Genomic DNA, 218,655 nt, shown 5'->3' with positions numbered 1-218,655 from the left:
TAGCCTTACAAGTGACCTCTTGGAGTTGTGTGAGTAATGAATGTTAATCTCTTGGAAGGAAAGTAGTGTGATGTTATAACCTTGTCTAGGTCTGGCATTCGAGTGTAGCTTCCGAGGATTTACGTTCATATTGCATGATTCTGCAGCTCATGATTTTGCTCCGGCGCCAACAGTGCCAGTAAGACAGTCTGTTTATGATGAAAGTAAGGGTAGGCAGGCATCCAGTCATGGTGCAGGTATTGTAGGAATGTAAAGTATTGTAATAGGACTTTATGGTCTTTGCACTATCATTCAAAAGCAACAATGCAATAGGATTGCTCTTCTTCCAACCATGGGTTATTTCAAGTATCTTATTTTGATAACTTTACAAAACCTAGAGAAAAAGAAGGGTCAGATAAAAGAAAATTGCAGTCCTCATTGACCACCACACCAACACTGTATTCTATATCCTTTGTGCCTTCTATATGCATTACATTTGCTGCTGTAACGCCCTACATTTCCAAAATACTGGATACATAAACGTTTTCTGATTTGGAAGGCTTTGACCAATTTCATCATCGCTATATCGGGCAAACATAACTATCATGTATTGTTCTGGCATAATCCTAGAGAGAAGACTTTGAGAACAGGACTTACAATTCTTAAATGTCCGCTGTGGCTCTGATGTCGCCCAGTGCTTGAATTGGGCCAGTATACTCACCGGTGTGTCAAATTATGCACCCCCGTCATGAAATGCCCCCCTTGTCACGGGAACGCGCATTTCTAAATGACACGTTTACACCTTAAAACGATGTTTAAAACGAAAAGTAAACGTTCAGGGTTTTTATTAATGGTAATTTTCAGACTGTGAGTTGTTTAGTGGTAGCTCATATAGTCTTGATTCTTGTGGTTAAACTTTTCGCTCCGTATTTGATGGTAGTGGTGTCGAAATTCATTCGTCACTTCCTTTTCAGTTTTTGTTTTTTTTAATCTTCGTGTTTATTATTGTTACGTCCTGTCTGTATACACAGGCTTTAAAATGTATTGTTTAATTTTACATATGTCATATAATAATCAAAATATATGTTTACAAATGTTACATAGTCTTTGTCAGCATATTTTTGCCACATTATGCACCCCTTGCTATCTTACAAAATAAAAGTGTCACATTCATGAAACTTGCTCCATTCATTGGTACTAGTCCTACAACTATACCCTGAAACATGCTTGAGGGTGGGATTAATAGAAACATCTTTTTGGGTGGGGTGCATTTTATGACAGGCCTGGTTATCACAATATGCCCCCCCTTGCTATCTTACAAAATAAAAGTGTCACATTCATGAAACTTGCTCCATTTATTGGTACTAGTCCTAGTACTCACTAAAAATGAAATACTATATGACAGTAAAACAAGAATAGAGTTTAAAAGGGGAGTGATTTGTAAAACATCCATAAAGAAATAGAAAATCTGTTTACAGTTCTGTTTCATATGGGTGTTGAGAGATGTATCCATAGATCTCTTACTGTTGCTCTCAAAGTGCACCAGATTGATGCATTTAACTTCAATATAAAAAATTGTTGTTAGATCCACTCCCCACTTATAAAAATAGCACTTTACCCCTGCACCCCCTCTAATCTCAGATGCACCCGGAGTCATTTGGTTTAAAGTGAGCATTTCTAAAATACACAGTAAAGAGACAAGCCCACCAGCATTATAGGATACACTATATGACAGCCAAATTCTTGTTTTTGGGCCGTATAAATAAATTCACTTGAAACAGTTGCTGATTTAAAGTACTGGCACCTTTTTTATTCCAATTCAAGCACTGATGTCGCCAGAGTTTTCTCCACTTGGTTATGGAGACTGCAAATGGTAAAATATATTCATGGATGCCTGCTTTACAAACTGGTAGTTTAAAAGTAGCTAAGGCAGGGAGACTCAAACTAAAATGTTTCATTGAGATGCATTACTGGAAAAGTGGAACGCTGGGATTCAATGCTCGCAGCCATTTTGGCAGCTGACTCGACAGAACATCTCAATTTGGTGGAGCCTAGCTGGGGTTGTGTTTGAATCAGCAGGCAGCAACAACCACACAAACATGTAATAGGATGAGACACCTAAACTAGCCTAAAAACATCTGTAAGCTGTATTATCTTCATAGTGTTACACCGATTTTAAAACTGCTTCTAGGTCCTACAGTAGAAGATCTTCAATTAGCAAGAAGTGAATTTATTATAGAAAAGCTTTTTGTGTCTTGAGGATTTGAGATTCAGTAAGTAAGTCAAGCAAACACTTAGCCGAGTGATAATGGTGGTTATGTGCCAGAGCTAGCTTAACTCTTAGTGTAACCCAGTAAGCTTTGAATTAAAATGACAGATTTAAAACAAACTGTCATGGCTTCTTTCCTTTGTTTCCCTTTGCTAAATCTTACATTCATTTGTTTTACTTACAGTTGGGATGACTTGTTTGGCTTCAATTCAGTAGTTACAGATCCTGTCTCCCTCACCTGCCGTGCATCAGCTAATCAATGTGCACACCTGGACCTCGTTAGCCTCATCAGCCCAGAGGCCCTGCTCTTTTTGAGTATACCTTAGAGTTCATCTGCCCTTTCATAGATTTTTTCTGAAGACTCGTGTTAGTTTGCACTTCGATCAGGGTTGGTTCCCCCACAGCTGTTACTGGAGCACTGATCTGATGAGGGGATGAAGGTCAGGTGTTCGCAGGGCTAACAGGGAAAACTTATAAAGCCAGCACAGACAAATATAATTATTTTTTAGCTTTTTGACATTTTCTCTCATGGTTTGCACATGTGGGGAGAGTGACGAACATTTAGTTTTGATAAGGGGATTGGTCATGGGCGTGGCCAATTGAGAATGCCACGCTGATAACCCATTTTGAAAGTCAAACCCCGTTCTTCGAAATTCACGTATTAAAATGTGGATGTAGCATTGTGAGTGCCTCATTTCTGAGTAGTTACAAAAGTCACAATAAGTTTAATATCACATGACTTGAAGTGTTTGAAATAGGATCTTTAAAAAAAGTGGATAAAGGACCTTGGACCCCAGGACACAAAAAGACAATGCAGGAAATCAGGACACAGGCTCGTTAACTGAGGGGCAGAGACGTGTTTCACAATACATTTATTTTTATATAAAATGCAATCAAAAGAAAACTCATGAAATGTTGCTGTAAGGTAAAATCATTGGTTAGAACCAACAATTTAAAATTAGCTTTATTATAGAATGTGTTACAAATATGTAACTAAATGTGACATTAAAAGTCTATAAGAACAGCAACACTAGGGTACAACCAAATAATCACCAGGTGCAGTCACAGCAAACAGGCCCCTCACTCTTGGCCCCCGGTGCTCTTCACCACAACAGTGAGGGTGAATATAAAAACAAACACTTCCACATAGTTAGCAAACCGAACAAAACAGCAGTAAGTGAACCCAAAAGCAATGGTTAAATGAAGGTTAAAAATGGCTCACCATGTGGCAGACAAACAAATCAGGTGCTGCTCTACTCACCACAGGAAGAGGTTTTGGATACTCAGCTTCAGGACAATCTGCAAGGAAGCAACAAGTTAGCATAAACTGATAGATAGCAGAAATGAGACAAATGTATCCTTAATAATAAGTGGTGCAGCCTACCTGCACCACCGACCATGACAGCAGAGCCAAAGGAAGTCACAGAGGGCCACCAGGTGTGCTTTATACTCTGCTCTAATGAGGGGAGTGGTTGGGGGAGGAGTCAGGCCTTGTGGTGCATTCAAGTGCACTACTCACTACAAGTTGATGAACATTTTTACACTCTTGTTCAGAAGTTAAATAATAAAACCAGAGTGTTTGTTTGGTGTTTGGAAAGCCCTTTCTGTGTATTACCCTTGTTTAAATTCCTATTTTTTTTTTCTTTTGTCCCCTCTGTTCTTTGGGATTCGCTGGAGGTATTTCCACTGCCTGTTTTGCATTGATATTTTTACCCTTCCCTCTCCTTGACCTGTCAGTGATCCTTGCCACTCAAACAGAGGAGAGCACCTCGCAGACGTCCCCTGTCACCCGTCAGTCTCATGAATGTGGATTGATGTTGCCCACAGTTACTCTTGACTTTAGACGGCAGAATTTCCCGGGCTATCCGTTGACCATCTGAGATTTGATCCTTATCCTAAACGACAGCTTCCATAGAGAGCTGGCGTACAGACTGATGGGGTGTCATGGATCACAATATGTTCAGGACATCCTAATGTCTAAGGTGAAGAGCATATTTCAGTCGTGCAGACAGATGGTGTTTGTTGGGCATTTAATCAATATATGTCATTAGTTAGGTAAAAGTAATGTATTTGAGTGAGACAGAATGGATTTAGCTTTTCTCATGTTTCAGTTATTGTCCTTTAGCAATCCCTTTTTCTTACTAGCTTTTCTGTCTTAACATATAAGCCTTGTTGTCAGTCATTTCTTTATTTGCCTTCTTTATTTGGCCATTGCATCAGATTCACCTGTCTCTCAGTATGTCAGAAAACACTCTGATTTGAGCAGCTGATGACGAGTTGAGCAGTCATGACGTGCATTATCAAAACATCTCAATCACAACGCTTTATTAATCCACCCAGTTTACTCGTGTAATAAAGTGCAACCCGTCTTTTGCATCATGGTCCACTGATGTGACTTTGAAAACTTCTAACCAAGTCTTAGATGAGCTTTGGAAATCAAATATTGTAGCATTTGGAAACCATTGTTACTGACTGACACATCTAAATGAATTGGTAAAGCCTTTTATCTTAGCAGTGCGTGTGTCAACCTGTTGGGAAAATAAAACGTGGGAAACGATCGCAATAAGAACATACGCAAGTCTCTGTTAGTTAAATGAATATCCAACCCTAACACTAGTTGGTCAAATATTAGCATTGTGAGTTCACCAAGGCCATTCACTCAGCCGACCAGATTTAGCCCATCTATTTACCCGAATATCTGGTTGCTGCGAATGTTCAAAACGTTTTTTCTCCTGCTGTCAGCTCAATGCAACCTTCCTCCACCCAAATCATCTCTGCACTCCATATATCCCATTGTGCATGTCAACAAATAAATTGCAATACACTTCAAGCATCCCTCTCTATTCACAGTGCTTTTATGCAATGCAAAGGACTGAGCCCGCTCTGCTTCTATAAGGCTTTTACTTTATACTATTGACTTTATTCATTTCTTTCACCAAGGACAACACATACAACATTAACATGATGTAGAGTACATGAGTCCGACAAAGCCAAAGGGGTATATCAGCCGCTGTCCCTTTGGAAATGGGATATAAATGAAATCTGGTCCGGCTGCTGTGACACTTTGACACCGACCCTGTTCATAACTCATGTTTTGTATACGTTACAGTAGGACTGGGCAGTCTGTAAAGCTCAGTGAGGATATGGATGGTTTCCTCTTTGTGTTCTGTATTGGCAAGGTAGTGCTATGAATTCCAGCAGCTCGGTTTTTTTCAAGTCAGTAATTGCTAAAGCTCCTTTTCCTCTATTTATTTTTGATTGCCTCCAGCCATGATGTTTCTCAACCTTGTTGCCTGACGCAGTTTTTGCAAATTTTGTGAATTGATGTTTATTCATTTGTGTCGGTACACAAACCTCTGATCCACACATTGAATTAGCCTATTATTTCATAATTGTGTTGTGCTTCTAGGATGTTATGTCAAATGATTTCTTGATGAACTTTACCTCATGCAATTAAAAAAAGGAACCATGTATTTTATAGCTCATATTTTCCAATTGAACCAAAAGAGGTATAAAAACAATTTGACTAACCTCCTACGTTATGCAAAACACAACTGAGAATGTTTTATTTGTATGAAAATGACCTGAGATATAATGAATCTACCCCCAAACAGGAAAAGAAACACCCCATGGCCTTCTGGCTACATTTAAAGATAGTGAATCTCTAATCACTGACCCGAAAGATCTCGTTATAAATTCAATGACATCTCTAGAGAAGAATGTACGAAATTCTAATCAGTTATTTTTGTATTGGGCTTTATCTTCCCTTCAGTTCTTCTGAAGTTTCCTATGAAAAGGCCGTCCTGGATGTTCTTGTTAATCTAAAAGCACATCTGTATTAATACAGGCTTTTCCTACAATCCTACACCGCATAACGCATGTATTTATTTTCATAATAACAGCAACATTATATATGAACGGTATGGATTTCACAAAACAACTCATCATATAATGCTATTTTTCAACGTATTGATTAGACAACAAAAGCCCTAGATGACCATGAATTATAAACTCTTGGTTGGATTTGTCAAAATCAATACAGTTATTCATGAATCTTTACTTGCCAAATTAAACGTACATTGCTCTCAGTATTTTGAATATACACGTGAGACATTGTGTTCACGTCTTCCCATTAAGCAAACATCCTATGTGGGGTCCCACAGGGATCAATGAGTGGCCCTCTTTTTCTCTCTCTTTTTTCACAGTAACAGTAAACAAAAACCTTCATATATATATTTCATATAACATGATACAAATACAAAATCCACTTAAAAACTACATGGTATCTCTGGGCAGTTTATCATCCAGCGAATTGGGGAGCAGCTTTCGGGGAAACACCCTCTCCACATGCCCGCCAGAGACAAATAAAAACCCAATGCCGGGTTGCCCAATGCCCAATGCCCCCCCCCCCCCCCCGACCTTGACCTGTGAGCAGCAGGCAGCCCCGCAGCACTGTGAACCCATTAGTCCTTGGCACAAGCTGCCAATGCCGCAGCTCTCACTGGCTGGTTTGAGACATTTTGTTTAATCACATGAAATCATAAGCAGTATGCATTAGTTTGTGTAATCACGCATGTCCCCGGCTGTGTGAGTCAGCACAGTGAGGAAACAAACGGTGTCAGATGTTTATTAGAGCTGCATTAGAGCTCTATCTGTTGGACGCTAAGTGGCAGGGTGGAAGGCCACAGTCACGCAGCTGCCATGTTGGATTAAGATGGATTATTTGTTTGGCGGGAAACTAATCCTGGGTGATTGCTGACTGGCTCCATTTGTTGTGATTGCTGCTTGTATTAAAACACCTGGCTGCTATCCCTCCTTTAATGTATAACGGTGACTCTATTTTTATTTTCATGGAACTTCATTAGTAGCACCATCCGAGACATTACTCATCCCTTAATTATATATTCATTCAGTCACCAGGGTTATGATTTCTTGGAGAAAATAGAGCAGAATTGTGCTTTGTGCACTACAGTTTCTCAATTGACCCATTCTTGTTACATCTCTGTATAATTAAGTAGACATTGCTTGGCACATAGAGCAAATTGTTTTAGATTTATTTGCAATCTTTTTCTGCATTTCCACCTAAAACATCTTATTTGAGTTAATAACAGTGAAGAGGATCCTCAGGGTGCTTTTAAGGGTTGGGAAGGCAAATTAAGTTATATCTAAGAGAGAGAAAGGCTGCTTCTGAGTGGAACACCGGTTCAGGAACAGTTCAACTTTTATGGAGGTTTGCGCTCTGAGTGCCTTCTCATTAGCATGAGTGATGGAAACTCCTTCTGATTTTAAACTTGGCATGGAATTAATTTCCACTGCTTCTCCATGCAAATACTGTTCTACACCCCCGCATCACTGTGTGGAGAGCTTTTCAGACACTTCTCAAAAAGCAGGAAGGTGGTCTGCTGGAGGGAGACCGTAACCTTAACCTTACACACAACGCAGAGTGTCCCTGCTCGCTATCTCTAGCGAGTTAATAGTAGTAGTTAATACTATTTTATTCTACTGCCTTAGTCTTAAAGATCCTTTATTTCATGCCAGTTGGTTGTGATTAGAGGGAAAATGCAGAGAGTGCACAGCCAATTATGTCTTTGCAATAAATGGCTTTAGTGCACCAGAAAGTGAGCACAGCAGGTGAGCTGAACATAGTTGATTGGAATTGAATTCAACTATTTGTATCTTTATTTCTTCAAGGAAATTGCCACTGTCCTTATAATTAGTATCGCATTTCATAGATCTTTCCAGAAACCCTTGTAGGAAACTGTTTGGAAATAATGGCCAATAAATAAAAAAAGACCTGCTCTGTACATCACACATCCTCGCTGTCACCTGACACTTTGATCTGCGCCTCAGTGGGTTTTTCCTGACTGTTAAATATACAGTGCGCGCTCATGGTTCAAAGCAGTCTGCACTGACCCCATCTCTTCTTATACAAAGAGTGGAGGTGGACTGCTCAGTATTCAGCGAGTTCCGCACAAAGGTTTCCCTCAGCCACAGATCTTTGAGCAGCATCGGTGTGACCTAAATACAAATATTGTTGTGGGAATGTTAACACATGATGCTCCTGGTCTGCTGCTGATGCCATTTAAGTTCAGCAAGCAGGTGTGTGAGTGATAAACTAATCACACACCTGGATAGGGCTGGCATACACAGGTGAAAAGAGTCAAGGGGGGGGCGGATAATTACACTGGCTGGACATTACAGACTTCAGATGTTTTAATTTCTCATGTTCTTTTTGTGATAACAGCTTAATTTATGTGGCTTTGTTAATGTATGCGTTACAAACAAAATGTGTGTTAACCCTGTTGGCAAAAACCTGATTCTGATTTAAACAGAAATCTCATCAATGTGACTAATACTTTGTATATAATTGTTCAAAAGAATGGTTTGCAGGTGAGACAGCGACAGATGTTTAGTTAGCTTATTGTTTATTAAAGATATGAATGAGAGGAGTGCTGGGTATAAGCAGCACTGTAACTAAAGCATGAGATATCCCTGCAGGGTATTTGAGAAAGCTTTACACACTACAGCAACTATCTCTATGGGGACAACACGTGTGTCTGTTTGCATAGGGAAGAAGTCTCTGAGTGTCAACTTGGGATTCTGAGCACATTCAGCGCAAAGTAAAGCATTGTGATGTTAATGCATACAAACTAAGGCACATTGCAGTCGGCTTGCCATTTCCACAGAGAAACTGATGCTTCTGCTCCTTCCTTCTGTTTGCTCTGAGCAGTCTGCGGCTAATTTGTCTGTCGAAGACGATTCCAGAGGGCGTCCGGGGACTGAGATGCATTAACGTCAATTGTTTCATTATCCCGGCCAATCAGACCGCCTCGGTGTCTTCATCTCATTCTCTGCAATATATGCTGAATACAACGGCAGTTTTTTTTATTGTTAACTTCTCATTTTAACTTCATAGTGAAGCAAAGTGTGTGTGCGATACAACAGAATGACAGGAAGAACTTTTACCATAACCACTTTATATTTGACATATAGGCACAACCATATTGGCACTATTTAATCTCGTATTGCACAAATCCCCAAACTTTATAATGTCAAATTATAATGTTTGCTCTTTTGGTTTTTCACTGTACAATCAGTCCAGACAGTGTATACATATTAAAGGGAGACATTTGCTACTATTTTTGGTTAGTTGACAGCAATAATATACATTTGAACCTATTTAAACTTAATATTATTTATTTTAATGTTATTATTACTTTCCCCCAAGATCTCTGGTCCACACTCCAGCATAGTAGGTGGTGGTAATGCACCTTAAACGTTAAGTGCCGCCCGCTATTAAACAAGAAGAAGAAAGCACTACCCAAGCAGTTGGAGATGACCCATGCAATCACTGCCGTACAGTCTGTTTGCTGGAGAGTGACCACATTAAGGCAGGGAGCGAGCACGCGGGGGTTAATGAACCTCTGTGGGGGGGATCGGGATAACCATCCAGCTGCCCTCACATCCCATGTGAGAGGCATGCAGCGGCACCTGGCCCACTTCTCCCCACCGAGAGACCATTTATGGGCCCTCGCAGCGGGGAGAGGACATGCATAAAACAAGGCTTGCGCCCCTGGGGTGAGTGTGTGGACGGGAAGCATGGTGGAGAAAATTCACTGACACAGAAAGCCTCTTATGGAAGCAGAGGGCGAGCAGAGAGGAGAGGCCTGCTGGACACATGGGGGGGGGGGGTGATGGAGGCTTCCCAGTGTGGCATGAAGAGGGGCGCTTAGCGTGATGACAAATGTATTTCTTTACTTCTTTTTAAGAGGAAGTCTACGATAATAACTGAACTTTTGTATTAAATGTAGGGTTCCCTAAGTGCTTACTTATCTCAAATAGTATTATAGTGGTATTAAATACACAATAAAACAATATAGTTTCAGTTACATTTCCTGCGATATTCCCCTGGATTAAAGTTGACTTTGTATTGACGCACAGTAAAGTAATCGTTAGGTAGAATTGAATTGACTTATTGTCATTTATTATCAAAAATATATATTTTAAATTGTGTTGTACATGCTGCAATGACAATAGAGGAATGGTATTATGTTCCATTCTATTCTATCCTATTCTATTTACTTGAGACTGATGGATATATAAAACCCTTTTCTTATACTTGAATCTTGTAATGATTTTTTCTCAATGTACCTTGAATGGAACTCACATTAAATGCATTTCTATGAACTTCAATTGTGTGCATACCAGCGTTGACAACTTCACACCAGGCTTCACACCCCTCCCACAGCTCTTCTTCTTCTTCTGACATTTATTGTTCCCTATAACAATCATTTTCTTATGCCATTCCCCTGTTTACAATCCGTGCTCAGTACACACAGTATATGAAGCCTTTCCCTTCTGCAGTAGTACAGCTTCAGTATAGGATCATGTAACAGCCAAGGGATCAGTCTTATCGGGGAACTGGTTGCAACGTGACTTGTTGACAAATGCCCCCGTCTGCCTCATGGCGATATGACATATAGTTTTATATTTGTCATTAGCCACCCAGGGGATGATGGGGGCTGAATGGACTTCCTGTCAGATCTATTGGACATTTCCTTGGGTTGGTTTGATGAGTTTTTGGATGCGATCAATAGGCTCACCGCCTGCCCTCCATCTGAAATACCTCGCTCTATTCCTACTCATCAAGGTCTGCGAATCCAGAGCAAAGCAATTCATTTGAATAGGTTTTCACTTCCTGTATGATAATGCTGCAGAGGAGGTGGGAATATACAGAGAGCTTTCTTCATTAGGCAGCCGGGGGAATCTTAATCAAAAAGCTATTTGCCCCCTGCTACTGATTTGCATCCCGGGGTTTGGATATTAGTGTGAAAATTCTGTCTGAACTTTGTGTTACAGGTGATGAGAGAAAGTTGAAATCTGTAAACATAGAAATATTCCGTCTCTGAGAGATCTGATATACATGACATTGCTCAAAAAGTATCATCAAATGAAGCAATACTGTGAAATAAGCCTCTCGGTAGTGTCTGCATACAATAACATGAATCAATAATACATTGTCAGATTTAATAAGATTTCATATTCACTCTGCTCTACTTTGACTTGTTCAGGGGACTCATTACACATTAAAACTCCAACTGCTTGTACTATATTCACTTAGGTTCTAAAGATAGTATCTTCCTATTCAAGCAATTCCTAAATGTCTGTGTCCCGATTTTTCTCTTTGAGTATTGGACGCCATCTTTGCCAAAAACAGCTAATTGCAAAAAAGATGCGCCCTGGTAAATGGGCGTCTCCTTCATAAAACAGCTAAATAAAGAGTTATAACCAATGACAATCAATGACTCAAGTTTGATACAATCCAAAATGAAATACTGGAGATACTGATAATGCCATACAGCTAGGGAAACCCAACTTTGCTCTTTCCTTGGACTCAAAGCTGATAGATAGTAGCGATCAGTTGGTGTGCTGCCAAGGAGATTTTCTTCTGTGCTACTTTACTTTACACAGTAATGGCTGCTGCTTTTGATGTTGAATCAAACATGACTGGATGTTTGAATGTTGTCCAAGTCAATCTAAAATAAGTGTCCACGGTTCCTTTTTGTCCAGTGCAGTAACCCTCATTGGACCTCGTTCTGCAAGAGGTAGCAAAGGGAAGTGAAACTTGTTGCAGACACTTTCAATTTTGTTCGAAGGGATTTTTTCACTGGAGAATCGTCCAAGTGCAAATCTTTGTTACAGTCTCTTTCTGACTCAGAAAATATTCTGTTCAACATGCTGTGGCCACAACTCATAGCACCATTTTGTCTACCTTTAAAACATCGGAACAGGAAAAGATGATTGGGCCGAGATATCTGGATTTAAAAGGCAATCCAAGCAGGGACATATTTTGATCTGGTGTGCATTGAGGCTATTTTCAAACCTTCTGAGTAAGCCTGCTAAAATCTCCTCTGCCCTGACGTACAATAAAGTCCTTGGTCAAGGGATGCAGGAAGTAAGGTGTGTTGACCTCACATCTCTGACGGTTCCATTTGACCCATTTACTCCCTTCCATTTCCAAAATACAAACCTCCCATCATGCTTTATCTGGACTCGTCTTCCTTACCTCAAGCTACTTCAGATTGCAACCTCAGCCCAGACCTGGCTTCCCTTTATCGACTTCCTGATTGATTTTCAATCCATTTTACTGATCACTTTAAAAACGTTTGGTTCTAGCCCCAAGCAGATCTTTGCCTCCCTATGAGATGCAGCCTGGGGTTCTCATGGGGGTCTTTCTGATGTCCAGGCTTAAATCTTTATATGACCTTGCTTTTGCCATCAGTGCCCCTCAGCTTGGGAACGACCTGCCTGAGGAGATAAGGCTTGCAGAACCAGTAACCTCTCTTAAATTCTTCCGATTTTATAGACTTGCTTTGTCATATTTGTATTGCTTTTATCATTTTCCTTATTTTATTGACATGTTTTTACTGTGGTTTTTATTTATGGTACTGTTTACCTTGAATCATCATTTGTCTTCTCTTTGCGCCATCTGTCTTGATGTGAAGTCGACCATCGTTTTCTTGCTGTTCAGCCCCATGGTTTGTCTCTCTGTTATATTGCCTCGTATCCTGCTTTTGCTTGGCTTTTTCTGACAAAGCAATTTTGTAAACTCAGTTTTCAAAAGGTGCTATATAAATAAATCGATTATCTTCAGCAGCAAGGACTGTGCTGTGCCAACACTGTTTTCACTGTTACAGTGTCTTTTATAGTGGGCTTTCCAACAGAGCTTCAAAATAACTCATCCTGCAATGACTTTGTGTATATGAAACAAGGTATACAATTGTTTGCATTTGTTAGTACTCCTATAGAAGGATTTGACCTCCGTTTTCTTTGTCTGAATTTTTTACTTGAAATATTTTCAGAACCATGTAGTGCCAAAGCTTCTTTGAGAAAAATAAAGCATGGAAACATGTCACAGTGGAGGCACAACATACAAATATGTATAATTTGTCCTCTTTAAACTTGCTAATAAAGTGTGTATTTGTTAGAACTGCATTAGTATTGCTTATCTTTATAATAAACAGTGGCTATGTGTCTTTACCAGTAGATTTAACTCAAATGTTTTGAGTTTTTCATAATAAAAGTTCAAATGTAGTTTCTAGTCCATTTAAAAAGTGGTCAGACGGGGTCTTAACAATCATTTCCTGACCCTTCTGTGCCAAAAATGTCATTATATATTGAATATATCATTACACTACTGAAATATATTTAATATCCCCCTGCCCGGAAATGATACTTTATTTGAGTACAGAGATGTTTCTGTATAAAGCAGTGTGCAGTGTGACTGTCTGCTTCTCTTGAAATGTAAATCAAGCCATTGACCATGTTTGATTGATCTATCATTCAAGACAGTGGAGAAGGAGGTTAAATTAGGTATTGAACCAGCCCCGGGCTAATATCATCCATCGTTTAACCGGCCTCTGACAGCCAGACAAGACGATAAATGACTATATCATCTGTTTGGAGATGGTCCCCCAACGGCAGAGGGCTATTGATGCAGAGCTAAGTTGCATTACACCAAAATCAGACGGACTTTAATCTATAAGCACTATATGCTTATGTTACAAGATGAAGTTGTGAAACAGATGTGAGGCAGATTGAATGCTACTGAGAGGAGTGGAAAGAGTTAAGGCTCCGTGCTTCACTTCACTTTGTTAGAGATCATTCAGCTGTGATTATTAAGATGACACACTCATGCATGTTCCAGAATTTCAGTACAAAATCATTCATAATCAGATATTATGTATGAGTACGGCTGAGCCTCCCCTCGAGGAGAAACATTTTTATTCACAGCAGTGAAACACAAAATCAATAAACGGTCAATATGTGGCCGTGACATATTCTCATTTAGATTAAAAACATTGAAATAATCAACTCACATTATGAACAGAATGTGACGAGGTTACTGGGTTGACTTCATGTCAAAGACGTCAATGTTTTGTGTTGCTGTCACCTGTCTTGTAACACCACATGAATATTATAATAAAGTTGTGTCAAATGTGACGGGATTTGCCCATTGACTAGCACACAGATAGTATGCAGAAATACCCCAAATGTAGCAAATGTAATACTTGGGATCAAGAAGTAGCTTCTCGTGACATGAACATCAGACAAATGTAATCTCCTCATTCATCTCAACATGATAGATTTGATAAAAAGGCCGATACAAGCCAATCAATCTTTCTGACTTGAACGTCGTACTGGTCCTGTCCAGGCAGTCCTCAGAACATCAGGGACACTGCTTCTTCATAAATCAAATAACCTTACAAAACGTATCTATTCATATACAGTGTAATTATGCATCATAGCTTCTGCCACAGGTGGTTAATTCTTCAATGTGAATGAAACAGGTTATTATTGTAAAGATATGTCAGCCAAAAGATGAGTAGCTCTCCTGAGACGTGGCAGCAGAAAAAGTGTATTAGCCACACAAACTAAACAGGTTTGAGTTTATTTGTGCAGCGATAAACACAGCATCTGAGTGACAATAAAGAAAATACAGTTGATCAAATGTGATGGTGGAAAAACAAGATAGAGAAAAGATGCAATCGATCATCCGAGCAAGTGGAATTAAAAAAGCAGGAGTTGGCCCACAGAAACATCTTTGGATGAGAATAAGAAAATCAGGATGACAGGCATCGGCTACAGAATCCAAATGACCACACACAATGTGGAGGGTAATAAGATTCTCATAAAATCAACAGCGGAGTAAAAAGATAGTGGATTACATCAGCTCAGTCAGGGTACTGACGGTTGTGTGTGTGTTTCTGTGTGTAAGTGTTTGAATTGTTACTTTTGACTATAACAGAGTCCAACAAAACCTAGCCTCCTAAACATACCTGTGAATAGATGTACTAGATTCTTACTTTTAACACTCATCTATGTGTTTCCAATTTGGCACCTGCCTATAGTATTCAGTATATGCTCAGCTGCACTTCTATATATATATATTACCAGTTGGTAGCATTCCATATATTTAGAGTTCAATTGAATATTATATTTATAGTGTTCACTTTTTAGTATTAATCAAATAAAATCCTAATTCCAAACACATTTTAAACACTTTGCAAGGTTGTAATGCATACATTTTTTAAGGCTGGCACGGTGTTTGGTAAAATGTCATGTCAGACTTTAGAATGCAATGGAGGCAGCTTATGTATGTGAGAGCGTGCTCACTGCTCTTAATGCTCTGATTTAGTGTCTTTACAACGACCTGCTTGTGTCATCTGTAAAGCACTTATGGTTGCCTATGGGTATGTAACGTGCTACATTAAATAACCTTGCCTTGCATTTCTCCTGTTGAAACTAAACGGTTTGGATCGCCGCTAGTGGCTATACTTAGAACTTTGAATCTTTATTTGTTAAAGTCCTTTCCTTTGACCTGTTTTACCTTTGTGTCTCCATTGGGTCGACCAATTTGCCAAAGGAGACCCTACCAGGAAACCAAGGTTCCCAGTTAATAAGGACACACAAAGGTCTCCAACACGATAAGGAGATGGTTCCTGGAGAGAAAGAGAATTCTAAGTGTGGGGGATAAAGATGGATGGAAGGAAGGACTGTGAAAATAGTTAGAAAGCATCTTGTTAGCTAACATATCATTGTATGGTGCAGTATAAGCATTTCTCTTCAATCCTTCTAAACCAGGGAACAGACCAACACTAAAGGATGTCAATGTTTTGGCCATATAGTGCAAACTCCTTTTATTGGTCATTGTTTTAGAAATGTTGCTACCTTCCTGTGCATCATATCACTATGTTCAGCTTTTCCCCCCTCAGGAGTTTGCACCTCAGGTATTGCACACTGACTGACAGCCGATCTCGAAGATATGCCGCCTTGGAGCACGGCATAATGGAAAAAAGAAAACGTTGATCTCAAGGACTCGCACTTTAATGTTGTACATGTGTGATGTGGGCTAAAGCGCTCCGATCATCACTGAAGCATCTCAAGGTAATAAAAAGCTCCTGCCTCATCAGTATTTCATCCATAACCAAGTCTGCGAGATGTCACGTCTTCCTCCTCACAGCACTGTTCTCACTACTGGAAACATGCGTGTGTGCAACATTAATAACCTTTTCTGACAGAGCGATAACAGGGAACATTCAAACGATGAAGATTTACATTAAAATATTGCCCTTATGAATGTATATCTGCATTTCACAGCCACACTGGAGACACAGTAGGCATGTTTTGCCGCGGGGCGTGCAGGAAGGTATTAAACGCTGCACGGAATTTTCAAACAAGACTATTTTTAAACTCTCCTGCCAATTCGCAGTCTCTCTGGGTGATTACCACCAGAATAACTATGCTAATTGTTTAATAAACGCACTTTGCTCTTCATCAAAGGAGGGATTTTTGCATATTATTTCCCCGCAAGTTCAAAGCTGTCGTTATGCTGAACAAATGGCCCTGACTGCATGTGGAGGCTGCTTTTAAATGCACCAAAGAGAGCCGGGTTAGAAGACCGCCATGTAATTGCGTAATTAAAGCAAGGTTATCAAAGAGTAAAGCATAGCACTTTTGTTATATATTTGCTATGAAAAAGCTATAGGCTCCTTGCCCCGAGCCTTACAGATCTTAATTGGGCACCAGTGTCAAGTACTTAGGCGCTATCTAATGTGATTTAATTTATTCACTTTCTTCTAGACAGAAAAACCCCTGGCTACACAATGAGAGAATCACTTCTTGTGTGTGTGTCTTTGAACAAGTCCTCCAATTGTCGCCGGCTGATTTCTTAATTCAGAGGGAAGATTCAAGCCAAGGTTGATTGAGTTGGGTCTCTAATCTCTTTCTGCTTTCAGTGTGGGGGGGGGGGGGGGGGGGGGGGGCGCGCGGTTGCTCCTTGAAGTTCAATGAATAGCAGTGTTTCCGTACTGCTGCCTACCTGCCATGTGGCGTCCTCCGGGGGGCCGCGAGGCAGGAGGATTTTTGGCGTGACAGACACGGAGTGGCCTCGGCTAAGGAAGCAGAAACCCTCGGAGGTCTGAGTTGACTGGCAGTTAGTCGACAAGGTCATGATAGCAAAACTGGCTGCATGGCTCAGAGCCACTGCATTAATCCTCTCACTCCGCCTGCCTGCACCCACTTTTGACATTTCCGCCACCCGATTACATCACATCTGGCCCTGAAATGTGAAAGGAAGCACGCATGTTGCTGCATTTGCCCAAAGTGGCAACATGAAGATATAAAATCCTGAAAATACCTAACCCTTAACAAAATGGATAACAAGTCAAAATCCCAACCCCTAGCCTTGACAACAACATTTGAAACACTTCACCCTCCTAAACCCTGACCCCAACATTTAAAATCCCTGACCATTAGCCAAACACTTCACCTTCTGAACCCTAACCTAATCCCAACCCTAGCCTTGACCCCAACATTTTGAATCCTTAACTCTAACACTTAACAAACTGAACCCTGACCACGGTTCAATCCGACATGTAACCCTAACCAGTCCTCCAGAGACCTCTCACTTTATTGATTGGTTATTAGTACCTTTTTGTATGAGTTTATAATCTAGCGCAACCACAAATACATACATTAAGATAGAACATATTATATACAATAAACTGAACCCCAACATTTCAAACCCCTGACACTTCACATACTGAACCCTATCCCTAAACACCTCTACCCTGACCCTAAAGATGTAATTGATTGGTTAATGGTATGTTTTTTTGGTATGGTATCCACAACCTAACCCTAACCACAGTCCAATGCAACATCTAACCCCAAACCCGTCGTCCAGAGACCTCTTACTCCTGTTCAGCTTTAATTGATTGGTTTTTGGTATGTTTACAACCTAGCAGAATAAAAAATACATCTGTTGGGACCTCAGATATTTGCGATACAACCAAGGCTATTGGTATGAGGTCTCAAGACGTAAAGATATTCGTCCTTTGCTGAAATGCATCGTCCCTCATGAGCAATGAATCATCCACCCACTGTGTTATGTCAGATTTTGCAAAGAAATAAAGTAGACATTTCATGAATAGAATCTCTCTCTCCCTCCATTCCTCTCATCCTCCCGCTCCTGTCTTCTCATTTTCCTCAGTGTTTAATGTTTAATTTAAAACTCCGGTGCAGAGCAGAATCAACAACACTGTGGCACACCTGCAGCATGCAAAGCTCCACAGCGCCCCCACATGGCAGTGAAGGGAGGCCCCCTCTCCCATGGCCAGACATGGAGAAAGAGCTCCCTGCTAAGGGGGCGTGAGGCACAGCAGGCGTACTCCAGCCAGAGCCAGAGGGGCTTTGCTATGTTTGGTCAAGAAGCCATTCTGTAAGTTGCCTTTACGTACTCTCCAAAACCCGCCATTCTCCTGTGATAGACAGCTGGCATGTGTACGGATGGAAGGGAATAAAAGGGAGGGGGAGGAAAGTGTCACGGGTATGAGTTTAGATATTTCTGTTGTGCACACAGTGAAGGCTGACGGGCTAGATGGAAGCAAGTATTACTCTTAAACACACATTTAAGAGACGGATCACGTTTTGTTCAGTCGGATAATCGATCATAAATCTATCGGTTAGATTTATGATTCGAAAATTATAAAAGTAGGGTAGACATGTGGAGATTATCCGACTGAACAAAACGTGAACCGTCTCTTAAATGTGTGTCAACCACAGACCTTTCATCGAGCTATTTTCCAAAATCCTATGGAGAAATTGCATTGCTTTTTTGTCGAGGGAACCGGAAGAAGCTTACTTCCGGGTTTTAGGACGCGTCACGGTGGCACTCTATGGGGGCACACTCAGTAATAAGCTTTCTATATATATATATAGATATAGGTGTCACGGCTGGAGGGCAGAGTACATACTGTAAGACCCAAATGCAGAAGACCGTTCTTTGAAATCTAAATCCTTCATCTCTTGAACAAGAACCGTCCAACAACATACAGACTCTGACAAAGACTGAAAGGAAAAACTGAACTTAAATACACACAAGATTAATCACAAGAACAAGACACAGGTGGGGAGGGAAGAGAAACACAGGGGCACCAGGTGAACACAATCAGGTAAGCAAAGACAGATCTTGACATGACAAAATAAAACAGGGAAAACTAATACGGATCATAACAATAGGTTGTTTTAGTCCCGGTGAAACTGCCTCTGTACTGAGCATTACGCAGCTAAAGAGACAGATATGTGCATTAGCCGACTCCAGGTGAATGCTAATGTTGCTCTGAATTCGGTGGATGGATTTGCCATATTTCATTTACAAGATGTAGGGTACGGGTCATTTGCTGCAAGTGTGTAAAAATTGTAGTCTTAAAGTCAGTGAGATACTTACAACATAATCTAATGTTTGATTAATGCATGACATCAAAACATCCTCAGTTGCTTGGATTATTTATTGCTGTACTACAACTCATGCTTGGTGGTTACAGAATAGTTTTAGAGTGGTGTTTTTAATGTGCTGGGCTCCAAAAGACACTGAGGATAGCTGCACTCTCACAATATCAGGAGTGTGGGGACACAAGCCTCAAGATATTGGTATAAACCAAATCTCTGTTCAAAAGGATCAGATTCAAGTGGAGCAAACAAGCTAGTAGAACAGGCATGTGCTCAGTCACATCATTATCCATTTTTAACTGGGTCGGAAATGAATTTCAATGTAGTAATTGTCCAAAGTGAAAACATAAATACTGCACCACGGTTGGAATAATGCAGACTGCATGTTTTCTGTGATGGATTACACAATGCGAGCAAGTTCCAAGCGGCTGCTAATTGATTTTCATTTATTTACAGTGTACTGCTGGCCTTTATCTCAGTGGGACTAACATGGTTAGAATAATAAATGTTCACTATAACAACACACAGTATTGACCCAGGTTCATGAGAAGTGTTTGCATTAGCTGAACGCATGATGGTCACAGTTTATTACCAGAGGCTGGAATTCATTTACACTGGGCAATAAAAGCCATAATATAGCTTAACATAGAGCAGGAGTCCTGGAATCCATTAGGTACAGTTAAACCGATGGGGTGAATAATGAACAAACTGGAGAATGAATGGGAGGTTAAGAAGCACATTTTGTATGGAGTTCAAACCCTATAATACTTCAAAAGAAAGCACAGGATTTTAACTTAAGACCCCTCCACGGGGCGCTTCTGCTTGTGCTTCTTTTTAGGTCTCTTGACTTATAGGCTCGTAGGCAGAAAGAAGAACATTGTTGCATCGTCAACAGGACTTGGTTGAGATCCGTCTAAAAACTCAAAGTAGAACACTTCTTGACTCTGTGGCCTTTTATAGCCTGAGGTAGATTCAACTTCACTTGACTTTGGTTCCTTTTGACTTCAGGAACTATTCTTGGTTTCCGATGTTTTAAAGACGTGCGTTACTGCATATTTGTACGTTTATAACTCAAGCCGACTCAACAGAATTGTGACCTGAGAAACTCCTCTCCGACACCTCTCCAGATGTCAGGCAAGAAGCAGAGGGCTGATTTTAGAAACCCCTTAAAGTCAAGAAAGACATTTTTGACACTTTGTGATCCCCCCACGGTGTAGCTGGGGGCATCAGACGGCAGATTCAGGTCAGGCAGCCTCACACAGAATCGGATACTACCGTAGCACCTCACACACACACACACACACACACACACACACACACACACACACACACACACACATTCACACACACACACACAGGTCTGTATATTTCCTGATACTCATAGTGATGCACTGTCAGGTTCTCATATAGTGCCATTTTAGCTTGAACAACTACTCCTTTCCTCATAGGTCGCTATTCCATAGAGCCATTCAATCAATTAAGTTATCATTGTTTTTAAGAGATAGTGCCCTTTATATGGTTTAAATACAACAAATCATCAGAAAATGACACAATAAAAAATATTAACTATTTGTTATATGACTTAAATTGTCACTATTGCATTTGTACCAAACTAGTGGGCTCAAGTTGAATTATGTAAACGCCTATCTGCTCTGTTACAGAATCGTATCCAGGTTGCTTTGAGAGGCAACGCAACAGGACATTTTCAAAGACTCAGAATTAAACATGATCTCATTCAGAGTGTTCGCGATGCCTTTGACCTTTGTCCTTCAGTCTCATTTTATCTTTGCAAACCGCGGGCCTTCACAATATGTCTTTCACGCCACCCTGAGCTCTCCAACCCTTATCAGTTAGAGCGCAGAATAATGGTGCAAAAAGGCTTTCTGTTTGAGATTGATAAAGGAAAGGAGACGGTTTTTCCCATCAAACACTCACGGCTTATCTAAGACGCTCGTCTCGAGAGGTGGTCGGATAGCGGGGACGGTCTGAAGAGCACGTCTGGCCCCGGAGCTGTTTGACTGTTAAAGGGAGATGCTTTCAGTTTGCCACGGACCCTGCTGGAGGACCGTGCTCTTTCATTAAACATCGGGGGTGAGGCCTCAGACGCTGGCTCTGTAGCAGCGACAGATGGCCAGACAATCACTGGATTTCTGAAACAAGGAGCACTCTGCCACGGAGCCACAGAGTGCCGCTCGTCAGGAGCTCAAATTGCCCTTAAAATGACATGGAAAGACCTTATTGTGTGGAACAAGGGAGCTGGGGCTAAAACACAGCGGGGTAGCTATACTGAGGACAAGTCTCTGAACAGAAATAGATGCTGAACACAGGTAACTGCCAGGTAATCACTACAAAACAACTTAAAGTCCTGCTCTGAAAATCTCACCTATTAGCATTTTCAAAAACACTTTAGAGATAAAACCGAGAAGCAGTAAGAACTGACAGGAAAAGCGTGTTAAAGAAATGGGTTTGAGTGCTTGTTTGAAGGATGATGGGGAGCTATATATAAAGTAGTTAAGCAGTAACATGCTGCTCTGGAGTTGATGCTTGACAAACGTATAACATCATATTTAATTGCAGAGTCTAGACATTTCCTTCAGACTGAGAACTTGATCAGGATCTGAATTATCCTCCTTCACACTCAGCTCAATGAGACTAGAATGTCCTCTATCAGACAATCCACCAATCAAACTGTCCTTATGTCATAAAATGTGTTTCCCTCAGATCCGAAAAACGTTCCCAGCATAGGATATGTGATACTAATATATATTACTGTTGAACAGTGAGACAAAACTTCCAGGACTGTACAAAGGTGCATAATATGAAACTTTAATGAAGCAGTTATTAATACAACGGTGCATAAATCCTCCTGAAGGATGTGTGGGTGGAAATGTTCTGGTACCTTTCCTTCTGGCTCAAGTTGAGTGGAAGAATAATTATCACCCGGTGCAACCTCAATAGAGCCACAGTGTATGCTGCTGCGTAAAAATACGTTTTGCATACTAATAATCTGCTCAAAGTGAGATGACTCACCATACCATGTACACAATTGTGTTCGCATCCTTTATTTGCTCATAAGCAGTAAACACAAGGTACACTGAGGGATAATGGGAATGCAGGATATTTGGCAGGTGTGTCAGAAGAGTTAGTCTAGGCATCCTAAATGTCTGAGAAATGTCATGGCAGACTGATATATTGCTGTTAATTGATATTGCCAGCTCCAATTCTATGGACCTAGGTATGATCACAGGGCTTTTCTGATAGCTAAAGGCGGCTAATGTTCCGTTAGCTACTTGTTAGCAGCCGCCAATATCAAGACAAATCAAGCGTCAGACTTTCACCAGTGGTGTTTTTACTGACGTATTTTGTGTTGTATGTCGTGGGAATCTCCTCAGCTTGTAGTTAACGGAACTTAAACACTTTCAAAAAGCCATTGACTCTCTAGACAAGGGAACAGGAAAGTGCAAATAAAAAGGGTTTAAAACTTATTCTTATACCAGGGAAGAGTATTAAGTAGTGCTTGGGCTGTTCAAAGTAGGCTGAATTGGGTGTGTTGAGATTTTCGAATTGTCAACAATGTAGTCTCCATATTGCTAACCGTTAGAAATGCAGAACATCTCATCTACCATGATAGCAAAAGTACTTCTGGAACCAATGAAACAATGTAACTTTCCAAGTTTTAGAACATTTAGTCATGTGCTTTCTTCTGTTCTGCTTGAAACAGGGTGAAAGTTGTAAGGAAATTGTTGTTTCTGGGCAAACTGAGGCCAATGGATGAGTATATTTGTTTGCAGGCCTCAGGCTCTGTCAGTCTGAATCCTTCAGCTGTCGGACTGCCGCCGCGATGTCTCCATCCTGCTGTGTTTGCTGCTGGAGATCAGGCAAGAAAAGATCAAAATGTTTACTTGGAGATCAAGCTCAGTGTCCAATTCGAGTAAACTCAGCTAGTGTCAGGCCTGTGTACCTTTGGTTGGCACTGAAGCACTGAAATCCTGTCTCGTCCTGCAGTTAAAATACTCCTGATGGAACGTTATGCTGCTTCAATTAGGTTCATTGTATGAATTAGCAGAGAGCAGTTCACCACCCACACAAACAAACAGCAGTTTTCCTGACACTTCCACTTGCTAAAGCTTCAGACTTTAGTACTGGAGCAATTGTATACAAGGCTATATAATCAACATCGTATCTCATTAAGTCTACCCTGTCCTTAAACTCACTAAAGACCTTTAGAGTCTATGTACAACTGCCTCATTGCTTTACATCCAGTCATTCTTTGCACAGTTATGGCAGTCTAATAGGAGCTCAAAGAAAAATCTGTATGTAATCTACATTTGAAGCTAAGGATGCCTTCTAACACTGACTTAGTGTCTCTTAAAGGACAAACTGTACCTTTTAGAAGTGCATGAGTGTTTAAGGTTGTCTAAAGTTGTGTTTCCACCTGCTCTTCTCGATTCAGCACCAGTAGCAGGTGCTTTTCTGTATTTTTCGTATGCCATTGCAGATATTAACCCCTCTGTATACACTCTCTGCAGACCACCGACCAATCGGGTACAACTTGTCCTTATCAAAAATGACAACTAGAGCCATACCATGCATGGAAAACACAGCATAGTAACCCCTTTTCTACATTCACCCACAATCCAATGGAAAAGTCCCATTGGTTTTAGTCCCGGTAGCCATTTCTTTGCTACTTTCCGGGTCGGCCTACAAAAATACCTCATCACTGAGCTGAACACACACCCACACACACATTCCCAGTCTAATTCTACCGTCGGCATCCTCATTCTAACGCTCCTCAGGCTTTCTGTTTATCCCGCAGCTCCGTGCAGTACAGCATGTGTTGCTGCTGGTACACATTTGAATGATACCCTGTCTTACACTCTGCATACACGAGTAGGTCTCAGTGCGGAATAATTAAACACTCCACTGCTTGATTATGAATTGCTAGTTGCGTGCCCCCCCCTCCCTCAGAAAAGCCATGCAAGGATGACAAATGAGTCAGTAATTATCTAATGAAAGCATTCAAGTATTCATAAAGTAACTCACCATTAGCTTTTAATGATGATCCAAATATTATTAAATGAAGATACAGTAATCACTAAAAGCTGTTATTAATGTAATTCACTTTAACTTCCCAGCGTCACACTGAGACACGGCAGAAAACTGCTACAGTTTAATACCTCCTGCTACACACACCACATCCTTTTCATCGCAATATATCATTTAAGATGTCCCCCATTAATGCATAAAGCACAAAAAGGGAATAACTGTTGGAGGAATATCACCTAATCTTATCTTTTTAATAAAGTTTATTGGATGTTCTTTATCATAAATCTACTGCTTTTGTGATTTAAATGTAGATATTCTTTAACTAATATGCCATGAGATAAACAGGGCAACTGTGACCGGTTGCTTGCCAAATAGTGAGCCTACATTTATCTGTACTGCTAAGCCTTATTAGAAATGGTAGTAACTCATTCATAAATGGGAATGTGTTTTAAGCCTCCCTTTTGGCAACTATAAATGTTAGTAACTCGTACATAAATGGTCATAAAGAGATGCCAAGAAACATTAAGATGGAAGGGGGGGGGGAATCAACTCAGTGAACAACAGATACCAAGGATGCTGGCTGATGAAGAAGATGAAGTAAGCTACGTATCCAATATAAGGCTTAGTCATCTTGCCAAATAGTGAGCCTGTGTTGATGTTGGTTTATAAATGGTTCTTAATGATTAATAAAATGTTTACAACCTAATTAATAACTTAATTATAAGCCCTTTATGAATCCTTTATAAGGGTAGTCTTATTGTAAAGTGGTACCGATATATTTCTGAGACTCAAAAGTAACACCGAAAATGAACTTGTATTCATTTAAATGTTAATCAGTGTTTTCTCCTCAAATGGCAATATTGTTAGATCTAATGCATTCTGTGTTGAATTGCTGGCTTTCCAACTTCTTTAAGTGTATGATATACAGACAATGCACATAACATGTAGCTTTATATGCAAATATCCACTTTAAGCAACGTTTTCGAATCGCCAGTTAATTCCCATAATCCCTCCATAACTTCAAGATGAAACATTGCCAGTGTTCCTTCAAAACAAAAAGCTCATTTTCAAGAGCTTGTGACATTTCTGTAATTCATGATAGGAAACAGCGCCGTGTCCATCATTTCAGATTTACACAGCTCTACGTTTCATTCTTACCCTAATCCCCCAATACAGTATATACTCCTACTCCAGTGAAAGCTTAAATGATGCAGGAGTAAAACTTTATTTTAAATTCCCTCTTATATCCCCTTCCTCCTCGAGTACAGAGAGAGGTCATCGAAGGACAGCGAGAATACATTTGAAAGAAGCAGACAGGAATCATTACCGCTGGGCAGATATGGAGGAGGCAGACCATTCTAATATCAAGCCGCTTAAGCCCCCCCAACACTGTCTTCATTCCTCAGTGCCCCCCATCAGCCTCCTGATAACACTGCAGCGGCCAGGAGGCAACATTAAGAGAAGGAGGATGTGTGTGCAGGGCGGGGTCAGGCGGGGTGTTGGGGGGGCACAGCTTGCAAAGGCAAATTACATAGCTGGATGACCATATCACAGAACTGGAGCAGATGGAAGCAGTTAAGGACAGATAATGGTGATGGCAGCTGACTTAAACACCCACAGAGAGGATTACATGACTAATGTTAGGGAAACACTTTGTGCTAAAGCACACATTGTGACTTCAATGGCTAAATGTTTCCATGTACTGTTGCTATCATGGAAGGAGTTCAGTCCCAGGACAGCTGTGGCAGAAGCTACAGACTGACATTAAATTAAAATTCATTTAACGCTGTTCATAATAGAGTTGTGTTTTTTGAGGAAGTTAGCATTGCAAAGAGCTCCCTTGACAAAAAACTAAGGGGATTCCTGCATTGGATTTTGGAATCTTTCAGAAAATACAATCTATGGCCAACAAATGTTTATGACACTAACACATTTTGTAAAGCTAATAAACAAACATGACGGTCACATGACTCCACTTATATATCTCAATCCCATTGTGTGTGTGAAGTGCTAAAGTGCCGGTGTTTACTCCATGTATGTATCTTTCATGTGGAAACTCTGCAGCCTTATGGATAATCTCATTTCTGTCTGCTTTGTCTTCAGTCAGTGTTTCAGGATTGAAATGCATAAGAGGAAAATATTTGTTGGAACTTGCACCAAGCAAAGGAGATCATTTCCCAGAGGATCTGATGAATAAAACATTTCTAACTTTGAGATGAACAAAGTGTCTGTCTTCCCTCTGATCACTGAAGTCATTTTTAATAAACGTGATAGCAGATCATTAGCTGATATCACTGCACATATTCTTTGTGAACATAATGACTTAAAGTCTCACTCATCAAGATAATTCTTCGGGTGAATGACTCCACCAAGCCTTATCTCCCCCCACTGGAATCCTCTTTAAAGCCCCTCTCATTTTCTCTGTGTTTGACGGACAGCTTCGGAGCAGCGCTGATATCATAGTGGAGAGCCAAATAGTTTCTCAGCTTGAGGACACAAGTGCAAATGTTGGCCACCTCTGTTTAAATCAAAAGCATATTTATTCCATTCATGCTGCAGACAGTCTGAAAAAAAAAACAGGCCGATGCATGAATACTAATAGCAGCCGCTCTGCTATGCATCGCTAATGTGGTCAGAAAACTTTCACACTATAAAATCACTGAATGTGCAAATCTGAGTTATGTTTGATTAAAATTAATGTGCTTTTTAAATAGCTCTGTTTTGCAGGCGTGCTGATTTATTTAGACTAGTGGGGGATGAATGGCATACTGAAGGAGAGTTATGTCAGTGTAAAATATTCATTTGTAGGACAGACAGGACATCAAGGCAAGCAGAGCTGCTACACCTCGAGACATATTTCAATAAATAAATCCTGGGCAGTCACAGCGTCCACCCAGGCCTGTGGAGTATTTTAAGTTCATGGCAGTGGCACACGTCTTGAGTTTCCTCTTCTAACCCCGTGACACCTTGAACCCTGTATCCAAGAATAGCCGGCCCTGCACCCATAGGATATTTAAAGGAGGCTTATAATCCTTTGGGTATTTGAAAACAGGATAAAAAAAGCTTTGTTTGAGGTGGCACTAATCAAAATCTCAATTTTATTATTGAGTATAAGCTTAGTAGGAAAGGTGTTCCTAAACTGTTGGAAGGATTCAATCATCTATAAAAAATAAGATGCCAACATTTTGACCCAAAGGTCAAAGGGTCACCTACAGTAGGTATGCATGTTAAACCACATGTCATGACAATTTCATGTTTGGCTGCTACTTGTTATGAAATGTTTTATCAAGCTGATATGCTGGATGGACACATGGACCACATTTGCATTTTTATTTATCAATTTAAACTGACAAGAATATGTGTGAATCCAATTGTTTAACTATTTACTTTGCTTTAATCTAATCATTTTCAAATAAAATGCTTTTTGTGAATTAGTCGATTTAAAAGACATTCATACCCATGTTATTAGCTGTAGTGTTCATTGATTTAGATTCATTTTGGACCTCGGGATGGTTAATCATAGCTTTTTTTTAATGACCACACCCTTCATCGCACATGATTGGTTAAAGTCCCTGTACAGCTTCGTTCTTATTGGTCGAATTTTGTCAACATGCAGCCACTCTGTTCCAGCTGTGTCAAGTTACATATAGTCAAGTTGACAATACAGGAAGTCAGACAGTTTAGCACAAAATACATGTGCAACTTTAAGAAATTACTAGTTCAGTTAATTTTTTAGGGAAACAGTTTTGTTTTATTTTTGTCTAGAACACATTTTTCTCTAAAAGGAAACAATAAATGTCTCTTTGGACCTTAGCCTGACTTAATAAACGTTACCATGCTGATAAATATCCATTATTTTGAAAGTCCGGACCGGAAGTTATGTAGCCACCGACACTGCATCTCTTCCTGGTTGATGTGGACACCGGAGAGCCGCTGGGTGAGGTCTGTTGTTGTGGCAGAGTAAATAATGGAGAAAAACAGGAAAGTTGAGGCGGAAAAGCCACGGGACTTATCGAGTTAGTTCGGTTTTCAAAACATGTGTTATCCCGGACTTTAAGACGTTTATCCCGTAGCTTCCCTCTCATTCCTCCAGTGAGTGTAGCGGTGTTTAGCCCTCTGTTGGCGGTTAGCTGCTGACGCTACATGCCAGTGCACTGCACCTGCCACTAGCTTCTTTGTCTCACTTATGTCGGTTTATTCAGTTTCTTTGTTACCTAAACTTCTAAACAAACAAGTTGGCTATTCATTCTGCTCACGTCTTCAATGTGGAAGTCGTCTCTATCCGACAACAAGCAAGCACCGCCACAGCTAACGATCAACAAAGAAGATGAGGAGACATGAACTCTGAGTGTGTCCCATTGCAAACTTCTCAACCCAAATAGTCAACTCGTCTTGAAAGAAAGAAGAAATGGCGTCCTCCAAAGCAAAGGTGGGAGTCAACAGTGAGACAACCCTACTGAAGGAAAGTAAGAGCAGCAGTTCGGCTGGAGAACCATCCCCAAATAACAGGACATACAGCCTGGATGACCTGGAGACCCTCGCCACAGTGGGTGAGTGACCGCAATGCACTTAGTAACAAATCAATGTATGAGATAATACAGTATTGTGGGTATTAAACCTCCATACTGTAGTAATTAGTATTACAATGGTCCAGTAGATCTGCCACTAATGATAGTGTTTGATGACTGAGTTTATTTGGTTTATGGAAGCATAATCCCAAAAATAGATAAGGATTCCTCTTTAGAATTTCCCTGAGCCTAAGGTGAGATATTTAAATTGTTAAATTTGTCAGAAAACCCTAAAAAGATTCAGAAGAAACAAAAAAATGTGCATGTTTTAATACAATTTATATGAGCAGTGTTAAACATTAAAAAGCAGATAATATGTACAATTGAGAGGCTTGATTAAAAAAAATTGTTTAGCTTGAAACTATATAATAAATCAACCAATGTTTTCGATTTAATTTCCTAGTAATTTGGCAATTATTTCTTATAAATAAACTATATCAAAAATATACTGTGCGATGCTTATAGAACAGTTCAAATGTGTCCTTTTCATCACGTTTCATGGTTAGTTTTCTGTGTTTCATTGAAGCACAGTTCTAGTAGGATTGTTCTGTTAACACGTGAAATGTTGTCTAAGATGCTCCATCAAATCATATATCAGTGATAACCATTTTTCTGTCATGTGATTGGAATCAGATGTGTCCGTGTATCAAGGTTTTCATTACATTGCATTTAGCTGACGCTTTTATCCAAAGCGACTTACAATAAGTGCATTCGACCAAGAAGATACAAACAGAATCATATCAGTACATCAGGTTTCATAGAGCCAAAACATTTCAAGTGCTACTCAACTGGCTTTAGATAAGCCAGTCCTTTGTTAGTATATAAGTACTTTGTTAGTAATTGTATTGCTCGAAGTGGAGTCGAAAGAGATGAGTTTTCAGTCTGCGCCGGAAGATGTGTAAGCTTTCTGCTGTCCTGATATCAATGGGGAGCTCATTCCACCATTTTGGAGCCAGGATAGCAAACCCACGTGTTTCTGCTGATGGGAACTTGGGTCCCCCTCGCAGTGCGGGTGCAGCGAGCCGTTTGGCTGATGCAGAGCGGAGTGCACGTGCTGGGGTGTATGGTTTAACCATGTCCTGGATGTAGGAAGGGCCAGATCCATTCACAGCATGGTACGCAAGTATACTTCAATAACTAGATACAGTGTTAATCCCAATAGCTACAATAACCAGTGACATTTAACAAGACATCCAACCAACCAATCAGCTGGAAGCTTAGTCCACAAGTCCAGCATCTCTAACTGGGTCATACTGATGGTTCATAATCATGTACTGATACAGGTCTTTTGTTGATATTGAGATAAATGTGGCAGCTCCCTTTTTGATATAGTGCTTTCATGATATCATCTGAACTGACATCAGTTGTTTATCAATGTCACCCAGTCACAGCTGACCTACTTTATCTTTTTTTGTACATTTATTTTGTATGAAGCTGCTGAGGTTGGTTTTCAACAAACTAGAGGAATAGATGTATTGTGCTTTCATCAAAATACTTTTCTAAATCAGAGTTTGACGTCGGGTTTCAGAACAGAATCAGCCCAAAGTCATGTTCCATGTGAGAGCGGTATGTTCTCTGGCCAGTTTGTGACGAGGCATTCAGGCAACGACCTGCCCTTCAGGAGTTAGTCAGTACCGCTTGTTAAAGTTAAAAGAATCACACCTACATCCTGGGATTACACAACAGCTTCCACCGGGTCCACCCTTTGCTGACTCAAGGAGTGACTAAAGGAAAAGGAATCAAGACAAAAAGCTTGCACCAATACAGATTTACCTTCAAAATAAATGTATCTATAAAATACCATGAACAATGACACATAAGTCACCAGATTTCACAGCCAGGTTAGCTAGCTCATTTTAAAGGGATCTTAACACAAAGGTACAACTCACAGATTTTACACATATTTATTTAGTACTCCTAAGCCAATCAAATCAGCTGCAGAAAATCTTCGTCTGTCAAATTTAAGAAAAAAGCTATGACGTCATGGTGTAACCCAGGCTCAGAAAGACCTTTAAAGTACAGTTTAAACTGATTTAGAGTTCTTAAAACTGTTGCTGTTCTGATGGAATTTTAATATCTGGACACGTCATCATTATTATTCCTGAAATATTTTCAAACACAGATTTGATTTGAGCTTGTGTGTACGCTCAGTGTGAATTATTTTGGATTCTTGTTTTAATGACTATGTTTTCTTCTCTCAAAAATGTCCGTATATAAAATAGTCAGAGCACTCTTACTTGCCATGTGCATCACTATTTTTGACTTGAATGACATTCCAGCTCAGGTGTCTTGGAAGTTGCTCTAACAGGATACAGCATGTGCCGTTGGATGTTTTCAATGCTTCAGTTGTTTTTGTCCGCTCTGTTATACAAATATTCACAATACAAATGAGCAAACTACACCCATTTCAATGCCAGCTCATACAAATCAAGTGGCCGTCGGCAAAGTAGTGTCCATGAACATTCAAATAGTTAGCTGAAACAATGTTTGAATTCTCGCTATGCAGCACAGCTTTATTTTAAATAGCTTCTTCTAAAATTGCTGTGCATTCATCCAAGCATTTTTATGCAAATCATCCAATTAAACAGGCTAGATGGAAATGACAATATTCAAACTTCCACAATGCAGCAAAGCTTGCAGAACTGAAGTCACTCTGGAGGGAACTTTGGGATTTTTTCATCTCAAAGCTAGTTCAGCAGGTAAAATGCCATGTTTGTCAAGATATTGAAACGAAATGCACATTTGACATGAAGCCTTTCCTGCCATTTTAAAAGGCCAGATGGTGATTGGATTGAGGGATGTCACTGCGTTCCTCTAACCTTTTTCATTACCAGTAGTAGCTTGATTCTGCAGGCAGATTTAACATCCATCGTCAGTTATGATCTCATGCTTGTGGAAGACATGTCGCTCAGTAATATGCATTAAGCCACTGAGCTTACTGCATGTCAGTGAGGTGTGCAGCAGCATCCATCCTGCGCTGTTGGGAGAGAGCTTATGAGCTGCATGCAACAACAAAAAAATCCAATTTGCCAAGCCATTTTGTGTGATGAGAGGGATTTGCTGCCTAAAACAAATCAGCTAAAGCTCTTTACTGGCCATGCTGTTATTTAATTGTCATTGAAATCATGCTGTGGTAGCACTCGGTCAGAGCCAATGAGTTCATCAGCATCTCCAACACGGCATTTAGGGATCCGGTAAAGTGGAATATGTTGCTCATTTAAAGTAGCGTGCGGTGCATTTGTTTCCCTTAGGCCCCGAAACAGAGCAGGTGGAAGAGGAGTGGGGATGACCCAGTTTCATCTGACGGTACATAACTCCCAGAAATCAGCTGGCCTTTTAGAGTCTGATTCCTCCGTCCCTGCTTGGATAGAAAACACCAAAGGAGCAGCCGTATGATTTACAATCGCTGACACGTCATGTTGTTTTTCTCTCTTCTTGAGTATTTGGTCAGACTGTCACACAATGCAGGCCTTGTTCAGCAGGTGAAAGGTTACACCAATGTTGTTGTTGAGACAGGCAGTGGGTGGGGGGGGGATACCTGACAGTCCTCTGGTTACATCATCCAAAGCACTCGCTTCTTCTCCCTATGTTTTACTGTTGTGGAATTTCTTTACGCAATATTGTATGTTTAGGTTGTTCTGAGGAAACAGTTCCGCCTGCTATCAGGGAATTCAAGGGTTCGATTGTCAGGTTGTCACGGGCTGACTACACCCCCCCATACATACACACACTTTTATTTAATTAAAACTGAGGTTACGCATCCAAAACCCACTCTTTTCATTCTTCACACTACCTTTTAGCTCCTAATTTTGGCTTGAAGTGAGAGAAGTTACATAAATCGCCCTAGCATAACAGACCCCAATCTCAGACTGTCAGTAGCCACATTGCATTGTGGGTACTGTAATCCCTAAGGAAGAGGAATGCAATGCATGAAAAAAAGAGTTAACATTTGAAAGATACCAACTTGTTGCAGAGAGATTGCAGATGTGGTGCGATACAGTCAGGTTGTTATGATCATTAATATGGGCATTTAGAAAAAGTAGAAATATTATTGAGACAAGAGAACTGGAAATGCTGCTAGGATGCTAACTAATGTCTGTGTTTTAAGACTTATTCCTGCAACACTCTGGGCTATCTGGCAAAATAAACCAAAAATGACCTCCCTTTTTTCCTGAAATGTAACTTGATATTTATTTGTTGCTTGAAAAGTTTGACATCACGGAGATATGAGGTAATCGCCTGACAGAACGGGGGCGCTGCTGTTTCTTTGTTGCCATGGCAACACCATACCCTGAAACAAAGGTTGATTGTTGAGAGGAGCGAGACAGCCGGCATTTCATTAGGAGGCTGCAGCAGCTTCACGTGTGACTCAGTGTTACATCACACACTGTCATCAGCCACCTATCAGCTTCCCCTCGTCTTCAGCAGGAAAACAAACACACCTTTTCTTACCCCGAGCTGTTTGTACACTCCTGCTGCCCCCTCCCACAGAGAAGGGGATGTTAGCAGCTCCACAGGCCACCTTTTAGTAGACACAAACACAAACACGACATGCCTTTTTAGAAGCATAAATATAAAGTGTTGTTTCTCACTGCACCAGGGTGTCATTTCAGGAGCTGTGATCGTCTTTCATATCAGAATACAGATCAGTCAGAGAGAATATTACTGACATGCCCACAAAGGCCTGTAACTGTCAACACAACTAGTGAAGACAGACAGAGAGAGAATACACTGAGAGTGAACTCTGATGCGGGGCCCTGGAGGCAGACACTGTGCCGTAAGTGTGTGTTTTTACATGCACGGGCAATAACCGCCTGTCATCATTTCATCAGATTGTTGAGCCCGATGTCAATATCGATGTAAGAGCATTCAAGAAGGGAAGCGGATAACATTAAATCAACTGTCAGCCCGTTTCTCGTGAACTGCAATAAGTCGGGAACACCCTGAAGGGAACTCCTTCAAATTTGGCACTGAGGTCTACGGAAGAGGATTAGGGACAAAAGTGATTACATTTTTAGAATCTGACCAAAAGTCTCAGAAAAAGTCAGAATTCTGTCCACAAGGTTTTAAAGACATTGAATTGACTAGATTCTAAGATCTTAAATTGAGTCGTTTGCACAAAAGTTCCCTGATAATGTTTATTTATTTGATTTATTTATAATGTGTACCATTTTAACTTCTGTTCTTGACAACGTTTTTCTCCTGCATTGCAAGGACGGAGCACCCAGACATAATAAATGCATGTAGACTAAATAAATAAGCCTTTATTTGTCATGGTCTAGTTCCCCTGTGTCTTGTGGATCCCTAATCCCCCCCCCTCCTTGTCTCCCCCTCCTCAGGCACCGGGACTTTTGGCCGAGTGTTCCTGGTGAAGGACAAGCAGAGCCGGGCTTTCTTCGCCCTGAAGCAGATGAAGATCCCCGACGTGATCCGGCTGAAGCAGGAGCAGCACGTCCACAACGAGAAGGAGGTGCTGACGGAGGTCAACCACCCCTTCCTCATCCGCCTGTGAGTCTTTTCTGTTAATCAGACTCCATGACGTCCACCATATCTTTGACATTCTGTACTACCAGGGGCGTCGCCTGGACCTGAAAACATTCGGGGCTTCGCCCACAGTGGCGGCGGCACTACAGTGGCATTTTTTACTGCAACACTCCCAACACGCGCACACACACAGTACACCCGCGACTGTTACAATGAAGGCTCGATAATCAGCTCGGCATATAGGCAGGGGTAAAGTGGTATTTTTTATGAGTGGGGGGCGGACCTCACCTCCTCTAGGGGGGTCCGGGGGGATGCTCCCCCGGGAAGACTTTTTTTTTTAAATATTGAAGTTAAATGCATCAATCTGGTGCACTTTGAGAGCAAAATGAAGAGATCTATGGATACCTCTCTCAACACCCATATGAAACAGAACTGTAAACAGATGTACTTTTTCTTTATGGATATTTTATTAATCACTCCCCTTTTAAACACTATTCTTGTTTTACTGCCATATAGTATTTCATAACTGTTTTTCCTTTATTCTCTTATTTTCTTTATAACTATAATGATCATATGAAGGTGTGCCGCGGAAATAATCTTTTGAATAATTTGTGACCAAACCGTTTGAGACCCACTGAGATAACTTAGACTAAAGTTAAGTATCTAAACACTCAGAGAGTCCTTTAGCTCACCTGAGTCTCTCAGTCTGAGAGGAGAGGACTCTCCTCCAGCTTCTTGTGGAACAAACAGCTCCTTATGTCCGTTAGTGCAGCTAGCTAACCAGATGCTAACAACACGTCCCTGCTGGCACCGGGCACCGGTTCCCTCCCTCCCCCCTCTCTCCCTCTCTCTCTCTCTCCCTCTCTCTCTATCACACAAAATGCGCTATTGCCACACACACACACACAGAGCCGAGCTTGAATGACACAAGCACACGTTTATTTCCATGCAACTCTCTGATTGGTCTGGTGTCATGCCTCTGTTGCATTCACTGAACACGGGAAATTACAGTGCTGCCGTCCTCTCTTGTGTCATGATGAGGTTCACGTAAAGCACGGTTAATGTATTATATTATTGAGGGAGAATTGTCCGGGGCTACAGAAAAAACATTCGGGGCTAAAGCCCCGGATGCCCAGGCCAGGCGACGCCACTGTGTACTACCATTATTTATTCATCAGCTAGGCACTTATCTGTTGTGTAAGGATCCCAGTAACATATACAGACAACAGTACAGGGATTTATCAGATAAGTGTTGGAACACAGCACATAGTCAAGGCTTCAGAAAGCAGCAGAAGCAAAAGAAGTGTGGAGATGAAATATCCGCGTAGCAAAGACTCTGTAATCGTCTCTGTGGCCAGCAGCCAGCACTTATGGAAAACACTGGAGCACTCTCCGTCTTCATCAGTGACACTGCTCTCTTGTTTTATTCCTCTCAAGTGCCCCTCCATCTGAGATAGTTGTAGCACACCGCTCCAGAGCCCACTGGGGGATAGCAGAGTGTGAGACGGATGCCGCCGCTTATTTTATCTGATTTCCTCCAATTTCCTCCGCTCGTGAGGGACTACTTTAACAGTTTTACCCTGCAGAAGTCACCACTAAAGAATAAGTGTTTATTAAAGAGACCTCATTGTTCCTCCTCAGCTTCTGGACCCACCACGACGAGCGCTTCCTGTACATGCTGATGGACTTCGTGCCTGGCGGCGAGCTGTTCAGCTTCCTGCGCAGCCGCGGACGCTTCAGCAACGCCACGGGCCTCTTCTACAGCGCCGAGATCGTGTGCGCCATCGAGTACCTCCACTCCAAAGAGATCGTGTACCGGGACCTGAAGCCCGAGAACATCCTGCTGGACAGCGAAGGACACATCCGCCTCACAGACTTCGGATTCGCTAAGAAGCTCTCTGACAGGTGAAAGAAACAACATTAGCATCCATTTAGACCAATACGTTAACATTGAGAGGATAAGGATATAAGCAAGCTAAGATATACATTAAGGAACATAAAAACAGTTAATAAATAGTCAAGATCTTCAAGTGATTCAAAAGATATTGTGTATAATCTGAATTTTTAGGAGCCAATAACTACAACAATGTGTTTATAGGATAGGTAGCAGCAACTAGGAACTATTTTTTTTAAGCATCTACTCATGAGTAATTGTTCGTGGGTTGTGATCTGACCTCAGCTCTTAGTATATTTGTTGAAGTTGATGTACAGAAAGTTAATTAGCAACCGTTTTGATTCAGTGTTTTAATGATTTTGAACAGAGGGGTTGAAAAATGAAGATAAAGGTATCAGCCACTGGTTCTCAAAAAAAAGCATGGAGAAGATTTCTTATAAGCTTACATAAAAAATGCGTCAATATCAAAAATACTTCATGATTCTGTTTACTTATCAATAGTATATTTCTGAATGGCCTTTTTTCATGCAGACGGTAAATGTCTAATCTGGCAAGGGTACAGAATGAGCTAATGGAGTAAAGTCATCCCAGTGCACAGGCATAGACACACACTCTTATGTGTGGATGTGCTGCTGGGTTACAGTGAATGTAATACTGGCATTACATTACATTGCATCTTTTCCTCATACAACCGTTCCGTCTTGCACCCTGCAGTGTGTGTAGCTCCTGCTCTCAGCTCACTGTGTTTGATGCTGCATTGACTGTCAGTAGGAAGTGAAATACAAAGCAGGGAGAGTCTAAGCTCTACTGTACAGTCCCTCTGTGCTGAGCTAGCTACTCCTCCATTCAGCTGTACAGTGAGGATTTGCTGGAAATCCCAGATTAAACTCCGAGTTGAACTTGGAAGAAACCCTTCTAAAGACTCGGTGTTGTCTGGAGGTCATGCATCGGTTGAGGAGTCCGAGACTACCTTAATTCTTTAAAGATTTGAACCTTTTTTTAATGCACAGGAATCTAGTTGATGAAGAGGTCTGAAAAAGAATAGAAACATCCATGACGTGAGATACCCTGAGAAAGGCCTAAAGTCTTTCTTGGATTGTTGCATAGTCTGAAAGCCTTCTGTTGGCAGCGTCTGTTTTCATGCTGATTTGTACAATTGATGGATTGGAGACCGCAACGAGGAGGAGGAGTAGGTTGACAAAAGATATTTTACAGAGAACATTTGGAAAAGGAACGTCATCCAACACGTTTCTGGACCAGTTTCCCTTCTTTTTCCTCTTTGTACTTAATGGGGTTGGGCCATTTTGTAATTAGTTGTAAACCTCTGTTGGGAAATCAAGTGTAGGATAGTAGAGGAATGAGGCTAATGTCCTGTGTGTTCTTATAAAGCTCATATTTTCTTGTGAGATAAAAGGGGGACCCTCCTAACTCCAAGAAACCAAGGCAGTGCTTCTGAAGGACCCCCGAATGATTTCATTTAGTCTGATTTAGAAAGGCCTCCTGTTGACCTGTGACTATTGAAAGCATGCACAGTAGAGGACGCATTATATTTGCACAGGGGAGTTGACCCCGCTGACATGTAAACATCATGGAGTACGATTACATTTTGCGAGAGCAGATGGGGAGTAGAAACCTCTGATGGGCGAGTGACCCACTTCTAGAAATGGAGGGCAGCAGCAGCGTGGAATAAACAGGAAGACTGTCCTTTACCTCCATGTTGAGGAGGGGATGCTGCCACACTGCCCCCTGCTGGCAGACGCCATCACACACCCCCCCCCCGCTTTAATCCCCTGACATCACCAGCCTCCCCAGCCCTCCTCCAGGACCAACATCATTTCCATACAAATTAACGTCGCCGTGGCAACTGGCCCAAAGAGGTCATTAGGCAGGTGATATCGGTGACAGACGATGAAAGGCTGGCGCCGGGCCGAGTGCTCTTCATCAGAGGACGAGGGGCTGTCAGGGAACACTGCGACACGCACACACACACACACACACACACACACACACACACACACACACACACACACACACACACACACACACACCACACAGTCTGCTGCAGAGCTCCTCTTATTGCTCACACACAGCCTTCACTTATTGTCCATGCTTCCATTCTGGCTTTATTCTGGATCCACACACACATGGGTCATACCCTTACAGTAATATAGAGATGATGGATCAGGTGGCATGTGCGGATCACTTTACCCGCAGTGTTCTCTTCCCCATGACCATCTCTATTTACACACTGAGGCTATCAATTACCATTACTTGGCTTTTTATCCAAAGATAATTAAGTATATATGCCTAATACCATTGACATGCCGACAGCAGCAATTTGTTGTGAAGCATTTTTCCCCAAGGACACTCAACTTGGAGACAGCAGGGGCTGGTGATCGAACTGTTAAACACTAATTAGATAGATAGACAGATAGATAGATAGGTAGATAGATAGGTAGATAGATAGGTAGATAGATAGATAGATAGGTAGATAGACAGATAGATAGACAGATAGACAGATAGGTAGATAGATAGGTAGATAGATAGGTAGATAGATAGGTAGATAGATAGATAGATAGGTAGATAGGTAGATAGACAGATAGATAGACAGATAGACAGATAGGTAGGTAGATAGATAGGTAGATAGATAGATAGATAGGTAGATAGGTAGATAGATAGACAGATAGATAGACAGATAGACAGATAGATAGGTAGATAGGTAGACAGATAGATAGACAGATAGACAGATAGACAGGTAGATAGGTAGATAGGTAGATAGACAGGTAGATAGACAGATAGATAGGTAGATAGGTAGATAGGTAGATAGATATATAGACAGATAGACAGGTAGATAGATAGGTAGATAGACAGATAGATAGGTAGATAGGTAGACAGATAGATAGACAGATAGACAGGTAGATAGATAGATAGGTAGATAGACAGATAGATAGGTAGACAGACAGATAGATAGATAGACAGACAGACAGATAGATAGATAGATAGACTGATAGATAGACAGATAAACAGGTAGATAGATAGGTAGATAGATAGATAGATAGACAGACAGATAGATAGATAGATAGATAGATAGATAGACAGACAGATAGATAGATAGATAGACAGATAGATAGACAGATAAACAGGTAGATAGATAGGTAGATAGATAGATAGATAGACAGACAGATAGATAGATAGATAGGTAGATAGATAGATAGATATACAGATAGACAGGTAGATAGATAGGTAGATAGACAGATAGATAGGTAGATAGGTAGATAGACAGATAGGTAGATAGGTAGATAGATAGATAGATAGACAGATAGACAGATATATAGATATATAGATAGATAGGTAGATAGACAGATAGATAGGTAGATAGATAGATAGATAGATAGACAGATAGACAGGTAGATAGATAGGTAGATAGGTAGATAGATAGATAGACAGATAGACAGATAGATAGATAGACAGATAGATAGATAGATAGACAGATAGATAGATAGATAGACAGATAGACAGATAGATAGACAGATAGGTAGATAGACAGATAGGTAGATAGGCAGATAGGTAGATAGATAGATAGGCAGATAGATAGGTAGATAGATAGATAGATAGATAGACAGATAGGTAGATAGATAGATAGGTAGACAGATAGATAGATAGACAGATAGGTAGATAGATAGATAGATAGATAGATAGATAGATAGACAGATAGGTAGATAGACAGATAGATAGATAGACAGATAGATAGATAGATAGATAGATAGATAGATAGACAGATAGATAGATAGATAGATAGATATTTCAAACATTTGATGGTTTTCTCAACTGTGAAATCCTTGTTGTCCTTGTCTGAAGTGAAAAAATGAAACAAATCATTAAGAAAAACAAAAATGGCACCCGACCAAATTCTTAAAAGATCGTTACAATGAAGACAGTTATCCTAATTGAATTGGAGAAGCTGTCCCTTCAGAATGTTTGGTTTGTGCTAATTCATTTATTAACTTCAATTATTCTTCTACAAAGCTCATGTACCTTTCTGTGTGTGTTCAGGACCTGGACTCTGTGTGGGACTCCGGAGTACCTGGCTCCTGAGGTCATCCAGAGCAAAGGTCACGGCCGGGCGGTGGACTGGTGGGCTCTGGGCATTCTCATCTTTGAGATGCTGGCTGGGTGAGTGCTGCACTGTACACACACACACACACACACACGCCACACTGACACCGGGGGGCGCTCTCCTCCATCGGAGCAACAGTAACTCCAACAGAGCAACTAAGTTAGTATCTCTGCTTTATAAAAGTGTTGGTTTGTGTAGAGAGTAACACACACAGGTGAGAAATCACTGAGACACTGAACACTTTGAGCTCGATGATCATCTCTCAAGACGATTGCATAGACACACTTTGTGGACACAATAACATGAACACCTGTACACCAGTGATGCAATCCACCATGACAACCCTGCAACAGAAAGTGAGTGACAGAACAGAGAGGGCTGAGCACATTATTTCAATAATTGTCTCAGTGTGGGGACTGTATTCAGTCTGTGCATATTGGATACTGCAGAGAATGGGAGTCATTGATGTAGATGAAGAACAATGACATTGATTTTCCTTCAAGATTAAAAATGCAAGTGGTCCATTTTCCCTCAAAATGTGGCTGTCTCTGACACAGTTCAGAGCACTAACTCAATCTTATGAAACTTTCTTAAAGGGTTGTTTCACCAAAATGACATTAGGGGAAAAACTGTTCTCTCTACATGGAGATACTTTGGACTTATTTGTCCAGGTGTTGAGCTCATCCGTCTGGCTCATGGCTAACACCATTAGCTCGTGGGGAGCATGCTCTGGTGGCTAATGTTCAGAGTGATGACGTTTAGTAGTCTCAATTAGTCCCAAATAAGTTTAAGACATTCACCAGTGGTGTATTTGCAGACATATTTTCTGTTGTAGAACAAAACAGAGAACAACAAATGAGGGAAGACACGAGGGGACTCTGCTGGGAAGATGCTGAGATGCTAACACATTTTGGGGTTTAGGACTCATTCCTGCAGCACTCTATATGAAAAGCACCGTACAGCTTTACATTCCAAACATGGAGAGTCTTTCTGAAAGCTTCTTTATATCCCGGTAGGAAAAGCTCAGTGGCTTTAGATGTGTGTAAAGAATGTGACCTTCCCCCATCATTGATCAGAGGCAGGACGCTGTCTCTGTACTGTTACATCCCTCAGACAAAGAGCCCTCTTCATCCTGAGGTATTGTGTAGCTGTCCGTCAGAGGTCCTGATCCAAGAATGTAGCGTCTGCTTCTTAAAAAGTTAGCGGTGGTACATCATCCTCCTCTGGGGTGAAGTGCAAGTTGAAAACACATTCAGTAAAGGGTCAGGGCCCCTAGGGGAGGAAGCCACGAGAGAGTAGAAGAAAAAGAATGACTCTTCCCTCCATAATCCTGCCTGCGGGGCCAGATTTCTGCTTTTAATGGAAACCAATCATCCCGTGGCTGACTCCTCTCACTAACAATGTGCCTCCCCCAGGCCGAGCTCTGCTTCAGTTTGGAGGAAAGCCCAGGGTTCACTCGGGGTCGCTTTCATGTTAATTATTGAAATACGTTGCGTCAAAAAGCATTTTAACCGAAATGAATCCCAACTCAATCAAAGCATGTCTATTCCCAGACTTCATTTTCTGGGTTGAGTGCTCCAAAATGAAATTGACCCCCCTCATGTCTCTCACTTCTCCTTGTTCCCCGGTCAGTGCTCAGTTCAGTGGAGCGGCAGCCTGATGATTAGAGATGGAGGAACACTGTCACACTGTCATGGAGCAGGAGGCATTCGGGCTCAGGACAGACGGTTAAACTCTGGGCCTCCTTCCTCTCAACTCTCTGCTATCCTTTAACACCAATCAACCCTCAGACAGAAACAAGAACAAAAGTTTAAACCTTGCATACGTTCCAGGAGACTGCAGTGGCCATTGACTGGTGCAGGAATGAGTCCTAAAACCCCAGAAATGAGTCAGCATTTGAGCTCTTCTGGTTCCCTAGTCTCGAAGTCAATGTGTTTTTGGTTATACGCCTGAAATAAGGTCTGTTAAAATGTTCACGTTTTGTTCTACAACATAAATTACGTCAGTAAATAACCCACCAGTAAACGTCTGAAGCTTATATATGTCTTCAAAACATGGGATGCTAACAAGTGGCTTAATGCGTCTGCTAAACATCATGCCGCACATTAGCCGCCTTTAGCTTAGCGGTTGTGACGTGATATAGTTCCTATAGCCTAACGTTAGCTTTCTGATTCTTGAGATTGCATTTACCCTTCAGAAATCACAAAATGGTGTTTTCTGCTAAATCCAATAAAAAAGAAATCCCATAGATAGTTTGTTGAAGGAGTCCTTATGATTCTAACTTCCTGGTCTGTTTACAAGGATACGTCATCCCTGCATCACTCTATTCTGTCCTCATACAAAAGCTGTGGCGAGGAATAATCAATGCACTGATCATTTTGTTATTCCTCGACTTATTGTAGAATTGAGGCTAAAAATAAAATGTCTTCCTAAGCTGGGTTCCAATGGAAAGCAAACGGGGACATTCAAATAAAAGATAATCCCTTTGGAGAATTAATATGATCTGCGCACTAAGCCTCTTTTCAGTGCATGAATCTTTCTCACAACGCTCTCGTGTGAGTACAAGTCATGCCAAGGTCATTCTCTGTGAGCACTGAGGGACATTACTAAGTAGTCAGGAGATGTAAAATCCTTGAGAGCTTCCTCGGTCACTAATGAAGCCACTGTGTGAGGATTCTAATGGAGTTGTATTTGTTGAAAACTGAATTAACGACCACTGCGCGGCACAAAATCTGCTAGTTTTCAATCGTACACATAATATATATCTGGAAACCCTATAGAGTACTACAAAACTTTCCCTGTTATTATTTAATGTATCGGTCACATGTGACATCATCCACTGCTAACCAATAAATATAAGTCAGGAAACGGTCCCATTTTGCCACAGTGACCTACATTCCCCCCCTCTGACAGCGCTGAGTGGAGCCTGTGGTGAGCAGCCGGCTCCCAGACGCCCCGGCCCACAGTCTCCTGCCTCTGGAGCTTCTCACTGGGCAGGCGGGCGGCGTGTGACAAACCGGTGCGATTATGCGCCTGTCTGCCCCGTGCGTAATACGTTCAGAGGCCCGGCACCATTATGTAATTTGTGGGTAATGACTTGTCCAGGCCGGAGCAGAGGAAGAACAGGAGAGCTGGGAAAGCATTCAGCGGGGTGCAGTGCCTCGAACAAAGACAGCTCTGTCTACTAAGTCTACAAAGTTATCATTGCCCCCCAACACTCTAAATGTTCACCTCCCCACGTGTTCAGAGTGATCCAGGTGGGGGGGGGGGGGGGGACTGAGGTCTTACCGGGCTCCTTGCATCATGATGTTTGCTGCAGCTCACATGTGTTTCTCTCCTCAGGTACCCGCCATTCTTTGATGTCAATCCGTTCGGAATCTACCAGAAGATCCTGGCCGGGAAACTGGACTTCCCTCGCCATCTGGAATTCTATGTCAAGTAAGACACCAGGGCAAACATGTGTGGGTGGTTTACATTCATCCAAGGTATAATGTCTATTTTTCATAGCTGGGACGTTGCTGCATCACTTGGTTAGCAACTAGCCTTAGATTATTTGTGGCTATAGAGTAATACAGTTGCTTAGTTTCAAATCAACCAGCTGTTGGCCATTTAGATGTAGAGTGTTTTGACTATGTGATCAACAAGTCTGCTCTCAAGTGTCCCTCTACATGTTTATTTATCAGCTTAGTTTACTGATCAATAGGTCGAGCTTATGGACCACAGAGCAGTGGGTGTGTACACAATGACAGCCCGAAAGCAGGAAGCTGTGTTTTTTCACATTTCAAATAAGTTTGACTAACCTGGAGCTGTGTTTTATTCATAATATGATCTTCTAGTTCCTTTGGCTATTGCCAGATCATTTCCCTTTTTATTTACACAGCCCACTATCACAGAGGATGCAGCAACATGTAGAGAATAACAAAAAGATGAGGGATCTCTCTTCCAGGAAGGACACATATTTCAATGAGATAAAAAGGACTTTATTAAAGAAGTCGTGACTTTTTTTAACTCGAATATGAAACCTCCAAACCCCCTCTGCAAAAACAACATAACCTGAGTTCAGCGTCCTCAGCTGCAGCCGGAGCTCCACTGGGGCTCATTCACACCTCCTGCCTCTGGGAGGATGTTGCAACTCAGGAAATGACTCTTTCTATAGAAGACCTCTGAGGCACCCCCCCCCCATTCCAATGACTATTTATTCATAATACATGAAACGATAGAGGGGTCCATATTCCCTGTGGATGTGAATCAGCTGATGGAGCTTCAGGTGGAGCTGCACTCACTAACGCCCCCCCCCTCACCGGCCATTACAGCAGCTGGAGGGGCAGGAATGTGCCATATTACAGACTCGGCGCACTTTGGCCGTGTGTGTGTGTGCGTGCGTGAGTGAGTGAGTGAGTGTGTGTGTGCACTCCATTAGCCCTGACACAGTGGCCCATGTCACCCCCCCGGCAGAGCTCATTGACCTCCATGTTAAAGGGGTGCTGCAGCACTTACACCCTTTCTTACCAAAGCACCGGGAAAACCAAACCAACACGAGCACAGAACTAAAACTGAACTAATTTCAGTGGAAAATGACCCCATCAACTTTCAGTATAGACCTCCCAAAATCATTAGAATAGGGGGGCTCGTGCATCATTGACCCTCTATAGGAAGACTATCATTGCCTGCCACAGGTTGTTGGTTTAAACGCTGCTGCAGAGCGCTGTGTCCGCAGGGTTAAAGACTTGTTATGGAGACGTTGTGTTGACCTGACCTCCACCCTGCACCACCTCAGTGACCTCCATGGCTCTATTTTTACTCACTTTTGCCCGAGCAGAATGTGTCAGAAGGCGCTTTAATGATAAATGCTAAGAGCTACTGTCACAGTGCTTTGAGCACGACATCACACCCACTTTGAAAGAGCCTAAGGGTGTGAAGCTCACTTGTATATTAAAGAGCTTTGTTACACTTTGATGAATAATACAGTCTTTAGAGTATAATTATACCAAGAAAGAACGTCATATATTTGAATGTACTTCCAGGCGGTAATTAAATGTTGCAGGAAAGGAGAAATACTGTTCTACATTAAAATGAATACATATATATGCTCTGAAACTCAAGCAACTGTGGAACAAGCAGCCTGTTATCACTTTATTTTATTTATCAGACACAGAGCAACACAATCATCCTATTAGATCATCTCTGAGGAGAAGATCTTGGCCCGTATTCAGAAGGGTTCCGAGTACAAAGATGTGACGAAATTCTAAGAAAAATGATGATATCCTCTAAGAATTTCTCCTCGTAGTTAAAACCCCATCCTGGTGTAGACTACACTTCTTCATAAGGCCCCAAAGAGAGCTCCCATGGTGACAAACTATACAAATACTCTTCATGACGCTAAATTACAATGATTCTATGAAACGATACAGATTTGATCTTTGCAGGAACGATGTATCTTAAGTTATATCTTATGCTTTAATGTCTGTTCTCATCATTTCGAAGAATGAAAAGGCACAGTTCCCCAAGACCTGATTAATATATTTCTCCGTGACGTATCACCAGGAAGGATTTAGACAAAAACTGATGAATCTCTGATGCGTCTGTATTTACGAGGCTGTCAGCATCTCGTCAGCTGTGAGGTACGACAGCTTTATCTCCGTTCGTCAGCAGCGCTCGCATTTCATCAGGAAGCCTACACTGCCACTTTAAAGCCCCCTGTGAATCATCTGCAGTCCCCTCACATGAACGTCTGCTTCACCTGCACGGGGGTTTATAGCCCTCAGAAAGTTCCTGTCGGCTCACTTTCTTCAATTAAAATATTGTCAAAGGGCCACAAGTCACTTAGCCTGCCCCCACGTGCCCGTGCTGAGGAGACATTCGTCATTTTGACAGAGCAGGGAGAACACGGTGAGAGTCATTCCTAGTCAGGGAGAGAGGAGGGAGACTTTTCAGCTCCACACTCACTGGCTCTTTCTTTCCCCCCCAGAGACCTCATCAAGAAGTTCCTGGTCATTGACCGAGCCAGACGGCTGGGCAACATGAAGGTGAGTTCCTCTGCAGCTGACATATTTCACAGGAGGGGGGGGGGGGGTGACATCAGCAGGGTGAGGAGACATCAGCAGGGTGAGGAGCAGCACAGGACTGCAGCTCCACATGGTTCACATTAGAGACTGTCCAAAGCCAGCAAATATCGTCCGTCCCTGATAAAAGCTCGTCTTCGGAACCCAGTTTTTAAGCTTTAACCAATCGGAGGGGCAGTTTCAGAGCACACACGCTATTCACTACACAATTCTGAATGTGTGTGTGCAGTCACTTTCAAATCTGTCCTCAGACTCTGAGACACATGCTTCTAAATATACATTCAGTCGACGGTTTATGAGTTACACCTGGCTAACTCATTCAGTCTCATACAATAGTCCATTTTAATCAATGTGAGCAGGCTAAAGAATAACCCAAATATTACAATATTTATATATCATTTTTAAAATATATAAAGAAATATCTCTAAATATTAAAATCGAAGTTTAAATATTAGAGTATTAGATTAATATTAGAACATCTCATATTACCAAACAACCGTAAAAAATTTTTCTAGACTGTTTACCTGTCAATCAAAACGAAGTAAGACTTTACCTTACTTAATCATGTTGTGTGTGTGTGTGTGTTGTGTGTGTGTGGTGTGTGTGTGTGTGTGTGTGTGTGTGTGTGTGGTGTTGTGTGTGTGTGTGTGTGTGTGTGTGTGTGTGTGTGTGTGTGTGTGTTGTGTGTGTGTGTGTGTGTGTGTGTGTGTGTGTGTGTGTGTGTGGTGTGTGTGTGTGTGTGCTGTGTGTGTGTGGTGTGTGTGTGTGTGTGTGTGTGTGTGTGTGTGTGTGTGTGTGTGTGTGTGTGTGTGTGTGTGTGTGTGTGTGTGTGTGTGTGTGGTGTGTGTGTGTGTGTGTGTGTGTGTGTGTGTGTGTGTGTGTGTGTGTGTGTGTGTGTGTGTGTGTGTGTGTGTGTGTGTGTGTGTGTGTGTGTGTGTGTGTGTGTGTGTGTGTGTGTGTGTGTGTGTGTGTGTGGACTGGAGTACTTCAGCGTTTAAGTGAGAGGCGCCGCTCTCAATAAAACAAATACTCTTGTAAGCCTGTGATTAACTCACATAATCCCACACAAGATGGTATTGATTTGTAGCTGCCAATATTCTGCTGAGCATTAACTCCACACTGTCGCAGGCGCCGCTCTGACAGTCATTATCAGAGACTTTAAATAAAGCTTTGAATTTAAATGACGCATTAAAAAAACCTAATTATTTTTGAGATTGTGGAGTCACTAAATATTTGTTTTAATGATTGAAAAAGTACTGCTCACATTCAATCTCTCTGTTTATGTACTTCATGATTGATATAATAATTTAAGGGTGTGTCAGTTTAACCCAAAGAAATATAAATATGGTGTTAAGTGCAGCTGAGGACTTTCTTCAGAAAAATATCATTATTTTGATGATGCACATGAGTACATTGCAAGAAAAAAAATACATATTTATATAAAATAAAATACGTACAGTACTCTCCTACAGCTATTTAATTTGTATTTACAGAACGGAGCGGATGATGTGAAGAAACACCGCTGGTTTAAGACCGTGGACTGGGAGGGAGTTCCTGTGAGGAAACTGAAGGTGAGAGCTCAAATAAGAAGATAATAAAAGTTAAAATATTTATAGAAATATAACAGTTCAAGTAAACGGGCAGAATGCTCATGATTGGACAGAAAAAATCATCTAGACTGTTCCTCTGTGTCCGCAGCCTCCCATCGTTCCCAAAGTGTCCCACGAGGGCGACACCTCCAACTTCGACGAGTACCCGGAGGACGAGTGGAAGAAAGACCCCCCCGTGCCTCAGAAGGACCTGGACGTCTTCAAGAGCTTCTGACCCCTGAGCCTTGCTTAATTTATTGATGGAATATCACTAAGCATACTTAACGTCTTACAGCCGCTATCATGGAGAGAATCCTTATTTATCAAAGGCGGGGGTCCCATTTAACCTGTTATAACAATATGGCCTTCCAACAACCTCCTGATGCTGTGTAGAGATGATTAGCTTTTTATACTTTTATTTATCCGACTTAAGTCGAGCCTTTGCATTTTTTTTATTTCTCTGAGCCTGCTCATATGCAAAAAAAGAACGTGGTTCCTTTAAAACCAAAAGACTGTTACTTTATATGTTAAAAAAGGAGAATTTTCAGGTCTTTTTTTACATGTTTTATATGTTTTTATGATGTCCACGCAGTCATATGTGACTCGGGACTGGTGCTGTCAGCTGGCCAGTAGTCATTCATGTGCTTTAAGACTTCCTCTACTGTATGCGAGTCAGACACTTTATTTGAAGAGGCGCAGCACTTGTAAAAAGGTGCATGATGTCTCGCGTAATGCTCACTTGAATTATGAACGTCACATGAGCGGCCATGTTTTTCCTGCTCTGTTATTTCCCGCTGCAGCTTCAGTCATTAGCACAGCTGTTCCACACATGAACTGCACACTTTCCCATGGCTGTCACGCTCCTTCTCTTCTCTATCAGCATCATCATTATCAATGTTGTCATGCTTTAAACGCCGAGTTAATGCGAGGTGACGGGTGCAAACACAGTACAGTCAGTATTCATCAGCGCTCGTCTTTCGTGTGCAGAAGCAGGACAATACTGTGATTCTGTTCGCTGCCATTAAAATACAAGTGATGATGTGATTTCTGTGCCTCATCCTTCATTATATAATTACATTAAATGTCATTTAGCTGACGTGACTTGCATACATTTCAAAACCATAGACCTATGGGAGAAATTTGGGGTTAAATATATTTCCCAAAATGTTAACTTTCGCAATAAATATCCCAAAACGTGTTAAGGGGTGTGTACACTCTGTCTCTCGGCTGTGACTGAATACACTCTTCATTACTCAGTAAGTTCCTGAGGACGACTCGGCACAGAATGCATGTGAAGTAAATGACGAGTCAGCATTAATGTTAGCCAGCACCTCTTTTTGTCCTATGTAGAGGCTCAGATGGTTGATATTAAGAATTGTGGGTAATAACTGCGCTGACAGCAGCAAGGTGTCTGTGGTTTCTGTCTGGTTAACCGCCTCACCAGGAAACCGCTGACGTGGCGTTTCCCAGCTGTGACCATGTGTTTTCCAACAGAGGTGTGACTGTATCCATCGCTGTTTTCATCTGTATCTCTTTACAGCTAATCACAATTTTAATCCAACGCTTTACACGGATTAGGGTAAACTGCATGAGCTCTAATTTCCTCTGTCTACCTCTGAAATCCAGAGGTAAGATGGTGTAAATGTGCTGAGTTGAACGCAGGGTTTCTGTGTTTACAGTGGAACAGTGAGTCATGTGTCTGGCTGTGAGGGATGACAGACTGATAGTCAGCTAATGAAAGCCTGATGTGCAGGGGGATACTTCCCAGAAGGCCTCTATGACAGGAAATCATCAAAATCAGGAGGTAATAAAAACTCCTCTGCGTCTCAAATCACGTACTTATGTACTTCGATATACTCTTTTGAGGGCACAAGTATGTCCCAAAAGGAAGTATGGCAAAATGCTCTATGATTAACCAGAAAGTGCTCTCATAAAAAGGCAAAAAGTGTCCGCCATCTTGGCCAGGTAAAAGCAGTGAGGCGATCAGCCATGTTTGCAGTTGCTCTGGTTGACACAAATCAAAGTTACAACTGTTTGTTTTACTTTTTAAGTTATAAACCAACCTAATGGTGTCAATGCTCTGTTACAATTAAACGAGTGCATTCAAAAGGTAACCAAGGTAAAAGTACAAAATGATAAGCAGCAAATCATCATTGTTTCGCTCGTTGGCCCACAATCTCTGCTCCCATCACTTGTGTTCCAGCAGGAGCAGGTGGCAGCTGTGCTCACATGTGTAGCACATCTTTTATATCTGGTCTTCATGTGAGAGATTAAGTTTTCAGATTGCTTCCAAGTGATAAATCAAAAATAATCCATTTGAATTCCTCCATGAATCTTAGCTTAGGTTCTTTTGGTCATTTCTCTTCTAGGGCAGCTGTCCCTGAGGTTTCCTTATGTTGATGAATTGTTAATGCTTTCAGTTGATCTTATTTTGAAGAGTATTCTCCCCTTGTGTCCCGTCTGTTTTTACCTTCTGTCTTTGTGTGTTTCTGGACCATTTTCTGTTCAAGCTTCCTGTTGCCTGCAGTCTCCTGCATTTGTGTCCACTAGCTCCACTTCCTGTGACAGAATTGATTCCTCAGATAAACACTCAAGACCAAGTTAGAACACGCTCTGTATAACCTGAGCGTGTCCTGAGGTGTTTGTAGTGTTGTTGCTGTGAAGCCCCACCCAGCCAAACAACAGGGTGTGCTTGTTAGCGCGCCCTGTGATATCGCTCTAATAACAAGTCAGCCCCCAGGTCATGTCGACAAGGCTTACTGGACTTCCTTTCATCAGCGCACGTTGTGAGTTCTCCAACCCCCCCCACCCGGACCCACCTTAGTGTTTGCCCCGCTAAACTAAAGCACTGTCCCCACATCATTAAGGCCAGAACAATATGTCTGAGAAAGACAGAGAACAACTTGATTTCTGGGGACGAAAGTAAAGAAAATGTTGAGTTAAAATAATTGAAACTCAAGAGCATTCAACTGCATTCTAAAGTCTTCATCAGCAGATGGAGTTTGCCCAAAAATAAAAGAGACAATATATTGGTCCAATCTATTCATTTTCCCTAGAGTATCAGTGAAGTTCAGTGGTGGCTTGTGTTGAGTTTTAATACACTAATTCAAACCCAAAGTGCTAAAGCAAGCATGAAGATGTTCCTAGGCCTGAGGAAAGGAGCTTATCTCTTGAAGGATCTCCCTTATCGGCTTTAATGAGAGGGTCCAGGTGTTGAACAAAGGGTGGCTCACTTTGATTTGAGATGCAGTTAATTGCAGCTGCCGTTCTTTATCCTTGACATCGGAGCCTTTTGATCAGGTAGACTCTTTATTTCAAACCCAGCAGATGAATGTGAAGCACTTGGGAAGTTGCTGATGACTTTATAAATGTCTCTTCCTGTTGTGAGCACTTCAATTCATCTTGAAATTAAACCCAAACCATCTGCATGATAGATACCACTTTCTGGTTGAACCATCCCTTTTAATGTTAGAAATATTGCTTGCCTAGGCTGTTAATCAGAGTCTGAGAAACGTTAGTGAATCAGAGTCTGGTAAGCATGACTCGACACCACTTCATACATCTGGCATCTGAAATGACACAATATTGTTTTTCTAAGTGTTTGACTGAGCACAGACACTTTCCAAAGACTTAACTTTTAGATTTTTCTAATAAGAAAGGTTGGATTTTGCCAAATGCCGAAATGAGCCTTGGGTACACATCACACCGGTGCTCACATCCATCAGCAGAACATCAGCTGGATGTGATGGGGCTTGACTCACACAATGTCTTGCTGTCTCTTCCTCCCAACCAAACATAGGAGCCCATTTTCAAGCTCCATCACCCAGGCTTCCCTCAAATACCTCCCATGTGTTTCAAATCTACTCCCGACTTCTCTTTCCTAGCCTAGAAATGATTGTTTGATGGATATTAGCTTCCCCTCTCCAACTGGATGCTACTCTGTCCATGCTTGTTTGCACATTAAGCCCACTTAGCCTCTTGACCCCTCGACGCGCGGAGTAACGCGGACGCTTTGCTGTCGAGCACAATGTGGGACTCAGCGCTATTGGAGACAAGTTCTTGGCACCGGAGAAAGGAAACATTATACACAGTCTGATGGCTGTGAGACAAGAGAGAGAGACTCAGGGATTCATCATCCTGCAGGCCAGGAACACATCCAAACACTGCTGCCTAGTTCACTTGGCCCACCAAAGGCCAATGAATCACCCCGATTCCTGACGCGGCGCCTAATGTGTCTTCTTTACAAAGTATGGCCGTGTTAGATGGTGTGCATGGCCGTCCTCAAAGAATAGCTGCCACACTTGTCGGGAGTGTTTTCAGATATTTACTAAGGTCCAGGAAAGAAATTAATTCCCCTGCAAATCCCCATCAATCCCTTTATGTATCATGAATAACTCACTGTCCAGACACATCGCCAACGTGTTATAATGGAAATCTGGTTAGCTCACACTCCCCCACCCACGTCTTACTGCTGAGATATGTGCTAAATGATGAATTGCGTGGTCACTCTTTGAAATGTGTTCGGAAATGTAGCATCGTAGCACATGTGGACTGTTTTTTACAGAGGGCAGGCTGCTGATTGATTGCGTAAACCTTAAAACACTTTCAAACTTTGTATAGAAGTATGCCATCTCTTATTTGTGAAGGGCACATTGAATTGGATGTATGAAGACATACTGAGCATGTTCCTCCTCTTCCTCTCCCTGTCTGTCTGCATGTGTTATCGCTCCCTGTGATCCCCATGTGTTTTTGTTTCAGAGATGCATCTGCTGAACTCCCAAAACTCTGAGTCCCATCTGTCGCCTCCTGAGCATCCCTGTTTTGCAATTCACATGTGTGTTCTCTGTATTATTTTATGTTTCACCTGGGAGGAAGAGGAGAGCCTGGAGAAAGATTTGTGTTTGGCTCTATCTGTCTGTCTCAGTTTGTAGAGCGTGAAATGATCATGATATAAAAGGTTAGTTTGTCAATATAGTGAGGTCTTAAATGAGTGTCTGTAAGGTGAAAACAAGTCTCACAAACAATCCTCTTGTAGCTCTTCTGGAAGCTCTTTGATATGAACATCTTGACCACAACACACAAAAAGGCTTGTGTTGTTTTGTCTTCTGGTGGTTGGAACATATGCCTTTTAATCAGTACGGAACAAAGGCTTCCGTTGAGTGTTGTTGTGGTGGACTGACTGCAGGTGGCTCTGGATAAAAGTGTCAGCTAAATAAATTATATGGCTTGGAAAATGGACTGAAGCATCCCTGGGACGGCACAGTGGTTTGTATAAGGCTAATTCTACTAACTATTGCGATGTCCAGATAGGTACAAATATACATTTTAAAGCAAACCAGGTTGTATCATTTAAAAAAGTATATGTTGAAAATGCATTAGCGCATGTCCAACTTTATTTTGCTTGTGAAATGGCGCTAATTCGGGGCTAAAAGTCATTTGCCGGTTCCTAAGTGCTTCCTTCTCTACGTCCGCCCAAAGATCCAGGCATTAGTAAATGATTTGCAGAGTGATACCATGTGTTCTAGGGGATATTTTGCACAGTTATGAATACAGGTGTGTTAGCTTCTAGCTTAAAGTGTGGCTGCTAGCTTCTAGCTTAATGTTGGCTATGACTGCAGAGCCTCCACTGTGCTCGGCAAACTGAGGCCAGCTTGAACATAACTATCCCCTCATTACCCGGAAAGAGCATGATAACACAAACAGGCGGCTATCGTCACATGGATTGTCAGCGGCAGTTGGCCTGAGCGCTCTGTTTCAGTTCACTGGAATTTTACTGGAGTGGATTCCCATCTCTGTCTCTCTTCAGTAATCAAAAGGAAAGCATTGTGTTTATTTTCAGGTCATTTAAGGCCATGGAACATTACAGTAGAATCTGATTTCTGGTCCATACATCCTGTCTTTGATCATGAGGTTATTTCTACTCTAATAAATGGATCTCTATATCCTTCCAGCAGCTGTAAGCAGTTAGGTATGATTCCCCACTCTTTCCCTAAAGTCTCTACAGAGAGGTCATTCTAGCTTTATAGCTTTTAACTTCTAACAGCTTCTCTTTCCCCTCTTTTCGCCCACTTTAGGATCTCATTGGCAGATTTCCTTGTTTTCTTTATACATTCGATCTCTGTTTTTTTAGCCCCTCCAAATGCCTCCATCCTTTGCTAATGACCTCCTGCCGCTCATGCGCTTTTCGGATGAGGGACCTTGGAGTTAGCCTCAGAATGCTGTGTGGACAAATGGCTCCCATCAGCTCTTAGTTTTTCTGGCCAATATTGCTAAACTGACACATCAATGTAAGCTTCCTGTCCACAACAAGTGCTCTTCAGCGAAACACTCCATCATTCTCTGCAGCTATTGAGCTAAACACTGGCTTTCAGGGCGCTCTTCAGCTTTTAATCTGCCAGAAATGTCTCTTGAAACTTTGAGTAGTATGAGCTGTTCTGGATCGCTGTGCATTATTCTATGGAGACCGATCTCACTGCTGATGGAGACAAATGGACCTTGCTCCATTCTCCCTTCCCAGCTGAGGAAACGGAGCGGCTGATTGGCCCAGAGGAGAGGACGCTGGCGAGAAGGAGACACTCAATGGAGAGCAGATTTGCCGAATGAGCAGACGTGCCTTAGAAATAAAACGGTGCTCCGCGGAGATGTCATTATAGACTGCTTTATGTCTTCTGACTCTGTGTGGGACTGATGCATTCAGGTCACAGGGACTTCTCGATGACCCAGGGTTTTAAAAAGCAACGTGGCTGAGATCTTTCAGCAACGAGACAGCTAAACATTACAGAATGCATGCAGGATCCTGTTCAATAACAGGTGGTCTGCTCTCCCACGAAACTGGAGCTTACACATCATTATTCCACTGCATAGCTTTCTCATGATCCAGCTGCCTCCCTCTTCTTTATGCACTGGAAATGCCAGACGAGGGAGTCATTTACAGCTGATGTGTTACTCCCCTGGGAATGGAAATACCTCCCCACATGACTTCACATCTTCCATATTTAGATAGAACCTGTTGATCGCTGTCTTGAATTGTAAAAGTCTTCAGGTAACCAGATAACATGCCCTGCTTGTTTATTTGTTTATGTTAGACTGAGTGTGACTGACACTTCAGGTATGTGGAGCAACAATACAAATTAGGCAATAAAGCACTTCAGGCTGTAATTTACAGTCATTTCACCAAAGCCCAGAGCTGGGAAATCACTAGATATCGTCATTAATTGTGCAATTCCTAAAGTAGTGTTTATCACATTGGCACTTTTTAGTAAACTTAACGTTTGGAAATAAAATGCTCTCATTATGTTGTGTAAGTTTAACGACATGCATCAAGACTCTGAAGCTATTATATTCACTATAAATGGAGAAAACTGAAGAAATAACTAGAGAAAAGACACAAAAAAACATATAAAGGTCACTATAACTAGAGAAAAGTATATATAGTATATCTATCACTAGAGAAAGAGTGAACATTGAAGTGAATATTTAGATTTTAAGTATAGAAAAGATAATATCTACTCAATATAACTTCAGAGAAATGGAGATATTATGCTCACTAATACTCAATTAGTTAGCATTAGGCTAATCATATTCAAGGACTGTAATAATGGAATTTCTAAATGTTATACACAATATTATGCTACAATTTGATATACTGGACAACATACAACAAACAGCAAGCAGAGCACTCAAGCCAAATGGAAAAAAATGCTAATAAAAATATGTACTGAACAAGACACCATTGTATTTATTATCAGGAACTCTTTCAAGAATGCACACAGAGACATACAGCTCAGAGCCATTAAACCAGGTTGATAGGAACGTGTGTTGGTTAATTGAATGAGTCAGCATCCTTGTACAAGCCTGTTGGGATATGCATGTGTGTTTTTAATATGAACCCCTCCACATTCCTGTAATTATTGCTGTGCATGTTTAATGAGAGCGACACCTGGCACAGTGTGACCCGCTGCCCCTGCGTCTCAGGCGACTGCAGCTTTATGGCGGCGGGCAGACACGGTGCTTTTTGTTCTGCCCGGCAGCCAGCCGACGCGACGCATCTGCAGGTCTGAGCACAGCTGCAGCACAGCAGGCAGGGGGAGGCTGTTTATTCTCTGAAGTGATGCTGCAAGCCAGCAGAATACAAAACGCTGAAAGAAGGGGCCTGCCTAGAATTCGGGAACTGACCTAGAAACCTGCGACTGAGCACACACAGTTAAGCCAGCAGCTTCCTCAGGGCTACTGAGGGACATTTGCTGAGCGTATCTAGCCATATTAAAGAATCATTGCCTTTTAATACAACTGTGACATGAGCAGAAATCAGTCACTCCCTTCTTAATGTGTTTATATACTGAAGTTGTGAGGGCGGCTTCGGCTCATGAGATGAGATGATGGTCCAATCAGGGTCCTTGGGCAAGATATAGACCCCAAATTGGTTCCAATGGCTTAGCCAACGGTGTGTTAGAATGATTTTGGCTCATGGTGAGCGGACTGTACTTAATGTTACTCTGATCCGGTTACTTATGTCGTGGCAGATATTTAAGTAAGCTTTCTTAACGCTAATATTATAATAGTCAGATTGCTCTGAAGATGGGAGGGGATATTCTATTAATTTTCACGTTCACACAGTCAGTTGATTTTGGCCGGCCGTCTTTCCTGCAACGGCAGTTTTTCTGTATTTCCTCTATCCTGTAATATGAATTGATCGCTTTAAACTCCGCACACGGAGCTCTGATTGGTCAGCAGGCAGTGCTTTCACTGAGTTGATCTCTTAGCCTGCCACCTAACCTGCTCCGGAGCAGGTTTGCCGCTCAGCATAAGTTACCATGGAAATCTAGCCCGCTAAAAAGAGAACCAGCGTCGTAGGACCGGAAAGCCCGAGATTTCCCTGAAGTTAGCCAGCTAAGCGAAAATCCAGCTTCGTAGTACAGGCCTCAGGTGACACCTCATATGGTAACCTTTGCCACCAATATATGAATCTGTGTGAATGTGTGAATGCTGATTTGTGTTGTAAAAGTGCTTTGGATGGTCGCAACGAGACGAAAAACGCTATATAAATGCAACCATTGTAACTCATGACTTGTTATAAATCACATAGATCAATTAAAAGCCGCTATTACTGTAGATCACTTTATGGGCTGCCAGGTTGTGAAATATCCCTCCAGCAGATGTTCATCCTGCTCAGAATTCTTGTCTTTTCTCACACGGACAAAAATGTTCACGTGAACAAAAGCCATCAAAACAATAATAAAGACACTTTAATCACAGACAATTACACAAATCAAGGTGCCATTTCTGCATTGAAATATACGACTCGGTAGAATGCTTTGATTTTTTTAGCAATATAAACATCTATTATGCAGTGGATATTTGGAAGTATTGGTCCTGTGTGGTTGTGAGGGTGTGCTGTTTGTTTTGTGCCTGCTAGGTGTGTCTGAGAAACAGAGGAACAGACGTTATTCCTGCTCCCTCAGTGTGTGTGTGTGTGTGTGTGTGTGTGTGTGTGTGTGTGTGTGTGTGTGTGTGTGTGTGTGTGTGTGTGTGTGTGTGTGTGTGTGTGTGTGTGTGTGTTGTGTGTGTGTGTGTGTGTGTGGTGTGTGTGGTGTGTGTGTGTGGTGTGTGTGTGTGTGTGTGTGTGGTGTGTGGGTGTGTGTGTGTGTGTGTGTGTGTGTGTGTGTGTGTGTGGTGTGTGTGTGTGTGTGTGTTTATTTACAGCATGTGTGTGTTTTTCTGGAGGTCTGGCTCACTACATCACAGAGCATGGAAACTTCAGTGATTTAGGTCAAGATCAAGAGCATATTGAGTGCGAGAGGCGGTGCAGGAATGGGATTACAGTTCATCAGTGCCACAAAGTGAGGGAGAAGTCCACCAAAAATATCTCTGGGTGCATCAGTTGGCATCTAAATTCACATCAGGAGTCGTATGGGGGTAAAAGCACTGATTTTGGTGGTCAATCAAAGCAGTTCAAAGCCTCTGATTGTAGATAAAATGTCCACTCTGAGTGATTCTGGTCTGGCTGCTTGAACGGAGCTTCTCTCTTTCACCATTCTTGTCTGCCTCTACACTAGAGTGGCATACTTCAGCCTCCCCCTGCTGTCATCTGCCATGGGTCAGGCTCTTACATGAGGTCATAACCGACCCAGCGTGAAGGACACGGGGGGAGAAAATCAGTCAAGGTCGTGTTGTAAAAGCTGACACATGTAAACGTTCCAAAATATGTCCAGAGGTGACGAGGTCATGGAGGATTTTCCACCCGGCAATGAGGTACTTTTCCCTCTGCCTGTAATGACTCTCATATCTCTACCCATTTGCCAATGTCTGCCTCTGTGCTCGAGGCTGAAATAACTTGGGCGTGTGAATAAATCTTGAGGGATTCGGCTTCACCTTGCGCTGCCTCTCTGGGTCTGGAGGGAAGAAGGATGAAGCGCTAATCCCTTTCCCTCCTGCCGCCTCGACAGCCTCCGACACGGCGGCCCGGGATGCGTCTGCAGATGTTGAGGATTTCACTTTCTGACTTTCCAGGCATTAGGCTTCCCTTGGTGTTTACGTAATGTCCAAACTGCATCCAAGCGCTCTCTGGCACAGACTCCGCAGGCTTTTCTCCAAGCAAATTGTCATTCAATGGCAGAAAGTCACCATGAGCACATATGAGAGCCATATGTCTGACTGGGAGAGATTTATAGGGTGTGTAAAGGCAGGAATACTCTTTTCACTTCTCCCTCTTTTATTGCCTTTTTCTCTCCGACAGGCACAGTCAGACATATTTATACACTCAAACTTTCTCAAACTCAGTTTATTTTCAGGTTTGTCACGGTAGCTGACAGCACACAGAGGCTCTCCTCATCCTCAGGCCTTCATATGCCCGTACACTGGACTAATAGGAAGTGTACCATCGACTGCAATCTGTACAACCTCATGTCCAACGCATGTTACTGTTAGCAACAATTCGATTTGCCTCGATATATACTCATCTGCTTTCATATGAGACAAGAAGATCAATATTATTCCTTAGTCAATGTGCATGGTACAGAGCTGCTGCTAGCCTAGCTTAGCATCACAACAATTTACAGTAACATGGACATAAACAATCATACCGTGATATCATTATCAAAGCTACGTTGCTGCTAACTTGTACAATGGTTGTTTCTGATTCTGTAATAACTGAGACGGTGTATCTTAGGAAACAAGTAAACAAACTAAATAGTGAATAATTACCACTTCAATTAGGGAAGTGATTCGTTATTTCCACCTTTAGTTTGTCTTTGCCTTCCCAACTGGTACAAATCACTGCTCGTTAAGGCACAGAAAACTCTCGGTTAGGTTCAAGGAAACAACGTTAAAATGACCACCTTTCATTGCCATGGTTACAAATAGTGACATCGGAAAGGTTATGGAAAGTCAACACCGGAGGGGTTATTGTGATAACGTAATCTGACTCCTAATTCAGTAATTTATTGTATTTGAGTCTATTCTCTTAGTTGATCAAATCAAATCCTTTACTATTCCCTTAAAACGTCATATGATTGCTGAATTAATGCAGTAGGCTAACTATTATAAGAAATGGGGTTTGTAAATAGAAAATCACCGTATATTGTCCACCAATGCATATATGACTGTATGGAGATAATCTGGAATGTATTATGATTGGACTAATACCAATTGAAGATTTGTACCGGTCCTAAAGAGCAGTAACACCAAATTCCTGATTTCATAACTCACAGGTGAGTTTTAAAACATAAGCAGCAAGCGTGGAAGATGATTTGGAATTTAGGCCACTGTCGGGTGCTGTAACAGAATAAGGGAGCGTTCTTTTTCAACTTGGTGAAAAGGCTTGTTTATTCTAATGGGGGATAATTCATCTTGAATTCAACATAAATACAGAGTAATTACTGGAGAATAATAAAGCATGATAAGAGAGACCACATTACAGCCACCACTTCCTCTGTTGATAGAATTTTCCAACTGCAGCGTTTTTCTCTCAGTTTTTATAGATGGGGTCTGAAGCTGTATGCACTTTTAGCCATCGAAGCAAATGCCTGCGGTCCATGAACGTCTCATCACAGGCCGAGCATCATGGAAGGAATCCCTTGTTGTAAAGATGAAACACGGACCAAGACGAATTGTGTTTTATCAGGAAAAACCTCTACTGACATCATGTATGACTTTCAGTTTAATAGATCCGTTCACTGCACAATAACATTTATGATTATGGCAGAAGAAATATCTTTATATTTGATGACTGCACAGCTGTATACCCATGCATCTCTGTGTGATTGACAGCTTGTCAAGGGGGGGGGATAATCATCATGACTTTCTTCTATAATTACACGTCCATTTGCTGCTCTCTCTAATTGCTGTAACACAATTACTCTAGGTTCATAAAAGCTTTTCTGACAGATGTGCCTTTTAGATCCTGCTCTATTAACATAAATTCTGTAAATGATATTAAAATAATATAAAATAAGAATATGATTTACATAAACCACTAGCTCTTTGATTAAATTACTTTATTTTAATTTATATTTATTGTATTTTGTAATGCTGTTTTGGTTATCTATGTCTGATCATGTTAATTTATTGAAACTGCAATCTACTATTTTTCCTTGGAGCACAATTTTCTTTTAGCTGCTAGTTGTAAAGGGTTATAAAAGTCATATTTAATCCTGAAAGCATACATATTGATAATAAATCATGAAGTCACTATCATGCCTTTGGGTTAAACGGAAAGCATGAGCTATGGGCACGACCCTGGCTGTGTGTATGTGTGTGTGTTGGTGTGTTGGTGTGTTGGTGTGTGAGCCTGCCCTCCAGCCCACCTGCCGGCTATCAGCTTCTTGATGTGAGGCCCATTGTTGTCCTGTGTGTTTGTCTGCACGCTTTTTCCAATGGGTGTGTGTCTAGACTGCATGCTGTGCGTGAGTCAGTGTTAATGAAAGGGCTTTGATACCTTTTACCCCCCAGCCTCCTCCCTCTCTACAGGCAGCAGTTTAATGTTGACCGCACAGTTTATGGGCCAATTGTGGCACAGTGCTACAAAAACTCTGATATATGTGTCTGTTTATCTTTCAATAAAGATCATTTATTTGGGGGAATAAATGCATGTAGTGTGGTTTGTGTGCATGTAAATGGTCTGCAAAGGCTAACATCCCTGTGTTCCCTGTTCCTCTCCCACACACTCCCCCCCCCCCCCCCAATATGACTCATTCAATCCCAGCAACACTAGCCAAGCGTTCTTCAGTGTGTTTGTATTTATTACAGTATCATATCCTTCATGGAGACCATCCACTAGACTCTCTCCATCCTCTCGAGGAACTCCTGGCTCCTCCTGTTGCGCCTCCTCAGCGCGCGTGCCGGAGCAGCCTTCACTCTGTCCTCACTGAGGTCCGCAGAGCACGAGGGGCTTTGAGGAGTGACACAAACTTTTCCTTAAGCTTTATATCCAAATCTGTTTTCGGTTTCTGCTCTGCACGGCATTACGCATTTTGCAACACCAACTTTTTGTAGTGCGCTTTCGGGAGTGTAGCCAAATGGAATACCAGGAGTTCCCTCAAGAGAGGATATCACGATTTTAAGGTAAGAGCATTTATATATTTTTGCAGTGATCTGAGCTGAAGTTTTTTAATATTTAGGGAGCACTTAGGCTCAACACACGCTGCAGCGTAGTGCGTTTACCGCAGTTCATCCATGCATGCGGGGACAGAGAGTTACCCACAAAACAAGAGCCAAACTCGGATAAGCGTTCAAGCCCTCTGAGGGATTTCTTCTGACATCTATAATGTTAAGAAATTCAAATTAAAGTTTTATCCTATCAAGACTTTTTTGCTTTATATTTATTGCCTTTCTTTCCTGGAAAAAGTGTTATTCAAACACGATCTCCAATTACATTTAAATGTAAAAAAAACGTTATTCTATATACATTCTTTATTGCCTTTATTTCCTAAAAAAGTGTTAAAAACAGGTGAGACATTTTTGAGAGCAACATTGTTTTGTAGAAGTAATCCTGTACATGGCATCTTAAATAAAGAAATCATGTATTAAAGTTATTGTCTTATATATTCTTAATTGCCCCTCTTTCCATGGTTATTGTCATTATTAATATAAAAATAATAATAGTATAAAATTAGTACTAACTGCATGTGTCATGTTTACCACTGTTATTGTAGTTATCACACAGGCAGCTGCAGTGACTACTCCTCTCTACATGAAGATGGACCCCCCCGCCCTGTGCCTCGTCCACACTGTGCTGCTGATGCTGATGTGGCCCTCTGCGGCCTCAGTGCCCTGCCCCCGGCCCTGCTCCTGCCCCCAGCCCGCTGAGCTCCACTGCACCTTCCGCTCCCTCCTCAGCATCCCAGCAGCTGTGTCCAAACACGTGGAGCGAGTGAACCTGGGGTCAGTGAAGTTTGCATGTTCAGCCTGTCTGTTATTCTGCTATACCATCAGTGACTGGATTACACTCTTAATGAAAGGGGATTTCGTTTCATGGCATGCCAATTCAGGATCATTGTTTCTCATGAATGTTTATAACACCGCCCACTCTGGTTCTGTTGTTTCAGGTTCAACAGCATTAATAAGATTACAGACAAATCGCTGGCTGGTCTGAGGAAGCTGGAGCTCCTGATGGTCCATGGGAACGACATCCACAGTCTGCCCAATGGAGTGTTCAGGGATCTCTCTTCTCTACAGGTACACTGGATGAACACAGGAATGTTGGTAGTAGTAATACTTTAGTAAGACACTGAATCCCAATGAGTCTGGTATGCTCTGTTGATTTTGTCCAAATGATTGTATTTTACAGCTCTGGTGGCCAATAATATCATAGCTAAAGCCACTTTTGGAGTCACCAAATGGCCTTTTTAGGTGTCAACCTGGATACAAACCTCAGAATAACTACGTACAGGAAAATGTGATACTTATACTGCGATCCATCCTTTTGACATGGTTATATTGGCTATGCAAATAATCAAAAATATCTTTCTATATAAATTATTTCCAGGCCCTGGCAGGGTTAAAAAGGGCTCATGATGTCATCATTACTAATCCTGACTATGCTTTTCCTTGTTGGTTTAGATGTTGAAGATGAGCTACAACAAGCTGAAGGATATCAATAGACACACCCTTCATGGTCTGTGGGCTTTAGCCAGATTACACCTGGACCACAACCACCTGGAGTTCATCCACCCGGACGCCTTCCAGGGCCTCACCTCTCTGCGGATGCTGCAGCTGGAAGGCAACAGGATTCAGCAGCTTCACCCAGCAACTTTCTCCACCTTCACTCTGATGGGCCATTTCCACGTCTCCACTCTGAGGCACCTCTATCTGTCTGACAACGGGCTGAGCTCGCTGCCCTCCAGGCTGGTAGCAACCATGCCTCAGCTGGAGAACCTGCATCTCCATGGGAACCCATGGACATGCGACTGCAACATGAGATGGCTCCATGGCTGGGATAAAACCTCACCAGGTTAGACGCAGAATTCCTGCACTACAATTGGTTTTGAAATGCCTTTATTCTTGCGTTTAAAGTCTTGTGAACTGATTGAGAAGATTTTAGAATATTCAAAGATAATTGAAGTCTACTTTGAGGTCTTATTTGACAGCTTGTTTTTTTGTCCTCAGGTGTCTTGAAGTGTAAAAAGGACAAGGCCCTTCCTGGTGGCCAGCTGTGTCCCATGTGCTCTTCTCCCAGGCACCTCGAGAAGAAAGAAATTCAGGCTATGGAGAACCTGGTCTGCAGCAGCCCTGTCATCAGCTCTCCTCATAGGACTTCTACACCCGATGACGTGGAAAGTGAGGTCATGACCACGGAGGATTTCAGGGAACCATTTGGAAACATCTCCCTGGGCCTTTCAGACGAACATGGGAATGGAGTGGACCTGGAGTGCGGGATTAGTGAGCCAGGAGAACTTTCCAAGATCAGCTGGGAGCAGGTCAACCAGGTCCAGCTGGCATCCAACATCTCTTTGTCCGTTGATCTTGAATGTCCGGTGGATAGAGAAAAGTATGAGCAACTGTGGAGGCTGATTGCGTACTACAGCAATGTGCCAGCCCACTTACAAAGGGGGGTTCTGCTAAAAGAAGACCCTCATCCAACCTATGTGTACATGCAGGACTCTGAGAAGGATGCCCAGTACTTCACAGGTGTTAAAGTTAACATGATGGCCCAGCCGGCGTGGCTGATGCAGACATCTGCAAACCTTCAGCTGAACAGACTGCAATCGTCAGCCAAGATGGTAAAACTGATCCTGAGCACGGACTTCTCAGAGACAGTGCAGGCCGAGATGGTGAGGAGACAGAGGAGAACATGGGTCATGATCGAGTCAACAAACACAACCCGAGAAGTGTTGAGTGCTATCCTGGGAAGTCCAAGTGAAATGCACTGTAACGTGCACAGTTCTGGCCAGCAGGTCCTCCACTGGATGCTGCCAGACGGCTCTAAGGTGGAGGCCCCGTACAGCAGCCCAGACAACAGGTTGACTGTGTCCACGGACGGGAGGCTGGTGATTAAAACTGTCAGCCACACAGATGGTGGCATTTATTACTGCATTGCTAAGGTTCATGGAGACCTTGCTGTCATGCCATTCCATCTGACAGTGCAGGAATCCTCAAGCCCTCCACCGGGGGAGGACACCTCAATTTCACCCATCGAGGGATTTGCAGGCAACCCAATTTCCCTGCCTTGCACGGCATCTGGATCCCCTGATGCTGAAGTTAAATGGATTCTACCAAACAACAACATAGTTAGTTTCCAAGCCAACTCCTCTAGGGCTGTGGTGTATTCTAACGGCACTCTACATATCCCACAGACTCAGTTATTGGACAGTGGTTATTATAAATGTGTAGCTATTAATCAACATGGCGTGGACACACTGGCTACAAAACTCACTCTGGTCAGGCGCAAAGGGCTGATAAGGCCTTTGAGGAAGTTTCCAGCAAGACCTCAGTCAGCGTCGGGGCTGAACACTCAGATTAAAGTCCCCACAGAGGAAGCAGAGGAGGCATCAGGGGACATTGAGGTCACTCAGGTGGGGGCTCCAATGACCCCTTTGAGAAGGAGAATTCCTGAAGGTGTGTTCCCTGGCAGGAGGGGGGTCCACCCGTCGAGGAATGTGTGGAGGAGGCCGTCTGTGCTTCGAAAACCAACAGGATCACGTGTTGAAGACAGGAAGAATATAGGTGATAGCAGGCGGAAGGTTAATATTTCAAAGAGTAAAATAGACCCAGAGAAATGGGCGGATATTTTGTCTAAGATTAGGGATAGAAAAGGTCAGAATACTGTGACACCACTTCCAGTTCAGCTTACAACAGAGAGGAAACCGACCGAGCAGACAACACAAACACAAGATGTTACTGAGGGCTCATCAGACGCCATATTTGTGCAGGAACAGGAGGGCCAGGATTACTTAACTACAACACACATTCCAACACAACATACACAAATAAAAACGGATAAACAGAATACACAAGGTCAAAGCACGCATGTGACTTCTAATACCTACACCACGCATAATGCACATAAGACAGCAAACAGTCACAGCATACAATTAACAGCAAAGCCACACACAACGCTCACACACAATGTACAGCACACAATCCAAGATATGAGCTTCACAACTTCAAACGGAGTATTTTTCCTCCCACAGCAGACCACATCTGTTCCCCCACACGCTGTCACTTTCTGGCAGGCTAACACAAACACTGCGAGTAGCAGCCGCACAGAGAACCTTAGCACAAATACAGATGTTAACAGAGTCAAAACAGCTGATGGATCCAAGGCATCAGAGAGGAGAGGGAATATGGATAGACCAAATGTTGTTTCCAGCTCTGATAATGACAGAGAACTCTCTTCAAGGGGAAGGCAAATTATCCCTTCGGTCAACCCAAATGAGTCAGAAACAACCCGAGAGGAATATGGAAAATATTTCAGTGCAACTGCAGCAACATCACAGTTGCATACTCAGCCAAAGGATACAATATTTGCATCTGAAGCAACGCTCCCAACAGTATCCCCAACAACTCTTCTCCTCACAACAGGACGGCGGGGGTCTGAAGGACAATCTCCTCCGCGTCTCCGACAACCATCTTCCAGGAGACGGAATGGGGGTCGTCGGAGAAATCCAAACAAAAGGAAACAAAAGCTGAACAAACCCACCAAGTTTATTGCCAGCACACCTGCAACAGCTCCCCTAGCAACAGTAACGACCACTGCGTCCACACAGCTAAAAATAGAACCATTAGAAGTTACAACAGCCAGTTTCAATACCACTGTTCCATTCAGCAGCAGCCAAGCAGCGTCATCAGGCAGACTGAGTCACGAAGGAGGCAAAGTCTCAGGGCATGACGCTGAGGTAGCCACTAAACTCTCTTCAACGCCAGCTTCTCCCTCCGTGACAAAAGACAGCAATTTACCCATGGCCAAACCACCACTCGAAAGCACTTCAACGGCACCATCATTTCCAACAGTCTCTCCAGGAGTGGGTCACGGAAAGACAAGTTCTCAAACAGCCTTGAGAATCTCAGAGAGTGTGTCTCCTTCAGAGAGCCTGGATATGCTCACATCCCTCACTCAGCAGAGGTTTACACTTAGCCCTGTTCCACCTGTTAAACCCTCAGAGGAGACACAAAGGGTCAGTGTTACGGCAGACCTCGGACTTATGCCAAGCTCTGGGCTTTTTCACACAGTGACGCAAACATATGTCGAGCAGGATAAATCAGACTATCAAAACACACCCACGGAAAAAGGTGAAAATGCGCTTTTGGAAGAGATTCACACGCATGTTCCGCCATCCCCATCCGCCTCAACTGCTTTGTTGATCGAACACGAAATTGAGACAACCTCTGGATACACTCAAACTGGCTTAATGACAAGACTGTTTAGGCTTTTTCAGGGTGCAAAAGAAAAGGTTACTATACATATATCTACAGTAACTGAAATACCCAATCATAGTGAAAGTAAAACCACAATCAGTGAGCCAGTGGTAGATCAAGATCTTAAAGAAAATAATTTTCCTTTACCAAGTACTGTCATACCAAAACCTCCCTCTACTACTTCCTCAAGGCCTGATGCTGGGTTCATGCATGTCACACTACCAAACATGTCTACCGCAGGAGAAATGGATCCTGCTTTGAGGGCCACCATTCAGGAGGCTCCCAGGATAAACCACATTCCAGACAACCAAAGTCAAGACCAACAAGTCACCACTTCAGAGCCCAGGAGAATATCTGAATTCCATCCTGCAACCCAGCCACCTTACCACAAACCGGCTCCATTTGTTAGTGAAAACCCAACTTCCCAGGTCATAACAATGAGCAGTAAAATCAGCCCGAGTGCCACCCCCACCCCAACTGTTGCGATCCAAACTCTTCCATTCACAGAGGGACTTCTAACAAGCCGCCCGGATGTGTCCAGGAATCACCAGCTACCTGGACAAGGATCTACTCTAAGAGGGAAGCCAAAGATAACGAAGAGTGATTTCCAGACTTTCACCGTGGAAGCTGAAACAGATGCTCAGCTCCCCTGTGGGGCTGAGGGTGAGCCGATGCCCTTCCTGTCATGGACTAAGGTTGCCAGTGGTATGTATGACTCATTATAACTCAGTGTGTTATGTACTTCAGTTCAGGCTTGTCACATAAAAAGGATGTAGTTATTATATCAGTGTACATTTTCTTGGATGCTAGTAGGGTTAGGGTTACACTCCAAGAGATGTTTTTAAGTTAGTGAAAAGCACTGAGTAAAATAAATCATTAATATAACGCTATTTTAAATATTCATTAAAATACCAAGTCAAATGTATTGAAAGTGCACAAAAATAATATATTGTACCATGTTTGTTATTGAACAATCCCCCCAAACCTCCTCCACTTCCTTCTGCTGACTTTTTGAATTGCGGAGGTGTATTTGTGATAATCCGAGACAAAATACGTGGACCTTTTAAATGTTATACTATGTGGGAGAAAATCTAATCTAAATATCTCTCTTCTCATCCGTGCAGGGGCGAGTATTGCTAAGAACACCAGGGTCCACAGATTTGAGGTCCATCCAAATGGTACATTAATCATCAGGAACACACAACCCATGGACGGAGGCCAGTACCTCTGCACAGTCCAGAACCAGTACGGCACAGACCAGATGCTGCTCAACATGGTGGTTCTTTCTCGGCACCCGCGGGTCCTGCAGCCCCGGCACAGAGACATCACTGTGCGGCTGGGTGGGAACGTCAATGTGGAGTGTAATGTAGAGGGGCACCCTACGCCTCGAGTCACATGGGTGCTTCCTAACCATGTCCACGTGGCTGCTGCCCCATTCGGTGTTTCCCCTCAGCAGCATGTGGCCGTCTTCAGTAACGGAACCCTAAGGATTCGCCAAGCCACTCTCACAGACAGAGGGATTTATAAGTGCATTGGCAGCAGTGCAGCTGGAGCCGACACAGTCTCAGTCCGCCTCTCTGTCTCAGCGTTGCCACCTGTGATTCAGCAGAAACAACACGAGAACACCACGCTCACAGAGGGCAGCACTGCCTACATCCACTGCACGGCCACAGGTGCCCCTCAGCCTGTTATTCGCTGGACCACACCTGATGGCGTACAGCTCACTGCTTCCCAGTTTGTCACTGCACGCAACCTCCTTGTCTTCCCAAATGGAACCCTGTACATGCGGGGCCTGGGCCCGGGAAACGCTGGGAGATATGAGTGCTCAGCCAGTAACGGTGTGGCATCCAGCACAAGAACAGTAACCCTGAGCATAAAGAGAAATCTGTCCTCTGCAAAGGCCAGCATCACCCTGTCATCACCCCAGAGAACAGATGTGATCTATGGGGGGAGGCTGCTGCTCAACTGTGTGGCAAAAGGAGAGCCAGAGCCCCGGATCATCTGGAGGACCCCCTCTAAGAAGCTGGTGGATGCTCAGTACAGGTAACAAATGCACAAGCTTTTTAATAATTGTACATCAATAAAATGTTTCAAAACTGCATACATTTAACATCCTCTGGATACTATTGTTTCTATTATGTTTGCAGTTTTGACCCCAGGATCAAGGTGTTCCCAAATGGCACGTTGACCATCCACTCTGTGACCGACAAGGACAGCGGGGACTACCTGTGTGTGGCGCGTAACAAGATGGGTGATGACTACGTTCTGCTGCGGGTCGACGTGCTCACCAAGCCGGCCAAGATCGAGCAGAAGCAGCACAGGTCCAGCCAGGAGGTGGTGTACGGTGGGGACCTGAAGGTGGACTGCGTGGCCTCGGGTCTCCCCAACCCCGAGATCAGCTGGGCTCTGCCAGACGGCACCATGGTCAACCCGGTCAAACAGAGAGATAGTGGCAGCAGGGGACGCACTCGCAGGTAGGAGGAGTTTAATCTATTGACTACATTGTTTTAGTTTTGGGACATTGGAAGAAGGATGTAAAAGAAGTTCTGAATTAGTTGTAAATATGGTCGTTTTCTCTTCATACAGTCCAACTAAAATGTTTTCTAAAATGTCATTTTTATTTATAAAGGCCAATATAATAAATCAGAAATGTGCCGCAAGGTGCTATAAAATGTATACAGCAAGCAACACCTACTGTTCCTTGCCCCTAGCTTTATATGAGGACAAACTTCAACAGGGTAAAAATGAAAAGAAGCCTGAGGAAAAGCCAAAAAGGAGGGGTCTGTCGCCTATGCATTAAATGCAAACATGAAGAAAAAGGATCCAGGAGGATGTTCTTCAAGGTGTTGCTAAACAGTAAATGATTTATTCTTGAACTGACCAATCACCATTGGCCAGTGCTGTTCCCAAAAGACTTTTGATGTGTTCATTTGACTTATTGGAAACTATTTCCCGACTGTGCTTCTGTGACAGCTCAACACCTTAAGATTGATGACTCTTCAGACGTCCACAGAAAATTACTTCAAGAACCAATTTTGGCATGTGCTGCTAGAATACAAAAACTCCTTTGTATTTCCACATTATTTATTGTTTCCTTCAATGACGCATGGAACACACTGTAAATACTTCATGTCAATCTTTTCCGGTTGAGCAACCCAACATATTTCTTTCTGACACGTATAACTGAACACAGAAGAAATGGCTTTGGAGGAAAATACAGAACCTACCCTATGGTATTCGAAGAAAGTCACAACCACCTTTCATTTATATGGATTCTTAGGAAAATGAAAACAACAAGCCCCTTTTTTTTACGATTTGTGTAATAATTGCATGTAATAATAATATTGATCACAATCCCAAAAATGGACTGTCAGTCTTCAATGACATTCATCAAATTGTAACAATCCCCCCCCCCCCCCCTTTCCTCTCTGGAATGTAGGTATGTGGTGTTTGACAATGGTACGCTGTTCTTCAACCATGTGGGCATGCCAGAAGAAGGCGATTATACCTGCTACGCCGAGAACCAACTTGGCAAAGACGAGATGAAAGTCCGAGTCAAGGTAAAGGTGGCAAGTTCTCCGCCACAAATCCAAGACAAAGACCAAAAGATCGTCAAGGTTTTCTACGGTGAGACCGTGACGCTGAGATGTCACACCAAAGGGGAACCGAAGCCAGTCATCACATGGATATCCCCTACACATAGATTCATCTCCCCTGTAATAGACAAATATCAGGTCCTGGATGACGGGACATTAGTGGTTCAAAGAGTCCAGCGTTTTGATGGAGGTAACTACACCTGCATGTCCAGAAACAACGCAGGACAAGACAATAAAGTCGTCAGGCTGGACGTTCTAGTGACATCACCAACGATTAATGGCTTAAGAGGAACTGCCAATGACGTCAAGGTGACTGCAGTCCCGGATCAGCAGAAGCTGTTGGACTGTGTGGCAAAGGGGACCCCAACCCCTCGTGTCATGTGGGTTCTACCGGGTAATGTGATCCTTCCTGCTCCATACTACAGCAACAGAATGACAGTTCACCAAAATGGTACCTTGGAAATCCGGTCCGCCAAGAGAACAGACTCTGGGCAGCTGGTTTGTATCGCCCGTAATGAAGGAGGGGAGGTCAGGCTCGTGGTCAACTTGGATGTAAAGGAAGTCATCGAGAGGCCACAATCTAGAGGGTCCAAAACAGATGGCCTGTCGCTGACTGTTGGCAATGCCATGACTTTGAATTGCACCTTTGAGGACTTAAGACTATCTCACACCACATGGATCTTACCGAACGGCACACCTTTATCTATGGGTGCTCGAGTCAACAAGTTTTTCCACCAACCCGACGGCTCTTTAATCATCAGTAACCCATCTGTTTCTGAAACGGGCATGTACCGCTGTATGGGGCGTAATTCTCGAGGGCTTGTGGAGCGTACAATAACATTGTCCCCGGGGAGAAAGCCAGAGATCATTAACAGATACAACTCTCCTGTCAGCGTTGTGAATGGGGAAAAACTTCTGCTTCATTGTTTAACCAGTGGCGAACCACTCAGACTTTCTTGGACACTGCCCAGTGCAGTTGTCCTCAACAGGCCGCAAAGAGCCGGACGATATGCAGTCCTGCCAAACGGGACACTTTCCATCCAACAAGTATCAGTCTATGATCGGGGCTCCTACGTTTGCCGAGCTGCGAATGAGTACGGCAGCTCTCAGCTTTCTGTATCAGTGATCATAATCGCATACCCTCCTCGAATTACTAACGGACCGCCCTCTGTGACTTACGCTAAACAGGGAGTTGCTGTCCAGTTGAACTGCGTAGCAACTGGGATACCTAGAGTGGAGGTTGCATGGGAAAACACCTGATAAAAACAACGCTTGGCCGTCAGTGCACAGCCACGCCTTTTTGGAAACAAGTACCTCCATCCACAAGGTTCCCTCATCATCCAGAACCCCACACAGAGAGATGCTGGCGTCTATCGATGCACAGCTAGAAATGCCATTGGCGTAGACTCTAAAGCTACGGTTCTCAATGTGTTCTGATGAACTTCACCAATCATTGTAATCCTTTCTCATACTGTATGCCCAATCAACTGCCTTGTTAAAAGCAGCCTATGTTTTTAACGATCAAAATGTTGGTAAACTGCTGTTGCAAAGATGAAATAATGAATTACTCAAAACGTGCAGCGGTGCTTTAAGTGTGTGCTGTGTCAAAGCCAGAAGTTGATGGTACATAGGACAAATATCCCACATCTGGTTTACCGGTTACTAAATGGGAATCATAGGGTCATTGAACAAAAGAATAACTATTATGGGATAGTGTAATTTTTTACTTCAGGTAATTTTTTACTTCTTTTTTATATAAACTGCTAACAGTGTGGTGCAGTTGCTTTGGACAATGACATATTATGTCATGCTGTAAAGAATTGCATAACTTTTCATTTTCTAACTAGGAAATATTGTTTAACTTAATTACATATATGTATAATGATGCTATAAAGATTTGTTAAGATTTTTATTTTTTACTCCAGTTGGTATCCTGTGCCTTGCATAAACGGTAATCTTCTATTTGTTTCCATACCTGAAATATATTTCAATAAGTGATATTGAAGTTTCCTGCTCTGAGCAGTGTGCACCATCTTTGAATCTGCATCTGAAAAATGCTGATTCAGGTTCTATGTCCTTATTTATATTTGATTTGTCTTTGACAGACTGTGATGCAAAGCCACCTTCCCATATTTTAATAAAACATCTCCACCTGAAACTACTAAACTTTTTTATTGCTGATACAGGGGAAGGAAGATATTGGAAAAATGAAGACTCACCATAATGAAGAATAATGCTTTTAAATGACTTAAATGTGACAAACTTTAGGAAATATACTGACATTTTTGACTGTATACACTTACATTGAATGTTGTTTTTTGTACAGCTGGCCTTAGAAAGCAGAAGACAGAAGGAAATCTGTGAAAATACTCAATTTAGCTTTTTGGCTGAAGGAAGTAGGTCACCATTATTCTTGAGGATTTGAAACTTGCGATCATCGCTCTGGGAGTACAGCCACCGTCTCGTCTTCCAGAAAGAAAAAACCTCTGGAGCCATGAGGAAATCCCTCATTAGTTCAGCAGAAAGAGTCACACTGAGAAACTGCATTTACTCTTGTTGGAGCAGTTAGATTATCTTTTCAATATTAGTATTTTAGCACTTTCTGTCTTTCTGCATTCCCCTACAACTTCTGTTCCGGAGATAAGCAAAAGTACCATGAAGAAAGCCCTGATAAATGCTGAGGAAGGAACAAAATAAAAGGAGTTTTCTTTAGTTTTCTCCTTGCTGATGAGATCCACATTTTCCACTGTGAGAAGTGATTAGTCTGCAGTGATGCATGTTTTTCCCCTGTGGCCGAAGGAGCCTGACAGCGTATCCAGATGGCTCGCAGCGCTCTCCTCTCTTTGTGTTATGAAGCTGTCTGTCTGTGACCCAGAACCTGCTTCATTCACTTTGGAAACGCTCACATGCAGCACCCACCTGTTTCCTTTTACGTGTGTCTGTAGATTACTCTAATTACTGAAAGAGACAGTCATCAGCGTAAAGTCATGCCACGCGCCCGGATGTGTACGCTGTTTATAACCACCGTTACTTTCCTGTATGTATCCGCTCTGACTTAGGGACTTAGTATTCAAAGGATTCAGGCTAGGGGTGGAAGAAGTCACATGTAATACTGAAGTAAACGTAGTAATACCCCACTGTGTTGACGGTTGAAAGTAAAAAACCTGCATTCATTAAAGTAAAGGTACTAGTTTTTGTATTTCAAATATATTTGAATGCTCACTGGCAATTAGTCAGCATAATACATATTGTTAGGATCCAAAGTATTCCCTCCTGTTTTCTCTGTGTTTGTCTGTGTCTCCCTGGCTGGGCGTGGCTGACCTGGGTTCCCCTTCCTGCCTCTACACCAATCAGCTGCTGCTCATTCTTCCTGATTGCCACCTACACTTGAATAGGGCCCGGTCCTCATCTCCGTCTGGACCCTTGACCGTCTTACCCTGCCCTGGTGAGCAACAATGCCCACATTGAACCCTGCTTCTGTATCGTACCTTAGTTTCGGATTCATTTTGGTCACTCTCTGAGAGCTTAACACATATTATATTATTGGATTATAATCATTAAACTGACATCATTTACATTTTGCAGCTAGTAAAAGTGGAGATAACTTCAATGACGTGTTATACTACTCAGTATATTAATCTATAAACATGGATCATAACTCAGAATATAGTATTATCAAGAAATATGGACCTAAAGTAACTAGAAACTAGTGTTTGTAAATAAATGTCGGTGTCTAAATATACTGTGTAATATGCCACTGATTAGTTCTAATGGAGGCATAATTTCTGCTCAAATGCAACAAAAAGAAGGGAAACATCAGTGAGGTAAGGACTGTGATTTATGAATGGCTGCAGATATTCACATGGCTCTGCGGCTGATTGACGAATCAAAGCCGGCACGAGGGAGCTATACAGCAACACCATCAATACACGGGAACATCAAGGCGCCTCGTGTCTGAGCAACAGAGGAGCTGAATTTAAAGCAGTGTCTTCTTTCTGCCGTGCACGAGAACACGCTGTAGACGTGTTGGTGTTGAAAGCGTCTTGAGCTAACACCTCCTCTGCTGTGATGTTGACAACATTTGCATCAAGCTAACTCTGAGTGTGATATATGGCTTGTTTTTGTCACGAGTGCGGGCATAATAAATCGTATGATCATCAGTCTCAGTAAATAAAATGCATAAGTGGAAAAAGCTGTCACATGTGTGGCTCGTTGGTATTGTGGGCTCAGTAAATGGGCCTGTTTTCTACAAATTCATTCAGAATTCTGACTTTTACTATAGCTATTATCCAAGGAGTTGGAATAGTTCCACATCAGCATATTTACATTAATTTGAAATCAAACGAGGTAAAATATTTATTCTTTTACGAGCTCTGGTGTGTTATCCACCAGAGACAAGCTTTAAGAACACAGAGACTTTTGTATTTGTACTTAAGAAAATGTCTCACTAATGCATTGAGAAGCTTGCCATATATTATTATTATCAAATCAGTTCTGCAGAGGAAAATTGGATGAAAATGAATGGATTGTTCACCGCACTAAGAAACAGAAAAATATGTGATTTAAGACTCGGATACATTTCCAAAGATAAGGCTTCACTAAGTAGAGAATTGTCAAAGCTTTTATTTGTTCAGGACCCTTCAATCAGATACATCTCTGTTATATATTTGTAATATGTTACCCGAGGATTACTTGAATTCCACCGCTAATTGCCATGACTTCATATTTTAATCTTTTAGAACTAGCCTACTTGATGCCTAGCTGTATACAATTTTTTTTTAAAGAATGATAGATTCGCGAAGTTATCGGCTAGGCTACTTAGAACAGAAACTTCCCCAAAGATTGTCTCCGGGTCCGGCAGCTGTTATCTTTGGACCTTTGGTTCACTTCTCCCTCGAGGAATTAAGGGTCTAAGTCCACGGGCAGATGTGAACATGTCTGCAGGCCAACATGCGGCTGACGGTTGTTTTTATATTCTTCCTGGGTCAGAAAGGATTCACACAATTGGTATGTAATTGGACCCCAGAAGCAGAAACACCAACTGTAAAAATCTTTTTACAAGCTCTCTGAAAAATGGATCTTGGCGTGTGAAAAGGTAACACGTTGAATGTTCCAGAAGATGCATCTGTCCATTAAATAGAGTTCTTGGGAAACTGGTTTGGTTTGTGGCCCAGTTCCTATCAGCATCCGTCCACTGATCTCCAACCAGCTGCTGAACCCCACCTCGAATCGGAACAGATCTCCTCCACAGCTGACTGTCATTACTTCCCAATTAGCCTGATCGCAGATTGGGGTTCATTAGAATGTGAAGCCAGCGGTTGAACCACTGATCAAATTATCTGAGCATGAATCAACTTAGTCATGCGACGGCTCCCACACATGATGAGCGGAGAGGGCGGTCCGGAGACCCAAAAAACATATGGAGCTGCTTAGAGTCCTCTGACAGCTCACGTTTCTTTCTGGTCCACGCTGTGTGTCTGATGGCTGGAGCCTACACCTGCACACACACACTCATTCCCTCGCGCACACACACACACGCCGCCATCCTGAGTGTTCTCATCAAGCCACAGAGGAGTTCCAGATGGGGGCTTTATCAAGACTATTTGTTCATGTACACACGCTCAGAGCGAATGGAAAATAAAGACTAAACAAGAGAAGGGGGGAAGCTTCGGCAAATAGTGTTCTGGTTATTTGTCTAAGCTCTGTTTCATCCTCCCTGAGATTTGCCTTGATCTGCCCCACTAAGGTGGCATTTCTTGGAAGCACATATGGGTGTCAGTACAAACAGACTGGGTCAGTATAAAGGGGAATTATTTGCGGGGTCAGTGTCGTGTCAGTGCCGATTACGTAAGTGCGGCTGAAGGCTGTCTGAGTTATGTATTTGAAGATTAAATTCAAACTAACAGCAGATTTTCTCTGAAGGCTGACATTACTGTTGATTGATGAGTTCAACTTCAGTGAGGAGTCTCCTAGAAACCATTTAAGCATGTAAACTTTACTGGCAAGAGGTGGGGAAATGAATAACTGGCCATTTTTATTGGCCACACTAGTGGTGGAGCTCTGTGGGTTACAAAGTCCTCTTGTGTTGGTGACTTAAATATCCCAACAACTGTGGTAAAGTTTGAAATATTCCGGAGGAAGCAGCCTGCTAACCTTGGTTCACATTAATGTCCCCTCAAGATGAATGTTATCCTTTTAATGATACCCCAACTTCATCTAGCTCCAACATCACCTCGACAGGTTGACAACCCTCACATTCAAGAATTGTAATTTAACATTCTAGAAGTTTCATTTATAATTCTAGAACTGTAGAGCCTTTGCTATTCGTTAGAGCTAATTACCTAATGTTACCGTGGTAACTGCTGAACTCATCATTAAACCTGCAGAACATCAGGAAGTTAAAACCACTTTTATTGGTGGTCTTCCTGGCAGCATTTCAAGCTCCTAACAAAATATCAACACATTCTTACTTTATAAAGTTTATATGTATAATATGGCAACAAACAGAGCATGCCAACGCACACAAAATACATGGTTATCATTATACCTGAACATCATTAGCATGGGTGAGCCCCAAGCATGGCTTCAGGCTGTACAATATCATTTTCCTCAGCTTGTCATGGTGCATTCAATAATCATTAACATGCCCTCGGTTACTTCTCCTCGGCCTTCAGTAATTCCAAGCGCCGTGCATCATAAGAGCTGCAGAGCAGAGGAGTGGAAATCAAACCTACCCTCGAGCACGGCTAATCATGTCGAATGATCCATTGAATTGTCGATGTAGTTGAGTTTTCAAAGTAATGGTTGATTCTCCCTTAGGGACAAAGTGCTGAGGGAGAGTCAGAGAGGGTTTGTTATAAAGGGTCTGAGAGGACTATAGGTCAAAATGGCCCTTCATGCCTCTAGGTTGTAGAACAGATACATGTTTGTTAGTATTAAAGCTTTGTTTGTACAAGGAGAACCAAATGCTGCAATTGGGGTTAATCATGAGGAAATGCCCCCACATTAAAACATCTTGTTTATTGTTGATCCATAAACAAACTGCAGCTTGACTTCTGAACTGGTTTCAATAGTATTACTGTGATTATATAGAAGCTGTGACAGCCTCTCTGGTTCATCAGTATCAGTGTGCTGCATGTGAGGACACACTTTGTCCTCCCCTGCTTGTAATTAGCAGCAGGAGGCTGACAGGTCATATTTATGCTAATCACACACAACACAAACACAGGAGTGGACTCCAGCTGATCATTACAAGGACACGTCTCACACTCAACCTGAGAGCAAACTACTGGGTACATTTACTCAAGGTACATACTATTATGACAAACTTGAGCATTACCATTTTCATGTATATTGTAGTTTCTTCTGTAGAAGTCAACTTAAGTATTCCCAGCAGCATCTGAAGGGACTCTATTTGCCTTTTCAGAGCTTAATGGATGAGAGTCAAGCTGGGACCAGGTTGCCTTATAGAGCCTTGTCATAGGAGGAAGCGTATGAAAAGGACATGCACCATGATGGGTAAGCATCACACAGCATCTCTTCAGGTCTTCCTGCTCTCCATGGTGGAGCGTTCTGGAAGAAGAGCCACAGTGCCCCCTGTTTGAAGAATACACTCACTGCATGTGACAGTTTTCTGTTTATCTCACTCAAATGACATGAGGAAATTGGGATTTAGTTCCACAAAAACAAAACAAATAATCCCCACTATTGAAAATTGGAACACTCACAATGTGGAGATGTTGGTGTTTTACAACATTTCAAAAATGCTTTATTAGTTAGTCATAAATCAGTCGTGTATTATGAGCACTGGGCCTAGACTAATCGCTGGCTCAGGTGTGTTTGGTTGCAGAGTGGTTCCTGTGTGTGAGCAGTTAGTCCAGGAAGCGGTCGAGCATCTTCTGGATGTTCTTGAAGGCGTCTCGGCCCAGGTAGTCGGCCTGGCCCGCCTCCCACAGCTGGCGGTGCTCCAGCCGCTCGGCCTCCGTCTCCTCGGCCCTCTGACAACATCGGGGAGGGGGGGGGGGGGGCAACAGGGGGGAAACAGGAGGGAAAAGCAGGCACATGTTTAGCTTGATTTCTTTCATGCTCTTCTTTTAAACACTTTAACCTGAGTCCAGTGGTGGAATTTAGCTAAGTACATTTACTCAAATATCATACTTATTTTCACATACTTGTACTTTACTTGTGTATTACCCTTTAATGCTACTTTATGCTACAGTACAGAGGAATATGATATAGTTTTACTCCACTAAATTATCTAGCAGACTTACTTAGATACAAGTGACACACTTTTTACAGTGTATCTACAACAGTAAAATGCTACTTTACGCCACAATATTGCCACCTTAATATTGTAATAAAATATCAGATATGGAGGATTCTTTTTCTGCGGAATTAGTACTATTACATATGATATTGTACTTTTGATGGAGTACTTCTACATATTGGTACTTTAACTTATCCATCTGAATAATTCCCCCACCACTGAACATTACAAAGGCTTTAACCCTGAGCAGTATTTGAAGCAGGTAGTGAAACGTACAGGAAGTTCCTCAATGTCAGAGAGGTCATCGCTGTCCTCAGGCTCCTCTTCCTCTGAAGCCAGGTCCTGGGTCTGGGTCCTTTTGGGGGGGGACTCTTCCTCAGAACCCTGCACACACACACTCCTGTCATTCTTTAGCACAATAATGGCAGCCGAATGAGCTCTCCTCCTGCACTGCGTGATAACACTGTTGATGTATGCTCATGGTCTGCTCAAGCTTATCTTACAAGCTTGTTTAAGCACAATGCATCAAGTGGAAATGAATGAAACCAACGCAGTGAGAAGCTGTGACAGATAACAGACACCGTGTTTCTTTTTCAGCTCAAGTCAGAGGCAGTCGAGCAGAAATGGTAAATGAACAGGAGCTAACACGAGGCCCTTGAGCTGCCTAAATACCCCCATCACAATCACCGTGATGTATTAAAAACACAAGCAGCAATGCTAATGAGGTCATTCATTAAGCTAATGCATGGATTGATTGCAAATATGTCTAATGACTACTTGCTCGGCTGCACAAAATATTTCAAATGAACTCCGAGTTACGTTTTATTTTAATGGAGCTAGCCGTTCACCCCTGCTTCCAGTCTATATGCTAAGCTAGGCTAACTTGCTATAGACCCATCTCTGTATGTGTAGGGCAACAGTGGCCTATTTTCTCATGCAGCAGACTCGGAACAACATGTTTCCAATAATCACATTTTTAGCTCAATTTGTGTCTCCTCCCCCTCCTGAGAAACATCTCTGTCCCTTCACTTAGTTCAGCAACTTAATTCAACAGCTGCTACTAGAACGTCTGATTATAGAAGTGTGTGAGCCATAAAGGTCATGAGGCTAGTCTTTGGTTGTTCTGTTACCTGTTTTATTTTGAAAAGTATTTTCACCTAATGTCTGTTTTTACTTCCTTTCTTTCAGTGTTTTCCCATCAGTTTTGATCGGCTATCCTGGCCTAGTTAGTTAGTTCCTACTGCTTCCCCATCATCGCTGCAACCACCTGACCTCCAGCACACCTGACCTTCATCCCCTCATTAGTCCATCATACATACAGTAAGTCCTGCTATCCTGTTAAGTCCTTGTTTGAACCCTGTATGCGTATGTCTGATTCTTGTATGTCATGAAGTTCTGATACTTATTCGGACTTTGTCCCTATGAGCAACACCTTGTGTTATATCCAGCAGCGACGTTAGACAAAGGTGAACAGAGGCATCAGCTTACTGTCTCTGTGTCAGACGGTAAATCGAACACGTTAAGAAGAGGGGGAAGAGGCGTTGGTAGGGAATCGGAAATGTCCAAGATTTCTTTCACTGGCACCTTGGCTTCTCTCTTTTGGATCTGCAAAACAAGGGGGGGATGTAGAGCAAATTAATCACTTCGAAAGGGAGAGCAAAAAACTGTATATGATATTATACAAATCGAATGATCAGATCAAGATATAAGGCATTTTTCGTGTATCCCCATTTGCAACATCTATTTACACGGATGAATATTTAAGACAAGGAATCAGACATTATATAAGCAGTGACACTTACTGTCTCTGGGCTTACTGTCTCTGGGTCGGATGGTAAACGGAGCTCGTTTTGAAGAGGGGGAAGATTTGCGGGCAGTGAATCTGAAATGTTAGAGTTTTCTTTCACTGGCACCTTGGCTTTTCTCTTTTGGACCTGCAGAACAAGGGAGGATGTTTAGTGATGGAACCAGTCCCTGGGCCGGGCAGCCATATGTGGCGTCTGGCTGCATGTCCACTTTCCTGCCAAACTCTGTGACAAGAGGCGCTTGAGCTGCCTAAATACCTCCCTAACAATCACCATGATGTTTGGAAAAAATCATGCACAGCTATGCTAATGAGGTCATTCATTAAGCTAATTCATGGATTGACTGCAAATATGTCTAATGACCACTTGCTCGGCTTCACAAAATATTGTTGTTACTACTTTGTTTTCTTCTGATGAAGCTAGCAGTTTCCCTATGCATCCAGTCTCTATGCTAAGCTAGGATGCTACTAATTTAGAGCAAATTAATCACTTTGAAAGGGGGACCTGTGTAGGATATGATACAAATCTAATTGTCAGATCAAGAAATAAGGCATTTATCTTGGATTTCCAATTGCTAAATCTACACAGAAGAATATTTAAGACAAGGAATCAGACGTTAATAAGATGTTAATATAACAGTATATAAGCAGTAACACAAAAGTGAAGAGGTGCAGCAGCTTACGGTCTCTGGGTCGGATGGTAAACGGAGCTCGTTTTGAAGAGGGGGAAGATTTGTGGGCAATTTTGAATTTGAAATGTTTGAGGTTTCTTTCCCTGGCACCTTGGCTTTTCGCTTTTGGACCTGCAAAACAAGGGAGGACGTTTAGTGATGGAACCAGTCCCTGGGCCGGGCAGACATATTAGTACAGCGGATAAGCACAACAATTGTGCATTTTATGAGAAAAGCATGACATTTCTAACATAGTTAGTGCATACCATAAGGTTTATTTTCAGATGTGGAGGGAAGTCAGATTTGACCTGTGAGGACCGTGAGAGGTAAAATCCAAGATGGCCGCCAGTCTCTCGGGTCAAATGTTCAAACACGCTTAATTTTGGAACCAAACATTGTAGAAAAACATTTAAGGTGTCATATCCAACTAAATTAGGGATGCCCAATCATTTGGTGATACTTTTGAGATCGCCAGAATTCAATAAAATGCATTTAGGTGAAGGTGAAAAATAAGCTGTCATTTGTTCCCCGCCCAACTCTCTAAGCCTAAGTGCTTGAACTCCGTGACAGGAGGATGAAGTATGTATAAATGGATGGAACTGAGTTTTTTTCTCCATACCATGGAGTCTAAATGGGTAAATCTTTGTATTTGTAATTGTACAGCCATGCAAGGACAAACAAATCCCCTTTGTCCATGTTCTCTCTGCACTCTCTGTCACACACACAACAGACATAACCCTTTCTTTGCATGACCTCTAAGTGTCCATGTGAGCCACTAAAGAATAGAAAAAAAGCTGCGCTACCTTGGGCGTTTTATAGGTGGACAGGCAGGGAATCGAATCCCAACCCTCTGTAAGTGGAAAGAGACAGCGGTGAACCTTATAGTTGAGTGCAGCCTTTTGTTATAACAGCGAGGGTTAAGAGAGCTGTTTGTGCTCTACATGGAACTGTTTTCCAACTCCCTCTTTGGTTTACATTCTTTCAGCATTTTGTCCCCTTCTAAACCTTTCTGTTCCCCATTCTTCTTTCTCCAATAAGAGGTGCATCATTATTTTTCTATTAAATATGACATTGGGGAATAAAACGCTGTTGTTGTTTTGTTGATAGTTCCATCCATTTATACATACTTCATCCTCCTGTCACGGAGTTCAAGCACTTAGACTTAGAGAGTTGGGCAGGGAACAAATATTATGCTCGTCACAATCATGTAAGTATGTATTTGAAGACAAAAAAAAACCCAAAAACAAATGATTTCTTCAGCATGCAGACTGTGCCAAGTAAAGCCATATTCCTCCAGTCTCTGTATTAATGCTAGCGCTGGGTGACCATAAATCCACTGGAATATACTATACCACATCACACACACACACACACACAACACACACACACACACACACACACACACACACACACACACACACACACACACACACACACACACACACACACACACACACACACACACACACACACACACACACACACACACACACACACACACATTTTGCAAATTTCAACTGATTGACAGCTTATTTTTGGTCAATTTCTACCTTTATCTTCACCTAAATGCATTTTCTTGAATTCTGGCGATCTCAAAAGTATCACCAAATGATTGGGCATCCCTAATTTAGTTGGATATGACACCTTAAATGTTTTTCTGCAATGTTTGGTTCCAAAATTAAGCGTGTTTGAACATTTGACCCGAGAGACTGGCGGCCATCTTGGATTTGACCTCTCACGGTCCTCACGGGTCAAATCTGACTTCCCTCCACATCTGAAAATAAACCTTATGGTATGCTCTAACTATGTTAGAAATGTCATGCTTTTCTCATAAAATGCACAATTGTTATAATATGAGAGCTTATCCGCTGTACTATATGATATGTGGTGTCTGGCTGCAGATACCACATAAACGTGTTTGGCCTCAAAATATCGCACCTTTTTCCCTTAAAAATAGCTACTTATGCTGGAAAAAACGAAAACAATAAGCTAATAATTACATATATCAACAAAATATCCATTAGTGACCCATAACAGATGGATTTGCTTACTATCTCTGGGTCAGGCGGTGCATGGAGTCCCTTTTGAAGCGGGGAAAGATGTGCTGCCAGTGGACCAGAGTTGACCAGTTTTCCTTTCACTGGCAACTTGGCCTTTCTCTTTTTCATCTTCAGCACAACTGGCATCTTAGCTTCTTTCTTTTGGGTCTGCAAAACAAGGGAGGGTGTTTAGTGTTTGGAAAACAACCAGTCCCAAGCCAGGCAGCCATGTGTGTGGCATCTGGTTGCTCGGCCATGTCTACGCTCCCGCCAAACTCTGTGGCTGAAGAGGGGGGACTCATCTGAGGGATGTTCTGCTCCAGTGTGTGGAGGGGAAATCTGCAGAGCCTCTGCCAAACATGGACCATGGCTGACTTCCTGCACAACAACCAGGAGTGACACAAGTGGTGGAGAGTAGATTCACTCAAGTACCTGCTGTGGCGTCTCTGCTGCAGATGATTCCGTGTTGCTGCGGTATTCCCTCCACCACAGAGACAAAAACTGCTCCATGTTTGAGTGGCCGCCCTCCCTCTGGCTGCTGCTGCTCCAGGGCTTCACTGATCCTAGGAAGTGCACAATCTTTGCATCGTGGCCAAACCTGCAGGAGCAAACTGTAGCTCAGGATGTTTGTGCACACTGCAGAAGAGTAGATGTAATATAATTGGTGTGTATCGGCATACCATAGAAAGGAGCAGTTACTTTAGTGATTACGGTGTTATTTTAACGGATATAAATGATGGGCTACACTACAGCAATGAGGCCTTTGAAACTTGTGATGGATAAAACAGAGCGAGAACCTGTAATAAGTGAAATGTGTGTAAGGAGAGATTTTGTGTGTGTGTGTGTGTGTGCAGGCTCACTGTTGGAAAGCGGGCAGGTAGCTGTACAGGGAGCTGGCGCTGAGGTTGTAGATGAACGGCAGGTGTTTGCTGATGTCTTCCACCGGCCAGCCGCTGAAGAAAGAATTCAAAAGGCCCTGGTCCCCTCCTGAAGCCAACACATGTCACCAGTATTACAAAAGTAGTCATTGTAGATGGAGTGATATAAAGTTGAATGTGGAACTTTGAGTCTCACTGTGTTATTCTTTATTGTAGGTGATGATAATAATGAGAAAGAAGAGTTGTCATGTGTTACCATCGAAGCTGCCGTGCTGCCGGGCGTGCTCCAGGAGGCTGTGGTGTGTGTGCAGGGACGGTCTGAACACAAACACCCCGGAATTGAAGCAGTCGGGCCAGCCGGGGTCCGGAGCCGCCGACAGCTCGTCTCTGTGGAACAGCTCGTCCACGTTACACAGGACCTGAGAGGGGACCCCGCCCATCAGGTCAGTGTGGGACATGCCATGATATATTGTGACACACAACCTTGAGAAACCTTGCATGTTGCTCCGTGTTTAACATGAGAACATGTTGACACTGAGCACACAGAGGCAGAGGGACATGCTCCTAAAGGGCCACTCACATGCGTGCTGCTATTGATTCCTATAGGAACATGATGAGTGACCCTCAAAGAGACAGACAGGGTGTTTACTGGTGTATAGGGATAGATAACTCCAGATAGTGATAGTACAGTACGGCCAGTGAGCCTGCATGTCCTTATGCTGTACTGCCATTTGTACAACATCTGCATTTGTACAACATCTGCCTTGTTTTTCCCTATGATCATTGACCAAGATCGCTTTTCCATTTTCCCCAAGCTCCTTCATAATAAAAGTTACCCAGCTCTTTTGCCAATGGAATTCTTTTACTGCACTTATTGGACATAATGATGTATTTCACAGTACAATATTACACATATGTTGTGTTTCTGTGTGTGCAGGACTCACCAGTGTGTCGGCATCCAGGAACACACACTTGCTGTACTGGGTCAGAGTCCAGCAGTGGATCTTGGTGAAGGTGATGCCCAGCTCAGGACGTCCCAGCAGGGACAGGTTGAGACGGTCCTCACTGTCCATCACGTCCACGGTGATCACCTCGTCGAAGACACTCTGCAGGGCCAGCCTGGTGACGACATACATGACACGGTAAGTGAGAATTATACAAATGCTATATATTCAGCTTATATGCCAGAGAAATGAAATCATTCACCTTGACTGCTCTGAGACATTGGGTGTTACCATGACGACGATGCTGCGAGTCGTCCCGTGGCGCCGCAAACTTCTGGCCACCACTGTAGCTCCCATGCAGTAGGAGTTTGTGGTTGCCAGGGTGATGAAGGCCTCCCTACCTACAAAATGGTCACGACAAGGTTTAAACAATTTAAATATACACTTAAAGCCTAAGAATGGCTGTAAATAGGTTGCTAAGAGACGTTTTTACCACTTTCCAAAAGAGCAATCGACTTTAAAGGTTGAATCATTTTCCAAAACTACACTTTGAGAATAACAAAATATATATATTTATGATTGTGTGGCTGCATACGTCTTTATTTGACAGTTTTAGTACCCTTACAGTTAAGAATTATTATATTTTGCTCCTAAGAATGACCCTAAAAAAGCAATTTTCACACAAAATGACACTAATGCCTTGTTTTCCATTATGGTTGAACATGAGGCTGGGAGCATGTGGGGTAAGCGTAGTTGTAACTGAGCCATTTTCCTGGCCAGTGGTCAGAGGCAGAAGCTCGTGAGCTTTTGTCTGAAGACATCTCTGGGCTGCGTGTAGAGTTACACGAGAGTCTATTCTGATTCAAATCAAACTGGGTCACCAGAGTGCACTCCGTATAATTCAACAACAGAACAACAAGTGTGCACCACAGCTCAAAATCTCTTTAAATGTGCAGAAAGGGTCAACTAGGACACTAAATCCTCAAGAAAACTCAACAAATAAGCAGTACAATTTCATTTTACACATCACTTAGGTCACAAACGATCACCTACCTGACATTTTCTGTGCCTTAGATCCGCTCACTTTATCCAGAAAATATGAGTTAGCTTCACTTCACTGCAGCAGGCTTCTCATTGGGGGGGTGAGGAACAGTCAGCCGGGGTCCCAGGTGCATCACATCTCTGGAGCTGCTGTGGAACCTTAAATACTTACAGGATGAATGTGACACCGCAGCAGGAAGTGACATCCCATTCTGTATTGGGAGTGAGGAGTGTGTGTGTGTGTGTGTGTGTGTTCATCTGGTCATTCAACTAGTGAATCTTGCCAGGTGTTGTGCAACTGTGTGGACCTTCAGCAGCTGCCCTCTGCTCTGGGTTCACCCTGCTTTACACATTACAGGAAACAGTGAGGGAACATAAAGCACAAAAACATATTCTGTTAAAATACAAATCACAATGTAAAAGAAGTGTAACCTGATTACTTTCTCTTACTTTTATATCAAATATCAATATGCAAAATCAAATGTAATGCAACTAAATTGGTATATAAACCGTTTTTTTAATCAGTAGTCAGTAAATCAACAACACCACTTTATTGAAAAACTCACACACATATCAGACTTAGTATACCCGGATTAGATCTAAGCTTGTAAATGACATGACAAAAACCTCCCAAAAACACTTTAAAGCAGATCATGGTGTAAAAGCTGAAAGCATCATTTATCCACATCCTCCAGTATTTACAGCTCACACTCTCATATTTCAGCATCATAACAACAATCCCCTCAGGCAATCATTCTGATTTATGATACTTTGCAATAAAGGCATGACTCATGGGCGAGTCTGAGGATAAAACCTGATTCTGATTATCATAACTGCGACAAAAAGTGCATCAGCATGAAGTCAAACTGATAAGATAGGCAGCCTGCAAAAAATCATCTGTCTACGATTGACTCCTAAAACATTATTTCTGAAATCAAAGTTTAGTCTTGTTCATGGTTTGTTGTGAAGCTGGGAGCATTAAACCTTATATAGTGGTTATGTTAATGATGTAGCTAGCTGCTAACGATGCTAGCATGGGCTGTAATAGCAAACCATGAGCTAATGATGCTAATTCTCTGTAGCACCTTTCATATTATACATGAGATTCTTTGTCAATATAAGACATAAAGAAAGTCAAACTTCAAGGAATCAAATGACAATCAAACACAACAAACGAAAAGCTTCTACTGTATGTTACATTTACATATGCAATGCAAAAGATTTTAAGCATTTACCACATCACTGTCTACATTTATTAGATCTTAAAATGAAACCCATATCACAATCAGCATTTCATATTAAAAGCTCCTTCCGCTGGATTTGCATCCAGTTACATGATGATAATGTCATACAAGGTAAAACATGCCTGTACCATGCTGTAGATTAATATCTGTACAAAATGAAATAATTATTATATTATTCATTCTAAAGAAAATGCTGTTAAGCTACCATCAATAAGAAACCAAAGCTTTCTGTGATAAACATTTCACAATAAAAGCCTTACTCAAAGAACTAAAGCCCGTATGTTCTTAGTTACTATTATTTTGAAAAAGCCAAATCATTTTTTACGGAAGACTTTGAAACAGAAAGAGACCAAACTAAATACATAAACTCGGGAGGGAGGGGCTCAATTTGAAAATCCCCCGTATTTAGGCAGACTGAGGTGTACATTAAAGGGTCGCTTCACAAAAAACAAAAAGAACAAAGAAATGTTGGAGTGGGGAAATACAACATTGGTAGACACCGCAAAAAGAAACACTTATTTGTTAAAACAGGACAATGATTTCATGTGTTCAGTAGTGACACACAAACTATTATCATCTTAGTGATGACAGCAGTGAACGGAAGAGTGATGAAACATAAGTGCCATATTTATTTTCAAGTTAGATTTAAAGGTGTGTGCGATTTAGTGACATGCAAACTACGGTGGCCTTCAAGGACCAAAAAAACTTGATGAACGCTGTTGAATCATTGCGGGGCGATATGTAGACTCCCTATATGAAGGGCACATTGAAAGCTCATGAAAACATTCTTAGTGATTATAAAACATGTTTGGGAATATTAGTATTTCTGCACCCTAAATCCTACACACTGCTTCCTTAGGTTGTTTAATAAGGCTTAAGAAAGACCCAGAGAAATATGACCGTTGATTGGAGGTTGGTTGAAGGTACGCTTTGTAGAGAAGGCCACTGACTTTTCTTGTGTAGAAATCAGACGCTGTGTCTAGGACGTCCTGAGCAGATTGCTGAAAACTGAAACATTTAAAGGAAGAAAGAGTTAGAGCACTTCCTGCTGTAGGACACTACACTTGTACTTTTACTTATGATACCCTGAGTATGCTTAGCTGCTAATAATGATAAGTATCTTTCCACTTACCTTGAGGATCAGACTGATTACCGTGTTGGCCTTTAGCGCTCTCTGGATCTACACCTAAACACACAACATGTGATCAGTGAGACATGTTGAGATATATTTATGTTGTCTATATGATCAGATGAGTTAGGAGTAACGTAGTGACCTCCTTGTATCTTGAAGCAGAGCTTCTTCTTCTGGTAGGCGAAGTAACTTGTCGCTGCTCCCAACAGAGCCACTCCTATGGCGCTGGCAATCCCTGCAATCTTTCCAGACCCTGCTGCTGCAACACACACACACACACACACACACACACACACACACACACACACACACACACACACACACACACACACACACACACACACACACACACACACACACACACACACACACACACACACACACACACACACACACACACACACAACGTATATATTGTTATGTCTCGTATGTCTCCTAACTAAAGTTGACTTTTCTATTTATGTCAATTCAAGCTAATTTTCTATAGTCTATTCAAATATATATAAAGATAGTGTGTAAAATAATGGTCATTTCTACTGCGATACATTTGGCAAATAAAATTAATTGAGCTTAAAAAATAAAACGCTTTTTTTTTTAAACAAATCACTGAAAAAATTGTACAATTATTATTACTTTGCACAATTAAAAATGTAAATATGCTATGTTTATAGCTCCTTAGTAGTAGGTTTATCTATTATAGTGTTTTCCCACTTATTCTGTATATGTCCATATTGTGTACTCTATAGATAAATATTTCTAAAATCAATTTGGAATCTTTAAAGTTGTTCTAATCTAAAATTGTAATAAGAACAATACAGATGATTGGACATCCTTGTGTCTGATTGGCCCTTCATGCTCAGAACAAACATGTCAATAGTCATGTATTCACTACATCATTATTGACGTTTCTGTCCTGAATGTGATCTTAATTCAGAGTCATTCTAACAGTAACCTGCATCACCTCACTCTTCCACAAGGTGGCAGTCTTTGGACTTTGGATGACAGAACCTACACACACACACACTGGGAAAAAGTTCCCAGAACACTCTGTATGGAATGTTTAAATATAGTCATGTAAAAGAAACATGAACATAAGAAACACACAGGCAGTTGGTATCAACCGGAGGATAATCAGTCAGTGGGAAAACAAACAACGTGAATAAAAAAGAGAAAGAACAGGTCTAGAGAGCTGGATTACAAGAGAAGACACCCAGGCTCCAGGGCAGGGTGGGGCACACACACACACACACACACACACACACACACACTGGCTGCATACATAATAAGCCTGTCTCCACTGACTAGCAGAGTCATGAGGGGAGAGGTGTGTCTTGTGACTCAGTGCTAAAACAGGGCGCTGCATGGACATGAAAAAAGAATCGCAGGATGCCGCCTGCCTGCGGGAGCATGCAGCCAGTGTTCTAAATGTGTGCTTCAGTGGATGATAGAATGGTTTTAAAAGGTTTAAAATGTGCATTGTGCCAGGTACAATGTAATCAGTCAGGTGTACCTTCCGTGGTTCATAAATCAGACGCGTTGTGAAGTCAACTCTGATCAGTCCACATGTTTGTTTTATTCATTATGCATCGTACATCTCATGACTTAACATTGCATTCACAGCAGCAATGCTCCATGAAGACCAAAAGTAAGAAAAACTACAAAGAAGACACCAAAAATAAATACGCTGACGGAAACCGAAAAGTACACAGAGAGCTTCTCATGATCGAAAAAACGCCAGAGGGAAAAAACATCATATGATCCAATTCTTCAAAGTTAATCCAATGACGAGTATGGTGGCCGTTGGAGCAAACGCACGACAATGGCCCAACACACTTTGATAAGAGAAATGCAAATATACTTTTCAAGTTGGTGAGGATGTTTTCGTACAAAAGAGAAGTAAAACCAACTGTACATGTTGGATCTGTCAGCTTTGAATGCTGGCAATGTAAAGTATGTGTGTGCGGTGCGAAGACACACACACATGGAAACTTTACGTAGGACAGCAACGACCTACAAGCTTTAAAACAACATGTATTGTTGTGTAAGAAAAGCTGTGCTGCAGTCTGCACACTAACAACATTATGAGTCATGGCACTGCTGGGTGGAGTGAGAATAAAATGAATGTAGGTCTACACCCACATACAGCAGGGTGTCTGGTAAGTCTGGAATAACAGGGAGAAAGTCAACACTATATTATTTAGTCTTTTAGCGGGGGTTCACCATACACAGATCTCCCAGCTCCAGTTCAGACATGTGCTACGATAACAGAGGTCAAAGGGCACAGGGGGTGTACCCGAGTTAGCTACACAGTTTCAAAATAACCTTCAAGAAAGAATAAAAAATCCCAGTAATCGTCCCGACGTCAGCTTCACAATTCTCTCACATTGAAGCAAACACTATTAAACCTGAGAGCCAATCAGATGTGAGATGCTTCAGGGTATAACTTGCAGCAGATTCATGGCCCTCTCTAACAGAGGGGTGAGGACCTGCTTTAAGTTGGACATCCACATATAGAATTCCTCTGGCATGTTAGCATTTAGCATCTTCAGGATTTGGCCCCACAGAAGGTCTGGATCTGCAACGACACACAATCGTAGCAGTGTTTTAGCCACAGAAACCAGACCGGGGTTCCAAGTATCAAAGATGTCAAATCACCCCCAAACACACCAGTTTGTCCCGGTGAACTGAGGCTGGTTTCAAAGCCAAATTCTAAACGGATTAATCACCACCACAGCAAGTGTTGGATCGGCGACCAAACTGAAGCAGTGAACCCAAGTTCCTCTAAAGACCGTAAACAGGAAATCCCATCAAGACTTAAAGAGCGGACGAAGATTCCCACGCACAAACACAAAGACAGGAAGTAGAGAAGAAGATATGGGTTTACCTTGAGGCTCTTCAGCACCATCTAGGATGAGGACACAAAGAAGATTTAGTATTGTAGCAAACTTATAACAATACTGCAGAATGAAATATATCAGACGTACCGTTAGATTCGTAGCCGGGGTTCGAGCCACCACCTGGATTCAAAAAGAACATTTAGATTTCATTTTTGTATTTAATGATACCTGTTTTATTTTTGAAATGTAATTCCTCCCTGTGTCTTGTCTGGCTTTACTTCCTGCCTGATTGTCTGATTGTGTTCACCTGCTGCCCCTCATGTCCCCCCCAGCTGTGTCTTGTGATTGTGAGTGTGTCTTCTTTGTCAGGTTGTCGTCTCTCCGTCTGGTTTCCATGAGGTCCTGCCTGTATTCCCCTCGTGCTCCCTGGTTTGTACGAGTGTTAAACTGTTCCTTTTTGTTTACCAGCTCTTGTAAAAAAGAACTGACATCTTATTTTTCACTGCTCCTGAGTCCCACTTCCTGCCCAACCCTGATAGTATTATAAGTATTAGTGTCATCACTGGGATTCCCCTTCTACATTTGTTTGACTTTTCTTACTCCAGCTGAGAGGGGGTGTAGGCTGTAGTTGCCTTCGTGTAAACCGTGCAGCAGAATGTGATCTGAAACCAGCCATGTGGCTCCCATTACACTGCAGAGCCTGTGGGTTTTATTCCTCTCTCTTTCTTTCGTAGAAGAACAACTAATGACTTCCATGCTCCAGCTCAACCGCAGTAAAGAAACACAAAACAAAGGCTGTATGACCATTCCTTTACTGAGCTATTTCATTATGGATTCATCTTCTTAAATCATAAACTAGCGTGCTAAAATACGCAGTTTATCACTCAAATGACCTTATAAATGTCAGTCCACCTTAAGCATGCCTAAAGCAGTGTTCTGTATTGTTATTATGTTATTATGTTGCATTGTTGGAGAAGCCTGTGACATAAGATTTTCAACTACATAATTACTCTGTAGCTATGTCAGATTGACAATAAACCCCTTGAACCTTGAACCTTGAACCTTGGTGTCCATTTTGCACGTCAGTGATATTTTAAGTTCAATAAACGCAGATAATATTTGACCGCCAGATCTTCCTCTCTTTTTTTTCAGGTCACATGGACCGGTCGGCACTTATTTTTCCAATGAAACCCGTGAACGACAGAGACTCACAAAGAGAAATTAATACAAGCGATGCTGTAGCAACTGGTAAAAATCACTAACATAACAAGTGAGTCACAGCATGTTAGCCAACATACTCATCCTTACTGTCAACCGTCTTACACTCTCATATGATTTCAGAATACACCCTTTAACTGGTGTGTGTGTGTGTGTGTGTGTGTGTGTGTGTGTGTGTGTGTGTGTGTGTGTGTGTGTGTGTGTGTGTGTGTGTGTGTGTGTGTGTGTGTGTGTGTGTGTGTGTGTGTGTGTGTGTGTGTGTGTGTGTGTGTGTGTGTGTGTGTGTGTGTGTGTGTGTGTGTGTGTGTGTGTGTGTGTGTGTGTGTGTGTGTGTGTGTGTGTGTGTGTGTGTGTGTGTGTGTGTGGTTTGCAGAACTAATGCCCCTAACATGAAAGCACACTATCTCACTTCCCTCAAAACAACGAGAATAGATGAATAAGATGTGGTCAGATTGGAATGTGTCAGCGTTGCCGTGACAGTAAATACATGTTTTGCGGTTCTCTTGAGGCGCTAAGCTTGAATGAGTCAGACACGAAAAAGAAAGGAAGGAAACTACATCAAGATTCAAAACTACAACCAGTGTTCAGAGGCATTTATATGTATATCTAACACAAATATTCATACTATACTGTATTAAGCGTAATTTAACCAATGTGATGTTAGGTCTCACCTCCTCCTGGGCTTTCATCGGGCTTGTAGCCATCACCAGCAGCATCAGCTAAGTCGTTGATATCGAAAGTTCCTCCACCTTTTAGAAAAGTACAATGTAACCATTAAAGTTGACATTTATTAGGATAAACCTGCTGTACTCTGACTCCACATGGGATTAAGATACTAAAGAATATCAGCAGATGTGTCCTTTTTAACATTTAAATTCAGTCTAAAGAAGTAATAAATGATATGTGTGGACTGACTGACCTCCTCCGCTGGGTGGTGGGTTCACTACAGGTTTGTCAGGTTTGGGGTTGGGGTCTGTGGGCACAAATCAATCATTAAGGACATACAGTAAGAAAGCAGGCCAGAAATCAACATGAGTGAGTTTGAGAATATACAGAATTTTGTTCATCGGTGTCATTACACAAAAGGACTGTAGCTACTGTCTATGAAAATGAGTCATATTTGAGTGTCCTTTGTCTAGTTTAAATGGAGAAGTAAACTCATTTTTCCAGCTAGAACTTGTCGATCTGTCAGCTAAAATAACAGTTGATGAAAGGATATAGGATATAGCAGATCTTAACATGGCATTGTTCTCGCGTTGCAGCGTAAAGCTAAGCTAGGCTAAAGTAGCATTTCGTTCTAGCATCCCCGTCTGGCTGCTTAGCTCACATACCAGGACAGCTAGGACACTGGATCAAAAATAGAAAGCGTGCTTTAATGTGATGGAAGTAACACTACCTCAGATCATGAGGGGTGTGGGGTAGAACTTATTTACAACCTGTATAGTAGCATTAGCATCCAGGAGCTATCAAGAGCAAGGCTATCAAGGAAGAGTATGAAATGCCCCTGGCCTTGGAAGTTACGAAGAAGATCACTTGTTTTAATAGCCTCCATGTCATGTGACCCAGTGACTCCAAATACACGCTAGATAGGACAACTCAGTCCAAACTCTATAACTACCATTTCAGCAGCTATTATTGGACCATGACTGCTGGGGAGGGGTCTATCAAACCAATTTAGAATGCTTGTAAATAATAGCAAAGCTTCAGCCATTCATTGAGAACATTTCAAATGTGATATGAGACATTCCCCTCACCTGGACCCAGAGCATCCCCCAGATCAAATCCGTCGCCACCACCTGTAATACACAAACACACAATTAAACACTCTTAAATAACACTTGTTTAATTTACATGTGACTATTTAATGTCATTGTGATTTGATTAGGTTACTTTTTGGCCCTTTTGGCTGTGTTTTGATTGCCAGCCCACAGAGAAACAGGAAGGGAACATGGCTACAAACCAGGAGATCTTAGTGGGAAACCTACCAGCATCTCCTGAGCTCGGTTTCTTGGGCGGCTTAGGGGTCGGTTTGGGCTCATCTGCAGAAAAAACATTTATTTAGACAAGGACAACAAAAGGTCATTTGTAAGCATGCATATATTTAAATCATGTAAAGCTGATACAGAAAGAAGCACAGACTTAGCCTGGTATGAAAGCCCTGACACCACACACAGTGTTCCGTGTATTTACCTGGTGCTAATGCATCGAAAAGGTCGAGCCCACCTGGAGGGACGAGGAGAGGGAAAAAGCATTAAACACGAACTGAACTGCTCCATTAAAAGGAATACTTTTTGTTCAGGATTAGTGAGTTCATCACTTTGCACAGTATTTACACACACACATCTTCATGGCTGCGATATAGGGATGCAACCACACATTAACAATGCAACCCATCAGGTTCAACCACACCGTAAAAATCACTCGTATAAAAAAGAAAGAAATACACCTAGATGTCACGTGTGAGGAATTCTTGTATGTTGGATTCATGGTGTGTACTGCCAAAAAAGGTCACACAACCTCTGGGGCTCATTGGTATCTACAAATGCAGGGGGAAAAGCGACCTGCTCAACCCACACAGCCACATCGTGCGTGTGCGTGTGTGTGACAGACAATCTAGGTCAAGGTTTTAAGCCTTGGTTGATGCAGTGGTGAAGTCATGATGTGTTGTAGATTAGAATACAGTTGTCGGGTCTTGGTAATACAAGGCATTTGGGAAATACCCTTTTACTGCAGTCTGATACTGTGTGTTGGCACTAATTTCATCCTGATTAATGTACAATAACAACTTCTAGAACTGAGCCAAACTCAGTTGAAATAAAATGACATGTTGAGATATTCCTGTGATAGTATGTGTGTGTGCAAGAGAGAATACTGTGATCAGGTTAAATAAAAGGTGGCTTCCCTGATAGGCTTTTTGTCTAATAACACATGGAATAATGTGACAGGTGGAAGGATACATACCACCACTTTTAGGATCCTCTGGGGCCTTCGGTTCCTCTTTGGGTTTCGCAGGTGTAAGTGGTACTAAGAAACACAAATAAAGGAGCAGTTTCTGACAGTTAGCATTTCCAATTTTCTCTGAAATGTCCCCATATGTACCAAAAGTGTCACAGGTTAGTAGGATTAGTGGGCTGTGGTTTGTAAACATTCCATAGATTACTCTTGTTTTTAAAAGAAGCTATGTATGTAATATGTTACCACTGTAAGTAGCTTTCCCCTCTATGCGTGTGCTATCTGGCACTTGGTTGCTACATTGTTAGAGATGCCGACGCCCAAGAACATCCCCAACAATGCAAACTAAGAAAAACCAGGCAGGGGGCAACAGGTTCAGACACCACCGCATGCTTCCAGAGGGACAGAAGTCATGATTCAGAAGGCCAATGTCTATGAGCCTTCAAATTCCACCTAATAGCTTGTGTTACATTCACCTTCCCCAGCAGACAGATGTGTTGGAGGTTAATCATTTTCATGTAAGGGCATGACTGACAATTGAGCAAAATCCATCCCCTTAAGACAACAATGACATTTGAATGAAAGCTCATGATGAAAATGTATTTTGTCAAAAATAAAGTCAAAACTATAAGTGAGGAATAACATTTGACCCCTTAAGAGTGATTCAAATGTGTGGACTATAAGGCTTTCTTTACTGTTTAAAAAATACATTTTATAATAATTTTGTTATGATGATTCTGTTGATGTAAGTGCTTCTTTAGCTACTTTATTAGAGCCATACAGTGCTCTTATATTGGCCTTAATCTCCCATGTTTAGGAATAATAAAAACTCAACTAAATCGTCCCCAACCCAGGATGCATAACTGTTTTACTCATAAAAAGCATGAATATGGTGCCAAATTGCACCACAGAGACGGCCACTCACCTTCGTCGTCACCGAGAGCATCGGAGAGGTCAAATCCTGTGAGGAGGACACCATTAATCAGACATTAATAATCAACACTGATAGAAACATGTTAAAGCTGAGTCATGGTTTGAATCTCTCTCTGTGTCCACAGTGGAAGCACATGTGTTCTGTGGTTGGACGCTTCAGTCAGACAGTGTATTTGCGGGTTTCTATGGCAACTGAGTGATACGCTCTGACAAATGAGTCACTGCTCGGTGAGTTGTTTCCCCACAGAGAAGCAGATGCCTACACTTTGTTGCCCAGGAGGATTTAAAACAGCGTTACAGTGAAACACACACAGGGTAATCTTACAATGAACTTGTGTGAATGTACTTACAAACCATTTGGCTGAAATAACATGTTTGTTTACATACATTCTAAATGAGCAAATCTCTGTATAATCTTATAGAAGTTCTGTCATTTGACACAACCCTCGGATACTTTCTGGTCAATATGTCCCGCCTGTGGGTTAGTAAGGCTTTAACACACAAATTGCAATATTTATTATATATTAATATATTTTTGACAATATATTTTCACATGTGTTTTCCCTGCCTCAATATGAGGGAACAGCAGCTATGGCAGTTTTGAATATTTTTCAATATGGGTGTTAGCTCTCTTTTGGGGCCTTGTGTTTATACTGTTTCAGATGCTATTCCAGAAAAAAATATCTTACTGCAAATTAAACTTGAATAAGTCATTTTGCAGAATGGAAATCTGTGCTAAATATCAAACATCGTCTGTGACTTAGTAACCAAACTGACTTCAAGACAGCATGCCATCTTCCTCTCATGTGCGTGCCTGTGGTTTTCTCTGCCGGCTCTCCTTGGTTTAAACAGGAAGCAGAGACGCGCACCACACAGACAATTCTGTACAAGTATTATATAAAATAAATTCATTGTATTTTTTTTAGCAGGTTATAATTATTTTAATTTCCACATGGAGATGTTTCTGTTTTTTTCTGAATGTTCAGTCTTTTAATATTCTTGTAATCCATCCATGTACAGTTATTATGTCCTACCCAAACTGTCTGTTAGATAATGACCCCATTGAAATGTATGTCCATTTTCTAATCTGTATTTTCAGCTTCTTCACTGTTATGATAACAGCAAATATATAAGTATTGGCGGGTTTTGGCAACATGGGTGGAGTTCACATTCCAGAACCTCCAGAAAGGGGGGTAATTTAATTCATAAATAACATTCTTTAGCATTTAACCCTCAAATACGAGAGTCAGGTTAACATAACATACTATTAAACAGTTCAAATAAACTGAAAATAATAGTGTAAAAAGTGGTCTACTAGTTTTTTCTTGGTGGGGAACATTAAGGGACCTTGACTCATGTCCTCGGTTTTAAAGTCTTTACAAGTTTGCATTATAGAACAACTGAACCTCACCTTCCTGTAGGACTCCTATCATCCTGAAATAACTATCCTAAATGTATCCTCTTTTAAGAGCAACCATTACCTATTTTATATATAATTAACTCAATCTGGGATTCACTTCTTCATTCAGTGTGTCTGAGAGGAATACAGCTGGGTCAGTTATAGTCCTTAATGGATGTTAAATCACAGGACAGGAGTAGATGATATCTTCCTAATCTTCCCAAACCTTTCACAGTTTCCACATGATGGAAAATGGGACAGTTTTCACCACCATCACTAGTAGTAAACTCTGATTATTTTATAGCAAAACATATAAAAGCTTTTCTTTGCAGCCACTATTATGCTGTGTATTATCTGAGTATTTACTATGGACCAAATAAAAAAGGCATTCAGTTTAAGAGACAAGAACACTACCATAAACATAAAGTAGGAATAACACAAGTTGGGATAAAAATAGAAGTAGTGAGTTTACCGTCTTGTGTTAAAGTCCCAGTAACAACAAAAAGAAGGGAGACAATCCTCAAACAGAGCCTCATGGTGACTGTAGCGTTGCTTCCTTCGAGTTTTAATTTAGTTTAGTTTACTTTTAAACGGTCTGCTTCAGCTGGCAGGTATTTGTGGACCCAGCTTTCTTGTGCACAGTGAAAAGCAAAGCAGCTCTGGTGTCCTGTTACACAGTCATGACTCAACTTTGCCTATGAAGGGTGTGGCAGCCCTGCAGAGGGGCGTTTCACGCTTGTATAAAGAATGTTAAATTAACCCGTTAATAACGTATACTATGTCAAATAGTATGCGTGTAGTGAGTCAGATTATATTTTCGACATAATATTCGATTTTTTTCATGATATTTTAAAATGATTGTACTATGATTTGTTCCTGTTTTTCGATTAAATAGTATACTATGACTTATTTGGACATTCATGATTTATTTTACATACTATACTATGATGTTTTAAAAAAAAAAAAATCGACATTGACCTTTCATTACATTGTCCAAATATTAAATATGTTTCGTAATATTTTGTAAGCTTAATTAACTATCATTAATGTTGTAACATGTAGTTTAAATGTCTAATGTCATAAAGTCTAAATGCTAAACGCTAGTTCTGTGACCGGAAGTAGCATGTCTGTAGCGTTTCAAGCAGAGCCGTATAATAGAAGAGTTACGACATCTCCGTTCACTCCAATCTTACTCCAATGGACCAGTTTTTTTACAGCAATGGCGGATCGTGGAGCCGTCAATAGTTCCCCGGAAGTTAGCTTGCCGCTGACTTCCGGGGAACTATTGCGACCAGCAACACAGTAGAGTTGCAGCATAATAGACCGTTCGTGATGGACTTTTAAAGGTAAGAAGACGTTTAAAGATTTATATTGCAGATATTATCAGCACATCTGAGTCAAATGAACATGTGTATTAAAGGATGTTAGTGGATTATCCCTAAATCTACTGATTTAGGGATAATCCACTAACATCCTTTAATAACGTTTACAGATAACAGATTAGGCTAGGATACCGGATAAAGTTAGTAACACACGTTAACCATGAACAGCCTATTAATCCGTTCTCCTAATGTTATTTCATCCAACGTTGTGGAATTAGAGAAAAAGGGCTTCTAAACGTGATTTTTTTGTGGGGTGGAGGAATATAATATTAGTTAAATATAACATTGGGGCACGTGTGATTGTAATGAGTGGAGGTGGAGAAATTACGATTTCCATTTTGGAGTAGGCCTACAAACTAGTATAATAAAGTTAACGTTACACAATAATAAGGAAGAGAGCTATTTGTGTGATACATCGCTATTGATATGAATTTAGAGTGCATATTTGAGACTTCCAAACAGTAAACAAAAACGTAATTTATGGGTGAGTGTTTTTAGTGTATTCTGTTGATTATTACCTGTCTGTATTATGTTGCAGCACAGCTGATTTTGAAATGATGGCAAAGTGAGAGTGAAAACACAAGGTAAATGTAATACTACTGTTGTATATAAGTAAGCATACTAAACATGTATTCTATCACTGTATTATACAAGTAATCTTGTTAGTGTATATTAGTAACCTACTGTATGGCAGGTGGAGGGGCAGTGATGTTACAGGTGGAGGACTTACTGGACATGTATACACTCATTACATACTGTACGTAAAATACGACCAAGAATGTGAGACAACTTTATACAAATTCATATCACATCCATTACTGATGACATTTGTCATACTTTGTTAAACTCACAAATAATAAAGTTCCATAACTTCAGTTGGAAACAAAGACCACACCTTATCTCCCCAAGGCAATTTCCCATCCAATAGGTGTGCTATATAGGTGTGTATAACCCTTTCTCCTGTCTGTTTCTCCCTCTTTCAGCACAAGAACCAGAGGGGGATTCAATAGAGCCTGAATACCTGCACTGAGACCCTCACCCTGCACCCTGAGTCTCAACTCTCAGAGTTTTTCAAGCCTTTCCCTGTTATTTGTATTAAACCAAACATTAAGCTTCCCAATGGTGTGGTCTTCGTTTTGTGAAAAAGTGCAAATGCAGTGTTTGAATATGATTACCTCACATATTTTGTTGCGGCTGTCTGTTTTGATTGTTAAATGGCTCCTGCTGACTTGAGCTAGCCATTTTTTCCTCCTCTCTGTGTCAGTGGGGAAGCCATACATTCTGATTCTTACTCCTTTCTCTGAGAGATTGGAGCATCCCCAGGCAGCACAGCAAACCATGGTGGAGACGATATCCCAGGACAACACGGAGGAAAAGGCACAGACAAACTGCATGACAACAGCAACAGGCTCTTTAACCAAGGCAACAGCCTAACATGTATATGTTAACAAGTAAACTAGCTGTTCACACTATTCCTAATATTATCCATAAATATTAGCAGATTCTATTTATTTTTTAAAACATATTGATGTAAATACATACACATATCGGTATGTTGTATAAATATTGCAAATCAAGACCTTTATTCACTACTTATTACCAAAAATCGTAGTTCTATCTCCGGTAATCATGCATTCATATGTCCCGCCACGAACTTCCGGGGAACTATTGACTCTCCCTGCCTGAACCACGTGACGATCAAGCATTTTGGACTTCCGCTGTCATAACTCTCTCTCTGGGTGTTTCTCAATCGCGAGTAAAGCTGCTTCAGAGCCACTATTTCAAGCATACTACGTCATCGAGTGCCGCCGAAGTACTGTTCCAATCTCCAGCATACTTGGAAATCTACCGAGCCCGGCGTACTCCGTTTGGAGAAATATCGAGGCTGCACATGAGTAGACTCCGCGGTCTTAAAATCCCCACAATGCTTTGCGCACGGACCAATTTCCCCAAATCTGTGGCGGAAGATGTAAGGCGGGGCCTCTCATATGACGCACACCTGCACACTTGCTAGCCTGTTCCACTCTTTGTTTTCCGAATGGCAGGAAGTATTCTTGCCTCACTTCTGAAGCAAGATGCTCGGCAGACATGTGCTACCAAGCAAGCGTACTCGCGATTGAGAAACACCCTCTATATGGCGCTGGTTTCAAGCATCCTTCCGCTTTATGCGTGGACAGGAAGTTGAATGTCAGCATTAGCGGAAACTTAACATTGCAAGTCACTTGAAAGGAGTGTTTGTAAATGTGTTAGTGTAAAGAGACTAGTTGTTTAATATAGCTTTTCCTCTGTTTACTATTATTAAAGTTGAGGAGACATGTTATATTATTATCTGTCTAGATTATTCTTTCTATAAGGTTTGGTAATATGATGTTGTTTATGTATGCAGATCTCCGCCTGTACACACATCTGAACCTGGCTGACAGTGGCAGTGATGATGTTATTGCAATACAATATAAAAATATATTTTCCACATACTATATTATGACTCTTTTTGCCACGGAATCCAGATGTGTTGACTTCAAACCTTTTAAAGTTGTTTTAATGCAATGATATATAAATTCTAACTATAATCCAGTGTCCTGCCAGTGTTTTGTGTTTGTGTGTGCATGTGTGTGTGCGTGTGTGTGTGACTAGTCCAATGAATCAGAATCAGGTTTATTACTAAATTGGTTTACACATACATAAACACTGATTCAATTGTCCAAAAAAAAGGAACTAATATAGGCCTATAAGGATTTGAAAGTGTATATACACACATGCCTACAAGAAATGTATAGCACACACACTATTTGCAGTGTTTTCGAATTTAAAGTAAACTGGCTCTTTCATTAGAATATCTATTTGCAATGGATAGCCCAACGTTGGTATGCACTATGCACAGTCCCCTCTGGGAACAAACTAAACATTATGATGAGAAAAATATTTAAAGAAAACGACCTAGTATATGAAGTTGAAAATATGGGGAAAAAACAATATAGTATTGTATGTAGAAATGTTTCTATATTTTTACATGTCAAAGATTACTATACTATCCATATATAGATTACTATACTTCAGGGTTACAGGCTCTGATAATGTACACATTTCATACATTCATTATTTTTAAATATTTTCTGTTGCTTAAACATGTTTTGTCCATGGAAAAAATGTAAGAAAAGAAACGGCATAGTTGGCTATGTCGAAAATGTGAGATAAACTATTCATTATTAAAAAAATTAGCATTCATATATCGCCTATAAAGAAATGTTTAGAATAAATATAAAGTAAACTAGGTGAGAATAAGACGATTTCCAATGACTGACGACAATTATTTGCCATGGATAGCCGAACTTTAGCAGGCACAATTCAATGTTAACAAACTAAACATGAAGATGGTTTATTCTGCCATGGCCCCCCCACAGGATGGTATGACCTGTAGACGCCCCGCCCCCTGCTGGCCAGAGACGCTACATAGGTAAGGTCAGCTGACTGATACGGATGACGCAATGGAAACAGCTCACAACAACTTCGCCAGCTCACGAGATGCACACGGAAGAGTGACTGGAGGGAATAAACAGCGATAACTAGAGTTTCCTGTGATTTAAAAGGTCAGTCAATGGCCAAACGTCCACACAAACTTAACAAATAAGCAAACCAACACATAAGCGAAACAAATAAGCAAACAAACACATAAGCAAACAAACAAACACGTCCCCGCTGTGTTAGCTTACAGCTATGCTAACGCCGCTACAGTTGCTACAGTCCGGCCAAATAAACAAACCGCTCATTGTCAAATTCACCCGAGTCATGGTCACTTCGAAATAATAAAATACCATGACATTTCATACTTTTTTTTTTAATGGACTGTGATATTTTCGCTACTGTAGTTGTCAGTGGATGAGCACTTCCGGTTTACAGGCTCTGATAATGTACACACATCACTTCATACATGATTCTCTACATTTTCTCTAGCTTAAACATGGTTTTTCGAGGTATTTAATCCATTTGTGTTGTATGTTTAGCAGCAGATATACTCTGTCTGCAGTGGTGTTAGGGTGCAGTTTTAATTCATAGGCACATTGCCTATCTTGTAGCTATGATGTGTGTGTATAGCTCCACCTGGTGGTCACTAACTGCACATGCTATAAGTCTTTTCTGATATTTTCATTCTATAGTCAGTACCTACTATTCTGACTTCCTGGTGTCTTTTTCTTCTTTTCTCCCCACAGGACTGCAAGGACATTCACCTGACATCAATGAAGACGGTGGCTTCTTGTGTTTCTGAAGAACTTACGGTACTAAACTATGACTATTTCTGATATTGTCGACATACTATTTTTTACCATTTTTTGGACATACTATACTATGTCTTTTTTGTTCATTTTTTTGGACATACTATACTTTGTTCATTTTTCGCATTTTTATATATTATATATATTTTCATTCCACTAAACTGACGTCATGGTGTCTTTTTCTTCTTTTCCCGGAACACCGAGTGCAAGTACATCTGACATCAATGAAGACGGTGGCTTCTGGAGTTTCTGAAGAACTTACGGTACTATACTATGACCATTTCTGATATTTTAGACATACTATACTATGTAATTTCTTCTGATATTTTAGACATACTATACTGACTTCATGGTGTCTTTTTCTTCTTTTCTCTCCCCACAGGACTGCGAGGACAATCATCTGACATCAACGAAGACGGTGGCTTCTGGAGTTTCTGAAGAACTTACGGTACTATACTATGACTTTTATGATATTTTAGACATACTATACTATGTCGTTTTTTTCAAAATGTCTTCTGATATTACTATATTATACTTTTTCATTTTTTATTCACATTTTTCACCCTAATATATTAATCGTTTTTTTTCTAAAACTTCTATACTGTGTAGTTTTTACTGACATTTTCAATCTACTATACTGACTTCATGGTGTCTTTTTCTTCTTTTCTCCCCACAGGACTGCAAGGACATTCATCTGACATCAATGAAGACGGTGGCTTCTGGAGTTTCTGAAGAACTTATGGTACTATACTATGACTATTTATGATATTTTCGACATACTGTACCATGTTTTCTTTTTGCATTTTTCCGGCATTGGTTAGGGTTAGGGTTATGACTTGCTATATATTATGACTTTTCGGTCATCGTTATCGACATACTATACTACACCTTGTGTCTACGCACTAAACCGTGCCTTATTTCCACATCAAATACGATGTTTTCTCCGACATTGGTTAGGGTTATGACTTTTTTGTCATTTTTTCAACATGCTATATTATGACTTTTCTGTCATTTTTTACGAAATAAAATACCACACCTGGTATCCACACACTATACCGTGCCTTATCATGGCATAAAATAATTAATTTTTTTTTTTTCAAAAAAAATCGACATACTATGTCGTTTCTAATTTTTTGAAATGTTTAGAAATGCTATATTATTACTTTTCTGTCATCGTTATCGACATACTATACTACGCCTTGTGTCTACGCACTAAACCGTGCCTTATTTCCACATAAAATACGATGTTTTCATGGGTTAGGGTTAGCTATACTGACTTCATGGTGTCTTTTTCTTCTTCTCTTCCCACAGAGAGTGAAGAGAGGACCCCCCCCATCATCGGCTGCCTATGTTGCTGAAAAACTTGTGGACGTTTTCAGCCTTGGGGAAGTATAGCAGACTTAGCAGCCTTTGGGACGTATAGCAGACTTAACAGACTTAGCCAACTTGGGGCGGTGGCTGGGGTGCCGAGCGCCCCCCCCCCCAGCCACATCAGCCCCCCGACTTAGCAGACTTAGCAGGCCTACAGACTTAGCAGACTATCGGCAGTGGCTGCAGGGCCAGTCTCACTGCCAGGAGTGCAGTGAGAGCCGGCAGCCACCTATCGGCCGCTTAGCAGACTTGGGGACGTTTAGCAGACTTAGCAGACTTAGCAGACTTGGGGACATTTAGCAGACTTAGCAGACTTGGGGACATTTAGCAGACTTGGGGAAAAGGCTACACTGCTATGTATGAATAAATATGTATGAATAAATGTGAATAAAAAAAAAGTTTATTAAAATACATTTGTCTCCTTTGTTCATTTCCAGTTCCTAAGATAGTATCCTATTCACTACTCTCTTACTCCCTAACCCTCCTTTCTTCTATTCCCTTAAATAGCATCCTATTAACCAATTAACGTATTCATTACCCCTTTATCCTTATCCTTATCTACTCTCTGCAACGTATAAGGCTCAAACCTGCAACCTCTGGTCTACCAACCACCCTTCTATCTCCTTGAGCTATCAGACCTGATGACAGTTCTCTGCTTTTACTTGTATTTGACTTCTTCATCAAGGGAAAGACACATTCAAACTCTGCATGGCACAAGACTCAAACTCCTGGGATCTTTAAACTCAGTGGACCACCCGAGGTTTGAACTCACGTACTCTGGTCTCCAAGACAGGTTCTTATCACAGTGAGCCATCCGACCTGACACAGTTAGATGTTCCCTGGCCTATCTGTGATTTTCACCTCAGGTTTGGACCTTAAAATACACAGCTCAAGCACCTCTTATTTGACCTGAGACATTATTGTTTCGTAGAGCTTATGTGTTGTTCATTTGGGTTTGTGGACCTGAAAGATGACTGCACCTGAAGAGCCTTGAACCGACAACCTTCAGTCTCACAGGCAGTCTTCTAACGCTCTGAGCCATTTGACCTGACACAGTATGGGAAGGTTTTCAAGTGGTTTTGCCTTTTTATTTGGGATGATGGACTTTAAGAAACAACGCACCTCACAAGGATCGAACTAACAACCAACAGCTTTCTAGGCAATGTTGTATCTCTCTGAGCCATTTGTTCCGGCTCTTCTCCATTTCATTTTCTAATCTAATTCTTCACTTTGGGTGTTGGCTTACAAAAATCACTGCACCTCACGAGGATCGAACTTAAGACTTTAGGGTTGCTGAGCGGTTGTGTATCTCTTTGAGCTATTTGATCTGAGAAGCTTCCTATTGTTTGGGATTTAGGACAAAAAGAAAACGTAAAAAAGTTCAAAGAATATAGTTTCAAAGAATGTATTAAATACATCCATGGAAAACGACTGGAAAACTTAATTAACTATTTGGTGTGTTTGACCTAAAAAAAAGTGTTGAACCTGCTCTGACAGGAGGGAGAGCATGTGCAGTGAGTGACCACCAGGTGGAGCTATACACACACATCATAGTCACAGGAACATTACTGGGATGGTTGTACAGAACAAATCTAATCAAATATTTTGACCTGGGGAATATTTCTTATTATTACATAGCCTGTAAGAGTGATATAATTACTGTGGAATAATATAGTTATTAGTCAACGTCTGTAGGGGTAATTTGAGTGCATTTATATATTCCAACTATTTTTTTTACATACTAATTAACAACTTTTTTTCGTACTAATGTAGTGAGTAGTGCCCCTCAAGGCCTGACTCCTCCCCCAAACACTCCCCTCATTAGAGCAGAGTATAAAAGCCACCTGGGTCCCTTTGTTCTTTCCTTTGGCTCTGCTGTCATGGTTGCTGCCTAACTAAAATATAGGATACTTTTCTCAGTTCTGCTAGTATTTTTATGCTAACTTGCTACATCCTTGCAGATTGTCCTGAAGCTCAGAAGGGTTCCAAAACCTCTTCCTGTGGTGAGTAAGGCAGCACCTGAATTGTTTGTATGCCGCATGGTGAGCCATTTTTAACCCTCATTTAACCATTGCTTTTAGGTTCACCTGCTGCTATTATGTTCTGTTCTCTAGACTTTGTTATTTTTGTTTATGCCGTCAACATATTTTGTTTTACTGTGTTTTGGTTGATTTAGTAGTTTGATTAGTTTTGCATTTGTCTTGCACTTATACTTGACCTGTTTATCATTATTTAACCAACTGGGATCCTTTTTGTTTAACCTTGTTTCAGTTGGTTTTAATCTAGTAAAGCTGAGTGCCGGTCATTGGGGGGTTAGGGGGGGGGCCTAGTCACCCTCACTGTTTGTGGTGAAGAGCACCGGGGGGGGCACGCGTGAGGGACCCGGCTGCTGTGACTGCACCTGGTGAGTATTTGGTTGCACCCTAGTGTCACGTGAAGTAGCCTGCCACCCCATTAACTGGCCTCAGCCCACCTTAGTTTTGATTGGTTGTTCTTATATACACTTTTGGTGTTGCATTTTAGGTAAATATTTTTTAAGATCATTTTAAACTGAATAGTAGTTTTTATAACTCACGATTTTATCTTACAGCAACCTTTCCTGAGTTTCCTTTTCTTTTGATTACATTTTAATAAAAATGACTTTACTTTGAAACCCGTCTCCGCCCTTAGTGTCCTGAATGTGAACGAATGGACTCCATTTAAAAACCAAAATAACAATGATCATGTTTAGATTACTGTAATGATTGGCACACATTGTACTGTTTACTATTGGGCTTAACACAAGTGATTAGACACAGAAGTTCACCATTGATCATCTTTATTGATAGTACTCTCCTCCTTTCATGATGACACGCTGTATTCTATATCTATTTAAAGAAGGGATTTATGATCAGGAAAAAGATGAAGTTCAGGAAGATGTCATCATCCGAGCCAGCCTCCTCATGTCTGAAAAAACACAAGCAAGACTCAATCAGTGAAATAAATCTGCCACTTTGTTTTATTAGATTAAAATATATTTTACTCACAAGTTGTCCTGAATCTCCACACTCAGCTTCTCCCGTAGAAGCGAGATTTGGGGGCAGTGAGCTGCTTCAGCAGGCGCAGCTCGTCGTCCTGATTCTCAATGATCTTCTTCAGCGTTTGGACTAACTCCAGGTTACCTGAGAGAAGGTGAAGAAAGGTGTCATTGATTTGGAAATAACATAGAAGCCAATGAATAAAAGACCGGTAGTATCCAGTGGTGTAACTACGTACTGTAAAATGTTGAGGTAATTGTTTTGCCACTTCGTATATACAAATTTAGCCAACACTTAAAGGGGCCCTATCATGCTTTTTTTGGCCTATCCTGTAGTGCATGTCAATGGTCCGCAAAGACTAGAATCCCTGTGGTCCCTACATACCTCATCTCTGTAAATGAATGATATAAGAATAAAAGCAGACTCACATCCAGCACTGGGTGCAACAGCTGTTGGAACAAGAGCATTGATACAACATTAGTTATCAATAACAACCATAGGGAGGTTATGTCAGAGGTGTTTATCACCAACATCCTTCCAAGTATGTTAAAACAAATCAGATACATGTGTAATGTCAGATTTCAAGAGAGCTTCGATGTCTCTGGAAAACAAATTATTTCATAAAATAACAGCATTAGAGCATATAATGTACAATTACACTGTAGCAGGAGAGAGGTCTGTATTCAACTTTCACCGTGGACTAATAAGACTTTACCTGGACGAAGAGCGTGATCAATATTGAATCCAGAGTCTGAAATGACATGTTAGAATTCAATCAAAATATTACTTTTTTTGTAATTCTAATTTAATACCTAAAGACAGGTAAAGGAAAATAAATGCAAAGGCTTTCTATACAGGGTTTATCCACACCACCTTCATTAAAACACCTACAATGCTGTGTTTCTAGAATGCTTTTCATACCTCACATTAATATCCTTCATGTTTTTCTTTTATCTGTATGTCAAAAATGTAATTTAGGAGGATTAACTCACTTCCTCCAGCAAGTTTGGGATCTGGAGCACAAACAGAACACGTATACAAGTATGAGAAACTGAAATATAATGTCACACTGTATTAGTCAATCAATAACACTTTTTTTTATATAGCTCGGGTGGCCTGTGTGCAGCTCGTTTTTTACAGTATATACTTAAATAAAAGGTTTTTAAAGGTGACGCCAGTGCTGTGTGTTTGGGTGGTTCTGCTGCCCTCTTGTGGACAATAAATGAAGCACTTCCACCAGCTGAATAAAGTCCATTTACTCAAAGCTTAGTTGTAGTTTAAATCAGAAATAATTACCTGGACCGAGAGCATCAGCTAGATCGAACCCTAAAAGGCAGAAACAAAATAAAGATTGAATAACCAGCGTAATGAGGTGGGAATGTGTTCTAGTGAAGAGTTCTCACCAGTGGGTTTAGTAGGTTCCGGTTTGGCTTGTCCCGAGGATCCTGGAAAGTACAGACGTTTTTATTCTTCCCTCTACACATGTGACTTATCTCATTGCTTTGAGGTCACATGAGCAGTGAGACCATCAAACTGCTGATTCATACTAACAATGGCAAACCTTTTTTGATTAAAAAAACATCAAGTCATTCTATTAACTAGAACGACAGTAGTGATGAGGAGAATTCAACTTGATTGAATCTCAAATTCAAACCCAGCGAATCAAAGTGTTTATCAATATTTTGCATTTACTGAAGCAACTCACCTCTGCCGAAAAAACCATCAAATGGGGACCCTGATTGAGAAAGACAGAAGTCATTACAACACAAGATTTAAGGTCCACTCCCTGCTTTAGGTTGCATGGTGTTGTGAAACGGGAGGGATTCAGGGATTTGTGGTTATTTGAAATAAGGGTGTGTATGTTTAGTCTCTCCCCCTCATGATAAAAAGCTTTTATATGTATAACAGAATAAACAGATAAAGGATGAATGGATGGAAAAACTAGAAATATTATAACTGTCAACCATAACCAGTACATCTGGAGAAAATAAGCTTTCTTATTGATGACCTTTATTAACAAACTTCACCCCATCTGACACCCTTTGAATAATCAGTGTGTAGCTGAGCGTTACATATGCTTGATCATTCTGTTACAATAAAAACACAATAACTAATATAATAGCAGAGATTTAGCATTTAAATATACCCTAGGCTGATATGAATGCATGTTAGTTATGCTCCAGCACTTTATGGGTGGTACATGGAACATAGAAAGAAAGCATACATAGTGGAAAAAAACCGTAGAAAATGTATCTAAAGAGGAAAGTAATGCCTTTTAATGACATTTAAAAATACAAAAACGACATTTATGTTGAAGACCCCCAGATGTGAGACCTTACCTCTGGCTGAGACGGTCGCAGAGACCAGCAGCAGGAAAGCGATGCTCAGAACAAACTTCATGGTGACGGTGTTTCCTCGAAGAGATCCAGAGGTGCAGCTGACCTCCACCTTTTAAAGAACACGCCGGGTGGGGCAGGCTGTTACAACAGAGATATTGCGAAAAAATTAACTTGACGAAAACAAAACAAACAGAACAATTAGTGGTGAGCTTGTCTTGTTTTGTAGTATCAACATTACAAGGAGCCTCCCTGTTGGTGTTTTACATCATTTGTTATGGACCATTATATTAGTAACAATTGTGAAATTACCTCTTTCATAATTGTATTCAGGAATGTACATATAACAGGTAACTGATTAGAATCCACAGCCTACCATTAAAGTGTTTATTTACCCAGAAACCATTGCATGAACTATGTGTTGGTCCCATAGGTTGGTCCCAGCTAATGAAAATGCTCCGTGTTGGATCGACTGTTGCTTGGTAGCTGATCCACAAAAACAAAAAAAATACTTTTAAAATTAAGAAAATGTGTAATTGTTCATATTCAACATGTGATTTACACAAAAAGTGTATGTGGGGAACTCTGGATTCATTATTAAAATTAAAAAAATAATAAATTAATGAAGTATGGGTCATAGCCAGCGTTTCGGATATTTTAATGACTTCCGTTTAGATATTTGATCAAAAACTACATTTATCTTTGAAAACTGTGAAACATATCATGCCAATAAACCCAAAGCCTATACAATGAGATGGTTTTCATCTTAAAGGAGTCATTCATTTGGAAACATCCTAAAGAGTTTCTTGTGTCGATTGAGTACAGTTACAGCCCATAATTTACCCCTACCACTGACTTACTGAAGGTCAGTTCACAGCCAAATCCCCCCCGCTGGGTGTCAAGTGTGACTGCAACATCAACGAATTGAATGCTCCCTTTCAAACAGTTTCAAGCTTATTATAAGGAGACATGGCACCAAATGTCAAATATAGCCTGAATGCACAAAATGACCCCCCTTTGTCGCCATAACAAATCAAATTCATATATCCAGGCCAAAGAAAAATAGCAGTCAACAAGTCTCTAGGGATACAAATATAGGCTACAAATCCTGTGGTTTATGGTATTCAGCTGCACGTCTGTCCATACTGTATGAGCCTTTTTTAATATAAAACAAAGCGCTTTACAACACAGGCCACCATTCATCACTTTAATGGAGTGTCTCCGACTCCCTGCCACCACGTCTAAACCACAACTGCTGGCGGCGATACAATGCAATGCTTTGATAAAAGAAGCAGTAGGATCAAAGGGAAATGCCAAAAACAAGAACTTGTTTTAACAGTAGGGTTGGAAAGTAAAGTAACCAAGTACATTTACTCAAGTACACATTTCAGGTAGCCTACTTGTAATTTACTTGAGAAATGTCTTACTGTGCCACTTCATACTTCTACTCGACTACTATTTAAATTAGTAAATTAGACTGAGACAGAAAACTAATTGGTGGCCATTTTTGCTTTAAGTATGTGTGGGGGAGAAACACATTTCAGAGCATCAGCTTGTCAAATGTAAATATTTGCTGCTTTTACATTTACATATTTTCTGCAATGTGTATTTTTTATCCTAATACTTTCAGCACCATATTAAATGCAGTACTTTTACAGTGTATTATTTGTACTTGTACTTAAAGTAATGGATTTGAATACTTCTCCAGCTTCTGCTCACCAGTTAATCTGCAGTTTTGTGGCTTCTTGAGCATGGTCTTGTGACGCAGTTTATCTGAGGCGGAACCATGGGCAGATAAATCCCGTGCAGGCGCCGAGTCGGACTCATTACCGAGGAGCACCGCTTCCGGACCAGGTGGAGGGATGTGGCTGCTGTCAGTGCTGCTGCCTCTGCTGCGGCTCTATCTGTGCGGAGTTAAAGTCCTCATCTATCAGATGTTCAACAAGTCTTTTACACTACCAGGTCAGGTCAAATTATATATTTAAAATGTCTGCTTCCTGCAAATCTAACGTTATATATTTGTTTTGTATATTTCAGCTAGTTATAGTACGTTCGGTTTCTATTCCGGACTCCGTTACAAATGCGACAATTTACAAATAGATTATCTAATTTAATCTACAAAAAAACATAGTTGATGGATCCTGAGTTATTAAAATGTAATAATGGTGTCTTCTAATGATTTCGGCATCCATCTGAATAAATGACGAGGTGTCGTTCACTTGTTATAACGTTAGTTTATTATAATCTTCTATGAAAACAGTAACAGAAACCATGTGGACCAAATCTGTAAAACGCCACTGCTATAAATGCATGCAGAAGGATCATATTTACGTGTAATATCTAACTATTAGAAATTATAAAGCCAGATTTCCATAATGTTTATTTTTTTACTTTCAAAAGGCACAACAAGCTAATACTAAATTGTTGCTTTTCTTAAAAGAGTTTGGTGAGACTCTATAAATGCATGTCACTGCCATATTGTCTAATACAAGTGCTCTAGTCTAGTTAACATGCTTCCATTCATAATTATGAATCACATATTTTCAGTAAAGATACAAATATCTCATGTCACCCAAAATAGGTTGGTCCATTCTACATAAATGTCTGATGTGTATATTAAAAAAAGCCCAAGTAAGTCTTAAAAATACTATAACAATATGGATAAGGATATTTTCTGATATTGATATAGTGCTCGTATGCAAACACTTCTAAAACTAATGTTTTTACCCATAACATATACTGTATATATCACTATAAAACAAACAACTGACTTTTAACTGAAGTTTATTTCCTAGTGAGTGGATCAAAACACTGAAAACAATTAACACTTTGTTAGCTGCTATCTTGTAGTATTAGACACTCAGTGTGATGTTGTTTTGAGTTCGGAGAGCATGTGATGGAGTAGAGAGGGATCAATACACAGAGAAAAAGGACCATTGTGTCCCCAGACTGTGAAATGGATTGAGAGGAGCTTTACACACTCGTAATCTTACAAAGAATGCCGGCTATTTAAAAGTTATAAAGGGGATTTCCATTCTTGGTGTTTTTATGGAATATCCTGCATCATGACTACTAGATCGTATGTGAATAAATGAAGCAAACATTCCAGTTTTCCTGCCTGGCTCTTCAGGTGCAGCCAAAAGATGGTCATCTTGGCCCAGAAACTGTCTCATCCAACTTTTGTTAAGAAAGCAAATTTGCATATTTATCCAAATGTTGAACTACCCTCTTAAACTGTTTCTGCATGCACTTATTCAAATCCAATTCAATGTCTCATAACTGACTTTCCATAAAGTTATTAAACCTTCTTAAACTCAGTTGCCAGTTTATTATGTACACCAAGCTACGGTCCTGTAATGAATCCTCCTTCCTGATGTCTAATGTGAAGTTTTGAACAATTCCCCAAGTTCTCTGATATTCTGGCTTAATCTGATCTATCACTGTAATCAAGTTTCTTGTGTGCATGTTAACATTTCTGATGGATTACAAAATCCCATTTTAGTCAGCATAGCTTCACAAATAGCTAGAATGTCTAATCAACATCCTCAAATGTCTATTTCACTATTCTTGTTAGGTGCTCAGTAAGTGAAGGCATCCCAGTGGATTGCTAACCAAAGGAACCCATGGAGGGTAAAAGTTCAGGACCTTCATGCTCTGGCCTCAATCTGGTAGCACACCCACGGGCAAAAAGCAAAGTCTGGAAATACTTTGGCTTCGACACAGATGCAGATGGCTGCATTCTGCACTGGAAACGAATATACTGTCGAGTATGTATGAGTCAAATTGCTTACTCTGGAAACACGTCCAATCTTTCGTACCACCTTGAGAAGAACCACCCTGTGGAGTTCAGTGAGTTTGTGAAGAGCAACACGGATCAGATGCGCGAGGCGTTTGCCACAGCATTCTCCAGGATAAAGACCGAGCCTACAGGAACACACGTTCAGCAACCATCCCAGGACACCAACCTAAGGCAGAACTTAAACTATGAAAACAGACGGCATAATGATCTGACAATAGCTGTCATCAACTTCATCTGCGAGGGGTTGTACCCTGTATCTGTAGTGGAAGAGCCTACTTTCAAGACCTTGATGAGCACCGTCGATCCTGGATACTCCCCACCGAGCAAGAGCAACCTGGCACTGAAGATGCTTCCTCAGATGTACTGCCGAACCCGGGACATGGTGTTTAATGAGCTTGCTGGGGTTCTGAATTGTGGGGTCACTACAGACCTCTGGCAAAGCCAAACCCAGAACAGGACATACATTTCCCTCTCAATGCATTCAGTTAATCACAACAGTGCAACTGGTTTCTCCATGACCAACAAGTGCCTTAAAACGTTTGAAGTGCAAGACGACAACACAGCTGAGAACATCACCAGAGCGATGTATGAAACTTTTGTTGAATGGGGGATAACTCATAAAGTCATTGGGGCCACCACAAATGGTTCTGTGGACATAGTGAAAGCATGCTCTCTCCTGGAGCTGTCAGTAGAAATGCCTTGCCTTGGACACACCGTCAATCGCGCCATGAATGAAGCGCTCCAGCTGCCGCGAGTCGACAGCTTTTTGGGAAGTTGCCGCAAACTTGTTGATCACTTTAGAGAACCGACAATCTACCTGCTGAGGGAGAAACAGAAGCAGCATGGCCTCGCTCAGTGCCCACTCATCACAGACAGGGGCAGGTCTTGGTTGGCCACGTTGGCGATGCTACAAAGACTGAAGGAGCAACAGGTGGCTGTAACCGCAACACTGATCGAGGGCTCCAGCAGCCATCATTTCAGCTTCGATGGCCCTGACTGGACCTTTTTAGAGGGCTTGGTTGAAGTGCTCCAGCCTTTTAAAGTAGTGGCAAATATGTTCACTTCCTGCAGGTACCCAACCATTAGCATGGTCAGGCCGGTGCTTCATATGTTGTTGAACACCACCCTTAAGGTCAATGAAGGGGACCTCAAAGAGATCGGCATGGCCAAAGAAGTCATAGCAAAGGTCCTATCAAGCACTTATTCACAAAACACACAACTGTCACAAGAAATCTCAACGTTCCTCAACATCGCTACGTTCCTGGATCCCCGGTACAAAAAGCTTCCTTTCCTGTCCACACAGGAGCGCTCCAAGGTGGAGAGTAACATCATAGAGGAGGCGAAAGCCATCCTCGAGAAGCAGATTGGAGAGCGACCATGCGTTGAAGATTTCTCCGTGGTGTCTGACGAGCCACCGAGCAAAAAGCCTCACAGAGAGTCCGCCGGCAGCGCAACCCAAGAGAACCCTTTGGCCGCCATTTTCTGTCAGTCCGATGCAGACCAGAGCCAGGAGGAGCTGCACGCACAGGTGGTGGAGGAGCTGAGCAACTACAAATCACAGAGAGTCCTGGGTCTGAATGAAGACCCTCTGCTGTGGTGGTCCAGCCATGCTCTCTTGTTCCCCACCCTCCCCAAGGTGCTCCAGAAGTACTGGTGTGTTCCCGCCACCAGTGTGCCATGCCACCGGCTGCTGAGCTCCTCTGGGACTGTTCTGTGTGGGAAGAGGAACCGCATAGCTCCAGCTTTAGTGGATCACCAGGTCTTCCTGTACGAGAACTCGCGGAGCTACTATGAGCCTGAACCTTGTGAGGATGACTTGGACAATGTTTGGGATGGAAACTGTAGTCTCGGTCCGCCGGTGGAATGACTGTTTGCTAAAGAGTGCTGATGACTCCCTGCACACTATTAATATACTGTGGGGAAATGCCTTGTTGCATATCTTTTAAAAGTTTCAGATAAGAAGATTGTTATCACTTCAATGTCTGTGGATGAATCCTAATGGCTTAAGTAATCTGCTTTTCATCTCCTGCTGTCATCAGATCAAAGTTCTCATTTCCCACATTATTTTGTATATTACCAAATACCTAAATTATCTATTAAAATAACTTATTTTGGATTTTACTAAGTCTGTACAGAAAATGTAGTTAACTGAAATAAACAGCAGAAGCAGCTGGGATATCTTGATTATTATGTAATCAATTAGAAATATTAAAAAAAGAATTAGGCTCTTTGACTGAACTTTGTATAATTTGGGGTGGATTTTGTACTGTGTATATAAATATTGCAAACCCTATCAATGGCAGAGTTTTAAAAATGACTTGCTTTGCAGAACACTGGCACTTTTATGATGTGAAGGAAATGTTAAAAAAAGTAAAGATTTTGTTTTCAAAATGTGCCTGACTGGTTGATGTCCATATGTTCCTTTTATTATTGCTTCTCTTTGAATACATTTTGATTGTATAACATATTGTTATAGACTTTCCTATCAAATCATATTGGTCCTGACTCCAGAAAAGCAGGTAAATGCAGGCTTCATAATGCTGTGGTGCTCTCTCCTCCTACAGTCTTACCCAGGCAGGATGGAAGGGTGGCCATTGTGACGGGGGGGACCAGAGGGATGGGTTATGAGACAGCGAGACAGCTGGCCAGCCTTGGCATGCATGTTATCATAGGTATGCTACTGTCCATTCACATGCCTCTAGCCTCATTACATCGACCTGCTACCCCTTCTAATACATGTTAACTACATCTCTTCAGTCCAGCTTCTATTTATACATTTACAATGTTTCAAAGAGTTTGGCCGCAGCCTACCTTGTGTAGTGAAAATCTTTAATAAATAAAGCTTGGATTGCTTAACATAGGGCAGATAATCATGTTCAGGATGTGAGATTAATAGGTAGTACTGTAAACAGATGAGCGTTAGTCATTGTGCATGAGTTCATTTGTGCTGGACACCCACCTTCTGATCTCCATCACCTCCAGCTGGGAACGAGAAGGAGGAGGGGGCCGCCGCCGCTAGGAGGATCAAGGAGGAAGGATGCGAGAGGAAAGGTAACGTCTCTGTCTCCAGTTCTCTGTCCAAAACATCAATGCAGATTACAAAGGTTTAAATAACTGCAGTCTGGATAGTTTCAGTTATGAAAACAGCCATCAAATCCTCACTAATAATATAAAACATTAGGCCCTGTTTGAATATTAATAATGAATATCAGAATCAGAATACCTTTATTAGTCCCACAGAGGGGAAATGTACATTGTATAAACTTTTATAATCCACTAGTAAAGCTTTATATGAGAGAAATATGTTTGTGTTATAGCCAGTATCTAAATAAAGATGTGCAGAGGACATGAGCCCAGGGCAACAGGAGACATGATATCTCGCGTCCTCTTCTTTTTATCCACATGGAGAGATCACTTACCCAGAGAGCAATCCTGAACATAGCTGTAGACACCTTTGTTACTTTAACGTTAGGTTTTAGCACCCATAATCAATCCTGTGTTGTGTGGCTTTGTGTTCACAGCTGAGTTTGTCTACATAGACCTCACCTCGCTGAAGTCGGTGCGGAACTTTGCCCAGGCGTTCAAACAGCGACGCCTCCCACTCCACGTGCTGGTGAACAATGGTAGGGTGCACTGCAGGGGTTAAGGGGGGGGGGGGGCACAGTATCCATTATAAATGATTGGTACTAACCTGTCCTCTGTATGCTGCAGCGGGGACCATGATGGTGCCTGAGAGCAACACGGAGGACGGCTTTGAGTTCCACTTTGAGCTCAACTACCTGGGCCACTTCCTGCTGACCAACCTGCTGCTGGACACCCTGAAGAAGTCGGGGCGGGGGGGCTGCTGCTCCAGGATCATCAACATGTCCTCCGCTACTCATTACGCAGGGGTGATGCACATGGACGACCTAAACAGGAGGTATGACATCAGACTTTTTCAACTCACACCCCAAGCTTTATCTGTTTTTCTCTATTTTAATATGAGATATCAAATATGCCAGAATGATAATTAGTATGTCCCCCCCCCCCCTCAGGATCTGCTACAGCTCCCATGGGGCCTACTCGCAGAGCAAACTGGCCCTGGTCCTCTTCACCTACTACCTGCAGGAGCAGATGATGGCGGGGGGGTTCCCGTTGATCGCCAACGCCGTGGACCCTGGCATGGTGGACACGGCGCTGTACGACAACCTGTGGAGCCTCGCTCAGGCCATGAAGAAACCCGTGGCCAAGATCCTGTTCAGGGTACAGCAAGGAAAACAACACATGATGTTAAGTTTACAATAATACCAGTGTCTCATTTTTCTGATAACGGTTTCCTACCTCAGACTCCGGCAGAGGGAGCGTCCATCTCCGTCTACGCTGCGGCCGCCTCTGAGATGGAGGGGGTGGGGGGGTGTTACCTGTACAACGGGGAGAAGAGGCAGTCCTCCCCCCCGTCCTACGACTCTGAGCTGCAGGCCGAGCTGTGGAAGAAGAGCTGCGAGCTGGTGGGCCTTTAGGAGGTCTGACCCCCCACAGGGAGCTCCACACACACACGTGCCTTTGAAGCTTTCATGGCAGCCAAACTTGAAAAGCACTTTTGTCCCACAGATGCTAATGCTAACTGTAGCACACACTATCTATGTAATGTTAAAGTATGCGCTGATGCTCTGGTAATTTTTTTGTTTAAATAACGTGAAAATTCACTATTACTTTAATGACCTTAAAAATTATCAACTGTTATGTAAATGCAGATAATAATAAGAGGAAGGAGATTGAATGATAGTATTATTATGGTTTATACTGTGGTACGGTTCAATGCTTGAGATGCCAAATGACTAACATTTTACTGTGTATCACCTTTGGAATGTATTTTAATCAAATGTCTAATTTATTGATTATAATGCGCACAAATGGTTTACAATGATCACTGATTTATGCCTTTTTCCACTGGGTTTTATTGTACATATTATACCAACAGATTGTCCAATGTATTACCTCGTTAATAAACATAGAGCCTTGAAGAGTCCCAGCAATCTGAAGTTATTTAAATGTGTGTTATATCAACTATTTTATCCTCTAATTTATTTTGCAGGTTTGATGTTTCGATGCGTGTCCTCTTTTAAAATGCTGCTTTAGACCTCATTCTGTGGCTATTTCTTATGGTTTAACAATCTATCTGAAATGAGTAATACCAAACCTATCCAGCTAGATTTGAGGTTGAAGATATCTTTTGGAGTTTTGGCTAAGCAGTCACTTAGCAGTTGGCCTGCTTGTGAAATAACAGCAAAGAGGATTTGGTGCAGAGACTAATCCTGAGAGCAGACAGAAACATGATGACAGGGAAACCTTTGTGAGCTAAGAGTCGAGCCAGGCTTCTCTCTCTCTCTAGAAACATCTACGAGGAACTGCTCTGCCTCCGGCTGCCTCTGCCAAGAACTTCACTCCAATTATTGCACATTTCCACGACCCCCCCCCAGAGAAAACGTGCCTACATCATTCCTCACAGTCCTGCTCAGATTTCCCTTAAGACAAACGTGGAGTTTTGATGGTGTTAAGTAAAGCTCACTGGGATTTGAGTGCCCAGTGGGAGAGTTTAGGACCCAATTGAAAAGCCTTCATTCAACACAAACTGGCACACAGTGCAGCAGCAGAGATGAGAGGATCCTCCACTGCACTGCCATCTAGTGGCTGAACTGAAAACTGTTGGTTTGCCGTTAACTCACATTCTGGATTTATTCAACAGTGTTATGACAATATTGATCTAACTAAATGTTCTCCAAGTAAACTGTTTCTGCAGCTTTCAAATAAGTTAATTATGAAGCTAGTAAGTGAAGATTTTAGGTGACATTAAAAGTGATCCATATGTTTACATTTGCAACCAAAAAAGAATTAAATCAGACACAGTCCTTTAGAAATTTGCACTGATGTACATGTACAGTATTATTTATTAAATCAGAGTTAAAACATAATTAAAATGACCCCTATTGTACCAGTACAAGTCATTTTGTCATTTAAAAAGTAAAACTTTTGTAACAGATCACAATGTGCAAATTAAATCTAACTGTTTGTATACAAATGTGCAAAGTTGGAATACAAAAAGATTAAAGATGCCATTTTGATTTTGTAAAAAATAAGATAGAGTACCGAGATGATGACAACAAATAATGTGAGGTTAACTGTAGACACACACCGGATTTGTTCATGTATAACTTAAAACAATGAGACTGTGAGCAGCGGCGTACTGAGTCAAATATTCCTAGAGGGTTTAAGTCCGACCAAACAGACCAAATACTGAATATATAGTTATAGCCAGATTTAGCGATCATTGTGGTTTTACAGGAAGCAACATTAATAGCAGTTTAATTGTACAGTTCATTATTTTATCCTGTTTTCCTCCAACACGTTAAAACACTCGCTGTAAACACTGAAAAGGTTGAGAGATTTTAACGTGTGGTTACATAGGCAAACGAGTGGCTAAAATAACAATAAACTCTTAAGTTTAAACACTGACAAATGTAGAAAGCTCCCATCCTCACACACCATCACTGGTGGAGATATTTGTCCGACGACTCCTATGTTGACAACCTGATGCTGCTGTACAAGCTGCTTCGATCCAGTCTGGTTCTATAAACCACCTCATGCTGTACACATGTGTTAAACAACTTGTACCATACTGTACATTCCTGCTCAGTAAACCATTTGTAAACGCCAGTGCTGTGCGGAGGATTATTCCACAGATGGCTTTAATACTTCCAGCAGAGGACTGGAACTTTTTTTACCCTCAAAATGGAGACTAAATGTTGGGAGAGGATATTAACATTACTTTGCCCACAGAGCTGAGGTTTTAAACGTCATTTTGTCCAAATAGTTACAGGCATGCTTTAAAAATCATCCTCAGGACAGATTACAGTATGTTAAGTCAAATGACCTGTGAGCAGTTCGGCCTCTGTAATGATGACGCACACATATTCCTGCAGATAACACACTCACTGAAGGTCAGGAGGCTCTAGTGTCAGCGGTGCAGAGACAGAGCAGCAGGCTGACCTGGAGGCACAAACCATGTACTCTTCAGCATCTGTTCAACCTTCACTGATAAACACTATGTGCATTTAAAGTATGGTGCATCAATACAGGCTACAGTAACTGACAGGAGTGAGTTCTTAGTGAACTGTTGCTGCAAAGAGTAATTCCATCATAAATAAGAGGGGGAAAAGGTACTTCACATCTTATTGATGCAAACTGATCATTTATTAGCCTAGTTTTTTGATTGATTTTTAAGTATTTTGCATTAAAATGATTGCATTTTGATAGTAAATACATATGTATGTATGTAATTATGAGCTTTAAACACCCCAGCTCAAAACGTATGTAGTCTGTTCTGTCTGTTACTGTAAACCACTGTTGTCACTGTGTGCGTTACCTGTCGCTTCTCTGTGCCCCCCCTCTGCCCTGGCTGGATGCTCGTCTCAGCCAAAGAAACTTGTCTTGGGTCTGGACCTAAAGGACCTTCTCCCAGAGTCCTCCATCTCCTCGGGGTCATGGAACGACGTGCTGTGGACGATCTGCGATGCTCTGAAGCGCAGCTTCTGCAGCCTGGGCTTCATCCTGCTGAGTGAAGACTTCCTGCGGACCACCTTCTGTCTGGGTTGACCCTCTCCATCCACACAGTCATCGTCGTGGGGGGTGAGCAGTTTGAGGGGCTTGGACTGGAGAACCTTGGAGAACCTCCAGCGAACTCCATCTCTATTCTCTGCGTTCTTTGACTCAGAATGCTCGTACGCTCCTATGATGTCCCGTATGTCCAGGCTCACGTTGTCAGTGAGGTACTGGCAGGCCTTCTTCCCGCTGTAGTCCCTGATCTCCACGTCTGCACTGTAGGCCCCCACCAGCAGCTTCACCACCTCCATGTGGTTGTGCATGGCAGCGATGTGCAGTGGTGTGTAGCCTGTGTTGGAGCGAATATCAACACTGATGGGAACATGGCGCTGTTTGGCGAAGTTGATGATGAGTGCTATGAGCTCAGGCTTGTCTTGCTTGGCCGCCCAGTGCAGGCAGGTGAACCCGGAGACAAAGTCTTTCTTAAGGACCAGGCTGGGATCCGTGGAGAGGAGCTGGGACAAGCTGGCCCACTCCCCATCTGAAGAACACATCATCCACTCGTGCTCCAGCGGGTCAAGGGTCACTGACGTCCTGCTTTCGTCGTCCATGCCTGAGGAGGCCAGGGAGGCCGAGTCCCCATCACTCCTGGAGGACAGGTAGACAGAGTTTGCGTAACACCATGCTGCGCCTTACCTGGGGGGGAGCTGCTCATCATCACCTGGATGAAGTGTTCCCGGCTGCCTTGGGGGCTGACTTCCCCTTCACTGCCAGACAAACTGTGCGTGTCTGACTGACCTTCATCCTCCTCCTCTTCATCAGACTGCTCCTGCAGGCCCTCCAGGGACAGAGTGTCTCTGAGAGGAGCGGTGTGTACAGGCCCAGGCAGGGTGAACACAGGCCCCTCTGCCGGGAGAGGCGATGCTTCAATCACTGATATCTCAGGGACGTGAGGCGCATTTCTCTCCTGCTCCTTCCTGGACTTCTCTCTTTTGATGCTTCCTCTGTTACCCATCTCACCTGGGCAGTTGTCCACACCTGTACAAACAAACTCTCGACACTTGTTGTTGTCGGCTGTTATGTCCGGGTGAATAGTTTCAGAGGGGAAAACATGCGGAACTCTAACCTGGCTGTCATTTCCGTAACCTGAGCCAGGTGTGTGCAGGGCTGAGTCCGCCGCGTCATGAGCACGAGCCTGCGTGCCGTGTGGTGCACCTGCGGTATAATAACGGTGAACTAGTTCCTCTGGATTTAACGTATGTAGGCCTACCGTCACCGCCTCGTCCTCGGTAACACTCAGCTGCTCCTTCTCCGAACCGAGAAACTTCTTCTTCACGCAGACATATTTAACTCCACTCTCACTTTTCACAAAAGCAATCTTGTCAACGTTGTTTTTAAATGTCTGACGGGCAGCCGCTTTCTTCTCCAGCTCCTCCGGGAATACGGCTTTAAAATGCGCAATCAAATCTGCGTTTTTCACTTTGCCCCCGTTCTGCTTTAGAAAGTTCAGAATTGTCTCTTGAGTGCACTCGGAAGCCATTGTAAACTAACTAAAACACTTTAAATCACGCTAATAACAACATGCTGTGATTGTGTCCCGCACCCGAATGTCCACAGAGTTATCCTCCGGGGCAGAACTGAATAAAGTAGAACCGTTAATGACGACAGGTCATGCATATATAATGGGACAAGTAAGGTGGAGCTTTTCCCTGCGGTCTATTTCTACTGTTCTGGCGTTCTCCGCCTCCTAGCAACCGAGCAGGACTGTACCATTGGCTTTTAGGGAGAGGGGGGTTACTGACAGTACCGTACCATTCATATGTAGTGGTTAAAACGTAATTCGTGTTGCGGTTGCTATACACTTCTAAATATATATTTGTATTATTATGTAGCCTTTCAAAGTTTAATATGTTTGAAATTATATAACAGTAATACAACCTAACGTTATTTGTTTGGTCCCTTTTAAGTGGTTCTGTCGGATTTCCAGCTTTGCACTGTCCCACTGTTTGTTCAAACTTGAACATATCCACCAAAATATCTGGTTATTGACGTTTGAATGAGTAATGAGAGTACTGTTTGTTATCGGAAAACATGAAGTGGTTGCTGCGTTGCACAACAGGACTGAACAAGTGATCTGTTCCTGACTCAGCCAGATCATGTCAGAGCATGTGAAGAATATTACACGCTGGGTAATCCTATGATTATGGGGGAAAAAAATGCTGAATACATCCCAAGGTTTCCACCTCAAATCTGCCCCCCTTGGTTTTAGTCTGCATACCATCAATTGGTTAAACATTTTTTAAATACATGGACATTAGCAGTAAAGAAATAATTTAAAGTACAGCTGCTGGTGGCTTTAAAATAAACAGCTCCTATAGATAATAGTCTTTAAACTGTATACTGAAAGGATAACAGTCAAAGCTCAGTGAACCAACACTTGACTTGCCGAACACAAAAAAATAGCAAAAATACAAGATATATAAATATTTTCTGGACATTGTGATTATGTTTAAATTCAGCATAAAGATGAGCCTTATCTCAGCTTCTGATCCAACAGATATAACACACATAATGTTCCTCTGCTGCAGCCAGAACTCAATTCTTGTAAGAAATCCTAATTAATCAGGATTAACAAGTTCCAAGTGTGTGCAAGAATGTGCTGACGTGCCCAGACACCTTTGCTGCTGCGGTTCAGGGTTAGGGTTAACCTAACCGGTTCAACATTTAGTCTGAAAGAACTATAGTGGGCCTACAGCTCAGGGTAGGTACCTTGTTTTAGAATCACATATGCACACCTCTTGACAAAAAGAGCATGTCAAAACATAGAGCAATGCACAGTGATGGGTCAGCTTGATATCACTTCTGATATAGTTGTACAGGGTGCATATTTTTACTTTAATTTCTATTGTTAATATAAATATATTTATGTATTAGTTCATTGCTTCCTTACTTTAATTTCTTATGTTTATATATAAATGCTTTTATTTGACAGTTCTAGTACTTTTATTATTTAAACTTGCGTAAAAACTCAAATAAATTGAGGGTAACCTATGTCTTTTTTGCATTTATGTATGTAAAATCTACCATGTACAGTATAATAATACATTACATTTATAAAGCGCTTTTCCTGGTGCTCAAAGCGCTTGAAATCAAGTATAATCAGCAATGATCTGCTTTGTACTCCATCTACTGGAGATGTTCCAGGCAACGCATTTCAAAATAGCTTTTTCAAATGTATTGCTGGTGCAGTAGATAAATAAATAATCTATATTTCACTGTCATTTTTTACAAAATATTTAATTAAATTAAAAACAAAAATCACACATCACAAGCATTACGCACAAACCACAGCAGTCAGTCTGTGTGTTTCAGAGACCTCAGAGCTGGAAGGATGTCGTCCAAGTGTCTCACTCCTGAAATACACACACACACAAATGTTAAATTGAAGCTATCACAAGGTTTTTATTTTGATGTATTTATATAAGAAATGAGTGATGATAAGTGGTGGTCAAAGTTGTTTGATGCTTTATTTATTTTCTCTTCGCTGGAATATTTTCTCTGTATTTATGTGGAATACGCGTTGCATTGTGTTATATTACCTAGAGTGTGTAAAATGTCCAGAATGAGGTCATGGAACGCAGGGAAGAACTCTTCATGCTGCTTCACTTTCACGATGATACTGTAAAACAAAAGCATCTTGGGTTACTGTCACCTTGTACACACCTGGCCTTAAAATGCAGCTCATATTCCAAATGTATGAACCTGTCAATGTCAGCGTCTCCTAGGACATCATGGAGTCCGGCTGTGTGCTCAGCGGAGGACACCAGCGAGGCCACGCGGTTTACCACCTCTGCAGGAGGAACCCTGCTGTCTGATAGGGAAAGAAAACACTATTTAACTCCATTGTATCAGAGAGGAATATATGAAGCTTGGATTCCAGCTGAGGCCCACCTAGCTGCAGGACGTCTCGCAGGTTCCTCATGGTGTTGGTGGCCTCTCCCAGCCGACTGTACACCTCGTTCATACGTGGGTACACTCCGCTCAGCGAGCCCACGTCAAACAGCTTCTGGAAGTGAGACACCATGGAGCCCAGGGTGAAGCGGGTGGGGCTCCTGAGCACCTGGCAGGACAAACAGCACCACAAAGACACCCAATGAGAGACAGCTTTATTTTGAGTAGGTAGTATAAAAGTATTGCAGTGTTGTACCTTCTCATCATCCGTCGCAGTGTTTTCCAGCATGGTGTCCACCAGCAGCATCATGTCCTCCATCTTCACCACTTCTGAAGCAGCATGGCCCCCATCAGGGGGCTGCCAGGGCATCAGTCTGACACTCAGTTTATTTAATCCCCTTTGCAGATCCTACCAACAAATGAGAGTCATTTAAAAAGCATTGTAGACATGTGCTTTTTGATAACAGAATAGTGGCTAACACACAGGATTATGCAATGCGGAGGGGTCAAACATCAGGTGAGTCCTACAGTGGTGGGCAGGTGGAGTTTACCTTCAGCAGGTGGAGCTGCTGGGCCCACCCCTCCAGTGTGGGCAGGATGGTGTGAAACTCAACAGAGGACGGTTTGGTTCTGTGCAGGCGTAGAGGCGCGTTGGGATCAGACACTAGCGATTTAATATCGTTTAACAGCTGGTAGTGAGGAAAACAAATCAAAGTTAGTTGTGTTTTGTTAGGAGGAGTGAACAACAGAAAGAAAAAAGGACAACAGTATGCTTACATGGTGATAGTAGGCACTTAAATTGGCCTGGTCATTGATGTTCTCACTGATATCTGAAGGGATGTCTTCTTTAGGAGAACTGAAAAGATGGAATAAATGGATCAAATACTGGATACTGAGGCTTACATAATGGTTTACTGAAGGGGTTCAGTTACAAGAAAGGTGTTGCTACGAAACAGAGATGGATATTGGTTTTTGAAACAGCAAATCGGAGCGGTGCTTTACGGGACTTTCCTTAGAGTTCCTACCTTTGGTTATTGTGTTTGATTGAGCCCTCCAACCGGCGGAGCTTGTGTTTGTAGAACTTCACCTCTTTGAGTGTGGGCCTACACAGAGGAACACAGTCAGTGGGATTACTCATATCAAAGCACTTCTGCTGGAGACTTAATGAACACACACCTTGTATCCAACTCTCTCTTCAGGCGCTCAACCTCCTTCTTTAGCGCTTCTATTTCACGTTGGCTTCCCTTCTGCTGCTCGTGGTATGCCTTGGAAGAAATGCAAGAGCATCAAGTACTGCTTTAAGGGAAAGAATATGAAAAGGAACACACATTTGTCAGGCTACCTTGAGAATAGTTTTGAAAGATGGAGTCACATTGCCGGATGTCTTCTTGATTCCTGTCTGATGAGCCACTTGAGAACTTTGTCCTTTCACAGATCTGGGGGAAAGAACGTTAGTGTGTCTTGTTGTCTATGTACTAAAGTATTTTCTAATAAAAGGGTCAGATTTTTAGGGGGATGTTACCTGAGCTCATCCAGCAGCTGACTCATTTTGGTCTCATAGAAGTCAATCACATCCAACACCCTGCAGAGAGAAGAACCAGGAGCAACTCATCACATCTCATTTCAATGAATTAAAAAAAATGGAAAAGCTATTGTGCGTGTGTCGGGCTCTTACTGCTGGTCTGCGGGGGAATTCTGCTGGCTGACTTTGTTACAGATGTGTTGGAAGGTCTGGCTCTGTCGGGCCGAGCGTCGCTCTTCTTCTTTGACGGTGAAATAGAGTTTCCTCTGAAGGTCGGTTGCTTCCTCCCTCTGCTTAGACAGCTTCTGCTCCAGAACCTGACACAGTTTCTACACAAACATCTCTCTCTCAGACCATGTTTTCTGACTGAAGCTAATAATTGACAATATTCACCATCTATTAGTTTATTTTCATATATGTCTGTTGTGGACCTACCTGCTGCTGCTGCTGAGTGTGGCTGTGCTGCTGGACGGCCTTGCTGAGGCAGCGGTCCTCCAGGTCCTGGACCCTGGTCCTCACCACGTCCAGCAGCCCCTCCAGCTCTGTGGCCCTCTGAGACTGCTGTGCGGCCCCCCTCATGTGCTCCTGAACCCCCTCTCTACACACATACACAAGATTCACTCTAACAATCAAACAAGTGCATTGCTACATACAAAAAAGATGCTGCAAGTACATTAGCTTCAGTGATCAGCGAGCCGATTGGCCGATGTCTGAGGCTGACAAAAAGCATTCTGACAAGGCATACAGTGTATTCATTCAAATGATTGTTTGCCCTGGAGGTGTTGTGGAGAAATAAGAGCAGTGTTCCAGTCAGCTGCTCTCTCTCTGCCCACTGGCCACCTGGCCGTCAGCCCCCCCCCCTCACTGAGTGTTCATACCTGCACTGAGCTGTATCTCTGTCATACTCCTCTGATGAGATGAGATAGCAGGAGGACAGGTGGTCCACACACTGCTTATGCATTATTAAGAAGATACGGACACCATCAGTAACATCTACTGCAGGCATGTACACTGACAGACCCTCAGCTGTTTCAGATCAATCTCATTAATTCCATACATTCCAGGAGGATGATGCTATTTTATATAATGACATTTTCATATTTAACCTTATGCAGCTAATAAACGGATTCCTGTTTGACTACAAATATCTTATTTGATGTCAAACTGGTACTTAAAGTAATGCTTTTCTCTTGGGATAAACCTCTACATTTTCAGGATTAATTGGTTGGTAGTTTGACTAACTTGAGTTCGTTGTTGGACTTGATGAGCTCCTGGATTAGAGCCTGTCTTCTGTCCGAGTCTGTGAGCATCGTCCTGATAGTCATCCTCATCTCATCAGCAGACTTCTTGTCCAGCAGAATCAGATCTAAGACACATGAAGATTCACACAACATATAAATATTGTCTATTCCAAAAGAAAAGGTATCTGCAAATCTCTCTTATAGACAAATTAAATCCAATACATTTATGTAAACTCAGAAATGTTGACAAGAAATGGGAGCTATTGCCTCTTACCAGAAATATTCCTATTCTCTACAGGATCTGCAAAATACACAGGCTTAAAACCGTGATGCTGCAGAAGTTTATTCACCCCATCCCATTCTGCCTGCTCCTCCTGAAACACACACACAACACAATGTACAAACAAACATTACAGAGCAATGTGAAGCTGTTGATGACGTCTGAGCTCTACCTGAAACTGCCTGGAAGTCCACAGATAAACATATGTCTTATTTCTTGTTGGCAGCAAAGTAGCTCTCCTGCTGTCCATGTCTTACACTGCAGAAACAACTCAAAGTGTCTGCAGGTCTTCCAGCTGGAGTGCTGAACTACAGGCAGTAATGAAAGGCGATCCACGCCTCCACACACACGCCTCTTCAGCAGTGGTGGAATGCTATAAAGTACATTTACTCAAGTACTGTACTTTATTATTTGATTTAACCTGAGTATTTTCTATTTATGCACATTTATACCCCTACTCCACTCCACCTTGGAAGCCAATGATGCACTTTTTGACAGCTTTATTTACTTTAAAGATTCACATTATTAGCAAATGCAAAATTAAATCAACTAAGATATAACCATGATATGGTAACCTAAAAATATAGGTTAACATATCCTGCTGTTTTATATTTAATTTGCTCAACCTTTCCCAGTTATGAGAGACATTAATGCATAAATAATTAAGTTATTTAATATGCAATATTCTGAAATGGGCCATTAGGATTCCATTACTTTTGTACTTTTACTTAAGTAAGATTCTGAAAGCAGGAATTCTACTTGTAACATAGTATTTTCATTACTACTTAGATCTGAGTACCTTTCCATGGGTTTAAATCGATAAAAACAAACAGAAATGAAGAACCAGCTGATAGCTTACGTTAATATGCAGTTCCTATACAAAGGTCTAACAATATTAGTACATAATGACCCTTTATTACTTGACTTTTGACGTCCTTTACTAGTTTAGTTAGCTCGGTTAGCTTCTGGCTGTAGCTAACAAGGTACCACTTCATATTAGCGGTGTGTTTGGTCCTGAAAGAGGTCTTTATGAATGAAAATACGACATTAATTATTATTTATTACCATTGTTAGTGTCGCCGTTACCAGCTGCAGAGTTGTCCGATAGTTTTGCACCTTTACACAGTCAATGTTTGTGAACTAATAAGCGTAACTGTTTATGTCAGGCATTTACGTTTTATGTGTGGCTCTTCCGTGATTCAAACAATTGCGCGCTGACGTCATCGTGCTTAACCAATGGGATGTGGCCGTTTAAGTCCTTTACCAATCAGCTTGTGGTACCATAAACTGCCAAAAAGGTTTTACCTGAAAAATAATTACTTAATAAACAGTAAGCCTTCCTCTTTCTAAGGCACTGATAATGTACACAAGTCTTTTATTCAGTATAGCACAAAGATATAATGGTAACCCTGAAATGCTTAGCCATATTGAAAGAAAATCACATTCACTTTGATACCAAGTACATGGTTATTCAATAAAAATGATCTTGTATTCTCAGAATTAATACAGCTGCACTAAACACCAGTTACCACAGGATGGCAGACATGTCTCAGCGCGTCTGCACAATGCAACATCTACAAATATCTCACCAGTATTTAAATCTTACGAGAAATGAACTGCCTTCTCTCTGTATTGTTCAAACAGTTCATCCTCATTAATGTGCAAATATGCAAAATCAATTTAAAGGAGGGAGTGATTCTGATTTGTATCTTAAAGGTTGAGAAACTAAACTAAAATATAATAAAACCATATTCATCACACAGTATGATGACACAATAGTCCATGGACATCAATATTTTTACAATCAGGTAATAAATAATCAAAATAAATGATGTTGTAACACTTTTTTGCAGCTTGGGTTGGAGCCTGGGATGAACTCAGTGGTCCAGGCAGAATGGAGGTGACGTAATCACCCGCCATAAATCATACAGCACAGGTCAATGGGACCCTCGACTCCATCAAGGCCTACATTTCCATTTTAATTTTCTGCTCAGTGGAGTTGATGTATGTGGGGACACAGTGAGTAGCCAGGCTCTCGCTGCTTCTATTCAGGAACAGACGCTGGTGACCTTTCCTCTCTGGATCCGTGAAAACGAGACTCTGGTACATTAGGGCCAGGTACAGTAGGTGCTCCACAGCGAGACCTCACGTCCAGGGAAGACGAATGTCAGACAGCATGTAGGGCGACAATGACAAAAGTGGAAGAAAATCATCTCCGAGTCATAATATTACCATAATATATACTTGGAAATAAGCCAGAAGTGCATTCAAGGAAGCTTCAATATCCCACTTTGGTATTCAGCAGCTGAGAGCATTGCACTGATTTGACTCAAAAAGAAGGTGGTGGGATTCGTTTCTGCTTGTCTGCTGAGTGCTGCGTTACTGTATGTACATTAAGTTCGTGCAGAGGCCCATTAAGTGGCTAATGGGGTTTGATCGCCAGGGAAACGAGCCGCGACAAATGAGAAGATGTCCTAATGGAGGGACCACCCAGCCACAGAGTTTGATGGAGGGGGACGAGACACCCCGGCTCTGCTCCAAATGTGCTTCTTCAGCTTCAAGATGATAGTCTACTGGGGTATTTTTCAGAAAGTAGTGCAAATCTAATCTGCTGAGTTAAACCAATAGTGATTGTATCAACTACCAATGGGCACTTTAAGTCACTTGATTTTAATTTTGGAGAGTAGCTCTTAGCCAGCAGGGCAGATATATCTTGAAAAAACTGGAATCATCACTAGAGCAGAACAGAATTGCTAAGAAATGACTTCCCAAGTATTAAAATGTGTCGAGGACAGGGCTTTTTCTACGTGGCCTGTCAGAGGCTTAGCCAGGGAACGTAATTTGCAGATAAATTGGGGAAGGTGGAGAAGTATGAAGAGCTGTTTTCACTAATCCCACTTCACCTTGAAGCAGCTTCTATTTTCTCTCATTTGCAGCTCAAATCCCACTGCCTGGAAATCATGTTCCGAACTTTGCTCTTGTGTGTGGCCTAAGAGGAATGGAGCCAGAGGTTTTGGCAAAAACACATCCCAAAAAACAGTCAATATAGCAAGGCATGTTTTTGCAGGGGTCTGTTCCCTGGTGCTGCAGAAGACAGGTAATCCACACACAGATTATCTTCCTCTGTCATGTTGCACAGGTGCTGCAGGCTGATAGGACACACTAACAGGCGTCTGTGGAGATGGCGCTCAAAAAAAGCTTAAGATAGACAACGAAACAAGGCAGCAAGATTGAACTAAACGCCATCATTTTGACACCTTGGGACTTGAACTGGAAACCTTTTGGTTCCAAAGCAGCGGCCAATTAAAAGCAGACAACCATCCACATGACTGTAACAGCATTTTATTAAATCTCTAGCTCAGTGACTTGACTCTACATATTTATATTCATAGTTCTCATGCTTTACAGGCGGAGCTCATGCATCAGGCCCCACATCTGTTCATGTAAAGTAGTGAGGCTCACCCAGCACCAACATGTGCACCGTTCACTCCAGCTTTACCTCACAGGCAATGGAGAACAAATAACAGTTTCTCCCTTTGGAAACCCCTCTAAAAACCCAGAGGGCCCAATCTGGAGCCAGGAACAGGTCTGCACATGCTCAAAGGTCAGACACATTTTCAGTAATACATAGAAGCAGGAAGATTTAAAAAGAAAACAACTTGTTAAGTATGCCCTGTGTGTGTTTGGAGGAGATTAACAGCAAATAAAAATGACAGAAAAAGTTATTTACAACATTGAAAACACAGTTCTAAATACAAGCTAGATCAGGACATGGAGTAGAGATCATTTGGGTGCTTTCGAGGACACAGGTCTGTTTGGTTTGAAAGAGTTGAACATCACACATCGACACCACATAGAGGCAGATCACAGGAATAAAAAAGTACATCTGAATGAGTGTAAAACAAGAGAGAAAATAAAAAAAGTGTCATCTGCTGACATCTTTGGTGAGCTTTTACTGGTGGTGACAGTGACATCACTCCTGCATCGCTGCATATGGACCATCACTGCTGTTGAGTTTCATTGCATAAGGGTCATGACCCTGATCTAGTGCAACACGACTAGAGAGTTTAATTGGTTTGTCGGATGTGAAAGAGGCTAATCGTACTCAAATGCATCATGACATCACATAGGAACAACTAAACAGTCCAGAAAAAGTTGTGACACCTTTTCAGAGAGCTTAAATGACACATATCTATTCTCAATTTCTACAGAGTGAAGTAATATAAAAATATATGTTATCACTTGTTAATTGATGTTCCTTGACACGTAGCGGCGTCCTGTAGATGCTGTGAAAGCAACACCTATTCATTTATTGTTTATTTATTTGATTGTTCATGTTTGCTCTAGTAGCGTTTAATGTGCTGGGGTACTATTTAAATATTTGTTTTAAACTCGATGGATACCTCGTGTTTTTACTGCAAACCAAATCAAAATAACCTGATATTATTTTGTATTGTGAAAAAAGTGAAGGCATATGACCTTTTTAGCTACCTTGACTTAAAAAACTAATATATTATGATTCCACTTTAATCCATCCTTATAGTGCCGTCACTTTTAAAATGACACTGTGTAACTTTTAAAGGAGAAATAACACAATACTCCTTTTAATACATTACATACAAACATGGTGTTTTCCCCTTGGCTCCCATCAGGTACACCTAGACCAAATGTAGCTGTTGAAAAAGCCTTTAAAACAGGAAGCTGTGTGTTATTTCACAGACACATTCACATGCATGCCTTCCTAATGTTGCAGGATTGTGACTCCACATGTTGGGGATCTGTAGAATCGCATTCTAAAGTCTTTCCTGTCATTCTAGACTTCTGAGAAGAATGGAAATATGCTTGTAAGAACTGCAGCAAAGCAGAAACAACCCTTAGGAGGACCTTTCCAACGTATCACAACACCGACACACGATGACAAACCTTCTACTGAATCAATTTGGTATAATCACACATGCAAAAGAAATACATCCCTATTTTTATACAAACAAGTGCTAAAGAGTTTCCATTCCCAATGTCTGTTTTTACATATTTAAAGTTGCATAAGTTTGTGCTGGCAGAGGGAGGAGCTATAGAGCTTCAGTCCATGACGACGCACACGGAGGATTCCCCGTACAGGAAGTGAAGCAGCAGTCTGTTTCCTGTCTCAAGTGTTGAGAGAGAACAGGTCCTGCTCGATGGGTTTCTTCACCCAGGCGCCCAGGCCCGCCTTGTGGAAGGCTTTGAAGAGCGACTGCTTGGCATCGTGGTACTCCACCGCCGCCTGCTTGGCGTCGCTGTAGCTGACGGGCCGCGGCGCGCTGATCCGCAGCGTGGAGGACAGCTGCATACACACAAAGGACACACGTTAGCTGTGAGAATCATGGAACTACATCAGAATCAGAAACGGATTAAGTTGTCCAGCAGCGAGGGGGGGGGTGGTGTTACCTTGCAGTGCAGGCGCTGCCAGCGTCCGAACAGGGCGTGCTTACAGAGTCTGGAGGGTCTGCTCAGGTCGTCCTTCCCTGTGGTGGCGTTGATCACCTCCAGCCCCGGGTCCCCCACCGTCCAGTTCACGCTGAAGTTCGGAGCTTTCCCCGGCTGACGAGCCTCCGCGTTACTTATACCTGAGGGGGAGAGGGGATGGATTTAACTCACTATTCTTACATCATTTTATACTCCCATTATATATTTCAGAGGCAAATAGGGTCATTTTTACCCCACAGTTAATAGCTCACAAAGGACATTTTGACTTTATTAATAATGTTGAACAGTCCTAATTTAAATTGGTGATTGTCGACTGGTAAACTTAAAATATTCTGAATTTCCTGACTTCCTAACATACTTTACTCTATCTGCCTGAGACCCTCTCCTCTGACCCCCCCCCTGATCTCCCATTAAACCCTCGCTGCTCCTCAGTGAAGGAGCTCCAGATGTGTGCGGACAGATGAGTGGGATCATGGTGGAGTGTGTCTCACCGCTGAGCAGCGGCTTGTTCAGGCTGAACGACGGGGGCAGCTCCTCCATCTCCGTCACCCTCTGGTACATGGCCCTGGAGAGGTGGTCCGCGTGGTACAGGCTGCCCAGGATGATGCTGGAGAAGTAGATGGCGTCCGTGAAGTAGCTCATCAGAGAGCCTTGGAATCCAACCACGTTCCACCTGGAGGGGGACCAAACACCCATTAGTAAGTCCCAAAAGTTTAGGCAAGGCAAGGCACGTTTATTTTTATAGCTTAATAACTGAACGCTGCCTCTACATGTTTAGTTTTGACTCTGGGGACAGAATGTAGACCCGTCCTGGGTGTGATCTAAAGATTACGACATTATCTGATGTCTACATTGCTGTTTCAGGAGCTGTTAACGGCTTGGTTGCGATTCATCAAGTGGTCTAATCAAAGCTCCAGCGGCTTGATGGCCCCCGAGGACCCGAGCTGGAGTGATTGCAGCCTCTCCACACGTGCACATCCTCATCAGATCGTAGTGGTCTGCTCTAAAACACCCTTCAACACCTCAAGAGTGTCTGCAGGGCAGCAAGGTAAAGCTACAGCTGTGTGAGAGGTTATGTTGATTCAACGGCTCAGACTCAAACGGCTTTTTTAGTCCCAGGAACATCGCTACGTAGTGTAGCTGCTGACAGTGTGTGTGAGGGTAGGGATACAACACACACCTGGCGATCTTGTCGCTGCAGGACATGGTGAGCAGCCTCTCCCCCTGCAGGACCCCGTCCCACGTCTGGATGGTGTTGCTGGAGCGCACCGGGATGGTTCCCTCTCCAGACTCGATCTTAGTGCGCAGCTGTCCCCGGGCCTTTCTGTTCGGGTGTCTATCCCCATAATCTGAGGGGGGGGGGGAAGAATACACATTATATCTTTTGGTTAGCAATATATGTTCATGTATCTTCATCATAATTCTTCCTGCGTACCCTCTACTCCGGCCTCGTGCGGGGAGAAGATGCGAGCGTCTCCACACGGGGACGTGCTGATGTACAGGTGGAACTGCACGTTCTCCTTCAGTCTGAAGCCCTGTATGCTGTCACACCGGATGAAGATGGACTTCTGCTGCTCCTCCTCGTGGTTACTGGAGACACGTAGATTAAGGGAGGTTTGACATGCAGGAGACGAAAAGGGATGAATGCACAGCAAAACTGCACAGCTGTTACAATTAAACATTTGGGAATTCTAAAATTAAAGTCAGAATAAATAAAAAAAAGTCAGAATTCTGATTGAAAAAGGGTCGGAATTCTTAGAATACAGCTATAATTCCGACGTTCGTTCTATATTGGCTTCTTTGTTTAAAAAATTCTTCTTCTTACTGTGTTTGCGTATGAACCATTATACACCAAATAATAAACCTGATTCTGATGCACATTAAGCTGCAAGAACTATCTGGATTCTCTGATATGTGACTGACCTGAGGAAGTGCTCCAGCTGCGAGTACAGGAACCTGATGAGCGAGCGGCGAGCCACGATCTCAGCGTGGCAGTCATTGAGAGCCAGCCCTCTGTCGCTCATGTATTCACCGTTGATGCACTTTGTCCCCGTGGAAACGCAGATCACCTGAGCCTCCTTCACATCGGCACCTGTGCGCCAAAGGAAAGAAGTCCTGACATCGTACATAAAACTGCTGAGTCAGGTGTTTTGTGACCCTCCCCAATGAAAATGCAGCTAAAGACAAATAATGCTGCAGCTCCATTGGGTTTGACTGACACAACATAAATCACCTGTTGTCATGACGACCCCTGACAAAACTTTCCGCCGAGCGTGCGGCGACGTGAAGTTGTCCGTCAGTTCGCCGAACTTGTCGACGACCAGGCGGGAGACGGCGTCTGCCAGAACCTGAGCACCAAAACAAATCAAATTATTATACATGAAGCAAAATGATGGAAAATGAAACTTTGAGCAAAAGGTTGAAAATGTGGACTGCGGCTTTTGGGTAATACAAAGACGAAGAGACAACAATGCGATAAGAAGAAAGTGAAAGCTCTTCTTATCTGCCCTGGAGCTATTATTGAATATTTCAATTAGGAATGCTGCACTGGTGTGGATGACAGGCAGGATGTGAGCGGCTTAGAACAGATCCTCTGTTTCACTCACTGCTCTGGAAGTAAAGCGGAGAGACTGCTATAATGAGCAGCAGTGTTTGAATAGCACTCACAGGGTGATGCTAATTAAGATAGCAGCTGTCTTATCAGTGTGCATGGATTACAGCCGGGGATTAGTCTATGTGTAAATAGATTCCCAGTGAATTGGACTTGTCTCTCCTGAAGCCGTCTTCACTCACACTCTGTCAGGTTGGCTACGAACAACTGTCTCGTAAGACGGCAGATCTAACCTGGGAGCTACTGTCAAACCTCGACATGCCTCAAAACGGCTTTATGGTTATTTGCCGTCTGGTAAACCACTAAATATGAGGTTAACTTGCAGAGTTGGCAGACCACATGCAACCTAACACATCTGGATAATGGACACGGTAATAGTGTTGGGAAACCCACATTATCTAACGTTCACTAGTCCCAGTTTGCGGGTTTATTACTCCTAAAAATAAGTAAGGAAAGTAACGGGGCCATTAACCTTGGTCCCTGCTTACCTGAGGCAGGTGCAGCTGCAGCCCCTCTCTGGGTATGGGCTGTCTGGACGGGGCCTGGTCCAGCTGCATGTTGAAAAGAGCGGACAGAGCAGCCTGCGCCGCCCGGGCCTTGGCCAGCTTCTTGTTCCGCCCAGAACCCTGGAAGTTCTGCCCGTCCACCGTCACCGACATGACAAAGTTCTTGGCGTGGCTCTCCCCGCTCTCTGACACAAAGTCGTACTTGAGGCCCGGCCGCAACTCGTTGAGGATCATGACAGGGTTCTTGCCGCTTGTAGGGGACATGAAGGTGGAGGGGGCTGGAGGTAAGGGGGCCTGGATCAGGTTCGGGACGGGGGAGGGAAGCAACGGGTACTCGACTCCCAAAGAGCTGAAAGAACCGTTGCTGTTGGACGTGAGATAAAAGGGGTCATCTGCGGGGGGGGATGTCTCGAAGGCGTTAAAGAGCATGTCTGGGAAGTCGGCCTGGTCCGAGGTGAAGTCCGTGTGGACAGACAGAGTCCGGCCCATGGCCATGTGGGCCTCAGAGGCGTTGGGGAACTGGACGAAGGAGCGCAGGGCTTTCTCTGCTGCGTTCAGCTTGGCTTTCTTCTTGGTGGAACCAGCGCCCTCGAAGAACTGCCCGTTGACCTCCACCGTCATCACGAAGACGGGCGCGTGGACCGGCCCGGTCTGAGAGAGCAGTTTGTACTGCAGCCCCGGCTTGATCTCATTCAGCTGCATCAGGGCGTTCTTAGGCAGAATGGGCCCGGGGATTTTCTTACGCTTCTTGGGCTTGTACTTGGAATGTGCATGCCCATTATTGCCCTCCTCTAAGGGACGTTTCCTCCCACCCCCAGCACTCCCATTGGGGAGTTGAGCAGCCTCAGCCGCAACCCCCTCTTTGGAGAAGAGGTTGTCCAAGTTGCGATTTTCCTTAACATCTGTGCTGCATGAACCTGCGGTGCCCAGAAAGAGTAACTTACAATGCCTTCGTTGCAGGATCTTGTAAATGTAAAATTTAGAGATTCCTTTACCTTTCTTTGCAACTGAACAAGTGATGTGTGTTCCTTAATTATTATTTAAATATAATGTATAGTGGCAGTTTAGCTTTTGGTACAAGTGTATTCTAAACACATTCATATGTCAATGAGGATGTTTCACACAAACATAAGTAATATTTGCAAATGTATACAAAATGACGTAAATCGTCATTTAAAGACTTCCCCTAAAACCTTAATTAGCATGCAGGCTATTTCTATACTCATATTTAGCAAACTAAAGGATACACTATTTACACCAGGAGCTTTGAGAACATATTTCTACATGTCTTTATCTGGACGATGGTGTGTCTTGGGAACACATATCACCCGGCCCTGTTAACAAAGCTGATGGAACTTAATGTAAACTTCCATTTATAACATCCTCCAGCAAAAGCTCGATAGGTTACTCCTTTCGGTGCTCAGGACAGAAAACAATCCTATAAGACGCAGGTTTAGGTTGTGGGGAGAGATGGAGGTGCAAACAAGGGGTGTCAACTTTTCCCAAAATAATGCTGTACTTCAACTGAGCCTGAAGAGAAACACCAGAGAAATGATTAACTTTTAGCATCTAAAACCAGACAAAAACACTTGAGCAGGAGCAGGAAGTGGATTATTTGGATAAAAGACAACAGAAAAGATGCAAAAATACATATTTTTATATAAAAAATGGATCAAATGTCTTATTCTATTTCAGCCCTGGTTTTTGCAGCAGGTTATCAAAATCTTTCATTCACAGTTCCTCTTTCTCTCTTTACAATACTGACTGACTGAACATGGCCAATACACTTCAAAACAATCAACCAAACTACTGTGAAATGTTCACAATGTTCCAGTTTTTAACCAACTGACTTGTTAGCCACATTTAGCATTGTTTTCCATTTGATATGACTTCCTCTTAAACCAAAGAGTGCAGTGCTTGCACAGAGTTTGGCGTTCAGTCACAGCCAGATGCCGACTGCAGGCAGAGTTAATAACAAGTGTGCCGGAGGGGGACGGAGCTGAAACATGAAAAAACACAATAGCAGATAATGCCTTGAGCAACCAGAGGGGGGGGGGGGATGATTATAGGTCTGCTGGGGAACGTACTGTTATTGTTGCTGTGGCTCAAAGACAATCACTGAAGCAGAAACAGACTCTTTATCCATTAAGAAGTGAATTCACCGGGCTGCAAGGTCAATGCTTCCAAATGTGTCTTGGCATGTCCAATTGAGATATCAACACGTTACCTTGCATCTGAAATGTCTTCCACGTGACTTCCTGTTTAGGATTTTAGGCAAGCAGCCCTTGGATAACCTTGAGCAACTCTCCCTACGCTCGGCCATAATCCACATGTTCTCCCCATGCTTTCACTTTGGCTTACATGGAGCAGGGACAGGATTACTGCTGTGCCAACACAAATGAAGAAAGTGTTTAAAGAGGCCTGTCAGTTAGCATCAGCAGCACCGGTCACGATGCTAAACGGGCTATCTGGATCCCAAGCAAACAGACTCCCTTCAGCCTGACAAACAGCCCCTTTCTGAAAACGGTTCGTTGAAGCTTGATCCTATCACTTTTGCAAATAAATAGCCAACTTATCAAACCGTTTCCCTCATTCTATGAACGAGCTTTCAACAGGCACCTGAATGGAGTGAGATGAAAGTAAAGCTGTTTGTTGATTTGCTTTGCCCTGCATTAACTTCACTTGGAATCTGTCTTTTCCATAAAATCCCATCGAGGCTTATCGTGGGTCAGGTGGTGTTAGGGCTGAAATAGACCTACCTTACAGAGCCAGAGAGGGGGCTTTAGGGGGCTTTTTCTGTTTAGACCAAAGGGAAAAGCTGAGAAATGTGCCATCAAAATGGAGTGAAAGCTCACAGTAGATACACCCTGACCCTGGGATTAAGCTCCGACCTCCTCCTGAGCTGGCCAAAAGGAATTGGACGGTACATTTTCAAGGAGAGTCCCACAGCAATGCAATGCACCATGGGTATTTAACTCAGGATGTGTGCTTCCTTTACCTCCATGCATGCATCTCGTACACAACCTGGACAGTATATAATAAAGCATGAATGTACACGTGGATCACTCACTCATGCTTTTGACTTGCCCCCCCTCAGTGGTGGGCAGCCTCTGTTGGATTGGAGCGGTCCGATCTCCCACTCGACCTGAAGGGCACACAGCACATGGTTATCAGTGGTGGAAAGTACACTTTGGAGGTATTTTAAATCAGTAGATCAGTCCTTCCATCATGCTGTAACAGTTAGCGCTGCAGATGTCTATACAAACCTTTAGAATACATGTCACTTTGACACTTCTCCTTTGCTCGTATGTCACACCTCATCACCCAGGTCACCCTCCACCTCCACCTGGCCCTTCCTACTCCTGTCAGACAGGTCCTCGTCTGTCTGCTGATAAGACACCAGGCTGATTATTTCCTGCGTTTTAATCAGGAAACTGTCACTCAGCACGCCATCTGTGCTAACAAACAAACTGAGGCGGGCAGAAACGACGCAATAATTATCTTTGATTAACTAAGATGTGGGCTGTCAGCGTACACAGGGGTCTACTGGACCAACCTCAAAATGGTGTTCACACTTTAAGATTCTTTCATATCAGAAGACCTCATAAATTCACTACTGTATGTGCATAGTCGAGGGAACCCTTGCGATGCTAACTAACGGGTTGTCCTACATTTAAACATCATCACTTCTCCACTCTTTACTCAGCTAGCTCAATTCAAACCAATGAAATCTGCCTTCCTCTGGAAAAGGAACAGAGGCTGTTGGGAAAGGCTTCACACTCGCTGTGTAATCGCTCTCTGTCGACAGATATGTCCTCCTGCCCCGCTGCCACTCAGCTGTTGGCTCCTCACATTAGAAATGACAACGTTATCAGGCTGCTGCCGCTCCATTGTGCGAGACGGCAGCAAGGGGAACACGGCTCAGGTTCTCCAGATAGTGCGGGGAGGAAATGAACTCAGAAGTAAAATGCCAAGAAATGGAGTTAAGCGAGGATTGTCACAGAAATGTAAAAACGTTTGAGTGTTTGTATTATTCAGAAACCCTGTTTACCTCATTATAGGCTCACATAAATCTCACAAACTCTGCTTTATCTCACCCAGACAGTGTTTTATAGGTTTCATATTCAAAAGTTGTATATGTTTCTCCTTTTCCTACAATAAGGGATAAGGATAAGTGGACATCCCCACTGATGATGGGAGAATACTGTTGGATTTCCAGATCATCAGACTTTTATCATACAGTATGAAACACTTTTTGTTGAGCATTTATACAAAGCGCCGTCTCCAAATTGGAAAGCAGATGATATAGCGGAGGATAAACAACGTGCAGAATGGGAAGTGGCACGTATATTAAAGGAACCCGTGGCCTCTCATGCATGGCATAGGGAGAATACGTTTATCAGATAAGCAGGAAAGAATAAATAAATCTATTCTTTACGCTGCGTAGTGCCACACTCCTGCCTCGGATCATGCATCACAGCACTAACAACCACCACACTGATACTGTGTACACTCCAACAACAGCAGTAGAAGAATATGAAATTGAAGTGAAAACCAATCAAGAAGCAACAAAGCAGACATGTTTAGCTCTCTCCTCTGAAGAAACCTAACATTATATATATATCCATGTCCTATGTTTTCCTCTTGTGCAGCCCTAAGGAGACCCCATCAACAAGGAGAGAGAATCTGGACCACGGCCATCAGCGACTGAGCCGACAGTGATAGATGGATTTCAGAGGCTTTTTCTGGTGCTTGAGGCGAGTTACAATCAGAGCCGGGGGGGGGGGGGGAAACAACTGCAAACAGCTGTCAGAGAACTCTTTTAGCGACCTAATGTATACGGATTGATGCTGAGGACAAGCAGACAGCGAAAAGGGAAAAAAACGGTGGCCTGAAACATGTGATGGAACAAAAGGGAAAAAACGTTGTAGTACACAATGCTTTTCTCACACACAAACTCCAGTCTAGCCCCGGGAAATGACATTTTGAGGCGTGCAGAAATTGGAGGTGATGAGATGATGGATGGAGCAGAAACTCCAGGATGTGTCGTGGAGTCACAGCAGAAGGGAACATGAGTATTCCTTTAGTTCAAAACACGTGGGGCTAACATCCGTTAATCAAATCATTGTAAAGTTGACATTTTGACAGACTACTATGCCAAAATTAAGTCATTTTATTTTCACTTTTCACAGGCTTCTGGAGTTGGATTGAAATGTGACATTTACAGCAGATTACAATGAAAATCATAACAGGTCTGCGTGATGTAAAACCACCGTATTCAATCACAGGAAATAAATGAATAAGGCTGGTCTACTCATACATCACTGTTCATTTACGCTACATTTTTTTTAAAAGACCTAGAGGTATTCAACTCTCCACATATCTGTATGTTTGAGAAACGTTGGTACACTGTTTAAACGGCAAAGTTGCTAGAAAATAAACCCCTCACTGCTCCCCAAGGACACTTGCATGCGTCAGCCATCTTTCTATCATTCCCACTGTGAAATCTTTGTGACGGCTTGTATTTGCTGAGTGGTCCTGGCAGTAGCTGCAGGCCCACTGCTGTATCAGTTCCACGCACTAATACCACCAGAGTCCTGACCAGGTATTTGTGCTGCTGACAGCAGACTGTTCACACCACTGTAGCGCTCTCTCACCGGGGGCCAAGGAGAAGAGGTGAAGCAATTAGGAGGATTATCTACTTCCATACTGCAACGGCCAGGCAGGCAGAATGCTGGGATAGCGCATTGTGAATGAAGCCTCGGGGCCAATAACCACAGGAGTCACGTATGAAATAAATGTCAGGGTCATGAGAGGTTAGCTGGAAGTGAGCACCACACTCTTTAAAGATACACAGAGAGCACAGATGTGTGACAGATGAGTCTGTATACTTCGAACACTCCCCTAAACTCCAGGGGAAAAGGAGAAAAGCTGAATGGTACAATGAGAGTCAACAAAGAGACTATCAATGGGGCACATTCCCTGACACTCTTGGCAACAAATCATACAGACACTTGACTGATACCTGGAGAAGCTCCATAGGGTCAGCCGCCACCCCTTCCCTCTCTTTTTTTACTGGAGTTCAACTTCTCTTCGGACAATGGTTCAGATGGGACATTTGGGACTTGCTTGGGGGACTAAGCTCTGAAGCTCAAACCTCTGGAAGACCAGTGACCACCAAGTGACCAGGACCTGGACAAATGAAACACACATTCTCAGTCTTACAACCTGACCGAGGAACATCTGCAGAACAACAACATGCATCCCATCCTTTAGAGGTGAATACAATAGTAAAAAAGATACTATACCCACTACCAGAACGTGTTATGCTACTGCATGTAAGCTGTCTATAACTCCATTGCAGCTGTGAATACAGACATGTAGCACTGAGATATTTCCCTGCATGCCTCAGGGCTCTTTGCTGTCTATTTAGCACAACTGTGCCAGTTTATCCCCCCCCCCCCCCCCGCCCAACCTCACTGCTCGCCTAGCACACACTCGCATTTCCATTTAACGCTTTTATCACAGGTAGCCCTGCCTCCTGGGCCTGAAAATTGTAGCTGGGACACGGAGACATGCACGCTGAGGAGCCAGTGGAGCAACAAGGGTTGGAGCGGGACTACATCTTCCTACTACTCCCATTTGGGGAATGGAAAATAAATGATTTTCTGCCCAATTGAGTGATGGACAACAGTGTTGATTCCCTGGAAGTCCACAATTACATACATACAAATATTTCAACATGTGTAGCAGCCAAAACCTTTCAATAGTTTGAGCTTCGTCATTTTTCCTGACTTTCTTTATTTTTCATAGGGTCTCAGAAGGTCTGCCTGAGAGACTCCAGGCCCCCCCCCCCCCCCCTCACCCTCGCTGACCCTCCTCCCCCCCATTCTCTCTGCATCACTGGCCCCACCGCGCACAACAGATGGCTATCACTGTTCTCTGCACCCCAGTCAAGGCCAGGCCAGCAACCTGCTATCTCCCAGTTGGGGCTCAGGGCTGATGTTGAATTTCACACCCCATGGCATCAGGATTAGCCAGAGCCGGAGCTGATGGACAGGCAGGTGGAGGTGCAGGGTGGATTTATGGATTTATGGACGTAATGTCATTTCGCCCGGGAATGTTCATAGGTTAGTACTTCCACTATTTGGAAGAGAATTACCCAGCTGTGAATGCCAGTATGCAAATCATACCTGTATTTAGTTACAAAGCTGTCAAACAAGGACATGATGGAGAGGAAAAAGCTGTTGCATATCCCTAACCCTACATCACAGTATTCATACAAATTCATCAAAGAAGACACCACTACTGAAAAGCTGTGTTGAAGCTCGCTTGAAGAAACCAGCAGCCTGTGGTCAAGGGTCAAACATCTTCTGGAGGGAAAATGGCTCTGCATATTATCGTTAAGGTTTGGAGGTAAGATTGTGGTGGTGCACCAATTGGAAGGTGGGTGGTTTCAATCCCCTACAGTCAACATGTTCAAGGGTCCTTGTTCAAGATACTGAACCCCAAATTGCTCCAGAAATTGCATTATTTGTGAGGATAAATGGCTGAAGAATCCCAATTATATAAGTTAATAAGTGGAATATTTATATTTTCACCTAAGGACATGCTTATGACGTTTTAGTACTTGTTGCATCATCAAAGAAAGTGTTTTATGGATCTGCTGCTGCCTTTGTATTTCATTATGATGAATCATTTCCTGTTGATCTGGAAAATGTGACACCCGACAGGAACAGTCACCCTGGGCAAACACGGTTCATCTGCCTCTGATTTGATCTGATACGATGGGTGCATTTTAAATACAAATCTTGCTTCAATTAAGAGTCAATATGAAAGACAGGTGTTGCCTCGATGCTTGGGAGCTGCCTCCTGCTCCACCTGTGTGATGGGGGGTGGTGGAGCCTGAGGAGAGGGTGGGTTATCAGCAGAGCTTCAGGGCGGAGGTACGGGGGCTGTATCACAGATCTGAGCTGCGGTTTTGGGCCGACAGACACATCCCTTAGCAGCGTGCCGTCCACGCCTCACAGAGCACATCGGCTTATACCTCGTCTGAAATTCACTTTTGCTCCCAGTAGATTAAACTCACACTTCAGTTCATCTCACAACACCTCGCTTAGCAGGGACACAAAATGATGGGCTGCTCTCTGGCCCCGCATGCAAAGTATGTACATTTCTTTACACATTAATACTGTTTAGCGCACTCTCCATGAATAACACTTAGGACAAATTGAATATTCCCGAGTGGGATAAAAATATGACAAATCTGGGTGTACCTGCTTTTTGAATTAATTTGAGGATTTAGTGCACTTGACTTTAGCAGCCAGTGAAAAATATGAGCAGAGGTTTGCAGTAATGCACAGGATGTAAGAGGGTGCTGCTCTGAGACTTCATACATATGTTCACTTATATTGTCTGAGGGGTAAAGTAAATGCTTCTGCAAAAATAGGAAAATATCTCTCCAGTATTGTAATGAAAGTTAGAGTTTTCACTAGTGTGTGATATAGGTTTCTGTGCATGTAAAAGGTCTGCAAAGGCTACACACCCAGAATAGCTTCCATTGGACTCCTTTGTTTACTCCCCTAACATAACGACATCAGGGGTGTCTATATCAAAAAAAAAGTAATTCTTCATGTTTTAACACATACAACATATATCAAATATCTGTTAATATCAGTGCACGACACTTCATTAACTTCATGAAATAATTGTTCTGATAATAGAAGTAGTAACGTACTAACAAAATTATCAAGACATATATTGATGTGAAGTATGGATTAACAAAATATGAAGTTGCATTCTTCATGCCTCGATGTTATTTTCTCATAGTATACTGTACGTCGTTTATTGGTACATCCAGTTTTCATGTAAATAATGTTGTTTTCTTACTTTGTATCTTCTTTAACTGTGTCTATCTATCATCACAAACACAAAGGCAAATTCCTCATAAGTGTTAACCTATTGGCAATAAACCTGATTCTGATAACATCTAAAAGACTTTTAACGAATGTCATTCACCACAGCATCATTTACACTTCTAACCTATTATATGAAGCTATTTCCAGGATAAAGTTGATGCCTATAGAGGTACAAATAAATGAAAGGATAACCACCAACAAAAGCTCTAACCAGTAGCATAAGATTATTCAAACTTGGTCCACCAAACGGTCCCTCTCTGACCCCCATCCCCCCCCCCCAGAGGTACCTTTGCGCTCGGAGCGTTTCTTCCTCCTCCTCCTGCACCTGCGGTGGCTCAGGCAGCATGGTGCCGCCGTGGGGGGGGGGCCGTCCAGCAGCAGAGCCATGGTGTGTCCCCTCAGCTTCCCTCAGGCTCACTCAGCCCGACGCTCAGCAGACACAACTTTACACTGAGCGGGGGGGGGGGGGGAGGCAGGGGGAGGGGCTGCCGGCACATGGGCTCGCTGCTGTCAGATAAACGGGGAGGGATTTCTGCTCCTCCCCTCCTCTGCCTCTCCGCTCTGTTTTCATCCCCAATCTCAAATCCACACTGAACTTGGCTTTGGAGCGCTCTTCAAAGAATACCAAACAATGCCTTTTGCATTCACTTCATGACACTCGAGTAGCTACAATAAGAGCAGGGAACACTACAACTAAATCCTTTTCAATCACTACTTTGCAACACATTGAGAAGCAAACATGTCAATGTGTTGCTCTCATATCAAACACCAGCCTACGGGAGCAACATGGGGGTGAAGCTTGACCAAGCATACTCTAACATTGGGAAACAGGTGACAGTCTGATTGGTAGAAGCCTATTTAGCCCCTGCCCCGCAGAAACCCCTCTATCAAGAATGGATCAATCCATTAAGTGAAATTAGCCTTGTTTACTCTTTGCTCTGATTTAACGCCCCTCAAATCTGTCTGGTGCGTTTGAGTCTCAGGTCTCTCCTCAGCTGTGACCTGAAGCAGAGCAGCAGGCAACCAATCAGAGCATTAGCAGCTAAAGAGAATAACAACTGGACTTCTATATGAAACATGCTTCTGGTGAAACCTCGGGTGTGCACCAACTAAACAACGCGTCCATGATAGATCATTGGACAGTGGAAGAAAAACATGCATTCATATTTGTTTCTTTGCAATTTCCTTTACATTGTGAATCTGTTTATAATGCAGGAATACAGGGTTTATGAAATATGCATGATCTGTGAAAGGATGACTGACAAAGTACTCATGTTCACTAAAAACTACAGGATGCTATGACAGTAAGAAAGCCAGCACTGCCCCCTGCTGGACTGCAGTTCAAGTGAACCTTAGAAAAAGACACTGGAAAATATCACCGTACTATAACTATAGAGTAATGTCAGAATATGCAGGGTATGTTTGACAACAACCTGATAATGATTTAAATCAAACATCTTATCCTCAATATGATTTAAAATCAAACCTATTATTCTAGTGGATTCCATCCGTTGCAGAACAAACTATCCACACAGGCTTTGAAGGGTACTATAGCCCTTTTGTTTACATTGTGTACAGGTGTGCAGTGTAACCTAAAGCATATATGGAGTTTGGAAACAGCAACTTATTGAAGTCTTAAAATATTCAAATAGCAACATCAAACCTGAAGGGACACATTCATTTGACTCATTTGTGATAAGTACCCTCTGGCCTGTCATATACACAGCGATCAGTCACTTGAATCCAAACTCGATGCCATGAAGTTGAAAAGATGTGTCCTTTTATAGAGTGGTCCAGTGTTGATGTCATTTTGTAGGACCGTAAAGAAGCAAGAATCGCTCCATTTCCCTCGAATAACGCCAATGATACTTAAAAGGTTTTGTAATAAATGCAATCGGCGCTACATCACGGTCACATGACTTCACGTCACCACTTGTCATTAAACCGTTTTGACACACAGAAGCTTCAGACACTTTTTACTGACATATTTTCTGTTATGGAAGATACATGAACATCTCTTCAGCTTGTGCTAACCACAGACCTTATTTCAGGCTTCTAAGCAAAAGATGCATTGTGGGAAATGTAGTATCCAGAGTTTTGGGACCTTGACCTTTTTTATTTCTAAATGTGTACCAAATAAATAAGGGAAACCAACCTGTAAGTGTTCTTCAGTGTTCTTCGCCGCCTGGAAGGATTCACCAATGTGTTGCTCTGAAATGAAAAAAGATCTGATATGAATACAATGATTTCTTATGTATTTTATAAAGAGTGAAATAAAAAGTTGTATCTGCATCAGTGTGCAGGGTGCAGTGACGCAGTGTGGCCTACAGGTGGAGCAGCAGGACTTTACATCCCTTCTCTTCTCTGCATCCAAACCACCGACTGTATATCAGATCTGAGCATTCACAATGGAAGGAATGTTTTGGGAACAATTGGGAAGAGGACATTCCAACATTTCAGCAAACAGTGAAACTCGGTGTGCCTGAGAGGATCCTGCGCTGACAAGCAGAGATAACATCCAGAGATTCAGATCACAAAGGAGCTTTGGGTGTGACGCTCGCAATCCTGCAGGGTGTCACAGCTTCTACAGTCACTTTAATCAAGCTGGAGAAAATACTTTGGGATGTCTGCTGGGGAAAAGTCCTTTTTTTAAATAAATATAACTGTAGAGAAATGAAGATCTGAGAATATAGGAGAGGGTGTTTCTGAAGACACGCCTCCCACGTTTTAACAGTCTGGTTATTGGGAATATAAATGTATTTTTTTCATTAGATGAAAGTCATCTTAGGAAATGTGCTTTAAGTTAAATTATGGAATCAGCTACTAACTCAGTTTAGCACAAAGACTGGACACAGAGAAAAAGCTGCCCCATACAAAACAACATCTGACCTCCAAAGCTCAGTTATTCATATTTTATATATTATATTATATATAATGTATGGAAAAAATAACCACTCAATGTTAGTGCTCAGACTGTGCTTTGCTTATCCATTTCATTACATCTTGCTTTTTTATTTTAATATGAATGTATGTTGTTTGAATGCTTGTATGAAATGTTTGTTTTGATTGTAAACCGTCTCTGAGTATTTAGAAAGGTGCTATACTAATTACATGTATTGTTGTGTGGGTGTATCCAAGAATAATTCAATGAATCCAAAATAAACGTGATGTATTTATGTTAAGATAAGAATGTAAATATAACAGATATAACTACGCGTTATTTCCTCAGATGCAGATTCACAAACTCTACTAAGGCTGCAGAATTAATGGAAATATTATAGAAATCACAATATGAAATAGTGCAATATCCAAATTATGATAAGCGCAGAATTTGGTAAAGGCAAAATATGTGAACATTTTATTTTATATGAATTATCATGGTGCTACAGAGAAGTCCCAGCTTGTCAAGACTAAATAAAATATCCTTGTTTTGTACAGATCCACTTGGAGAAAAACACACCATGATCATGACCAATGTTCATTTGAATAATGTTAAAAAAAAATCCTAAATATTTAAAATTATATCACGATTGCGATATAAGTTTAAATAAATTACAATGTACATTATTGAGCATCATTTCTAGTTCCCTGCCGCCCCCCCCACTCCTTTCCACAATGGTCTTAATAGGTTAAAGTACGTGGTCAAGGCCAGAGCAAACGATCCTGATGTATCCTGGTTCATTAGGTCTTTAAATGCATCATGGATGAAAACTGAGGGGATGGTTCAATAAATCTGAAGAGAAGAAGCAATAGATGGGATGAGGGATCATAGAATGTGGGTGACAGGACTCTCCCTGACATGTACTCCGAGTCAGCGAGGTCTTAACGGCCACGCGGTCAGGGAATCAGAGCTCTGAATGTGATGGGACGCGTGCGGGAGAACGGAGGACCAGCGGCCCGGAGGCTGAAGGATGAACGCTTCTCCCCTTCTTCCAAACCCCACTGCACAGACGCAAGAGAAGCAAACACGGGGGATGTCTGTAACCTACTTTCACGCATTTGCATATTTTTCAGAGAGGGTATAAGACGCAGTTTTATCACGGGGGGTTGGAGGGATGGCGATGGGGGTGGGGCAGTTTAGGGGCCTGACAGGGGGACGTGCTGGTTGGAAAGCCAAAGTCAGCGTTTCAACCCCCTCGAGGTCACCTTGATCAAAAAAAACGGTTTCCAATGGAGCCAAACGTCTATGAAAGAGCCTCTTGATATTACTAATGTATCCATTGATGAATGTATTTAGGAACGCTGTCTTTTCAATGGCCCATACACATTTACAGTGGGGAATATTTCATCACAGATCAGCACATGAAGAGGACAATGCAGTAAATCCCATAATATACGCCGTACTGTGGGGGAGGGGTCCGCCGAGACAGACAGAGTTTCACCCCCCAAAACCTGATCTGTTTTCTTGGATACTCTCAAAAGAGGGGCATTACGTACAAATGACGAATTCGGAGAGGACACACACATCACTGATGAATTAGATCTCTTATTTATTCAAACCTTGCAGTGGATTGCTGCTGCAGTGTGTTAGTGTCACCTCTACAACTTCCTCACCTTCCCATGAGGACACAACATGCTCTTCAACTGAACTTCCTTAAAGAGGCACCAAGTGTGTGAAGTCTGAACAAATACCCATCATCTGTGAAAACACTACTATGGAACATAATCCCTATTCAATGGGCTGTACACCAATCGGTGTTGCTACCAGACTGCTAGCAATTAGCACTGAATATATGTTTTGGTCTAAAAAATAAATAAATGCCTATTACAATTGTCCAATGCAAAGTTACTATATTCATATTGCATGTTTTGGTCGACCTACAGCAAAGACAATTTGTAAAAAATGTTTGTTTTCTGAAGATCTTCCTGTATGAAAAGATAAGAAACATTACATTCTCAAAAGGCTCAGCTTTCATTTTCACCTTGACTCATCTTCATCTTCGTCTTCTCAGAGTTTCCCTCCTCTGAATTGTGCTCCGCTGTCGGCCGTGCTATTTTTATTCAAGGAGAGCTCATCTGATCTGATCTCAGCACTCTTGTAGCTGTTTCTGTGATTCAAGTGTGTGGAAGGTTAAATGATAGCAATTATTTCCCCGGCCCGAGATACTGTCGACCAAAACTACGGGTCAAAGAGCCAACTCACAACCCCAGAGCGTGCAGGCATGATGATGATGATGATGACGATCTTACTATTGTTGGTGCTGAAGGAAATCATGCAGGGTTGTACACTTAGTTTTTCTCCTTTTTTAAGAAGATGTTCTCGATAAATTAACTTTTTTACGTATTTCTTTCTTTCATAATATCTTTTCGTTAACTAAAATATCCACACAATTCCATTTATAATAGAAATAAATGGGAATAAACAAACAAATCCTCACATTTTAGAGGGACAACCATTAAGTGTTTCATTTCAATTAATAGTACATTTATTTTTAATAGGAGCATAAAACATAATATGATATAAGCAGCAGCAGTGAATGTTCAGTATGTAGCAGCTATGAAGGTCATGTTGATATGCATTGATTTCAAATCACTTTTTTATAGTTTGATTCCAATATATTTTAGACACAGTAAATATTTTTGGTTTATATTATATGATATATTTGTAACTCCTCCGTCAGAGCATCTCAATGCGCTAACTCTAACCCCAACCCTTGTTAGAGTTAAATATATGGAACTTTAAATTATTAAAGAATCATTTTGAAATATATTTATAAGACACAATTGTGTAGATGGTGATATTTAATTTGATTGAGTGTGTTATCCTTCAGAATAAAGGTATCATTATCGGGCCCCTCTCGGGTTTTTTCCTCATGTCGGAGCTTTTATCCGCGCAGCCACTCGGCTCGATGAGTCCCCGGAGCGTTGTTGGGTTACGCGGCACCGAGGCCGCTCGATGGCCTGTCTCTTACTGTATTGGAAAATGTCTGTCTTGATGGAAGCGTCCGGGCCGAGGGGACACTTTGCTGACACACAAACTGCACACCCTAACGCTCACACATCACCCGTGTGCCATTTACTCTCCCACTCTCACTGCCATGCTTTATTGACATCCAGATGAAATTGAAAGTATAGGGGGGGGCCCCCAGGGGGACGGGGACGGGGACGGGTCACATTCCTGCGACCTTCAGCATTACAACACATCGATCAGTGACTCACTTTCACTTATACGCAAGAAAAATGAAAAGATAACCGTTGTGGTCACGGCTGTTTCCATGGGGTCTGTCGGTTGTAAAAACACTGTACTCCCTGCTGAGATGTAAAAAAAGCCCGGATGAGTGAAACTAAAGTACCTGCTGTTAGGATAACAGTTTCAAAAAGGATCAAAGAGATTGCAGCAGAAGCACCGATTCACCTACATTACCTTGTTGGGCACAATTTCAATGTTTTTTAAATGGCTATTCCCTATAGTTTTCGAGGAAGCCGCACAATAATCTTTCATTAACCTTGAGATATATTTAGAGCTGTATCTGTATGACGGCTAACACTACCATTGAAGTCGTTAGAAGCTGCTTTTGCTCTGATATTAAAAGGGACACAGCAGGTGGGGATAATAAATACGTAAGGAGAGCAGAGTTTATCACCACTAACTAATGATCTGCTGTTTTGCTTCCAGCGCCACCAGTCCTCACCGCCAGTGAAGAGTTACGATTGGACATGCATCGCAGCAAAAAAAGCCCTCCACTGCTCTCAGCTTCCTCTCCACCCCAAACACGCTTATTAAATTCATCACAAAGTGGAACAGAGATTATCTGTTTGTTCGCTAATGAGGCCCTGACCCCCTGGAACACCTGGTGCACAGGTAAACACTCTCTAATACAACAGTGTAAACACAAAACCCTGCAAAGTGCACGTGTCCTGAACATCTTTGATCTCTTTATGCTAAGCTAACAGCTTTCTGATATTCCTCTTACACACAGGAGCATCATATCCATTCTCATCGGTCACTCTCACATAAGTGATGTATTCAATATGAGCATTATGGCTGCAGAATCAATCAATCAATTAAGCAAAGAAATCTAAGTTAGTTATTCTTTTCCAAATTGTGCGGGGCTTCAAAATGCTACGTGGTTTTTGGGATGACTAGAATGCATTCAACACATATACAACAAGCATCATCCCAGCACTATATTATGGCTAGAGTGAGCTAACTGACTTTAAAATGTATTATATCCCACAATGCAATGCTTTGCGCAAACATCACAGCCATGCTGCTGTCACATTGAAGGCAGTGACTCCTCTCTGCTCCACAAAGTCACCTTGTGTCCCAGCAGCAGCACCCAGGGGTCCAGTCACAGCGCGGCCCCTGCTGGCCCCCCCCGTCTGACGCACTGTCTCTGTGCACACTGCCCCCACCCCCCCTCCTAAAATAAGCATAGAGCATCCTCTGTGATGTGATGCCGGCTGACGTGCTTCTGCAGAGGCGTCATTAGATTTAGAACACTTTTTAGAAGGGATAAATCCGGTTTGGGTGAATCCTCAAACTTGCGCGTCTCACAGAAGACTCCTCACAGCTGCATTGGTCTCGTCACCATTGATCACGCCATAAGGGGAGTCGGTCTGCAGTGGTTGCGTAAGAGCCGAGTCCTGCGTTCACCTCGTGCTCTGCTGACTCTGTGCGTCTTTCTGCTCCCCCTCGGTCACACACAGGACCACGGGCTCAGTGACGGGGGCTCTGACTGACGAGTGGCAGACCACCCAGTGCACACACAGTCCTCTCTAAATACATGAGAGCAGCACAAGATCACATCCTGGGTCAAAAGGATGCTGTGAAGTCCATTATCACAAAGTAATTGACATGTGCTCAACAGTACAGCATCCCTACACACAAATTAGCATCTGACAAACACACTTACGATTTCTAGTCAATTAACTACTTAAAGTTAATTTGTTTTTTTAATAGGTTTTAGTCATTTCCTGCAAGTCAAGTGTTGGAGCTAAAGTCTTTTTTTGATCATTAAATGTCAACGTTCCTAGGGACTGCACTTTGCCTTGGATTCAGATACTTCTGTTGAACTTTGACTTCCTTTTGATCTAATAGTGTGACTGTTGAAACATGGTACTTGCTACCTACTAGCGCTGCCTGTTTTGTATCTTGTTTGGGATTCAAATCCATACAATAGACGTATTTCTAAAGCATATGAACATTATAATTATTGTGGCAATCCCACTGTGGAATGAAGTAGGTTAAGCCTATATATAGAGGGACAGCTCATTGCAGTTATTATAGCAAATCCCCTAAGCTTCCAGCACGTTCATTTTTATTTTGTTGTTCGGGAATCATTAATGATAGGCAATGCTATTTCTACGCTAGTGTTAGCGCCTCAGGTCCACTGCATGTGGTTGCACAGCGTTCTCTTCTCCAACTCCGTATAACATTGGTTGTTATTGCAAAGGACATTTGCGTGAAAGCAAACAGGTTCTTCATGTTCACATCTGAATAATCTCCTAACGAAGAATATCCTCAGCCCAGAACTCAAGCTGAAAAGGGTATCTGTTGCCCTTAACACACACTGATCTGTCCCCCAAAACAACATCATACGTATGTGGATTACACTGAAAGGGTCAGGTGATCCACGCTCTGATTGGTTAGATTGTTTACCAATAAAAACACTTTTTTTAACTGCAGCTTTGCAATTTTAAAGTTGCAGACAGGAAGTGATCCTGCTCAGTCTGTGGAGAAGCTGTTTAATAGCCACAAGGCGCAGACGGATGAGTATGAGTGAACTAATGAATGAATGACGGAATCTAGAAAGCCGTGCAGCATGAGTGAGTGAACCACAAGTCCCAGATCGACTCAAGGATTCGCTCAATAGTTGGTATTGATCGACAATTCCCAGCAGATATATTATGAGAGTTCAATCATGTTGTGCATTGAGGGAATAATAAGGTGCTTTTACACTGGTAGAGCTGGGCCGGCTTTGAGTGATGACATCATCAACACGTCCAATATCTGAACACAGATCATAAACTTTAACACTGCCATTACATGCTGCAGTCACACACACACACACAGTGGCGTGAGTGTGTATCCGCGGTGGATGCATTGAAGAGCAGGTGAGGAGCGATGAATGATTCAGCAGGCCTCTGATAGCCTGACTGCCATTAATGAGGGCCGGCGCTCACTCTGCTTCATCAAAGGGGGGCAACCTATGAAATATTTAAAGGTATGTCGACGGCAGCTCGACACGACAACGCTGACCCCCGTTGAAAATTCAAGTTAGAACGGAGGCAGAAGAAATAGCGCTGACTCGAGGAAGGATTCTGGGAAAACACACATCAGCGTCTCAGAACCTGAGGCAGCAGAACTAGTATCGACACAAACGGGCTGAAGATGGAGGAAAGGAGATTTACAGATAGGGATCAAGACGTTGGTAACACATGTAAGTGGCGACAAAAAGGGAAATATCACTTACTACAATTAAGTACAATTATAAATAAGTGGTGTATTCTTTAAATTAAGTTCCTTTCTTTCTTTCCACTTCCAACCTGTGTTTTTTTTTTTCTTCCCATCCTAGACATATGTTCCGTCCTCCTTAACCGTCAACATGTATTCCTTATTCAGTAATCCATCCATTGATACCATACACACCGTGTGCCTCTCCTCCATCACTGTCCACAGGGGCTTCCATCATCTCCTCACTGCTGCTGATGTATCCAATCACACGGGCTTAACATATTTCCAAACCTCACAGCGCATTCCCGCCTCTGACGGTGTGATTTTAAGCCATCTGCCATCAGCACTCCACACACATCTAATATCAGCACTGACTCAAATACAGCAGGGCTCCATCACTCTGCCTTGTGATGGGTAACATAATGAGTCATGATGAACCAAAACAAACAGCATTCCTCCAGTCACACTAAAACCAGTCAATGATGTTTTAGCATTTTAGACTCTTTGAGCAGGCTGTCAGAAGATAAAAGAGCTTGTACATCCCTAAAGACATTAGTTACACCGCTAAATGCACTTTAATACAGGGGTATCTTCTCTTGCACTTTATATGTCGTTGCTGCTATATTGTATTGTATTACCATGTCATAAATACTTGTGTATGCTGCTCTTGCTCTTTTGGATATCATGTATTTTGTATTTGCTATGTTTGTAAAATGTAATTTTCTTAAATGTTTTATGTGATGGAAATTAGCTCAAAGCTAAATCTGGCACTGTTACGCTTGACACATTTCAATGTTTTAAGTGTTCATTATTGTGCATTGTCCCTGCCAAATAAACGATTAAATGAAATAATGACTGGTGTTGGACATAGGACAAGAGCAGCGGTGTTTCCAAGCCTTCCTGCTTGGAAATCAGAGACTTATTTGTTATTAAGTCATGAGGTGGAGTTGTATTGAATAATTCTCTGCATTTACCAGCTTGTATTAGGCGCTGCTGTGATATTCTATCCAATAAATTAACAAACTGTGTCTCCCAGTGGATGAACAAACATTGGTTAGATCACTTCGTCCACACATCGACTAACTTTATTCCCCGTCCATTTATCTGGGCGATATGGAAAGAATTAAATATCACGATATGTGGATCAAACACCTTGATGTCGATATTGCGACGTATGCATTTATTTAGCATTTTCCAGTCTTTGCAGGGGCTGAAAACGTGTACATTTTGACTGCAGGGGCTAGGGATTAAACCCTCCGATTGGTGGACGAGTCAACGCTCTGCCTCCTAAGGTTTGGTAGCCATACAAAGAGATACTTTATAAATGACTATGACTACTTGGGTATGGAAAAATAACAAAACGTCTATAAAACTTCTGGTAAGTTCAGAAATGATGACTTGTTGTGAAGCAAACCTAGCGAAAGACAACACTTATGCCATGTTACAATATCATCGTCCATCCAAAATCTAAGACCGTATCTACTTCCATATCCCAAGTCTTTGGGTTGTACTAAAATTGGAAACAATCCAGTCAAATCCACACTGCACAAACCGGGCAGATATATTCATGTCTCACAGCGAGATTCAAGAGGACAGAAGAGCACAAATTGATGTGATGATACCAAGAAATGTGTCCACGCTTGACTTCAGGAAACAATCCGTCCACATGGATGTGCCAGCAGGGCGGGGTGAGAGGAGAGGACTGATGTGAGACGGGGGTTAAGCTGGAGGCACAGTAATTGTCTGAAAGAGGATTCGGCAGTCTTCAAAATGTTTCCAAGAGCCCAGACTGCCCCGCTAATCCCTGAGAGAGAAGCTGAGTCGGAGAGAGACTGTCACCAAGTACGTCTGATATGCACAGAAACACATTATATCACTTCCTGGTCCTTTATACAGGCTGGATACTTCAATACTCTAAATGTTGCAGTGGACCAGAGTAGGGGGTTGATAAATACTTTATAAATCATGTGCAGTGTTTACAACTTTCTCAAGACTTAGGGGCTTTATTTCCAACAAGCATAAAGCAAGAATGTATCCACTTATTCAAAATATCAAGAAAAACCTGAGGAATATGTTGAAATATACGATATTGTATTTCTTTACACTTTAAACATTAACATTTAATGACTATATAGCATGTTTTATGGTGATTATATTCTATAACTAAATATCTACCTGAAATAGCCACTTGATAAAGCCTTTTTACTTGAATTTCTCATGTATATATATATATATATATATCATATTTTATCTTTTTATTGCACAATCTAAATTGACAACCCCTCATACAACAGAATGGGAGCATTTTTGCTAAGGATGCCCACTGACTGACTCACTGACTTTGAATACTGCATTCTGTCATACGCCTATTTTACTGCTATTTCTGTGCAGGCAGGCTAAGTGGAAGACAAGAGAGAAAAAGCCCAAGGCAAGTTGAGCCGAGCCATGCAGAGGCCAGAAGTGATCGCAGCGCAAAATGAATCTCCCAATTAGGCGTTGTGTTGTTCCGTTGTCTTCGTACGAGTATTTTAATATGTGTTTCCTAGGAAGTGGATGTTTAGTTGTGAATTTATACATTTAACAACATCATGGTGCTGAAATAATGCTAGTGTGTGTGTGACAATTTACAATTTGCTTCTATGTGCATTAGGCTGTATTTTTAAATGACTGCTTGTTGATTATTTAAGTTATTTTTCAGTATGCCTTATGGGTTAATTTTAATACACACTGGTGACAGGGCCAGCAACAAAGGGCTGCACAGATCACGCTGTGGAAAACATGTTTTGGAAAATATGGGCTGTACTTTTCCTGCAGAAACAGGAAGTGAGGCTCAGAGCTAAAATAACTGCCAATGGGACCGAGGTGTGATTTCAGGTGCGAGACCCTGATCATGCTGTGAGTCCAGCTCGGGATATTTGTTGCATCTGGTTAAATTTGAAATTATTTCAAGAATTAGAAGCTTTTATATGATACTTCATGAGAGTCAGGTGGTGAGCCAAAAACTATTTCCTCTGTTTTCTGTGTGCTAATCTCAAGAGCATCACAACCACTTGATTTACACCCTTTTGGTGCAGGCCAGGTTATTGAACACTGTGTCTATAAAGCCTTTATCCTCTATGGTGTATGAGCATCTCTATGAAAGAAGCATTGATGTTCCATGGCTAATTCCTGAACACTCCTCACTGCATTTACTGCTATAAAAAAAGCAATTTTTACTATCCTTTTGATCCAACAAAACCCTATTTACCTAATTGTAATTGTTTTTACTATTAAACTTGTTATATCATTTCATGTATAGGTATTTTGGTGATAAAATAATCCAGATTAAATGTAGATGTTTTCATGGAGGACAGGACATAATGCAGATTGCGCATCTCGGATATTGACATTTGGTTTTATGTGTATTACCATAAACATATTAGATTTTGCTAATCTAGTCAAATAAAAGGATTAATCCACGAATATAACATGATTGAAAATGCTTCTAATATTGCGGATTTTAGTTGGTATTTAAGGAGTCGTGTTTGCTGCGCGTTTGCTCACGTCAAGAGAAAAGCTCGCCAAAGTTAACCGAGGAAACTATTAATTTAAAGGAAAACGTAACAATCAGCCATGTTGCTTTTATATTAATCAATTGTATATCCTATGCTATTCATTCGGACTAACCATTTAATTCGGCGTATGGTTAAAACATATTAAAGCATTATGTCCAATAATACACCAAGATGCCTGTTGAAGCTATCACCTGTTTTAATGCCGCGAAATGCAGCGGACTGCGCTGTAGTAAAACGTTAGCTTGGTAACGAAGTCGGAATTAAACAGGCATTACCACTGCTTTTCACCTCATACACATGCCGTATTATTCAGAGTGCTTCATTTGTCCAAAAAAAGACTGAGTTGTGTTTAATGAGCCATGTACTTAATCGCTTACATGAAGAACATTTAAATGGGCACATTTCCTAATGGAGTTTTGAGTGGGCAAAGACAGTGGTGCAGGTAAAACATGTTATGTATGAAATTGACCCATTAACGGGTACTTACGGTCTGTGTACCGGTGCTGTCAATCAGAGTATCCGACTGAAGGTACCCTCCTGGTGCAGTGATGCTGCGGCTCCGGGCTCCACACACTGCGGGAGAGAGAGGGAGGAATCACCGGGCAGTATGAGCCAGGGACGGGGCTCTCCTGGTGCTCCAAAAGATGCCTGCTCCTATTGGACCGGAGGAAAGAGGTGGGCGCAGGAAAATGAGGCCACATGGGCGCATTACGCACTAGCACACACACTGATTGGACACAAAGCCTGTACAGTGACAGATACACTGTTTTTACTCGCCATGTGTAGCACTGGATTTATACATCAGCACTACTAAAAAGCTCTAGTTAATTTTCTAATGAGAAATATACGAAGGAAATTACTTTATTAGACATTTTTTTAAATCACATCTCTTCCTAAAATATATGTACAGTATGTAAATATTATATGATGATACCACCACCATTTATGTTGCAGTCATATTATTCATATGTAGGTTTTACATCAGACAGAGTTATACAATTATAAATTAAGATAAAAATGATAGAATAAAAAGTATTACATAAATGTAAAGAGCACATGATGAGATATAAGAGAAAGGAGTATGGTTACAGATTAAAATATAGCATCATATATAAATGTTTTGCAGCAGTATGAGGATGCAGGTAATTGCTCTGTACCTGCAGGCTGCAGAGGAAGGGGGGACAGGTGTAGATGTGAGGGTCCATGGGGGGAAATGGAGAAAGTCTGGTGAATGGATGGATGAGGCCTTAGGGAGATGTGGCTGCAGAGGGGGGGGAATCTAAGAAAAAAGGTCAATCACGTCACATTTTTACCACCTCTGCACTGATTTATTAAAGAGGTGATGAAGACTTTCAATGTACTTGTTGGTTATTTTTAACGTGTGCTCGCCTCTTTAATTTAATATGTTGGGGCCTAAAGCCTAAAAAAAATCTAAAACTGTGAAAACCTATAATGCTGTCAGACAATCACCGGGACGCTCTCAGGTTAATCTGAGTGCACGGTGACTCATTAAGTCACACTGTGTTTTAAAGCAGGAGCGAGGAAGCCCTGCAGCAGAGTCTCCTCTGCTTCATCACCTGTGCAGCACTCAGGAGGCAGAGGCAGGATTCTCACTGTCTAAGCATCTGTTGATCTGAGAAAACACAGAGTGGAAATAATGGCAGATGCCAGCAGATATGAATGAGTCATGTAGAGAAATATGTGAGTGAGCTGCAGCTGATCTGGAGTCAGATAACAGTGGACATGTTCAACAAGGAACACACACAAAGGTCCCAACTCTTTACTCGCTCCATTCATAGCTCAGGTAATAAGATACAATTCATTAAAATAACTTGTGTGGCTCATCATATGCATCATTTAAAGTTGTCCTGCAACAGGAACATATTTAGTTCACTGGGACTTCCAAATAAAGGATTGTATAAGAGAAACCTGTAATGTATTCATGCATTACTTAATGAGCTCTCAAATGAATTACGCTTGCTAATTAATTAATGTAACATAATGTTGAATAATAATCTTAACAACTGTACCTATGAAACAGCGGAGGAAGTGTATATATGATAAGATATGTGATAAGAAAATACATTTAGCTGTAAATTAGTTTTTCCCCCCACAACTTTATCTACGAGTCATTTTGCAGATGTAATGATTTCTAACAACAGTTCCTGTAACTCATGCACTCATTTAAAGCCAACATACTGACATTACATATCAATACATGGTAATATGGTTCCCCTGTGCAGATGACATGTGATTTCCACCCATCTTCTTCTCATGTCATCCAACTGTCATAAGACTTTAATCAGTGTTGGATATAGAACTCCATCTAGATATTTTTGCTCAAGTGAAAGTACAAATACTATCGTCTTAAAGTACTCCATTACAAGTAAAAGTCCTGATCCCAAAAATGTTACTTAGTAAAAATAGTACAAACAGTAAAAGAACTCATTCTGCACAATGACCCATTTCACAATAATATGAAGTACACAAGTATTATCAGCTTAATGTACTTCGAGTATCAAAAGTATTCGTTATGTAGAATGGATATTTTTGCAGTATTATATTATTATGCTTATATTTTCTCAGTTTTCTATAAATGTAAGAGCATTTTAGTGTTCAAGGTTCAAGGTACTTTATTGTCAAACTGACATAGCTACAGAGTAATTATGTTGTTGAAAATCTTATGTCACAGGCTTCTCCAACAATGCAACATAATAACAATACTAGTAATAACTAACAATAATAGTGTTGTAGTTGGCGAGCAATTTGGATACTTTAAAAATAAAACATGTGTAAATTAGTACTACAGTATTGCATTATACCACATCAGCTTATATGTGTTTTTAATGTACATAGTGAGTGTTAAAATACAGTGAAAAGTATAATATTTGCCTCTGAAATGTAACGGAGTAGGAGTATAAAGTAAATGGAAATACTCAAGTAAAATTATGTCAAAATAGTACTTGAGTAAATATACTTAGTTACCTTCCACCACTGACTTTAATCCTCTTCTTCCTGTGTGTGTCTGAGGATCAGCCGGTGACGACACACACTGTCAGGTCTCTCTCTATGAAGGAGTTATGACGGCCACATGACACAACATGTCACTCAGAACCTGTGGATGTGTCCGTACCTGTCCGAGAGGGGAGGTCAAACATCTGCAGAGGAATTTATTAAAACAATCTCTGATTACTTTCATTTGACACTGTGCTCGTTCATTATTAATGAGTCCTAATGGCTGCGCGGAGTATTGATCAGACTTTTCTTTGCTCACTTACATATTTTCTAACATGCATGGTGAAGAAGACAAGATAAACTGGAACCCATCACATTTAAGGACTTACAAACGCCTGCTTTATTTACATGTACTCCGGTTACTTCTACTACATTTCAAAGGGAACATTCTACTTTTAATTACACAATATGTATAACAATCACAGTAAAGCACATTTTTTAGGATACTACTTACATACTTCTACATGCAGATATACTGGAGTATCTTTTTGTGAGCCGTTGCTGAAGCTTTTGTCTTCCCCTGCTCTGCTGGTTACGGACTTTCAGCCAAACATATGCAGATTAAAGCTTCGTCCGCTGCTCCTGGTCTAAATAACTTCTCAAGAAAGTGGCAAAATGATATATCATTATTACATGTTATCTATATAGCGCCTTTTAAGTACTAAAAGACACTTTGCAACAACTAGTAAATAAACGGAGGCCATGTTGGCGGAGGATTTGTATTAGGTAATAATCTGTCATTAAAAAACTGTAAGTAACTTAATTGAAAAACTACAACATTACCTTCCAAATGATAGTGGAGTAGAAGCATGTATTAGCATAACATGTATTTACTCAAGTACCTCAGGTGTACTTATTCACAGTACTTGAGTTTCAGCTATTACAAACTTCATCAAACACAATTTGAAAAACATCATGAGAATTGTTTTCATGGCATGGTATCGTATGATTAAGTGAAAAGTCAAATACAGAGGTGTTTTGATTAAATATGAAAGATGGCCCCACATCTCCCAACACGTGGATGTTCTGCACATTTACATAGATCAGTGCAGTTGCTATGGTTATTACTGATGAGTCACTCTGATCTTATAGTCACTATCAGAGTGATGAGTGTGTGGGTGGACAGAAACAAAGCATATGTTTGTAAATGATGCTGGGAGCCAATACAAATGAAGTGTAGCAGAAAACACACAGAGGCTCAGAGTTAACGGTTTATTACTGAAGAGGAGGAGTGAAGTACAAATACTACACTTCGTCTTCACCTCTGTGTGGAGCATGATTCAGTCAGGGAAAGGGGGCGTCTGTAGATGAGTGTCTGTGGAGGAGCTGCTGTTAGCTGGGCCCCTGCTCTTCCTCCTGCCTCATCCTCTTCCTCAGCTGCTCCCCGATATCCGCCAGAGGGTTCATCTTGGCGGAGAGCGTCTTCACTGCGCTGTCGAACCGGCTGCTCTCCGTTTCCCTAAAAAAGACACACACACGTGTTCAGCTGTGTGGAGGAGAGGCCGATACATGTAATATGAATAATATTGATGAGGAAATGCGCTCACAGGAATCGGCGTTTCTGTGACTGTTTCATCTGGCTGAAATCTGTCGGCTCAGGCCTCTTCACCGGCCTGGAGGAAACACACAGAAAACAATTTCAACTCAAGACGTCTAGTGATGGAAATGGAAGAAGTTTAATATTCTTCTAAACGTCACACAGATTGGCACCGGTTACAATGAAATGTAGTCTCTATTTTACCCATCCTAGAATTAGGATCAGTGGGCAGCTACTAAATAGAGCCTGTGAGTCGTGTGGGCACCTCCGCACCATCCACATGGAGGATGTGTGATCACGGCGCTCAACACTCACTGCGTCCTTTAATCTAAATCATGTGTGTTGATTAAACGTCTGGCAGTATCTGCGACTGGTTCTCTTCTCAAGGACAGGGGAAATGTGATAATTACGGAGCACCACGCTGGGTGCCTTCCAGAGAGGTCACCTTGGCACTTACACTTTGTTTTTCCGGCTCTTGCGGCGCGCTGCGGGGGCCGTGGTGGAGGGCCCGATGAGTTCAAAGAGCTCCGGCAGGGCGTCGGCCAGCGGCCTCATGTCCCCCACCACCGGCGTGGCCTGCCGCCGGGCCTCCAACGCCTGCTTCTCCTTCGCCAGTTTGATGGAGCTGATCTCTGAGAGGAGGCAGAGAGGGACATGCTGAGCCACACAATACAACTCACAATACATGGAAATAAGAAAAACATGTTCGAAAAAACGAAAAAGGTCCGTTTCCAATCAGGAGCTTCAAGCCTGAACACTGCTATCAGTCTCTCAGAACGCACTCGGATCAGACTCTGCCCTCCATTATCTGAAAACAGGTCAGATTTCTTTCAAATTTTCTTCTAATTCCTGAAAACTGTCAGCCTTGGGTTTCAGCGGCATCGAGCCTCGCGGCCATTAGCACCTAATTAGACGCCAGAACAGGATACGTGTTGTGTTACTCGGGAATTGATTGGCTCAGCACAAGGTTGGGTTTCAGGCCTGATGGTGATTATGGGACATGGCGGCGCGGTGAGGAATTCAAATCTAAATACAGACTGACCCAAACATGGAGCAAAAAGCCCCAAACTCACTCATCAGGTCACTCATTCTTCAACTGGCCAACAATAGACATCAATGAAATCCTTGATCTGACAATAAAATATCATTGTTAAATATGTGTGTATTCATATTAGTGCCGATAGAAACTCACTGTTCATCCATCGATCCCTCCTCTCCTTCATCTTCTCCTTCTTTGTCTTGAGTTTCTTGTCTTCTTGGCCTGTGAAACACACACACACACACACACACACACACACACACACACACGACAGGTCACACCAAACCCCACTGCATCGGGTAAACCTGATAATTAAATAAATTTATAAATGAGTTAAGGACACATCAAAGGTGAGAGGAATAAAGCCGCCACTCCTCGCCCCCCCCCCCCCTCTCTGAGTGATCTCTTTACACAATCTGGAGTTCGATATATGTATAGATTGATCAATAGCAGTCTATAATATTTGATTATGTCCTATACGTCTCTGAAAGAATGAATACAAATCACCACCGTCTTAATAAAATATATCTGGGTTTTATTGATCAAATATCTGTTTTGGTTGCTTTACTTTTCCTCTTTATTGAATGCCATGTTAAGTAAGTAATGTGATGTGTTGGCTGGCCGTGTTCCTATCCATCGATCGGGGTCAGAGGTCAGAGGCAGCTCACAGGCCGCGTGTCATTTCAATGAGCGGAGCAGGGTGTGATGGGAACGCTCTGCGCTGGACTATCGATCCCATTTAGACCGACTTCAACACCTAGCATCGGTAGAAAACTGCCTTATTTCACCGCGTATAAAATATATATACGGTTTGTTCATTTTTTTCCTAACTGAACTTTTTTTTACTGTTTCTGATGCGGTTTTTATCATTATTATTCCCCCAAAAATGCGTGCTTTCTGTCAATCTGACATCAAATGCGTCTTCAGATTTAGTTTACGCTGGCAAAGGTTGTTGGAAAAAGTAGACCGGTGGGGGACAGGGGGCAAAAACATGGCCGACAGACGCTCACCTATGTCTCCAATAATCAGCTCGACCAAAAGAAGGAATACAGAAGGTTCCTCTGATGAGCTACATTCAGGGTTTGGGTTATGGTACGAATTTTTGGAGGAAATGTTCTCCAGCTGTGTGTTCAGACAGGCCCGCTATCTCCGGAGACCCTGGCAGGCCTTTATCTGCCCCCCCTGTGTTCCTGCTGCTGTTTGCAGTCAGAGAACAGGCAAAGATAGGCATCTGTAGTGCTGACTACAATGTGGGTCGAGGTGGAGAAATCTAATCTCCCGTGAGTGGGTGGGGGTGCTTTACCACCACACCGTTCCCACTGGGAGCATCGTCTTCCCTCTGTTAGATGAAATGGATAGCTGTGATTACCCACACCCACATCCACCCCCCCCCCACCCCCACCCCTGTACTGCCCATACACCCTGCTCACAATACTGGACTGACAGCTCTAAAGGTGGGCAGAGAGGGTGTGTTTAGACACTGAGAAGATGGAAGGTCTTCCAACAATGCAACACACAAAACACTTAACATCATTTCAAATCAAAGTAAAGATAATAATACGACGTGCCATAAGTTGCAGGAAAAATCAATATATATACGTGGAACATAAAAAAGATAAAACAGATTAGATAATAAATACTGTGCAGTAGAATCAAATATGGCGAGGTGTAATAATATATATATATATTTATATGTGAACTATATATAGTGATAATAAGTATTACAGTATTTATTTTTAAATCTTACATTTGTATTATTCTAATTCCTGCACCTTACTTGCACCATTATTTATTTTTTAGGGCACTAATTAATATGACAATAAACCTTTTTATATATTCTCAGTGTCAGAGTGCCCTTAATCTCACTATACTGTAATGAAATGAAATCCAAATTTAAATGAAGAAATCTGATATAAAAAATATATAATTGAATATCACTGTGACTTAAATGCTGTTGGCGCTCTAACGCAGCAGTAATAATCCATCCTGGTGTTTGACAGAGACATATGACTGCAGAGTGCTTCCCAATGAGGCGTGAATGTCATGACTTTTGAGTTTCAGGGAGGCGGGGAGCCATCATACCGCCAGCCAATCACAAGCCTCCTGTCCGCCTATATGTCCTCATGCTCTGATGAACACTGACAATATGACAGCTGGAGCCCATGCATAAACACCAATATAGATATAAAAACTGATAAAACACATCTGAAGGGTTTTCTGTAGCATCTTACTCAAAATGTATATGGTATTCTGTGCATTTCATAGGAGTATAATGTCATTTAATAAGCACTGTAGTAAACATTGCTTCCATTACGGGATAATTGGCCCATCAGCCTTGAACCAAAGAGGGGAAAAACAACAGACGGGTGTTCAAATGAAATGAGGAGAAACATGGGCGTGTTGAAAGGTGGAATGATGATGAACATGGAGGAGAGGAGAAGGAAATGGTCCTGAGAAGCAGGGTAGAGGAGAGTCTTTAGAGAGCTGACCTCAGAATAAAGAGGAGCAGGGGGTCTTCCCTCAGGGGTCCGTTAGTGATACGACACCGCTAATAAGACTGCACACCGAGCGCTTTGTCAGGGGGCTCAGATACACTGATCTTATATTCTAACACCACCTCAGAGAGAAGTGTATGCTTAAGGAATGCACTGTTATGCGCATTTTTATACGCAGGTTTCTATTTGTAATTAGTGCTTTAATGTTCAAAAAGCTTCTCATACTGCCTGTGCTGCAGCACCTCTTTTCACCCTCTGTCTGAAACCAGAGCCCAGTCTGCTCTGATTGGCTAGCTTGTCGGCTCTGTTTTAATGATTGGTTAATGGGTCCAGGCATCAATACATCACGATCTAAGGCTGCAAAATGTATTATAATGTTATCGAAATATGGATTAATAATAATGTGTGAGCAAATAGAATCATTACTATGGAAAATGATGTTCAGTGTGATGCATTCAAGGACTTCCTAATAGTCCATTCTTTGCATTGAACCTGGTCCCATCAATAAAGAGAGACAGCCGCAGCCTCAGTCTTCCACTGATGCAGCTAAACCGTGATTTCATGCATGAGCTAAATTTACACCCTGCTGCTCTATAAATAGCAGCGGGCCCGTTGTCTGCTGAGGCTTCATGCAGCACGGCGTGCGTAGCAACTACGCCCACCTCCATCCTCCCCCCCTCCCTCCGTCAGACTCAGCTCTGCATCCTTTGGATCATCTCCAAACAGGTTTCTGTTGCAGAGCTGGAAGGAGATGATCCAAGTGACACAGAAAATACCTCCCAAAATGTTTTTTCTAGAGTCTGGGCGGTGCTGATGAAGCGGGGGACAATCACAAGCCTGATGCACCATCTAGTGGCCAGAGAATGTAAGCACATCTTCAGAATGTGGTGTGATCACATCAATCAGATTTATTTATCTCACTCCTGAGTCCTGCTACGCTTGGCGAGTAACGGTGACCTGTCACACTCAAGGTTCTTTTTTCTTTTATCCATTCCTTATCTTTTGTAAGTCTTACCTGTCTTGGCAGGTGCTTGAGCTGGTTCTGGTACATGTGGAGCTTCTTCTAGCTTCAGAGTCTGTACCAGGGCCTCTGGAGATATGTGAGTGCCGGAGAAGATCCCAGAGGGGAAGGAGCTCTGTCCCAGGGCCTGTGGAAGTTCACAAAATAAATCAATGAGTATAATTATTATTATGATTATTACTGGCTGCCTCCTTACTTAGACAATTTGAATACTTTAACAGGATTCTGTAAGACACTCTGAGCAATTTTTTTTTTTTTTTTTAATGTGCATGCCTTTATCTTTATCTTTTGTTGTAACAATGTAGTTGTCCCCTCTATGGGACGAATTAAGGAATTCTGATTCTGAGTCATTGAATGCATCATCTCAGCATCATAGTCCTGATTCAAATCCGTACATAGGGGTCTGTTGTTTTCATTACATATTTTGTTTGTTTTTGAATTACATTTGATTGACCTTAATTGTTTTAAAAAGAAGAGCATTTAAAAATAAAGCTAACCGATTAACATAATTGTCCGATAATGGAACCAAGAAATCCATTCATAACAAAGACGTGTTTTTCTCACGGTTTTACTCTTATTTGCTGGGCTAAAACATGTTGACTACATGTATTATTTTACGTATTTGTCGAGTAGTTCTCACAACAGACCTGTCTGGCGTTGTTCTTGTTATTCCCCAGCAGTGGAGTACTTGTTTTGTGTGGCTCCGCAGCAGCAGCAGCGGGTCTCTCTACCGCCAGACTCGGCGGTGATAACACGGACTGTGGGTGCAGCTTCACGGCCTCCTGGTGGAGCTTCTGCCGGACATGTTTGATTTTCCCCACCATGTTAATATATATGTAAACCTGGAGAACTTTACATTAATCTCAGCTGTACACACAATACACTGTGATGCAGCTCCCCGTGTCGACAGCGTGTGACGTCGTCAAGTTAGCAACACTACTACCGGAAGTACATTTCTTTCAACTCATATTAAAAACGCATATGTTATTCTGAGTAATTTACATTTGTGAGAAAATTACTTTGCAATTTACTTTTAAAATACACTACCAATTTAGTGTTGTTATTGGGTTTTGTATTTAAAACACCTGTACATACGTTCATAAGGCATTATTGTCTGAATAAGTTTTATTCTGAAAGTCAAATCCGGAAATGCGTGTTTATTCTCGCGGTAACTTCATTGTTGACATGACAAACGTAACTGGTGTTCCGGTTTAGTCGGTCGACGGAAAACGATGCAGAGCGAAAGTTCCGCATGCTTTTAATTGCTATATGATTCTGCTGTCCTACTGGCAGTAACTTTAATATATAAAGGATAAAATAGTTACATTATTAAATGAAAATCATATTTATTTGCAGGCAGTGACAAATCAATATGACGTCTTTTATAATAAAAAAACAACAACAAGCAAATAAACACTTCAATGAGCATATGAATGTTTCCATGTATACAAAAATAGACATATCAAAAACACATTTACATAAATGGGAAGTATAGATACATATATATACATGCTACAAAGATAACATCAGATTACACAAGACTGCGCATAAGTACATTCAGATTCAGCCTGTCACTATAGCTCGAGATGTATAATGATGTTATAATGTTTATATGAGATACATGAGAGTACACTACTAGATTTTTCAAATAATGCGTGCTATATTGCATATTTAAATACCTAATAATCCAAAGAGGTTACTTGATGTTTGCTCAAAATATTTGTATGTGCTTTTTCAGAGACATCTATTTAATATATATATTTTAGTATCAGCCTATAAGATATTCTTTGTCCCTCCTATAGTTGGAGAAGGTGGTTTTGTTCAATCTTTGCTTACTTGTTTCCTAATATAACGTGTCTAAATCTATAGATTTGACAATTTGGACCTCCATTTCTTTAACAGAATAAGAATGAAAATGTCTTGTTTTTCTCTAACTGTTTGGAAGACAATTGCATTTCAAGCTTTGCATGAGACTGTGAGGTCACACAGAAGTGCTGTTCGTAAGAGAAAATACTGAGAGGAAATATAAATCCTGATCTTAACATATTGGTGGCACATTCTTCTCTATAACACATCAAATCTTTGTGCTACAGACATCGAGCATGATTAGCAAATTCCAAGTGAATCACAGGAAAAAGTGACACAAACTATAGTGAATGAAGCAGAAAAACATATATACATCTGCTGCAGAAGAACCACTAAATATTTGGCGTAGTATTTATTCACATCAAATAATAACTATAATAATATGAAATACTGTCTGAAGAGCTATGGGTGTGTTTTACGGGAAGGAATGACTCTAATAACTAAATAATATGTTATTTTATTACCCTTGCTCTATGAAAGAGAAGAAGGTTTACTCCAGTTCTGTGATCCTGATGTGTACGAATAAGGAGGAGGGGGGAATACTGGTTCCATCTCTGGACAAAAGGTGAATGTGACGATAACCTGGGAACACAAAGAAAAGCCAGAAGATAAAGAGAATAAGCTTTCTTGATATATTGTTATTCGAATGTATTGTTAGTACAAGTACAAAGTCTGCTAGAAGCTGTAGAAGCATCCTTACCTTGCTGCATGCAGATCAGAGGGAGTGTATACTGGCCCACAAAGTCATTTCTGGATGTCTTGTCATAGTCTTCCACTACAAAGCGCACCATGGCCAGCTCAGGAGTGTGGATGGTGAAGCACAGAGTGTCATACCACACAGGATTAAACCCTGCAGAAAAGGAGAAATCCCTTCCATGTCAGCACCCACAGCATTTTAAAGTTACATCCTCTCCATTCATCCATTCATTCATTCATCCATTCATTCATTCCTCTCCTGTACCGTTGTTATCGATGTATCTGGTCTCCTGCTTGGCCTGGTCCATGGGAACACCGTGGATCTCCACTCTGACCAGAGGATCCACGATGGAACCCTCCTTGATGTTGACTTTGGGCAGCTGCTGACCACTGATCACCTTAAACACATCCATACAATGACTTATATAAAGCAATGATTGAAAAACTGCAGGGAAACACCTTTATTTCTTTCCCGATGTTGTGTACCTGTATGGTTAGGACGACAGGCTGGTAGCCTTCCCGTTCGTGAGGTGTCTCAGGGTCAAATTTCTCTGCCTCTCTCATGAATCTGGGCTTCAGGACGTAGCCGCAGCTGTTATTCTGACGAAACAGTCCGTCATTCAAATCCATCCCCTCCCCGGCAGTCTGGAAGTTCAACGCAACTGTATGAAAAGGAAAATACATTCACTTTTCTGGGTAGGATTAAAGTAAGGTGGATCATTTGTGAGCTACAGTTACTTTCCCCATTTAAGTTAAGAAAGGGGGCTTTATGGGTCAACCATTTTTCAGTTGTATTCACCAATTTGGCACCCAACATTCCACATTTCCTGAGGGTTGAAATTGGAGGAGTCAGTTCTGAAGCCGCTGGGATAAACCCTGGTCAGCTGCTGTGAGTTATGGTGCACAAAATCGGCCCCTAAAATGGAGATATCAGAAGATTACAAATATCAAAAATAAATGTCTAAATACAGTATACATCATAGGCCTACATTCCAAGGTGTAAAGCGGAAATAGGCCTGACTCACCAGCCTCTCTCAGGTGTTTCCGGGCCTTGGACTCAGTGAAGGAGGCCACCTCGTAGAACTTGGAGTGGATGCGGGAGTGTTTGAAGTTACTGAAGCGGACACTTTTGCAGTAAACCACACAGTCTGACAGCTCCTTGGAGAGACGCTGCTTTGACTTCTTTAACGATAAGAAGACAGAAAATAAAGAAATAATGAAAGCTCCAAGAAGCTTCTGCAGTTCTGCTGCCTTCGGATGAACCCCGAACCCAATGATCCAAAAGGCATCCTCGTCATTTACATATTAAGAGTCACATCGAGGTCAATTTACTCACAACCATGTAATAGGGTCAACCCTTGAGATGCACCCTGTCATGGATGGAAGCTCATCGAAACCTTGTGACAACCCCCTGTTGAATTGTGCAAGTGATACTCGCCCACGATGCCAGGAGTTAAAGCAGGTGTGCTGCCAGGGGAGCTTCCGTGACTGATCATCAGAGGGGCAGTGGACCCAAACCGCACCATGACAGTGAGAGCACCCCTGCCTGCATGCCTGCCTGCTTCCACATGAAAACTGATCCTGCAGGTTTAGCCCAGACTTCACAGCGTCACCGCTCCACCTTCACCCGTCCACCAGACAGCCTCCCTGCAGACACCTACACCAGCAACAGGGGCCAAAGTCGCCCCGGGCCTCACCTCTGGAGACGGTGCTGACAGGAGTCCCAGTGTGGCGTTTCATGCTTCTCAGATGCTAATAAATAAACATGACTTTAAGTGCCCCATGATTCCTTTGGCCAATTAGTTTGCTAATGATATCTAGGCATTTAACATTATCCTGTAAAGCCTTACACACTTACACTTAGGGACAAAGACCTGTCCTATAGCACGGACCTCATCCAGATTGCTTAAATGTGACATGCCAATGGAGGCAAACACTAAATGACCACTATGGATGCCATCCTGAGTCAATAGCAAAAGGAAGTGACACTTGTAAAGGGATATATGACTTGACATGAATTGGTCCCATATATCTGACATATGATTGACCCAAGTTGACTAAATGTCATTGATTAAAAGTATTTTAGGAACTCTTTAATTTAAATCTCCCAATTAAAGTTGGATTTAAATTCTATCCCTACTTAGAGACTCTATACCTCAGCATTTACCAACACAGGTGATTACTGACTGCGATAAGTGCCATTCAGAGTATCGAATATCCCGTTTTAGAGGAGACTGTACAACCTTCACCTAGTTAGGGACAGACTGGCATGGCACTTTTGTCATTGACCCCCTTTACACCTATACTGTCATGGAGTCACAAACTACTCCATATGAAACTGAACGGATATATGTCTCGACATCGCTGGAAGATGTTTATATCATTTGGTTTAAGTGATTTTGATTAAGTTCAGATGTACATGGCTTGGGTAAAAGACACCAGTGTCACGAGTGGTTGACAGTGTTGAAGCTCTTTCTTTCCTGTCTTGCCTGCCTCTGTCTTCCTCTGCTATCACAGTGTAAACAGATCAGCTTATCTAACACCCAATGTCTGCTCCCTGACCTTAACCTCCTCTATTTTTCATGAGGGACGACAGGAGTTTATGCAATCCTTTTCGCTGGGCGACCAGATTTCTAAAAACGAATGGCTAGGCTTTTGTACCGATAGGCTAAATTGTATGAAGCTGATAAATCCCCAATATTTTTGACATACCTTAACCCTGCGACGGACACTCTCTCTGTGCTGGTTCTCTTCTTCAATGTCAGCCACCTCGTCTTCATCACTGAGCTCTCCAGTCTGAGAGTCTTCCGCCATCTCGTTGAAACTCTCCTCCAGACCACCGATTTTCTTCGCCTTCAGCAGGATCTTCCCCTTCAGATCCTGACAGGAGGTTCAAATAAACCCTGCGGTCAACACTCACGTCCAGTCTAATTTTCAGATAATTCAAAAAGAATGCTTGGATAATAGTTACAAAATGGCTAATGGTCTTTTTGAGGGAGTGGTTCCGAGGGGGAAAGTATTGTGGTAATGAATAATTCAAGGTGCCAGTGTTGCATGTAGACACATCATATTGTATGGCAGGGGTGTCTCTGACAGGCTTTAGGGGGAAAAGTGAAGCTGCCCCGAGCTCCTACCAGGCGGAGTACCCACTGTTAGCACCACACTATGTTTTGCTTGGTGCTAGTCTGCTTTGAATTACTGCCAGGCTGCTTAAATTAACTTTATCTTGTAACTGAAGTTTCACTGGTCAAAATCAATGGCAGCAGCACACAACCATCCAGGAACTGCTTTGCATCGACACTTGATAACTGGAAACTCATTTGAGTAGCACCTTGACACAAATACAGTACAATGGGTCAAGCTGTTGAAATGAACATAAGGATGCTATTTTGGATTAGCTCCGGTATTGAGATAAATAGGTTGAAAGCATTCATTTAGCGCGGTGCGGTGACATGTATCGATGTTTTCACTTTCCATCAATGATAGTGGATCAATATATATAGATTAAGATGGTCACAGAACCAGTGTAGTGCTTTAAAGTCCTACCTGCAAGTTTACTAAAGGACAGAGTGTTTTCTTACACACTAAGTGGGTTGATAAGACACTGCACTGCTCACCTCAGGAGACGGCAGCCTGCTGGGGGCCTTGCCGTCTAGTGTGCTTTTCAGCAGCTTGTCCCCGAAGATGTGGTTGAGGTGTTGGGCCATGACTCTCTGTTGCTCAACACCGCAGTGGTTCTCGATTGACAGGATGACTGGATATTCCGATGCCTGGGTGGCGGAGAGGTGGAGGCAGTGAGTTTGTAATTGAACACTGGAGAGCATTATCATGGGGGAAAGCTAATACGCCCACTGCCATACACCTGTGGGTTATGACTTGCTGGGAGAAAGACAGCAGATGGATGGACAAGGGGTCAACATATTCAGTTGTGGACGGATGCTCATACACAACAGGTTCTGTCGTGCATGTAACCCTGGAAGCACAAGGCTGGCACTGTGTGGCAGATCCCTGGCTAGTTGACTTTATAGGGCTTTCAGATGATGGTATCATTGTTTTCACTCTCATTAATGTACAATGAGAAGCTGAGCGATTTGTTGATACAGCTTATCTTGACAAAGAAAGCATAAAACAATTGCAATTCCAGGGGGTTATAAACTGTGCAACTTAAAAAGAATCATTTGGACCAATGTGTTTATCTCTCCATTCAAACTGTGAGGTAGAAAATTGTGCAATTGAGATTCGTTTAAAGATGAATTCATTTATATTGTGGCGAAAAACAGCTGATGCTACCTTGAAGGCATAGTTGCCGACGGCGGTGACCACATCCTTGAAGAGTATCTTGGAGGTAAACGTGTGTCCATGATAGACGATGGGCTCTCCGTTGGCACCATCCCAGCAGTCCACCTCCACACACCGACAGCCACGACTCAGAGCCCTGAGCAGCAAACAAAACCAAATATTGGTGTTAGTGGGCATTTGCTTTGGTCATTTGCGCAGACATTTCTAGCAGCCTGGTCTCAGTGAACTCATTACCTGATGTATCCCTCCACACTGCTCTGCCCTCGGAGCTGGTCCTCCATCAGGTAGGTGTTGTGCGAGGAGGAGATGAAGTAATGGCACAGCGGCTGGCTCATGTCCTGGAAGATGCCCAGCCACTGTGGGTTGAAGATGGAGCCCTCAACTGAGCCGAGGTACATCAAGAAACCGTCAAACGTCATGGCATTCAGCAGCTTGGCTGGAAACACAGAAACTTAGATATAAAGATGGCTCCCAAAGTGTAAACCAATACCTAGCCACACAGGGTAGGACTTCACAATAATCTCCATTGTCTATGGTCTCATATCATTTACAGTGTGCAACCTTTATTTGTAATATTAAACCTTTATTTAATCCCTTTTTCAAGGGAGACCTGTCCAACAAGCAAGTACAAGAACTGTACCTGTGTCAGAGGGCTCGTAGCGCTCAATGAGCTGCTTGGCGTGCAGCTGGATGTCGCCCCCTTCCAGCTGCTCATCTCTCAGAAAGTCCTCCAAGTCTCTTTTGGATAACTTCTGGCCATCAAAGGAGAACTCCTGGAAAACCCTCAGCACATCGTCTCGCTGGGTCAACATCTTGTAGAAAAGCACAAACTCGTCATCCTCCAGTGTCCCCGTCTGGGACTTATCGGCCGTCTGAGAGAAGAGAGAAAAACTATGGACGGATGCAACAAAAGCCAGGAGGTCTTACGGACCTAACAAACACTCTTTGTCGAATACTTAAATCACATTATGTCCAAAGTTTTCAGCTCAAAAGCTCTTACTGTGAAGAGACGATGAGCATGCTGCTCGTTCATGTCCACATTCATCATCTTCAGTAAATCTTGCACTTCCTTGAAGTTCATCCTGCCATCGTTGTTCTTGTCTGCCTTCTTGAACCAGTCACCAATCCATCTGGGTACACCACTTAAGGAAAGTGTCACATTCAACAGTGGTAGGGAGATCCTCAATAAGGACTGACAAGAGGACTCAGGGACACTCCGCAGTGTATATTTTAAAAGTATTACAGTACAGTACATTGTCGTGACTAGTTTTATCAGTACACAACTATCTGCACTGGATACCAGTGTAGCTAACACTTTGAATGACATTTGATTGAAATCACAGAGTGAAAGATACTGGTCAAGTTTCTCCCGCTCCCCCATGTTCTCAAGGTTCTCAATCAGCTTCCTCATGCCTCTGACCCAGGACTGTGCTTCCTCGGAGGACTCAGCCACCAGGTCCAGGTTGCCCCTGCGCCCGCGGAAGACCAGCGTGAAGCATCGGTCAGCTGGGAACTCATCGGCGATGCTGAGGAGCACCTCTGACTGGTGGCCCTCTCGTATTGCTTCCAAATCGCTCACTGAAACTGGGCACGATGACAATGGTTAGATAAAACTAATCAACTTTTGTGAATGACTCCTTGATATCGAGGTGGTCAGGAAATCACGTGTTCTTACATGTGGAGTGTTTGTTGCCAGCCTTCTTGGACTTGTACCAGATGGTCATGAAGTCGTCCTGCAGTTTGAAGTAGCGCTGCTTCTTCCAGGTACGCGATTTGATTTTCCTCATTATCGTCCCCACCAGCATGGACTGGAGGTTGTCATCCCCCTGGATGCCTAGAAAGAGAAGGTTAGATTTAGTCATTGAAGATGCTCTAATGTATCAAAATCTACTATAAACATCCCCATCGGTGATAAAAGTCTAGGTTGGCCATGTTTTACCAATTAGACATGGAAATCCCATGCAGGAGAAAAGACTTACGGAGGACGCTCCCTGTGGAATCCATTTGTTGTTGTCTCACACTTCTGCCATCTAAAGGAAATATGTCAATGTTATTGTACAGTAAGCCTTTCATGCTTTTACAAAATAGTAACACACATTTTGATGATTAATCATCAGTAATGTCAATTCAATGACAAAGCGATTATAGGCAAGACATAGATCTGCCAGAAAAGTCTAGTAAATACTAAAATGACAAATGTTGCTTGGACAGTTCTATGCAGGTCCACATGCGGTACATCTTTGATCTTCATGAAATGATAAAGCAGGAATATGAGAGCTGTGTATAGAAGGTGGGTGTAGCTGCATTAGATGCACCATCAGCCTCATCATTATCTCCCACTAAGCTGCGCTGAATGTTCTCTCTGCTGTCCTGCACTTTTTGTTCTGTGTGTCGGGGTCACTAAGCCAACTAATCTTCCCAAATCCCTGTCATAGTTTCAGCATTCCCTTCACTTTATGACACGGCTCAAAACATCAGACAGTGTATATCATTTGGGCTGTAAACTATTTCATTTGAGCAAAGACACTATACCTCAGCCTGCAGTAATGCTATATGGTTGGCTAAGATTGTATAATAGTTCAGAAAAACACATCACATAGACAAAGATAAGTCATTTTAGATAGAGAATAGACTCCAGAAAAGAAGTAAGTTGATCCGCCAGCTGCTCTTTCACACCTAAATAGTCTGATTATATAGAAAATACAGTAATAGACACAAATGCTGACGGTATATCATGTAACGGGAAGATCCAATCTGTCTGTTTGCTGTTGTTGGACAACTTGAACATCTGTTATATTATTTAAAAGACATTTTTTTACTGAAACATCCACATCTAATAAAGGTCCAACTATTACTGCATGTACATGGACCCTAACCCATTCCCAAAACACAAGCAATAAGCATGATTGATTAAAGTCTGACCTGTTGCAGGATCATCCCGGAGTCCCGCGCGGGCTGAACAGATCAAACTGCCGTCCCTCTGCATGCCGTGCTGCAACTACTGAAGCGCCTCTGTGAAATTCACACCCCCCCCCCCTCTCCTCCTCCTCCCAAAGAGAGAAGTGCATGTTCAACTAAATTAACGACGAACTATTGTTTAGGCTGTTGAATAATCATTGCATGAGGAAGCCAATCAAACTCATCTTCTGCTACCAGTAGTGGAATGGGACTACAGTATAATACGAATCATTTGAAGGTATTTTATCTCAGTATTTCCATGTTATGCTACTTTATACTTCTACTTCACTACATTTCGGAAGCACTTTTTACTCCACTGCATTTATAGTTACTTTGTTTAAAACATTCATTCATCAATAATCATAGTACAGTAATATATACAAGTCACTTTTATTTGTAATATTTAAGCATAATTTGCCGTCAGAACGTTTGTACTTTTACTTAAGTGAGACCTGGAATGCAGGATTGTCCTTGTAACAGAGTAATTGTACACTTCAGTATTGCTATGTTCACTTCAATTAAAGATCTGAGTTATTTTTTCACCATTGCTACTAATTTAGGTTGTGCTATTTGTTGTTAAAGTGTTTAAAGTTATTGTGTATTTTAAGCCTCTACATGGCTAAGTGCCCAAAATCCACAGACAATTCAAGGAAGTAGATAATTTGTCTTCTAATGTGCGCTTTAATCTGAGTTTTTCCAACTCAGTGAAACCTGCTACAGTGAAAAACTGACTCACGTGTCGTTACTTGTTACTAAACCCCGCTCATCAAACTTTGATCAGGACAGTTTATCTGCAGGTCTGAGGACAGTACAGCCAGGAGAGATCCAACGTCAAATGAACGTGCCCCTAAATTCCCTCTGCACCCGTCACTGATGCACCTGAGAGCTCACACACATGCGTTTGTAAGATTTGAATATTAATATCTGTGGTCTTCATCCAGGCCCCATCTCAGGTTCTGAGGCATTAATAATCCACAGCTGCAGATCAGCTTCCAGATCAGATGACACAGACTGAGCCAAGGCTGAAATGGAGGGGCTCCCTCCTCGCAGGAAGGAAAATAAACTACATTACCCAGCAGCAACCTCAGGTGACCTGGAGTGATGATAATCTCAACAAGTTAACACCACTTTTATGATAGCTGAGGTGTAAATAGCTACTGGACTTACGTACTTCTACACTAGATGTACATTATATCCATGGCGAGCTACTCCTTAATATTTCTTTATTCCTCCTAGAGGGAAATGTGAATAATTTATGGACAAATTTGACACATTCTTTGCATAAAAGGTGCAACATAATCCTCCAGATTACCTAAAAACAAAGTGTAATCTCATCAATTACTGCCTTTTAACAGTTTTCTCAAAATATTATATTGCAACACCTGAAATCAGGGTAACATTGTGTACGATAATACTATATTTATCTATTTAATTTTTAAGTGTAACTTGAAAAATGTGCATTGATGTTACTAAGCACAGCTAGTAAATATAGTCATATGAATCAATTGTGCTTTATATCATTTTGTGCTTTTTGTTTGAATGGAGTTCAACATATACAGTGTTTTTATTACATGTACAGCACTTTGGCTCGACCAAAAAACGCTTTTAAATGTGCTTTATAAATAAAACTTGATTTGATTTGACTTATACAAAGTCAGGTTTTCACTGTGTGCAGTCAAATGAAAACGTATACAGTTAATGAATGCAACATTTTATTACAACAAATTGAAAATGTGCACAGAGAAAACTGCTGGTATAAAACAGACTATGTTTCCTCATGATTTGTGTACGGAAATATAAAAAGTGAATGGATTCCTCGTTTAAAAATAGTTTGTCTTTACCTTCACATTCTGCACAAACTGTACCAAAGGAGAAGAAAACAAGTCAAAGTGTGGGGGGGGGACATCTGATGATTCCTTAGGACGTTCCTGAGATGAAAGAGAGACATGGTTAAACATAAGGATACAAATCTGGATTTTTATATATATTTCATATCATATTTATCTTTTCTATATCAGGGTATCCTGAAGTCAAATGTAATACCTTTTAAGACCCTTTCTATATATTTTAGACCTCATCGCCATTTCGAGTTCTAACCGGTTACATTGGCGACACGCTTCACGTCACATTTACTATAACAGTATTGATTGTCCTTCCTCCTTCCAACCATTTGGACGCAAACTTGCATTTCCCCATAACGATGTTGTTTAACAACCGGCGTAAACAGGCCTTCGCGCGCTATCAAGCAGTGAGCGCGCAATGTCCTGTTCAGATGGCGTCAGATCCAACGGGATGCCATAAATAAACTACACAGAATCACACTACACACCTACGCAATGATTACATTCAACTGTAGAATACAACCTCTTTGGACAATTTATATACTTATTGAAAACAAGCTACAAAATGTAATACCTTGGAAAATGCCGTTTAATACTTTTTTAATAGCCTTAATTTTCGCTAAATTGATTTATCAACTTTTAATACTTTTTAAGACCCTGTGGACACCCTGTATATGTACTGTTTAACTTTGACAGTACATGTAATTACTCCAAATGCATGCTCTTGCTGCCCTCATGTGGATGTCCTGATAATTGACTTGCGTGCGTGTGTGTTGTGTTTCCTGTTCACCTGTGTTCTCCTCGCTCTGCACCCGGAGGAGAGAGGCGGTCTGCGGGGGCTCTACCACGTCGCTATCCTGCACACAGTCACTTCACACTTATTGTCTGTTGCAACTCAGTTCTGGTTCCAGTGAAGACTTTCAGGCACAGATTACATCCATTCACAGTCAAATAAAATGTGCTCTGTTTGATATGTCATCGTGTTCAATGTGAGAAGGGAGTAACCTGAAGTATGGGTTCTTGAGGTCCAGTACGTTCCCTGATGTGAAGCCTGACTGGTCCACTGTGGCGCTGATGAGGATGTCATAGCTCTGCCTGAAATGTGGATTATGTTGAGTTATAGTCAAATAAAAGCAAGTTATACAATCTAAACCTCTTGTTCTTTAAAGAACTTCAGAGAAAACATTTGTTAGCACCTGTTGTTAGCAACCAGCAGCACCGTCCCAGACAGAGTTTGTCCCGGCTTGGCGAAGAGCGGCGTCTGCAGCAAACATCTGACCTGAGACCAGCGGGTCAGAGGCTCCGTGGGAGCTGTGGAGAGCCACACTTCTGCCCTACACACACACATTCACAGTAATCTCATTTAGCACGTTGTTAGCAGCTGCTGTTTTATGATACATAGAAACTTCAGACATGAACCAGTAGCGTTTATTTTTGTATTTCTTACTTGGACCCCACATAGGCCACATCGAACCAGAAGGCCAGGCCGTGGATGAGACCCGACTGCAGGAGCGTGAACACAAAAGGAATCTCTATTCTGGAAGAAAATAAGTAATTTTTGAGCCCCATGTTCAGTGAGTAATTCTGCATTTTAAACATGTTTACTAGTTTAAATCATTGGTGGCATTAGTCATACCTAACATTTCACCTATTGCACTGGGAATAAATCCTCTTATATCTGCATTAGAGTCCTATAAATGCTCATATTTTTTAAATGCACTTGTTAAATTACAGCTGTACCACAGAAGTCTTGGTGATAAAACATGTAACCTGTTTAAATCTTCTGCTTTAGCTTCCATGAAGTTGATGCAGTGTTTGACAGACTTGGCCATCAGGACCGGCATATCAAACGTGTCCTGGAAATGACAGTAAATAAAACATATATTAATATAAAATCCATTTAATATACATTTAAAATGAGACTTAATTTTTCTTTTCTACATTTGTTATGACCTCGTGGGAGGCTACTGTGGTGACATGTACAGTTGAGTGGTTTGACTTCACGTACCACTATAGGCTGCCTGAAGAACTCATCCATTGCAGCGCTGTGAAGAGCACTCAGGTTCACTCCATAGAAGCTTCTCTGCTGCCTGAGGACAGAAGAGTGATGTTCACATAACTATCAACTTTCATGGTGGTTCATTTTAGATTTTAGGTCAGATAAAAAAAAAGTGTATAGCCAAAGAATGTTAGTGTTGCAGCTGCTATTTGTCTGAAAACATCATCAAGTATTTCCAAAAGCATCACTGCTAAAGTGGTTTTGCTGAACAACATCAGTTTGTAGTTTACCGTCATTCCTCAAGGCTGACGAAGCCTGACACACACACACACACACACACACACACACACACACACACACACACACACACACACACACACACACACACACACACACACACACACACACACACACACACACACACACACACACACACACACACACACACACACACACACACACACACACACACACACACACACACACACACACAGGACCCATGTAATAACAAGGGCAGCATGTCTATCTGATTTGATACACTGAAGCATCAGTGGTTTAAATGCTTAATCTAAACCTAAAACATTGTCTAACAACATAATGTAAAGAGGTAACAGTGTTTGAGTTGTGACGTCTATTTATTGTGTTGCAGCAGTATCTAATGAAATTAGCATGCTAGCGGACTAGCACCGACATGTCCTGTCTTGTTATACCACTGAGCTAACAGCTAGCTAGCTGACAGCACATCGAATGGAGAATCTCTATGATCCAGTTTCACCAAAATGGAATGATTGCTCATGCACTGCTTCAGCAAAGATAACTTAACGATTCATAAAAGTACAAAATACCCTTACTAATCAGCCTACAAATACCCATATCAGTCAAACCCTTGGTTGGTCTGTAGGAGTCAGGACTGGACTAAACTGAGCGTTTTACACCCGGCAGGAAACATGCCTGACTGAGGTCAAGCAGGGGGAACATGTGTGTGTGTGTGTGTGGGAGACAGAGGGAAAGAAAGGGAGCCTGTGTGTTTGCGTCCTCATGCATGGAGTTATGCTTGTGTGTGTGAGAGAGACCAGAAAGTAGCCCGTGCGTAGTGTTCGAAGTACAGATGCTCGTCACTGAAGGGAGCCAGATGAATATCTCCAGAGGAGGGAAACATCAGACCTGGAGAAAGAGAGAGGTCGGAGAGAGAAAATGAACAATAAAAGTCCAAAGTAAATGTTTGATTACTCAGTAGGCTGGGTCGATATTAAGACATTATTAAACCACTGGATCAGCAGTTTCTGAAGGTTTGCATTGTTCTCTGTTCCTACCATTGGGTTTGAGCCATTTTTTGGCATGCAAGAAGCTCTCCACGAGTCTATCACTGAGCAGCATGTATCCCATTGGCTCAGAGACAAGGACATCTACCAATTCAGGACAGCTGACCTCCTCCACCTTGCCTTCTAGGATCTCGATCCGATCAGACCGACCGTTACTCTGGACCAGGATCTGCACAGAAGACAATTCAACATTACATATCCACAGGACATACTGTTTTTTTCAGAAAGACTTTCAAAATAAGGACTCTAGATGTGTTGAGCAATTTGTGATTACGTGCCGTGTAGCAGGTCAATCTGACTCTGTGCAGATATGATCCCAATATATCGGTTTATGCACCAGCATCTCTCTGCAGTCTTTGGGCCAGATGTTGCCGCAACCCATTAACTCCCCAGAATGCCACGCTCTGCATGCGATGTATGTACTCTGTGTGTGCTCTATCTAGTACATTGCTGTGGTTTCTCTTCAGGCTCCTTCTAGGCCAACAAACACAGCATTTCTCTCCAAACTCCAAAGTTAAGGTTAAGGCTTTATTTCTGCAGTTTTAAAGCCAGTGTACAATAGAGGTGAAAGTATCTGACATTCTAATGACAAAGATGGAGGACCTTTGCGTATTTGGCCATGGGGCTGGATTCAACAGCGTACACCTTGGTGGCCCCTGCCTGGAGAGCAAAGAAAGACAGCATAGCAGAACCACAGCTCACATCCAGAACCACCTACACACAGGAAGAGAGGGAGGAGTGGTTAGGCTAGTGAGCTTTTAATGACAGTATTCAAAAAATATACATACATGTATATTTTTGTATAATGTACTGTAAATAACCTTAAGTTAGAGTACATTTCAATACAATAATACTTGACTACAACACAGTGTTGCTGTACACATCTGATATTAACATAGTGGAAAGCAATGGGCTGTAGTATTAGCAGTCAAATGGATGGACATGTATGTATTGGGAATCCCGTGAACACATGTGTTGTCACCTTGCCTCGGAAGTCACTCTCGTTGAGTAAAATGGCTTTTTGGTAGGTGGTCGTCCTCGGGTAGTCCTGAAGTAGGACCTGCTGTTGGGAGAGACAGCTGTGGAACTAAACAAACACACACACACACACACACACACACACACACACACACACACACACACACACACACACACACACACACACACACACACACACACACACACACACACACACACACACACACACACACACACACACACACACACACACAGTGAACATGTTTAATTAGTAATTAGTTTGTATCTTTTTACCACAAAGTCCAAATAATTGATGGCTTACCTGGTAGTCCTGTGTTAGGGCATCCTCAGTCCTTGTTTCCAGCATCATGGGATGTCTAGGTGTTGGGCCTTCATCCTGGTTGCCTCTCTTTTCTACTTCTGCGCAACCTTTCCTAGTCCCTTCATCATCTCCTGTCCTCAGTAACTGCTGGAAGTTCTTCATGTCTGATAGTCGGAGAGGACAGGAAGTTGTACATGTTTGAACACCTTAACCAAATCCCAGGATGATAGGCAGTATGGATTAAAGCATGCGTTGTACAAACCAGTTGGAGTTTTGAACTGCAGCAGAAGACTCAGCTTGCCTAAGGTGACCAGGAAGGACTGTCCTCCCACCTGGCAGCAGTCCATCTCCTCAGAGACAGTGAACTGGAAGACAGATGCTCTGTTGGCTGGAAAAGACACTTTGAAACCCTCAGATTAATAACACCAAATATAACAAACAAAGATCAACTTGAGGTCATTATGTTGTTGTACTAACACTCCATTTCTGGTTGGGTTCTGGTGTATGTATGTATGTATGTATGTATGTATGTATGTATGTATGTATGTATGTATGTATGTGTGTGTGTGTGTGTGTGTGTGTGTGTGTGTGTGTGTGTGTGTGTGTGTGTGTGTGTGCTCACCGTCCTGCACAGTGAGCTGCTGCTCCTCCCGTCCCGTGGTGAGGAGCAGCGTGAGCTCCTGCTCCGCCCTCTGTCTGCTCACACTGACCTGCTGCTCTCTGCTCACCTCCTCCTGCAGCTACACCTCATTCAGAGCACAACACACTGCGTTAAACCAAACTACACACCGTACAAAACCAAACTACACACCAGATGTAGGGAGATGTCATTTAAGCAGTTTGAATCCACAGCGTATTTCATTCAAATGCATCAGTTCTCCTAGTTGAGAAGAACACATACAGTAAGTGGTAACCTCCACTGTTACCTCCTCATGTGTCTCCATGTGCTCCTCCTCTGCCCTCAGCTCCTCCTGCAGGGAGAAGACTCGGACAGGGAAGGACTCCTCACTCTTCTCCTCCATTCTTCAGTGTGGAGGGAAGCTGCTCTTCAGGAAGAAAGAAGAGAAGAGAGCAGAGGGGTGGAGATGGAGGAAAAGGGGAGGAGAGATCGGGGAAGGATTGGGGAAAAAATGGTTTTCCTGTTTTTTGGAATTCATTTTGGGGTCCACTTCATGGATGTATTATTAGATTCATATTCATTTAAAAACAGTCGGACGCCCCTTTAAATAAAATATAAGTACATCCACTGTATAAACAAAATTGTAGACACTATTTTATGAATGGTGTGTTAAAAGGAGTTGTATAAACAAAGGTTTTGTTGCTGGGATAAAGAACATGATTGTGATGGAAATGAGGTCTTTCAACAGAAACATCGCCTTAGTTTAGTTTGGGATCAGAGCTTTGAAGAAGAAGAATACATGACAATTCATGTTTTTAACTAATTAAAATGTAACTTTATGTCACACATCATGAGGTCAGCTCATATACAGTGACAGAGCTCCCTCTGCTGGATGTGTAGCCTCACTGCAGGAACACAGAGGAGCATCACTTTATTAATATACTCACAAAGCATGTGTGCTGTGTGTAAAAAGAATTGTGAGAAATAATGATAATTATGTTACTACATCGATAAAGTCATTAAATAAAATAAACGTTGCATAATTTATGTTTTGTTAGACTAATAGTGTGTTTAACTCATTTTAAAATATGTTATGTGATAAACATTCTCATACTAAAGGTTGTACCAAAGTAAATCCTGACAACTTCTACGGATAAAAATCACATATTTAGTTATTATTATTATTATTATTTATCAGAGTTCTGAAATATATTATTATTATTATTAATATACACAAAGGCCAATTCCTCAAATGTGAAAACCTACTTGGTAACCTGTTTCTGATTCTAAATACGTAAGTATACCTTATTAGACTATTCATGACACTTTTTAATAACTTGAATTTCAAGAATGTTCACTCTCATGCCGCACCATGTAGACTTTATTGGATTTATTTCATGTTTTGTGACAATAGGAGAGTTTTAAAAGAGGCTGACATGCATACATGGATGTCAGGACCCCTACGGTATTGTAGCCTGAATCATCCCAACTGTCTGAGGTATACCAATCCATGAAGCGGGATACTTTAACACATTCTATTAATACACATGTACTGGAAAATGTCCTTGGTACATATACAGTAGGTTCATCTGAAGTTGAATATTTACAACCTTGCATTTCAGAAAGGGCTTTCATTCTACTCTGAGAGGGCGAGTCTGAACAGGAGGTAAACTTACTAATACTACGTTGTAAAAATACTCTGGTAAGTAAAAGTCCTGTATTGGAGATGTCACTCAAGTAATGGTAAGCAAAATGTAGGTAAATTATTACTCGTAAAAGTACTAAGAAAAATGAATAAAACAATAAAAACTCTTCAAAAATAAATTTGAAAATGACTCAAATGTTTATAAATGCCAATCCATTATATTTGAATGGGCTAATTAATTAATTGTTAGAGAACAAAAACTCTATATCAGAAAAGATACTGTAAGGTACAGTAATACACGCAGCACGCCCTCTTTCCTTATAACGCAAAGTATTTTTGTTTTACTTGGGCAGAAATGGATTTAAGCACACACATAAATACAGGTGACAGACTTCAAAGCTTATTTTAGTGCGTGTATTATTATTATAGTGACAGTGGCTCACCCTATAGACTGTACTTACATAGATTTTGCTGCTGAAGTTCACATGGCTTAAATGACTGCCTTATACAGCACTCTGGCACAGTGTCTTTCTATATTGAATTTCACCTGTTCTTCATTCCTGACAGAGAGGGCTGAGGAGCACACACACACAGGAAGCATTAAGCAGACATCATGCTGTCAACACACACTGATTCTTCACTAAGTCGGCAAAAAATATAAAAGCAAAATGCATCCATCCATGATTGCTAATGCTTATAAAAGTCTAATCTATGTCAGAGAATAAGTAATAAAACAAATTGTGTCTGAATGTACAAAACCAATTTTACCATGATACAGCATATCATTGTTCCTCTGGACAACATCACACATGGTTTGCACACAGGTTCCTTTACAGAAGTCCAGAAATCTGATCCCAAATCAGCCCTGTTTTATCTTGTGTGCAGTACACAGTCACAGTCAACCCCGGATCACGTGGTGAGTCAAGTCAACAAGGCATCTTTTCCTTGGGCACACATCTCAAAAGCCCCCTTGAGTACAAAGGTCCGCTGAGCAGCAAAGGTCCGACTTGATCCATCCTGCTCATCCTTTCAGATTCTCTGCGCTGCTTTCAGGATACACAGAACCACGGCGGTCAGCAGCAACACTGCAGCGATCAGTCCATATCGAACCCACGGGACATTGTCTGGGGCGGCTTGAAGGGGAGAAGGGAGTGATGGATGGAGGGGGCACATTAAAAATGCAACACAGTATACTCTTTGCATAGTGAAATGTCGATGAAGTGAAAACCTACAGTACCTGTGTCGACTGGAACTTGGGCCAAAAAGAATAAATAAAAAAAGGTTAAAATTAGTATTTGTATCTACATCTGTAAACAGTCCCATTAACATGAATCTTGCCGTCAAACCACACCTCGGAAACGTTTTGTGTGATTCTCATGCTAACCTTTGTTTGGGCCTGATGTTTGCGTCTCCTCAATGGCTGCCCTTAGCTGCAACTCTGTCGTGACTTTAAAAACATCAGACAAACATAAAAAGACAGAATAAGAATGATGATAAATTGCCCTAAGGTTAACGTTTAGCATCTTTAAGCTAATTGTTTCGGTTTTATCGACAATTGCGCTGATTATTAAGGTCTAAGTATGTTTCTAAAATATACATAACTAACTGAGAAGGGTTTACCTTCAATTGGCTGTGTAGAATCTTCCAGAAGAACATGTATAGGATCGGTGACAGTCACTTCTTCTGTCGTAGACACTATCGGCCAGTGTGTTGTACTGACCCAGTCCTCTGTCGTTCCTGGGGTCTCATCAGTGGTAACAACAACCCATGGGGTATCTGAAAGATTGGCTGTTACATGGTGCATCATTTTTCTGATAATGACATAGCTGCAGTGAAAAGAATAAGAAAGAATGTTACCAATATCTGTCGTGTTCGTTTCCACTACCGTCAGTGTGATACTCTCTGGTGTCCCTGGCCTTGCATCATCAGTATCGCTGAAAATACCAGAAAAGTGAAAGTTATTTCCATCCTAAAAGACATTTCTAACTTGGAAATGATAGATTTTTTGATTTACGGATCATTTCCTATGCAAAAACCGTAAAAAACAACTGATCAACCACACATTTTGCAGTCCCTGACATCTCCTTAACCTATTCAATATTGTGGTAAATAGATGTAACAGATTTAATTTAGCAGATAAAGCACTCCATACTGTAGATCTTACCTGGTTTTATACAAACACTGGTATTCTCCACTGTCTGTCATCATTGTTGGGCTTATATCAAGTTCAAATGATTCACGAGAGTCGGGAAAAATCCTTCTCCTATAGTCATCCATGGACGTCACAGACTGTAAGTGAAAAGAGATGATACATTATTTTTGCAATAACCCCAAATCCAATGGAATAAGCCCATAAGGAAGGAGAAATAAGTAAGCAATTTACCGTTATAATGACTTGCGTGTTGCAATGGCTTCACATACAAGTCATTTGTCTCAGGTCACCTGGACATCTATGAAAATGTTCATCTAGGCCTAGGGCATGCATTATAGTCCATCGGCAGTGTACAGTACCCCAGGCAGCGACGCTATAGTCATGCCGTTCCAGGTCCACCAGACTAGCATCTTGTTGGGGGACTGCTTTCTGGACCTCGGAATATAGCATGGTAGAGTCGACAAGTTGTCCACTGGCACCGACATGGAGCGCTCAATATGTGGCACTGTGGGAATAGCAGAGAAACAGCAGGTTGTGAAGGAGAACACACATGAAGTCAAGCTTACACATTCTATCTACTGGAAGTGAAGCTGGTCTCCATGACGGTAACCTCTTTCTCCCTCTAACTCACCATTGACTGTGAGCCACACTGTTGAAATGGTTTTCCTTCCTTGCCATATGCACTCGTACATATTTGTGTCACTGAGCAAGGCGTAAGAAAGTACGAGCGACCAGTGTCCTTCCCTGCGGAGCTCCTCTGAGGGCAGGTGGAATCGGCCCTGAAAGGAAGTATGAAATGATACAGGGTTAATAGCTCCACAAAGTTATGGTTGATTTCAGATTCTACTTACTTTAAATCTGTCTGCTTGTATTACCTCCTCTCCCTGCAGAATTGCCACGTCCTCCCCCATCGCCTCCCACCACGGACCCCCCTCCTCCTTCTCCAGGTAGGCTGAGGCGTTACAGGGCAAGGTGACCCACTCCCCGTACTCCACCTGAAGGTGATGCATCTGCGCTATGTGCAGGGCTGGATGGAAGGAAGATTGATAACAGTACCAGAGCGTTACAAGGAAGAAGGGAGAAGAGAGGATGGAAGGAAGGAAGGAAGGAAGGAAGGAAGGGAATTATAAGGAAAAGTTAGATAAGAAAAGAAGACGACATGAGTGACAGGAACACAAAGGGATGGGGATGGAAAGAAAGACAGAGAGGTAAGGATGTACGATGAAAAGGAGAGTGATTTTATTTTTGAAATCTTTGCAACTGAGCTTCTTTTCCTCTCTCTAATCGTTCAGGCTTTAAAATGCCATGTCCAAATGTACCTTACAGGTATATTTAACAATGTGTTTCGTTGACGTGATAAAGACTTACCGTTGCAGAGCCGCCCACACTGAAGATACAGCATCATCACCATCATACACACAGGCAACATCTTGGACAGTGCTGAAACACAAACGCATCATTAAACTCCGAAAGGCAGATTTTAAAACAACAAAATAAACTCGGAAACCAAACACCTTATTTTCTTTTTCAAGCACCTCATAAAGAAGTGTGGCGATTTGTTGCTTTTATGTCAGTTACGCGCTTCAAAACATCTTTCAAATTAAAGGGGACCTATCATGCAAAATGCACTTTTGTACGTCTTTTATACATGAATATGTGTCCCCGGTGTTCCAGGGAACTCACCAAGTGTCAGAAAACACAACCCTCTCTATTTTCCTCCATACCCAAATCTCTAAAAAAGGGGCTGCAACGGATCTGATAAAAACTGATCCAGATTTGAACACTGTCCTGACGTCAGGACGGTGGCGCTACGGCTATTGAGCCAACTCCACCAATCAGGAGGAGACAGCCACGGCCATTGCCGTTCGAAAGCGCTGGAGACGCTGTAGTACATATGCCAGGCCTGTAGATGGTGCTGTTCTCACAGAATCAGCCCTTGCAAAAACAGAGCTAACATTTTTCAAATTGAGCAAAATGAGGCATGGCTAAAATGCATGATCTGTTTGGTATTTTGGAAAAAAAAAAGTATAAATATGCCTTATATAGGTATGGTCCTACACTATATTATTCAAATATAGCATGATAGGTCCACTTTAAGTTAAATAATGTACAATCTTTTGACAATTGTACATTTCTTTGTTGATATAAGTTAAAATTCATTTATAGAGCCCCTTTCTAATTATATGACCATTTAAAGGGGTTTTTGCAATACATGCCAACATTTACCGATTCACACACTGATGACACGGCTGCCATACAAGGTGACACTGCTCATTATATAATCTGACGCTCACACACACTCGCATACGACATGCAGACCAGAGGAGGCAGAGATCGAAGAACTTCTGATTAGTAGACGACCCTCTCTACCTCCTGAGCATGCAACAGCAAAGGTCCTTTTCTTAAAAATAAGTATATTTCCTACTCGTGCAATTTCCTCGGGTCCATTTTTCTAAAAGTTAAACAACATTTGAACTGCTACAAAACTAAAGATTTCAGATTTCCAGATTAGCATGAATTCTATGCATAATGTTTTGAACTATAGGCAGGAAGCTAACATTTGAGACGGATTTTTGTATCATATTGTTGTGCCATAAAAGGAGGAATTGGAACACCGACATAGAGGTAAAACTCAAATGTGCTCTTACCGGAAAATGTTGACGAGATGAAAGAAGATGAGAGATGTGTGTGTGCTCCTCCGACACCCCTGTGTGTGTACGTGTGTTCTCATGTCACAGCTCGGTGTATGTGTGTGTGTTCTCCTGTTACATGACATTCTTTAAATCTCAACGGCAGCATATGCGTCCTTCCAGTGCTGCGTGAAATCTTAAATCTATATGGCAGATGATATGCCATTTACTGTATTTAAACATTTTAAGGTTAACACACAAATAAGATAACATACAAAGTGACAGAAGCAAATAAAGTCAATGCACAAACCCAGAAATAACAGATAGATGAACCCTCATTAGGACCGGTAAGTTGGGTATACTACCACAGAAATATGTACAGAGCGACAGAGGTTATGTGTCATATGCACCTGATCAGTGTTTCTGGAATACGACACACGAGGCCTATGCTTCCACCATATGATGTGAATCCACACTGATGATGCCTTCAGGCTCCATGGGAAACACTTCATACAGAACTATTAAAGATATGTGTTCCTGTTATTGCAGCCTGTCTGAGACATGAGATAATACAAAATATAAATCTTATAATAATTAAACAAATGGACTTGGAAACTCTAGATATATGACTCTGAAATGGACACTATGCACTACATTAATTTACATTCCTCTGTACTTTTGCATATTTTTGCACAATGCAACCAATGTTATAAAATGCAAAGCTCTTCCACTTTAAATTCTGATATACTGCACGTTTTATTTTTCTAAATAATTGTTCCTATTCTTCTGTACTTCCGTCTTTTTATTACTTGGGAACATGAACTATTTTTATTAATGTATTTTCTTTAATTTGTATTGTTATGCTTTTTATGCATCTGCTAATTTCATTGAACAGATGCTCTTTGTTCAGAATATAAACTTTTAGTTTTACATACAGTGTTAGCAAATCACTATAAAGAAGACAAAAAAGAAAATAAACAACTAAAATACAAAATGAAATGAAAACCAAAATCAAAGCAGTAATATATTTCAAGTTAGATTATATCTGATAACAAAGCAATGGCTCATACAGTTCATTTTTGAATCTATAATAGTTACACATTTTATTTATAAAAAAATTGTTCTATATTTGCTACTTTACTTAAACTTAATTCCTCTTACGTGTTTATGTGCGCACCGTTATACAGCAAATTCCTAGTATGTGTAAACCTAAACCTCCGTGTCAGTGTGTCTTAAAAACAGCAGCAGCGCCCTCTGCTGTTTGCTGAGAGACGTGTATGAGTTACTCACCAACAATGAAACATTATTATGAAGCATGCACTAGTATAAAAGCATCAGTATAAATGTATAATTATCATCAGCTGATAGTATTCTGTTTTACCTGGATGATGTGATCACTGTATGTTTTTATTTTATTTTGTTCACACGCATATTATAAATAAACAACACCTCATTTAACCAGTAGTAGCATCTTCTTTGTGTTGTGTCCTGTGTTTACCTGATGATTAGCAACCACTGGCAAACCTCCTCTTCCTGACCTTCTCTATCCTAACTGTCTCCATCGGCTGCTCAAACATGAGGTTCAAAGCTCTGAAGAAATCCAGCAAGTCCAGCTTGAGTTGACACTGATAACATGAAAATGACAGAGAGACATATGAACTTGAAACATTTTTTAATTGTAAATCAATAATGTAAATGAAGATGAATGCAGCTGCCGCTGTAATGCGAGACAGCTTCACAAATCAGCCTGAATAAAGATCCTGGAGAGGAAAATATGACACCAACATTGATTAATAAGTAGCTGTAGCCATTGACAATAACTAAAGATAATGTGATAAATTATACACAATAAAAAAAATACAAACATGACCTACCAGAATGATGCCGCATTCATGTTATGGGGGAATAACCAACATCCACATCCCTGTGAAGGTCTTGTACACACTTTTTTTTAACCTGGCCAGCTTAATCTCACAAACACACAAAATAAGTCATGGTACATTTCAGGTCTTTTTGCAAAACATCACCGAAAAATCTCCCTCCATTGCACTACGATCAAAACATGGTTATACATTTGTTCCTACAGTTCAACACTAATATTTCCTTTAGTTCCATCTTTACTCCTCACAAGCAGTACAGATGACCCGATGGCTAAAGTGAGCAGTGTTTTCCACTAGGAAGTTCATATCTCCCGTCTTTCTCACGGGACGTGAACGCAGCAATGGACACTAAGTTTCCTGTCCGTCTTATGAAATGCTCGTCTACGGGACATGGCGGCACCCTCGGGTCCCGAACCCTTTCTCAAAGCTCAGAGCGTGTTCCGCTCTCCACCGATCGCTTCATGATGAAATGTCTCTTCTCACTGCTCCACTCCGGGCGTGAAGTCGGGGCGCCGTGTCTGGATGATCTTCGGCCGCAGGGGGCGGGGTTTGTCGTCTTGGTCACTGTCGTCGGGGGCGGAGCTGTCGCCTCGCTCGTCATCGCAGACGTGGATGACGACACTGGGGGTGGTGGGGGTGGCGGTGTGGAGCTCGTACTTGTCCCCTGGGAGAAGAAGTACAGGAGTCATTATGCATGTCATCTTTACAAACCTTAGTTGGCCCAATACAGCACCAGGAGGGTTCCCTATATTCATATTACCCAGACAAATAATAAGAAACAGAAAGTATAGCATTACTTATACTACGTAACATTATTATTGATAATTCATTGTTTGTAAACAGCAAAATAACTGAAGTGGAACAAGCTATTGTGATAAGGTAAGTGTGTGACCTGGTCCCAGCTTGGAGATGGCACAAAGCAGGTCGTAGTTGACGACGGGCATGGCATCCTTAGACTGCTCCCAGCCCACCGGGGGGGAGGCGGGGGGCGAGATCAGGAACTGCTTATCCGGCTTGGGGGGCATCAGCCGAGGACTGCCTATGTGGACAGACTGCAGACACAGAGGCTCGATTAAAGATTTAGATGGACGTGTTTGATATTAAATACTGTATAAAAGAGTGGTGGTTGGTTAGATCCCTACAAAAATGTCTAACAAAACCCATGAGGGATTTACTCTGTAGATCAGTGCAAGCGATGCATTTTAAGACTACCTGAGCGAAGTAAAGTCTCATCTCTTTGCCCTTGAAGTCGGTCTTGTGGAGTTGCAGTCTGGCCTCGGCTGCAGCCAGAGCATCGCTGAAGCTGATCCTCACTCTGCGGAAAGATTTGAAGTACTGGAACTGCACCTCCGGCTCGAAGGAACGGAACAAGGCCTCAAAGCTGCCCTGCAGACACAGAGAGGGAGAGAGGGGTGAGAACAGGAAATACACCATCTCACCCACACATTTCCGAAGACACACACACTTCTCCCTCAGAGGCTTGGGAGCTCAGTGTGTTCACAACAAGAGAAAATACTGATCTGTTGCAGAGGCAGCACACAGCATGAACATGTCTGCTAACACTATAAAGAGAATGTTAAGAGGTTAGCATGCTAACAGCTAACCTGTAATGTATTAACTACAGCTGCATACAGGACGAAACAAATTATGAATGGAATTAAATGAGCCGTAGTAGTCGTCAGTTTGAAAATCCGGACAAAAATAGCAATTCCCCGAGTCATCTTTTCCTCCTGCAGTGCATCAGAGGAGCTCTGACCATGCAGTGAGTCATGATCGAGTCAAAGGAGGAAGGAGCTCAGCTCACTCACACACTTTAAACCCAATATGCTTATGTGGTGATAATCTGCAGGGCCCCTAGAAAAGAAAATCAGCAATGCACAATAGAAGTCCAACCCTACAATCTGCCTACCTAATGTATGGACTGGACATATGTGCACACACCATGATAACCACACAAACCGCTTAAATTGAAGTGTTTATTAAAAGAACCCCTAGTTTGGATTTGGTTCCAAAATAACTGGATCCGACATCTCCCATAATGCAACCCAACAGCCTATTTTCATCACCCTTCCCTGCCTGTTTAATGTAATTCATTTGTAATCACTAAGCCAAGGCCAAGATAACACCAGTGACATCACTGTGACATCAGGGTTGTTTTGTGTTTGTAGAAAGCTTTCCCAGAGCCAGATAACACATTTGGCTTTAACAGACAGTGAACTCGTCATGTGTCGAATACCGATGATTCAGAGATCAATCTGAAATGGTAATAAGCTGCAGCCTTGTTCAAGCTTGTTCCCCTTTATAGAGAAAAACAGAATGTTTTCTTGGAATCGTTTGGCATTGAAATAGTTGATTGATATCTAAATGTTCATCTCATTTACACAAAAACACAGTTGCTGAATCAAAGAACCAAGTGTGTCTTTCTCTGGAGCGTTAGCATTAAACCTGCTGCTCTCTGTGGCTAATGCTAATGTTTTTGAGCGTAACCATCTGTAGTATTGCATATATTATCTTTCTGCTTAGGGAAAAAATGCTTTGACTTTTTGGGATTATTTTACACCGATTACAATGTCCTAGGGCTGTTCAAAGCACAGGATGCAGCAACGGTTTCCTCGCAAAATAGATGTGGAGATCGTGGAAGGGGATTGGAATGGCCAAATCGACGTCGCCAATAGCAGGCTCAGTTTAGCCGTGTACATCCAGTAAATATCCAAATACATAGAGTGAGTGCCATTCATTTCAAAGACCGTGGTTTGCAAAGGGAACACCTGATGCGGGCTGCTCTCTTACCTGTGCCTCGGGACGGCTGAACACTTCCTGGTTGCTCACCGAGGCGACCAGGCAGAAGCGGTTACACTTGGTGGTCTTGATGTGCATGATGGGGGACCCAGGGAGGCGGAACCTTCTCCACCTGATACCTGAGGTCAGGGCGCAGCGGGACGCGGACACTATCTTCAGGCGTTGCGAAGGCGGCGGCGGTGCCGATGAAGAGGAAGGGGGAGAACGGAGGAGCGTTGCCTTCCCCAGGGTGGCAGAAGAGAAGGAAGGAATAGATGCTCTGTAAGAGGAAACAGCTGGTCTTCTTCTGTGGTGGTAAAGCACTCGTTTATGTCCTCCCAGTGCACAGTGTTAGAGATGCAGTAGCCTCCTACCCCACATTCCAAGGTTATCTCGTCTGAATCTCCGGAAATACACAATCCAGCATTCCCTTTTCTTCTTCCCGAGTCTTCCTCGATGTGTGTTAGCTCTGCAAAATGAGGAATTTTCCAGAGATTTGGGTGTGGAGAGCCTGTCTCTTCTCAGCTCTCTTTCTCTCCTCTCTGTCTTACTGCTCCACAGCCACTTAAATGAGCTCCAGCCAGGCGATGACGCATTACCCACAATCCCCTCCCTCTCCATGTCCTGGTTCCATTCATTCACTGCAAACCAATCAGCTGTTGTAGAGGGAGGAACCACTTTTTGTTTTTCTCTTCCTATGCCTGTACTGACAGATACTAGCCAATGCTGAATAATCACACAGAAAGAAGGACATTGTGTGTTCACATAGAGATACCGGAAAATAATGACACCACCGCTTAGCAAACTGACGCATTGATCGGCTTTCTGTTGCATTTGAAAATCCTTTGTCGAATGGAAAATGTGTAACAAAGAGCCTTTCAACTCTTAATTTCACACACATACCAAAGACGTATCAGCTGACCTCTGAGAGCACGGAGCAAGACGGAAAGGAAAAGACGTGTCAGCAGAGTTAATATGGATGAAGCTGAGACAGCTGACAGACAGGCAGATAAAGAGTGGAAGGAGACATAAGAAGAATGCAGGATGGAGGGATGAAGGGATGAAAAGCAGGAGGTGGTGCTCATGGAAAGTATGCAGTTTGATAACACGCTTTTATGAGGTATTAATAGCAGAGAGCTTGAAGTGGGGGGGGGAGTGTGTGTGTGTGTGTGTGTGCAGCCGGCAGTTGGAAAAATAAGACCAGGCTGTGCAGACACCAAGGTGTGTGCGTGTGTGTGAGTACTTAAACACAGAAGAGGTTCACACAGCAGAGAAGAAGTGTTGTTATGCTGGATTTAACACAAGAGAACCCCATATTAAATGTAAAGAAGCATAAAAGAAGAATAAAAAAGGAAGCAGCATATTAGAAAAAGACCTAGTAAACACACCATAGCAACACCTTATTTTTTCCTTATTACATTACATTGCATTTAGCTGATGCTTTTATCCAAAGCGACTTACAATAAGTGCATTCGACCAAGAAGATACAAACAGAATCATATCAGTACATCAGGTTTCATAGAGCCAAAACATTTCAAGTGCTACTCAACTAGCTTTAGATAAGCCAGTCCTTTGTTAGTATATAAGTGCTTTGTTAGTCATTCTATCGCTCGAAGTGGAGTCGAAAGAGATGAGTTTTCAGTCTGCGCCGGAAGATGTGGAGGCTTTCTGCTGTCCTGATGTCAATGGGGAGCTCATTCCACCATTTTGGAGCCAGGATAGCAAACCCACGTGTTTTTGCTGATGGGAACTTGGGTCCTCCTCACAGTGCGGGTGCAGCGAGCCGTTTGGCTGATGCAGAGCGGAGTGCACGTGCTGGGGTGTATGGTTTAACCATGTCCTGGATGTAGGAAGGGCCAGATCCATTCACAGCATGGTACGCAAGTACCAGTGTCTTGAAGTGGATTCTAGCAGTCACTGGAAGCCAGTGAAGGGAGCGGAGGAGCGGCGTGGTGTGGGAACATTTTGGAAGGTTGAAGACCAGACGAGCCGCTGCATTCTGGATGAGCTGCAGAGGTCGGATGGCACATGCAGGTAGACCAGCCAGGAGGGAGTTGCAGTAGCCTAGGCGTGAGATGACGAGAGCCTGGGCCAGAACCTGCGTCGCTTTCTGGGTCAGGAGGGGACGTATCCTCCTGATGTTGTAAAGAGTGTATCTGCAGCAGCGGGTTGTAGCAGCGATGTTTGCAGTGAAGGACAGGTTGTTATCTAGGGTCACACCCAGATTCCTTGCAGTCTGAGTCGGGGAAACAAGAGTGGGACAATCTTTTCCCGGAAGGAAAAGCAGTTCAGTCTTGTCAAGGTTGAGTTTGAGGTGGTGAGCAGAGACATCCACTGAGAGATGTCTGCTAGACAAGCAGAGATGCGTGCGACGACCTAGGTCTCTGAGTGGGGAAAGGACAGAATTAATTGGGTGTCGTCAGCGTAGCAGTGGTATGAAAAACCATGCGGGCTAATGACTGATCCGAGCGAGTTTGTGTACAGAGAGAAGAGGAGGGGACCAAGAACAGAGCCTTGAGGGACCTCTGTAGTTAATTGACAAGGGTCGGACTCGGACCCTCTACAAGTTACCCTGTAGGTGCGGTCTTTGAGGTATGAGGTGAGGAGGGAAAGTGCAGAGCCTGAAACTCCAAGTTCTTGGAGAGTGCGAAGGAGGATCTGATGATTCACCGTGTCGAATGCAGCAGACAGGTCCAGAAGGATGATGACAGAGGAGAGGGAGGCTGCTTATAATGCTACAAGGTGACAAAATAATCCCCATTGAAAATATGCTAGTTAGCTTTAGCTGCTATTATATCTTTGGGAAGCCTAGTCCTGCTTGGCTAAATAACGGCGCTAACATTAGCACCGGTTCCATTAAATTACATTACGATTTTCAATACAGTAGAAATTAACAAACTCATCCGATATCCACTAAATTAAGGAGGCTTTATCCAGCATTACAAATGGATATAAGCGATATCAATAAGACTTGAAAGGATGACCTCATACGTGTGTTTGCCACAGATCAGATCATCCAAATATTCAAAAATCAAATGGAAAAATCCAAATGCTTTTTAGTTAAGGTAGCGCTTGCAATGCTAACTTCCAGGTTGGCGTACAAAAAAACATCACCACTCTTTAGCTTTACATATCCCCCAGGTTCCATACTGTGATAACTCAACCAAACCTCACTGAGAACATAGCTTTTAAAAACAGGCCTCAGTATGCTCAGTCCTGTGTTACCCATAGTGCATCTGCAACACCACGGCTGCTGCTCGTAAACCCTTAGCCTAGCATGTCCACATACTGTACATGATGTGTGGCTGGCTGAGTGCAGGTGTTAATGCACGCTGGAATGACTAATAGCACAGCGCCGTGTGTGCAGGATGGAAAATGAAGCGCTGTGCCTCCCGACAGTGAAGCCGGTGCGTTGTGTAAGTGTTGTTTGTTGATGTTAAACATTACCGTGAGTATGTGTGTGTAGGTGCTAATCATCTCCAGACCTCACCCTGCTGCGGCCGCTATCCGAGCGTGTGAGTGTGTGAAGGCTCAGCCCCGCATTTTTTCCATCACTATGTTTTTGTTTCATCCTGCCATTTTTTCCATTCCCTCACTAGAGAGATACACACAGACAGACAGGTGCACACAAGAACAACACACACTGGACGCTGCTAGCCAGCTGCTGCATTTTTATTGCATCTTGATCATCTTTCCTATGCTCAATTGAAAGTTGTATTGTTTCCACTAACAACTGATACCTGAAAGCTGATACAGTGTGTGTTAGAGCCTGACACACACTAGGCCATTTGAGTTTTATAATATCTGATAAGAAGACTTTAATCCCCTTTTAACCAGATTTCACTCTCCTTTCGATCACCCTCAACAATGAGTACATATTGTACTAATTCTGCTCAAAAATCTACTTAAAAAAACCCAAAGCCTATCTTGTTTTGGCAAAGCCCCCTCAGTTTCCATTTCCTTAACCACTCACAGAAACACTCTTTGTGCTTTTAGGTGGATTCCAGTTCCTTCAAGCCAAAGTCCAATGACACATCCCTAATGTTTTCACCTCCAGTTCTACATCAAAACCCACTTTGAGCCCGAGGGGCATCAGGTAACGGAAGCCACACTGCTCTGTTTACATGTGGCTTTAACAAAATTCCATATGTGAACAGGAAAAAAGGGCCTAGAGCATGATGACACATCTGTCCCTTTTCCAGCTCTATCTTAACTTTCAGAATAACAACAGTATATGTCTCAGTCTTCCATTGAGTTACTCTGAGTCATGTCCAACAAAACAAATCGCTCACATTTTCCATCTGGCCTAAAACTTGTGTGTCTGATGCAGTTTCAGATTAGTGTTCGTCCATCAAGTCCAACCTGCTTATCTGCTAGTGTAGGACAAGTGATGCTAATCACTGCGGGGAAATAGGACCACACGTTTTATTATTTGAGTCATTTTGCATACACCACAGCTGAGTGTGTTTAGCTGGAATTACTTTCCAGATCCACATCAGAGTTTTCCTTGACCGAAATCTGTTCTTCAATTCTAGTCTAAGTTTGGCTGATGACAAGAATACACACAAACAAAACAAAAGGTCACACAAGGCTCATCAAATCTGTACGTTATTCCCCATTTACAAAGTTTTGCCTCACTGTCCAAAAGACAAACCAACTAAATATTCAATTAAATTAGAAAACACACCCAACTATTCCTTCCTTCTTGCTTAAAATAAGGTTAATGCACAAAATATGACTTGTTCCTTAACAATGGAGGGCTTATTACACTAACACACACCCTTCCTGGAACATTCTGTCACAGGATACATCAGCTGACCGTGCCCAGTGGAAAGCAGCAGGATCATGGAAGAAAGGGAAGCAGGGAAATACAAATATTTTTCTCAAAGGATGCCCTTTGACCCCTTTTCCATCAGCACTCTCATAGCCCCGTGTGTGTGTGTGTGTGTGTGTGTGTGTGTGTGTGTGTGTGTGTGTGTGTGTGTGTGTGTGTGTGTGTGTGTGTGTGTGTGTGTGTGTGTGTGTGTGTGTGTGTGTGTGTGTGTGTGTGTGTGTGTGTGTGTGTGTGTGTGTGTCAGATACAGTGCTTGTGTGTGAATCAGCAGTTGGTTGTGTTAGTGCTGAGTCTGCTGACAGGCTCCCTCTACAGTAACACCCTGAACATTATAGCTGCTTTTCTTTGGAAATACAGTTAAAGATTGAAGATACAAAGGTAGATTAGTCATATATGTTACTACAGAAGGTACAGTACATGAGATAGTATAGAGGACATGTCTTGAAGAATTTACTGCAGCTATTCCAACGTTAGAAATTGAATAAAATGTGTGATAATTTCATACTTTGAGAGAGCCATTCTGCATAATGGGTACTTTTGATACTTTAAGTACATTTGACTCATTCCTGCACTTCTCTTGGCCTGTTGCAATATGTTATTGAAATAGTACATTTTGATGCCGATACATTTGTACTTTTACTCAAGTAAATTCAGGATGATTACTTGTAACAGAGTACTTTATGTTGCATTGTTGGAGGAGCCTTGGACTTAAGATGTTCCTTGCATAACTACACTGTAGCTACTGTGCATTATGACAATAAATATGAAACAATTTCATATTTACCTTTACTTAACTACAGAGTACTTTATCTACCTCTGCATAAAGCAGGTTGGGCTTACCTTCAGTATGTCTTCTTTGAACAGATCCTCCGGTACTTTGCAGGCGATCAGGGCGTTGGGTAGATCCGTAAACTTGACATCTACCGTCGCCTCTTCACCGGCTGGCCGCTGCATCCTGATTACTGTCCTCTGCACACACAGCACCGAAAGCTTTAAATATAAATAATAAAGACAAGGCTCGGCTAACGCCCACAGGCCGCGTAATAGCTGACGTTGAGGCTAACACAAGGATGCATTTAATGTCATGCGTACTACTAAAGCCGTAGTCGTTATTTCATGTAAATAGTGAGATGTTGAAGCTCACCAGAGCTGCCTTTCTTCCGTGTAACGTTATTAGCTTACACTAAGCTGGCTAGCTGCTTATGCTAACCAGGAAACTACAATAATGCCGCCGAAAAAGCGAAACACACGATATTCCTTGAATATTTTCTCTCACTTAAGTCTAGGTGAAGGTGGTCGTTGGGAAGGTGGTATTGTCTTAGACTAAAACGGCCAAATATTCTCTACTTTTAACTGAAAATAGTCCCCCCGAATCGATTTGTTAGCATCTAGCAAAGGATAAAGGAGATGACGTTATTCTTCTTCTTCTTTCCAGCAAGCTAGGCACAAGTATAGTCCATGTCTGCCCCCTAGCGGTGCAGTAACGTCATTTTAAAAGTGAAATCCCCTGTCACCAATAATGTTCTAGGGATTAAACTAACATTTGAAAAACTTTATCCTCAAAAACTATAACATTACAAATATAAAACAACAAGAAACTACAACACAAGTACATTTTTGCTTAGTTTGTTTTATTTAGTAGTCACTGAAGTTATATTGAAGACAAGCATGTGCAAAACTGTAAGTGAAAACCAAGGGAAAAAAACATACAAATGTTTCCCTTCCACAAATGTTAAAATATAAGGATAATAAAAAAGTAATAGTATGTTATGTTTTGTGCTTCATTCTGGATGGTATGTGAGAAGCAGCACGGTGCCATATTGTGTCACCAATGTAACAATTAAAAATCTTACACGATGACTTTCAAAATAAGTGTAGAAATATAATTAAACACTTTAAATGTTACACAAGGCTGACACTGTATGTGTTTTTTGCATATTAGTGATATTTGTGTGTGTTTGAGGAACTTAACTGCTTGCGCTAGTACCTGAGTGGCAACAGGGTTTAAGCTCCAGGTCATGTGGGGATCAGCCACCACTTAATCCTCTGGTGAGAGGGAGGGAGTGAGAAAGAAAGAGAAAGGGAGGAAGAGAGAGAGGGGTGAGAAAGAGAGCGGTAGATTGCATTAATTGATGTCTAACTGTGCTAAAGACTGCAGAGTACTGCAGAGTACCAAAGCCACAAGGTAAGGGTGAAAGGATTGTACCACGAACCTCGACGCCTGGATAGATTTAATATCTGTGGGATTAAAATATCTAAATCTGGATTTTCTTTCCTTTGCCATGAAGTTTGGAACTTCCCAGTAAGTCTATCGGTCTTTTACGATTGCATGCGGGTTTCCGATCATATCCGGACTACTCAAACCTGGACTCATCCGGAAATAATCCTACAAATTGCAAATTGGGATCCATTTCAGGAAGGTTCTATTTTACAATTTCTTTTTTTCTACTGTCTTTGGACATCACAAACACTGTTGGTTGTTTTTAAATATTTCCTTGAATTCTGGGTTTATTTTCACTATTTTTGGAACCATTTCAAATGGCGTTTTGAGATATTCTGGTATGCACTCTTGGACCTAATCTGAAAACTGGAACCATTCTGCAATCTGAGTCTTCGCACCTCCAAAATCAGTTGGTGATTGTTTCTGTTTTTGGGCCCTAATCAAAACCTTGACATTTTGTAGATCCTTACAACAACCGTGGACACTAAGGCTCCAGTTCGTTCGAAGTAAGTGTCCTATCATTTCTTTAACTTTTCTGATGGCTCAGCCAGGCTCCCTCCCTAACCCAGACTTCTCAAATGGTGTCCATGGTCCACTAGGGATTTGTTCAGACCTGGATACGCAGAGAGGAAGAGAGGATGAGGAGGGAGAAGGGGAAGATGAGGATGTGGAACTAGCCGAGGAAGTCGGGGAGGATGTGGAGGCAGGAGGTGAAAGACAGGAGGAGCATTGGGAAGGAGGCGTGAAAGGAGAGGATGTAGAACACATAATGATACATGAGCTGACAAGTGAGAAAGAGGCTGAAGGCGAGGAAGAGCATGGGTCAGAAGAAACAGAGGCAGGGAATGAAAATCCATGTCACTTTTCAGAAGTGATAGAGGATGAAACAGGCCAAGAGCAGATTATAGACAACAATAAAGAAACAGAAGAAGAAGAAAATGAACAAGAAGCAGTGATAGCAAGTTCAGAAACAAAGGTTAGGGAGGATAACACAGATGACGGATTAGAAGAACACCAGGAAGTATCCACCACCGATGATGCAGAGTATGTTCAGGAGTCAGAAGAGGATGCACAGCTGTGTACTGGTGACACAGACGAAACAGAAGTTGTTATTCTGCCCACTGATGGTGAGGTTACAAAAAGCCTTGAGGATGCAACAGTAGTAATCCCTGTTGCTATGGGGATAGCAGTCAACCATCAAGATGATCTATACCAAACCTCAACTGATGGCAACTATGGCGTACACTTCGATACAGAGGCCATACATGAAGTCAATCAGACCAACCAGTTCGCTAGCGAGGAAGAAGATGACATTCAAAACACTGATGAAAAGGACAACCCAGAATCTAGGAAACAGGAAGTTCAGACCGTACATAAAACTGTCACATGGAAACAGGAGGATTATTTAGAGGAAAAGTTTGATGATGAACAAACCAATGAGATTGAGAAAGATGCAACGTCTACTTCTGATGATGTTCTAGACATACGGGGTGAAGTAGACCAGAAGGAGGACACATCGGACTTTGCATTTGACCTCTCTGAAGAACAGACAGAAGGAGGGGTTGAGGAAAGAACTGTGGTAGGGATCAACGAGAGGGAGGAAGAGGAAAAGCAAGTGCGACAGGTTGGGGTTAATTCTCTAACTGTGATGGATGGGGGAGGACAGAGTGCGGAAGAGGATGGGAAGACAGCTGATAACGCTATTACAGATACAATGGGGGAGGAAGAGCCCAGAGGAGAAGTTAATGTACACGTGCAAGAAGAGAAGGTTGTTGAAGTTGAAATGCAGGAACCAGTTCTTCAGTGTGTTGAGGAGGTTCCTTTAGACATGCAAGAACACGAAGACATGGATCTGGTGGAAGAGGCCTTTGAGCTGGAGGAAGAGGGTGAAGTTGAACCTGATCAGCCAATAGATGAGGTTAAATCAGAAGATACTGAGTCCAGAATCAGAGGTGATATGCAGGAACATCCTTGGCAGCAAGAAAGAGGGGGAGATTTGGAAGAAGAATTGAGAGAACAGCCAAGAGGGCAGGCCCTCGTAGAAGACGAAAAGGGAGCAGGAGCAGAAGTGGAAGCAATGGAGGAAGAGATAGATATGGAACAAGAACCTGTGACTGTTTTGGATGATGATATTGAAGAGATAGAGGACAGTCCAAGGAGAGAAGGTGAAGAAGAAGAAGTGCACGCCACGATTCAAGACCCTTCTGAAGACACCATAGCAGAGACCAAGGATGAAGAGTGTCAAGAACGGCAAGGAGAGAATCTTGAACGTAGTAAGGAGAATGATGAGAAACAGAACAATGAAATAGAAGATGTACAGAAACTAGATGACAGCAGAGAGGTAGAAGGAAAGGAAAAGACACAAGATGAATGTAAAGAGGTAGAGAAGGATGATAAACCACAAGAGGACAACAGAGAGGTAGAGTTGGACATAAATGGAAGAGTTAAAGAACTGAAGCCAGCAATGGAAAATGGGATCTTGTCACCTGAGCTGAAGAATGAAGAATGTGGCATGGCAAAGGTTGCATCACTCAGGAGAAGAGATAACGACTGGATCAAAACAGTTCAACCAGAGGAAAAGAGTGCCCCAGAAAACGAACTGTGGAGGAAAGAACTGAGGCCTGTGAGAAAGGATGTCTGGGAATCTGAGAGTGGAAAAAAAGAATGGTCGAGGAAGGAGACATCAGCAGATCTGAAAAGTCCTCCAAGGAAGGATGACTGGATAAAGGAGCTGAAGTCAGTGATCAAAAATGAATCGTTGCCCAAGAAGGGGAATGAGCAGGTGAAGAAAAAGCGAGTGGTGCTGTTGGAGGATGGACATTCGTACATCCCCCAGCGTGAGGAGATGATCGAGGACACGAGGGAGGAAGTGAAACTGATCTCCCATAGGAGGCCGGAGAGCTCCTTTCCCGCTGGGCACAAGAACAACAAAACACCCCAGGACCAGGACTACGAGATCTCCCTCTATGTTAAGGTAATGTTCCAACACATACTGTACACATCATGTCAATCCAGACGACACCTTCTAAGATGGTTTTGACGGTTCTGGCACCATGAAAATGACCTGTCGCTGTGATATGGTTGCCTTTGGATGCTGTTGTGCTTTTAACATTATTGTGTGTGTGTGTGTGTGTGTGTGCATGCGTATGAGAGAGAAACCCAACTTGATCTGCTTACCTTATCTCATTAAGACATCAGGCATGGTAGCCTACATTGCTACGTGCTACAATGGTAAAGGTCATGGACAAAATAATAGGGACACCACATAATATAATTTAAGAAGTGAATATCCTTGTTAAATGTGTAACCATCACTGATACTGTACTTTTCCTCACACACATGCACACCGTGAGAGGTCAGACATTCCTAACTGAGAAGAAAACAAAAGCGGGCAGCCTTCAGACGACCAGCAGAGAGGTTTAATGGAAGGAAAAATGCACTAATATCTGAGAGCCACTTCACACACACATACACACACATACACACACACACACACATACACACAAAAGCTTGTTCTCTGTGGGAGCTCACAGTCAAACAACGGCTACCTTTGTCAGACACTCTGCTGGCAGCGCACACTTGGGGAGATGGAGTGGAAAGGTTCGCCGGACTCAAAAACACTCATATTCACCCAATCGGCCAACCAGAAGTCTTCACAAGATTGTTCAAATGATTACAATACACAAGACTTACTATTATTTCAACGTGTCATTAAGTACAGTTTATATCTATATGGTGTTGTATACGTTTTAGGTGACTGAATAATAGTGCAGGTAGCATGCTGGGTTAATCTCAGCATTCTCACTGTAAGCTGATTAGCCTGCTGTTTGCTGCTGAGGCTCTGAGCACAGTGGAAACAACACATTCTCAGCTTAAACTAAAAAATGCATGTCTAATATGTTTATTTAGGTAGGAGGACATGGGGTGACTAATAAAGGGTTAGTTTGTTTTGGATATCAGGGCAGAGTCTGTTCCACTCGCTGAGGTGCGCTGATCTGCTGATCCGAGCTGTCTCGTCCACTTACACTCCTTCTTACCCGCTCCCTGTTCACATGTCAATAAGCTCTATTGGACTTTTCATGGACCTACTTTCTGTCCCCTCTCCATTTGGAGTTATTAGTGAGGGGGTGAAGGAGCTTTACTACACCCTGCTGGTTCCTAGGCCCATGCTCACTACTCCATATCTCCCTGGAAGGAGTACAATATATGCAGGTCCCTATACAGGCTGCAGTTTAGCTTGGAAATCATGCTTCAATCACAATGGGTGTGAAACATATCTTTCCATCTCTGCTGCAACACACTGGATACATTGTTTGTGTTTGTGATGGAGCAAAGATTCCACCACCTCCCACTCCTCTAAGGAATAAAGGAATTCTGTGCCTCCTAACTTCACACCAATGTCTTGGTGACTTCTTCCACTAATTGGTGAACACCTGTAGATGGAAAGGTAACCCAATATGGAGTCATGCAGGGAACATGCAAGCACTATCAGGTCACATGTCTCTATTAAGAGACAAAAACCCTTAACTCCTCAACCAATGACTAACTTCCTGTCCCTAGATGGCTTTGGTCCTGTATTGTGACTTTGTGAATGACATTTTACCCACGCAATGGGAGTAAAACACATTGACTTGAGACAGTGTTCAAACAAAGGGGGATTGTGTGTTGAGGAGACACTGACGTACCAGAGAAATCTGAAAAAGAAGCAGTTGAGGGGCGGCCAGGCAGACGCACAGACAACATGGTTGTGTTGGAAGATAACAGGAAAGCTCAACACGGATTTTACTACATTTGTCCTGCTTGTCTTGGTAAAAATATGTATTTTAGAGCAGTGTGAGCTTTCATACAATCCTTCAATTGTTCGCCATGTCCTGGTGTGACATTGCAGTTAAACAATTGGGTTTCCCTACCATTGAGCTGTTTGTAAAGGTAAGTGAAGTCTGCATGCTTCTGAACAGTCAATGTTGATTATCCATACAGTATCTTTACATGGCTGGGTCTCGTTTGGTATCTGTGATTTCCTGAAGCAGATATATGGCTCTTCTCCTGCTAGATCTTTGTTTGTGTAGGCCTACTATGTGTTCCTTTGTGAAGACCTGTAGCCATGATGTTAAATGTATAATATTTGTGTCTTTGTGTAGGCTGGAAGTGATGGGGAGAGCGTTGGTAACTGTCCATTCTCTCAGAGACTCTTTATGATCCTGTGGCTTAAAGGGGTCATCTTCAACGTCACCACTGTTGACCTCAAACGGTAATACATTATAAAACACAATTCTTTATTGGGAGTAAGTGGCCTGAATGTTAGTTTTAAGTCTTGTTGTTGGACCTCTTGTGCACACCACGCACTTATGTCTCTCTGGTATCCATTTTATGTCTGTTGTAGGAAGCCGGCGGACCTTCAGGACCTCGCTCCAGGAACCAACCCTCCCTTTGTCACCTTCAACGGCGAGGTCAAGGTCGATGTCAACAAGATCGAGGAGTTCCTGGAGGAGAAACTGACCCCACCCCGGTACACACAAACACATCTACACAACAATCAAAAGTGTGCAGGGGTATTCAGCTGACTTCTTATCTTGTCTTTTACATCAGCTACCCTCGACTTGCTACCAAACATTCTGAAGCCAACACAGCGGGAATCGATGTGTTCGCCAAATTCTCAGCATACATTAAAAACACGAGGAAAGACACCAACGATGGTAAGAAGGGGAGACAGAATCTGTGTATGTTTCTCAAAAGTGGCCAGAAACCAAGAACAGAGCTAACTGAGAATTCCTTGGTGGACTAAAACACAAGCCAGATACTGTCATATCATATCATAGCAATAATATCCTATGATCTATTTGTCTGCTGTTCTCTCTGTTTGTATCTCTACCTGCAGTCTTAGAGAAAGCCTTGCTGAAGTCCCTCCGGCGTCTTGATGACTTCCTGAGGACTCCTCTGCCTGAGGAGATCGACGCTGACGCCTCAGGAGATGTGCCCGAGTCCTCCAGGAGCTTTCTAGACGGCCCTGAACTCACCCTGGCCGACTGCAACCTGCTGCCTAAACTACACATCCTTAAGGTTCATCCACCTCTATGGTCATATTCCTAGAACCTGGAAATTAGCTTCAGCACATCTGCACCACTCTACTCTAATATTTCGATGCTTCGATGACCAACACGTGTCAACTCACACCTCTTTGCAGGTCGTAGCCAAGAAATACAGAAGCTTTGAGATTCCAGCGGAGATGACGGGCGTGTGGAGGTACTTCAACTGCGCCTACCAGAGGGAGGAGTTCACCAGCACCTGCCCCGCTGAGAGGGAGATCCACTTTGCCTATCTGGATGTTGCTAAGAAAATCAAATGAGATGAAACAGAGAGGAGAGATGTATCATGCCTATCTGTAGTACAAGTAGACTAAATGAAGACCTCCAGGAAATAGACTAGGAAGACCTATACAAAACATAGTCAGTCTTTTTAACGTGTAATGCTCTCCATCAGCTTGGATACCTTGTACCTATATGTGTATGTTGTTTCTACGGAGTGTGTGTGTGTGTGTGTGTGTGTGTGTGTGTGCGTGTGTGTGTGTGTGTTTCTATGTGGGCTCCCACAGGTTGGGTTGCACAGTCATGCTCTTCTTAATGCTTATTATTTGACAATTATTATTATTATTTGATTTTTCAGATGGTGACTAAATAAATAGCAGAATGAACAAACATTACTTCAGTATTACTGCATTAGCAACCACTTCGTAAATGTTAAGTTCATTGTATGTTATCTAACAATCTGGGTTTGGTTAACAACGTGTCTTTTAATTTCAAATCATGTCAACAATTGATGTGATAATATATCTGGAATTTCATTAGCATCAAATTGTGAATGTATTGGATTCTAGGAGCCAGTGAGGCTGAGGGAACCTTCAAGATGTTCCCTATAGTGTTACCAACACTTTAATACACGTATATCAAACCAACCATATTATCAGCCTGCTGTGTTCTGGCCTTATATTCTGTCTGGGGACAAACTTTAATAAACTGATTTTATCACTGTGTGGATTGAATTCTTCATGTTTTGCATCTAAAGAAATGATATCAGGGCATATGCAGTTCAAATTATAATACATAAAGTGACAATCAACAAATATGGCCATTTAAAGTTCTAAATAATTGTAGTGTATATTAAACACATACACACATTTCGACAGTGGAGCATGTGCAGACACACACACACTGATCACCGGGGCGACAGTAACATTGACCTCTGTGGAAACCCTCTGAATGTAATGACCGCAGTTTGCACACAGCAAACACACAACGCTCAATGAGCTTAGTTACATCCAGAGGAGGAATGTCCTGTTCATATCGAGGCATCGTCAAGTTAAGTCACAACACAAATAGTGTTATTACAGCGTGAAACACACAATAATGTCGAGCAAGTTGTGTAAAAACGCACAACCATTTGAACAAAAATAATTCTAAAATGTAATCTTGCCGCTTGGAAATCTCTTTGTTCTTTGGGTGCAATAGTTAAAAAAGATAATAAACAGTCCTAGACTCAGTGTGTGATTTATTACGGCTGCTTATGGACTTGTCTTTATGTAGCTGTCAGCCATTGTCACTACCATGATGCAGCAGGTGACCCCAGAGTGTGAGTATAATGAACAACTAAAGAGAGTGTAGTGGTATAAAAATAAAATATCAATCTTTATTGTCACAGTGGGGTTTTGCCATGCTAGTAACAAACTTTATTTAAAATACGGTGCACACATACAACCACAGCGTGTGTCTGTCTTATAAGGGAACGGAAGGGTTAACGGGGTGTTCATGCGCCCGGCTTCAGGCACACATCGTCGTCTTTCATTGGTCAGTCTTGTTAATTCATGAGTGAATGAAAAGGTCCGATGCAAGGATGGCGCCGCTGTGGGGCTTCCCGGTGTCACGGCAACGGTAGCGTAGCGCTCAGGTCCGAGAAGAGCGAGAGGAGAGGCAGGAGACCGGTGAAGGGATGCAGGGCGGATGAAGCTTTACATTTAACATCTTACACTTTTTTTGTTATCAATAAAACAACCTGTTTTCACTGGGCCACTTCTGCAGGGTCTGAAAGAATAGGTTTAGGCCTGCTGCCACCTAGCTTAGCATAAAGACTTCTTGCTTTCAACATTTGGCGTTCACTGATACCTTCAGATCTTCCTTAAGCTAGTGGGTTCACATGTCATGATGAAGACTACAATCAGCCTTCTGCATGGAAATGTACATCATCAAACCATCATGGGAGAGTGGAGGCAAGGTCTTCAGGTTTTTGTAACTGCCGTATGATTGTAAATGCAGGGGTTGATGGATGGATGGATGGATGGATGGATGGAGACCATCAGTTCTGGGAGCAGTACTTCCAGAAACACACTGTTGGAGACAAAGAAGAAGAAGATTATCATTCTCCAAGATCTACAAAGTTAAAGGCTAATACTGGTGGGTCATAATAGTTTCAGATGTCCTATTCCGAGAGCTGCTCGCTTCGGATAATGCATTCTCGAGTCTTTTTCATCTTTCTCATCAGACAGTCGGCACTTGATTTCTCTGTGTTGCCACCGTGTAATTCATATGCAGTCTGCCCATAATGCAGACAGCAGAACGGAAAGCGTCCGTCACCTCTTTTGTTGGTCTTCTTGGTCTGCGTTGGGAGGGACTTCTTGAAATTTCGACCAGTCAGACTGGGGATGAGGACATCTGCACTGGCTCTGGACGCAGTGCTGCTGACTGCTGATGGGGCCACTGTGGTGGGCTTCACCCCTCCGTCAGCAGCAGGGTGCTTCAACAGCAGAGAGAAAGGAGAGCAATGATTATTAAAACCAAGAATCACAAACTGCCTTATTCCTTTTGAAATGTAATTGAGAGCAAATATTTCACAGGTACTTACCACTCTATTTTTCCTTCCTGAATTTTTGCCATTTGCTGAAAGGACAAACAAAAACTGCCTTAGTGAAAATGACCCAGATGAAGTGCAGAACAGTGGCTAAATCACTGGTGTATGTGAAGAGACACTAGATAGTCCAAAAGACAAGTATGCATTTATAAAAACAAAACAAATCCAATCAATGAAATTATTAAATGATATAGCTGCATGCAGGGATCCAAGTGTAAAGGATTATTCTGACCAATGGATACTTGTGTATTGAGTATTATACTGTAGGACATTCCATGTGTAAAGGGCACAGAAGCTAAAAGCAGGTTTCCTGAGCTCAGCGCTAACTCAAGAGGGCTTTAAGTGTTAGCCAATCACTAGAGCCAGTACAACAAGGTCCAGAGGTCCAGTTCATTAATGACGTGATATAAGGTGGCATAACTCCAACGATGGCTTTATACAGAAAGAGATGATGATGAGGACAATAAGTATCCCTGAGGCCATGAAGAAATACAGAAAGCATTGGAGGACAGTTCCTGATTTTTAATGGGTTGCTGCACAGCCAGTAATATAGACGAATGTGTCATCTGCATAAAGATGACAGCCACTTTGAGATGGGGAAATATGATTATTATAACTGCTAATTAAGACTGGATACTATATCATTTACATATACTGTAGATGTAGGGATGGAGATTTGTTTTTCCACATGTGGGGTTAGCAAAGAGTGCTCTAAGATCAATTGTTTGAGGTATCATTACCTCTTGGCATGATGGTGATCCTGGAGCTCCGTGTGCTGTTAAACGCCCGGTGCAGCTCCTCCAAGGCTGAGATCATCTTCAGCATCTGGACCCGTTTATCTGGCCCTGCTGTCTCCGGGCTGCTCCTCACCCTCCCCTCCCTGACGCCCGCAGTGATGGTCCTTGTCGTGGTTTTGTCAGTTCTCGTTGTCCCATCCACTCCTGCTGCTTTGGTACTCAGAAGCCAGTGTTTCAGGAACTGGCTAGGATTTGTCTTCTCTGGTACAGCTGACGCATGAGTGAGACTGGGAAGAGGTTTTGCAAAGCCTGGGGAGAAAATCATATATTTTAAATGTTTTCCAAGATCCAAGTAGGGTTTGTATGAAAAGGTTGACTGAGTTCAGGTCTCTGATTTGCTTTAATTCTAAGTCTGCCTTTTTGTAGCATACTACCACAGATCCTGCATACACATGACCCTCAAACAGTCCTTAACACAAACACACACACACATAGCCTATTTTGGTGGGATACCATTGCTTTGCTGGTTGCTAGCAGAGTTGCTACGGGATCTTCAGCTGTGACATAAGAGTTGTATGAATTGTGTAATGACGTAGGAGGTTTCGCAACAATGCAGCTCAGTGTCTTAGTGTTTGGACTAGTGCTGTCAATGGATTTTATTTTTTTAAAGTTAATTACATGATATGCAGATTATTTAATCGCCATCAATTGGATATCCATATTTCTTTTTATATACCGCCAAATAAAGATGTTTCAACCTAAAAGCATCACATATTTGTGTCACACGAGTAAGGCATTGCATCATATTATCAAAAAGAGGGATTAGAAATCAATACATTTTTGTATTTCCAATCATTTGATGGCATGGGCCGCCCCTTGCTATCAGATGATTCCTATATAAACGTGCACATGCACGTCAGCAGGTTGCACTGAACCAATCAAAGCACACCAGTCCTGTTGATTTCTCTTTTTAAGTTATTGATTTGAACCTAAATAAGTATTTTCCAGTCAATTATGTTATGTTTTGACCATCATCTGTTCAGTTTAAACCAAATCTGTTCAAACTACCAAAATCCCTAACCCTAACCCTTTAAGCTGTTCCATCAGCTTCGACAGCTTCCTTACCTCTGTCAGTGGGTGCCGCCTCCACTCCTGTCCCCACACACACCAGCATCATCATGACCACCTTCATCACAGACACAAGTGCTGAGCTGTTAAGCATGGTTACTGAGCACTGAAGGAATGCCTATGTAGCAAGCAACTATAGTCACTATCAGTCAATTGACTTTCTTTTAACTCAGGATTTTGTTCCAAGAAGGTTCTCAAACTGACTTGTTCCTCATTTACTCTTCCGACTTTTTGTTGATGTTGCCGAGGATGTAGACGTCCACTGAGATGATTGGTCTTAGGTTTTGAAAATCAATCAGCTTGTTCTGTTCTGATGCTTTGAGATACTTCGAAATGCCTTGAATTCGGATATACTCAAAAACCTTTTCGGTTGTTCTTAGCTTCTTCCGTTTTTCAACCAGGAGATGGTATTCGTCTAATTTAATTCCAAGTCTTCTCCAAAAACGTTACAATAAAAAATCTTTCTGTTTCAAAATCTGTCTGTTCAATCCACGGATGCACCTCTTGAAGAAGGCTTGTCAACAGTTGGTCGGATCAGTTCCTTTTCGTAATGCACCAACCAATCTGGCCTTTATAAACCTGGGGTTCGCTCCTTAATGACGGATGGCTAAGCGTCAACCAATCACTGGCCTGAAAGCCACCAAACGCCCCGCCTCTTCCTCATTGATGGATCGGTGACATTTGGGTAGTTTGGCGGCGGGCTTTGTGTGTTAGGAGTCAAACCTATCTTTTTGTGAATGTGTTGTGTGTGTGTTTAGGCTTGTATTTAACGTGTGTGTGTTGTGTGTGTGGCCCTGGCTGTATAAGCAGTGATAAGGTAGTTCTTAATATGTTTGCTCAGGGGCCACAGAGAGAGAATGGCCCTCTGACGCATGAGGGCCTGGAGCCACACTGACTACACTCGCACACACACAACTCGCAAATACAACATTCAAACACAGAAAACGACATGGCAAACTCATGTACGCACACACTCTCACACACACAATCCTGGGGTCAGTTTGAACTTGGAAGAAAGGGTGGAAGACACACAAACACACACACACACACACACCGATTGTAAAAGAAGCGTGGGATGCACATCAAAGGGCAAAGAAAGGCTGAGAAGTCGTGTCCAAATGACAAAAGGCTAACCGAGGGTTTTCTCCCTTTTTTGTGGCGACTAATCCCTCAGACAGGAAGTTGACAGAGTGACGGTGAGACGCCACCTTGCCAATAACCACCACAAAGACCCAAAAAAGCCCCAACACACGTTATGGAGGATGAAAGAAGATTAATGAATTTGGGATGTAGGTACAGAGGCCAACATGGTGAACACAGCAGAGAAGAAACGATATAAGGTGTGTGTGTGCGCGTTTGTGTGTCAGTTGCTGGGCGAAAAGAATTCAACTCAAGAACATCCACTCATTACTACTCTGTGTCTGTGTGCCCTGACGCTAATGTGTGTGTGTGTGTGTGTGTGTGTGTGTGTGTGTGTGTGTGTGTGTGTGTGTGTGTGTGTCATGGACATGTGACGGTGAAGTGAAGGACTTTGAGGAAAATAAAGAAGCACTTTCTCTACTTAAAACTCATCCATCTTCTCCCCAGTCTGTGTGTTGCTCTGTTTTTTTACCCACAATGCTTTGTCTTTTTATTTACCTTTCTGAAAATCTGCTGTTTTCTGGGAATTTTGGTGGATTTACTGTCACAGCTTTCCCGGACGTTGTCTGCTTTCATGCTGTTGGCTGACTTTATGTCTCTCCTGGAGCAACAATACAAGCTGCTCAGTTTAGTGTGAGGTCTTATGCCATATAACAATGGCTTCTTAATGTTTCCCGGAGCTGTACATGATATATATCTGAGAGCAGCAGCAGCAGAGGGCAGTGTTCCTTCATATTTAGTGCCATCTGTAATTCCTCCTGGTGAAATACAGCACAGCCCTCTCCTTATTCTTATTTTCAAGCATTGAATTTATATTGCTTACAGTCAATATTGTAAACATCGATCAAATATAAAATATTAAGCAAGCCCTCAAGTATGACATCATGTGGTTTTGAATAAGACACAGCATGTATGTCTTGCTTAGATTCAGACTTGTTATTAATATGTGGAGCATGATATAATTAAGACATTGTTTTAAATCACTCCTGTCTATAATAAACCCTAATAAAGAAAGTGTTTTTTTCACAAACTGAAGAATAATAAATCCAATCCTTTAAACTACAATCTATAAAGCAATGACTGTAAGATAATAAATTATGATCCTAAAAATGGCTAATAACAAAAGATTACAAATTAAAAAAATAAAAATTACGAATAGGAAAACAATTGTTTCTCAAAAGAAAACAATACAAATATTCAGAATATCAATTAATTATGAAGTTAAGATTATAATGACAGCAAAATAAAAAAAATTACAAGCTCAAATGTAGAGATATGATCAAATATAAATAAAGAGATGAACATCCCTTTGGGGCCAAACTATTATCTTATCTTAGGAGGAAAACAAATTATCGACTTTGGACTTTTTTAAGCAAGAAGATTGATTGCATTGATAAGCTGGAAAAAAGAGATGAATAACATATGGGGGTAAAGGTTTTGCATATTTAATGTATAATATAATATAACGTTTTTCATGGCATTTTTTACTACATTTTAATTTGTATGTTGATTTTGGATGTGACATGTCTGTATGAATGTCAGATTGTGCTTTTCGTGTGTTTCTTTTCATTATGATTGAAATTTCAACATCGAATATAGACCAAATCACAACCGTCTTAATTTGATGCCTCCTATAATCTAACAGAGCTGAGAGCGAGTTCAAAAGAGACAGTGGAGAAAAGTGAGAAAAAGAGAGTTAAGGATGGAGTGACGGAGAGGAAGAGGAGAGCACCCTGGGGAGAGTGAGGAGGAAGGTCAGGGACGAGGATGAAGAAGAAAGAAGGGGGGAAAAGAGAAAATGGAGAGGAAGAGTGTGTGTGTTTGTGTGTGTGAGTGTGTATGAGAGAGAGGGAGTGATTTGTTTTCAGTGAAAGGTGAGGCCACTTAGCCGAGGCGTAGAGCTACAGCGGAATCTATTACCATGTGTCAAAGGAAACACGAGAAGGGCACGACCTGTGTGTGTGTGTGTGTGTGTGTGTGTGTGTGTGTGTGTGTGTGTGTGTGTGTCTGTCTGTGCACGTGTGTGTGCATGCCCACTATATACTGTAAGTAAATGAAAGATAACCTATGAGTTACTTATGTTTATGAATGTGTTTTGTGTGTAACCTGTGAGTTGTGTGTGTGTGTGTGTGTGTGTGTGTGTGTGTGTGTGTGTGTGTGTGTGTGTGGGTTCAAGATCAGCTGTTAACTGGGTGATCACAGTCATATTATTACTGATAAACATAATAGAAAAGTGCAACATAGACAAAATATTCTCTAAACTTGCCAGATGTTTTGTCTTGTAGACATGTGTGCCAAATGACCACATCGTAATAGTGACGAAACAACAAAAACATTTACAAAGTCGTAATGTCCGATGTCTGGTAGGAAAGGCACTATGTCAAGTGTTCATGCATTTGCATTACCATTATAAAAGAAACTGGGTACCACAGGAAATGTATTGGATACACTTGAATCTTCTATTAAGAAAGTGTGTGTGTGTGTGTGTGTGTGTGTGTGTGTGTGTGTGTGTGTGTGTGTGTGTGTGTGTGTGTGTGAATCACAATTGAAGAAACACTTGTAGGCCTGTAGATTGGAGTTTATGAGGGAGAGAAAGAACGAGACACTATCGGTATGTGTGTGTAGAAAGAAAGAGAGAGCTCGTCACTCTACACCTCATGGATTCTGTGGCTCACCAGAGGCCAGTGTGGTTCACTTGGGGCTGAAACACTCTAACCACACCGTGTGTGTGTGTGCGTGTGTGCGGGTGTGTGTGTGCCAAAGCCGCAGGCCGCTGGCCATCCTCTGTGTGTGTATAACAATATTTATTTGCGCCTGCACACGTGTTGAGGCTAACGAATCACTCCTTTGGACTTCCCACATATTTGAAACAAAGAAGACACACACACACATACACACACACACACACACAGCTGGATCCTTTCATATAGCTATCATTGACCCGCCATTGTAAAATCATTTTTTTTAAAAAGTGTCACGATTTGGGGTATACCTTGAAGTAAAGGCCGTAGCACCTCAGGACTAAGACTGTGACCAAAAACCCCCGAATGGAGCATGATTCCCAGTTGATTGGACCCTCCTTTCCAGAGTTGTGAAGAGGGTTTTTCTGGGGGTGTATAAGAGCATGTTTGGGGTGATTTTGGTCCATGTTGATTTCAAATTATTTAAGGAAGAAATCATGGGAAAGAGACGTGGTTAAAGTTCAGGCACTAGTTTGGAGATGGTGAGAGTTTGTGGGATTAGCGTCAGGGTTAACCTCATTGTGGCGTTAGAGGGGAAGCCAGGTTTCATTCTTTTTGTAC

At 42.0% G+C, this 218,655-nt stretch overlaps 15 protein-coding genes across 29 annotated transcripts; 5 read left to right on the top strand and 10 right to left on the bottom strand.

Annotated features, from left to right (window-relative positions):
* Positions 1-28,470: 28,470 nt before the first annotated feature.
* Positions 28,471-49,495, top strand: prkx (protein kinase X-linked). The gene is made up of 8 exons (XM_034151357.1): positions 28,471-29,133; positions 34,491-34,659; positions 36,277-36,540; positions 40,583-40,702; positions 43,989-44,084; positions 46,615-46,672; positions 48,202-48,279; positions 48,407-49,495. Exons 1-8 carry the CDS (start codon positions 28,992-28,994, stop codon positions 48,530-48,532), a joined length of 1,053 nt encoding a protein of 350 aa, XP_034007248.1. The 5' UTR covers positions 28,471-28,991; the 3' UTR covers positions 48,533-49,495.
* A 12,267-nt stretch (positions 49,496-61,762) lies between these two features.
* mxra5a (matrix-remodelling associated 5a) lies at positions 61,763-72,906 on the top strand. Its single transcript, XM_034151026.1, has 8 exons — positions 61,763-61,857; positions 62,448-62,676; positions 62,841-62,970; positions 63,355-63,745; positions 63,901-67,854; positions 68,274-69,192; positions 69,297-69,623; positions 70,589-72,906. Exons 2-8 carry the CDS (start codon positions 62,486-62,488, stop codon positions 72,003-72,005), a joined length of 7,329 nt encoding a protein of 2,442 aa, XP_034006917.1. The 5' UTR covers positions 61,763-61,857; positions 62,448-62,485; the 3' UTR covers positions 72,006-72,906.
* A 5,582-nt stretch (positions 72,907-78,488) lies between these two features.
* On the bottom strand, positions 78,489-86,548 carry gyg2 (glycogenin 2). Of its 2 annotated transcripts, none has more exons than XM_034151160.1 (12): positions 86,401-86,548; positions 85,610-85,748; positions 85,348-85,522; positions 84,660-84,822; positions 84,386-84,512; positions 83,958-84,123; positions 83,538-83,693; positions 81,499-81,618; positions 80,814-80,945; positions 80,500-80,616; positions 79,288-79,395; positions 78,489-78,742 (listed from the first exon to the last, which is right to left on the bottom strand). In XM_034151160.1, the coding sequence occupies exons 1-12, from the start codon at positions 86,405-86,407 to the stop codon at positions 78,617-78,619; spliced, it is 1,536 nt and encodes a 511-aa protein (XP_034007051.1). In that variant the 5' UTR covers positions 86,408-86,548; the 3' UTR covers positions 78,489-78,616. The 2 variants fall into 2 exon arrangements, with proteins under 2 accessions (XP_034007051.1, XP_034007052.1); XM_034151161.1 differs by having other exon boundaries at positions 80,829-80,945.
* A 379-nt stretch (positions 86,549-86,927) lies between these two features.
* cd99 (CD99 molecule) lies at positions 86,928-98,795 on the bottom strand. Of its 5 annotated transcripts, none has more exons than XM_034151164.1 (13): positions 98,576-98,795; positions 96,697-96,732; positions 95,781-95,843; positions 95,010-95,042; positions 94,805-94,858; positions 94,574-94,615; positions 93,742-93,792; positions 93,491-93,568; positions 91,749-91,781; positions 91,649-91,669; positions 88,907-89,026; positions 88,765-88,818; positions 86,928-88,640 (listed from the first exon to the last, which is right to left on the bottom strand). In XM_034151164.1, the coding sequence occupies exons 1-13, from the start codon at positions 98,637-98,639 to the stop codon at positions 88,612-88,614; spliced, it is 678 nt and encodes a 225-aa protein (XP_034007055.1). In that variant the 5' UTR covers positions 98,640-98,795; the 3' UTR covers positions 86,928-88,611. The 5 variants fall into 5 exon arrangements, with proteins under 5 accessions (XP_034007055.1, XP_034007053.1, XP_034007056.1 ...); XM_034151162.1 differs by having other exon boundaries at positions 93,739-93,792; positions 98,576-98,793; XM_034151165.1 differs by having other exon boundaries at positions 88,907-89,020; positions 93,739-93,792; positions 98,576-98,793.
* Positions 98,796-112,326: 13,531 nt separating this feature from the next.
* On the top strand, positions 112,327-119,078 carry dhrsx (dehydrogenase/reductase (SDR family) X-linked). The gene is made up of 7 exons (XM_034151144.1): positions 112,327-112,442; positions 116,844-116,951; positions 117,262-117,330; positions 117,801-117,902; positions 117,991-118,198; positions 118,314-118,521; positions 118,605-119,078. Exons 1-7 carry the CDS (start codon positions 112,343-112,345, stop codon positions 118,776-118,778), a joined length of 969 nt encoding a protein of 322 aa, XP_034007035.1. The 5' UTR covers positions 112,327-112,342; the 3' UTR covers positions 118,779-119,078.
* On the top strand, positions 112,354-116,674 carry LOC117498931 (zinc finger BED domain-containing protein 1-like). Its single transcript, XM_034151125.1, has 2 exons — positions 112,354-112,442; positions 114,055-116,674. The coding sequence occupies exon 2, from the start codon at positions 114,104-114,106 to the stop codon at positions 116,144-116,146; it is 2,043 nt and encodes a 680-aa protein (XP_034007016.1). The 5' UTR covers positions 112,354-112,442; positions 114,055-114,103; the 3' UTR covers positions 116,147-116,674.
* Positions 119,079-119,865: 787 nt separating the features above from the next.
* On the bottom strand, positions 119,866-123,505 carry LOC117498935 (ankyrin repeat domain-containing protein SOWAHC-like). Its single transcript, XM_034151131.1, is given in 3 exon segments — positions 119,866-122,528; positions 122,530-122,559; positions 122,561-123,505. Coding segments are annotated over 3 exon segments (1,668 nt in total). The 5' UTR covers positions 123,398-123,505; the 3' UTR covers positions 119,866-121,727.
* Positions 123,506-125,134: 1,629 nt separating this feature from the next.
* On the bottom strand, positions 125,135-130,020 carry cep70 (centrosomal protein 70). The gene is made up of 16 exons (XM_034151130.1): positions 129,917-130,020; positions 128,846-128,945; positions 128,573-128,696; positions 127,766-127,928; positions 127,484-127,659; positions 127,331-127,390; positions 127,151-127,244; positions 126,985-127,073; positions 126,834-126,911; positions 126,586-126,664; positions 126,360-126,497; positions 126,065-126,217; positions 125,809-125,977; positions 125,620-125,728; positions 125,457-125,536; positions 125,135-125,270 (listed from the first exon to the last, which is right to left on the bottom strand). The coding sequence occupies exons 1-16, from the start codon at positions 129,917-129,919 to the stop codon at positions 125,212-125,214; spliced, it is 1,674 nt and encodes a 557-aa protein (XP_034007021.1). The 5' UTR covers positions 129,920-130,020; the 3' UTR covers positions 125,135-125,211.
* Positions 130,021-132,173: 2,153 nt separating this feature from the next.
* On the bottom strand, positions 132,174-160,567 carry LOC117498930 (double-stranded RNA-specific editase 1-like). The gene is made up of 12 exons (XM_034151124.1): positions 160,461-160,567; positions 159,791-159,957; positions 148,508-148,563; positions 140,505-140,579; positions 137,417-138,351; positions 136,551-136,665; positions 136,241-136,409; positions 135,753-135,907; positions 135,498-135,666; positions 134,809-134,990; positions 134,279-134,457; positions 132,174-134,174 (listed from the first exon to the last, which is right to left on the bottom strand). The coding sequence occupies exons 4-12, from the start codon at positions 140,506-140,508 to the stop codon at positions 133,998-134,000; spliced, it is 2,085 nt and encodes a 694-aa protein (XP_034007015.1). The 5' UTR covers positions 140,509-140,579; positions 148,508-148,563; positions 159,791-159,957; positions 160,461-160,567; the 3' UTR covers positions 132,174-133,997.
* A 2,563-nt stretch (positions 160,568-163,130) lies between these two features.
* fam207a (family with sequence similarity 207 member A) lies at positions 163,131-169,331 on the bottom strand. The gene is made up of 6 exons (XM_034151147.1): positions 169,058-169,331; positions 168,405-168,537; positions 165,048-165,116; positions 164,313-164,487; positions 163,866-163,931; positions 163,131-163,777 (listed from the first exon to the last, which is right to left on the bottom strand). Exons 1-6 carry the CDS (start codon positions 169,232-169,234, stop codon positions 163,651-163,653), a joined length of 747 nt encoding a protein of 248 aa, XP_034007038.1. The 5' UTR covers positions 169,235-169,331; the 3' UTR covers positions 163,131-163,650.
* Positions 169,332-169,777: 446 nt separating this feature from the next.
* LOC117498928 (1-phosphatidylinositol 4,5-bisphosphate phosphodiesterase delta-4-like) lies at positions 169,778-178,277 on the bottom strand. Its single transcript, XM_034151122.1, has 16 exons — positions 178,194-178,277; positions 177,251-177,301; positions 176,947-177,105; positions 176,627-176,855; positions 176,272-176,401; positions 175,912-176,143; positions 175,506-175,707; positions 175,263-175,407; positions 174,590-174,742; positions 173,685-173,852; positions 171,998-172,154; positions 171,772-171,888; positions 171,459-171,634; positions 171,238-171,370; positions 170,977-171,126; positions 169,778-170,858 (listed from the first exon to the last, which is right to left on the bottom strand). The coding sequence occupies exons 1-16, from the start codon at positions 178,255-178,257 to the stop codon at positions 170,767-170,769; spliced, it is 2,358 nt and encodes a 785-aa protein (XP_034007013.1). The 5' UTR covers positions 178,258-178,277; the 3' UTR covers positions 169,778-170,766.
* Positions 178,278-179,975: 1,698 nt separating this feature from the next.
* Positions 179,976-185,731, bottom strand: carm1l (coactivator-associated arginine methyltransferase 1, like). Of its 2 annotated transcripts, none has more exons than XM_034151139.1 (15): positions 185,618-185,731; positions 185,314-185,431; positions 184,954-185,079; positions 184,692-184,855; positions 184,374-184,478; positions 183,995-184,105; positions 183,383-183,560; positions 183,143-183,233; positions 182,079-182,160; positions 181,841-181,926; positions 181,518-181,607; positions 181,267-181,404; positions 181,076-181,165; positions 180,861-180,927; positions 179,976-180,157 (listed from the first exon to the last, which is right to left on the bottom strand). In XM_034151139.1, exons 1-14 carry the CDS (start codon positions 185,711-185,713, stop codon positions 180,912-180,914), a joined length of 1,491 nt encoding a protein of 496 aa, XP_034007030.1. In that variant the 5' UTR covers positions 185,714-185,731; the 3' UTR covers positions 179,976-180,157; positions 180,861-180,911. The 2 variants fall into 2 exon arrangements, with proteins under 2 accessions (XP_034007030.1, XP_034007031.1); XM_034151140.1 differs by having other exon boundaries at positions 185,314-185,437; positions 185,618-185,685.
* A 958-nt stretch (positions 185,732-186,689) lies between these two features.
* LOC117498948 lies at positions 186,690-189,825 on the bottom strand. Of its 5 annotated transcripts, none has more exons than XR_004557630.1 (8): positions 189,739-189,825; positions 189,339-189,612; positions 189,120-189,244; positions 188,576-188,889; positions 188,340-188,402; positions 188,193-188,207; positions 187,724-188,088; positions 186,690-187,528 (listed from the first exon to the last, which is right to left on the bottom strand). XR_004557630.1 is itself a non-coding variant. In XM_034151154.1 (8 exons), exons 3-8 carry the CDS (start codon positions 189,230-189,232, stop codon positions 187,985-187,987), a joined length of 528 nt encoding a protein of 175 aa, XP_034007045.1. In that variant the 5' UTR covers positions 189,233-189,244; positions 189,339-189,612; positions 189,739-189,825; the 3' UTR covers positions 186,690-187,984. The 5 variants fall into 5 exon arrangements, 4 of the variants coding, with proteins under 4 accessions (XP_034007045.1, XP_034007042.1, XP_034007044.1 ...); XM_034151154.1 differs by having other exon boundaries at positions 186,690-188,088; positions 188,576-188,731; positions 188,813-188,889; XM_034151151.1 differs by having other exon boundaries at positions 186,690-188,088.
* A 3,567-nt stretch (positions 189,826-193,392) lies between these two features.
* LOC117498947 (calcipressin-1-like) lies at positions 193,393-202,652 on the bottom strand. 3 transcript variants are annotated; one of them, XM_034151148.1, is made up of 5 exons: positions 202,374-202,652; positions 202,070-202,198; positions 194,830-195,003; positions 194,510-194,669; positions 193,393-194,281 (listed from the first exon to the last, which is right to left on the bottom strand). In XM_034151148.1, exons 2-5 carry the CDS (start codon positions 202,181-202,183, stop codon positions 194,097-194,099), a joined length of 633 nt encoding a protein of 210 aa, XP_034007039.1. In that variant the 5' UTR covers positions 202,184-202,198; positions 202,374-202,652; the 3' UTR covers positions 193,393-194,096. The 3 variants fall into 3 exon arrangements, with proteins under 3 accessions (XP_034007039.1, XP_034007040.1, XP_034007041.1); XM_034151149.1 differs by having other exon boundaries at positions 202,506-202,646; XM_034151150.1 differs by lacking the exons at positions 202,070-202,198; positions 202,374-202,652 and adding an exon at positions 196,408-196,968.
* Positions 202,653-203,728: 1,076 nt separating this feature from the next.
* Positions 203,729-210,478, top strand: LOC117498925 (chloride intracellular channel protein 5-like). Of its 3 annotated transcripts, XM_034151119.1 has the most exons (7): positions 203,729-205,791; positions 205,870-206,424; positions 208,592-208,701; positions 208,834-208,959; positions 209,040-209,146; positions 209,329-209,510; positions 209,635-210,478. In XM_034151119.1, exons 1-7 carry the CDS (start codon positions 203,989-203,991, stop codon positions 209,794-209,796), a joined length of 3,045 nt encoding a protein of 1,014 aa, XP_034007010.1. In that variant the 5' UTR covers positions 203,729-203,988; the 3' UTR covers positions 209,797-210,478. The 3 variants fall into 3 exon arrangements, with proteins under 3 accessions (XP_034007010.1, XP_034007009.1, XP_034007011.1); XM_034151118.1 differs by having other exon boundaries at positions 203,729-206,424; XM_034151120.1 differs by lacking the exons at positions 203,729-205,791; positions 205,870-206,424 and adding an exon at positions 208,186-208,379.
* Positions 210,479-218,655: the final 8,177 nt, after the last annotated feature.

This window comes from Trematomus bernacchii, unplaced genomic scaffold (assembly GCF_902827165.1).
Source record: "Trematomus bernacchii unplaced genomic scaffold, fTreBer1.1, whole genome shotgun sequence".
Classification (NCBI taxonomy): Eukaryota; Metazoa; Chordata; class Actinopteri; order Perciformes; family Nototheniidae; genus Trematomus; species Trematomus bernacchii.
Note: the sequence above shows the minus strand (reverse complement) of the source record. Positions and strands in the feature narration are given on the sequence as shown.

Coding starts and splice junctions, on each gene's coding strand:
- mxra5a (XM_034151026.1), top strand. CDS start 62,486: ATGAAGATGGACCCCCCCGCCCTGTGCCTCGTCCACACTGTGCTGCTG. Junction 62,677..62,840: donor GTGGAGCGAGTGAACCTGGG/GTCAGTGAAGTT, acceptor CTGTTGTTTCAG/GTTCAACAGCATTAATAAGA. Junction 67,855..68,273: donor ATGGACTAAGGTTGCCAGTG/GTATGTATGACT, acceptor TCATCCGTGCAG/GGGCGAGTATTGCTAAGAAC.
- fam207a (XM_034151147.1), bottom strand. CDS start 169,234: ATGGTGGGGAAAATCAAACATGTCCGGCAGAAGCTCCACCAGGAGGCC. Junction 165,117..168,404: donor TCAAGCACCTGCCAAGACAG/GTAAGACTTACA, acceptor TGTGTTTCACAG/GCCAAGAAGACAAGAAACTC. Junction 163,932..164,312: donor AAGAGCCGGAAAAACAAAGT/GTAAGTGCCAAG, acceptor TGTTTCCTCCAG/GCCGGTGAAGAGGCCTGAGC.
- cep70 (XM_034151130.1), bottom strand. Junction 126,218..126,359: donor AGCAGCTCCACCTGCTGAAG/GTAAACTCCACC, acceptor ATTTGTTGGTAG/GATCTGCAAAGGGGATTAAA. Junction 125,729..125,808: donor GCGAGACGTCCTGCAGCTAG/GTGGGCCTCAGC, acceptor TTTCCCTATCAG/ACAGCAGGGTTCCTCCTGCA.
- gyg2 (XM_034151160.1), bottom strand. Junction 84,124..84,385: donor TACCTGCCCGCTTTCCAACA/GTGAGCCTGCAC, acceptor TTGCTCCTGCAG/GTTTGGCCACGATGCAAAGA. Junction 78,743..79,287: donor CTGACATTGAGGAACTTCCT/GTACGTTTCACT, acceptor CGATGTTGTCAG/AGGGCCGAGGAGACGGAGGC.
- LOC117498928 (XM_034151122.1), bottom strand. CDS start 178,257: ATGCAGAGGGACGGCAGTTTGATCTGTTCAGCCCGCGCGGGACTCCGG. Junction 176,402..176,626: donor GAGCGGGAGAAACTTGACCA/GTATCTTTCACT, acceptor TGGTGTACCCAG/ATGGATTGGTGACTGGTTCA. Junction 173,853..174,589: donor GCAGGCTGCCGTCTCCTGAG/GTGAGCAGTGCA, acceptor ACCTCCTGTCAG/GATCTGAAGGGGAAGATCCT.
- cd99 (XM_034151162.1), bottom strand. CDS start 98,639: ATGAGGCTCTGTTTGAGGATTGTCTCCCTTCTTTTTGTTGTTACTGGG. Junction 96,733..98,575: donor TGGGACTTTAACACAAGACG/GTAAACTCACTA, acceptor TCCTCCTCACAG/GATTTGACCTCTCCGATGCT. Junction 88,819..88,906: donor CTGCTTCAAGATACAAGGAG/GTCACTACGTTA, acceptor TTGTGTGTTTAG/GTGTAGATCCAGAGAGCGCT.
- LOC117498930 (XM_034151124.1), bottom strand. Junction 136,666..137,416: donor TGCAGCTGCACCTGCCTCAG/GTAAGCAGGGAC, acceptor TTTGGTGCTCAG/GTTCTGGCAGACGCCGTCTC. Junction 134,991..135,497: donor TGCAGCGACAAGATCGCCAG/GTGTGTGTTGTA, acceptor GTCCCCCTCCAG/GTGGAACGTGGTTGGATTCC.
- carm1l (XM_034151139.1), bottom strand. CDS start 185,713: ATGGAGGAGAAGAGTGAGGAGTCCTTCCCTGTCCGAGTCTTCTCCCTG. Junction 183,561..183,994: donor CCATGGCCAAATACGCAAAG/GTCCTCCATCTT, acceptor TCTTCTGTGCAG/ATCCTGGTCCAGAGTAACGG. Junction 181,927..182,078: donor TCTTCAGGCAGCCTATAGTG/GTACGTGAAGTC, acceptor TGTCATTTCCAG/GACACGTTTGATATGCCGGT.
- prkx (XM_034151357.1), top strand. CDS start 28,992: ATGGCGTCCTCCAAAGCAAAGGTGGGAGTCAACAGTGAGACAACCCTA. Junction 36,541..40,582: donor GCTAAGAAGCTCTCTGACAG/GTGAAAGAAACA, acceptor GTGTGTGTTCAG/GACCTGGACTCTGTGTGGGA. Junction 40,703..43,988: donor ATCTTTGAGATGCTGGCTGG/GTGAGTGCTGCA, acceptor TTCTCTCCTCAG/GTACCCGCCATTCTTTGATG.
- LOC117498925 (XM_034151118.1), top strand. CDS start 203,989: ATGGCTCAGCCAGGCTCCCTCCCTAACCCAGACTTCTCAAATGGTGTC. Junction 208,960..209,039: donor GAGAAACTGACCCCACCCCG/GTACACACAAAC, acceptor CTTTTACATCAG/CTACCCTCGACTTGCTACCA. Junction 209,147..209,328: donor GAGGAAAGACACCAACGATG/GTAAGAAGGGGA, acceptor CTCTACCTGCAG/TCTTAGAGAAAGCCTTGCTG.
- dhrsx (XM_034151144.1), top strand. CDS start 112,343: ATGTGGCTGCTGTCAGTGCTGCTGCCTCTGCTGCGGCTCTATCTGTGC. Junction 117,331..117,800: donor GGAAGGATGCGAGAGGAAAG/GTAACGTCTCTG, acceptor TTGTGTTCACAG/CTGAGTTTGTCTACATAGAC. Junction 118,199..118,313: donor ATGGACGACCTAAACAGGAG/GTATGACATCAG, acceptor CCCCCCCCTCAG/GATCTGCTACAGCTCCCATG.
- LOC117498948 (XM_034151151.1), bottom strand. CDS start 189,232: ATGGATGACTATAGGAGAAGGATTTTTCCCGACTCTCGTGAATCATTT. Junction 188,890..189,119: donor CAGTGTTTGTATAAAACCAG/GTAAGATCTACA, acceptor TGGTATTTTCAG/CGATACTGATGATGCAAGGC. Junction 188,403..188,575: donor TTCTACACAGCCAATTGAAG/GTAAACCCTTCT, acceptor ATGTTTTTAAAG/TCACGACAGAGTTGCAGCTA.
- LOC117498947 (XM_034151148.1), bottom strand. CDS start 202,183: ATGCAGCGGCCAGCCGGTGAAGAGGCGACGGTAGATGTCAAGTTTACG. Junction 194,670..194,829: donor TGAGACTTTACTTCGCTCAG/GTAGTCTTAAAA, acceptor CTGTGTCTGCAG/TCTGTCCACATAGGCAGTCC. Junction 194,282..194,509: donor CATCTCCAAGCTGGGACCAG/GTCACACACTTA, acceptor TTCTTCTCCCAG/GGGACAAGTACGAGCTCCAC.
- LOC117498931 (XM_034151125.1), top strand. CDS start 114,104: ATGGAGGGTAAAAGTTCAGGACCTTCATGCTCTGGCCTCAATCTGGTA.